We start from the raw sequence: 243,793 nt of genomic DNA on the forward strand, positions 1-243,793 counted from the left end.
GGCTAATGTTCCTTTAAAAGAAAAAATCCATGCCCTACTTTGGTAAGATACTTAAGATTCTTGTGAATGGAGGCTGTAAGGCATATTAAACTGCCCTGTGTTCTGTTTTTCCAATTTACTGATCCTGCTGATTCAGACTTTACTAGCAAACCTGCTACAATTAACCGCTTTGTAAATGCAGTCGTAACATGTCAGGTTGCTGTTAGGACAATGCCTAAGGAGCCTTCATGTTCCATCAAAGCGTTAAGTTTTTCTCTTTAACATTTATTGTGAGGTACATGCCAGGCAGGGACTCCTATACAGAGCTTTACAGGTCAAATGCTCAAGCAGTGCCCCTCGTTTAATAAGAAGCAGCTAGTTACCTGTTGCTTAGTATTAGTAGTAAATATTTATATCGTAGTAGCATCAGAAATCCTGGCCAATGTAACAGTAAGGGCACCCAGTAGCTGCGTTGGCAGCTTGCTAGGGCTCTTGGAACCATGATTCACTTACATGGGCACCTATTTTTATTTGGGCTTACATAGCTTATGAGGATGCTTGTTGGTATTTCTCTGTTTCAGTAGATGAGTGAGGATGGTTTTTATTAGAGTTTGACACGGATTGCAGTCCACACTGAACCAGCAGTACTGGAGGGGCTAGATATAGGCTGGCATTTGGGGTAAGGAGTCTGGGGAAGGCTAATTCCTTCTTCTGCTGGTATAGATTGTAAAGATATCTCCACGCTGTGTTTTGAGCTGGAGAAGAGCAGTGCTGGAGAAGAGTCTAGAAATAGCTGGAGCAGATAACTTCAGCAGTGATCTGTCTGACAGCCTGCCTGATCTAAAGCTGCTTGACCTTTAATGTTAACTAAAAGATCACTTTTTACTGTAGGGAACAAGTAAAAGATGGAAACGATATTGGCTTCCCTACACAGGCAAACTCTTCTTCTTGACTTGTTTGTTACCTGGAAGCTATGAGGTGTGGGCCTGACCCAAGGGAGGCAACTCAAGGAAGGGAAACAGCCATTTTGGTAAGTCATTCACAGACCTGCCCAGTCCCACACTCTACCTGAGACCTGAACTGTCATCTCGTGCTCTCTTGCTTAGACCTACACCTTATACCTTTACAACACAGCGCTGTGGATTCTGTTCCCTCACCCCAGGTGACAGACATTGATAGAGGGCCTGATTTGCAGTGTGTCAATCGGCTTTTGCAGCTGCTGGCTGGCTTGCAGAGGGAGACATGCTGTGGTGGTTGTCTGCAACAGGGGTTTTCCTCCAAGGTCAGAGAATTCCTAGCCACAGTCCTTTGCTTCAGCCCTCTCCTGTGGGATGGGCTGTACGAACTTGTCTTCTGAGCTCTCACTTAGTGGACCAGAACAAATGGAGAGAATTTTGTGTGTTGTCTCTACTAATGCCTTCAAATGTTTTTTCCCCAAATATACTGCAAGTTTTGGATTACGTTGGATATTGTTTAAACTGTTGACTAGCCAAAGCTCTGGGATATATAGCTGGGCTTGTATCGTGCCATTTAGGGAGACTCTCTACATAGCAAGAACAGAACAGATATAGACCATAGATTTACTTTATCTGACAAGACCCAATATGGAGCAGCTGACTTGACAACTGTTGGTAAATTGCTTCCTCTTCTGTGGCTCAAAACAGGCTAAGAAATCTTGTTCTTTGAACAGAAACTTCCATGACCACCATAAAGGGGAGGTTGCTGGGTTTGTTTTATGAGAATGAAGTGCCATAGTGGTAAAAAAGGACCTTGTGAAATTTCCTGATGTGGTTTGAATTTTTTTATTCCATTTTCCTCTGAGAGAACTTAATTTTTAGAATTGCTAGGTGGTGAAGGAGAAGGGAAGAGGTGAACTAATGACACTGAGTTCAGAAAGCCTTAGAGTATGGGGAAGGAGGACAACTACCTATTTGATGGTGAAGGCTTTGTAGTCTGGCAGATGGGAAAGTGCAGGAGATAGATCTGTGGCATTCTCTGTGCTGCCTGCTTCTCAGTCGATACAAAGGACCTTGGGATGTAGCACAGAGTCAGGGATGCTGCAAAGGGGGCCCACCAGAGCTTGGTTTGAACTGGTTGGAAAAGCAGGCAGAGACTGGTGGTGCTGAGAGTAGCAGTAGGAGTCATCAAGTGGGGCCTTAGCACAGATCAGGACAAGACACAGTGGCGGAGGTTGCTCCTGTGATCTTCATCTCATTCAGTTGCATGAACTGTGGCTTTTGCTTTGAAGATCAGTCTGAGATGAGTGAGTTTTCCCTCTCCAGGGAACAGCTGCTTCCCAGAGTTCAACTCTGCTGCTTAGAGTGGACCTGAATGTGTGAACAGCCATTGGCAGATCACAGTCGGGATATAAAAGCCTGTGTGAGTGGCTTGGATCTGGCTGAAGCAGAGCTGGAAAGCAACTTGATGCATCCAAGAAACAGACTGAGCAGGATGCAAGTGACCAATTCTCTGTCACTCAGTGTGGGCCACCAGGTTAGACTCTGTAAAACAAAAAGGGAGCTGTTTTCCCAGTGCTTCTCTCAGCCCTTTTTGAAAACAGGTTCCCATTCTGCCAGCCAGCCACAAATAGCATTGTGCACGATTGCCTTCCACCTACAAATATTGAGAGCCTTTAAAAAGTAGGTGAAAATACTTATCCTGCTCCCAAGTTTATCAGTAGGGAAATGGAAACAATGATCATGTCAGTGGTTTGATCTTTCTGTGTGATCAGAAGGCATAGCCAGGATTAGCACAAAGGAAAATTTTGCTGATTTTTGCAGTTGTCCCCAGTGAAACCCTTCTCAGTCAGAATCAAATGAGTGCCTAAATCTGGCTGAAAGGCATGTTCCAGGACCCATGAGCCTTGTCTTGTTCCAAGCAGAACCTGTAATTTAGCATCGAAAGCTTCTGGAGTTCAGACACAACAGCAAATTTTTAAGAAAATACTGAACAGGACTGACTGCTCATCCCTCTTCCTACAGCTCCCAAGAAATACCAGTGTGAAAAGAGAACACTCTAACGCTTGTGAAAGTCATCCTATGGCAACTGATGTGTCTAATTTCAGAGTGAAAGTACTTCTGAAGGAGAGAGGATTAAAACAGGGGAGGGGAGAAGTTACCCTGCGGGAGATTGTCAACAGATGTTCCATTATAGTTCAAAGAGTGCTAGCAAAAGGCTTCTGCTGCAGGGATATATTAATTCTGGGCAGTTCATCACAGGGAGACCTGTTTTATGACTGGGAGGATACCTCTGGTAACTTAGCTCTTTATTTGAACTGTGGGTGGGGGATTTGGTCTACCTGTAAACAGAGAGGGAGCAGAACAGTAGGAACAAACACATACTTATTTTCTTGCAGCTGTGACCACTGTCCGTCTGATCAAGATCAAGCTGGTTTTGTGGTTCAGGGAGTTATTTGGCTGATCGGTCTTTCAAAAGAAAAAATATTACAGAGGAACTGAGGCTAACCATTGTTAAACTGCTGGGGCACATGAAGGAGACCTGTGTTGAGTATGTCTTTCAAGTGTATTTATTAGACAGGAAGTGGGAACAAGCACAAGGAAGGCTGTGCAGGCTGTCAAGCAGATGAGTGCATCCATCCCTTTGTCTTTAAAATGCACGAATCTATCAAGTGTCTAGCACCCTGTCTGTGCTTCCTTCATGTAATAGTTAATGCTTGCTTATAAAAGCTTACTAATACTGAAGAATCAGCTATGGTGGGGGATCTAGTTTGCAAGCTATGTATCACCAGCCACAATTAGAAGGTCCTCTTCTGGGCAGGTCTAAGTCCTTTACCTTCTAAGACTGTTTTGAAGTTCTGCTTTAGGTAAAGGTTGATTTTCCTCAGATCTGTGAGGAAACATGTCCCCTGCAACATTAGAGTGGGGAAGAATCTTTATTCAAATGTGGTTGGATGGGGAAGTTTGAAGATCTTGGTTATCTTACAAAGTTCTGGGGGATTTTAAAAAAAACCAACCAAACACGAACAGTTTTGGGGGCCTAATACTGATAGAGACTTTTGTATTAGCAATCATGGTCCTCCAGCTTTGCTTATCACTTAGCTACATATCAGTAGGACCACAGATTTGACTCTTTTATGGACAGGAAGTGCACAATTTATTTTTTCTTTGTGAGGGACGGAAGGGAGGATTGGAGAGAAGATCCCTCTCTCCCTTCTGCTATGCGGTGAAGCAGAGGTAGCGATTAAATGGGAACATCCTTGGCAGAGGCTCAGGAGGTACACTTAGAAAAACTCTCCCCCTTCCCCCATGACAAATCCACATTTATACTGAATTGAATGTTGTCATAGAAAATTGAGTATAAATTATGCGGAGGCGTGCAGACTCCTGTTTCCTTCCTGGGTGTCTGGGAAATGACAGTAGGCGTATTCTGTTCTCCCCTGGGTATGAGAAGAAGATTGCTTGGCTACTGGCTAAAAGCTTCCCAGGTTCTGCATCATTTCGTAGCCTTCATTACTGAAAGTTTACTGCTCTGCCTGTCTGGCTTGCTTCTGCACTCCTGCTCCCTGGATCAGTGCAATGCCTCTTTCATTCTGCTTAAGTGGTAGCAAGCAGAGGACTATTATCCATGGAAGAGCCTCATGGGGTTGTTGGTCCCACAAGATGCACATGCTGCCTTGTCCACTCCAGTGCTTCCCATGGCAGTTTGTCTCTGAACACTGTCTGTAGCCTTATTTACAGACTTGCAATGTGACATGATGGTGAAAATACACAGCGTCCAAAGCTAAACTACAGGCCCTGAGCCATGAAAGACAACTGAGTGGGCAGAAAACTTGCACGTAGCACAGATAGCCCTGCCTTTGGCACAGCAGCTCTAGCACTGTCACTTTTCAGGTGCCCAAATCCCCTTCCCTTCAAAACATGAGTCTGGAGAGGGGATGAGGGCAAGGCAGAGAAGGCAGGTGGGTCTGAAACTTTGCTTTTATCTGGGTTTCTTTCCCTCCTATTTAGCTTTAAACATGTGTGATTTGATTCATTCTTGTTCCCTTGCTAATTAATAATATAATTGTGCCTTAGCCTAGGAGGCATTAAAACTAAGCCTCATGAAAAGCGAGAGCTGTGTTCAAAGGGACATGCAGAAATTGGCAACAGTTGTTTCCTAGTTCTGTCAGTTTGCTTTGCTGCATGAGAAAGAGGAAGGCCATACAACGGGCCCATAGTCCATCTCCAAACCTGCCCACCTCAGAGATTGCATCACCTGGCTGAGAGGTCAGAACTTGGCTGGGCAACAGCAGTAAGCTTCATGCTTCCCCAGGGTGGCTGCCTGCACAAGCCTGTCCTGCTGCTGCCTCTCCAGCTAACGTAGATCCGCTCTGTGCTACCTCTCTAACAAGGCAGCTCAGCAGTTCTTTTATGCAACAAATGAATCAGCTCTGAGCGGGGTTGGTGGCAAAAAGGCAGAACAGAGGAAACTCCGACATAAACCACCAGAATAATGCTGACTTCATACCTGAGAAGACTGGCTTAGTTGTAGCATGTTTGCTCTGTTACTTAGTTCTTCTGTTTTGTATGGTTGGGACAGGACTGAAATCTCTGCAGGATTTAGAGTTCACCCCCAAGTCTTCAGATTACTCAGCAAGCACTTTGCTAGGCTAAGAAGTCTTTGTTTGCTCTCCCCTTGCTCTAGATCTTCCAGGAATTTGCTTTTCTAGATTTGTTGTGGGAACTCTTTCAAAAACAGCACAAGCCAAATGACCAAGTAGTTCCGCTCACCATATTTTGCTTCTGCAGTAGAAAATCTTGTAACACAAACAGTCTATGACATGAGCTGGATGATTTTGCCCAAATATTGCAACAGCTAGAAGAGACTATTAGCTCAGGAGAGACTCTTTATCGGGTCTGTAGCAAGAGCTGGGCTTTTGAAACAAACTGTAAGCACTTACCTCCTTGTGGGTTTGAGCTCCAAAGGGAAGAGTTCAAAACAGCTATAAAGCTAAACAAAAAGAAACATGTGCCTTTCAATTTGCTTTGTCTTCTGTACTATAGAAAGAAGCATGACAGATGATGCTACTTAGGTTTGGATTAGGCTGGCTTTCAGGATATTTTTGTAAATAGTTTGGGCTTACAGTTGACAACAGATGAGAATAAGGATATCTTCAATCAGAGACAAAGGAAGAGAGTCTAAAGGTGTATGTTAGATTATTTGGTCTAGTGTGGTTCTCCAACACAGAATTAATCTGATTTGACCATGCAGAAATGAATCTCAGTCAACCCAGACAGGGAATGACCCTGATAAGAAGCAACACAGGCAGGGGGTGGTGTCCTTCTGAATCCTCAGAGCTACGGTTTATAGCTGTCTGGCATTTTCACTAGTATCAGCTCTGTGAGTCTTCCTACCCCAAACTGCTGCTGTTTATCTATCACAGGATTCATTGTGATCTACCAAACCTTTTCAGTTAGATGTTTGCAATGAAACTATGAGGACCAGGACACCTTTGGCATTTGTAACTTTATTGCAGAAAAAAAAAATCCACTATTAACATATTTTACAAAGAAAGTTGCACTTTGGTGTTGGGAGAGTTTTCTTCCTCATCCCTTTCCCCTGGACAGCAATGCGTGGGAAACCAGAACAACCGGCCCCTGCCCTTTCGGTTGTGTGCGGAGATACTTTCCAGCTATGCCAGCCTGCACCAGTTCCAGCCAGGATGGAGTTCTATTTTCCACCACTAACTTGCCTCTCTTTGTGCCAAAAACCAGTAGCACCCTGCCCTCCGGCAGGGGAAACAAGTCTGTAGCTAGGGAGATTGCTCTGTGCAGACAATGCTCAATACAAAAGCTTTGGAGTTGTGACAATTGCCCTTTAGTTTTCATGCAATAATAATAGGAGAGAACCAACCCTTCTTCCCTATTTTACTGGGCATCCTTACAATAAACAGATGCAAGGTCAAAGCCAACAGCTGAACCCAGACTGCACTGCAGCCATTTGTCAGCCACTTCGGAAGTAGTAATGCAGGAAGGAGGAACTGCTGCCTTACCCAGTTCATCTCTTTGACCCAGACTGGTTCTGCTCCATCTTTGCAGATAATTTGAGCCTCGCTGATGGGGAAATTCCCCTTTTCCTACTAAAACAAGCAAGAACAGCACTGGAAAAAAAAGGTACTTTTGCTAACGAGGCCTGGTATCTGTCCTTTGTGGGGTCAGTGAGTGTTGCTACTGAGAGGAGAGACTGAGGCTTGTAAGAGCAATGTGGTAGATAATCTTTAGCCCTTGCTGTATCCTGAGGGAGCAATTGGCTTAGTCAAAAATCAAACACTAGAGAAGGCGTGTGTTTCTTTTTACCTGCAGTCAAACGTGAATTAGAAAACAGCAGCAGGTATTAATTTCATGAAGACTTCCATGTCACGCACACTCCGGTCTTTCTGAGGCAAGGGCACCTGAAGATCCACTCATAGACTCTGGCCTGTGGGTTTCCGTGAGGAACCTCAAGAGCCTTGGATGCAGTCTACAGCAATGACATTTTGAGGCAAAAGTGCAGAATCTAATCAGCCTAATGCCTAGCAGGGGGAAGGGAGGAAGGCACCTACATCTAGGATATGTCCTCATGACAAGACACCAGCTGGCTCAAAGACCAACATTAGAAGGTAAAGGAGGTTTGACCTTGCATTAGCAGAGGAGGGAGAGTGTGGTACTAGTTTGGTACAACAACTTTCAGCAACCAGATGCTAGCAGCAAAATGGGAGGTACCTGAGGAAAGGCATGTGTCCATTCAGGCAGGGAAATGGACCAAAGCATTTACTGAGCCTGGGCAAGGATTTTACGCATATGCTGAAAGCATCAAGTATGGGAGACCCAGTTTCCTAATTCTGGTGACACCAAATTAGTGTGTCTAATTGGCACTAGACTGAGTCCTATCAAGCCCTGTTAAGCTAAAATTATGTTCATTTTCCTCCCAGCAACATCAAGTAGCAAGGGCACTTCTCCAGTGGCCACAAAACTGTTTTCCCTGGTGAAAGAGAAAAGGTATGCGTGTAGGAAGGAAGCAGAGCAGTCTCTCATCCTCCTGGTAAGTGTTTCAGGATGGGCAGCGCCAATCCCAGGACTAAAGCTGAAACAGGAACAAAAAAAGTGCAAGAAAAAAAGCCCAAAATAAACCACCTTAAAAATACAGAACAAGAGGGAGCCCAAGAGAACTGATATCCACATCCTTGGCTCCCTCAGAAAACAGCAGTCTCCTTTGCTAGCACTGTGCTGACACCACCAGTGTTAAGAGCTCTTGTATGGATCACTTGCCCACCTCCTTTGAAAGCAGCCGCCACCAAGAGGGACAGAAGAGATCCATGCAGAACGTGATGGCAAAGGTTTTCTTGGCTAATTGGTCACCACACTAAAAGGAGGCACATCTTCAGGACATTGATTTGAGGAGAGCCTCGAGGAAAGGGCCAGACTTGGGCTCTGATTCCCAGCATAAAAGCTTCAACATTGAACTATTTAAAACGTCTAAAACCAAAAGCCATCTGAAAAGGACCTTTCAGTTGTGTGCAAATCACAGCCCCTCATTCCTCAGCAGATCGTCTGGGACCAAGTCCTCAAGGCCTTCTCTGGGAAGTTCAGCCAGCCAGGCAGAGGACAGCCTCGTTGCCTAGTAGCTGTAGAGTGAGAGAGGGGTGTCCTCCATCATGTCATCCTAGAAGCAGAGAACAGGGTGCTTTAATGAGATGTCTGCACGATGGCATACAGTCCCAGCCTGGAAGAGTGCTGTGCAGGCAGCACAGCTTTCTCATCCACACTGTCACAGTGCGGCCATCTTGCCCAGCAATCCACCCAAATGCTGTCCTTGTGCAATTCCTGGATCTTTGGACTGTTGCTCCCCCCTCCTGCTGCAGCTTTTGGAGACAAGAGGTGCATGCAGGAAGAGCCTGCCTGCTGTAGGGATATGGAAAACCCTGGCTGTGCAAAACTCCACTGGGCTAGAAACAGCATCAGCTTGCTAGCCTGCTGCAGAAGGGAGGTGGTACTCCTCTGCCCCAGAAAGCACAGCAAGTTAGTTGCAGCTTCCCCAGAGCTAATCCAGCCTCTGAAACCCTCATATCTTTTTATATTCCCAAAGGGAAAATGCAGACAGACAGACAACCTCCCTGGAACAGAGCACAGAATCTGCTTTGTCATAGTCACAAAGCAAATATATTAGAATACAGGAGGAGAGGCTAGGAAGATGTCATTTCAGGGGAAATTTGGATGGAGCTCCCCTTTCTCTCTGCTCTTTTAACCTCTGAGCATTCCCCTGCAGAGTGAGGGGAAAGCAGAGAGCTTCTTTAGTGGTCAACCTTGAGACTTGCTGTCTTGATTCAAACCCTGGATGGAAGTAGAGGGACCTAAGAGGGAACAGGAGTTGAGATCAGCATTCTTCCTGCTACAAATACCCAAAGCATTGCTAATGTAGTAGAAGGGGAACTGCAAAGCACCAGTACAAGCCAGACCATTTCAGGCTGGGCTGAAGGCATTGCTCACCATGGGCAGGTCTTGCAGGCGGCGGAAGTCCATGCGGCTGTTGTGTTGGCGGTATCTCAAGAAGCCCACCAGGCCTAGGATGCCCACCATGATGATGAAGACGGAGATTACAGTGATTACCAAGGGATCAGCCCTCGTTGTATCAGCCGAAGGAGAACTGGGTAGCTCTGCAAGGATACCAAGGGAATGAGGCCAAAGGAGAATCTTCAAGGGCTGGAGTAGCAAAGCCCTGTCTTCTCTGCTCAGTACAACCGAGAGGGACTTTGAGGTACCCCCAACCCTTTGCAATGTTTTGCGAGAGCAGGGACAAAAGCAGACCGTTTACCTGGATTTTCATCGTCACCAACATCCAACACAGAAGCTTTCTCGTGACTGCGCTCTAATGGCTGCTTCAATGCAGATCTGCTGGTGGGGATGGCAGTTGTGCTGGTAGCGGTGGAGCTGGTCACAAGGGGTCTCACCATCGTGGTACCAGAGGCGGTAGCAGAGGACGTGCTCCCTACGGTGGCAATGGGAGCAGAGGTTCTGGGCTCCATGGTGCTCTCCTCTGTGGCACCCACAGGGCTCGTTCCTGGCCTGGTTTCAGACCTTGCTGCTGTGGACCCCACCGTCTGCCCATCAGAAGGCCCCAGCTGAGAGCTGTTAGTTGCTGCAAGATAGGAACAAGCAGTTACTTCAAAGGATAAAGTGTAAGTGCGCTGTTCTATGGGACTGGATGAGATGGAAGCAAGCTTGTAAAGGAGACTGCTGGGACTATAGGAAAAACAGCCCTTTGGAAAACAAGCAGGTCCTATAGCGTAGCCACAGCTGAGCCACGCTATAAGCCACAGTGCTTTAGAAAGCCGTCTTCGTTTTCACATGCACCAATCTGTGATGTCAGCCAGCCTCAGCTGGGCCCACAAGGCCTGTTGTCTGGGGACAAAGGACAAGCAGAGAAGCCCCAAACAGCTCTGCAAAGAGCTGGGGATCACCCCAGAGCAAGAGACTGGGAAAGGTCTCTCGTGCCTCCTTATGAGGAACACAGAGGGGGGCTGCCCAGGGACTGGGTAGCTGCATCCCCTGAGGCTGTGTCTGTGCATCACAGAGCAGCAGGACCCCGTGACACAAGCCAGGACGAAGGATGCGGTTGAGCAACACCATGCAAATCAATGGTCAGTCAATATCTGCCTTGCATCAGGGGTGTGTGACAGCCTGGCAGCCCCCAAGGTGGGTGAGACTGGGATCGCAGACCCTATAGTGAGTCCCCATGCTGCCCAGAGGGATCTGAGGGTAGGGTAGGGGTTCATGGTCATCCAGGAATGGATGGGCTGATGCGTGTGCCTGCCCATCTCCATGCTTTGTGTTAAGGGAGGGCGCACTGCCCCTTTCTGCAGGCAGCAGGGAAGCCCCCAGCAGTGGTGCAGGAATAGCCCAGCTGGGCAGCACTGCTGAAGCACGTTGTTTCAGGTGAGATATGTAAAGGACTTCCCTGCACACAATCAATGTCCTCATCAGAAAGAAGCCAGCAAAATTAATACCATAATTAATGGGGTTTGCAAAGAGGATGCTGAACTAACAGCATCTCTGCAGGTCGGTCCCACTGAACTGGTCATGCTTAATGGCTCACTCTCTTTTCCCCCTCCCTCCAGTTCCCATGAGAGTTCACAGAAATTCCCAGGTTATGCATCCTTGGGGAAGGGCTTTCTGCACAGGCAGGGAAGGCAAAAACCTCACCGGGTACACTGTTCAGAGGAGGCGTTGGGGTTGCACTGCTGGCATCATCCATTTCTTCAGTTGTGCTGAAAGGCTCTGTGACTTCACGGTTGGGCTGGTTTTCTTCCAGAGTACTGGCAGTTGGGATAGGGGAGGGCATTTCAGTGTTGCTGTTGACCAACAAGCTCATGTTGTGGTGCTCATACTGTGTAACTGTGACATCCCTGGGGCTGGCAGTGGTGGAAGCCTGCAGTCTCTCTGCCTTGGTGCTCACCATGGGGGTGGTAGGGATGGAGGCATTCTCCATCTCTGTAGCGTGGGCTTCAGTGGCATTGAGTGTTGCAGCAGTCAAGTTTTTCTCCAGGCTTGTCTCAGGAATGGCAGCAGTCAATGGACTGAAGTCAGAGGCTTCCCTTGGCTGATGCGAGGTTAGCACCGTACTAAGAAAAGGCGATGGTGTCACCAAGGTCTCTGTTGTCTTCTGTCCCTCTCCTACAGAACAGAGTTAAGAAATGCTGAGGAGTTTGTCAGAGATCCCACACTGAGAGGAGAAACAGAGGGGGAGGCCAGGAACTGAACCTCTCCCTCCCTTTAACTCCAAATCCAGCACACGTTCACACTTGGAGAAGGGGTTCAAATAGCTCCTCTGTCCTCCTGGCCTCTCTGAGGCAGAGACCTGCTTCTCTAGGGGACCTGTCTTTACCCTCCTCCCCTTCAAGCCCTGTGCCTTTGTTCTATGGAGTCAACATCACTAACCCCTTTACCCTGGAGCACTTTTTAAACCTTTTTAGAGGATTTGTTTGTTTGTTTTTTTTTTTTTATAAGTACTACCTGAGACCTGATTCTGTGAGAAACTTAGGTAAGTCTTCCTTGGTTCACTGAGAAAGAGTCAGAAGTGGTGCAGAAAAAATGCAAGTGGGGAAAAAGTGGAAGTAGATCCTTTAGCTCCCCTGGCCCAGTGAAGTATAGAAAAGTAATGTTTAAAAAGTCTGTGGCTGGCAAGGGTAAAGTATATATTGCTAGTCATCTTAGTAGCAGCATGGGCTTGCTGCTAAAGGGAAAGGTAAAATGGGTAGCAAGAGAGTACTACAGCTAACAGAGCTGGTGGTGTACTTTGGGAGCCGCCTTCATGAGCTATTTATGAACACATCACCACCATAAAGTGTGACTGTTGTCATAGAAATGGGGAGCTACTCAGCCTCCCACTACTGCAAACAGGGCCAGCTTCCCTCGCGGGGACCTGCAGTGAGCAAGGATCCCCCCAGATCCACAGCCGCCAGACGGTGTGACAGCGTGCAGGAGGAGGAAAACCACAAGGCTCTTACACTGCCTGTTCATAAACACGGATCCTGTGAGGGTTTTTTAGGGTGTAAACAGGAAGAAAACAGAGAAATGTAGTCACATCAGGATGACTCTCCAGACAATTTAAAAACATCGTATGGTCAATATTTTGATGATTTCTATTCAAGTTTCTACCCAAGCCACAGAGGTGTGATGAGCCAACTACAGAAAAAAATAATGGTAATGAAGAAAACCCATCTTGGTGCCCACTCTTTCCACAGTGGAGAAGTGTCTGAGGCAGATGCCGTAACCAAGAAACATTAATCCACCAACAAAGCAGCCCACTCTCATACTAAGGCTTTGGGAAAAATCTCAGCAGTTTTTAAAAGCTCTTCAGAACAGACACAGTTATCAGAGCTCTTCTCCAGCTACAGCACTTAACAGGACCTAAAAAAAGACACAATACATCTCCCTCAGGAGACCTTCGCAGTACTCCGACCAGCTGGAGAATTCAAAACCTCAAAGCAGCCTGACAGAGCTGTGCTTCCCCGGCCCGGGGCCCCTGTCCCAGGAGGGCTCCTGTGGGGGATGCACAAGCAGGCAGCACAACCTCACTCTGCACATTCGGAGAACAAGCTCTCCAGGAGAGCCCCAGCTGGGGCAACTTAAACATGAAGACTGAAGGCGTAAGCGATGCTGCCTTTGGCCTCGCCTGGATCCAGCTGTCCGTGGCCAGAATGTGCCTCTAAACAAAGTAAGCTGCTCTCTGAAATGGAGTGAAGGCATAGGATACGCTTACACCAGAAACACCTGGAAGGAAAAGAGCTGAGCACTTCTCTTCCCAGGATCAGGCACCAAAGCTCACAGCTCTTCATGCAACGATTCCCAGCCCTAAACCCAGCATTGCTATTCAGCGTGCTGCCCACTGGGCGAGATCCCAGCAGCTCCCGAGCTTGTGCTGGGCAACGCTGAAGGATCCCAGCTGGGCATTGGCAGATGCTCTCTCTGTAAACACCCGACTACCTGCTCCTATGTAGCACGACGCACACAGAGCTGCACTATCACCGTGGGGTAAACAGGAAAGGTGGTGGCCAGGTGCCCGGCCAGTGGCGAGCCTGGCTACGTGCAGCTTTGAATAGCTGGCCTGTGCCCGGGGGCAGCAAGCCGTGATCAGGGTCACGCAGAGGAAAGATTTGGGGAGAGCTGTCTTGCACAAAGGCCTGAGCACCTCCAAAACGGTTGTGCCGGTTTCTGGCTAGGAAAGGAAAGCCAAGGGGGGAGGCCGATGAGTCTGGGCCCCACATGCCAGGGCACCTCCCCACAGCGTCAGGAGCCAGCATCCCTGCCAGGAGGTGCTGCGGGGCAGGAGGGTTTGTGGGGACAAGCAGCTGCCGCCATCCTGGGAATAAGGAGGGACTGCACGCAGCTCCCCGCTCTCTGTGAGGAGCAGAACTAGTGGGAGTAGTATTTCCCTAAGCTCTTTGCTCCGTAAGTAGCCACACAGTTCCTTCCCGCAGAATTGCCCGGTCTCCGTGACCGCCAAGGAAGCAGGACCATTGCAGAAAGACTTGTGCTGTAGCAGCAGCCGGCCTGGGTCTGGCGTAACACAGTACTGTGGTGTGTAAAACCTGGTTTGTAGAGAATCGCAGAAGAGATGTTAAAATTGGCAAGTATGGCACAAGATGGGAAAAGGCTGGAGCAGCAGGGGACCCGCTCAGAGGCCTTTGGGCATGGCAGGTATTGATGGCACCTGGTTTAGCAAGTCATCCAGCCCAGCACATCTCAGCACACCCAGCTCAAGAAACAAAGGAGAGCCTGAAAAAAGGGAGAGCCTAAACCAGGCTAACACAAAGACTCAAGCCATTAAGAGATGATGGTGGAAAGATAGAGAATAAGGAAAGAGCCTTAAGATGGACAAGGAAACAAAGAACAGTGAGTAAATTCCTGATCACTCAGGGACAGACTGACAAAAGATCACCATCACTGTCTGTCAGCTCCTAAGGGATAAGGGCACATCCAAAGCCAGCACAGTCACCAAGCAAAGCATCTGGGGAAATACTCAATAGGTGCAACTCAGTACTTGTGGGTATGTGGGTGTTAAGAGCGCTAGCACTAATGAGTTTTAGTTCAGGTTTGTTTGAAAATAAAAATACTCCCCCAGGGTCTTACATTAAGAGTTCCTACATCCTTGCTGCATAGCCACAGCTTTGTTTCCCACAGTTTTATCAGCAAAACAGGCACCTATTGCAACCCATTCCCACCCAGCTCCAGTGCAAACCCTGCAGTACAGTGGGAGAGAGCAGGACTCTACTGGGAAGCTACTGCGGCTGTCTGTGCTGGATGAGACCCAGCAAACCCCATGCCAGCTGTGATGCTCCAGGATCCAGCCACTGTGGTTTGCTATGGATCCTTGGTGCACGACACGTCGGAAAATCCCCAGCTCCAGTGCTGTCGCTGCTGCTCCAGTCGCTGAGTGATGATGTTTTTAGCTGTTTGTCAGTTACTTATAGAGCCACAGGTCAGAGCTCGTTACTCTGGCGTCTTCCTGGAGGAGCTCTGCTTCCTGCACCACATGCCAGGGAGGCTGTGGCTGCATTGCCTAAGGCATCGCCCTCATCAGCTCCTGCAGACAAGAGGAAACCATGCCTCTCTTGTCTCAGACGGAAAGGGAAGGGAAAGAGTTCGTATGGATGCTTACCCATCCCTGGGATGCTCCAAGGCCTGACAGTTACAGCACCCCAAGACAGCTGGTGAAGGTTCAGTCACCCTTGGATCTCTAATAAAGCAACTATGACCGTACTGCACGTGAAGAAGCAGGATCAGCTGCAAGCAAGAGCTCCAATAATAATAGCATCTCTTTTTCCCTGACAGGGAACCAAGGGTGGGTTTGCTTTGGTTAAGCTGCAGTGCCTGCTAAAGCGGAGCTGGCTGGCGGTCCCCTGGCTACAGCCCCGCTCCTGCCCCACGTCTGTGCTAACCACCAGGCTCCGTCTGTGTGTGGTGAGAACCAGTGATCTCAGACCACATTAGGGCAGGGCTGGTGGATTTGGAGCAGCAGCTCCCATCAGACAGTGCTGACTGCAGTGACCTCTGTCTGGGAAACAACAGGGGTGAAGGAAGAGAGCGGCCCCAAGGGAGGAGGGATGCAGCCAGCCAAGAACCCCCTGCCTTGGACAAGGGTGGGAAACGCTCCCTGGTCCAAGAGGGAAGGGAGGGCTCCGAGCATCAGCCCACAGCTCCAGCCTCTCTCCTGCACTGCATGATGACACTGAGGGACCTTCACGCATCAACCCGAGCTCCCACCAGCTCCAGAGCAGACATGATATAAATATGCCATAACGGAGAGGAGTGAAGGAAGCCAGCTCTGCAGGAGACCGGGCTGTTCCTGCTTTGCGCTCCCTGCCCAAGTTTCAGGGCTGGGGCCAAGCGAGGGGCTGAGGAAGGTTTGCACAACCAGCACTGAGCATCGCTGCTGTCAGGGCAGCCACGCAGAGTGGGGACGTCTCCTCCATCCTCTGCTACAGCAGCCACCCCACTGTCGATTTGTTTCTGAGCATAAAACAAGGCAGAGAGACAGAGCAGGGCCTCAGCTGGACCAGCCTGCGGATGAGCTCTTGCCACAACCCTCCTGCCCCCGTCCCAGCAGCATCCTCTGCACCCTCTGTCCTATCTCGGCCAGAAACAGCAGCCTGAGCTCCCCAAGGGTCAACACAAACCCAACTCCAATCCACAGGCTTTACCACCATTTCTAAAATCCCTCTTGGGGTGAGATGTAGGAGAGCCATGTAAGGTAAGAAAGCCAGCAGCAGGCTGGCTGCTGGGGCTCGAGGGAGAGCAGGGCAGCGGGGTACAGGCTGCGGTCACCGCTGGAAGAGGCACACAGAGACCTAGGTGAGAACTGAGCACAGAGACGAGAAGAGGTCCACCCAGGATTTCAGAAAAAGTGCCTGTGGGAGCAGGACTCCCTGGTGTGGATGTATCCTCCTGCACAGGCTGTCACTGTCTGCAGATAGCACCTCACTTAAATCATCTTCCTACAGAATACATGTCAAACCACTACTCTGATTCATTGAAAAGGCACCCAAACCCTTCTAAAATCTAAAACACTTCTATTTTTGTGCACTAACTGAATTAAACTTCCATTTAAGTGTAATAGCTTAAGTTGCAAACAACCTAGTAAAATGCAAAATTAATATCATGTTTAAAAAGAGCATAAGCTGTAACCTGTATGTATTTAAGCAATTACATTATATCCTATTGCTTAGCAAAGTACTCCATTAAGTGTAGAAATTATCTTTTGTTGCCAGTTATTACATTTTTATGGTTACCAACCAGTGGTAATTAAACAACCTCTTCAAGGAAAAAGAGCTGGAGTATAAATGCAAATAACACCATATAGTGGGATTTAAAACTGCTTTGTAAATTCAGCTCCAGTTTGATACCTCAATGGAGGCAGGATGCCACTGGGCTGCATTTGCTGCAGGCTCCAGTGCTCTCCTTGCCAGGGATGATGCCAGGACCATTCCCGTCCCCATTCCGGCAGAGACAGATCGGACCTTGCAGCCCACTTGGGGACCACAGCAGAGCTCTTGCGCGGCAGCAAGTTAATTCACCGCACCCCACACGGCCTCCGCGAGCTCAGCCATGCCCTGTTGCACAGGCAGCAAAACTGGGGGGGGGGAGCCTGAACTGGGAGCGCCAAGCGCGGCCCTGGAAATTGGCCAGGCCAGGCACCCTGCACAGCAAGGGTTGCGGTAAGGGACAGGAATAGAAACCAGGTCTTCTGATTGAGAAACTCTTTCCAGCCTGATAGGCAGGTGGCCACGAGCCGAGCACGAGACGAGGCTCAGATTAGATACGGGGTGCCGAGCGAGCGCAGTGCTGGGGAGGAACAGCCCAGCGCCCAGCCTGCCTGGGCAGGCAGGAGGGTGCTTCCCCAGGGCGTCTGCGGATGCCGGGCCTCGGGCTTGAACCCCTGGGGAGCAAAAAGGGGAGACAGTGCTACCACCTCGTTTGATGGCACTGCATTTGGGACAGGAACAACCAGCTGACGGTGCCAGGGCAGAGCAAGAGTTGTGAGAGCAGAGATGAGCAGCCCTGGAAACAGCACCATAAATGCCAAGTACAGGTTCTTCAGTACTAGGAAAACCCATAGAACAGCACAGACATGCCCAGAGCACGCAGTGGTGCTGGAGCTGGAACCAGGGAGAGGGGCAACGCCAGCCCAAGTGCCTGCCTGCAGGATGCAGCACCCCAGGGTGGCACACTCTGCCTAGCCCTGCCACATGAGCCCTTCGCCACCCAGCCCAGGCAGGGAGAGATGCAAGAAACTGCTTTCCCACAGGTTTGCAGGAAGCCCCATCACTGATCCCCCATTTAAAGGCAAGGTGGCTTATCCCAAATTCCCACGGCAGAGCAAAATGGGAGAGCAGACTGCCTTGTTCAGCCACCGTCACACCAGCCAGTTATTTTCCACTGGCTGTGTGCAGCTACGAAACACCCTGCTTGGCAAGAAGGTGCCCAGAAGGCTCCCGTGCTGTTTGCCTTGTTTCTCGATTGAGGGACTGAGCCGTGATGAAGAAAGACCCCTTTGCCCAGAGGCTGCTGGGGACACGCACAGCACCCAAGGCCTGGGAAGCCTGACCTTCTCTGGGGCTGCGTAACCCCAATAATACAGCACCAGCAGGGAGCTCTGGCATCAGCCAGCCCTGGCGTTGCTTACCTTGGGAGTCACAGCTGTGGCAAAGCAAGCTCTCATGTCATTAGGAGAAAATTAATTAGCCATTTGCCTTAATAGGAGCTCCATGTCAGCAGGGAGCCTGGTCTCCAGTGCAGTGTGGCATCAGCTGAGGGGAGTCTGGACATCAGGAAACCTGCCCAGCCATGAGCAGCCCCCAGGACCTTCCAGCTCTGTGGCTGGTGGTGTCATGGGCTGCAGGGCTCTGAGCAGCCCTACAGGGCTCAGGACAAGGCCCCAGACCTGAGCAGTGTTGAGCCTTACGAGAGCTGCCCCACAGAGCATGGTGGGGACGAAGGCAGCCCCGTGGAAACCCCTGCAGCAAGAACTGCATCTGCCCACCCAGAGGGTCTCTGTGGAAAGGAAGGAAGGAGGAAGAGGGACCTCTGTGCTTTGGATAATCCCTGCTCCCCTTTACCTGGAGGGATGGGGCCAAGGGAGCTGAAGGAGGCGAGTGCTTCGCCCCTGCCCAGCGGGTCAGGCCATGGAAGGGCAGCAGGGAGCCAAGATCCACCCGCACCTGGGGCTGGAGGAAGAGCACATGCAGAAATGGCATCAAAGATTGACGCCATGACGTGGTGGGGCTTGGCAGGCGGTGCGGGGTCGGTGGTTACCCCACACAGCTGGAGGTACCACCCTGAGGAGAGGACGGAGCTGTGGCTCAATTCTGGATGCAGGAGAGCTGGGGTGGGGTTGGGTCCAACCACTTTCCCTTGCCCTGGGCAAATAAGGGGAAAAAACCCGTGGCAAATCAGCTGTGGGGCTCTGCAAGCGGACACACTGCCTGCCTGTGTGCGTGGCCCCAGGTGCCGACAGACGGGGCTTTATGTGCTTGTGCCGCTCCCGGCCCCACGCCGTCCCCTTCGTTTGCGAGGCAGTTCGGCACAGGAGGGGAAGGCAGCAAAATGCCCAGACCAAAATTACTCCGGGGTTTTATTTGTAAGGCTAACGGTGCTGGAGGAAGTGGATTTCCGCAGGCAGCGAAGAAAGGCTGCATTGAGAGGCTGGGGTGGGCAGAGCACGGGGGACGCGGCAGCCAGAGCCCCTCTGTGGCCCCGCAGCAAAACCCGGCTGGGGAGCACGAGCAGCCGCTGCTGGATGGGGGGGGCAAAGGGGATCTGTGCCAGGAGCAGGGCAGAGACCAGCTTGCAGGGCTGGGACAAGCCTGGTTTTGGACAGGTTTGTCTGGGGACTGTCAACTTTGGGGCCAATCTCCAGGTGAACCCTTCCTTCCCCCATCACTGCTGTGCTGCGATTCTCTGGTGTCTCGTTAAGGGTTGTGCTTGCTATGGGGCAGTTTTTTATCGCTGGCGTCTCTTTCGTGCCATCTAGTTTCACAAAACATTTGCTCTCTCAGCTGTGGCTGGGATTAGCTAGTGGACCCAAAAGCCATGAGGACAAGGGCTAGGCCAGTTGCATAGGTGCTGTTTCCTGAGGCTGTGAAGGGACTTTGGGATTGGGACGGTAAGCATGAAAGATGCCAGGAAAAATCCATCGCAACTTTAACTCTGGCAGTCCCAGCAATTTGAGTCTTGGCCTTTGTAGCGGATCTTATGAGCCAGCTGGAGCAGGGGGCTCCTGGGGGTACCCCAGCAGGCTGGGGGCAGGAAACACTGCGAGACATGGGGCCAGCACAGCCAGCGGCAGCCCTGAGCTCCTCCTCCTCCTCTCGGCTGATGGAAATCCCTAGTCGAGTCGTTTCTCTGCCAGCGAGTCGCTCCTCTGCCAGCGCCGGTCACCTCCCGCACCTTGTCACAGCGCAGCCACCCTTGCACAGGGAGCGCAGCGTTACCCAAGGCTTTGCCCATATAAAGGGGGCTGCTTTGGGACTGTTTCCCCATGCTCAGCCTCAAACTCAGTCAAACCGCATCCGGTGCCCAAAACCTCAGCCTGAGCGCTGCTCCTGCTGCTGGGGCTCTGCCCCATGGGCACCAGCTTTTTCCAGCCCAATTAGTTATTAGAAACCCAGTTTCTATGTGTCACCCCTCTGTCTCTTCCTGCTGCCGTCACTGTGCTGTGATCTGACCAGCGTCTGGCGAAGGGTTTTTTCTCAGCTGCCAAGTAAAGGAAACACGTTTGCTTCCCGAGCCCCAGGCAAGCCCCTAAATGCCACCTCAGACTTTGTTGCTGCCAGGGTCACGGGGGATGGTGACAGCCCCCCACTCGAGGCGCGCTCCCAGCCACGCGGCAGGGCTCGGCTGCGTGTCGGTGTGCGGGGCTGTCAGCGCCACGCTGCAGACTGCGCCTGCCCACGTGGGGACATGTTGCTCGTGGAGCCGAGCCGAAATACAGCCTGGGAAGAGGCTGCCTGGGGATGGGATCTGGCTCCTGCTCTGTCCCGGACACCGGCATCGCCTCCTCTCCCGCAGCACGAAGGGACGGGCGCCCCGTGCCTGCAGGGAGGCGGCAGAGCTCGGGCTTTGTCCGGGGTCCCCTCGGTGGGAAGCTCAGCGGCGGCTCGTAGGTACCCAAGACCTGCAGGGTGGGAGCCGCAGGGCTGGATGCTGGCGGGTGAGTGTCTCCGGTCTCGCTGCTCCCCTCCCCGCGCATCCCCTCCGCTTCCCCGCTGGGCCGGGGAGCTGAAGCCAGCCCGGCTCCGCTGGCGGGGAAGCAGCGCCCGCGGGGCTAGCGCTGCCTGCAGCTGCCTTGTATGGGCAAGGCCGGGGCGGGCGGCCTCGCTGCTGCCTTGAGCGCGGGGGTGGCCCGGGCTCCCCCCGAGCATCCCTGGGCGACCTTACCTGCGCGCCCGCCGGGGCGACGGCGCCCGCGGCCAGGGGACTTCGTCCGTTTCGGGGCCAGGCCCGGGATGCTGCTCCCCGGAGGTTTCCGTCCCCGGGAAGGGCTCCCCAGACCCTTCTCCGGCAGCCCCACCAGCGGGCGGAGGAGCCCGGGCCCCGGCGCTGCCCCGACGGCTGCCGCTGGCGCTGCGCTCCCCGCCGCGGCGAGACCGGCGGGACCCCGCGGGCCGTCGTTCCTCCCTCTCCCCCCGCCCCGGTACCCCTCGGGCGGCCGCCTCCGGTACCTGGCAGGGCGCAGAGCAGGCAGCAGGCGGCGGCGAGGCGAAGCACGGCGCGCCGCGTCCCCTCCATGCTGGGCCGATCCGTGCTGGCTCCGCCGGCGGCACCGGGGCGGCGCCGAGGCGGGACGGCGGGCGGGGCGGGCGGCACGTGGTCCGGCCCCGGAGGCGCGGGGCGGGGGGTGGCAGCGGCCCCCGCCCTCCCGGCACCCTCCGCATCCCCGTCCGGGCCGGCCCCGCGTCGACCCCGCCGCTCCCGGTCCGGTACCCGGCACCTCCACTTCAGGCAGAGCACTCCCGGTCCGGTCCCAGTTCGGTCCCTGGCACCCTCGGTCCAGTTCGGCATCGCCCCCAGCATCGCCGGTTGGTCCCCGGCACCCCCGGTTCGGGCCGGGCACTCCTGGTCCAGTCCCGCAACAGCCCTGGCATCCTCGGACTGGTGACTCCTGGTTTGGGCAGGGCACCCCCAGTCTAGTCCTTCCCTGTCCCAAGCATCCCCAGTCCAGTCCTGCACCACCCCGTCACCCCATGCTGGTCCAAATGATGCTGGTCCAGGCCCTCATCATCCCCCAGTCTGGTCCTGCATTGCCCCTGGCACCTCCAGTTGAACCTGGGCCCACTACTTCTGCCCCATACAGGGATGGGGACAATGGCCAAGCCCAACATGGGGCATCGCCCTAGGGCCCTTGCACTGTTTTGGGGTACAGTGGGCACAGCTGGATGCAGAGCTGCTCCAAGCATCCCTGGATGCTGCCCTGGCCAGGGCTGAGCTGGGTGCTCAAGAAGCCATGCTGGTTTCTCAGGGCATCCCACAGCCCATGGGGCACCCCCTTGGGCCCACGTCCCTCCCGGCCTCCTGGGCTGGCCAGCCCCATCCAGGCATTGTGAGGGCTGAGCTAGCAGCCATCCTTCAGAAAGTCTGACCACTCTCTTCTGGTTGACTTTTCTGAAGAAGAAACCCAGCCAGGCACCCTGCGCCCACCCTGCTCTCCGGAAGGACCAAAAACCCCCTTGCAAATCCTTTGTCACAGTGCTTCCTCCCTGACCCCAGCCCCAGCCTCACATGGTGCAGCTGAAGTGAGCCCTCCTGTCCTGCCCCATCAGCTCTCACAGAAACAACAGGAAGGTTTTGGACTTTTCTGATCTGGGAAGGTGCCCTTCACCCAAAGGGTGCAAAGAACATAGGGCCTTGGAGGCATCTGAGGGCCCCACGTCATGGTGTGGTCCTTGCTGACCCTCTCTCAGGCTGCTTTGGCAGAGGTGGGGCTGTGGGTCCCCTCTTCTGTCCCAATACCTGTGTCTGCAGCACCATGGGACAGAGGAGGAAGGTGGAAATGGATATTTTTGTTCCCTGAGAGATCTTGCCTTCTTTCTTCAATGTGGGGCTCCTTGGTAGCTCCTGCCCTCAGTTGAGAGGCAGGTAGAAGAGAACAGGGCTGATCTGATGCAAAACCGATCGTGTCTTTTACCTGCTCTTTAAAAAAATAAAATTAAATCTCAGCCTCTCATTGGAAATAAGTATCTAGCTGCTTGCTGCTTATTGCCACCAAAACTAGATAGATGTACAATTTTCTGGCATCCCGTAAGGCAGAAGTAGTTGGGCTTGTACAAATTTCCCAATTCTAAGGGGAATTATTTTAAGCATATTTACAACTTTTTGTTACGTTATAAGTCTTCTGCTCCCCCAGACGCCACAGGGCTGCCCGGCAGAGTAAACCTTCTTTGTGCCAGACAGGCTTGGGCTTTCGGTGCCACAGTGTGCACTCCTGACCTGGCACCTCGGAGCCTGACACGTCTCACCAGTGAGGGACCGGGGCATTTCAGCCCCGCGAAGGACATGAGTTCCAGGGGACGTAGGCGCTGCTGGCTGTGACCACGGTTCATGTGTGCGTCCAGCGCCTGTGAGCTTCTGACTCACGTCTCTCCTCTGGTCTCTGGAGACGCCGAAACAATATCCATCTCAGCTGGCTTGTAGATGGTGGCTCTCAGTCGTCAAGGTTACCGGTCCCTCTGCTTTAATTAAGCGTATAGACATGGCACGGGGTATCTTCAACAGCTGGGGGACAAGGAGACTGTTGGGCTGGCATTCCCTGAAGGGGTCTGTGAGCAGCCGATAAACCTGGGCAGATGAGCCCCCCTGCAGGTCACTGCTATTACTTTAGCTGATCTCCGCACTCATTAGGATTATGATTAACACAGTAATGAGGCACCTTCGGCTCCCCATAGCACAGAAGGGGCGGCTGGGAGCGAGAAAAGTGACTGCATCGGCCTGACGGTGTCTTTGCAGTGACACTGCTGCTCTCCCACCCTGGAGAAAGAAGGAAAAACAAGGGGCGCTTTAACATCCCGGTGGTGCACGGCCACTTTCTCATGGAGCGAGCAAAAATATCCCCCTCAGATACCAGGCAGCAGCCCCCTATGTCTGTGTGGGCTGTACAGGGGCTCTGATTGCTCAGGGGGTTGTCACCCTGGGCTGTTCTCGAGGAGGACTGAAAACACCCTTGCAAACCCATGCAGCATGTAAACCAGACAGGTCTGGGTAGCAGTGAGAGTCGAGGACTTAGAATAACTTCTGAAAGGAAGTTTTGTGCCCAGAAAACACAGCATTGACTTCTGCCAGTGTCACACTCTCTCTTGCAGTGGCTTTATTTAGCTCCTGTCCTTTCATTTCTGGCTGGTGGCCAAAGCACGGAGCAGGCCAGAGATGATAATGTTGATTATGTTAATTTAATAGGAAGAAGCAGATAATAGAAAACAAGTAAGTGGAAAATAGTGGCAGCAAAAGGGCTGAGGGGAAGTAAGGGCCTAGGCAGGAGGGAGGGAGATGTTGGCCCTAGGAGAGATGTGGAAGCTCAGTGCTTGGGCTGTGTCCCCCAGCCTGGGGTGTGACACAGGGTAAGCATCCCCCTGAGTGAGCAGAGCATGATTAGAGTTGGTCTTGGAGTAGACGGGCCAATATATCACCCCCAGACGGCTGCTCTGCTCCTCCTCCAGAAGCACTTCACTGTGGGATGGGGAGAGGGGCTGCTCTCAAAGGGACACAACTCCGCGTTTGAAGGGATTTCTAGTTCTCAAGGGAGATGGTAGCCAACTGACTGGAGCAGAAAAGCTAACCCAAGGTGAGTCATTTCCCCCCCCTTCCCAAGGCTGAAGCATTAAAACAGTTTTTTATGAAAGGCAAATTAAATCCCACAAGTCAGAGCCAAGAAAAAAAGAATTTATCAAAGAGCGGAAGATGCTACTGGGTGACTTGCAGGCAGACAGAGGGAGCATTTGCTCAGCAGCCCGGGATATTACATCTCCTCTGTTGCTCCTCCAATGCAAAGAGCACTGCCATTCATCTATTTTTACTAACAGTGACGCAGGCAGCGAACCTGACTTCAAGGCTGGGAGCTTGTCTTCTCTCCCTTGTGTATCTGTCCTGACTCATCTTCCTTTCCAAGGGCCCTTCACAGCTTTGTAACCCAGCGAAGGAAGAAAGGAAAAACAACCGAAGAAATAAAGCAGATCAGACCACAAAGCTTTGGAAACAGAGAACCACTCTGGGAGAGGAATAATAAACACTGGGACTTCACTGGCTCAGGGAGCCAGGGAAGATTGAGGGACTGGGAGATCTCAATGTATCCGGGGACATGCAGATCCGAGAGTGGGATCTCTCAGCTGAGCAGGGATCTGGTAGCATCTGGATGCTTGTGGGTCTGGAAGCTCTGCAGAAAGCCCAGGCTGGAATAAGCAGGGGCAGAGCTGAGAGTGCCCAAGCCCAGGGTGGCTGCGGGGGGGACAAGCTGAAGTGCTCTGCTGTGGCAGAGGTCTCTGATTTTAGTGCCACAATGGGTCTCTGTGCTGTTGTAGTTGCAGAGATAAGGGCAGCGAGTGTGAGGAGTGTAACCAGCCCGGGGAGGTGAAAAGCTGTGCTTTCATCCCAGAGGTGAGTTAGCTTTGCTGGGCAGTGAGGATGGTGCCACCAGGCAATGCAGGAACCCTTTTGGGCCTTGGCATGCAGCAGGAGAGGTGGGACTGATGGCCATGTGGGCTAGTGGCCTCAATGCTTAATAGGACTGTGTGGTGTGTCTGGGTGTCCGCCACAGTCCAAGCTAGTGCAAGTCCGTGTTGCTGCACTCTGGTGGGTGTTACTGTGAATACACCTTTGCAGATGTTTACGGTTTTTCCCTACAAAATTGGTATTTTGGTATCAGACAACCCAAAACCTCTGGGGCTGCTGAGGGGAGCCGTGCCCCAGGCCTGCCCTGAGCACTGGGCTCTCACCTGTTGTCCGTCAGCTCCTAAGCACTGGAGCATGGTCTGATGGGCTCTCCCCAGGGCTGAAGCCACCCAGGCACAGTGACACAGGGTTAGTCCTGGCTCACTGTCCTGGTGCTTGCACAGCCTCACAACTGGGAGCATTGCAGAGCAAGCTGGAGCAAGATGGCTGGCTCCATGCCGCTCCATGCCCACAGTAGCACCAGGAGCTTGGCTATAGCCATGCCATGGCACTGTCGCAGTGTGGACAGTTGAAGCCAAGACAGCAGATGGCCATGAGGAGCAGGCAGGGAAGCACAAGACCACGACACCGGTCACAGCAGGGCAGCTGCCTAAATGGGAACATCCATCTGCCCCAGCACAAGCCCTCCCTGGTTCCCGAGGCAGGGTGTCTGGCGCTGCTGCCAGCCTCCCGCCTGGGCTCTGCCCAGCCTCCTGGAAGAGGAACGTGAAGACGCTCTGACAATCCCACGGTTGCCAGGTCTCATGCAGAGATGCGTGGTGCCAGGCTTGGGCTGACAGGGCAGCATGGCTTTGTGCACAGGGACATGCTGGTTGCTTTGTCTGCGCTGGTGGTGAGACAGAATCGTTAACCCTGTTCTTCATCAGCAGGCATGTAAATCCTCGTCCAGAGGGCAGCATGCAGGCTGCCCCCATGGAGCCCTCCTTGCTGCCAGGAGGATGGTCATGACATGACCAGGAGCACGCGGTCCAAGCGCAGCCCCCACTGTGTCTTCCCCTGCTCAGAGCGGTGGGAAATGCCCTCTCCTCCATGAGAGTACCTCACCTTGGTCTGCAAAGGCCACCTGCAAGGCTGGCTGAGGGAGGTATGGATGGGAGGATGCTCCTCCAGGGGAGCCTGTTAAGATGCTTTTCAAAATCTAGGGGGTTTAGTGTGTGACTGAAAGCCTAAAGGGATCATTTTTCATGGCTGTCCTGTTAAATGTTCACCAAAGACAGGGCTAGGAAAGGGACAGCATTGACATTAGGCAAGGGCAAATTCCAGGCAGTCCCACTGGGACCCTCTCCTCCGGCTTCTGTGACATGACTCCAGATCTCCACTGGTGTAAAGCGGAGCAGAATCTGACCAATCCCATCTAAAGAACATTATTTCCTTGATGGCTTTCATTATATCAAGTATTTCATGGGTTAAATCACTGAAATGCCCAATCTCATCACAGTACCGTGAAGTCAAACCACAGTCTTGGTCCCCTGGGAGGGGAGAGAGACAGTCCCCTGACACTTGTTTAATTTTGAAGCCCACAAAACCTCTCCGTTGGGGAAGACACCTGCTCTGCTACAGCAGAGGAAACTTGCATGGCTACATCACAGCTTCTTTCTCCTTGTGAAGGAGAAATGTCCCAAACTTCTCCGCCTCTGGGGCATTTCCAAAGCCCCAAGGAAGGGAATTCCCCCTCCTGCCTGTTCTCACCCAACTTCTCTCATGTCTGTTTTTATCACCGCCCTGTGAGTTAACCCTCGGCTGGTTTTTTTGTCAAACCGGTTACATTTAAAAAAGCCAAAGTGATCTATCTGGGGAGGAGAGTCAGTGTGAGAGCAGAGGAACAAACCGCAAGCCACAGAGCTGTTTTTTGGAGCGGCCGATCTTTGCATGGGGCAGCACCCCGGGGGCAGCTGGAGGAGAGGGGAATACCCCTTGAGCAAAGCTTCCTGCGTGACCCCTCTGGGAGGCAAGGGAGAGATCGTTAGAACAAAGTATGCCGTAACATCTGCAAGACTTTGCCTTTGACGAGTCTCTTTGATGAGTCTTCTAATGTGATGTTCATTTTCTCTCTCCGGGAAACAGAGGAAGACTAGAAAAGCCACTTGTATTCTGCAGATTTTAAGGCCACAGATTCACTAGGGTACTTCTGCCAGCTGTGAGGAGGGGCGGTGGACTTTCTCAGACAAAGGTTCTGCTGTTGATGTACGTACACATGTGGTCACTGGCAAACCCCGTGTTCTTCTGCTTTCAAAGCATAGTCCTTGCCTTTGAGATAAAGCCATAGGAGGGGTCATAAGACTATCTTATTTCCTTCTCAAAATAGGGATCATTAATGACATCGATCACAGGACCTCATGCAATGTTATATGACATACTTTATGAGAGTTTCCAATTGAGATTTAATGTTACTGAATCACACTGGCATATTTTAATGGTGTTACTTTGCACCAGCCCGTGGGATAATGCTTATTCCTGGATATTACCAGTAAGACATTTGCAGGCCAAAAGCAGAGACAACATATAGCTTATTTGGGAAGCAGGAAGTAAATGAAATTTATGACGGGGAAAAATAATTCATGTGCTTTAGCGCTGGGATTAGCTCCCAAAAAGAGAAGTAATAAAAACCTACCACCAGATGTCATCTTGACGCTAACTAATAGATTCCAAACCAGCAGGGACCAGGGGTACCGGGGAACAGCGAGACGAAATGAGAAGGCACAAGGGTTTCTTTACTGGGGTACAAGGCCGTAGGGATTGCTGCACCCTGGCACAGCGAATGACCACGGAGATGTTTCAGAGTTGGCTTTGTAAAGTCTTTTCGGCTTGCTTAAATAAATCCCAGCAAAATGTAAAGCATTAATTTTAAAAAATAAGTGGTAAAAAATTAGTCTTGATGAAAAACCCCATTCTGGAGCTCAGTTCTGCTCGAGTGTCAGAGAGCAGAAGGCATTGATGGATTGGAGTAGTTCCATCTGCTTAAAATATGATGGATATGATAATAATTGTTTAATGGCTTAATTACAAAAGCTTTGCTGCACCCTGTGTTTGAGCTGTCATTAGAATACATGTTTGCATATGGTTGATATTTAACATTTGGGAGTGTGGGAAAATGTCCTGTGAAGGAAATCCAGAAGGAAAATGAAGAAAACAGGACAATTTTTTCCTCCACACAAAGCACTTTTAATCTGTTACCTGTGCAGAAGTGATTACATTTTTTCACAGTTAAATTTGCAGAGAAAAACCTCACTGTAGACTTGGGTGCAATTCTGAGACTAAATTCAATCAATAAATTGCAGAGAATCCAACTGTAAGGGTAAATCTCTGTTCAATATTACTTGTACAGTTGGTCCTGATGTTTCCAACATGAAACCCCCTCAAGCACATTCTGGATTAAGCTGAAAAGATTAGATGTAAACTTAATGACAAAGGATAATGAGAAAACATATTACTAACATCATATGGCAAGGTTGAGCGATGTGTTCTTGTCTGAGACCCTTTTTAGTTATAACTCTGCTGTTTTTAATTGTTTGGGATTCAGTCATTTTATCCAAGACTACAGAAAATGAACTTTGTTTTTTGAAGAGTTTCAGTAAAAATAGCTCAGCCATTGCCAAAGATGAGGTCAGGGAAAAAAAAAAATCGGTCCCTTGCCAGTGTAAAACAAAACCAAAACCCCTTTACAACCATTTAATGAGATGTTCTAGTCCCGCTGTGCTCTGGAATGGATACTTGAAGTTTGGCAGCGTGAACTAGCAGGAAGAAAGGTATCTTTTTCTGTACCTGTTACAAGCTGCCTACATGTGGATAAGTTATCGTTTGAAAAATGTTTATATGCAAAAAATCACAGACTTGTTACAGCTTGTCAGCCAAAACCTCAGAAAATTTGAGGTGCATTAAGCAGGCTGCAGGCAGGGACTCCAGGGGCCGAGCAGGATGTGCTGTGCAGCGTGCTCCTCTGCTGTGGCTGGCAGCACGGCTGGGGTGCGGGCAGCTGGAAAAAAAGGGGAGTTTGACTAAAATGCTGAAGTTGCAAGACCCGGAGAGAGGATGAGGCCAGAACAAGGGATGAATCCTGTGGGAAACGTGGTAGGGGGACAGGTAGGTGGGGGTAACGGCAGCAGGGATGCCGCCAAGGAGCCCGGTTATGGTCACGTTAAAGCCGGGTGTTGCCGCAGCAGCCTGTTACGGCCTGCCCGAGTGGAGGGGTGAGGGCTGGTGCCGGAACTGGCTGCGGTGCTGGTCACGTTTTAGGGCGAAGAGCCGGCGGAACCTGCAGCGCGAAGGCCCGAGGTACGCGGTGAGGCCCCGCGGGCCGCCCGGCAGCCGGAAGAGGACGGTGGTTACTGCGCTTCCCGGACGGACAGTCGGTTACCGGCCGGCAGCCGCTGCAGCACACCCCCAGCCCCCGCCTCAGCGACACCGCCCGCGGTGCGGGACCGCAGGGGCTCCGCCGCCGGCTCGCCTCAGCCCGCCGTCGCCATGGCACCCGCGCACGGCCCGCCGGGACCCGCTGGAGCGGCGCGCCCGCACCGGGCCCGCTGCCCTCCGCGCCCGTTGAGGTGCCCGTCCCGTTGACAGCTTCACGCCCACCTCTGCCTATAAACACACAGAGATTGGCTCTGCCCCCCGTCCGTCACTTACGCGCACCACGCTCTTACTGGCTAACGTCGCTTATTTATAACCCGCCCTCAAAGGCTGACCAGTGAAAGCGAGGCGCCCCTAGCAACGCCCCTCTCTCTTTTCTGCCACTGGCTCCCGCTCTTGTCTCGGGAGTTGTTGTCTCTCGTATGGTTGGTCAAAACTCCTGCCTCTCAAGTGACTTCTGACCAATTAGAAAAGGGCACTCACGTGGACTACCTGCGAGTCCCTTCGCCTGACTTCCCTTTCTCCATTGGCCGAATGCCGCTGTCCATCCAGCCTCACCCGGCACCGATTGGCTGCTAGGGAGGGGCGGCTCGGCAGCGGCGCTCGCCGGAGGTGGGGCGGACGCGTGAGAAGGAGGAGGCGGGGGTTGTGGCCGCGGGAGGAGGAGGAGCTGTGGTGGCGATCACGGCCACGGGTCCCGCAGCTGGGTTCCCTCCTCACATGGGGCCCCCTCGCTTGCCGCAGCGGCGGGGCAGACCCTCGCCGGGTTGCTGAGGAGCCGGGGGTTGGCCGCGGGCGGGGTATGCGGCCATGAGAGCTCGCGCCGCCCGCAGGCCCTGCTGGCGCCGCCGCTCAGGTAACGGCCAGCGCGCGCGCGGCGGTTGGGGGCAGCGCGCGAGGGTCGGAGAGGGGGCTGCCCGCGCTTCTGTGGGGAGCCGGCAAGGGGGGGGGTCCTTGCGGGTGGGGGGCACCCCCCGAAGGCGGAGGGGAGCCGCTCCGGGGAAGGGGTCCCTTACAGCGGGGGGGGGAAGGGGCAGCCGGCGGGGTTCCGCCGCTTCCCCCCCCCCCCGGCAGCGCGGTGAGGTGAGTGATGCGTTTCGGCCAGCAGGTGTATGCGTTCGCCCTGGGGGCGAGACGTGAGGGGGAAGCGGGTGCTGCAGGACGCCTAAGCGCTGCGGGGAAAGCCGGCTGCGGGGAAAGCCGGCTGCAGAAACTCGTGCCCTGATCCGGGGGCAAGGGTCTGCCTGAGCACAGCTAGGGTCTTTGCCTAACCACATGGGGATTACTTTGAAAACGCTCGCTTTGCCAAGAGGTGTGATAGCTTGGCTTGGGTTTTGCTATTTTAAGTGCTGCCCTGTAAGAATACATGAATCATGTTTTAATGACAGGCTCGTCTGTTAAGGTGTACGTGCATATAAGTTTGCATTATGGTCTTCAGATGAAAGGTACTGTATAAATGCAGATGATCACTCTTAATGTTGCATTCCTTTGAAGGTGGGAACTGTATTTTCTTTAAGTGTGGGAGACTTTCCACTTGAGTATTCTGATATGTGGTACCTTGACAGTTGAAAGCTAAAAATTCCAAGAGTATTGAATTAAATTTTATTTCAGTTTATAACTTTCTCTTTGTCCTCCTAAAAAAAGACTTATAACTAATATTTAGGCTAATTTATGGAAAGCCTTTATGCTTCAACTAAAATGACTATTATTATTATTAATAACCAGAGTTCTAGCATATTTTATTGTCTGCAAAATCAACAGACTCACAGTTCTATGGACTTAATTAGGCAGTGGAATTTACAACCTAAGATAAGATTTTTTTTTTTTTATGAGAAGCTCTGATATGCCCAGTGGGATAGCCATAAACCTTTCCATTCAGTCATCATCTTTGGAAATTATTGTTGCATGCCATATCCTGATAGGCCAATAAAAACGTCCTTTTCTGACTCTTGCAGAAGCATACCGTACAACTGTAGACATGACTATGTAATTCCATTGTCCGTTTTGGTTTGTCTTCATGTAAAATTTGCATGCAAAATGTGAGTTGCTTGAACTGAAGGCAAACAGGGATGTTTCCTGTCCCTGGTGGCAAGTGTGTGCTCTCCTATGTTTTTTGCTTGGAACTTGTTTTGTGCTGTTTCATTAGGATGAACAGCTGGCGGTGGGAGTGGAGCAGGAGATAGGGACAGAGCAATCCTTGCTTCAGTGCTTAATATTTTTGTGACTGTGGAAGGACAAAGGTGGTCCAAATGAGGTGTTCTGGTGGTACAGGCTTCCTGTAACCTAGTTATACCCTCCAATTCTATACATCTGTGCTTTTGTCATTGTAATTCTTTATGCAAATGATTTCACAAATTCATTGAAGAAATGCAGGGTTAAAGGAGGGGACTGTTGCTTCTGTGTGTGCTGCAGAAAAGAACGAAGCTTGTGGTTCACTTGCATCATATGTTCCCTTTCTGTATTCTTCCTGTAGCCGAGAACTGTGCATTTGCACAATGGCAAAGCTTTTTATTGTATCCTTGCAGCATGGTATCTTGCAGCTTGGCACCAGAATAAGTGCTCTTCTAGGCAAGATCAAAAAATGGTCAATGCTCATAATTTTTTTTAAGACCTTTTCCTGCTTTGTAGTTCCCTAACATATTCATTTGAAGTTATGTATTTATCAGTAAGTACATCTAATAATTGGCAGCTCTGTCATGCTGGCTCTATCTGTTGTCTGTTGCCAAGTCCTCTATCTGATTTGGATAGTAAGCTTTTTTTCATATGGCTCTGCCACTTTTTCTTAAGTTGAACACATTTCTGGTAGTGGCTAAGCCACTTCTTGATATGATTGTCCCATTGGTTGCACCGGAGAACTGTAATAGCTCTTGCAACCCGGAGGGGAGTTGAAATAACTTTGCTTTTGAAGGCTGACTTTGTACACTGCAGGTCAGTGGCTCACAAACTGTGTTACATGTTTCCCCTTGGTACCCAGGGCAGTTCAAATTGAGATGTAAATACCAGCAGTCTCCAATGTCTCCAGTATCTTAACAACAACAGATTTGGGAAGCCCTGTTCGTGCTTCAAAAACTCATAAATAAATTAGCCAAGACTGTGTTAACTGTTCCGTTTGTGCAGCCGGTCCCTTAAGTAAATGTGGTACTGGCTGTTTCATGGTAACGTGAAACCAGTAACACGGAGTGGTGTTTCAGCTGTGTTTTAAGGGTAGATTACAGAATGTGTTTAAATATTTGTCGAGATGATACTTTTAACTGGAAAATACAAATATTGACTGTCTTGTGTGATGTATAAATGTAAGATAGTGTCCAAGAGGTCAGTCAGGTATGAAATTCAGCCTGCTAATTTTATCTTCATCCTTCTTTCAAGCATTCTTGTTCTCTTTTCTTACCTTTGCTGTGCTGGATCATCTCGCTGTCTGCATTGAAACAACAAAAAGTTGCTTCCCATCTCCTGTGAATAATGCCCCCCCATCCCCCCCCCCCATCCCCCAGTGCTAATAAAGCTGTCAGCCCTCAGTCATAAACGTGGTGGAGGGGCTGAGGGGGAAAATCCTTGATTACTGAGATGTTACAATACCTGTTGGTATTGGAAGGCTTTGATTCCCTTTGCTCTTCTCAAGAGCTAAGCAAATGTCAGCCTGCTGACACCTGGAAGGCATGAGCTGCTTCTCAGTGTCTTTACTGAGCTCTGTTTTGTTAGGCAAACATAATATATTAAAATTGTCCATTTGAAGCAGCAGCTGTGTATTGTACATGATCTACTTGAGTGGTTATTTAACTCTTAACGATGCTCTCTAACTAGGCTAGAGCCTGTCTGCACTATGGATTGGAGTGACTAAAACCAGACTAGGAGACAAATGGATTTTTGCAAGGTCCTTCTGTACAGGTTTAGTTTTGTGTTATAATTGTACTCTAGAAACTGTTGGCAATTATACTATGGGCATAAGGATAAAGTGGTTTTCTGTTTGTTTGTGGGTTTTTATTCCCTCCCTCCCTTCCCCTCCCCCCCTCCCCCCCCCCCCCCCGTTATATTTGCCTTCTAAATGTGTGCCAGAATTTATGCCTATGCTTGATGCAAATATTTTTAAACCTACAACCCTTGGCCCTGAATACTGAGTTCTGCAGTAAGTTAATGGCTAGTCTCTCTTACTGGTTTCAAACTTGGCTACAGTCACAAAATAAATGAACTGTTTGTTTCAGCTTAGCCTCTTGTGGAGGTTTGTTTGCATTATAAAACCACGATGCAGTTTAGCAGACTTCCAGTTTCTGGAGTGGTGTAGTAAGGCTAATGCAGGTCTCTTCTGAGGAATGTCGGCCCTAGTTATGGGAATCTGATGCTGTGACAGTGCTGGCTAGAGCTAGGAATTATCCCCTACAGGGGAGATGAAATTAAAACAAAATGTTACCTAAGTGAAAATAGAAAATGTTGGGATTTTCACGTTCAAGTGCAGTGTTGTAACTAAGACTATAAACTGGACCCTAAGACTTAACCTGTAGTTAAGTAAGTAGTCAAAAAGACTTCAGCTTCGGCATGAGCTGGGCCGAATATAGTGCAAGCTCTGATTCTTGTAGCTACCTTGTCTGTAAATATTTGATGTTATCTTCCTCCCCAAGACTGGAAGCTAAGTTATGGACAAACCAGTTCCCTCTGTTAGGAAAGTGGATGACAGCAGTTGAGAACAAAATTGTGAAATGCCTGGTTCTCTTTACCTGTTTAATGTGATTTCTTGTGTTTCATTCCCAAACATTTTTTTCTTCTCTAGGTTAAGATTTTGTTCTTTACATTCCTTTGAAGCTTTTCCAAAATGTGCACGTTACTACAGTGATTTCTTTTTTCCTTTTCTTTCCCCCAAGTTATTATTTTGTTGAGTGACACTTGCCAGCGTAATTCCTTCATGTTTTTGTAGTGCTGGGTTTTGAAGCTATATCAGACTATGAGTTTAAACAGTTAACTCTTGGCAAATGACTTATGTCAAAGCTTTGGCATCTTGTTCTTCAGAAAACCTTTTCAAATTAATAACATGCATCCACCAGATTTATTGCTTTCCAGGCTGAATGCCTAGCGACAGTCTTCTGTGTCTAAAAATGGTTGTTGTTGTTAAGGCCATCTTTTAGGAAATTGTGAGTTTGACATTTGAGTGCAAATATGCACATATTTATAAAGATACTGGGGACAGAAAAAGTCTTAGTAATGAATTGAAATGTTTTTGGAAGGATCTTGTTTTATACCCTGGGGCGTTAAAGAGATGCTGCTAAATTTGAGAAGCCTTTCCCATTTTTATGTCTATGAAGTATAAAGTGTTAAGTACTGGCTAATATATGTTACCTGTTAGTTCTACATTGATGTGTGGGGTATAACTTGACGTGCTATTGTGGAGTTTCCATCTTTAAATATTTGCAGGCTTAGGCATTGGTTTTGAAAGCCAAACCTCTAATTAACCAAATAAATGCTGAAAATATTTGTATTTATAGTAATTTCTACAGTTCAAAAATCAATGCATTCATGCAGTGGAGGAACTGATCTTTAATATATTAACATGGTTAATTTTTTTTTTAATCTTCAAGTTTTGTTTTTTAAGCCAAGAAATTAAAATGTGGTAGGGCATGAAACATTCTGAAATTGTGCTTTTCAGTAATGTAGTAAATGGATGAGTAGGGCAGGTATGCATTTTGAGAGATGTATTTCTAAAAGGTTTTTGTCTTAGCAGAGCAGGGTGTGTCAGAAATAGTGGTCTGAAAGCTGAGAATTTATTAGGAAATATTTTTTTAGAGTGTTAAGTGTCCTTTTATTTTTAACTGGCTGTTGAGCACAGCTTAAGAGTTTTTAAGCTAAACTTTGATATGAAAAAACCCCCAAAAAACAACCCAACAACCTTTTAGTTGGTTGCAGGATTTGCAGGATAGTCTTGGATTCTGTTCAGTGCACTTTAATTAACCGTACAAGGTAGTAAATTAAAGTACCTCAGACTGACTTGACAGTCAATTAAACCTTGGTTGATTTCATTGAGAATGTGATCATTAGGGTAATTGGCCAAAATGACAGGAGGCCCACTTGGAATTATGCCCACATGAAATTTTCCTCTAATTCTGTGTATGCAGTCCTGGGCAGAAAGCTAGACAAATGGAGCTCTATCCTAATAATTTCCAAGGATTTTGTGTAGCTGTCTGGAAATAAGGCAAACTCTAGCAGGCAAAAATGAAGGAATTGGTTACTTGGGAATCCAGATGGCAAAATCTTTTGGGGTTTATGTTGTGTGAAGTACTTTGAATCTTTTCGTTGTGGGATTTGTATAGAGTTTTGCGAAGTTCACCATGTGATTTCAATCAAAAGGATGTGTATGTGTGAGGGTGATTTTTTTATTATTTTTTTTTTTTTAAATAGATTGAGAGAATGTGTTAAGAGCTGGTCTTCTGTTAATGATATCGGGATACTTAAGACAGAATTAAGCTTTTCCTCCTGTTTAAGATTGCTTACCTAACTCTGTTATCTTCCTCCAGTTAAGACAACAGCATTCTTCTCTATTTTGCTTTTGCATATATCTTGCTTTGCTTGAAAACTTAAACTTATAGTCCTGATTTAATAGTTGCTTTATTTTGCTAGGCTGCAGTGTGGATGTGTTGTTTTACTAGATTTAGTGGGGTTATCTGCAATCTCCAGGGTCCGCTTCATATAGCATTACTGTGATACTGGAGTGTCAGACTGTGCATTTCTGGGGCAAGTGCTTGTTCCCTTCCTTGGAAAGTATCTAGTGCATGTGGGCACTTCTCTGATGCAAGTAAGTTCTAAAAAATTGTTTCTTCAATTACAGCAGGTTTTCTGGTCAGTCTCCAAAGATACTTGCATCTCCTCTTCCAGAAAATGAATTGTTAACACTATAGTTTCCTGTCTATCCTCTTTCCATGGACAGTTTGTTCTTTATCTCCTTGAAAAGTAACCAAATGTTACTTTGTCCCTTTCAGATTAAAAGGAATTATTTAAGTGTGCCTTGGAAATTCCTGGGCATCTTCTCTATAGCTGAGGAGGTTCTCTGGGCTGTTTTTCACAACTGGAGAGATACAACAGGCTTTATCTTCCCATGGTGCTTCTGTACCATTTCCAGACCCTCAAGGCTCATGGGGCAAGAATATGAGGTCAGAAATTGGATCCTAATCTTCTGTGTGGCAGTCAGCCACACCATAACATTAGACTATGTAGTACTATCATCTGAAAAGTGCAGTAAGCTCACGCATGTGGGAATCTGCGTATAAAATTCTGTATGAATACCGTGATGTAGGATTTGATAGAGATTAAATTTTCTTAATTAGGCCCTGGTAAGACTCTTATATCCACCTCTCCCCAACTCCCATTTAGAGAGGTAAGTGTTAAGATGTTTAGAATAAACACCCTTGAAAAATACATGGGGGTTTTTATTGTTGTTTTTAATTATTTTTCTTTTTTGGAGGGGACAACCTGAAATTAATTCCATGCAGTTCAACAGAGCTTGCTTCCGAAGGCAGGGAAAGACTACGTGTTTTTCTGAAGTGTTGGCACAGAGCATCTCGGAAAGATACACTGCATACAAAACATGGGTATAGCAGCACTGCTATATATTCGGAGGACAGCTGGTATGCCTCTGTTTTTGAGATGCTCTTCAAATTTAGTGTATTGTTCAGGTTCTGTACATCTGTGTAAATAGAAGTGTAATTGCCTGGCCTGCTCCCTGCTTGTGATTATTTTTTCCACCTTTTTTTTTAATTTTATTGTTTCTTTCCCCTCCCTCCAGTTTTTCGTTCACCCTTAGGGAAAAAAAAAAAAAGAAAGCTATTCTCTTTGTGATTGCTTACTTTTTTCAGGTTTTGTAGGGGCTCACCAAATTACTGTAAATAAATAGCTAAGTGTGGAAAAGATGAATAACCTCCTGAGTCTAAGGTTTAAAGGGGAAAGAAAAAAAAAAAAAGTAGGCCACCTGTCAGGTTTCCCAGTCCAAGCTGAATTTGATGGGCTCCAGAGTCATCCTGATTACTTCATCATCCTCTTAAAAAGAAAAAAAAAAATTCCCTTACTGTTGTTTCTTCCCTCTTCTTTTTTTTTTTCTCTTTTCTCCTACTTGGCAAATGTAGCTTATTTCCTGTGTTTTCAGTTGCACTGAAATTAATATGGCTTTAAAAAGTGTTTTTGTGGGGACAATTGTTCTGGCAGTTTCTTGTAAGAATACTTTGTTTTTTATAGTAGGATTGTTGATGTTTTTATCAATTTGGGGGCTAGATCTTTAGTACATATAAACTTGTGTTCCTACCAGTTAAGGAATTTGTCTTGGAACACTCAAGGGTGAAAGCTTTAAAAACAAAGGTTTTGGTGCTCCAGCTACTATTATTGACAGCTAATAATTTTCCTTATGTCAACTGAAAGTTGATCTGGTTTTTATAGTTAGGGATCCTTTGTTCAGTCCCTAATGCGAAATGGTTTCTTGCAATAGCAGTAGATTGGTCACCAACTGCTACTGAAGTAGACTAGAACGTTACATTTTGTGGGTTTCCTCCTGCTTAGTTGATTGCTTTAGCAACCAGAACTTAAGTAAAAAAGAAAGGGGGTGGGGAGCGAATGCAAGTTGTTAACAGTAACATTTCGAGTTCCAAATCTATTCATTTTGTAATAGCCAGAGCATAGGGTATTTCCATGAATCTAAAAAGAAAAGTTCATTAGATAGTTCATCTTTACTGATGATGCTGTATGGTTGGTTGTGGTGGTGTTTTGGTTTTTTTTCTTTGTTTTTTTAATGCCCCTACTTGGATATCTTCTGCTCTTTTCCTTATTCTGTTAAACTGGTGGAAGCTGTGTAGGAGTCCTATCAAACTTATTAGATATGTTTACAATAATGGTAATCTCAATTTCTTGTATTTTAGGATCCAAGAAGAGTAGAGAAGACAGCAAATTACCTAAGATGTGAAAAGTCCTCCCTTAGCAAAATAAAACCTTGTTTTCAAAATGGACCGAAGTAAGCGGAATTCAATAGCAGGATTTCCACCACGCTTGGAGCGCGCTGAAGACTTTGATGGTGGTGCTGGAGGAGAAGGGACTGCATCACAGATAGGACGAGTTTGTACCTCTTCATACAGAGCCCTGATAAGTGCCTTTTCCAGACTTACTCGTCTTGATGACTTCACATGTGAGAAAATTGGCTCTGGTTTCTTCTCTGAGGTGTTCAAGGTCTGTGTTTAGTTCTTTCCTCTCTTCATGTTGATTGCTTCATGTTTGGTGCTGAGAATGTACGGGAGTATCAGCAGAAGTACTTTTTGCTGAAGTCAGCTTGTATTTGTTCTTGTATTTGCTTTACTCAGGATGAATGAGTGAGTGATGAAGAACTTGCAGGTCTCAAATATTTCCTCTGTCACTCTACCAGCTATTTTTCATCACTTGTAATTTATTTGGGCAGTTGAAGAAGCTATTTTGGAGAAACAGCAAAAAGAATTGGTTTATCTTTTGGTCTCTGCCATGTGTTTTTGCATTCATGTAGTGTATTAAACACCAATGGCTATTGGTTCTCTTGTATGTAAGTGCAAGTGTCTTTAATTTAGTTAGATTATTAGTTTTGTGGGATTATACTCATTCCTTTGGTAGTCTTTGCCTCCCAACACTAGATGCATATGTGTTAGGAGATCTACACGATTACTGAATTTGAAACCACAAAATTTATTGCACTGAAGTTACAATACAATTAGCTGCTCTTCTCTCTTTCCTTTGCTGCTTGTTATGCCATGTGTCTAACTCAATCAGAGATTGGTTTGAAGCAAATAGTATGAATGAGAAAATCTGATATTGTCAGTGACTTGCTGCTATGAATCTGGGAAGTGGATAAGATCTTTGTAAAGTAATTTGTGAAACCATACAGGCAACCCCAGTTTTATAGTGCTGGTGATATTTCTGCTGTTCTGACAAGGTTTATCATAGAGGAATAGGACATTGACTTGACTTCCAGGCTTTCAGGCGTTGTGAAAACAATTTGTTTCCTTGTCCTAGTTCCTGACTTTAAATGAAGTCACTCTCCAAATAATTTCCATTTCAGTGAAATGCCAGAAAACTTTATCTCACAATATATTATGTCCATGCCATCACACTTCATGTAGTTTATTCTTTAAAAAGTTAAACAAAAAACCTCTTATCCAGCTTTATTGCTGAAAATAGATATGTGAATTAGAAAATTAAAATTATTTTTACGTTAATTTAATACCCAAAGGCATTCAGATCTCTCTCTACCTTTCCTCTTGTGTAAAGGCAAATCACTCCACGGAAGTTTTTCTGTTTAGCTAGATATATGAAATTTAATTTCCGCCAACACAAGCTTTTAATTCTTTCAAATGGGCAGACATGAAGAATTTTATTTGGGGTGTGTAGAAGACTTGGTATAGGTTAGTTCTTTATAAAGCCGGCTTGTATACCAATAGAAAACAAGGTTTGGGGTTTTTGTTTGTTTGTTTTTTCTTCATATTCTCCTGTTTGGAAAACTTTCTGTAATGCATTTTGTAGTAACTGTCTTCGTATCCAAACGTTTCTCAACGTGAAATGAACTGATTTTAAAAATTCTGTGTGCCAATGGAACTCATCTTTACAGCTTCTATGGCAAAGCTGCTGTGAAATGTATAATAGACTTGGGTCATCTCTACGTAACTGGGAAATAACAGACCTTGGTTTGTTTGTGTGAATTTCAGAATTCATGTTTTGGAGTAGTTTTGTCTTAGGTTTGTCTTGGTGTTGCTGATTAGACATTGCATCTCTTTGTATTCTGTAAATTCAGGATTTAGCCCTCTTATGCACTGAAAAATCCGAGTATTAAGGTTATGAATTTATCCTATAGTAGTATTGCCAATCATATTTATGTTGGGATTTCAAAAAGTTTTGTAGTCGAATAGCTACATACTTTGTGAACAGACTTACTAGGTGAAATAGCTATAATACTCTGCTGTGCACTGGTGAGGAACATCATGGAGAAGCGCCGTGAGGCAAGGTGCTTGCATATCCAGCAGAAAGGAATGGTATTATTGATCATTAGGAAACAAAAGTAGGTGGGGAAAAAAGGTGGCTAAAAGTAAAGGTAAATTTCCAGCATTCATAGTAATTGATTTATTAAGAATATGTTATTTTAAGAGAGCACTTGGTTTAGTCAGGCATACAGAGGTAAACATCTGTTTGAGAACTTATATCCGGGATTTCTCTCAATCAACATCTAATTTACCTTCTGTGCATAAATAAGCCTGCTAACTCTTTAAAAACCTTCCCCTGCCATTCCCCCTTTCAGTAAGCTAAACTAGACATCAAATGGTGTCAGCCTGCCATCAGTGGCATTACTGTAAGAGAGCCATGGTAGCAGTCTGAATATCTAGTGTCTGTTTTCCCAGAAACAACCACAGACCTCCTGCAGGGAAACAATGAGTGATAAAGCCTTTTCCTTCACATCGAATTCAAACAAGGTCTCGCTTCAGTTTTGGCACAAAGGGATGAGAGTGCATTACGACCTTATCTTAGATGCAGTTCCATACTCATTTAAGAAGGTTTCTGTTCTGCTAGTTTATCAGCCTGACCACCTCTGTCATTAATCCTACTGTGCTGATGATCAGATTTCATGCAAGAACCTTGATGTGCTTCCAGGAAGGAGAACCTCGTGGTTTGACACAGTTAAAGTTCAGTCTGATCTGCAGGCGCCCAGCTAAGTGACTGAACTCGAGAAAAATCCAGGATAGTTCTAGACTTACTGCGTAAATAACTTTACAAGAGCAATGAAGCCTTCCCTTTAAATTAGCAAATGTGTTTTCAAAAACCTCATGTCACCAGAGATTTTTCAATTATGTATGTCTATTGTTTTGTGAGCATCATACTTTGGGTTCACTCAAGTGATTTAGCAAAGAACGCTTGGACTTTTTTGATGATTTTTGTTTTGCTATGTAACTGACAGTTGTTTCCAGTGATTTCTTCCCCTCCATCCTTTTCTGTGGAAACTCCTTTTTATATATAGTCTGTCACGGTTGATAGAAGTTGCCTTCTCTTGACTTGGGAATAGGAGTACATTACAGCTTAGATGTATATATTAATGGTCATGTGTGCTGTGAATGATCTTTTAGTATTTCTAGTGCACCTTTATTCATGCACAAATTAAAATTTGTGGTTTGTTCAGCATAAAGTTTTAAACTAGCATTTTGATTTTGTCAGGCATCACTATAAGAATTCATATTCATGTTCACCTGAATACTAAGTATTATTGAAACTAGTTTAGAAAAACCAAACTTTGTCAAACTATTAGCAATCTAGTTTGAAGCAGCTGACTGACTAGTGCCTGTTCTAATTTTCAAAGGCAAGTGCAGAACACTGAGGTTTGCTTTTAAGATTGAGCTAGGCAAAGACTGTTTATGTAAATGAACAATGCCCAGCCATGATCCCAAACCTTTAAATTCCTAGCTGGGAAGGTTATTCACGTGAGTAGTGGAAGAGGCGCGTAACACCTTAAAAAAAATCAGTTGATTAAATACTTGTTTAATGGTGGATGGGCAAAGATGAATAGCAGATGCATAAGACATAATGCAAAATAAACTACTTCTTGGAGCCAAAATACTAAGCACCTGAGCATCAGTGCCTCCAAAGAAAAATTTTGAGATGAAAATCAGTGTTCCCATTTCAGCATATCTACTGAAAGCACCAAGCGCTGAGCACTTGGTTTATGATCCCCTATAACTTAAGATCATTTCTGCAGAACTTCTGGCTACACAGTTTTCCTGTTTTTGCTCTTGTGAAGCAAATTTTACCTACTAATCCCCACTGGGTTAAATGCCTCTCTCTTTTTTTTTTTTTTTTTTAATTGCCTCCCCTCGAGCACTTGTTATTTATGGTTTTACATTGCTACTTTATAGTAGTAGTTCCTTCTAGATCACATTTATCTGGCTTATTTATGAAGATGTCTTGTAAGATGCATCAGAACCATATGAAAAACAGGATATGATGAATCTTTGCGCTGATATAACATGGATACCCTTGAGAAACAAATGCTGGAAATATCAGTGCTGTTCTATGTGTGTGAACTCCATAGCCTATTAAACCAGCGCTATCCAGCTGCAAGGCCAAGTCTGAATGCAGAGAGGGTAGTGTGCTTTTGGTTGACTTAACAAGATGGATGATGAGTGCAAATGGGCCAGTATGCTCAGGATATTCATGCTGCGTGTGTTTATGCTGTAACGCCTCTTATTTGAATATCCTGGAATGATGGTCCTCAATTCATCAATTGGTTGTTAGTCTTTATTTTGTATGGCCAAATTTGTGCTCTGAGTCTCAAAAGTGCTGACTGATCAGAGAAGGTGTGCCTGTTTAAATACATACCTTGTGCCTGAGGCGAGGATCCTGTTTCTCATATTTATTTAATGTCTTCAAGGTATCTTAAAGATAAGCAGCATCCAGCTATCTAATGGGAAAGGAGAAACAGGGCTGATGTGGAGTTGTGTGTAGGGGTAGTGTGAAGAACACTTACATATAATTGTTTTTTGTCAAATACTTTTAACGTACTTAAGATAAAACTGGTAGTTCTTTTACCTCTGATGTATCTAGTATCATTTATGTTTTGTATCATTTCTGATACTATGTCTCTCAGGCACATTGTTATGCTGATGGCCTTGATCTCTGGAACATCTGACTGTGTTAGATCTGAGCGATACTACAGATCTGGCTTTCCCAAAGTGACTCATTGAGAGCTGTCTTTTTTTGTGCTTTATGACTTGATTACCATTCCGCTTGATTAACATCTCTCTCTGTGTTTGTCTGTAATTTTGCAGGCCTTGAGGAGTCCAGTGCAGAAATGTTTGATGTTAAACAGTAGTCACTTTCTTCTTTTGGCCTCTGACCTAAGAATGACAGGACTTGCTAACTGGAATAAACTGTGGAGTAAGAACTGTAAAGTAGACTAAGTGAGGGACTAACTCATAGGACTTCAGACACTTGACATGCCCCACCCCCCCAAAAAAAAAAAAGAAAAAGAAGTATCTGTCTTGGTTGGTGTGAATATCTATTTTCATGTTATACTTTGCCCATTATGTCTCATGGTTAAACTATATGTTTAAAAATAAGGGCCTTATGGACTTCTCAAGGTTTGGGAGGGTTATTAGATCATCTACATACACACTGCTACATAATCAAAGGTCATTATATTGTACCAGTAACTGGTATTTTGTCTACAGTATACGTTGGCACTGTTTTTTGCCCTCCCCTCCTCTCACTGCTACCCCACCCCCTGTTGTTGTTGTTTTCTTTTTAACTCAGTTCTAAACTGAAGACCTCAAAGACATTATCATGGATTCCAGTGCTTAGTGTTTTATCTCACTGCTGTAAATTTGTACCTAACTTGAAATGCGTGGACCTGCTAGTCCACCCAGTTGTTCTTTCTATTTTGGTTAGGCCAGTGCCTTTTTAGTACCTCTTCTTCCCTCCCTATAAAACTTGATGTACATTATCAAGTTGGGTTTTGACCCCTTTGGTGTGTTAAGTAGTCCCAAGTTCTGTCTCTTTCCTGTCCCACTATGGGAGTGACCTAGTTCTTGCAATACAGGTTTAAGTCTTTCCAACATCTTTCTCTCTTTAAAGTGGACATCCTAACTCAGAATGCCCTAGTTCTATCTTAACAATGACATGTAAAAACTAGCCTTTTGCTTTGTGTCACACTTTTATAACGCACACCACTCGTTGTTTTCATAGCACAGTAGTACCTTATGTTTAATGGGTGTGGGTCTCCTGTAGCCTTCAATCTTCATTTATAGTGAAGTTTTCCATTTGGGTATGTTAATTTTTGCTCAGATGGACCTAAGACACAAAGTGGCCTTCACTACTTAGTGAAATAATGCGAACAGGGTAATGCTACAAACTTAGAAGTTTCACATTTTTCTGAGTGGCAACTTCCATCAGTGAGCTGGGAGGAAATGCAGAATATTGAGTAACAGGAGGCCTAGCTCAGTTCCTCTGGAAGCTCAGTAAAAGACTTCCGTATATTACGCTGCTTTGTCACGTACAACTGCGTCTTGAGCTATCATTAGCCAGTCTTTAATCTAGTTGTAGTGGGTTGTGGCACAAAGTCAGATGTCTTGCAGAAGTTGGTGTGTTCATGTATGTATATTGCTATTGTAAAACACTTACACAATCAGCTTAATAAATCTTATCACCTAATTTTAAAATAAATGTAAAGCTGGGAAGGGATGTTATGAGAACTACTACAGTATCCTTAGCTGAGCCAGGCTTAAGTATATGTGATCTATTCTTGGCAGCTATTTTCAGCCTGCCCTTTAAACTTCCATTATAGAAGATTCTAGAACCTCCTTTGGTATATCCAGGCTATACTTTATTATTTTTTTTAACTATCCTTTTATAGCTAGAAGTTCCCAGTTTGAGTTGTTTCTGCAGCTGGTCCTGTCTATTTGCTTATTGACTCTACTAGCAACTCATTACTGACAGAGGGTTCAGTTGTCCTGTGGCATTTGGTGATATATCATGTCAACAGAGGCCTTCTTCCAAGACTGAAATGTCTGTGAACATGTAGAAGGAGGGAAGGAGATATTTGAGAAGTTTTATAATGAGCATGCAGAGAAGGGAATGCCAATTCAGATTAAAAAGAGAGGATAACCGCAAAAAGGACATGGAGAAGGTGTGGAAAAAATGGCAAGAGAATCTGAATTCAAGGCAAGGGAGCTGCTGCTTGGGTTTTCAGCCTATGCTCAGCAAAATCCCACTGGAGAAGGTGCTGGAAACCAGTGGCTCAGAGTGTGTAGGCAGCACTTTCCAGAACTGGAATCTTTATTAACTTGGTTTTTGACAGATAAGCAGGCACTGCAGTATTTGAACTGTCAGTGTGTTTTAAATCTAAATGTGAGTCTGCATTGTTGCCAGTCTTTGCAGGGTGGCTAAGAATAAAACTGGTACGGAGCTCTGTCCTGCAGGACAATGCCCTAGCGCATTCCCAGGACTCTACAAGGAAGTTCTTACTGTCTCTTCTGTGTTACACCTGTTGCTGCATAAATGGGATGTCAGTCTTCAGGACTGTCAAACCAATACCTTTTCCTTGAATTCTTTTAAGGGGGAAGGGGTTAGATGTCAGCATAAATCAAGGAGATTCTGAGCATTCCAACTGGAGACAAACTTTGCTTAATCCTAACGTACCCTTTTGATTATTATTTCAAAACTCTCCACATAAACACTGACAACAGGAAAAAGTTCATTTCTTTGTTAATACCAAACTAAGGGATGATTTTTGCTCTTAGCACAACTCTGGCTTTTGCTTTTGAATGGATTCATTGCTTTGTCACCACGTTGTAGGCCAAAATGACATTCTTCAAGGTGACATTAATCTCTCAATAAAATCCCTTAACTGGGCACAATGCTTGTGCGTTTTTATGTAGAGAATGATAGAAAGACTAATTGTGTAGGTAGTTTTCTTTATGGTAGCTGTTGTATATGAGATTTACTGTTGCTGGAGCCATAGCTTGGTTGACATAGTGCATGTGTGAACCTGTATTGTGTCCACAAGACACAATAGTAGTAGTAACAAGAGTTTTTGTCGTGTTGTTAGTAGCATACTGGGATAACTGCACTTACTTTTTTTTTTCCTGGAAACTAATTCTTGCCCAGTAGGCATAATTGCTTTCTGCAAGTTTTGCTTATGTCAAGCTTTGGCATTTTTATTACTATTTAGGCCTTCCTACCACATTGTACATCTTTATGTGTTTTTCCTTGCTTTATAGAATTGTGGAGTCAAAAGCATAGGGTTGGAAAAGACTTAATGCCATCTTGTTCTTCATCCTTTTGTCCCAGGGCAAAAGCAGCTTTATCTGTCATTTTTCATGGACATCTCCCTAACCTATTCTTTAAAGCTCACTATTGCACTGGAAGATTTTAAGTCCCAGGTATCTCTGAAGAATCAATTTTATTGAGCAAGAGCAGAGTGGTTGCATCATAAGCCACACTGGACTGAAAAACCTCCAGCAGTAGATTAAGCTACCCTGACTTCCTGTGAAGATGATGGACGTGCACAGCCCCTTCATCTGGTTGAGCTGGGAGGGCAGAAGCTCTTTACAGAGGGATGGTAAAAATCTACCAAGGAAGTGAGAAAGCATCTGGAGGATGTGCTTTCCATCATCTATATATTCTTTCCTCATACCTTCTTTATTTAGAATGATTGTCATTTTGTCTTAAGGAACAAAATAGTAACACTGATTTAGAAATTTGAAGTACAACTAAAATATCTTTCTACATAACTTATAAGGGAAGCATTTCTGGTATTCAGGTTAAAAATATTCTGAAGGCAGCACTGAAGTAGAAGTCAGCTGATAATGTGAAATTTCACAGGAAACCTCAAATCTATCTCATGCTGCTTCTTTGTCCTTAATGGTTCAGTTTCAAAGTTCTCTCACTTTCTAATACACTGTTTTGAACATTTAGTGTAAGGTTTGCACGACAAAAGAATCCTCTTTGATTGCCTCTGGAATTAACAGCCTGATCAGGGGCCTGAACAAACGTAGGTGTTCTTCAAAAACTGTGTAAAACTTTAGAGGTGACATCACACAGTACACTTGATATTTGTGGGACTATTTGATAGGCTTAAAAGGTATTTTATTTTAGTTACCTTATGAAGTATTTGTAGGAAACTGTCTAGTTGTATGTATTAAATAGCTTTTCAACATTGGATATTTGACTTTTCTAAAGCTGGAGTACTGTGACACTTGGTGTCAACACATGGGGAAAATTAATATATATTATATATATAATAACTAGAAAATTGATTCAGTGAATGACTTCAGTCTTAACGTGTTTGGTGTATAAAAAGTGATGTCATTACAGTGCATAAACATTCTTATAATGAGAAAACAGTTGTTTGAAGGTACTCTTTCACTAGTGTAGTGAAAAAAAGGCATAGTAAGGCCCAATGGCTAGAAGCTGTAATAACTGTAGGAACAGCCTCACCAGCCAGAAATCGTCTTCTCTCTCCTATTGGTTCATTGGTGATACTTGTAACTGTCCTGTTTTTTTTTTTTTTTTTTTTTTTTTAGAATGTTCTTCATTAAGCTTGGCAAATTGTTGATAAACTTACTACTAAGAGTTTAAGGCCACCAATTTTGGAAACTAAAGGTCTAGACAATTGATTTTTTTTTTTTTTTCACAGAAGTGTTTGGGTTTTTTCTCCTTGAGATTGGTGTAGCTACATCAGGAAAAATGAGATACTTCAGGCTCTGCTTATGACATAATGTCAGAAGAAGTCCTCGTAGGTTGGAAAATGAGAATGTACATACTGGTTACGCAGATCTAATATTTGGTCTTGTAGGCATGGGAAGTATACCTTGTGACTGAGAAGTGACACCTCTTTGAGCAGTGTGTGTCTTCCCTCGCCCAGGTGTGGTGCGTTGTTCCTCTTCTAAATTTCTGCTTTCTTTCTGTTGCGGTGGGAAAGAGCCATTGCAGTTGTCACTGCCCTCCCTGTGTGATGTGATGCCTGTTAGAAAGACAGCAAATTGTCTTGTCCACATGTGCCTTTTGGTCTCATTTCTTATTTCAATAGGATTTAGGTTTAAATCTGAAAATCTTCCCCTTTAGACTAGTGGAGGAAACTCTTTCACCTTGCTCAAGATGACAGAAGCAAGATATTTGAGGCTTAAGGTCTCTTACGTGAAGTTACAGTGTTAAAACATGTTAATTGTTTGCTTGGGAATACAGTCATTCTGTGTGTTATATAAACTGGCCAAGAAAGCTAGAATAACTTTGAAACTTCATTTCAAGCTCTTGAGTTATATCAGCTAGGTGGTTCTAATCAATCTCTTTCTACTCTGATATTTGTCAGGAGTAGGAAGAAGCCCCATTCTGGAACTGAGATGAAGCATAAATCCTGAGGATGCTGGTGCTTTCTTAGTCTAAGTAGAAGTCTTGTAAGTTTGATTTGTCTCATGCTGATGTGTGAAATACTAGCCTTTTGGAACCCTTCTATCAACGGTTAAGATGATTTGTATGGTAACCACTAAACCAGACAGTTGTCTTTTTCTTGCTAATGATTTTTTGGTTATTGAGGTGCCAAGTCACTGTCATCTTAGTCCTTGTCACTTAATTAGCCAATACTTTTATAGGGCATAGGCTGTGGGGACAAGTAGTAATAAATAGGCCTTATCCAATGGATCCTTAACATAGGAGTTAAAAACCTCATCTGCATTATTTATGGATTGCACAATTGGGGCAAAATACTCACTTTATCCTCACTCATGTTTGAGTATCATTAAAATTCAGAATTACCTGTCTGACTTGCAGGGCACTCTTACATTTAGCAGAATTGACAATGCTTTGAAATACAGAGTAGAAGGGAGGGTTAATTCACGTTCGTTATCTGAAATAAGTCCTGAATTTTATTTATTTATTTTCTGACTTGAAGTCTTAAGATATGCATGTAAGAATCACCTTATAACATCACCTGAGGAAACACTGAGAGTGACTCAAAAGCTGTGACCAGGTAGCAGATCTAATGAAAGCCTTGCCTTTTGTAGTGGTGTTGAAAAATTTTAAGAACATTTTCAAAATTGTATTTCTGTAATACTTTTTCCTAACGTCCTATTTGGCATCACAAGTAAAGTCTAAAACTATACTAAGTGAAGCAAATTAACAAACAGAGTAAAGACAGATTTGCTTACATTGTGTTTTACTTTCTCTGGTTTCGTCAGCCAGCTTCTCTGCTGAAAAAAGAAATCTTTGGCAAATATGGCAGAACTATCATTATATCCTGAAAGTGAAAGATTTGTTTCTTTAGTAAAAATCCAGAACAAAAATCACTGAAACAAACTTGATGCTATAAGAATATCCAGTCAAAAAAATGAATGTAAGTCGCTCATTTTGAAATACTTATCACCTGTTTAGAAACTTGGTCTCTTAACTCTTGTTGAACAGCTGATACATTGAATGTCTGAAGTAAGTCTTTGTTGTCCTCACAACCAGTGAGAATGCTTGCAAATTCTGTCAACAATAAGAAAGGCACTCTGAAACCGTAATAAGTGGGACCTTGCAATAAGACATAACCCCCGGTTGGATTTTGTGTTTAGTACAGTGACTTCTGTAGTTCAGAGTCCTTTGGGCCTTTGATTTTCTTCTGGAAGAAAAGTTGTGCCAATCTGAGTATCATTGTGCACTTTCACAGGGGCAAAGCAGGTGGCAAGATTCCCTTGGCACAGAAATGTTTGTGGGCTTTTTGTCTTGTTTTCCATAATAATTTCTCTAGCACAGTTAAATGATCTGTTTAGTTTTCTGCTTTGGATGGAGATGTGCTGGGTTGGCAGCTCTGGGATTTTCTGTGTTTTGCCAGCTGGCAAATGTGGACATTTGTGTAAGCTCATTCATAGCTGATACTGAGAGACAGGTGCTGATTTACTGTTCTTCAAATAACTGTGCTGGCATATGTCCAATATTAACACGACTGCACCTACAGAACAGAGTGCATCACTTAAGATCATTGTGACACACCTCTCTGAACACTTATTTACTGGTTTTGGGAGGGGGAGAAAGGTTAAATATATATTTCAGTGGTGGATTTCACTGCCTGTGCCTGGAGAATGTGTGGCTGATGGTAATATGCATGCATGTCTTACTGACTAGTATGAAATCTAAAAATGAAAAGTACAAATTATTATTGATGCAAGTAATAGAAAGGAGATGTTGTTTAGTCTCAGATCCATAGGGAATGCTTCCTCATAGCCCCTTAGTAGCCACTGGTAATGATTAGAGAAAGGAACTCCCAAACCTGCATGAGATGGCTTCTGGTAGTCTTTACTTCTCCAGTTGTTGGGGGATGTTCTGTTCTTAGGGGCTGCTGAGGCCATATCCAAATTGTAGGGACTGCCTTCTCCTGTCCTTGTGAGCTTCCTCTGTCTGGGACCCCCCCCCCGGCTGCTGACCCAACCTCACTGTGCTTGTCCCAGCCTGAGAGCGCTTTGGGGCGGCTGCATGGCCCTTTGTGCTGGGCAGCAGCAGGCACTGCTCTGCATGGGGGGGGGGGGGCTACTGTTTCATGGCCTTGTGGGATTAGAGGTTGAGGAGAGGACAGAGCTATGAAACATCCGCTGGAGGAATCCATACTGAGACAACATTGTTTTGTTAACTAATCTGTAGCTGACAATGTGTCTGAGTCACTGACGGTTTGTAACTTTCACATCATCTGCCTGCAATTAAGTCCTGCAAATCCAATTCTTGCACTTCCTAGCCTTTACTGACAATGAGGAGGCAGAAGAAATTACATGGTATACTTAATTAGCTACTTTTTTGCTAGAACTTACTTCTTTAGAGGAGTAGTTCCATGAAGGTTTAAATAACAAGAAACTATTTAGAACTTTTGATTTTGGCCATAACCCGACAGTTATTAAATGTAGCAATTTATAAAAACTTAAGTATCCTCAAGTAAGGAAAATGTACCTCCTTTATACTCCCTGCTCTCTTCTTGTATGTGATTGTGGTCGAGTCCTAGTGCTGCAACTGTGATTATAGTAGCAATAGTTGTGTGCCAGTGGGCTCTGGTCTGAAATGCGAGATTGACTTCTTCACTCATGCATGGTAACATATATTTGAAAGATTTATAAAGGAAAGGTAAGGGAATTATTTCTGCCCCAAACCCCACTTTCTCTCAAGGTTCCCATACAGATTTTGAAAATGAATGTAACAAACATGTTTGATGAATAGCGATGATGATATCATTGGTATAGTAGGGGGACTGCGTGCTCAGTACCAAATGGTTAATGCACCGTAAAAGACTAAAGGTGCAATTATATGTCAGGAAGACTTAGCCTGAAGTGTGTTGGGGTTTTTTGCTTCAAAAGCATCTGCAGATTATGTAAATACCATCATCTTTCATACAGGATAAACCCATAGTAACATGGGAAATATTTAACCATAAGTATTGCAAGTTAAATAAGAAAATAAGGACACAGATACAGTATCTGATTATGTATTATCTTTAGATGTTACATTTGCAGATGTCAAACTTCCAGCTTCCCTGACAGGTAGACAGCAATATCATCTCCATTTTATAGCTACAGTTAAAGAGGGAATGAAAGTAAGTGAAGTAGCATGCCCTGGGCTGTTCAATGAGCTGATGATACTTTTCATTTTCAATGTTAGCCAAGCTCTCAGTTCTGTACTTCAAACTCAATATTTCTTTTCATTTCTAGACTATGACATTAGACTCGGGTATAAAGTACATACTTGAGCTATATGCTGAGGTTGTGGTATAACAATGCTCTTATGCATTTTATTGCCTAGTACTTAAGAGGTGGCTCCATGTTCCTTCTCCTGGATTGCAAAGGGAATTTTATATGGTTACATTCTGGTGAACTGGCTACAAAATCAGTCAACTTTCCCACCTGGGCTGTGCCTGTTTATATCTCCTCTCAAACTATAGAACAATAGTCCTCTGATTAATTTGTGCTTTCAAAATAAGACTGTAGTCTCTTTTTGCCTTTATGATTTGATTGAGATCAGGTTAACAGCAGAGAGGTATACACAGATTCCTGTCAATAAATGGTTTGTTTAAAATAAATGAATGCTGTATTTTGAGCCCCGGTTCTCCATTACAGTGGCAATGAAGAAAAACAAAATACAAAAGAAAAATTGAGGGGGTTTTGGCACACACAAATGGATTTATAAAGTATCAATGTTACTGCTGTCTCACTAATTATAAATTCACTTTAGTTTGGAAAAAAAAAATTGGAGAACTCATTTGACTGTAGATGTGGACATATGCTGTAGTAATTGAACTTGCTACTTTGCTGAATTGGTGATGCTAGAAGTTACTAAAGTTATTGAAGTAGGATCTTTGATCGATACCGAGCCTTTGTACTAAAGGGAAAATGGCAAAGGCTCCAACTTTTTATGTGTATTTCTCACAACCGTTTTTAGTAATAGAAAATAGTGGAGTCACAATTACTGTCAGGCTTTTGAAAGGTACAGAAACTAGGCACAAAACAAAACCCGAAACATCTTCTGAACCTGTGCAAAAGTTTTTGTAACACGTGCTGACTAGTTTTGTTTGGCAAAGTTTTGTTACACTTGGCAGGCTTCTCTCTTGCTACAAGAAGTTAGAATGTAGTGACATTATGTACTACTACTCTGAAAACAACCACAACCCAATCTGGCTCCCTAGCATCAACATAGCAGCTTATTATTGTCTGGACTGATGTATTTCTTTTAAGCTTCTATTTGTCACTGCAAATTTTCCTAGTGACGTGAGATTTTTGACTTAATATAGGCATCACTTCTAAGAATGTGTGTATCTGACTGTGGGTACATTGTAATGTTTAGAAAAACATTTGAGATTCCAGTTTTACAAACAGTGTGATCTGAGCTGAAGAACAGGTTTGTCCTCTCAATTAAAGGGAGCTTTCTTCAATCAAACATAGAGTACTACTATATAGCATAGTTAGTGCAAACAGCCTAGAAAAGTAACTAAGGTAATGTCTTCATCTCTTGTCATCACAAGAGAAATTACTCACAAATCAGATGGAGACATTTAAGACTGTTCCAGACAAGAGGTTAATAGAAGGTGGCATAGATAATAAAAACTCATTTGACCTTTGCTGTATATATCACTAACATGAAGGCTGCAGGCTGAATGTGGAGGAAGCATTTGAATCGGTGAGTGCAAGGTTAGTCAGTATAAGTAAAAATATGTCCAGCATTTTTGTGGATAATACAGTGAGCTCAGGAACAGGAAGCAAACTCAGGGAAGGTCATATATTTGGACTAGAGAGGGCTGCTTTTTAAGTGGTACTTTGGATGCATGGCAGGAGAGGTGAAGGTGACGTGGCCAGATGAAGATGGAGGTGTGTAAAAGAACGAAGAAAGAATTGGTGTGGATGCTAGAAATAGAGGCAACATGATTTTATGTAGTAGGATGTATAATATCTGTAAATGTAATTAAGTATTGAGGCTGGATACCGGAAGAGGGAAAGGTAAGGAAAAACTGGAAAGCAATTAAATGCAGTTTTGGAAGAGAACAGTGACAAAATGCTTCCGAATCATTGTTATACAGTTGGAAAATAATGAAAATGTAGTGAAAAGCTAGGGGCAAAATTGAAAGTTGTATTGGCAGATTTATAACATAAATATTAGGAAATGTTCTTCAGATGCTTATTCCAAGGACCACCTGAAAAGGTACAGTTAATAGTAAAGGTCAAAAAGGCCTTGTGAAAGATGAAATCAGGCTAGATTTCAGGAATTGCTTAAATGTTCTTCCCCCTTTGGTCCAGGCAAAAAGCAGAAGTAATATAAAGGTTTGGATTTTCAGAAAGCCCTGATGTAGCTATATGACTTAATAAATAATTACTTAAATGATACTTAGGGTTTTTTAATAATAAAGAATTTTGTAGCTAAGCAGCAAGCTGAAAATTAAAGCCACCAATTTTTGCAGGATATTTCTCATGTGAACTTGGTACAGCGTTTATATAGCAACTAGTTCTTTTGAAGGTGAGCCCTGTTCAATCACTATTATGAGATTTCCTTCAAATATTTTATTATTTCTGTACCTGGATCCATGAGTTCCTCTACTTCTCACCTTCTTCTAAAGGAAGGGGTAAGGTCCAGGATCAGAACATGGTTTGGAGACACAGTGAGCAGGCAGGCCTTGCAGCTAGCTATAGCCAGGTCAAAGTACTTACAAAGTACTTTGATCCTGGAAGAATCAGAGGGCACGGGGACAGTTTAACTGCCTGCCAGCAATAAAACAGGGAGGCAATATCTGGTTACTGTGACCTCAGAGATGGAGACGCATAGGTAAGCGTCTGAGAAGTCAGAAGTGCGTGCAAAGCAGCATGGGAAAGCAGCTGTGGGATTCTCAGAATATTTCTAAGCAGAGGCATGGTCATCCAGACATCACTGAAAGGTTACTTGCTCTGATATGCAAGGAACCCTAATTAATAATAATGTCAACAACTTTAAAAGCTTTACAGCAATCTGCTAGTAGCATCAGTGAAAGGTTTGAATTGCATGAGTAAATCCCTGTTTATGTTAGGTATACAGGCATATGCCTGAGGCAAACTGCCTTGTAAACAAGCGTAAAATTGGATCAGCAATATTTCTGAAATATTTACTAGCTTTCCTTCTGGAACGGTCAGGTGGTTGAAACATCACTTCCATGCTTTCATGTCACAGAAGTGGCCTGAAAGGAGATGAAGGATTAAAACTAAACAGTTTGGCAGGGTTTTGGCAAGGAATGCCAAAATAGACCCAAATTTTGTCTAGGGTATGACTGACAGGTAAGTAGGCACAGAGGGTAGTGTAAGTGATAGCTCCTTCTGTGTAGATGATTCAGTTTGATCGAGACCTTAAAGATAGGACCCTGTTGGCAGTCCATTCTTGCCACAGAAATACTGTTTGCCGGCAGTGCTTCAGAGGAGAGAACACAATTAGCCTTATGTATATTCCAAGTGATTAGCATTGTGTTCCATAATATATAAACTGGTATTTGATTTTATTTGTAATATTGGGTATTGTCCTGTTGAGAAGATGCCCTCCCACCTTCAGTTCTGGTTCTCCCTCCTTGCTTAAAGGGTAGATAGCAAGAGAGGAAGAGTCCCTGTGTTCCAACCTCTCCTTTGGTTTGATTAGGTGATTTGGTCTTCTATCAGATTTGCAGGAATACATCCTCCAACATCAGAACAGTATATGGAAATTCAAATAAAATTGCTGGTGTTACCTCACAGTGTTCCTTTAAGTGAAACAAAGCACAGCGCATATGGACAGATGCTAGAAAACAGAGCTATTCCCAAGCATGGGGAAAATGATTTTATAAAACAAACAAATGAAAAACCCCCAGACCTCACCACAAAACCTTGTTCAGTCTATCAGGACTGAAAAGACTCCAGGACTATCTTTCTGAAATGGAGGATGAAAAATTTTGTCTTTGCAAAAGCTACTCAGTTATCTCTGTATGTGGAGTTAGTACTGCGGATGGTCAGACCTTTGAGCAGCAGTTGCTAACCACTTCCTCTTGCAGATCAGACCTGGAAATCCAGGAAGCATGCAGGACATGGTGCTCCAAAACCTCACCCACCTTCTTTTCTAAGGTTTCCCTAGCTCAAGAAGAGCAGTTAGACACGGAAAAGGCAAAGAACAAGGAAGAAGTCCTATGATAGGTTCTACTTTTGCCTCAGAGTTGAGGCAAAAGGACTTGGAGTTTGGCATGAAACTGAGTGAATTATAGAAATGGGCAGGAAATTAAGAGGTAGCTAGCAGAATTCATGAGAAGGCAAATACTGTTTAAGACCAAACTCCATCTGAGTTCCCGCTTGCCTTCTACCTCTATTCATTCCCTGTTGGCAGACCTTGATGCTTCTGTGTTAGTGGAAAGCTAATTTCTGAGGAAGTTCCGTTGAGAGCATCTCTTTGCCTGTAGGAGTTAGGTTCCTTCAAATTCTTTCCTATTCCCAGCAAACCCCGTATTATTTCACCACAACACCCTAATTCTCCTTCCAGAGGAAGTGTGCTGATTTAGCTGCCTTGTATAGATTTAAAGCTTTTAAATTGTCCCTTTTTCTTAATTTAAATTTGCATTGTTGGAACAAATCTTCCTTTTTTAAGACTATGAAAGCATTTTTAGAAATTTTTTGTTCCTCAGCCAAAGCGTTACTGCTAATGAAACTAATGTATACATAAAATATTTTAAAAGTCTGTATATAGACATTGACCTGTCCAACTTAGCTTGTTCATTCAAATTGGCTGGTTATGCAAAAGCTGAATAAAATTAAAAATTAATGAAAGCACACAATAGACACAAGAAACAAGTAACAATAAACCTCATCAACTTAACACGCAATCATCCTGCTTAAAACCAATAAGCATGCCAAACAAGCAAGACAGGTTATGTGCAGACAGATTCTAGATTATCTTGTTATAATGCACTAAAGCTGTAGTTTGACCAGTTTTATTTTAAAGCCAGTGTTGCCACTGAAAGGACAAGTCGCATGCTTGTGAACTTGCTGTTGGTTTCTGCTCTCAGTGCTGGTTTCTACACCCTTCTCCACCTCCTTTCTCCGATCCTTCTTGTACTGGGATTACTGGATGACTGTGGGTGAGGCAGCTGAGGAGCTCGTGTGCATGGGCAGAGGGGGAAGCAGGAGAAAAAAGCACCTGTGGGCTATTTTTCTGCTCATTCAACCCCTCGATGGTGTTTACAACACTTAACTGTGATCTTTCCAGTGCTACCCTATACTTCAAGGGGAAGGGAACAGGCAATTTGGAAGCCTTAAGCGGGCCACACATCTGAAACATTCCTGTGCTGAATCATGGTGCTTCGTGTCTGGGTATGTTTAGCTAAAACATTCCCCTTGTTCTTGCAGCGTGCAGATAAAACTTGAAAATGGGTATCACTTGCTTCCTCAGACCTACCAGTGAGCCTCACCTCCAAAAAACATACCTACCTTTCTTTTTGCATCTGCTTATCATGAGTTCAGCAGTTCTTTCTGTAACTCACATACCCCACAGCTAAAGAAGCCTTTTATTGGAAAAGATGAGCAGAGTCTCCTGGAATAAAAGGAGGCATGCTGCCATTGTTAAAATGTAGGTAGTTCGCATGTACCTACATCATAATGTAGATTTCTGTTTTAAATTAGAAAGCTGATAAGAATCCTAAATCCTTGCATCACAGACTTTTCTAAGCGAATCTCCATAAACATGAATGAATTTGCTGTGGTGGTAGTTCAGTGCTTTGAAAAGTACACGTTTTATGGTTTTGAGGTGCAGGTACTGATGTAGGAAGAAAATAATGGGAACACAATTCCCACGCATACTAATAGTATGCATGTGGGAATGCCTAACTGCAAGGAAATTTGAAGGACTGGCAAGCTTTACACTACTGTGACAACTCCTTTCTAATAGTAGCACACATCTACGTAACGTTGGTCTGTGTGCTCATGACAGATAGGCTAGTTTGAGAGTATCACGTTAGAAACAGCCACAATCATGCATTTCTGACTGGGAAAGGTGACTCTGAATGGTGTGCTGTTTCTGCACAGTTGCTAGAGAAATCCTCTTTTTCATGCTGACACTCTGCAGCCACTACTAACATCCTAGACTGGATGATACCATGTCCAGTAACCTCTCCGCTTTGCAGTAGCGGTTGATATGAATGCTTTCTGTCCACTGAATGTATAATCTGGTTCGTGGTCTTGGTTCAGAAGTAAACATTGAATACCTCTGAAATCTGCCCTGTAGCTGTAACCAGCCAGTCCTCTCGTAACACATTGTGTGGAATGATGACACCAACCACTGTAGTGGGGAAAGAAGAGGGATATGGGTGGAATGAAGGTGAGTTTCATAGGTCTTGGAATAGGAAACTTTGTCTCCCAGAACAAGTGACTTCCTTCATTTGTACTACGAAGCTGACTTTTTTTTTTATCAACTTCTCAAGCTTTCTGTCATCACCAGTTGCCAGAGAAGGGCAAAATATCTTTTCACATTTGGATAGTATGCTTATAGAAAGTCATGTGTGTGATAAAGACTACAGAAATCAGAGTATTGATCAAGTCATTTGTCATGAAGGATCTCCAAGTTGTACGACAACATTACAGGTTTTTCAGTCTTGCATTTCATATCCTTACCATTTTTTGCTTGTTATCCTATAGGTAAGGCACAGAACTTCAGACCAGGTAATGGCTTTGAAGATGAACACGCTGAACAGCAACAGAGCAAACATGCTGAAAGAGGTTCAACTTATGAATAGACTCTCACATCCAAACATCTTAAGGTATAGTAGCTTTTTTTCTGAATTGTATAGATAGGTTGTCTTTAGTAGAGCTTTCCTATTTCCAATTTTTAATTTTTTGTTTTATTATAGCTGTATCTGTTCTGAATGTGTTAGGATCAGCTTCTAATTTAATGGAAGAAGGGGACGAGGAAGAAAAGACTTGAGCAAATTGAAAATCCACATGATTTTGGTATCTGGAGTTTACCAGTAATGAGCAACTTATTTCAGAGAAAAACAAGTTTTCACATTATACATTTTTGATGAATCAGTAAAATTATATGAAAAGTGAAATTTGGTTTCTCTTTGTGAATTTAAATTATTGCAAATTTTACACCATTCAAGTAATCGATGGTTATTAATCTTGCAGATTAACAGCGCAAAGTGCCATAGCTTCCTTGTATTTTTAGGTCTATTTTCTAGTTTTTAGCATTTTCTTATTGTAGTACTGCAAGGTGGGATAAGAGTGACTGAAGAAAAGAAGCTAGACTTGAACTAATCTGATTTATCTGCTCTTGAAAGGAAAAAGGTAGTTCTTGTTTTGCAATAGGTTACTGGATGCAAATCCAAAAATGTTTCAATATGTATTTGTTATTCCTTGAACCTTTTCAGTCTTTGTTACTCTTGTATGATGATATGACAAGCAATTACCATAATTAGCTGAAGCCATAATATTAAGAAGTTTATAGGTGTGATGACAGTGTACCAAATAACTGGTTCTCTTAAACTGCTGAGGCACAGCTGGGATCCATTTTGATAGTCTCAGGCAGTGTAGCTCTTTTTGAAAAGTTTTTGAGACACAGTGAACTTTAAGTAACTTAATTTCATCTTTTTCACTGGACTGTTAAGTAGTACAGACATAGTACTGATTCCTAAAATCCTTTACAATCAACTTTTCTGATCCTTGAAATCCAGTCTTCATCAACTGGTGTGTAACAATATTATCTTGTTCGTTTACCTCAGTATTTATGAGGAGACATATCAGAAGCATTTGGACTATCTGTAGGGAGCATTCCATTAATTCATGCCTATTTTCTATTTTTTTTTTCTTAAAACTCCAAAAACCTGTGCTTTTAGAGAATTTTTACTCATAGTAAACTGTATTGGTTTTATTACAGTATATTAATTCAAGTGTTGTAGTAATCTGTCCCTAATTAGAATTCTTAGTCTGTTTTCTGTGCTCCAAGGTGAGGTGAGTTCCCAGCAACTCCTCTGGCTCTTCTGTTTGTTTGGGGTTTTTAATCATGTCAGATATCTGGCTTTTTAGGTTTCAGGATCATTAATTGTTTCTTTTATCAATCCACCACTTCCTTTCCCTCGGAATCCTTAGATAAGTAGCATATGATCCTGAGGACTGATACAGATGCTTTTTTAGTAAGGTTTGTGGAAAGAATAACTTCATATGATTGGCATTGTCAGAATCCTGAAATCAGTACACTTCATCTGTTTCTTTATCAACTTTGCGTCGTTTGTAAATCTTATTTTTACAGACATCTAGCTTTACAACTCTGTTCAAAATAAAGTATTTAATTTGGGCTGGGGTGAGGGAAAGTAAGAAAGGGATAGTTTGACAGCCAAAAAGCATTCAGGTGCAGCTTAGTGTAACCCTGTGTCCCCTTGAATGGAGTTACACAGGTGTTGCTGAGAACAAAAGTTATTGTGCTCAGTTCTGAGTAATTGCTGAAATTGAAATGTCTTACAATGTCTAAGAGATCATGTCAATGATATACCAGTCCCCTCTGGCCTTAGAGCCTATGAATAATTTGAAGTCAGTGGTGTTGCACAGATGGTCCTGAAGAAAGAACAATAATATATTGATTTATGCATGAAGCAGAAAAGGAATTCCATTTGGTCTCCCAGTTATTACACAGGATTGATAGAGAAATATTTTTTCCTGTGTGCTCAGCTAAGCAGTTATGAGTGAATACATAAGAAATAAATTACTTAAACAGAAACAGTTTATCTTTGCATATTTTGTTTTGAAGAATAAACTGTACTTGCTTTATGAATTGTTTGATTTGAGGCTTCTTCAAAGGGAGTTAGTTCTCTGGTAAAAACTACTGCCTTTCTCTTATGTATTGGGTAAGTACCTTTGCTGCAGACAGCAAGGACGTTCCTACAGAAAATGCAAATGAGAAAACTGTGTTTAGTTTTAGTTCATTCTTTTATTGAATAATAATACATAGTAAAAATGATTATTTTTCTTTCCATAGCAGATAACTTGGTGGTTTTGTATGTTAGTTATTTGTAACTTTTATTTTTGGTTTAAAATCACCTTTTTCTAGTCTGTAGTGTTTCTAGTCCCTTTATAACTGGGAGAAGACTTTGCCCTTTTTAAATGTTACCTGCTTGTGTGTGTATATATACCTGTATATAGACATAGTGTTGTCAAGTAAGAGCAGCTGGAGTAGTATTGCTCAGAGGTCACTAAGAAAATGTTCTACGATGTGTTCCTGCTGAAACATTTTCTGGGATTATTTTTGGAAATTTTAAGCTTGTATTAGTATTTAAAGGGAATGATCCTCTTCCAAGAATTGCTACTGTATAATTTCTCTGTTTCAGGGACTGTGATCTACCTCAGTTTGCTGTTAAATGTCACTTTCTTCACTTAATTTCTGTCCTTTGAAGTTCCTCTATATTACCGAGTAAGCTGTTTTGTCACTAGCATCAAGTTTAATTATTTATTGATTAGTCACTGGATCTCCTCCACTTGCCTTGAAGGTGTACTCTGATTTTACATACTATATACATCTGAGTGTCTTCATCTTCTGTAAGCTCTAGGATTACTTAACTTATGCTGTAAACAAGTTACTTTCCTTAGTGCCGATCTGTTGCTTGCCAGTAAGGATACTAGCGGATTCTTAGGCTGAAATGTTGAGGACATGTGCAGTAGTTAACTGTAGCAGGTAGAGGGCTGTGAGGCACTCTGATATCAAATGGCTTGTAAAATTATGAAACTGGATAGATACTGGCTTTACGGCATCCAAAGTCTTCTCTCAACCTACTTCAATATGTGCAGTTCAGTCAGTTAATGTTTAGAAAGTGAATGTCAGATTCAGCAATGATGCATTTATTTTAGTATACTAAAGTCTTCCTTAATCTGGGTGTGGTTATGTTTTTGAACATCCTGATGCTTTAGTATTTATACTTTGTAATTGAATTAATGTTTTTGTCCTAGAACTCTTACCTGGTTTATATGACCTAAGTGATATGGAAGGGAGAAAAGATTCCTCTTCCTAGTGTATTTGATAGCCAAAAATCATTGTTATCCTTTGGATGAATAAAAAACCCATCCCTTTGCCAGTGCTCCAAAATACATAGCAACTTTTTACAAACTATGCATTCCAGTGTGCCCACAGTTAACTTCAAGATGTTATTGCAAAGATTCTTGTATTTTTGCCATTGATTGCACTGATGTGAATAATAAAAATTGCTGACTATTTGAAACTGCTTTTGCTTCTGTGCTGTCCATGTCAACTCATTTTCAGAGTTACAGATGTCTTTTGAGGTTTTTATCCTAGCCTGCAACCACCATTCTGGAGTGTGAGTTTGTTGGTACTTGCTGACTTTCTTCCGTTCCTTAGCACGGTAGAGATTACCTAGAGGTAGGCCTGTGCTCTTACCTTACTGATACTTTTGTACGACTATAGGAGATGGAGTTGTGTCACTGTTTCAGTTTCCCTGCTTCTAATACTTGGTAAAATATCAGTCTGGTTATCTAGGCTTTAAAAATAACTTGTGTTGCTTGGCATGGAGTGAAATGCTAACTTTAAATCCCCACTCATTTCAGTATTTCTGTGCTTAAATTCTGCTCTTGCCCAGCTGTGTTGATCCATCTTGATGAGAAGACTGATGTAAGTGAAGAGCTTAGTTTTCATTTACCAAGTCTCCAGTAAGTATACCATCCCCATGGTACCATCACAAAGATTCTAGTGGTCAAAGATACACATATATAAAAAATATATTTAAAAATCCAAAATTCTAATAAACTTTCCATCAAGAAAATGAGAAACTGCCCTCTATTAAAGGGATTATTTTAGCAAAAATGGAACCTCTTTGTCAGTCTGTTAAGGGTATTTTGGAATAGAAGACTGCAGCTCTTGCACTACATTGACACGATGGTAAGAAGTAAGGAGATTTAGAGGTGTTTTTTTCTCCCTCCCTCTTGCTTCATGTTTCAATTAGCAGATGCAATTCTAGATGCAGTCTAGATTTTTAACTGTAATGTAGAAATTTTTGTTCAGTCACTGTCTGGTGATCATAAGAAACTATGTATGAAAGATCTGGGGGTTTTGTGGCTTTTTGTTCAGTTGGTTTTGTTTTGTTTTATTTTGCCTTTCCCCCCCCCCCCCCCCCCCCAGCTTAGGGGCATTTTAGGAATGGATAGGGCAAAAGCAGACTAATGGTGTTTATGGAGTCCTCTGCTCTGTTTCTGCCACCAACCGCATCTCATATAAACTCCTCTCTCTGCCTCACTCCTGTATGTAAACTAAACATGGAGGACTAAAATGCTTTTCTACCTCTTCTCCTTGCTGTGGGTGTGGGATGTGCTGGCTTTATCCCATCTTCCCTCAAAACAGATGGTAAGAGCAGGAGTGGAAAAGTGAGCTGGGGTTCTGGTTTACACCATGTGACATTTACTATGGCCACTTTTATACAGGTTGGCTGACAGGTGGTAAGACTGTAATTACTGGAGTTAGGGAAACCAGAGATTTGGAGCATTTCTTCACTTCCTTACTAGCTTGTGTCCCATTTAAAGTCAATGCCGTTCAAGGCTTGGGTTAGATCTGGTACCAGGGTTATGAAAGGTCTGGTGTATGCTTGTAAATATTTTTCGCTGCTTTGCTGCTTCTGTAAATGCTGATGTGCTGCCATAGTCATGAGTTTTCACTCAAATCAAAGTAAGGAAACAGGGTTGGAAAGGACTCAAGAAATCTCTCTCATTGTGCCCTAGGCTGGGAGTCTTAGGGCTGCATCCTGAGAGAACTGATACCTTTTCATTCTGGTAATGTCTTACAGATGTGTTTTTCTCATTTTCACAAATGAAGTGGTGTGCTAACATAGATTCTCCATCTCTTGTGCTGTCTCTTAAATTAGTGTATCTTCAATTTCAAGATAGAATTTGAGTGTTTAATATCACTACTGTTTGTATGAAAAAGTACTTTTTAAAAAAATTTGATCTGTACCTTGGGGACTTAATGTAAAACATTCTGTACACAGAAAGCCTTAGCTTGTGTCTTAAATGCTGTCACGGGAGTGCTTGGAGATATTGCTGCGTGTTTGGGAGTGAGCGTGCTGGCAGACTGACTCATTGACTAAACCCTCCTTCTTGCGTGCGCGCGCACATACACCAATAAGCAAACAGCATGCATATTACATGAGCTTCTTTCAAGGAGAATTTTATTTCATCTCCTTTCAGACAAGTCTAGCGCCCTGGGAACACAACACCTTTTTTTTGTGTGTGTGCAATTTTCTCCTGTCAAATCTTGCTTTTTGTGAAATTACTTGTGATTGACTTTGTTACAATAGGCAGAAGGATGGCTTTTGTCTTATAATATCCTCTGTCCTGTATTGAACAGTGCTTTAACAGAGAAGAAAAATACTTCTACTTCTCTCTGTGTTAATGTGGTTATCAAAAAGGAGTATTATAGAAATGCTGTGCACAAGACAGCAGAAGAGAGGCTGTAGGTGTTGTATATGATATGTTTCAGAAAGGATAGATTAAATGCCTTACCTCCTGTGTCTGGAATCAAAATGCAAGTGTAGAAAACTTAAAATACATTTTAAATCTAGCATGGTGCCTAAAACATTAAGAAGGATCTTAATGCAGACTTAATATTCTTACTCACTCTCTTCTGTCTCCGACAGTCAATACAATGAAGTAAGTATGTGTCTTTTGACCTTGTTTCTCTCCTATATGAGCTCAGTAACACAGAGACTTTTGCATTGGTGCATTTGGTTTGTTTCTTATGTTTAATGTTATCATCAAACTGCTGAATTTTATCATACAAGTAGTAGATTTCAGAAGGCATCAAATTATTTTGTTGGACTGTAGCTGCCCCAGATTTATCCACAGAGCAGGAACATGTCCCAGTGAAGTTCTTTTAATGGGAAGCATGTGTTCAATGTCTAGATGTCCACAGTGGCTGTATAATCTGGATATTAGTTTTCCTTGATTTATCAAGGAGGCAAAAGATTGCAGGCTGAGGCTACAGGTCTTGGTCTCCCTCTTCCTGTCTAGAATTTTCTCCCTTGCAGTCAGACTGAACTGAAAGCAGTTTGAGTAAATGATGTAATGGACTCAGAAATATGCAGAGTACCTTCTCTTGGTCTTGTCTAGGAGGGCAGGTATTCCAGATTGATAAACCTGGTTTATGGAAAGAGACTTCCACCATCTGAACATCGCTGACATTTGTTAGAAAGCATTCTGTGGTGGAAACATGCTGCGCTGTATTTAGTAGGGTGGACTCAAATAGCGTCTTTCATATATACAGCTTCTGGGGAAATTTTTTCCAACCACTAGTTGGGATTTTGGAAGTGCTTCAGCTTTCCTGATAAGGCCAGACACACTCTCTTCAAGATTAACTTCCTTAAGTCTGCAAACTGTCTCTTGTTTTTTGGATGACTGGCTCATTGAAGCTTCTTCAACTAGAAACGCTTATAGGAAGTGTAACCTTTGGCTGACAAGATATTCTGCTGAAGTTTTCACCTACAAGCACATTTTGGCTCTGGAGACAGTGCGTCTAGCCAACAGGAATAATCTCAGCTGTCCTGGACCAGCATGTCAGCTTCCTATCCACAGAACTTGGAATCTCATCTGGGGCGATCTCAGAAATTGAAATCTTATGTTAAGTCTTGCTTGGTAATTGTATTTCCTGGTAGCAGCTGCATGTATTATCTTTTAGTGAAAATGCTTCCCAACAGTGTTTTGTAGCAATACTTGGCTTAACCAAGAGGCTTATTATTGCTTGATACAGCAGCTAAGAAGAGGTTTTCCAGGAATTTGGATCACTAGGGGTCTATTCTATCAATCTGTTTTCCAGAGTCTGAAAACTGAGATTCTTGACACAAAGTTTAAATGGTTTCAGTATGTTGCTTGTAAACTCATTAATTCTGTCTCTATCAGTGTATCTGATTTCTCTTTTCCTGGGTAATAACTTCTAAATATGTGGGGTTTATAAATGTATCTTTATGTCCAGCTTTTTACCATGAGATCATGATATTGAGCTCTGTTTTTAATTTCTGATTTAAAGTTAGAAATGTATGTCTGTTTCCCAATAGAAACCCTAAATATTTAAGAATTTTTGAACTCTTGCTCTTGGTAACTTGAGCCAGTGTGTCTTTTCTGCCTTAAATGTAGGTTCACAAAGGTAATGAATATGTTTCCATTGAGACTTCTCTTGACCAAAACAGGTTGGCAGAAAAAGTTAAGTTCTACCAGTCTTTGGGTGACAGCGATGTTTTTCCTGTTCGGTAAAGATGAGACAAGAAATTTAATTTTGCCAAAATTTTTATAAATTCTTAATTGCATTCATATTTTAAAAACAAGTCACATACAATGAATTCCTAATTTGAAAGTAATGTATTACACCTTTACAAAGAAGAGATGATACATAGATGAAAACATTATTATTTTTATTACTTAGTCTCAGTTTTTGTTGAATGAAAATACTGCAGTACTGGGTTAACCTTGTGTCATTAGCATGTTTCATATAAGAAAAAATAATACTTTCAAAAGTTGTCTAATAGCAGAACTGATTTCTTGGGTGTTTTTTCCATTTCTGCTTGTGAATAAGGCTATTAACACCATGCTTGATGGCTCTGGAGACTTTGAGAATGCATTAAGGAAGAAATAGATTTCTGCTCTGGAGGAGTCTGGATTTCTTAGTCTGAGGAAGCTTGATTTGTCAACTGGTTTACAAAATTGTTCATATGCAATTGCTGTATGAAGTGAAATTCAGAAACAGCAATGTTTTGAATAGATGGTGTGTCTAAAAGAACCCTTCTTCCCTTTTCCCCTGAATACCTGGTCATGCCCTATTGCTCTCATTAAACAAGAGGAATTGGATTTTCACTGTCACAATTTGCATATTTAATTCAGGGAATATTATTTGAGGTGAGAGCAGGCTATAGACATTGAAGTACAAGTCCTGCTTCTTCTTTGGTTATAAAAACAGATTTCCACAGCTCAGCTTATGCAAAGGACCTTACCTATATTATTTTTCTTTGGCTGCTTGTAATTTACCAGTCAGCTGTTAGACAAGAGAACAGTGAGGATCATTCATTTCTTCAAAAGCAGCTTAGCTGAACTAGTGCTACATGTGTCTTGCATCATTTTGTTTTTAAATTCGGAAGTGTTTGAGTATGTAAAAGGTCCTTTTCCTTCAAGTTGTTCTCCACAGGATTCCCCTGTCGCATTTAATGAAATCATGCATTTTTACTCCTTGCTTGCAAAGTGGAAATTTCTGAACATTGTGGAAATGATAGACAATGTGGTTTTGCTTGTCGAGACCAAAATCTAAATGCTAAAATGGAAAATTAGTTAATCTAAAACTAACCAATACTTAACTGTGCAAGGAGGGCTCTAAAGTGCGTACAACTTAGGTTTTACTGAACTTTCTCATGGGAGATGTTTACTGTTAATATTAATTTGCATTTTGTCACTTAAGTTCAGCTTGGTGGTAAAAATGAACTTTCATTTGTTCCTTGTATGTTAAATGTATAGCACATTCTTCATGCTTTCCAGAAAAAACAAGGGTGACAGTCATTACTATTAACAGCAGGAGTCTGAACCTTGTGCGTGTAGGTAACTTTTGTGGAATGTGTGTATACTGGATACTATTGAAACTTGCTTCGATCCAAGTGTTGGAAATAGCAGGTTGGGGAGGGGAAGTATGCTGCACGTATGTGCCCTCATATTCCTGAGTGGTTAGGAATAGGATAGGACGAAACATCTTTATGCTTAAGCAGCAAAATGCAAAGGGAAGTAATTTTCTATTTATGCAGACCAACAGTGGATTACTTGGCTTAAACTTCCTTAAAACAGAAGTCTGAGACTGTTCCTTTCTGCATAAATCATTATATGCTGCCCTTTGCTTATAGTGAAATTAGTGACTTTCCATCTTGAGTTTCAGCTGTCTCCTGTGCTCTCTTGGAACTGCTAATTCAAATTATATTGTAGTGTAGACACATGATTTTGTTTTGTACTGAGACTTTTAAATAATCACTGTTGAGGTATGCAGTATCTGTGAGGCTGAATTTTTTCTTTTTCTTTTTCCTTCTTTCTTGGCATAGCAAGTATTTCTTATTATCTTAGTTTCTCTAAAGAAAAATAAAAAGAGGGGGGGGAAAAAAGCCCAAACCACTTTTCTTTTCTTGTTTCTTGTAGGTTTATGGGTGTCTGTGTGCATCAAGGACAGCTGCACGCACTTACTGAGGTAAGACTATTTCCTGATATACATACTCAATATGACACAGTTCTTAGGCGAGATTCTGCAACTGCCGTTCACCATGAGTGGTAGTTTCTCTTATGTTGACTAGTGAGTTAAGCACATGCTATTTGCTGTGTAGTGGAATCAGGCCTCAGAACAGTACTTTGCTCATAGCCCTTGTATGTCTTTCACATCAGAAGTGCTTATTAGGATGAAAAAAAATCACAGTAGGAACATAAAATTTCACTGATAATATTCAACATGAGAGATGTGGATTACTGTTGAGCTGCTCCTAAATATTATTTGTTTCAGTGACATTGCATTGTATTTAAGTCTTATTTATGCTCCAGTTGTGTGTATGTTTCACAGGTGAATCAAGGACATTTCAGCTGGGTGATATTAGTGCGTTCAGTCCCTACTACTTTCTTATTTGGAATAACATCAACATTACAGCTTAATCTGGGTCCCATAAAAAGGAATTATTCCATTGCCCATATACCCTAGCCAAGATCTAGGTATCAAATGAGAAATTGACGTTTCCGTTCATGTGAGTCTTCCCACCAGGTTTTACTGGATTGTATGTTTAATCTGCTTGTAAACTGCTCAGGAAAAACAAGAAGGGAGTATTCCCTTGTTAGGAGTAGTGTTGCCTGTTTTGAGACAAAATCAATAAAATGTTTTTTCTGCTGGTTTAGTTTGAGTACAGATTGAGGGGAAGCTCATGTTTTGTAAAGTTAATGTTTCTTATTTACTTCTATTTTGTAGGAACTGCTCAAATAAAAGATTAACCCTTTCCCACCCCCAAAGACAAGTATGTTAGTAATTAAAACAGGTTCCTGGTATGCTTGCCAAGAACTACTGTAAAATGAGAAGATTGGATAGCTGTATGCCAATTATTAGGATACTTGTGGCTGTCATTTTCTGTAACTTTCATATGCAATTCTGAGACAAAGGTGCACATATGTGGGCAATGCATTTCTTTACCTTCTGGGATGACAATTCTAGTTCTAGCTACTATTAGAGTGATGCACACTAGTTCACAGTGGCCATATGTGTAGCGTAAGAGCAAAAATAAGGACACTTTCAGAAGTTTCAAGATACAGGACATGTGAGGGCTCCTTTGATATGAGAGGGACAGTTTATTTGATTTTTCCTTTTATTTTTTTCTTCTTTTTTCCTGTGCTCAGAAGAGGAAACATTTCTAAGATTTAGCATTAGATGGCTGATCAAATCCTTCAGGCAGGCTTTGCTAACATTATTACCAATTTCTTTTGGACCTCTGATCAGTTAAAACAGGGACATTTCAGGTCCTTCCACTTATTAAACATGTCCTAGGATACACAGAGCTTCATAACACTTCGTTGTACTAAATCTTGGCAGATCTTCCTCAGTGTGGGTTTTTTGTTTGTTTGTTTCCCCCCTTCATCCCAGTTGCTTGCCATTTACATGTCCCTCCCCACCCAGAAAGCCAAGAAAATGAAACCAGCACAGATGCTTCCTCATGGAGAGCTAACTTTGTAGCTGCTTGCTTTGTTCAGCTATTTTTGAGTTCTTGGCAAGCAAATAAATCTGAGAGAGACTTCAAAGAATAACTTTTTATAGTTATAATTCAGAATAATAGAAGAGATTCCTGAAACATCTTGAGACCAAAGAGGAAAAGTTTCAGACTGAAGAAGATTGTTGCAAAATTTTGAGAAACAGATTAGCTTTAGTGACATGTTATAAAAGTACATGTAGTGATCCCTGCTTTTCTTATGTGGACCAAGGTGGACATTTAATGCCTTTAATAGGAAAATCCCAACCGAAGGCCATCATAAGTTCATGTTGTAGGGAATCCCCTCAACTTTGTCCAATACAGTAGTTGTTCTTTGTTTTTACAGAGCTTTTAAAAGTTAAGAGCTGTCTATGTTCCAAGTGGTGGAATTAGTTGTGTTTTCTGGCAACAGTAGTGGCATTTTTCATCTTGTAGTGTGCGTAGAGTAATGGTTGAGTTCTAAAGACTTTTGGAGGTTAGAGAAGGGGGCTGTAATGGTTAGCCAAAGGAATTACTAGTAAGATGGACATGGTGAATCACCAGTTCAAATATAGCCCAAGAGGATAAACAAATCAGCCACTGTCTCATGGCTTTTTTCAGCTTGTGGTTGAAAAAGGTGGTCTCCTAGCTTCCAGTACTCAGCATAATTGATACTAGCCTGATGCTACTAGCACTCAGAACTTCTGCCAGGGTTTCATTATTTTGGAGATGAAACTGTTAATTCAGAGGCCCCTTGCTCAATAGGTGTGTGAGTCACTGCAAGGAGAATCCTCTCTTGCACGAGTCTATGCTGGACCTGTTCTGTAAGGAGCTTAATTATCCCTTCTGGTGTTTTGACAGTACAGTGGATGATATGCCTAAGTAAAAGGGATAGAACATCACTTAGACCTTATGTCTGAGGGCATGATGGGAAATCATGTTTGTTTGTATGTGTATGTTTCCATGACAGAAGTTGAGAACTTGTGGCAAATGTTCTAGAGGACTTGTGTTTAATAGCCTCCTGTGCTATTAACAGGGAGGGCAACAACAACAAATGGTCTTAGAGGAGCCTTGAGGATTTTACAAGCCTGTTAAGGGGCTACATTAGGAATATACAGCACTTTGTTACTGGAAGGCAGAGTCTGAAGCATTAGAGATTTCTTTTCTTGCATGTTTAAACACACAGGAGGCTAAACACGGTAGATCACGCAGAGCAGGTTTTTTGCTTGAGGAAGGTGTTGATTGTATGTAGGCCTTGGGTTTTTTCCTTTTGGCAGCATTTTACATTGTTTTAATTGTCCTCTCTCAAGTGGCTTTTGTTTCTAAAACTGTTGGGCAAGAAGCAGTTTCTGTTTGTTTTGGTTTGGTTTTTTCAAAATAAGAATGGAATTGTTTCATTATAGACTGCACTAGGACTGACTTGTTCTGAGTCCACAGTCTTATCAGTTTTGAAAATCCAATATTGTTTTCAAAGTTCTACTCAAGCCAGAAGCTATGTCTTATGCCTCTTCTGTAGTAGCTCAGTTATCTATCCTTAGAGTCACAGAATGGGTTAGACTGGCAGGGACCTCTGTCCTTGCAAGCACATAATTAAGAAATATTTAAGGAGCGTGAAGTAGGTGCTTTAATAGGTGTACCACTCAGATGAGCTGGCAGGTGTTAGATTGCCTCCCTAACTTTGAGCTGATGGGCACAGATTTGCTGTGCTCATTTTCTGTAAAACCAGGAACTGAGTATTCCTTTCTCAGTGTTCAGCTCTAATCTGTAGTTAGTGGTTTGTTTCTGTAGCTACAAGAATCTGCAGGGCTTCCTGCTGTACTCACATGCCTCTCCAACCTAATCTCAGACTCTCCTTCAAGCCTCCCTCTGTTTTCCAGACACCTTTCTAGTCTGACAACTCTCTATTTGCTTCTGTTTCTTAATTTCCTGGCACACAGCATCCTCAGACTTGGAGAAACTTGCATAGTAGTACAGGCTCTGGTGTCAGTTAGCATGAGATGCTGCTGAGCATTCAGAGACCAGATCTGAGCCACTGCCAAGAGGTTAGCAGACCGCGTAGACTCCAAGGGACATGAAGCTGTGAGCCCGTTAGCATGGAGCAGCCGTGGCTTAACAGCAGTAGCGTACGATCTCATCCCATATACATTTAGCATGAAATAGATGCATGAGCAAGCACCCATTTTAGATGGGAGGCAAATTTATTTGTGCTTTGTAGGTTCTATAGGCCTATGCTATTACACTGAAGCAGATAACATACAATCTAGCATATAAAAACCACGTAATACCTTTTTGCGGATCTTAAATTATTTGTTGAACTCTGTTAAGCCCGTTTATCTGAATTTCTGAGAGAGAGATCAGGCTAAAATCTTGTTATAATCAGATGTGTATATATGCGAACGAGTCATACAGCTTGATAATTTCTTCTTGAAGGACATTAAAACCCCGACAGCTGTGTGTACAGAAGATGAGGAAGGGAGAGTTATTATGCGTTGATTGGGATATCTTGGAATTGCAGTGCTCCGCAAACAATAGCTAATTGTTACAATAGAAGTTTTATGGCTGCTATTCATACTGAATGATAGTAAAAAAAAGTGCACAAATGCTCTGTTGCCACAATCTGAAGCTGTAGCTTTACTTCCTCGGTGCAGGATCTGACACACATTGGAGCTTTCTTGGGCAGGGAGCAAGGCTGTGGCAGTATCATAGGAACACATGATCTGTAGTGGAGGGGTGGACAGTGTTGTTTCAACCAGTAGCTGGATCTGCTGTCTGCCTGACATGCCTCTCCCGCAGCCTTTCAGTCTGTGTTCTTGCTGGTGTACTACCTGGTCAGTTCTGATTCCGTCCCAAGTATTTGGTGTGGTATTAGGTGTTTCATGGCTCTAAGAGTATATTTGGGCAGCCTTGGTTTTAAGGTGCTGTATACGTGGCATTGGAACAATGGTGAGAGAACTGTAAGGGGCGAGCCAGCCTTTCTGTGCACATGGCTCTTCCAGTGCATCCCATTCAGTGAGTTCTCTTCATCAGCTGCCTCATGTACTGCACCTTACAGGTCCTGTGTGCAGGGGTGCACAAAAATGCCTTGAAGTCTAAAATGTTTCCTGGGTGCTCAGAGTGGTGTTGTCTGAAATAATGCATGCTGGCAATGTGTAGTATGGACAACAGAGTTTAATGCAGTTGTATGTGGCAAAAAGTGCTGTATAAAAAAAAAAATCTTGACTGCTGCTTTAACTTTTTGTTTTGTTTTTAAGAGAATACACAGAATTCTTTGAATGCATGCACGTTTTCAGTTCAATTAATTTTTTTTATAGCTGTGTCATAAACTCCAGGAAAAAAATTTAATATGGAAATCCTTCTAGATGTGTTAGTTTTTATCTTGGGCAAGAGAACTGCTATTGGACAATTTTGAAATGTTGGACCCTAGCAGCTTACTGAATTTGACACTGCTGTTTTTACCATCAACCGCAATTAATTGTTTTGAGACAAGAATGCTGCTATGTAGCAGTTTGGAAAAGACTTTTTTTTTTTTTTTCCCCTTTTCCTTCCTTGCACAGTGTATCCCTTTTGTATTCCTAAAGTTCATCTTAATGAAAGAGCCTGTGGCTTTTGAAGACAGAGGGTTATTTTCAGTAAGTTTCTCTGTGATAACTGAAAGCTTTCCTTTTCTGCTTTTCTTCCCAACAGCAATAACTTAAGTAAACTATAAATGCAATTAGTGGAGTTTCAGGTCTTTGGAGAACTTCCTTTTTTTTAGGTTTGTTTTTTGTTTGGTTTTTTTTTTTTTTTTTCTGTTGGAAATAGCACTGATTGGGAAGAAAAATGTTAAAAGCTTAAAATTCTCAGAATTATTACAATTGTGCTGAATTAGCCTTTTACAAGGAAGGGAAAGTAAGTTCTTCAAGCAAGAAGGTTCTTCTGATATACAGCTTTCACAAGCAGAATCCATAATTAAAAATATTTAATTTTCCTCCTTCTTTTTCCCTTCCTTCAGTTCTTAGGCACCTTTCTATGGAGAGCCTTTGACCCTGGAATGGAGAAAACCAGACAGGCATCACTTAGGTCTCCTCTTCTAAATCTTTATGCTGTAGCAAAAGTTGTAGGTGTACATTGCCTTCCAGATGGCAACTGCACACTCTTGAGAGTTTTAAAAAGCCCTGAAACACCATTCCTTCCCTGCTCCTTTCTCCCCCCTGTGTCTTGTAACACTTGCTAATCCCTACTGGTGTTATTCCACCAATGTGATTCATATTGTTTGAATAACTTCAGTTTTACTCATGTGACACTGCAAATATTTAACTCGGCTTTGGTGATCACAGTAGGCTAGCCTGTCAACCCTAGAGAACTTAATGTCTTTAAAACTGTAGTTCCTATTATCAGTCATTCTGCAAATATTCCGTAAGGCAAAGGAATTGTTCACAGTTTAGGTATTACCTATTTACCAGCTCAGGTTTACTTCTGGGTAAGATGGCTGTGGTGGTTGTCCCTCAAAAAAGAGAATAGGTGCAGTGCTAACTTGATTAGCCTGAGCTTGGAGACAACTGAAGAGAAGATGAAAGTTGTGTTAAAGGTGGCACCAAGAAGAAAATTAAAAGAAATGAAGGGACTCTCAATGTCATCCTATTGGAAAATGTTACTCATCTGCTGGATACTGCTGTGCAATTTCTAGGGGGAAAAAAAAAAGTAGACAATTATTAGGGAAGCCCTTTACTTCATGTAGGATTAAAGGCTTACGCATTACCTAATGTATACAGTCAAGCCATACTGATTAGAGGCTTCCACATCAGTTTGTGTTCCTTCACATCTTGTGCTTTTCATAAGCTACTCTTGCTTATTGAAATCTTCCTTAGGCACTTTATATAGTCTTTCTGACTGTAGTATTGAAAAAGAAAAACTCAAGAGGAGGAACAAAAAAAGCAGAGGGGTAGGGAAACTCTAGAGATGTTTTGGTCCTTTGCCTCTCCTCAGATTTGGTCCCTAATGCTGGTCCAATTTGGTCTCATTTGCATACATAGAGCATCTTCCTTGAGTATATTAGAGGTCTCATGCAGTATGTCAAGTTACTTTATGGTCTTGTGGAACTGGCAACTGCTGTGACTTTCTGGAGGAATGAAGTGAGCAACTGGGCAAACTTTCTCTTGGATGGTTTTGTTGACAGCTCTGAGAATGTACCTGTTAATTCTAAATTCTTTACACAGAATAGTGTAAAAAAAGATGGAATTTACTTTGAAGTAACTTTAAGAAAAGATTAATATGCTATGATGACAAAGAATATCTTTCAGACAACTTTCAGCAGCCTCCCGGCTCTAGGATGTTACAGAAGGACCGCTGTTTAAACTTTGTAAGAACTCTAAGTATGTATAAAATTCTGCAGATTAAATTGATCCTTATAATCTCTCAGCCAATGAATAGCATGACCTGTGGATTAATACTGTAATAAATCTCTACTTGCATGCTTTATTCTTTTTGTCCTTAGTTCAGATATTATTTTTTTTGTAGCACTCGTTAGAGCTACAGTTCATTTTATATACTTCCCTGAGAATAAGAAGCAGAGGAGTTCTTTCAGTGTGCTGTACTGGTGCCAGTGGTGGAAAATGTAATGTGTAGAGGCAATCTGGGCTTTTTCAGGTATAAAACCCAAGTACCAAAAGAGTTTAGTCTTACTCAAAGTACATCAGAGAATGTCCTCTGTTAAACTAGGGTTACTTTGTACCCCTACTGGTATGGACTTGGGTATTAGAACTGAATATATTTAATTCCAGGAAAATATGCTTTGATGACAAGGATGTTTATGTGGTATAAAACTAGAGTACCTGTTGCTATTATTTGCTTGCCCCTTTTGCTGCTTTCGTTGTAGGACTGGAGGTCCAGCCAGCACACGTCTGTGTTATTTCCTCTGTTAATTTGGTTGTTTGGGTTCGTTAGCTTTTTTCTTACAGGAGTCATTAAGAATCAGGCCTTGTATATACTTGCTTCGGGGTCAAGAGAAAACCATTCGTCTGGACCCCAGGGATTTGACCTCTAGAGAAGAGTAATGGTAACCTTGTCAGATGCAGCAGTAGTTGCACTCCCCCTTAATGACTGAGGACTGTGTGAGAAGTTCACTGTAGGACCTGAGGAGAGGAGTAAGGGTCATGGCAGCAGAAGTAGGGTTTAAAACAGAGTGGGAAATAACTCGAGTGTTAGGAAGACTAGGCTAGTCTCCAATGGAAAAAGGTGAGAAATCGTTCCATTTCATTGTAACTGTTTTTTTCCAGCACTAAAATAAAATGAATGCATCACATAAGATGTCTGTTAGGACTGTTCACTACCTGCATAGTGCTTTATCTTTCTGTTCTTGAGAAAAAGCACTTATGTCACCACAGAAAAATTGTTGCAAGCTTGTAGATGCTTTGAAATATCTAGTTAATTCTATCCTTTTTAAAAATACATAGAACTGTGAAGTTTTTACCTTGGGGAATAGACTTAAGGTGAACCTGCAAAATGCAAAAATCTCTTTTACTGTGTGTCTGCTTACTGGCACCTGTGAATATCGGCTTAATCTTTTTGGGTTAAAAAAACCCAACCAACTGAACATGTACAGAAAGACAAGTCTATTGCCTGCACTTCATTGTGCATGAATACCAGGCCTAAGTTAGGAAGAACTGAAAGTATCACCTTTGTCGCATATCATGCTGAAAGGGAACAGACGTAGGTCATAGGGACTTTTCTTAGACCCAAAAATTTAGGAAGCTTCTGTTTATTTTCCAAGATGAATGTGTTTTTATAACACAGCAAATGAAGTCTCTAGCAGTATCTTTTTGAAATTTTAAAGATTCTGAATATTTAAAGTGATAAGCCTTGGGATGTGCCTCAGATTTCTTGTATCAAAGTACATTTTTAGCTTTTGCTTAAATTATTGTGATATTAAAAAAAGAGAAATATAAATTTGAATATTAGGTACTTGTATGTGTGTATGTATCTGAAATAAGTTATTTTAATAGCTTTGTCCAGGACCACATGTAGACCTTGTGCTTTTTCTCGTTACTGTGTAGCTTGCAAAATGATTCCTAGTACATCTTTGATCATTTTGAAATACAGTTATTTTTTTTTGATAAACTTGTTTCAGTCCAGACACTTCCCTTCACCTCTTGATTGTTCATAACAATTTTAAAAATACTTGTCAACACTTGAGCCATATTTGGTCTTAGTTTTGCACTCTTCACAGCATATGGAATATGAGTTTCAGTTTTTCCTGTAACAGTTCACTTAGGTTCTCAGTTTAATTTATAAAATGACTGAATGTACTCTCAGCAAATGTAGATTGATGCTTGATGACCAGCTCTACCTCATCCTTTCTGTGTGCTATACAAGGCATCACATTGTTTCATCTTCAACGCAGTGTCCTTCTTTCTCATGGATTCATTGTGTTTAGAGGAGTACAGCTTGTCTGTCTTCAACTTGAGAGATACACATATGAAAGACTTAATATATCTCACGCTTCCCAGCTTGCAGAATTGAAGAGACCCATCCCTCTGCCATGATCCTTGTCAAGAAGCATGGGTAGCTTTAGGAGCAACCACGCTCTGATGCAGTATTAGCTGGAGAGTGCTAAACTAACCAACTGTATTGGTTTGGGGAGAGGTGTGTCAGCCCTAACTATATTTTTTTGAAAGGGTGCATGATAAAAGAAAAAAAAAATCCCATTTCCAGTAATGGTTCAGTCTAGATTATCAACTTTAGGAAGACTGAGTGCGGGTTAGGAGGATGTGAGCACCATCATCCTGTTTTGTCAGCTAAAGTTGTCTCATTTTTGTTGAAACAATGCTGTAGGCACCTGTATGGAGCCTAGATGACTGGTTATTCCAACAGCTGAAAAGTTGCAGACTCTGGTACCCATCACTGTACCTTGTACTTGAGATTTGAGTTAGGCTGATTAAAGGTAGAAGTAAACCTGATTCATCTGTATGCACCAGAGGATGCAAAATTAAATCTAAACGTGGTACATGTAATAAGTAAATTAGACTGTTCAAAGTAGAGTTTAAAAAGCTTGTAGAAAAGGGAGGGTAGTGGTGTTTGCAAAATGTCACGCTGTTTAAACCTTATGCTATAACTTTAAGGCTTCATGAATTATTTTGTAACACAAAAAAAGCAGTGTGTCTAAGACAGTGAAGTTATTTCACAGAAGTTAAGACAAAGTACATATTCTTTACTTTGTTTATATTATTTTCCTTGGGAACCAAATATTTCTGTGAATTAGTTAGAAGGAAAAAAGACTTGAGTCCCAAACACAGCTTGATGTGCTGCACATACCAAAAAGTCCATTTAAAATCACACAAGGGGGCCTGGCTTTCAATGACAGGAGGCAGGAAATTTAGTGTTCTGGTTGAAATTCCATCTCCAGTTCATACTCTTGCAGCCTGACGTTGTGGCATATGTGGTGTGCTTGACCCTTTAGTTCTTGCTCCAGCAAAAATGATACAGGCCTCCACAGGAGTTTCAGCTAAGTCTGTCTGATTTGTAGCTTTGCAATTTTGAATACTTAAATATCAAAAGCCAGGTTCTTGGAAAGCATGTAAAGAACCTTATTTAAGTTAGGTGATCTTTCCTTTTTTTTTTTTTTCCTACATCTGATGGCTATCTACTTTTTCACAAATGAAAGCTAACCATCTTGTCTGATTACAGTGGTCAAGGACCTAGGGTTTCCAGAAAAACACTAAACAGAGGAATTTTTTTAACTTAGTTTTTGGGTTGGTTATACCATGTTACCCCACAGAATGCAAAAGCCCCTGAAGTATAGCTTCAGTTCGATAGGAAGGTAAATGCTGCTGTACCTGGTCGCAACACTTGTTCTGAGGACAGGAAGAAGCTTTAATTACTGAATTTGTGTGTGTTTTCCTATGGCTGTATGCCTGATACGGTTTGACCAATTCCCCCAAAATGCATCTCTCAGAGTGATTTCCTATCATGTACATGTGCAGAATTAGAATAAGAAGTAAGAGAGGCTGAAGTGGGTCCTTGCTTTACAGAAAGGTGGAATTCTCAAAAAAGCTGCAGTAAAAAGCTCAGTTCTGGGAAACAGCTGACAAAAATGTTGGCTTATGGAAGATACAAGATGGCCTTACAGGCACGCTCTCAGGAGGGAAGGGCTGGCAGATCAGTTAAAGGAAAAACCTACTCTGGGTTGGTGGTGACCAGGTAAATTAAACACATAGGGGACAACTCTACAGAGAAAGTCTCTCCTTTTACCAAAAGCAGACAAGCAATGAAAGTTGTGTAAGCACTGCATTGTGCTGAAGGCACAGGGAAACTGCTAGATGCATTTGCAATATGTGGTTAGGCGAGAAGAGAAGGGTAGGTTCTCACAGAGAAGAAAGGTCAGATGTAAAAAGTACTGTAATCAGAGACACTAAAGAAATCCTCATGTAAAGACAGAAGCCAAGACTTTGCAAATATGAGTCTAACTTCAGGCACACAGTCTATATTTATGCATGCAGGTGCTAGATGATGAGCAACCAGTTATTTCAGTGAGAACTTCGGGATGTGCAAGCTTTTGGATTCTAGTCTTTTTCTTAAATGCCTATGTATGAGCTTAAGAGCTCATGGTTAAACCTCCTTTTCTCCCACTTGCTTGCTTCCTTGCTTGCTTTCAATCTTACAATCTTTCTTATAGCTACACAGGCTATATGTTGAATTTAATTCTTTTTTCCCCCCTCTTGTAGGAGGATGATTGACTTGTTTCATCACTTCAGAGCCTGTAATAGTGCACAAGGAACCTTTTTTATTTATTATTTTAACTGATATGCATCTAAATATGTTGTGTTCTGAGGAAGGCTTACTAAATATCTTGCTGGTGGTAACCTCTTCCTCCTTCTTAGAATGTCTCAAGGATAGAAGAAAGATAAGAGGCAGTTAAATGTTGAACTGCAAATAGCAAGCTCCATTGTCTCATTCCTTCTCTCCCTTCTGTGCATGTGTGTGGCACATACATGCAGTTGGGGGGGGTGTGTGTGTGTGTGTTGTGTGGGTTTTTTTGGTGGGGAGGGATTTTGGGTATCAGTGTTTTGACGCTCACTGTAAGCCTACTGGACCATCTGCCATTGTCTCAAGTGAAAAAGACAAACATTCTTGAACTGCAACCCCTGCAATTCTTTTATTGTTGCTTTCTGACATCCTGGAAATACGTCTAGGTTAGTAAGAGTGAGAACATGCAAGCTTCTCAACTATTATAGTGTGAGGGGGAGAGGGGGGAGGAGAACAAAAATACTGCCTTGAGCACTAGATTTTCCTGTAACTTGTGTGTTGAAGAGCTGCAGTCCAAATAGATACTGTGATAATGGCCCTTTAAGTTTTTGTCTGGGATTTTTGTCTTGTATTTTCCATTCAGATTGTTTGTAGTGCTTTCTAGACACACACATGCAGACCCCGTCACCCTGGACCCCAGGAAACATACTCTTGAATTAACAAGTGTTTTGCAGTTTCGCTTCCTCATTTCACTTTACTTATCAGCCATCCAAAACATTCAGAAACTGAGCTGTACAAGAAAATTCCTTTAATGTTTGCTTTTGCACACCACTATTAATAGGGATCTTGGTGCATTCTGTACTTGCCAGTAAAGTGTTTGAGCACCCTCAAATATAAATGGACGTTGTGGCACAGCTGGAGTGTTGAGGCTTGGAAAAGCACTCTGAAATAGCTCAAACCCAGTAATCCTTCTGCAGAATTTAAACAAAAATACTACTGTGGGAGGTATTTGAATGCTATAACTTTGGCGCTCAGTAGATCCTTGTAGCTGTTTTACAGACTTCAAAAAATGAAGCAAACAGGTTAGTTATCTGGAATACTGCAGGTATATAATCTGTAGGCCACTACTGCTGGTGTCTTTGTGGGGAAGGCAGAACTGAGCGTATAGTATGTTCAAAATGCTGTCATTGTGGATGGAGCCTTCTGCTCTTAACAGAAGTGTTATTATAGAGATGCTGTTTCTCTTGCCTGTGTCAGCAACAAGGTACATTCTCTTCTGTGCCTCTGTGCTAATTTATGCCATTGCTAGCCTGCCATATCCCAGATTAACTGCACTGAAACTAGGCTCTACTTAGAATCCCAATGGTTGTGACTTCAGATTATAAGTACAGTTTTTTTGTTAGGCCTTGCTTGGTTTCTTTTTTTTTTCCCCCTACTAATATAATTACAGGAAAAATGGTTATCAAGGTCAGTTTGTATAGATATACTGGGAGTGTTTTCCGGTTCCAACAAAATAAGCTTATTTCCTGAAGTATTTCAAACCCTTCATACATATGGGTTGCAATAGTGCATTGTTGCTATGCGCCTGCAGTTGAAGCCTTACTTACAGTAATCTGTTTTGAGCAGCAGGCAAGCAAGTGAACATTAAATTCTGATTGAATGGAATGACAGGAAAGGGATAAATTCAGTATGCTGACCATAAGAGCTGTTGGATGTAGAGAATTAAAGGAAGACAACTCTTGCCATATTCTTTTCCATACCAGCACTTAAATGTTTGGAATGCAACAAATGGTTTTCATTACAGCTCCTTCCTGAGTTAGTACATGTTAATTCTTGTTTGCCCTTATAAAATAAGCCATGCCTGTACATGCCTTTATAGGAGGAGGAGCCAGTGAATCGATCAGTGCTACAACTGAGTGCGGAAGAAGAAACAGAGGTAGATTTGTTGTGTTTCTTGGCTTTTGGTCCTGAGATCTGATGAGTAACCAGGCCATGGCAATTGCATGAGGAAGCTTGCCCTCTCCTCTATGAATAGCTGACAGTTTTTAAAGCAAGATTATTTCAATCCTGTAATGGTTAATGCTTTTAAAGAAAAGATATAATTTTTTATTAAAGAACTGAATTGTTTGTATTAGTTGAAAAGCAGAAGAGAAATTGACTTTAGGTTATAGACTTTTTTCCCCTTTGGTTTTCAGCAAGGAAGGAGCAGGAAACAAAAGTGGCCTTTAGAGGAAGACTTTTGGCTTTTCTTCTGTCCTTGCAACCAGGCTGTTTTTCCTAGCCAATTGAGCCCTTCTGGTCTTTCATGAAAAAGTTTGAGTTTTGTTCTGAAATGTGCTTGCTTCACCTGCATATTCTGACTCTTTCACTACTTGTGGTTTGCTCCCTGGCAACATGAGTTCATCTGCTGTCCAAAAATATACTCGTACAGCCCAAATTAAACATACAGCTTGTTCTGGTTTAATGTTTAATTTATTTTGTATGGTGCAATCAATGTGTTAGGTGTTTAATGGAAATGGAAGGTTACTGCTCAGTGGTACTTGGGTGAGATAGGTTTGGGGTTTTTTAAACTGTTTTGTTGTTGTTTTGTGTGGTTTTTTTTTTTTTACCAAGTGGAAGTCTGTGAACTAACTTCAATATTATCTCACAGTCAGTCTCAGTGTAACAACTTGTAGTATATCTCATATTGTAGCTCTGAACATACTGATACTGTCTTTCTTTTCCAGTTCTGCATAGTTGAAGCTAGTGAAAACAGTTGGGGGAAAGGAGGAAATTTCCAGTCCTCCCACTGTAGCTAATTATGTCAGTTGTGGCAGAAGGGTACATCGGCTTGTTGTGTTGCAGCCAGAATCCTTCAAAGTAGTCACTTAGAGCTGAGTGTGACAGATGACTGTTAAACATACAAGAACTGAAGACTCGGTTGTGTCCTTGAAATGGGTAGTTTAAAACTTTTTTTTTCTTCTCCAGAAAGCTCAGTGAAAACTGTTTTTTATTAAGCATAAGACTTACCTTCTTACTTCCAGCATTAGAAATGACACAAATAGTCAAGCTCTCTTTTGACACCGCTTCAACGCATTTGTCACCGACATCTGCAATGTTATTGTTTTATTTTCCAGGTCTCCCTTTAGAATCCAGCTATGTAGTCTGGCTTTTGCTCTGACATGTCTCTCAATTCTCCACGCTGAAGGTGCTACAGCCACAGTTCTAGTTTCTCTTTCCTCCTGCTTCTCTGCCTGCTTTCTTCATTGGCTTCTCTAGTATATTAATTCACTGCTACCTCAGTGTTTGTCTTGTAGTGTTCTGGGTCCCCAGAGTTCTTATTTTTTACTTACCTCATTTGGTCTGTCAACGTAAATGCACTTTCCACACCTACTTTTCTTAACCACCTAATGCATTGCCTTTGGCAACATTTGGGCTACTGTACAGGGGTGTCTTGTGGTTATTTGCTGCTTTTTAAATGGCAAGCAGTGACATTTAAAGCTGAGTAAATAGCAGGCCAACTTTTTGCTGTTTTTCCTGTGCAGTATCTGGTGGCTTCTTTATATTAGACCTACATATTGAAACAGCATTGGTTTTCAAATTAGCATTGAAAACTTTGCAATTCCCTTCAGTCTTCCCCGTCAGACTTGGCAATATTTGGAGTCTTTTTGGTTTTGAGCAGTAACTGCTGGAATCATGTGAATCTGATGCACCTTTTCTTTAAAAGTTTCTAGTTCTCATATTAGTACGTTCAAACCTTTATTTTGAATTTTGAAGGCTAAAATCTGACAGCTGAAGTTCAGTATTAGTCTCTTGAAACGAAGCATGTAATGCTATGTGTAAGTAGCATTATACGCTGAATTTAATTCCATTCCTCATTTCATATGCTTGAGTCTGATAATGTGACTGCAAATGTCTTGCAAGGAAGCAGTCCTATTATCCTCTTAAGTTAAAATAGCATGTCTCCCTATGCCCTGACTGTTGTGTGGGAAAGGGTTATACACTGCTGCTTTTGCATTTCATAGCATTAAGCTATAACATCAGAAGGCTCCTCAATGCTCTTTGATCCAGAAAGCACCTACGCTTGGCTGAGCTTCTGGGTAACTTGTCCTTCAAAGAAGCTACTACCCTCTTTCTTCATAAGGTTCATGAGGGGTGTGAAAAACACAGTTTTGCTGACCTTTTGCTCTAGCAGCAAAAGCACGAGCTCTTACCATGGATAAATTTGTAGGAAAAGAATATTTTTGTGAGCTAAAATGATCTTTTAAACCAGTGTTGAATTTGCTCTGTTAAGTTGTAGTAGATGCAAACATAACTGACCTAAAGTAGTTACTTTTAGACTCTGGCAACCAAATAAACTGATTGTTGGTGTCCTGTTACATGACAAAAAGCTAGCAGTAGGAATAGCGGGTAGCTGTTTCACTGCAACCTGATGATACAGAGTTTGAAAAGGTCTGAACACTGCTCCATTTAGCTGTGAGGTCTCTTTATGAAATGTAGTGTCCTTTTGCTTTCCTTGTCATAGCCTGATCAGATCTCTGCTCCAGTTGCTTGTACACTTACGCAATGGCTGTTGTTGTTGTAGTAGAATAATGCTTTAAGACAATGTGTGTGCTGTAGCTTTACTGTACCAGCACTGAAATCTTTTGGGGACAAAATAAAATCCAGTATTCTCTTTGGGATAGTTGCGCTTACTATCCTTTAGAATATTCTTACCACACAGAGTTGGTTTGTGCTAGCAAGAGACCAAGAACAGGTATTTTTCTTTCAGTTGCATTGGCAATTAGGAAATAATGTACATAATTTTCTGTCTGTTCCAAAAAGGCATTGTTGAAGGGCTCTGAAAAAAATAGGCCATCAGGCTGGCTGTTGGCGTTATCAGCCTGAATGACCAGAAGAATTGGATTAGTTATGTGATGCTGAGGGAGCACTGAAGTCTGTGTGGTGCTTGCCTTAGGGACAATTCAGGACTCTGCATGCAAAATATTACCTGCTGGCCAGCTAAAATCTGAGATCCACAGGAGTCTTAAAGGTGTCTATGGGAAAGTCTTAGTTCAGTTGTTCACTTGATGATTATTAGCCTGCTGTGCTTCATAGAAGTACACTAGAAATTCAGGCCAAACCCAGAACTTACATCTCTAATAAATGAGGTCTGAGCACTTGCCAGGTGGCAGTTTCAGATAGGAGGCCTAATGGGTTTTGTATATGTGCTGGAGCCAGGTTTGATTCTTGCTCTTGCAGCTCATGCATGTTGTGTCCTATGCATGTGTCAGGTTCACCCAGCCCATGCTAGAATCCAGTCCTGGCAATTAAGATGGGTGAATAACCCTGCAAACCAATTTGACTGGAAGGGTGCTGGAAGAATAGATACATTAGATACACTTAACTAATATGGCAGCAATAGATCAAATCAGTAGGCTATTTTATTGAAAAAGAAAGCATGAGCATGCTCAAAACAGTAGCTGGCTATTGTCATATTTCAGTAGGTATGTCAATACTGTTATGGGTTGCGTGTTTTATTTTATTAGCATTTCTGGAGCAATTACTGTCATGGTATGGCACAGTTTAACCTTAACCAAAATAAAAAGGCAGGCCAGTGATTCCCTTCCCCTTTGCATTCTCTTGCCAATGAATTCAAGTATGGTAGTGCTATATGGACGGTCTGTTGGTGCCCAGTCAGAAAGGTGAAATGGTCTGAGATAATTGTTAAGTGTCACTTTATAATTGGGTTATTGAGCTAGATGCTTTAGTGTCTTCTGTTCCAGATTGGTCAATACTGTTCTGGTTTGAACATAACTGGATGAGAAGTGCTGCTCGCACTGTTCCAAGGAGGCTGGGAATATATATATGTAGTTAATGTAGAAATCTTATTCAGCATTTTTTACTTAAGCATACTAGCAACTTGTGATTTAAAAAAAAAAAAAAAAAATTGATATTGAGCAATTTTTTTCCCCCTTGAGTGCTCTTATAAGGTCATCTAGCTCCCATAGGGGTTCAAATAAAAGCAACGAGAAAGAAAGATCAAAGTTGGAAAAGCTCAAAGCAGCATTGTTTCCAACATTAAGTCAGGTTGGCTGCAGCTCTGTCTAGTTGAGTCTTGAAAATCTCCAAGGATGGAGATTGCATAGCCTCTGAGTGACCTGTTCCAGAGCTGCTCTGCCCTCCTGACACACGAACTCTTAGCACAAGGGATAGGTTGTTTGGGATCTCTGGCTTGCACCAGCCTGCAATTTCTAGTTTCCAGTGCAGTCATCTGATCAACTCCTTTCTCCTCCAACTGCAGTGCCTGGGCTATAGCAGTCCTAAACATTTGATTTTTATCATTGGTTTAAGTCTTGTTTGCCTTGATTTTTTGGAGAGGGGCCAGCAGGCATTTCATTTTGCAAAATGATATGCACTAAGCACAAATTTCTGAGTAATTAAATTATCTTGACTTCAGCACAAAAGAGAATAGTTTGATAGAAAATTTTACTACTTAAGAACAGAACAGTGCATTTTAAAATGTCTGTCAGATTGCTTTCTAAGAGTTCAAGAGCTTTCCTTGCCTAATTGTAAAATACACTTTTTGCCAGTTTGATCTAGAAATAGTCAATACAAGGAAGCTTTCTGTTTCTTGTTTTGAAATCCTTTCCTGTATATCATTGCACTCTTTCTCCTGCTGTTAGTCTAATGCAAAAGATATAAAACAGCATCTTGAAGCAGTCGTAAGAACATGAAATTGCTAAATATTGGAGCATTTCCTAGACCCAGGCACCTTTTGTGGGATTGCCTGCTTTGATATGAGAAGGTAGTTGATACCAGATCTAAAATCTGGCCCAGATTGGAGCTAATTGTCAATCATTCTTTGAAGAACATTGAGTGCAAAGAAGTAACTCTTGTACTTACCCTTTGCCTTGATTGTTGCTCAAGGACAAAAGGTGGAGGCATAGCACTGTGATCAGGCCAAAGGTTCGTATTTAAAAGGAGAAAAGCAAATGATAAGGGCGAGGATGTTTAGTGTCTGCTGCGTCCATGTGCTGCAAGTGTACTGCCCAGCTTGTCCAGCAGTCCACGGAGCTTCTGTGAGAGAAAGGGGTCACATCCTGGACTGCCAGTGAAATGGGCTGAGATGAACCCAGTTCCCAAGGGATGCGCAGTAGCTGAGGGGAGCAGCGGAGCCCCACGCTGCTTTGTGGTGCCCCCTCCTGGTAAGCTTTGTAGCCATTAAAATTGTTCTGTGCATCTTCTGCCCAAACAATTTAGCCTCGTTAAACTGGTGTATCTGCTGAAAAAAAGTTTTCAAAATTAACTGATGAGCTCAGAAAAAGACAGGGCCTGACTGTAAGGAAGAAGCTGTTTTCTGTAGATCATCCAGGAGGTGAGCCATGACTCCCAGACTTACTAGTAGAATCTGGCTTTTGTGTGCCCTTTCCTTGCTATAGCATAGTCTGAGGAGAGCAGTCACATCCACACTGCGTGGTGCGTGGTTCATGTTTGCCTTGTGCCCTAGGCTTCCAGACACAAAGAAGCCCAACAAAACACAAGCAAGTTCAAAGTTTCTGAAATAACAAGAGCTGAAATTAGAATTTTCATTTTAACATGATAATGGTGGCACATGTTTTGTCTGGGTGAATGACGCAGGGAAGTACAAAGCCTCTTGAGAGAGAGTTGGAGAGCTGTCTGGCACAGAGGAGCAAAGTTGGTGCAGCCTGCCACAGTGTTACATGCTTGGACCAAGCTTGGGAGCAAATTATTCAGTCTGCTTCCCTTGGATTTTCTTGAGAGAAGTCACTGCATTGCTGCCAGGTTTTCCTTCCGGAGTGAGCTAGTCTTTTTACTTTGTCCGCTGGTGAGGAGACTGGGGCTGGGAGTGAAACAAGAAACTGCTCAAACACGGCAAGGTTGCTCTTGTGGTGTAGAGGGTCTATACATAAAGCATAAGCCCAGCGTTGCTGTAATGATTACTTGAGAAGCAGTGGAGCCTCCATGTCTTAACCCTGGGTTATATTACTTAGCATCATTTGGGTGCTGCTTTGTTTCACTGTCTCTTGTAGCATTTATTCTTATCCTTAATGTAGGTTCCTTTTCATGAGGGCTACCATTTGATGAGGTTGATGTAGTACTGAACATAGTGGGAATCAGATTGCTGATTAGGACTTGTAGATACAGCAGTGAAAAAGTGTAACTTACAGCATCATGTTGTAATATTTTTCTTTGCTGCTGCTTCAGTTTAGGGAATTGATATCTGGGAACTTGATCAGGCTCCATGACCTACACTTGGATAGTTAGCCCTCTCTTTGTTGACTTATTCTGCCAGAGAGCCACGTCTTCATCCTTTTTGCCCATATTTTCCTCACACTGAAATGAGAGGGTGATATTATATTGTAGGTGTTTCTGAAGGGTCTGTTTAAATACCAATATTTAAATACCATAGACAATACAAAGGTGGCTATTGTGTGCGTCTTTAACATAAATGCACTGGTACGCATGGTGAAGAAAGACGTTTTCAGCCTCTCTTGATCTGCAAGCTTTGTGCCTGCCTAGCCCTTAAGAAAAAAAAAAAGTTTTTAATGTGTAGCTGAGCTGAGGACACATGTGTAATGATGAATTTTACATTCCTGACAATATATGAAGTTAAATAATTATAAATGTTGCTTTGTTTTTTCAGTACATCAACTGTGGTAACCTGGAACAGCTATTAGACAGTAACCAGCATCTGCCCTGGACAGTGAGGGTGAAACTGGCATATGACATTGCTATGGGAATCAGTTATCTTCATTATAAAGGCATTTTCCACCGAGACCTTACATCCAAGGTACTGTTTATAAAATGAAGGGTACTTTTTAATGAAGGTACTATAACTGGTCATTTGGTTCTTCCTCCTCCTTCCAGCAGAGCACTGCAACTATATAAAGTGTGATCTAAGACATTTTGAGAATCAAATTTAAATACAGTTTATGGGATTAAAACTTTCTTCAAAACATGTTGATAGTTTTTATGGGAACTGGAGAAATAACTATCCTGAAGGAAGGTCATTCCTTAAATGAGTTCAGATTAGGATTTCTCAGAAAATTGCTGCAGAGTTTTTAGTTCTGAATTATGGTTCAGTAAAGTATTTAAATCCCTGGATAATTAAGCATAACAATCTAACATTTGGAACAGGTCAATGATACAAAGAACCCCAACTGAGGAGGTTATTACAAATGCACTTTAAAATTTCCTTGTTTTGTTTCCCCATGTATTTCACAAATCATCTTCAGTAGGAAGAGTGACCATTCATTACTAATTCAACATTAAGTATTGTCCCCAATTCTGGTTTATATTTCTTTCATTTCTACAGTCAGTAAGATCAAACTAGTTTACCTAAAATTTTCAAATTTCACAATTTCCTCCAGAAAGATATTTCAGAGGCAGGCTTTTCAGTGAACATAGATTTGTTTGAACTGCTTTGGTGACAACTTGTACGAACGTAGTTGGCTGAAGTAGCTGGCTAATTCAAGCTCAGCTAGAAATATTGACATAGGAGCACTAAGCTCTGTGAACACATTGCCCCAGTATTCACACTGGGTCTTGCCATCCATTGCAGCCTGTGCTGAGGGCTTTTCTGTCCTGTCTGCCCTGTTGTCTGGAGCTAATGAGCTCGTTTAAGCTCACTGGAGACTTGCAACATGAAAAGTACTCCAAAACTGTTCTTGGGAAGACTTCATAATGTCACTTCAATCAAAAGCATCCAGAAAATGTTATCTTAGCCTAAAAGGAACTATTTTTTAAGATTAGAAATGGCTTTTAAAAATAAAAACGCAGTATAGTGTGTTTGCAAATGTGAGTGACTACTAGGCCTCCATCCAGTTTTAGGGTTTTTTTTAAAGCTGCGTCAGTGCAGCGTTAAACAGATGAAGGATGTGCATTTAGCCAAGGGGGAAACAAAAATAGTTCAACTGGTAGGTGAAAGAAGTATTTCAGTAAAATCATAAAATACTTCCTTGGGTGTCTTTTCAAGTGAAAGGTGCTGAATTCTACAAGGAAGAATATAAAATTTATGAAAAATGCCCAGACATGGAGTCATGTCACTTTGACATGATACACTTGGAAAGCTCCATTTCAGTCACCTTGGAGCGTGCAGATAAGAGGTGCATAAAAATAACTGAAAAGATAACTTGGTGTTCCCCCTATATTTTATTTTTTTTTAAATTCAAGATGTATTTTAGTACATTTAAGAGTGGGGAAGTAGAGTTACTGCAAGGAACCAAAGTAACTAAGGAGAACTCTGTGCCTGCAACATTAATCATAAACATGTACTGTGATGGCTAGTCATATGAAAATCCATTTCCTGGGACCTCTGTGAATGCCTTTGTTCAAAGCTTTACATAATTGTATGTCATTCTCCAGAGCTGCCCTACTAATGCTTCAATGTTATCTATTGTTGAATGTCAATTGTTTAGAAAATGCGCCTGCTGGGAGGAGTGCATGATTTCACTGCAATAGCAAACTCATCAGTAGCCACAGGAAGTAGTAAGGGTTATTTAAAAAAACCCAACCAAACAACAACAAACACCAAACCAAACCCTAAGAATTTACTAGCAGTTATGCTATATTTGGATGGTTCTTAGCACCAAAGGTATATCATCTCTGTGGATCACATTGGAAGCTGTCAGGATAAAAGTTTAAGTCATCAGCTATATTCTATATTTTCCAGTTTCTTGGGTTTGTTGGGTTGGGGTTTTTTGTTTGTTTTTTTTAACTTAATTTTTTAAATTTTTTGAGGTGATGTGTGTATTTGCCTGTTTGGGAAGGGAAGTAGATGAAACACCTGGCCTTAAATGCCTGGGTACTTGTGAATTTTATTAGTGTATTATTGTATTGATGAAATATAGTTTAAAATTAAATCTGTTGGGCAAGTTACTTTCCTTTTGGGCAAATGTTTGCCCTGCTGTCTGGCTAGGTTTTAAACAGGTTGCTTTGTTCCAAAGCAAAAAAATTAAGATAATAACCATAACAAAACTTGAAATTTTCAACTCTGAGTGTGGCTTTTGGCTTCTGTTTGAGGAGATGCCTTGTATTTTATTGGGTTTGTACTGGTGGTGGGATGAGTTGTCTTCATTCTTACTAATAAATAGTCAATGTGTGAGCAAGCTGAAGGAAGATGTGATGGGCTCTTTCCTTGGCAGAGAACTTGTGATCTGGACTGGAGAAGGGTAGATTCAGTGCCATTCTATATTGTCCTTCTTTCTTCAGTAAACTTCAGTTATCGATGTGATGGCTTTATTAATCAAATGAAGGCAAAGACAAGGATTTAGACATCTGCAAAGGTCAGAACAGACATGCAGTTTGCTGGGAAGGGAGGGAAGTATTTTTCTAGAAAACTTTCTGGCCTTGACTGAACTAGGAGTAGAATGAAACTGAGATTTTCTGTGCAGGAATGTCTCCTTGCTTTGCCTATTACACAACAGCCCACTGCAAATTATGCCTCTAATATGAATTTTACTATAAAAATTACTTAGACCCATACTGCTGCCCTTCTTTTTCTGTTTCTGGCAAACCTCTAATTCCTGCAACTTCCTGGAGCAGGTGGTGTGAATACATAAAGTTTATTCTGTCACTTATGGCAGCAGAGCTGTCTTGCTCCGACAGCAACATTAGATGTGTCTATGTACTAGATGCATAAAAACTTAAAGAAGGAAAAGTTCCTGTCCCCTGCCAATCTAAGACTGAAAAATAAGTGGGCTTGATGATTAGTATACAGCAGGGTGATCTCTCTTCCTAATTGTATCGTGTGGAGAGTAGCAGAACAGCATTGATACTGCTGAAAGCCAGAGGGAAGAACAGTGGAGAAGAGTAGATGTAGGTCATCATAGTCGATGTGGCAGCCCAAAGGGGATGTCAGCGCTGACATCCCACTGGTGCCCTTCCCGCTGCCCTTCTGTCAAAGACAGAGGCAGTGCTTGTTAGAAGAGAGTGTGCTGCCCAGACAGCCAGTACCTACCCATGCTGTGAGCACCTCAGTCCTTGGGCTTTGGGCTCGGGCTGCTGTAGCCGATCAGGCTGATCTGCCCTGATCAACAGCAACAGCCGAATGGGAATCTGTCAGAAGGTAAGAGTAGCCAGATTGGCTGTTTCCAGCCTGCAGATAGTAGCTGTGTGGGCAGGGTGACTTGTACGTTTTGTAAGCCAATAAACGTGGTGTCCTCACTTCTGACTTCTTGTAAAGAGATTTACACAGAGATTAAGCCATAGATTGGTTGTGACTACCAGCCTCATTGGCTTGTTCCCTGTCCGCTATCTGTATCACTGCAAGCCCTGTGAATTGTTTTTTTTTATTTGGGGCTTGCTGTAATGTGCACAAGGAGGATTTGCATCCTGGAATCATGAGGATTTTCTTTGGCTTTCAGTGTTTCTCAAGGAGGTCTGGTATATGAATTTTAACTCTGATAGTCATAGAAGATGCAGTCATTAAAACAGAAATCATAATGTGAAGCATTGGAAGTGTTTCAGTAGGAGCTAGTGGATTGTGATAAAGTTTTTCTTAATCTGACTTGGTTTTGCAACTTTCTTTCTGTTGTTACCTACATTAAAATAACAGTGTATGGGAAGGCACAGGGAAAAAGTGTCCACCCTGCAAAAAGAATATAGCAAAATCCTTTTGTACTTCGCTCCTCAAAACAAAGATCTTACTACTACACAGAGAGTTCCTTCAACATGTTGTTTATGCTATATTTGCATTGCATTCAAACCCTGCTCTGGAAGCACTGTTCATTTCCTTGGCAGCTTACATCAGTGACTGCCCTAACATCAGTGAATTTATTCTTACAGTATCTCTGAGATGAGGGAGATGAATAAACTCAGCCTTATCAGAACAGATTAAAAGCAAGAATATTCGTGAATATTTGGTTTGTGTTTTAAGACTTTGTTTGGAGTATTTGGCATTTTACACGTTTAAGTTAAAGGCAATATGCTCACTGACCTCAGGGGCAGTTAGAAGCATTACAGCACTTATAAAATTGTCGGGTTTGACCCCTGGAGGCAGAGAAAACAAAGATTAGCATGAATCTCTGAAAGATTTTGTTAAATTAGCTTCCTTGTCACAGAATCTTCCTGTGATGCTGAGGAAGGCCAGAATCCAGATCCTGGGGCAATGTTACCAAATATTTAATCACAAGACAGAAGATCTTCATTTTCAGCCCAGCCTGCCTTTTTCATCTCCTCCCAGCCTTTCTCTCACTCTACTGTTTCTGTGGCAAGAGTGGCCAGAGTCCTGAAAATAGTGGTCCAAGTGTTTTATGTACAGCCCCAATTCACTGTCAGTGTGAATCCATTGCATGCACTAAAAATGGTGGGTGCCAGGTGGAAAACTGTCTGATCATGTAATTAAAGACTTTACCTTAATGTGTGTAAGGGGAAGAATGAATGTTCTCACAGGAAGTTTTCCATCCCATCGTTTGTGCAATATTAACTTTTGATTAGTGTATGTTGTGTGCAACTTTCTACCAATTTAAAACAAAAAAAAAAAGGAAAAAACCCAATGGCATTATACACATCATTTGTGGGGTTAGAAGCTTGACGTTCATGGCAGAGGTGTCTGCTGCCTTAGTTAATACAGTATAGAATCACAGAATGGTTTGGGTTGGAAGGGACCTTAAAGATCATCTAGTTCCAACCCCCCTGCCATGGGCAGGGACACCCTCCACTAGACCAGGTTGCCCAAAGCCCCATCCAGCCTGGCCTTGAACACTTCCAGGGATGGGACATCCACAGCTTCTCTGGGCAACCTGTGCCAGTGCCTCACCACCCTCACAGTAAAGAATTTCTTTCTAACATCTAATCTAAATTGACCCTCCTTCAGCTGAAACCCATTACCCCTTGTCCTGTCACTACACTCCCTGATAAACAGTCCCTCACCATCTTTCCTGTAGGCCCCCTTTAGGTACTGACAGGTTGCAATTAGATCTCCCTGGAGCCTTCTCTTCTCCAGGCTGAACAATCTCAACTCTCTCAGCGTGTCCTCATAGGAGGACATGTAACTAATACGTGAATACTAATACATTATTTTTAATCAGTATTTATTGCTACTGTTAATTAGTATTACCATTACACATTGCCTAGTTTTGCTATGGAGCAGGAATAGACAGAACAGTAAGAGAGACTCCTTGGCATCTAGGAGTCTGTGCATTTTTCCAAGACCGATCGCATCTACTCTGTGACTATCCAAACCTTTCTGCTAGCGTACAATGCCAGCCTCTCATCAGGCTTTTCCTTCTTGTTTAAAGGCTTTTTCTCTTTGCTCCCAGTTCCTGCCCCCCCCCCCCCCCCCCCCAACCTTATTGTTCAATCTCCTTGTCTGGCTGACTACAGTTACCCTCTTTCTATTGCTCCTGCTTGATGCTATCCAAGCTATCTTTCTGCATTCTGGTCTTTAGTATGTTTAGCCATTTCTAGCTCTCCCTCTGTTCTGCTGTTCCAGGTTAGCTTTGTTCCCCCTGCTCCCCTGTTTTCTATTCCTGCATTTCTTATGTCCTCCTCGTAGTCCTTGATTTCCCCATCCTCTTCCCATCTCAAGAACCTAGCTCAGGACCCTGGTCTTGGTCCCTGCCAGCCCCTAGCTTGGACTCCTGCTCTGTCTTGTCACCTTATTCACTCTTTCAGATTCCCCACACAGCTGATGTCCTGTCTCAGTCTACTTTTTGCAGAGGTGGCAAAAGGTCTTGTCATGTTTCAAGTTGAGAACATGCCAAATCTGGGTATGATATAGTAGGATAATATTTTTGAGGATTTTTTATTTTCATTATTTCAAAATTTGCTTGCAACACATATTCTAAGTTTGGTCTCCCAAGCAGCTGAGCTGTCTTTGCTGAACACCTCCCCAGAAACCCACTAGCAAAGCTCTTGATTAAAAACAAACAGGCAAACCCCCAAACAAATGCCTTTTAGTTTTGCAGAATTATGTACAATTGCAAGCAGTGTCTTATAATCAGTAGTAGGTTGTGAGCAGTTTTAGGGAACATCATGAGCTCTATTGATGATAAAATCTATGAAGAAATTCTAATCTCTAGGCCTATATATACACATATATATGTGTGTACATTCCTGCCAACATATGCTTTCACTTCACAGTAAATGTGTAATGGCTCACCCCTCTTTCATTGAGAGAGGAGTAGTCCGAGTTACTCCAGGACAGAATTATGCATGTAAGCAATTACTGTGGATTATCTGATGTAACATAAATTCTCACTGCCTTTGGGCTTGAAAGTGACATACCCTAACTTCCTACCTTGTATGCTGTTTGCTTGTTTAACACAAAATAAAACAAAATAAAACCGAAGCAATGAACAGAATCTTTGTCTGATGAGTCTCATACTTGCTGCTGCTGTTGTAAGGTTCCCTTTGTACTAGAGTAAGCTCTTGCCTGGATATTTTGCACTGCAGGGGAGGGCTTGCACTGAAAAAATTAGCTGTTACAGATTATTATTTCTAAGGATAGTCACAATGCTAAACTTTTACTGGTACTTTGGGATCCAAAGGGAGCCTGTCCCTTAAACATTTAGTTTCAAAAGTGTATCTAGTATTGTAAACTTCCTGTTGTATGTTTAATTGTCAATTAGGGGATAGCACTTTAAAAACAGCTGATGCATTTCAATTGGCCTTTAAGTATTTTAATTCAGTAACAGTTACCAGAGGGTTGCAAATGACACTGCAGTAGCATTCCTGTATTTTCTGGAGTGCAATAAAATCTCAGAGGAGTTTAGCTTGTATGTCATATTGTAAAATAAAACGATGGGGTTTCTTCATTTAAGCAACTTATTTTTAACTCTGAAACTCTTGAGTCTATTTTCGTTTTTGTTTATGTAAAAGAGAGAGTAGAATATTGCATTTGTCTTAGTAGGATTATGCTGTGCAAAGCAGATGTTAAGCTCCTGTAACACACAAAGGGGTCTTTATGTTCTTTCACATCTGTCTCGGCATAAACAGCTCTGTTAACTCTTTAGGGCTCATGTACAGAGCTCCTTGCTTCTATTAAGAGACTGCCTCAGGAAGGACTGATGGGGTCCCCATTTCAGGGGGAAAAAAAATCTTGAGAACCCAACTGAAGACAAATACTGCCCTCTTTGACCATATGAGCTGCCAAAGGAAAGAACATCCCTGACTGTAGAGGTCTAAAAAGAAAGCTTGGGATGGTCATCATGTTTTACTGCCTTGCAGTTTATACAAATAGCGCAATAGTAAGTTGAGAGCGATTTCTTAAAGCCTGTGTTGTAAAGCTGCTTGGCATTTCATCTCGTAGGCAGTTCTTGAGAGGCTCTTTGCACTAGAGAGGGGTTTGAACTGGGGGGTGTGTGTGTGTGCCAAAATCTATTAATGAATCTTCCTTCGTACCAAATTGATACATATTTTTCTTTTTTGTAGAAACTGAGAAGTATCACTTTGCAGTAGAAACAGTGCAGTATGCTCCACTGTACTTTTCCTGCTAAGATACCACCTCTAGCTTACAATTAAAAGCTTTCTTTAACCTTTTAGTCTATAATGAAGCTTTGTGTCTTTTTGATCCTGATTTATCTTGGGAGTAGAATGTGAATGCTTAGAAATGTCTTTCATTGAATGCATGTGAACTACCAGTTACTGTGGGCTATGTTAAGTCACCTTTTTATGAATTGCATCTTAAATCTGGTAACTAAACTATCTGTGCTGTGGATTTGGTGCAGTGTTGTGTAATGGATTTACTAGGTTGGGAAGGGTGGACAAGGAGTATGGTGGTGCTGAGGGTGGCTTTGAACACCTTGAGAATCTCAGCACAGAATGAAGCATTGCTGTCTGCAAAACTTTGTACTGAATGAGTGATAGAGGCTTGGAAGGTAACATCTGACCATGCTAGTATCCATAGAAGGGTTTTACTACTGATTTTGCTAGGAACAGGCTGCCATCCTTTCTGGGTTCCAGGAAATTGGTGTGTAGCTACACAAAAACTTGCCCCAGTTGAATTAAATCAGTTTAGTTTCACTACAGTGAGCATTTGTAGTGACACTGACATTTTTTTGTCTGGTGCGCATCACTTGCCCATGGCTGATTTTAAGTGTGAATAAAAAAGTCACTCTTGTACTGGAATATGTATCCTAATGAATTTAAATTCACACTTGGCACTTCTTCATATGCAGACAAAAGATAAGCTTCCACTAATGAGAGAGAATAGTTTAGCATCCTTCTTTGTCACTTAACATTGCGTAGCCCACCACAGCAGAACAACTGATCAGTAGAAACATAGCCCTAGGCTTTCCCGCATTGCCTTGTCATGGTGTACTGGCCCCTCCTGCAGGACCTCTGGACCCCACAGCAGTGGGATGTCTGCTCTGTTTGGTTTCTTGTAAGACCTGCACCGAAAGGGAACCAGCTTTGCTGCAGGCAGCTCCTGCTCATCCGGGAAGGAGCTCAGAGCTGTCAGGTAGCATTACTTGGCAGCTGGATTGGATGCACTACTGGTTTAATATATGATTTATCTAGGAATAATCTACTTGTATACTAGTTCAGTGCTGTACCTGAGACTGCCTGGGGCTTGGTGGGGGGTAAGATTGTTCGTCTGCAGTTGATGATGTGTTGCTGTCTAATGGGATGTGATTGTATACTTGTACGAAGCTGAAGGAAAACTTGCTGTCAGGATGATGTTGCATTTAAGCTTCCTTTTGGTATCAAAGCAGCCCGGGAAATTACTGCAGATCTTAAGGTTGGTAGAAATGTTTCTACAGATTTTTAGATATGTTGAAAATAGTTCTAAGTTTGAATTTAAATGTTCCCCTGAAATTTTGGAGACCAGGAGTTGTTGGAGAATAACCCTAATCCTCAAAACCCAGAAGGCAGAATGAACTATTGCAGTCTTGCTACTCAAAATGAACAAAATATAAATAGTCAAAGGTGATGCAAGAAGGAAATCTAGAGTTTAAAACTAATTCTTTTATGAGAGGTTTGGGTTTTTAAAAAATGTCAAATTACAAATCATCTTTAATTGCTGATGGCTTTAATATGGCAGAAAAGAACCCTGATATTTTGCTGCATAAACTCATATCAGCATTCTTGTATACTGCAAATTCTCTAGTGTCCTCATAGACTTGTTTCCATGTGGTACACAATAGAATTCCACTTGTCTGAATCATTTGAGTAAGATTTTTCAGAAAAGTTTTATCCTTCTCAGTTTTAAGTCCACTTACAGTGACCAAATGTTTAAACAGAGGCAAGCTGAATGAATGTGCTCTTTGATAAAAGATAACAAAGCCCGTAACTGAGAAGCTTTGCTGCTCTTTGGGCAAGCATGGTTGATTTAACTTGGTACATGTTTATGAATCCCCAAACTAACTGTACTTATACTTGAGTCATGCTAAACAAATAAAACTTTGCATCTCAGGAGCCCGGCGTGTGTTTCAAGAGACTGGCATGCATTTTCTTTACATCATCGCAGGAGCAACTTGCCTTAACTTCTTAATTGGCAGGAAGAAAACTCACTTCACGGCCTGGGCCACAATCGTCTCTGAATAATGTAAACAGTGATGACCTGAACTTGATCTTTTAGACAAGAGACTCACTTTTCTTGGTAGTTGCATTATACAGACAAGCTAATGCTCTGGGGTCAGTGAGGGGCTTTTTTACATCCAAGCACAATAAAGCTAGAAAGTGTTTCCTGCTGTTTAGCTAATTAATGCAGGGTACCACTCTGTAGGAGTCGGCGGCAGTGTTGTTGCCTGTCACTGCTATTGTACTGCGTACAGAAGGATACAGAGCAAGGCATGTGGTCAGGGAATGAATTCTCTGTCTTGCTCCACCCTATTGCAGGACAGAAAAAACCTTGGGGAAGTCACCTATTGATTCATTCAGTGAGAAGGGAAAAGATGTGGTAGTGGAATGGTCAAAGCATGTTTCTGAGTTGTAAATAAATAACAAAAATAAATCGATAATACCCTGCATATGATGTGATGCTGTGAGACCACAATTATCTCTGTCCTTAAATTGCCTTCCTTGCTGACACTGGAGGGCATATCTGAAAGGAAAGGATTGACAGCTTTTCCCTACTAGACTTTCCCCTTGAATCATATTTTATGATGTACTTGTAGAATAAATAATTTTATTTGAGACTTTAAAAGCACATGGAACTTTGTCAGATCTTGTATTGTCTGATGAAAATTTACTGCAAAGCAGTGAGTTCCTTTTCAGTAATTAATGTAGCAAAATATAGAAAGGCATTTAGAGTTTGCTCTGATCTTGCATTCTGGTCAAGTACGGGCAAATTGTAAAGAGAAAATATAAGGTGTCATAGCAAACAGCAAGTATTGCATACTTGAGCAGTAAGGGAACTAAATCATCTTAATTCTTGCTAGAACCTAGCTGAGTACATTCTGGCTGTGGCCGCCTGCTTTCTCAGCAAGTTTTTAAGTGGATTATTAACTAAGTGTAAGTCTGCAGCATCTGAAGTTTGACAGTCATGTGATTGTGCAGGGGGGAGGGTAGGGGAAAAGGGTGGTTGCTTTCAGACAAAAGCTTTTAATAAATGAATGTCTTCCAAACAATATCTTGTAATCTTGTTCCAGATTAAAAATAAATAAAACAAATGGTATATGAGTTTCATGCCCTGACAATAACTCTTCTGTTGTTTTGTTTGTTTTTGGTTTTTTTTTCCAGAACTGTTTAATAAAACATGATGAGAATGGATACTCAGCGATAGTGGGAGACTTTGGTTTAGCAGAGAAAATTCCTGATCACAGGTACGTGACCTAATCAAAATACAGCAAGAGTTGCAGTGCAATTGCAGATCAGAAGCTCTGAGCCGGATCTGTGAGGCCATTATTGCATTCTGATACAAAATGTACAAAAAATATTCTCAGTCTTCAGTCTAGAACTGCAGGCTGGATGGCCAAAAGGTTCTAGCCTTAATTACTGTCCATTTTAATAGACTTAGTGGTGATATTTATTCTTCAAAAATGCTCCAGTGAGGATTTACTCAAGCTGTGAAGATTTACTCAAGCTTTGCAGTAGATCTTCTAAGCAGGTACTTGGGAATTTTGGTTTAAAAAAAAAAACCAAACCAAAACAAAAAAACGCCTAACAAAACACAATAAAGCAAACACAAAAATACTGCCCAGCATTCTGGATTGGGATGATTTTATAATAAATGTCCTCTGTTGATTCCAAACAACTTTAATCAGCATCTTTCCATTTTCATAAACAATATTCAGTGGCATTCCTGTATTATTCTCTTTAACCTTTGGGTTACTTAGGATCCAGGTTTATAACAAAGAGATATTAAAATTACTGTCTAACAGTAGCTCATCGTTTTGCTCTCCCTAGGGTGAAATTATAATCTTAACTCATTTGAGGAATGCACAGGTGACTGTCACCAAGCTATTGTCACAACTGGAAATAGTCCTTTTGTCATCCCTCCATTAGGGAGATCAATGACAAGGATTTCATTGTTCTTTCTGTATATTGACTCGTGTATTTCAGAGTATTCTGACTGTGAAATGTGCTGTCAGATTTTCTCCAGTGTATGCTTCTGCGTAAAATAAATAAAACCCTTCTAGCTCTTTTGACAACAAAGAAAACAATAAAAGTTGATCTCAGCTATGCACTGTTTTTAAACTGCAGATATACTAAAACTGTATCTTGGGAGGTCTGAAGGCTGGCATTAACGTTGATGAAATGTTGAATTAAAAGGTTAACAAAGTGAATATTTTAATTTCCAAACTACTGATAAGTACAGCCAATGTGTATCTTGTACACTCCTGTGGAATCTCTGCCCTTTAAGGTGCTGAAAGCTTGAGCTGTATTCACAGGAACCCATCACAAAAATCAGGAAGGCACCACAGGTACCTTAAGGTGTTCTGAATACCCAGTTTTGAGATGCCCTGAAAACTGTAGGTGAAAGTAAGGTAGCTTGATACAAAACCAAACAACATAATAAAATTGTTACGTTAGCCACCATTTTGGTTTGATCTAGTCTTACCTCCATTTTCAAATGCAGTTTTGTTGTTTCCACCTTGCTGGCTAGCAAGCCATGCTATTTGAGGCCTTCAGAGGCCCTTTTTTTTTTTAATAGGTATTCCTTCAAGGTCAGCTGCGTGACAAGCTGGAGGCCTTTCTTATGGCCCCAGTATTCAGCCAAAATTGCAAATTTTTCAAATTGGCTCTATTCTGATTACTTCTAATTTTTCCCTGTTAAAGGATTCATCTGATCAATCTTGACTTAAAAAAACCAAACAACAAAACCAACAAAACAGTTTGCAAGCAGGCTATGCTGAATACTTTCAGAGCTGCTTATTGGTATATGCGTAGGGATGGATGCCTGCATGTCTTGCTGTGTGAATGGAGAACTTGACATCTAGCCCAAAACTGATGTCCACAAACCTTTTTATGTATAGATGAAAGAGCACTGTCTGCCCAGAGTTTGGAAACCAAAACTATTGAACACCTGTGATCTTTATTTAGAAACTGGAAATCAAATATACGTATTTGATTGAAGCTTTCTTTTTCTTTCAACTTCTCCGGCTATTGAATGTTCCAGTGAGTCCAGTAGGAAACCAGTCCAGTATGTTATGGAACTCACTTGTATCGACTTCCCTCTGGTAAAAGTTTCTGCAGATACTTGGAGTTATGGAAAGTTAGTAGCAATGCCTGAGCATTTAATTAATGGTGGTTCTTTCTCTCCCCACACCCCCCTCCCCTCTTTCCTCCCATCTATCCCATATCTATGTAGTGAGAAGTTACCAGTGGTGGGTTCACCTTTCTGGATGGCACCAGAAGTTCTCAGAGATGAACCTTACAATGAAAAGGTAGGTACGTGATATAAATGGACTTTAGTTGTCAGATGTTTCTCTTCAATAGCTGTGTACAAAGTGTAGAATTTTCATAATATTAAAATTATGTTATTTTCATTTCTGATGTTTCTGTACTCAGTAGGTCATTCAGACTAAGGGAGAGTGTGAGTGAATAGCTAATATTTTTATTCATGGTGTGGATTCTTATATGGAAATAGAATTACCTTTAGCATAAGTCACTACTATGCTATTTCCATTCTGAAACACCCCACATGCAGAAATATGGTATTGGCTGGTTGACCTAACACAACTTAATTTAACTAAGTCTTATGAGAAGTGTAGTGAGGTTGCTGTCCTGACAATACGTTAGTGAAAGCTGGGTAGGAGTAAAAGGTCTGTATGTAAACTGGTACAATTTAAAAATAAAAATTCAACATTTCTCAAGGTAAAACCTTTATCCTTTACCTGGATAAAAATGTTCTCCAAAGGTATTTTTAAGTTTTCTTATTTGTGGCATTGGGAAATGTTTCTTTCCAAGGAGGATCAGATCACATTGGAATTTTAGAAATAGTATTTTCAATCAAGCTCTTCTTTATACAGGATTTTCTCTCCCATGTGTAACAAAGTCTAATTCAGCCCTGCAAGTGCAGTTTTTCTGTGATAAAGCCCATATCCTGTACCTTTTTATAGCTAGTAGTCAATAATCTATTTAATTTGTGATACTTTTAACTTGCAGAAAGGCAGTAGCTACCTCAGTAATGAATGTAGTAATTATAATTTCAAAGATTTTTTAAGAGTTCCAGTTGACCTAAATTAATACTAAAGTACCCAAATCTATTGTGCCACATTCTTCACTAACCCTAGGGCATGGAGGACTAAAGAGGAAGTAGGTCTCATACTTCATCAGCATGAAAGGAGATGTATAAGCCTGCCTGATATCTAAGGGCTGAGAGATGCTGGCTTCTGCTCTGTAGAGTTGTATTCCATGTTTTCCTAAATTTTATTAAATGATAAATCCAGGTGGGTGGAAAACAGAGGAACTGTGCAGCTCCAGGAGTAGTCAGATAAGTGATTACTAAGTGTCATGGAAATTGATGCTGGTATGCGGTGTTACTAGGTGTCTCAAGCTTTGGGAAAGACACTGTTTTCTCCAGAGGTACTGAACTGTGAGAAGAGAAAAATGTAATTTTTCTTAAAAACAGCATTAATGTTCTGGATAAGCTGTGATCATGTGTATTCTAAAACCATCTTTTTAAGCACAGTGATATATATAGGCATGTCATGTTTTGGCTATGTTTTTAATTACTCCCATCTGAAAGGCATCAAATGCAACTTCACCATTCTTTAAGCAAGGAAGGATTTTTTTTTTATACTGCTGAATTAAGAGTGGTTTGGTGTTTTTTTCTTTTTTTTCTTGAAAGATTTTTAAAGTTATTGCTATTTGTGCAACAAGAATGCTTTACTGTGAGCATGTGTTTTTTCACATGGAAAATATTAGCTGCAATGCAGTCGATTAGCGTTGTAAGGCTGTGGTGTTGGTTTAGTTGTTTCATGATAACCATTTGGGGTAAGGAGAAGCTCAGTGGCAGATAAGAACACTGGGTATTCATAGCTGAACCACGTGGCTATTTATTTTTTTCTCTCTCAGGCGGATGTGTTCTCCTATGGTATAATTCTGTGTGAGATTATAGCGAGAATACAGGCAGATCCAGACTATCTCCCTCGCACAGAGGTAAGTGGTTACGTTTATAACATTGGTGGGAGGTGGTAAGTATGTCATGATAATGGTTGGCCTTTAGAACTTCTAGCATTGCTGCCAAAGATACGATGAATAGGCGTTAACATTAAAAATAGCCTGTAAAAGGCTTTTGTTCTTCTGTGCTGTTATTGTAAGAAGCACCATCGAAGACGCTTTCACGGAGACTTTGTCTAGCTGCAGTCCTCATGGGAAATCCTTTCTGCCCCTAACTGGCAGAACTTTGAGAGCATAGCAGTGACCTTCCTTTTGTAGAATGATAGCTCATGTAGACTTCTTGCCAAATTCAGAACAGAGCACTTTTGGCACACTGCATCCACTAAGCAGCCCCTCCTTGTGAAAGGGGCAGGAGCTATGTTAGCAGCAGCTAAAATAAGCTCGCTGCATACTGTGCTAAGCACTGTGGATCTGAGCTAGAATTGACTAATCAAACAAGATACTTCTTACTTGCTTCAGTTGTCTTTTGGTTGAGTGCCATCTGCAGGGCACCTTTTGGCCCTCTATGGAGGGTCTTCCAAATTGTCTATTGCCCTCCAGTTCTGAAAGCGCAAAATTGCTTAGGTCTTGAACTGCAGTAAATAAGAGATCCTTTTGTTTCTCTGCCCTTCAGATTTTATAGAAGTGTCTTTAAGGAACTGGATAATTTGTATAACCAGTCTACCATCCACTGAAAAATTAACCATTTTAGTTGATAAATTGTCATCATAGTGAAGCCTCTGGTTTTATAGCAGGCTGTTAATTTACACTGTGAAGGTCACTATAGTGAAACATCATAGTATAAGATATTGCTTCCAGATCCACACGGGCAACATTTCAAGTGCAATGGATTGCAGTTGAGTCCAGGAAGAAGGATGGGCTTTGAAGTCAGCTCATTCTCTTACAGGTATCTTGTATCAAGTAATCCCCATTGGGAATGCTGCAGTTTGGAGTGTGCATGAAGTTTTCTCAAAATCCTCTGTATGTGGCTGCTGAGAGATGGTGTTCATGGTTATTCCTGATAACTTGATGTAGGGACCGCCTGAAAAGAAGATGCTTTGGGCCAGATAGCATACGTCATGTATATCTCTGTGCTGTATTTTTGTTTGTACAGAATTTTGGATTAGATTATGATGCCTTCCAGCACATGGTGGGAGACTGTCCCCCTGACTTCCTCCAGCTGGCCTTCAACTGCTGTAATGTGAGTATCTTTCTTGAAGGGGAGAGGCCTACACTGGAGTTCTCTAAATCCCTCTGGCTTTTGAAGATAGAGTTTAAAGCATTTACAGAAGAGACTAGAAGAGCTTACCTATAAAAGCAGTGTACATTCTGATAACCCAGAAAGCCCTTTGCAGTTTTTATAACACTTCTCTTCCTCTTGCAAAAAGGTCTATCTTGTGTTTTTGCAATTCTGTGTTCTGTCATGCCAAACAAACAGGTCTGGCACACTGAACAGCTTCTTGCAGGCTGCTCAGGCTGATCATAACCAGTTGTATATTATTGACACTGGCTGGCCCTCGGGCTGACAAAATCCAGCTGTTACTGTGTACAGACCTACTGAGCTGTGAAGAAAGAATTCTGAGTTGCTCTCACAAACAGAGGGGACAAACAAATCAAGAGCAGGCAGTAAACTACTCTAAAGTTTCTATATGCTGCCTTTTGGAAAGTAGGATAAACCTCCAAATCCCTAGCCTGTGTTCCAAAAAAAGCAAAGTTGGACCCAAATGATTTAATATCGGTAAGGCTATAGGCAATGTGCTGTATGGAGTAAAATTTCTGCTAGTTATTCAAGTAAAATTGTGCTAGATACCTTCGTGGCTCCTCAGTGTGAAAACTCCAAGGAAATAGATCTCTTTTGTGGGTTATCCCCTAACAGAGGTTGCTAGTACCTTTGTATAGTAAACTGGTTTATATGAAGTAAGAGAACATGAGCTTTCACCAAATTCAGCTGAAGTTGAGAATGTCCAGTTTGCACAATTTAAGTTGAGGCAAGTTCTGAAAATTTTACTGCACAAAACTTTGTGTGGGACCCCCCAACCAGGCCATGCTGGGCCAATACCAGCACTGCATCCAAGTGAGTGTTTGTAAGAAAAGTCTCAGAACAGGCTTTTTATTCCTGTCTGTTACTGATTTTTCAGGCTTTGTTTTCATGTCGACACTGCTGCTGAACGAAGCAGTCTCATCTCTCTGTGCTCTTGATGCTTATTTTTGCCCCAAGCTTGCGCTCTCCTTTTGTATTAGTACAAATGCACATGCTTGCTCAAGGGGAGAGCGGTATAAAGGTGGGATGTGAGCAGGTGGGGTTGACTGCTGCTCTTGAAACAAGATAGCGTAAGTTAATTCTAAAAAAGTTTATGGTACTTACTCTGGACAAGCTACTTCACTTCTCTGATTTCACTTTAGTACAGTGGAGCTTGCTTCACCAGAACAGTGGTACATCTGACTCATGTTTATGAAGTGTTTTGACTACATAAGCTGTAAAGGGCTTGGCTTAGAAGTAAGATTTGACTTTGGAAATCTCAGCTCCCACCTGTAGACTCCAGAAATCATACTGCATCCAAACACATGATGCATGATTCAAAGCAATTTTTCAGCAAATTTTCAGGTAAAATTCAGAATAAAACTGTACTCATGAACAAAGGCTAAGTGATTGATCTTATATTCTCATGTAAGAATTTGGTGTGTTCAAAGAAAAAAGATTTTCTCCTAGTGATTATTGTCAAATGCTGCTTCCTGTATAATAAACATCCCTTCCCTGAATTGAAAGTGGAAATTACTGTCTTGTGATCAAGCCATTAAAATGCTGATTTCATTGTGGGGCATGCTGTAATTCACTTACCACTTACCTAGTAGAAGGAAAAAGGTGGTGAACAGATAAGGCTTTCTTATTTCTTCCTAAGCACGCTGTGCTTCAATAATAGGTGATCTGTGTGATAATTTACTCTTAGACATGAACATTTATATAACTTTTTTTATTATTTAATAGGTCAACAAACAATGTAAGCTGTATAGCTAAGCTGTATAGCTCAGCTGATTAGCTGAATTGATGTGCAAAGCCCTGGGGTTTTCTGCAGCCAGGAAATGCTTTTTAGGGCAACCAGAGAAAACCAGTAAAAACTGACATGTATGAGTGATAGATTAAAATTTCTTTAATTTGCTGTTATAATGTGTTGGGTTTTTTAAAATAAGTACCTGCAAGGAAGTCTAAAACTTAAGGCTCCCCAACAACTATAAACCTACTTGTGCAAATACTTATAAATGTAATCACATATGATCATGCAAAAAGCTCAGCAGCACGACCCGAGTGCTGGACAACTGCTGCCTTGAGGAAGAACCTTCTATTCCATTTGAGCAGAATCTGGACTGCACAGGGATGGAAGAGGCAAATGTTGCTCTGAGTCACTTTTCCGTTGTGGCTTTTGTCCTGGACCTCACCTATCACAAATTAAAATAGCCAGGGAGCTCTTCTTTCTTCCCGTAGCTTGCAACAGCTCTCTAAGTTTCCCAAATTCGCAAGTTTGTTGGAGTACAGAGTATGTGCATTGGTTTTGCCCCTGCCCTACTCTTTCATTGAAATAAGGAAAGCAGAAAATTATGTTTTCCTATGCCAGGAAATTCCAGCTGCTGCATTAGAACAACTTTCTTGCTGCTCTTGAGCTCTTCAAGTATGATTTGTTTGTTTGGTTTTTATTACTGTACATAGGAATTTTTAGCCCTTTACCCTGTGTTGCTAGAAGCTGTGCTGGTATTGCTGATCACACTGCTTCTCTTCAGAAACATCTACCTTGTAGGACTTGCAAGGCAGTATCAGGGAGGTCTTTGGGGTTTGTTGTGTACAAAGCACCACTGTTCCCTTTGTATAAGAGGTGAGATCTGTCTGGGCTTGTCTGCTCTGAAAAAGCCTTTAGAAGGCTGGAAACATGAATCAGGTCAAGCAAAACCTTTTTTTAATAGTGTAATAAAGTTAACTTTCAGCTGCTGAATTATATATTGCTACCTACAGTAGATAAACCTGTAACATATATACAGGGTCAATGTTCAAAAGGATGAAATGTCTTCTAAGTTACAGCTTACATTAAGCTGCTTGCCCTCTAGTACAATTTAAGTGTTTAGAAATCAATTTCTACTAGGGTGAATAAATAGATACATACTGATAAATACAAATGCACACTGATGACTGAGGGGAGGATATGTTACTTGAGCAAAGATTATTTTTTTTTCTATTGTATTACTTTGTCAAATAATATAACCAATCTTGATTCCTCACAAGACAGACCAGTACACTGAGTAGTAAGGCTAATTAACAGATGGAAAGATAAAACATTTTAAACTTTTAAATCAGCAATGCCATTTAGGTGGGTTTTAATTAAAGCCACAAGGAGATGATGGAAGAATTACAAACTTTTAAAGAATGACATAGCCAAGTTGTTCTGATTAATCCTTATTGCTTTCAGGCACATTCTGAAATAACATTGATATATCATCTCTGACTGATAACTGGAGTCCAGAAAGAAATCTTTGAACTATGAAAGCTGTTTAAAACAAACAAACTCCCCTTGCCAAATCCTGAATCTAACAGCTTCCCACCTTTTCAATTTAAAATGTGTCCTCTTTATAGAATATTTACAGCATGATAATTAAATGTGAGAGGTATAATAGAAATAAATGAGGACAGAATACTACTTTTTCCCCTGCTTTACTTGGGTTTTTTGCAATGACGACACACTTCTTAAAACAGTCTTGAATTTCCTCAGTTCCTTCATATTGTCCCTCTGTCTGTCCACTGTGTAAGCAGAATAGCATGGACAAACCCATGTGAACTTATTTGATCTGTGTGCATTCACAGATGGATCCAAAGTTGCGTCCTTCATTTGCTGATACTGTCAAAACACTGGAGGAGATTTTAAACCGCCTGAGAAATGACGACTCGGAGAGAGAGAGAAAGATTGTGAACCTTGACAACAGTGAAAGAAAACCCAAAGGTAAGTGTCCGTATTGTAGAAACCTTGCTGCAGGCTAATAGCAAGAGGCTACAATGCTTCATATTTTGAAGACTGGGATTTCAGCTATATATGGTATTATTTACAGCTTATGAATGATTTTACTCAAAGCCCGAAAATTATTCTGGAACAATGCTATATACATGCTTTGCACTGCAGAGTGTCCTTTGGGGAAAAAAACAGCTAACTGTTTCTTAAAGTGCCTCAAAAGATTCTGCCCACAAGCTCTTGAGGGGAAATTTAGAGTTTATTTGGGAATGGTTTTGTAAATTGCTAATAGTATAGGAAAATCCATCAACTTTTGCTTTGTCCCTGCCATACTTAGTGCATATACATAATTTCTTTTGGTGTTACATGTAACACTTGGAAGCTTCTTAAATTCCTTCAGGAGGAAGAGCAGAGAAGATACAAGAGTAGTATAAAGTACCCAGAAATACTCTGAAAGACCAGAGAAAAGATGAATCCCAGATCTGCTTGGGAATGCTGCCCTTGAAGGGCTTTATCTAAAGCTGTCTAGTGCCACCTGGTGTGGGGAGCAAACTGCAAGCAGTTCTTGCAGGCTGGGGTATATTCTGACTTACTTTTATGTTAGTAGACTTCTGGCACTGCAAATCTAAAGTACAGTAAAAATAGTTTCTCGTATTCTGTATATATAAATACACAATATATATATACACACATATAGCTATCTGTCTGTAATATGGTTATTGATTGAAGTAAGTTCTGTATTTCAAACCACGTGGAATGTATGCATGTGGTTGTTCTCCCACACCTGGAAAGCATCTAAAAGAGGTATGAGTTAAAAAGGAAATTTTTTTGTCTATTTGGGGTATTGTGGTTTGGTTTTGTTTTTTTCTTTTAATTTTCCTGGCATTCTCCCTTTGGAGTACATGTCAGATGTGCATCTTCTTGGAGAAGTGTTACATGCTGTTCTTTGACTTGCAGAATTTTTCCTAGGTGGACTGACTACAGTCTGAACTATGGCAGTATTTAAAGGGAAAAGTGGAAATTATTCTGGCTTATTCTGGATGTGGTAATCAAAATGAGATATTTCTTCTTTATATCTGTTTGTTATTGCTCTATCACAGCTCTTCAGAGGCACCTTGAGAGCCAGTGGCTGATGCATGTTCCAAACACTCAAGGAGTTAGCATCTTTTCCTGAACAACTACCATTTTCCCTTCCTATTTGTAGTGATAGAGCTTTTATTTCTATATATATGTGTGTGCGTGTGTGCAAGTAAATAGACATACACACATATGTACAACTCATTAGGGTCCAACTCTCATATATCCCTAGTTGCTGTATTGCATAATGTACTGGATGAAGGCTGGGATGGAATGATTTAAACTCTTCATGTATCAGGAGGGGCATTTATTTTGGTTTTAGACTTTTCCCATCAGGGTGAAAAGGTCCCAATTCCTTTGGCAACTATGCTTTGTACTTGTTCTCTTTTATGGTCAGTATCATCAACAGATCTTGGGCAACCTCTGCTGGAAGCCAGAATGATAAATTTAGAAACGTGCAAATTGTTCTACTTCAAGACCACCCTGTGCCGTCTCTGCTGTGTCACTGTACTGGCAGCAAGGAGGTTTGAAGGGGCCCTAAAATACAGGGCTTGGATAGAAGAGGGAAAAGACTTCCTCGTTCCTACCAAATTTTTGTACAGTTTCCTTTGTTTTGTTTTTTCTGAAGAAAATATTGTCTTGCCAAATTAGCATCCCCCATAATGTGGGTGCCAAATTTTATCATAAACTGATAAAGAAGCAGTTTAGTTTTAGTGCCTAGGGAAGTAAGATGGCATTAACTGAATTTGCATTTCCTCAAGTCTTCAAGATGACTCTTAATTAGCCGGAGGCATGAGTAAAAAGGAGAGAATATTTTAAATCTGTTGTTGATTGCCTTACATTTAAAAGGTCCTATGGACAGGGCTGCCAAATTTCCACATTTTAAACCAGTAATACACTGAGGAGAAGAGAATGGTGTACTCATGTTTGTGCAGGAACTTGTAAGGAACGAGCTGACGTGCCCATGGAAGATACTTTGGAACATCAGAAATGCAGCTTTTTCTTTACAGTTGTCATGAAGACTCTGTGAGTGAGCAGACATGCAGGTATATAGCTCCTTTAAGCTAAGAGTATTTCTCTTCTTCTACTCAGGATCAATTGAGAAAGGACCAGGAGTCAAACGTTTGAGTTCCCTGGATGATAAGATCCCACCCAAGTCACCCCGTCCACGTCGGAATATCTGGTTGTCACGCAGCCAGTCAGATATCTTCTCCCGCAAGCCTTCCAGGAAGATAAACGTGCAGGACCCCTACTATACACCAAACAAGGCGTTAGGCCGGAAAGTTAATCCCTTCAGTGCCCGTGAGGACCTCAAGGGGGGGAAGATCAAATTCTTTGACATGCCAAGCAAGTCTGTGATTTCCCTGGTGTTTGACTTGCATTCTCCAGAGGCGGGTGGAGGCCTGAAAGCCAGCCAGTCCCAATTCCGGCAGGCGTATAGCACAGACTGGCAAGAATTTTCCCTCCTTCCTGGGAGGAGATGCAGATCACTTCCACTCTCTCCTGAGCTGCCACACAAGGAATATGGCCTGTTTGGGGGACTGTCTTCAACTGTCAGCAGGTGTGACCCAACCCAGCTAGGTGCAGAGGTTCGGCAAAAACTCCTGAGTAGCACTAAATATGGTGTGTCAGAGATTCCTCCCTTTCAAGCCAAGCCTCACAGGCCAGAATTTCTTCCTGTACCTGGTCAAGAAGAAGATATGGACTGTTCAGATGGGCCAGTGGCCCAGGAGGAAAATGGGTTTTGCCCTGCTGAGAACACATGTGGAGATCCAGCATGTAATCAACCTTTAGTGCTGGCCCAGCCTGAGCTGCTATCTTACAAAAAGCTCCCAGTTGAGAATTCAGTGAACTCTGAAGGTCATGGCTCCTCACAAGTGTTTGCAGGTTGTCTCCCTTCTGAAGAGATGGAGGTAGAAGATGACCTACTGAAAAATACTCCACTAGAGTCTACAAAGCCTCTGTTCAGTGTTAGTCCTTGCACCGAGCTGAAGAGAGAGGCATGGCCCTTCAGGAAGCAGGATGGGGACAGTCCTGCCCTGTTGTCTCAGACCTCCGCCAACATCTCCGCAAGTGGTAGCACACAGTCACCTTGTGACATATGAAGAGAGGGCTCAAAATGAACCTGTCCTTGAGGGAACAGTTGTTCCCAGTCACTTAAACTCTGTGTTTTCTGTAGTGCTGGGTTTCACATTCGAAAGAGATTCAGCAGATGGTAGAAACTGGCTGTCAAACAGATAGCTGCAGACAGCCTCTGGAGAGACTGATTATTTTAACTTTATTTCAAACTGTGCTTATTCCCTACCCTGATTTATATTAGGAGGGGGAACTACTCCAGCCAGCATGGCCATGTGGGCCCCAGAGCAGGCACCGTGTAAACAGTCTGACCCAGATCCCAGCATGGAGCATTTCAAGGCCTTAAGCTTAATGTTGGGTAGAAAGCGCAACCCTTAGGTTTTCCCTCTTCCTCTGACTGACCAGCTGCTCTAAACCACTGCAGATTTGCATTAGTGTTCTGCAGCAGTGCATGTGAGTCGGAGCCTGTAGAAATGGGCACAGAGATCTTCCAGAGCTATGTTGAGCAGATAGGAATGCTCTCTGGTCCCAGAGCTACTGAGTGCTGGTGCAGCATTATACAAGTTTTTCTTTCAAAAGCAGCAAAACCAAACCCCCTCATGCTGGTAGCAATCTGCAGGCTGAGTCACATGACAAATACTTTGCGATTAACGAGAAGAGTCTGTTCCCTGGTGTTTTATTTTCCCGTGGACTTGGTAATGATGTGTAACACATTAGTGCAGGGAAACACCGCTCTCCTCCTCGCACAGTTCTTCACGTACCTCAACCCAAATGTGGAGGAAGATTTGCCGAGGGTTCAAGAGGGGAGCCATATTCCAGGCATTGTCATTTCTGGGCTTCTGGAGAAACTGCCACTGAAAGTACCAGTTGTACTGAGCATTTTGGGGGTTAGAATGGACATCATGATGTGTTTCTGCAGAATAGTCAGTTAAATACAGTATCTACATTTGACTATTATGACTAAGCTAGGAGGGTCACATTCACCTCCCTCTTTGGTACAACATCCTATCTCATTGATAATAGTGCAGTAATGATGGTTCCTTATTTAAAACCAGACTGCTTGAGAGAGGACAGGAATCCCCTGCCCAGGGGGAGTTGCCAGCAGTGTTGCAGCCACACAAGAGGTCTTGGAGGAGGATAGACAGACTCAGAGAACAGCTTTGTATTGTCAAACTGAAGAAAATTAGCTTGCCTCAAATTAACTTTTTTTTCTTCTACAGAAGGAAGCTGTTGTCTTCACTGGCTTATCACTGAATAGGATTATCTCTTTTTTCCTTTTTTTTTTTTTTTCTTTCTTCCACCAGCAGGTACATGTTAAAGAAGCAATGGCATAAGCTTTAATGCTGCTTGCTTGATGTGATTTATGGGAAAGTTTGTTCTGTGATGACATTTGTGCAACATCCTGCCTTTTTCCACTATCGTTATCCGAAGAACATGGGATTTTTAGGTTGTTTTTTTTTTTTAACCTATAGTATCATTCCTGAGGTATGGATTGCATGCCTGCTGAGCAGATGGTGATGCAGTGGAGGCCAGAATTTCACCCAGGTAGCCTGTTAGGCTTTCTTTGGGCTCTTGTGTAAGGATGGAAAATGTAAGCTAGTCTCTGATGGAAGCAAGACTATTCCTACTCTTTTCCTGTCTCAAAGAAAGGATGAAGGAGAAAGCTTTAGTTCTTTCTTGGTGGAGATGCCAAGGTTTAGGTAACTATTCTGTGAGTTATAATTGTGATTTCCTCTTGTGAAATATGTGTTAACCTGAGCAGCAGTTATCCCTTTGCAGTGGCTGTGAAGAATTAAATGAGAAACCCAGTGTCGCTGAGTTACGTAGCACAGCCCATGCCAGATTAGGCAGCTGTTAGCAGTTTGACGGAGAAAATGCCTATCCTTACCACGATCACCCCTTTTGGCCCACACCTCTCTGCCTCTTGAAGGTGCTGATCAGTAGTCTGTCTTGTGTATCTTGTTTGCAGAGTGCAGAGCAGCTTGTATGGCTGACACTGTGTGTGCGTACTTTCCTTTGAGGACAGGGAAACAGGCAGCGAAACTCAATTGCCGACTAGTTGCCTGCCTGGTGCCTGGTTTTTGCTTGTTTTTTTTCTTTTTCTTTTTTTCCCCATCTTTCTATCTCTTATACAATTGTAATCTTTCGGGAGGGAAACGCATCAACACCAGCTTCTGTTGTCACAAAATGCATTTAGGTGCGTGACTTCAGACAAACAAGCAATAAGGAATAGTTTACTTCTGGATCACCAGGCTGCGAGGAAGCTGTCCAGCATCCTGCAGCCTCATCGGAGAGCACATGCACGCCTCTGGCTGCTCTGTGGCTTGCATTTGCCCTGGTTGTCAGCGCTGACACCTCATGAAGCCTGTTGCCCTCTCTGGCACTGTCTGCAAAGCCTGTGTAGTCAGCTTGGGGTACCTCTGTGGTGCCCATTACAGTGACCTCATCTGTTTTCTTACACCACTGTCTCTTAAACTGTTTCCCTGCTCTGAATAGTTCTCTTACAAAGCAGCATGGCTAAAATTTTATTTTCTTAAATGTCCACTCTAAGCACAGCCAGCTGACATGCATAGGGCACATCTGTCAACTTTTTCCAGCTCTTTGTACTGAGGTGGAGATGTCAGAAAGAGAAATGCCAAGGAATAGTGGCTCAGGCCTTTCCTGGATTCACGGTCTGCATGGGAAAAGAGGCATATGTATGGAACTGGAGTGAAAGGCCATTTTAAAACAGCCAAGTGCTTGCTAAACCCACTGTTTCCAAGGGTCCGGATGCGGTTGGCACTCACTACATCTCATGCCTTTGGCTGTGTAAAGCTGAATCTAGGTTGCACGTAGTAACTACTCTTAGGTTTTTTGCCCTCCTGAGGGTGCTTTTCTACTGGGGGCCATTTTCTGACAGCTATTGATGAACACGAATATGAACATGTGGCCAGAAAACTCCTTGTTTTATAGTGATGTGACAAAGTTTTATTGTGATTGGATTTTATCATGATTTTTGACTTTCTTATGAGAGCAGTTCTTGCTCTTTTAAAACACTTTCTACACATTGCTAGGTTCCCTGAAGAGATCAAAGATGTTTTTAATTCACTTTAAATCTTTCTGTGTTGAATACATTTAAATGTCTGTTATAAGCTATATTTTTGTTGTGGTTGCAGGTTGATAAAATGCAACTAAGAGAATGCATGTGAACTGCTGCCCCTCAAAAGCAGTGCAGACAAGGGGCTATAGTAGACATACTTGTTGGAGAGGCATTGATGTATTGTGTGTAACAGAACATTGGTATTTTTTGCCAGTACAACTAAAGACACTTGAATAATTCCTGTTTGCACTTAATGCTATTGTTTATATTGCATGTCACTACATTTCTATGCAAAACAAATAATCTTTTTTTTTGGGGGAGGAGGGGCAGCCAGATATTTGATTAAGTATAAAGATCTTTGCGAGATGATCTATTTTCGTATTTATGAAGGAGTTTTACGTCTTAATATTTTGCAGTCTGTAAATAGCTCAACTTGTAATTAAAGGCTTAGGAAGAAGTTTGTAGCCTGTGTATAATAGTAAGTTAACACTGCCAGAAAAAAAAAAAAAAATCTTTGCAAAACAACTTTTCTAATATTGTGGATATTTATGAATATGTAAAGAAAGCACGTCTTGTTTTTATGTTGATTGACCTTCTGACTTTTTTGAACTATAGAAATGGTGTATGTTTTATTGGAACTGCAATAAGAAGTAACCAAAGATGAATCCAGTTAAATATTTTCATAATTTTTTCTTGGTCAGGTTTTGTAAACTTTCCCAACTTGCTTTCAAAATAAAAATAAAATCAAGGCTTGAGTCTTGTGATTAAGAGGGCAAATTCTAGGTTAAAAAAGCTGGCTTAAACACTTACTTTAAGCTATGGATGGCATTAATATGTGGCTTGAGATCGTAATCACTATTACTTGGTGCTGAATTATAAACAGGGAGAATTGTCATCTGTATTCGGTGTTACTTCTTTCCTGCATCTTACTGAAGTGTTACACTATTAAATCCAAGAGACTCAAGGACTTTTTTCCTGTTCTGCCTTATAGTGCTCTGAAGAGTAGGCAGTAGCATGTGACCTATAAGACAAGATGGCTTTTGATAGCACTCAGGCTGCAGGGAGCTTGTTGTTGTGGCTGCTCTGTTCCAGCCCTACAGAACAGCTCCAGCAGCACAGGAAGCAGTGCAGTTTAAGGACCACATCTGGCTTTAAGTCCCACTGCACCTCCCCTTACTCAGAAGTTTGAAGACCTTCTGTGCCAACCTGCTGTGGCTTGGTGCTGCCTGCAGTTACCTTGCACTAGAATCAGATGGCCCATTTGGGAGGAGAAGCTTTCTCCTTTTCCTTTGTGGTCAGCGTCTCAAAAAAAACCCAACAAACAAAACAAAAAACCCCCAACTAAAACCCACCACTTTTTTCCTTCTTGACTTCCTTAGAAAGACAGGAAATAATTATGAGGGTTATAGGTAATTACCCTACCAGCAGTGACTGAAAACAGTAACACTTGACTAAACATTTATAAAACTGTATGCTTTGCCTGAAAAGCTAGCCTGCTTTCATCTGGTGTCTTTCAATCAGAAGCATCACATCATTTTCCAGTGACTGTTTACAGCATTTTCTGTCAAGCTGGTTGTATGGGTCAACTGCTTGGAGCTTTCAGATGTGTTTTTGTAGATACTTGGACCTTTAGCGTGTGCTTCTTTTGAAAAGGTCCATCCCACCCTAAACCACTAGGTAAGTGACAGCATGTGGCAAGGCTGTAGGTGCAGTACTTACCTGTACACAAGATCTGGGAGGAGGCTGGGGCTCTTAACTTCCTAAGAAGTTTGAGTGGGAAGCTCTGGCCTCTGTCTTCTCTTGTTATCAAGTGATTACCCTCTTCATCTTCTGTACAAAGTGAAACCCATGCTAAAGTAGCTAGCATATGGTCTTTCCAGAAAGGCAACCCTAGGCTGTTTTTTTCAAAACCCACTTTGAGTGGGGAGCACTACCCTGAAACTTGCAGCCCTGGGTGCAGTTGGAGAGGTGCATTTTCCTCCCTCTTCTCCAGCCTCACCCTGCCTTCACAGCCTGGCATGCTGCTAAGGAACAACAGGGGGAACTCCAAGTGAGACCAATTTAATCCATCAGAAGTTAAAACAAAAACAAGAGTAAGAAAATTGCTCCCCTTCTGGTCAGTTCTTGATGGAATAAACAATTTCAAAACCTGAGGAGGTGGGGGGGGGGAGGGGGAAGCCCAGTTTGCTGAGGAGTTCTGTAGCTCTATCCACTGGCCCAGGCCAACTTCATCTTCTGCCCGTGAGCTTTGGAAGATTTAGAAAACAAGCTCTTCACTATTTGAAGTGGCACCGATTTGCCACTGAGGTACAGTTTATTGTGGCAGTCCGGCAACCACGGCCCTGCACCACCGTCCATGTTTTTTCCTTTCTTGAGCATCCAGACATAAGCCATGATATAACCAGTCATGAATGCATCAAAGCCAGCTCGGTGTGTGCCCCCCTGTGAAGGTGGACCATGGGTTTCCTTTTCCTTTTCTGCAGCACACGCTGCTTCAGTCTCGGGAACATCTGGGTGATGGACAGAGCCCACCTCAGCAGGAACCTCTGACTTCCCCTCCACTTGGTCACTGTCAGAGGCATTCTCCTTGGCAGAAGGGCTCACAGCAGCTGCTACCTGGGCAGCAGTTCCTTCCATGCTCCCCAGATCCTCTTCCCGTTGCGTGCTGGTGTCTGAGCTGACCTCTGGTTCTGCATCCATGGAGTTCTCCTCCAGTGGCCTGCCCTCACTGCTGGGTGTGATCTCTGTCAGCTCTGCAGCAGCTGCAGGCTCATAGCAGCTCTGTTTTCGTGGTGGTCCGTCCTCCCCATTCTGAGCTAGCTCCCTTTCTTTCCCTGAGCTTTCCTGTTCACATGCCTTTGCAGGCTCTTCTGTGTTCTTCCGACGCTTCCATTTGTGCTTCCGTTTCTTTCGCTTCTCCTCCCAAAACTTGTCATCCTCATCAATTATGAGGTCAATGTTATGAGAGTGTGGACATTTTGTCCCTTTTGGACACCAGCCATAGGCCTAGAGAGAAAGAGAGAAGTCTTGTCACCACCAGTCTCCTGGTTAGAGCAGCTTATCACCATAACATGGAGCAGAACTCATTATTCCCCTCTACTGAGGGTTTGTGAGGCTGTACCGGGAACACTGTGTTCAGTTACAGCCCCACAACACACAAGAAGTGTATACATTAGTTTGTCGATGCCTTTTTCACAAGAAGTGGCCAAGCGCTGGAACAGGGGCCTGGAGGGGTTTTGTCATCTCTGTCCTTAGAGATTATTCAATATTTACCAAACAAGGCTCTGAGCAATATTGAGTTGGTGGTTGGATGAGAAACTTCCAGAGGTTTCCCCAACCTCTGCTGTTCTGCAACAGTAACGTGCAACATCTGGAAGAGCTCCTTTTCTCCCTGAAACATCTGAAACCAGTTATGATCTGATCAGATGGGCTCTTTGTTTACTGCTGGAGCAGCACCAGGACCTGAGATGCTGTGAATCACACCGTACTACAGTTCCAGAAGCTGCAGAAAGGTAATTTTTTTTAAATATATATCTAATCAAGATATGGGGGAGGGAAGAGGTGGCATTTCTTGCTCAGAGGACAAGCCAAACTAATTTAGACCTTACAGCCCTCCCAAGACAGCAATGGGTACTGTATCTCATACCATCCCGCTATTTAGGGCCATATAATTTTCTGAATCTTCATGTCTAATGTAAACTGTGGAATTCACCGCCTCCAAACAAAGCATCATGAAGCCACCTGAAGCTTGAAAGTCTTCCTTGTATTGTGAAGCAAGCAAGGGGACATTCCCAGCTGCTTTCCTACCGCTTCCTACTCTGGCCACATGTGTCTCTTTCCACAGAGCCAAGAAGAAAGCAGGCATTCATATTACTTACCGAGAATTTCTCGCAGACAGGCACCTTATTTTCCCCTCTCATATTGTGGTTTTCTTCTTCCAGAGAGCAGTGGCGATAGTCAATGTAACAGGACATGTTGGCAGGGTAGTTGCAGAACTCGATGGTGAGGTGCTGGCCGCTGGAGTCCTTCAGCTTGCAGTTCTCTCGTTTGCTAGAACAAGAGTACACAGTTACTGCGGTTAACTCATTGAAAGTACCACGGCACGGAGCTGGGGCAAACATGCTGCTCTCCGCCAAGTCTCAACTCCACTAGTTTCCTGCTCTTGAGCTCCAGTCACTTCGACAGCCTGCTGCACAGAAACTCAGTCCTGGGAGAACAGCTTTAGTAAGTAGTTGGTTCTGTGCTGATTTAAAGATTGGTTTCTCTAATGCTGACATACAGGCAGGGACAACAGTGTCTCTGGTGAAGCTATGGGAGAAGTGGACACACAGCTTGGCTTTAAATATTAAGGGCACCAAGGTATGTCTTAGTCCTCATAATATTAATGGACAAAGAAGAAATGCCTAAAAATGAGATATCGCGTAGAGTAGCCAGCAGCCACCGCCCAGACAGGTCAAACCTGGGCAATGCAGACAACAAGGAAATGTTTTCCATCTCATGAGAAAAGAACTATGTTGTCCCAAGAGCTGGCTAAAAGGCCAAAAACCTTTGGGAGGCTCCATGTAACTAGAATTGTGGGTTAAAACATTTAAGAGGTCGGTTTAAAAAGTATTTTTATCCTGTCAAAACAAACCATTCTCATGTTTGAGAACAGTTATCTTGAATGTTTTCAGACCTGTCAAAATGGCATTTCCTGATATAAAACAGCCACTAAAAATACCATTTCTCCTCTGCACAGAGCATGACTTCAGTTTAATGGAGATTCAAGGGGCTGTATCACTGCCAGGGGCTTGTTTGGATTGTGTGGGGACTGCAGAACCAGGGGCTAGACTGACACGTGAAGTGGGCAGACATCTCTGCTTCTACCATGCGTCTGCCTGGAAGATATCTGCGTGGAGCTGGGGGCAGGACGCAAGACAGGACACTCTGGAACAAGAGCTCAACCTTTGCTTGGAAGGAAAGTGAGGGGAGTTGTAGCTGACCACATGCGGGATGCGTGACAGAGCTGGTCAGTGTTGGAAGGTGCAGGGAGCACCCACCCCTTTAATTTCACCATCTCTTACAAAACCAAGTTGTAACTAGCAGGCCCTGCAGGCACAGCCCTGTTTTCACCCGCTCTCTAGCGGAGTTTTAAGGGTGTCTCTCCCACATGTGTTCCTGCTGTGGCACTGCTGGACCTGAGCCATGCAGCAAATCAATTAGTTTTCAGTTAGATCAGGTCACCCTGTGGTCAAAACTGCTGCCAGCGGAAGACTCAAATCCTCTTTCAGCAGCTGCCCACCAAACAGGTAAGGCGTATTACAAAATGCACCCTTATGCACTCAGCAGCCATCCTAGGAACAGGAAGAGCACAGGGCAGAGTCACCTGAAAAGCACCTTTTTCCACGCATTGGGATAATAATAGAGCCAACCCCCTTGCCTGGAAAAACAAACCAACCAACCACTGACACTCCCTTTGCCTTTCCTCCCGTAAGCTTTAAATACCAGAGCGCTGCTCACCACTTCTTGTAAGCATACTCCAAGTAGGATGCTACAAAGCGAGTCTCAAACTCGGAAGCATATTTAGTGTCGTATATTCCTGCTGGAAACATTTCAGAGAGGTCAGCGGTGAAGGTGCCGAGGTTGTCTGGGAGGTGAGCATAGAAGCACTGGTACAGGAAGACCAGATCAATCAGGCCATTATGGAGAATGAGAGGCTTCTTCGCTCGTATGAGCTCCAGAAAAAAAGTCCGAACGCTCTGGCTCTGGTTCTCATTGCCCTGCAAGAAGGAGGATTAGTCAACCAGCCTTAGCGCCTTGACTTGCCACCACCTGGGAAGTCCTCAGAGGCAGAGTAGTGCCTATAGCTATGGCTTGCTCTGAGGAGAGGCCTAAATATTTGGACAAGTATCTGCAACAAGTGACAGGCTGGATATAAAACAGCAGGGAGGGGAGAGGGATAACGCTGCACTCAAGGCCCCAGCGTGAGTGAACAACCTCCCCAGAAGCCCGGAGCAGGGCAAGCCGAGGTGGCTGAAGGAGAGACTTTCCCTACCTTGTCGTTGCCCTTATGGTAAGGAATGCCCTGGGAGTACTGCTTGTTGAAGTCAAAGCCATGCTGCACCAGGAACTGCACCGACTGGGGTTCGACAATGTAATCCTCCGTGCAGAGCAGCGTCAGGTTGTAGATCTGGCAGAGATACGTGTTCTCGGACTGCGGAAGAGCGTGCAAAGCAACACAGGGATTACCTGTCACAGGGAGCTCCTGCAAAAGCCAGGGGCAAACCCAGGGACCACTCCCAGCAGAGTCCCGGTGCCCGCTGCTCCCTCGGAAGGCGGGAACAAGGGGGAACGGCCGCTCTGCGACCTCCGCGCGTACCTTTTCTGGGAGCTGCTTGAAACAGGCGACGCCAAGGGACAGGACGGAGCGGGTCCTGGCCGCGCTGCAGACGGCCTTGTACCGCTCCTCGATGCACCTGGGCGGCAGGAGAACGGCAGCTGACGGCTCCTGCCCTGGCTCCCTCGGCCGCTGCCCCGCCCCTTCCCACCGCTCACTCCCGGAGAGGTAAACTCGCAGGGAGAAGGGAACCGGGGAACCGGTACCGGGGGGACGCGCCTCGGAGCAGCGGCAGCTCCTTTCCCCCACCCCCCCACCCCGCAGCCGGGGCACTCACGGGCTCAGCAGCGACTTCCTGGCGCCGAGGCCGCTCAGCTCCTGCGGGGAGACACCCGTTAGCGGCCCCGCGGGCCCGGCCGCGCCGCCGGTCACCGCCGCCGCCCCCCGCCCCGCCTCACCGTGTCCACGGCGACGAAGGTGGCGGTGCGCAGCGCCAGCACCATGGAGGGCCACAGCTCCCTGAAGTTGTCGCTCTGCACGTCCACCACCGGCACCCGCCGCCGCGCCATGGCCGCTCCCGGGGCCTCCGCCGACGCGGCTGCCCGCTCCCGCCGATCGCCCCGCCCGCACTGCCTGCCCCCGCGGGCGGCCCGGCTCCTGTCAGCCGCCAGCGGGTTTTGTGCCCGTTTTCCAATAATCCGTTTTTAAGCGAAATTTGCTTTTTAAGCAAACTGGCGTTTAGCTCGGGCAGTCCGTTGGGGCCCTTCTCTTGCGGCTGCTGGGACCGGCGGGAGAAGGGGCGGGGACAGCCGCATTTCCCCCCCCCCTCGCGGAGCGCTGATTGGCTCCGGCGCGCCGAGAGGTCCCGGCCTGAGGGCCCTCTCCCCCGTGCCTCGCTCCCATTGGCTGACGCACGGGAGGTGGGCGGTACCGCCCGCTCTGATTTGTCCCCGTGCGGGGGCGGGGCGCTGGAAGGGAAACATTTTCCCGGGAAGGTCTCACGTGGCGCCGCATCTCCTCCGCCGTTCCCGGGCCCCTGCCCCCGCTGGGGAGCGGCGCGGCCATGAGCCACCTGCGGGCGGCAGCTGCCAGGGGTCTCCGGCGGAGCGGCAGGACGGCAGCCTCGCCGGCGGGGAAGCGCAGGAAGGGCGCGTCGCCCCGCCGAGGTGCCCGGTAGCGGGAGGTCTGGGGGCGAACGTGGGGTGTCCTCTAGGGCACGGGGCGGCCAGCCCGGGCAGCTACCGGTGCTTGCTGCGTCCTCGGAAGGCCCGGCAGTTGGTGCTTGTCCGCCCGGCAGCGGCTCTGTCGGGCTCCCGCCTCTGTCCCCGTGGTGCTGCGGTCGGGTCCCGCACCCCTCCCGTGCCCTGACCCCGCCCGCTCTCCTGGCAGGGGCCCCGGCTCCAGCGCCCGCTCCGCCGCCCGCCCGGCATCTCTTCAGCGACCCGGCTGAGGTGGAGGCCCTGCGCGGGAACCTGCTGGCTTGGTACGACAAGTGCAAGCGGGACCTTCCCTGGAGGACGCTGGTAAGGGGAGGCAGCGGGAGGCGGGGTGCCGTGGCGGGGAACCCGTCCCTCCGCCTCAAGGGAGCGTTGCGGTGCGTTTCCCTACGCGTTACGTCCCTAGCTGCGTGGGAGTGGGCGCTGGAAATGGGAGCGAGCTCCCTGGCGGTTCTGTGGTGGGTGGTCTGTAGCCAGTTCCTAGGTACGAACAGCAAAGCAGGGCGCAGGGTGAAACCCCACTTCTCAAACACAGCCTCCAACCCGGAGCGCTCTTCTATTCCTGGCTGTTCTGTTTCGGTTTGTTCCTGCCTCCGTGGTACCCTGCAGCGCTCGCTGCTGCACGTTTCCCTGTAAACGTGGAAAACGTTTTCCCTGTATTTGCTTTAAGCCGACCGAGCGTTTTTATTAGAGCTCCTACCGGCTCTGTGCTCGGCCTGGCAGCAGGCGGTTAGATGGTGTTTGGGGTGCTGGGGTGGGCGTCAGCTTTACGGCAACGTCTGTCCAAATGGTGCTGGGAACTGCGTGGCCCTTCTGTGGGATTTACATCTGCCTTCAATTGCTTCCCGTGCAGAGGGGCTCCGGTCTGGGACAGCTCCTCTGGTGGGATCTTTTTAATCTTTGAGGTAAACTCTCGCTGTGGGAAATGCGTGAAGTCCTTCATCAGGGAGAAGGTGCTTTGGCTGTTGCTTGATTTAACCCAAACTCGAAACTTCTGAGCACTAGGGGGAAGTATCTTTATGCAGTGTCCCATGCAGCATTCAAAACACATCACAAGATTTATTTTATATGTAGGTCCCCTCTGTGGTGGGGTCCTGTGTCACCCTGTTTTCCTCACTCCATCTTCCCCTTTCAGGCTGCATCTGAGCCGGATGCCAACAGACGGGCGTATGCAGGTGAGGAGTGGGGACTGCGCCCCGGCGTGCGTGGGGTGCCCTGCTGTGTCTTGCCCCCGATAGGGATGCGCAGTATGGCCTTGTGAGGGAACGTGGCTTCAGTCGCCATCCTTGGAACAAGCTGCCTGCGGTGGCCACGAGGGTCACTGAGCCCCACTTGCAAGGCGCTGGGGGGGTCTGAGAGCCTACTTGGGTCTGAGGGAGCTCCTGTGGGACAGCACGTGGGGAACGCAGAGGGTGGGACGGGGTCCCATGGGTTGGATGCTGGTGCAGTGCTTGTAGCTAGTACTAAGGTGGCCACAGCACAAGGTGTGGGTGGCGTTGGTGCCTCTGCTCTGATCCCTGCCCTGCTCCCTGCAGTGTGGGTGTCTGAGATCATGCTCCAGCAGACGCAGGTGTCTACAGTGATCGACTACTACAACCGCTGGATGCAGGTGACTGCTCCTTACAGAGTCCTGTTCCCACAGGCATCCCCTTTTGGAGACCTTGTCCACTGCCTGTGGCAGATCCCCAGCTGCAGAGCATGGCTCTGCTTGTCCCTGACTTGTCCCCTTCCCTTTGTACCACAGAAGTGGCCAACACTGCAGGCTCTGGCACAGGCGTCGCTGGAGGTGAGCGTTGCTGGGGCCGGGTGCTCTCCCTGCCCTCACAGCTCTTCATCTAACGCTGCGCTGTGTCTCTTGGAGCAGGAGGTGAACGAGCTGTGGGCAGGACTTGGCTACTACTCCCGAGGGAAGCGTCTGCAGGAGGCAGCAAGGAAGGTGCCCTGGTGCTGGGGTGGGGGAGGCATTTCCAAAGCTCTCTGAAGCCTGTGGGTTGGTGCCAGCTCCCGTCTGCCCTGGAAGACTGGGATCCTGTCTTCTCATGGCTACAATGGGTTGCATGCACGCACCCCGGCTGCTCCCCTGACCCCAACCCCTCTCTGCCAGGTGGTGTCTGAGCTGGCTGGCCAGATGCCCAGGACGGCTGAGGACCTGCAGAAGCTGCTGCCAGGAGTGGGCCGATATACGGCAGGAGCCATCGCATCCATCTCATACAGGCAGGTGAGAGCTGGGTGTCATGTCTCCCCTCTCTGCCACCCAGCCCCGATCCTGGCAGGGTCCTGCTGGTGGGTCTCACAAGCCGGGGTCTCCCTGGGACTGCGCTTGGCTCCGTCTCTCCCCTGCTTTGTGGTGCGTCTCACCCACCGCCCAGCTTGGCTGGCGGGTTGGCAGCATGTGTATCCCCCCTCCATCCCAGGAGCACCTCAGCTCCCTGCCTTGCTGGGAGCACGGGCACCTCCCAGCGTGGTAACCCCAGCTCCTGGTCCCAGGCTACTGGTGTCGTGGATGGGAACGTGATCCGGGTCCTGTGCCGCCTGCGGTGCATCGGTGCTGACTCCAGCAGCCCAGCTGTCATCGACCGGCTCTGGTAAGGGAAAGGGTCTGTCCCCGCTCCAAGCTGCAGCGATCATGGCTGTGCTTATTGTGGTCGAGGGCAGGATCCCTTGGGAGCCGTGAGGAGCAGAGCCTGCGAAGGAAGGGAGCCCTGGGGCGTGGGAGCTCTTGGGAAGCTGGTGCTGCTGGGAGTGGTGGAGAAAGGACCTGTGTTGCCTCTGCCTACCTGGGAGCATCCCCTCTTTCAGGCAGGAGGCAGGCAAAAGTCCCGGGGCCCTCTCCCTGCAGAGCCCAGTGTCACTCATTGCTGTTTCTCCCAGGGACATGGCCAATGCCCTGGTAGACAGGAGCCGCCCGGGGGATTTTAACCAAGCCCTGATGGAGCTGGGGGCAACCGTGTGTGTGCCCAGGGCCCCGCTGTGTGGGGAGTGCCCCGTGAAGCAGCACTGCCAAGCACGGCACAGGGTAAGTACAGCCCCAAAAATCTGTCTCCTCCCTGCCTAAGGGGGGGCTGCCAGCTGTGCCAGTGGGGTGGCAGAAGGTCACCCTAGGTCCTCTCTGAAGTACAAGCCATCCCTGGCCCAGACCAGTGCTGCAAGCTGTTCGTGGCTGTGCATCACATCCTGCATCCTCGCGGGGTGCTGGCCTTGAGGGGTCACCGTATGTGGGGACAACGTGGGCTGGTGGATGAGCCTGTCCCTGTTCCTGTCCCCCCTTGCAGGTGGAGAAGGAGCTGGCCTTTGCCTCTCAGAAGCTGTTTGGAAAACCCACCCCAGTGCCTGATGTTGAGGACTGTGGTAAGCACTTGGGGAGATCCCTGTCGTGGCTCTGGGCCTGGGCCCCGTGGCAACTGTTACATCGGTGTTTGCAGGTGTTGGGGACTGTCCCCTGTGCCCCCCAGCTGCGGAGCCGTGGGACAGCAGCCTGGGGGTCACCAACTTCCCCCGGAAAGCAGCAAAGAAACAGCCACGGGTGGCACGAACAGCTACATGTGTGCTGGAGCGGAGGGGCTGCCACAGGGCCCTGGAGTACCTCATCGTGCAGAGACCCAGCTCGGGTAATGGGGCTGGGCGGGAGGGTGGTGAAGGCACTGCGTGTCCCCTTCCCACCTGCGTGAGGGACAGAGCAGCCTGGGAGTGGGATGTGATGGGGAGTGTCCCCAGATGTCCCTCTTGCCGGCTCATGTCCCTGTTGTGCCCCCTCCCCAGGTCTCCTGGCCGGGCTCTGGGAGTTCCCCAGCCTCCCGCTGGCTCAGGGCCTGCAGGAGGAGAAGCAGAGGGAGGTGCTGGCAGATTACCTCCGGGCCTGGACGGGGTGGCCGGTGGTGGCGGAAGACCTGCGGCTCATCGGAGAGGTGAGCCTGGAACTGGAGGGATGCAGCGTGAGCCCCCTGTGCTCGGCCGTGGGGAACATAGCACAGGGTGAAGAGGGTCCCTTCCCTGCTGTCACCCCTCCCAAGCCCTGCCCTGCTCCTCAGAGCCCTGGCAGACTCAGTGCACTTGTGAGGCAGCTGCGTGGCCATGTCTGTGTCTTCTCATCCCCTCGCAGGTCATCCACATCTTCTCTCACATCCACCAGACGTATGTGGTCTACTCCCTGCCCCTGGATGGGGACGTGACCCTGGACCCTGCCTTGTCCCCGTCCCGCTGGGTGACAGAGGAGGAGTTCCATGCCTCAGCTGTGTCCACGGCCATGAAGAAGGTACCAGCGGGACTTGGGCCTTTCTTCCCTGCCATCTCTTTGGGGTCCCAGGTATCCCCCCCCAGTCTCTGCAGGCAGTCCTGGCTCCAGGACCCTGCTGCAGTTCAGCTCTGGCCTCTCTTGTGCTTCCTTCAGGTGCTGAAAGCGTGTGAGAAGCAGCGTGGGGTGGAGAGCAGCCCTGGCAAGGTGGGCATCACTGGAGGGTGTGCAGCCCTGGGAGCTGCTCCATGTTGTGGTGGGCCAGGCCCTGGTGTGCGGTGCTGGAGCCCCTCTGGCTTTGGGGTCAGGCCAAGGAGCATCCCCAGCCTGGGGCAGCGCTGCATCCAGGGGATTTGCCTGGCTGGCTTTGCCCCTGGATATCCCCAATACCAGAGCCCCTTGCCTCAAAGGCAGTCCCTGGAGGCTGTGGGGGGCCGTGGGGGTTTGGCTTAGCCCCAGTGTGTCTCTCCTGCAGGGCTCCAAGCGGAAGCGGGGGGCAAAGCCGCAGGGAGCAAGCAGCACCCGCCCTGGGACACAACTCTCCCTCCGCGCCTTCCTCCAGGCACCCACCTCCTCGTGATGGTACCTTCGACATCTGAGACCAGTGGAGACCTGCAGTGCAGTGAGTCCTGCCGGTGACACTGGGCTGGCGTCCCCTGCGCTGCTGCATGCCCGACCCACGGCCCTGTAGTGATCTCCTGCTCCTCCTTGCAGAGTCCGCTGCTTCCCCAGCTCTCCTGTGGGAGTTGTGCCTTGATGTGACCTGGAGCCAGGCTTGCCCTCCCCGCTCAGCTGGAGCCCTCCTGGGGTCGTTGGGCCCCGTACAGCCACCGCTCCAGCACTGCAGACTCACGGCAGCGGGGGTTTCTCTCCGGCGGCAGGAAGGCTGCGGCCACGCTGCTCCCATTGCCCTGGCCCCAGTTCCCCACCTGCACCTCGTCCACCAGCCAGCGATTGTGGGTACTGCTGTACCCTTCCCGGCCTCCAATAGCCCTTTTTATACACTTGTTTTTACTGAACCTGAGCCATGGGCTTTTTAATAATAAATCTAAAGTGGGTGGGGGTTTTTTAAGTGACTTTCTGCCTCTGTTGCACTGTGCTAAGCTGGGGGTGTCTGGCAGCCTGTGGTTGAATGTGAGGATGACTGGCAGGATCTGTACAGCACCTGTGAGCCCCTCTGCTGAGCATTAACTGCTGGTGACCCCAAATAAAGCACCCAGAGCACCTCTACTGCGAGGGCAGGGATCAGCCCCCCGGGGGCCGTGCTGGTCCTCCCTGGGGGCGAGCAGCTATCCCCTGGGGGCGAGCAGCTATCCCCTGGGCTTGTAAGGTTTTATCCCCCTTTTTTTACCTTTGCCATCAGGTTGTTCCCCAGTGTGGTGAGGCCGTATCTTTCCCTAACTGTGATGCACAGTAGCGCACCCTTGCAAAGGCAGAAGCCCAGGAGACTCTCCAGGAGGCTGCCAAAGGTTTTCATCCCCCCCAGGGTTGTGTCCCTGCCTGGGGCTGGCAGGGACAGGGGCCAGTCCTAGGGATCTGCAAGGGGCAAGTGGCCTCAGTTTAGGGACTGCAAGACTGGGGACAGCCCCCCTGCTTGAGGGGTGGAAAGGGTCCTTTTATCCTCACCTGGCACTTGGCACATCTTAAATGGGAGGAGAAAAAACTCAAAGCAGTACTTGCAGGTTAATTCTTTAATTGGGAGGAGCAAAAGGCTATCACTTGCCCCACACAGGGGCTGGCCATGCTCTGGGTGGTGTCCATGGACCCTGGGTTATCCATTCCCCTCTGGCAGCTCCTCATCTCCTACGCCTGGGGGTGTTGCTCTGACAGCAGTGTATTTGGCCACGCTAGAGGCACAAGTCTGATTAGATTAAGACAAAATTAAGGCAGAAAGTTCTTCACGTGAGGCCAATAACTCACTGGGAACCCAGGGAGGGGGAGAAATTGCCCTCCATCCCAGGGGATGCTCAGAGTCCCGTTGCACCTGGCTCCAAGCAACCTGCTGTCACGCTGATGTTGGCTCTGGGTTGACCTGGAGACCTCCCTTGGTCCCTGCCCACCCGGGCCATGCCGCAGGCACCCGCTGGTATCTCTACAGCAGCATATTGCCCCAGGGTTGGACCGGGGAGGACGGAGAGCTGAAGGAGGAGGATTGCAGTGTTGCCACTACTGCTGCTGGTCCATATAGACCTGCACAGCTTTCCACAGTGCCCGTATATTGCCTTCCCCGAAGCCTGGTGCTCCCCGACGGTCAATGAGCTCCAGAAAGAAGGTGTCCTCGGAGAAGATGGGATGGGTGAAGATCTGCATCAAATACTCCTGGGAAGGGCTCTCTGTGGCATCAGCACCCGGCTGGCCCTTGTCCCTGGCTGCTGTGGTGTCTAGCAGGATGCCCAGCTCTGCCAGCGTCTGGGGGTCCTGCCCAGCCCCCCGGATCTCCTCTGCTTTGCCCCCCTGGCTGTAATAGGCAGCAGGGGGCGTGAAGAACCGTGCACCCCCCTGCTGCAAAGCCCTGGTTGTGGCAACGATATCGGTGGTGCGGAGGCCGACGTGCTGGATCCCGGCACCACCGTGCTGTTCTAGGAAGGTGTCGACTTGGTTGGTGCCGTTCTCCGAGAGGGACTCAGCGAGGACGAGCTTGCAGCCATGTGCCGGAGCACCCTGGGCACTCTGCAGCGCGAGGAGCAGCATGCCCACCCCCTGCCCGCCGAGCACGTACCCCTCAGCTGGCCTCTCCTGTGGGTTCAGCAGGAAGCGTTGGAAGCCGAAGCAGCACTGGTACCAGTCCAGAGCTGCCCGGGCGCTGCCCGGCGGGCAGACATATGTGATGTGGTCAAAGTGGGTGATCGCAATCCCATCCCCGGTGGCCAAGGGGGCTCCTTGGATGGGCTGGAAGCCGGGCAGGAAGGGTCCCCGGTAGCGGGATCTGTCCAGAAGGGTATGGCTGACGTTGCCCACGATGGAGCTCGCCACTCCGTAGGTGACGGAGCCACCATCATCCCTCACCTCGGTGGGGGGCACCGGCAGGGAGCATCCCCGGCTTTGCAGTTGCTTGCAGAGCCCCGGCACGTCATCCACGTCGAAGCAGACATTGGAGGCTGTGCCCAAAGCGGGCCGGGGGTCCACATCGTAGAGGAAATCGTGGGAGGAGATGCTGGTGGGCCCCAGCGCCAGGCGCTCGTTGACAAGGAAGATGGCGGATCCCCGTCGCAAGGCGACCTGCCGGACTCGCGGCGTCTCCCGCACGGCCACCGGCTGGAAGCGAAAGGTGTTGACCAGGTCCTGGGCCCAGCCCTGCCTGTAGGGCACGTGGAGGGAGATGAAGCAGGGGCGGCTCAGCAAGGCTGCCATGGCTGGGCAGGCTGCAGGGAGGACGCACGGGGTCAGGGGGGGCTTGCTGGCCATGGGAAGGAGCCATTCCTCCACCTTGCACAAAGCCTGAGTGCATTTGCATGCACAGATGCACGCGTATGTAAATTAGCACCCATTAAACGTGTATTTTAAATAAGTGGGTCTCACAAGCCAATACGCACTGTGCAAGGGCACCCACTTTTGGCACCGGCAAAAAGCTGCCCAAGGATGCTGAGCCATCCCCCCACCCCTTTGCTGTGCTGCCCTGCTCCGCACGCCTGGGGGTTGCAGAGGAGGAAAGCCCCGAGCCTTGACTGCAGCGGGTCCCCTCTGCAGCCATGTGTCCCTCGAGGGTGCCGCAGGGAGGTTGCCGGGGGAATCCAGGTGAGGGAGGCGTGCTCCGTGTGTAAGCCAGACTATGGGGACAAGGGTTGTGGGGGGATGTCCTGTACCAGCAACCGGGAACGTGGAGGTTGGACTGGTAAACACAGAGCAACATGCTGGTTACAGCTAACAGGCTCTTGTGCTGCCCCGGGATTGTCAGTGGGGCCCCACAAATGGCAGGGGGGGAGCAGTGGGGTCACGGCAGGCTGATGTGCCCTTCCCTTCCCAACAAGGACAGCATGGAGCCACCACGCCCTAGGAGTGACCTTGCCCTAGGGCCACGGGGGGTGACATAGGTGGGATGCTGGGGGGAAAGCGACCTCTCTTCTCCCCAAATACCTGTCACGCTGAACGGGGGACAAAAGCTCTGTCCAAAAACCTACCTGGCATCAACTCTTAAGAGCATCCTGCTGAGGCTTCCTGACCCCATGCCATGCACCAGCCGCCCTGGCCAGGCCCCACGAATGTGCATCGGGCTGGGGGGGTGACCTGCTTAAATATTCCCTTCCTCCTGCCCCCCGAGAACGGTCTGTGCGCTAAGCGTTCCCTCTGCCAGGCTGGGGGGGGGGAGGCTGTGCTGCACCCGGGCACCCCACCAGCCACGGGGGAACAGGGGGCCCAGCAGTGCCCCCTTGGGACCCCCAGCTGCTCCGCACCAGCCCGGGGAGGGGGAGCCCTTGCTGGGACCCCTGCCCCGGTAAGCACATGGGCAGGGGATGGCACTCCCCCCGCTCCCTCCCCGCCCTCCTTCCCCCCCGCTGCGCCCTGCGGGATCAGCATGGGTCCCGCTCTGCTCCCACCATCGCCTCTCCCCGCCGCCCCGCCCGGCACCCCCAGTCCTGCCACCCCCGCGCCCGTGGGGGCCTGCAGGGCCCCGGCTCGCCCTCGGCCTGCGGCTCACCGGGGTCAAGGCTGCGGGCGAAGGGGATGCCGGGGCAGGGGCTGGCCCCGGAGAGGCGGTGCGGTTTGCTCCTCCCCGGCATGCAACAGGCCGTGGCGGGACGGGGAAGGGGGTTGGCGATGCCAGGGAGGCGGCAAAGCGACCTGCCCTGCCGTGGGGAAGCCTCTCCAGCGGGAGGAACCCGTGGGTGCCGTCCTGGGCAGGGACAGGGCCGGTACACGCGGCGTGGGGTTGTGCCGGTGCGGCGTGAGAGCTGCTCCGGCATGTTTAAAGCCAGGGACGTGTGGCTGCCGGACACTGCGGACACCGAAAAGTTTCTATCAACCCTGGAGGTGCCAGGCTGTGTTTGCAGAACAAAAATGCCCAGACTGATAACCGCAGGCACCGCCGCCACCGAATCAGGGATGAGCGAAGGGAGGAGATGAACTGACTGCCGGGCGGTGGCTGGTTGTCCCCAGGGACCCATGATGAAATGGCTCGTGTCTGTGCTGGGTCATTCCCCGCGGCCCAAATCCCATCGGGGCAAGGCATGCAGTGGGGGGTACATGCCCCTGCTCAGTGTTTCGCAGGGTACCCGCAGGGGCGTGGGAGGAGCTGATGGGGGTGACAGCCCTGCGGAGGGTCTAACGTTGGTCACGGGATGGGTTTGCTTCAGGCTGACTCCACACAGCTGTGCCTGCTCCCTCATCCCAAGCCTTGCTGACATCCCTGAGCCCCTCAAGCCCCCCAACAACAATCCCCTCTCTCCCTGCTGCTCATAGCTGTTTTCGGACAAATCCCACAAATCCCGTATGTCTGGGACTGTGTTACTGCCCCTGTTGTGTCCATGTCTGCTGCCCTTCCCTGCCTTATCATGTTTTTGTACAGAGCCCACGCACGATAAACTGCTCAAATATTTGCAGAGATGGCCGTGTGCGGCTGAAGCGGTGAGTTCTTCTTGTTTGGTTGGGGGGGGGCAGGGGGAATCCACTGGAGCTGTGATTTCCCAAGGGAGCACCGGCTCCTCACGCCACCACAGCCCCCCTGGTGCGGGGCTGGACAGGAGGCACGGGACCAGACGCCAGGGCCAAGCACAGCCCAAGAGTGGCCGTGACACCGCACACCCGGACGGCACAGCCTTTGGGGTGGCACCCCGTGGGGCAGGGAGCTCGGGCACCCCAGGGGTACAGGGCAGGCACCTGTCTTTTCGGCTGCAGGGGGACAGAGGCTGCACCGGCAGCTCCCCAGGGACCTGGTGCACGAGGGGCACCGTTCGATGTCACCCCACAGTCCTGCAACCCTTTGGTGCAAGCGGTGCCCTTGGCAGTGCCACCGGCCCTCCTGTGCCTGTGGAGGGGTTTCAAGCAGTCGTGCCCAGCTTTTCCCCAGAGCACCGCCTGGCACCCTCTGCGCCAGCCCAGCACCAGGCACTGCTTTGCCCCAGCACGGCTCAGGCTGGGCTGCGGCAGCAGGACCCCGAAGCCGCGTGGCACGGCGGGGGACAGTGCCTGCCTTGTTGCCGTCCCCCGAGCCGGGCGGTGGGGGCCTGCGGGGCGCAGTCCCTGCTCCGCTCTGGCCAGGCTCTTCTCCTCCCTCCTGGGCGGGGAGAGTGGACAGAAGATAAAAGGGAGACCCGGGCCAGCTGGGTATTGCCGGAGCTGCTGGGGCTGGGAACAAGGTCTGGCCGGAGGACGGCAGTGAAGTGCGGTATTGAGGGCTCGTTCTCGCGGGGGAGAGGGCTGGGGATTGGGGGTACATCCATCCTGACCAGACCCCACAGTCTCCTGCTCCCTCCCCACTTCCTTCAATCGTCCACTCCAGCCCTGCATCCTCTCCCTGCCTGTCAAGCGTGCTGGATCCTGGAGGGATGGGGCATATCTTAGGGTGGACGGGGTTAGGGGCTGTGGGAGGAAGGGGCTTCAGGTAGATATTGGGGGCAGAGGGGTTAAAGGGTCTGTGCACCCCTTAAGTGCTTTGTGGGGCATCGAGAACTCTCAAGGTGACCTCAAGGTGAAACCATCCCTGTCCCACTGACTCCTTGCTGGTGGCCAGGATGATGGGAGCTGCATCCCTGCCCACCTCTGGAGCAAAGACAGACCCCTGGCCATGGCTGGGTCTGGCTTTTGGGGTGCGGAGGTGGAAAAGGCCCACAGGGGGAGCGGGACCTTCCTCCTCCAACACATGGAGTGGGTGCCTCGCTGCCGGGGGAGACTGGGGCACCCAGCTGTCGCAGCAGGTACCCACGAAAGCCAGAGGCGAGGGCACAGTGCTCATCAGGAGCTGGGCACCCCTATCCCCCCGCCTCATGCCCCTTTCCTCACCCCGCTGGCACAAGGGGCCCAGCTCCCAGTGCCATGCTGGGACCAGTATGATACTGCCCACCAGACTTCGTCTACCCCAGAGGGGGGGTGCGGGGAGGCAGTTTGGGGCTGGGAGGACCCTGCCAGCTTGAGCCCCGGGGCAGAGGCGAGACTAACGCCCCGTTTCCCCCTGCCAGGGCCAGGGGTCCAGGATGGGGCTGCTGGTGCTGGCCCTGGCCACCTGGCTGGGGCTGGGGCTAGCCTCGGCCTCCGAGGGGGTGGCCAACAGCAGCCGGCTCTGCCAGGAGGCGCCGGCATGGAGCGTCAATGGCCTGAGCCCCATGGCGGGGGTGGCAGGGCAGGTGACGGTGGTGGCCCTGCTAAAGGCCAGCTGACACTTCTGCCTGCAGCAGGCCCACAGGTAAGCCCCACTCCCCCCACCCCAAACCCAGCCCCGCCACCTTGGGGGACAGTGTGGGGGCCCCCCCATGCTGGGACCCCCCTCCAGCGCCTCCTTCCCCGCAGCCTCGGGGGCCTGCGGGACAGGCTGGTCCGGCAGGGCACGGCCGACGTCCGCTACATGATCGTCAACGAGAAGGCGCCGCTCTCCCGTGCCATGTTCAGGGAGCTGGAGCGCCAGGCACCGCCGGGTGTCCCCGTCTTCCAGCCAGAGCTGGACGAGCCTGACATCTGGCAGGTCCTGGGGGGCGACAAGGACGACTTCCTCATCTATGACCGGTGAGCATCCTCCATCCCAGCTGAGGCTTTCCTGGGGGGGTTACAGAGCATTTGGTGGGCTTCCCAAAGCTCTGCCCATGGCTGGACCCGGGAATGGCTTCTCCCCGCAGGTGTGGCCGCCTGGCTTTCCACATCCAGCTGCCCTACAGCTTCCTCCACTTCCCCTACGTGGAGTCAGCCATCCGCTTCACCCACAGCAAGGACTTCTGTGGCAACTGCTCCCTCTACCCCAACACCACCCAGGAGGTAAGGAGCAGGGCTGCTCGCTTGAGCCGGGCTCCCTTCTCTCCCCTGGCATCACACATCAGGAAGAAAACGACCTTACCTTCACACTGCGGACAGGCTCTGGGCTGGCAGCCGCCCTCGGCCACGGTTGAGAGGGAAGGTGATGAAAGGTCTGGAAGAAGGGCAGTTAAATAGGTCAGAGCTTTCAGGCTGAGAAGGAGGGGACTAAAGGGGTCACAGCCCAGATCTGGAAACGCTAACTAGGGTCGCTAGCTGTGCTCATCTAAGAAAGGCAATGGACCCAGAGGTGGCAAGCTCAGAGCAAAGAAAAGGACGTAGCTCTGGGTTCAGCAGGCGATTAGTCACTTCCTAGGTGAAAAATCCATCTGGAAATATTAAATGCAAAGTCCCTTCCTAGCTCAGGAGTTTCCTGGACCACAGACAGCTTGAGCCAAGGGATGCAGGTGCAGAGGCTTGTGCTCTTCTGTGCGCTTCAGCCTCTCCTGTCCTCCCCATGCCCTGGGTCAGGGCTGGAGAGCCTTTGCTCTGACCCACACAGCTTTCTATATGACAGATGCTATTCTGCTTTCATCCCAGCTCACAGGCGTGCTCGCAGGCTCGCTGCAGGGCTCTGTCTGCATTCACACACTGCAGCCCTTGTGTTACTTTCCCCAGGCTAACAGTACCATGAGCCCGCTTCCTGAACAAGAGGGGAAGGAGTCAGAGACCCCCGTCCACCAGCACAACCCCCTCCATCCTCACCACCACCACGTGGTCAGCAGCGAGAGAGCTACAGACCCGAGCGGGGACCATGAACCTGCCGCCCATGCTCACCACCACCATGGAGACCACGGCCAGCCACATCCCAAGGGGCAGAAACAGAAGGAGGGAAATGAGCACTAAGCCAGGCCGGGCAGCCCTGCAGAAGAACCCTGTAGTGTGCAGACCATGACAACTCGCTTCCCAGAGGCATGAAAGGACTTGCTTTGGGTTGCTGGTCACCAGTAGTGTTGGTATAACAACCCGCTCCAGCATCCCCCATGTGGGTCATACTCCTGCGCTGTGACCAGGGATGAAAATCCCCCTCAGACCCCACGAGGTGCTGCATTTTCAGCCCCAGGGCTCAGTTCTGAGCCGCCTTCTGCTGCCGCCTGCCTTTCTGTGCTCAATGAAGCCCGCCGTGCAAACCGGGAGGTCCCTGGTCACTGCTGGCTGACACTGCACGGAGGAGCAGGGCAGGGATGGAGACGCCAGAACTGGGATGGGAGCAGCACTGCCAGCACGCTCTGCCTGTCCTGGCACCCCTGGGTGTCCTGGCTGAGGAGCGAGGGGAGGAACAGCGTGTACCCCACAGGATGTGATCCCAGGGGACGGGGGCATTAGGAGCGGTAGGAGGTCGCAGCTCCCCATGGTCCAAACCCTGTACCCCCATAGCTGTCACATCCTGGGGACCCTCCAGGCCTTGCACACAGGTATGTGCAGTGGTGATGGGTGGCCGCAAGATGGTGGCCTTGTTCCCTCTTGGAGACCTAGGGGCTGCATCCAGGGCCCACAGCCCTGGGAGGACGGGGACGGGGATCCTGGGGTCTCTCCTGGAGGAGAAGTGAGATGGGAGGGCGATGCGGATGTCCAGAGTACAAATAAAACCTCTGTGAAGCGAACCCTGCTCAGCCTGGCCTCTGGTGCCCCTTCCCCAGAGAGGATGGGGGCCTTGCTCAGCACTGGGCTGGCCCTGGGATTTTCACTGGACACAGGGAGGGACTTGGGGCTGGATGTGGACCTGTAAAGCAGCAGCTGGAGGTGATTTGTGTTCCCCTGTGCAGACACCTGGAGGTAAATGGGTTGGAGACCCAAGAGACCCCATCTCTTCATACCTTCTGGTTACCTCCTGCCAGAGGAGAACCCAGGGCTTAATCGCCCTCCCAGGGCAGGATATTAACCCTGCGCTGCCAGGAGGAAGTTAGGCTTGGCACCTCGATCTCTGGCTTGTAGGTGTGATGTTGGGGTGCCTGCCCTGAGCTGCTGTCGTGGGGCCGAAGTTCCCATATGCAGCCCAAGGTCATCTTGGGCATCTTGTTCCCGGTGCCCAGCCTGGTCCCCATTGCGAGCACATCGTGGGGTTCCCCAGCCCTCAAGCAGCTGGGTGCTGCATCCCTGGCAGGCAGCCGTGCCTGCCCGCACCCCAGGCTGCCCCCATGCCTGTCTCAGCCTTCACTCCGGCTCCATCCACCGTCCCACACAGCCCCACTCAACACCTCCCCTGACCGCTCCATCTCCTTTCCGGGCCCCACGGCCTGAGTGGGGAGCAAACGGATGTTTTTTCTGCTCAGCATTATTCACCGCCATGCCGTGGTGTGTGTCCTGATGATGATGCTCTGAGCTGACTTTCTGCCCTGGGAGGCTGCACCCCTCCACCGTGTCTCTGCGGGAGGATGCTCTGCCCAACGACTAGGGCAAGAGCCAGGGTGAACAAGAGCTGCTCCCTGTGGGGATGAGGGCAGTGAGATCAAGTGGGTCTTTCTCACCAGCCCGGGGAAGCCAGCCAGGCTCTCCCGTGGGTGCTGGCTGAGACCCTGCTCCCCTTCCTCCATTTGTCTTGCTCCCTCCCTCCTCCTCCTCCTCCTCCTCCTCCTCCTCCTCCTCCCCTTCCTCCCCTACCTGCTCCCAGCAGCCCACAAGGGCACCTCTGTCTGCTGCTCCTGCCATCAATATTGAGGTTATCTTTTTCTTCTGGCAGCTGCTGTAATTGAAACAAAGCAGGCCGGGCCTCACGGGCTCCACTCCTCTCACTCATTTTGCTGGTGCTGCTGAGACAACTAATTCATCTTATCGATGCATGGTTGGCCTCTTTTCCACCAGATCCAGGCAGAGCCCTCTCCCCACCACGGCTGGTGGGAGCAGTCTGTGGCCCTGCGGTGTGCTGCTGGGTGCTGCTCTGCCCCAGCCTCTGGTCCTTGGCTGGCAGCAGCTGGGTGCTGGTCACCAGCAGCAGATGCCAGGGGAGCCGGCCAGGGGTGAGAGGTGCAGACTGGAAGGGTGCAGATGACTTTTGTCTCTTTCTTTTGCCTTCTGATGCTTCCTCAGCCCTTTTGTTAAATTTCACATCCTTTTCCTTGCACGGCTCCTAAAGGTGTCCCTGGCAGGGACATGACATTCTGATGAGTGGGGCACACAAAGATTTGCCATTGCTTCCTAATGACCAGATCTGCAATTAGCAGTGGCAAATAGAGTGTTCATGTCTGGTGCTGGGTGGGTAGCCCAGTGGTGCTGTGCTGCACTGTTACCATTTGGCTACCTCCCAGGAGATGTATGTCCATCCCTGAAGACTTGGGTTGGTGTTTTGCTTTGGGTAGACAAACAGAGATGTGGGAAAGAGCTGTGGCACTGTTTGGGTGAAGTCCCGTGTGTCTGAGTAATGGCCAGGGTAAAGCTGATGCTGCTCCATATGTTATTGTCCAAAGGCCTGAAGGGTTTGGGGGTGCTGTGCTTGGGGCCCCCGTGGCATCGCTCTCCCCTGAAAGGTGCTGGAGACCCAGAGCTCTTCAAAACCTGTGTCAATGTCTGTACTCCAGTGGTGCTGAGGGAGGGCTTTGCTCTGAGCAGGGTGGAGTAGAGGTATTTTGGGGGACACTGATGCCTTGGGGAGGGATGCTGTGAGTAGGAGTCAGAGAGCCCCAAGGAGTGCTGAGCTGTCAGGGGGGCTGGCTCAGCAGGGCAGGGTCCAGGTCAAGGAGCTGGGGCTGACATCAGGTCCTGGCAGTGCTGGGCCGTGGTACCCTGGTGTCCGTGGCAGTGCCAACCCCGGAGGAGGACAGACCCCGGTCCCACGTCACATGCAGCCTGCTGCCTTGGCCCTGTGTGCTGCTCCTGCCGAGGGCCAGGCAGAGCCTCTCAGGAGAGGGGGAACAGCCAGTCCCAATGTCAACAGAGGCCTCTTGTGCAGCGATGCTGTGTCAAGAAGAGGAATGGGTCCCTCCTCCTCCGCCCATTCATCTGGCAGCCGGGGCTGGCGAGCCGCCAAGCCAGGCTGCTTTGGAAACATTTCATTGAGGAGGCAGCTGAGCCTAGGAAAACAGAATGAAAATACACAGAGAGATCACTGTTGTTAGGCAAAATAAATGCAGGCGGCTGCATTTCTGAGCCCCAAGTCCAGCCCAGCCGGGCCCCTCTTGCTTCTGTGGGGTGAGGGTGAATGCCGCTGCCTGGGGACGGCGACCGTGTGTCTCCATCGTGGGTTAGGAGCTGGGGAATGAGGGCTGCATAACTTGTCCCCAGCTTTGGCCAACTTGCTGACGTCCCTGGTGAGTAGGTCCAGACTCATCTTGATGTAGCATTGCCCAAGGAGATGGGACAGAGCAGAGAAACAGCTGCAGAAAAGAGCCAACCCCAGTGATTTGTGTCCCCTGCACGGCCACCAGTGCTGGAGACTGGCAAAGAGAGGGCTGAGGAAGTGCGTCAGATTATTGGACTTGTTCCTCCTCGTCTCCCTCCCCAGCATCACATCACAGGTCCTGGCCAGTTGTGAGGCCACCAGCAGGACAGAGCCCAGTTGCTGGGTTTTCAAAGCCCCACTGCTTGGCATGTCCCGTCTTTTGTCTGCTGGCAGAAGGGGAGCAGAGCCACCCCAAAGCAGTCCCCAGGGACAGAGGGTGGAGGCACCTCTCTGGCTTTTGGGCAAAGGTGCATTCAGCAGGTTCGCCTCTCCCATTGCTTCCCCCATAACCCCTCTTCTCCCTCCAAAGGCCTCCAAGTGTCTCTCCCAGCCTTTCAGCTGCCCCGCAACAGACCCATCCCATGTCCTTCCCTTCCCCTTGGTGGGTCCAGAGTGGTTTGGGGGAGGCAGAGCTGGACCCCTGGCCCCATGGGACATCAAGGCTCTCACCCCCACACAGGTGCTCTCAGTGCTACCATGGTGCAGCTTTGTGTGGCTTCACCTCCTCTCTTTGTCCACCCAGCATGGTCCAGCCATCGCTGTGCAAGAACAGAACAGCCATTTCTCTGTGCTGCTTGTTTCTAGTCCCTACCTTTGCTTGCCGGCGATGGGCGATGGCACAGAGGGAACAGTTTGCTTCTGTTATTTATGGATTTGATCTGGGGGTTGAAAGGAGCCCAGTGTGAACAGACAAAGCCCAACCAGCACCCCAGGAGAGACATCTTGCCAGCCCAACACACATGGATTTGCAGCATGGAGCAGATGCCCAAGGCTGAGAGTGGTTCCCACGCTGGTGCTTGTGTTAGTAGGAGCTTTGCTAAAATTCAGGCTCCCCTCCACCTCACCTTCCCACCAGGAAAGCAGCTAGCAAGTTACTCCTTTTTTGCTGCCGTGCAAGGGGAGAGTTGCTGTGTCTCCATCTGTCTCTCCTGAAGACGAGCTGGGTGCAACATTTGGTTTCCAGCTGAACCATGGTGCAGTGCCTGAGCCACCATGTTCTGCTCTTGCATCAGGTGGCTTCAAGTGGCGCAGCCTTGTGCCGGGACTGCCGATGCCTCTGCCAAAACTTTGCCGCTGTCTGCTGCTGGCTCCTATGCACGGAGCGATGTGTGAGGACACGCTGTCGTGGAGGGGAGCCGGGATGGGTGGGCTGTTAAAGAGAAGGTCAGTGTGGTGCAACCTTCCCCTCATCCCATTGTGCCCCAACTGACCCACACTGAGGACAGCACTGGGGTCTGGCTGGGGTCCCCACATGGGCTTTCCACACTGCCGAGAGCTGAGGTACGTCAGCATCCATCATGGGGAGTACACTGACCTCCTTGTAAAGCAGCTGAAGGCAGAGGACAAACCCATGGAGCAGCCTCTGAGAGAGCGCTGTACGCCTCCTGAATAGACCCAAATCCTGAGCTGGGGTGGGCAGCTCCCCAGCTACTGAGAGAGCCCTGATAAAGCCATAAAATAAAAGCTGAGTTAATGATGTTGGTTTTTTACTATGGAAGAGGTTTCAGGCTGGAGCCTTTTTTTTTTTCCCCCCACATAGATGTGCCCATGGAAATGGCCTTGGAATAAATTGTTGAAATGGATGGTAACGAATGACCCAGCTGAGATCCTCCAGGTGTCTGAACTCTGGCTCCTGAAACCTGCTGCTGAGCATGGCCTGGGACGATGGCAGCTGTGACAGTGATGGTCCTAGCGGCCTGAGGAACTGCAGCTCAGTAGGGCTGGCAAAATAGCGCAGATGACTGTAAAGACCAGCAGTACCGGGTATGGGGAGGAATATTATAAATTGGAATGCTCTGACTTTCATCAAAGCTGGTTTTTTATTAGGGTTATTTTTTTGTCCCAGCCAATCAGCATGCAGTAATAAGGCCACACAGCCAACTAGCATCCAACGATTTGGCCAACCAGCCAATCAGCCCCGTGGCACTGTAGCTTCTCAGCCAAGTAGCCACGCGGCATTGTGACCTCCCAGCCAATCGGCCACGGGGCATTGTGACCTCCCAGCCAATCAGCTCTGTGGCATTGTAACCTCCCGGCCAATCAGCCGTGCCCTGTGTGCCCATCGCAAGCAGTGTGGGGTGCGGCAGGCAGGTCTGCCCGCCCCAGGGGGCCTCTCCCGGTGGTGCCTGGGTGTCGTGCCTTCGTCTGAGACGGGCTCCACCGCTCCCTTGTTCCACCGTTAATTACGCTCCATCGCTGAGATTTTGGAGCTTCTCTTTGCGTCTGAATTTGCCCAGCTTTCAGCCTCTTCTGCGTTGTTTTTTAGCTTGCAGAATCTGTGTGTTATCTTCTCTCCATTACAGAACTTTTTCTTTTTTCCTGAAAAAGTGAAGTTCATCCAGTGTTTAATTTCTCCCTCCTGCCGTAGAAGACCATTCCCCACCCAGAGTTATCTACATTTTAGTTACCATTTGCAAAGTGTGTTTAAATGCAGAGGGTAAAAGGCTGGGACGATACAAAGGGGTTATGGTACAAACGACGGTTGGTTCTCTGCCCAGGGAGGAGGAGCGGGACCCTGGGTGACGGAGGGCGGAGGGACGAGCCCCAGCCCTGGCCCGACTCCGGCTTCCCACCCAGCCAGACCCTGGAACCCGCTCGTCTCTCCAAAGCCAGGGCAGACCTGACGCAAAAGGCTGACGGGAGCGTTGTTTACGCCTCACTTTGCCATCATTTATTCATGCTCTTGTAGCCTGCAAAATGATTCCCTGGTTATTTTAGCATCTCTAATTAAGGGGAGGGAGCTTCAGCGGCTGAGAGGGGGGTGATCGGCCAGGGGGCTGCTTTCTGCTGAGCTCAGCACCACGGCAGCCAGGCTGGCCGGGATGGATGCCACTCTCCAGTGTGGGGCTGAGTAACTTTCTGGACCGCTCTCTGCTTTTAGAGTCCACGCTGGGGAGGTGACTGTTTCTCCTGGAAGCCGAGGGTCTTCGCCCAGCAGCTCCTCTGTGCTTAATTGCTGGCCTGCACAGCAAATGCTTTTGCTGGAAGGGTGCAGAAATCCCTGTGGCAAGGCAGAGGCTCAGCACTTTGCTAATCTTATGGGGCCAGAGGAAGGCAGCCCTGGCAAGCCAGAGATGTAACATTGTGTGTGTGGGAGAGGGGGATCAACAGCTCCCGACAGCCCTAATTCTCTGGTTGGGCGTGAGGGGGAGTTTGGATCTCCCCAATCCCAACCACCTCACTCCATTTTTCTCCCTCACTGCTGCCCCAGACTATCTCCTTGTTCCTCCTGCCCCTTTGCTCCTGGGTGTCCCCTCTTCAACTGTACAAAGGAGCCTCCCAACCTCCATCCTGCCCCACAGACCCCATCCCTGAGGCAGGGCTTGCTGGCTCCCCATGCTCACGCCTCCCCAGCCTCCTGCTAAGGTCCTCCAGGACCCCCAGCCCTGCCAGGTCCAAACACCCGGTGCCTGCGGAGCACGGCAGGCAGAGGCAATGTGTCACGGGGTGCCCTGGGGAGGGCACGGCAAAGTGCTGGGTGCAGGCATCCTTGATCATGAATCAAGGCTGGAGCGAGGTCTTTCTCGGGGATTGCCATTCCTTTTGGCAGTAGACGCAGGGCAGAGAAGCTGCAGCACCCTCAGCATCCCCTGCTTTAGCCTTACGCATCCCTGAGCAGATACAGGGACATACAGGCAAGCAGAGCCGTTCCTGTGTCAAAGTGAGGGTGACAGCACCTATCCTGCACCTGATCTTTGAATTCAGCCCATGTTTGGGGAGGGGAGATGGTACTTTCAGTCCTTGCATTTCTCTTTTGAGTACATGGACAATTGCAGTCACACCTGAAGGAGGTTCCTGAGATTGTCCGTTCTGGAAAGTTTCATTAAATAACTGGCTGGCTGGTGAAAAGCAACTTTACTAGAGTCCCTGCTGAAAGAGGAGCACAGCAATAACTCAGCACTACTGAGTCAGTGGAGAATCCACAGGGGATTTGAACAGTTTGATGCGAAAAGCTCCAGCTCAAACTTACGCTTTGTTGGAGACCTTATTAGGCACTGGAGAATCTAAAAATGGGGCTCAACTCTGTGGGCAACCAAACCAAGGTATGAGTCCTCTTGCTTGCAAAGCCAAATATTTCATAAGGCAATGCTCTCTGCCCCTTCGTGGACATTGGATCCACCAGAATAACTATCCTGGGCAATGGATCCCTCTGCTCCTGAGTGCATTAGGCAGGGGAGCTGCAGGCTGCGTTGTTCCCCGTGTCCTCTCTCTCCTGCCTCTGCTCTGAACAGCAGCAGCGTCACGGGAAAGGCAGAAACAGCCATGCTTCCAGCAAGCTGGGGGCTGTAGCAGGGAGCTTGGCTGCTGCTAAGCTTGGCTTTGGCAGCTTCAGAGCAGCAAATCCTCTGGGTGGCCAGAGCAGGAGCTTGGTGGCCACCTGCACTCTGCTCTCTAGCTCCTTTCCCATCGTTAATTGGCCATAAAGCTTCTGCTGCTCTTGTATATCTTCATGTCATCAGAGGACTTCCTTGATGCTCATTGGGTCTTGCAAAGCTCCGCTGTCATCTCTGCAAAGCTCAGGCAGAGTTACCCACGTTAGTGAGGGCACAGCATTGACTGTTCAGAGTCAAAGCAATGATGTCAAAGAGGCACAGGAGCATCCAAGAGAGGGGAAGATGCCCAGGGAAAGGCAGTTTTTCTGCTGAATGTGTGTTTTGGGCATAGTGGGCAGAGGAGAGCACCTACACAAAAGCATGCAAGTGGAAGCAGCCAAGGAGGTGGCGTCCCCTCGGACTGAGACGTGATACCTTCCAGCACTTACCTTCTCTGCCACAAAACAAAGCACAGGTGCCAGGAAACCCGCAGAGAACATCTCAGCAGCATCCTTTTCCTCTCTCTTTGTTGGAGCTCTTGAATTTAGGTTCTAGCAAGAGGAAAGCAGATTTCGTGCCCTACAGCATCTGCAACTTAAAGCTGGACTTCTGACTGAGCTGGCACCCAAAAAATCTCCCAGGATATTGGATTGCAATGCTGCCTAACCATAGTGTAGAGCCGTGGGGGCTCCAGCCCCTTTGGTCAGTAAATTTTCTAGCCAGGGACTCAAAATAAAATGTTTTTTTGGGGCCAGCATGAAAAATCAGCCCCTTGTGAGTAACACCAGTGCTCAGGCCAGAACGGCTGGAGTCAGTGGGTCGCAGCACAAGCAGATTCCGACCAAACAGCCTCGAAACTGGGAGGGGAACCAGGACTGCCAGTGGTAGAGGCTCAGCAAATGGCCGGGCTCAGGAAAGCATGTGGTGAATTATTGATGTACCTGGTTCCAGGCTCTGAATGAGCGGCATCAGGGACTGGGCGGGAGGCTGACATTTTGCAGCCTTCCCTGGGGAGAAGAGGTCTGTCCATGTTCTCCGGAAGGAGGAGAGCCCCCCCCTCGAGAAATTCAAGGCAGTAATGAAAGGGAGAGGGGGAGATGGGGAGGAATGGGGAGCAAAAAACGTTCAGATGATGAAGGAGAGGAAAAAATAGATTGATTTGTCTTTGAAATAACATGCTAATCCCCCAGAGACAGGCTGGCCAGTCACTGCACCGACCTTGCTTTGATTTGAGTCTGGATTATATGTTTTATGCGGTGAAAAGTCAGCTCATTGGGAATGAATAACATCCCTGCTCGGGCCGAAGTCTAAAATCCTCTTTATTGGCACCGTCTGGGGACGACATAAGTAAGAACAGTCAAGGTTGTCACTAGGAGACATCTGCAGAGCATGGTGACAGAGGGACCGGACAAGCCAGGATGCTGCGTCCCAGCTCTCATGCAGGCTCACCCCCTGCCTGAGCAGAACCGGCAGCTGCAGGGACACATGGGTGCCAGCAGAAACTCCTGGGCACTCGGGCCGCTGTAATACCGGAGCCCGCAGCCCGCATCATCCAGAGTGCTTAAGATCTCATCAGACTGGTCTCTGCTGAGAAAGCTTACTCTGCTTGGGGCAGGAGGGTGCTTTGGGATGGCCCCTTGAAGTCCCTCTGTGCAGCCAGGGATGGGCAGAGGTGGACAAAGCCCTTCTCCTCCCCCCAGGTCCTGCTGCCACCACAGCGAGCAGAGGCGATGCGCAACATGCCGGCAAGCTGCGCAACATGCTTGCAAGTGCTCCCTGTCACAACAAATCCCTTACAGAGAGCAAAATGCCCTTCGGGGTTAAAGAAATGGGGATGTGATTCCTGGGGAAAATGTAAACAAATCCATGTGTAGCTAATGCCCTCGGCCAGGCCCTGCTGCCGATTAGCACTGATTATCTAGAACAAGACCAGCGGCAGCAAGGAACACCTCAGCCTTCAAGGAAAACCTCTTCCTGACCTTCATTGATTAGCATGTGGCTTATTCTCTAAAATGGAGATCTCCCGTTGCAGTAGCTCTGCCTGCTCTCATTACCTGCCTGAGATCTGATTCCTTCCCTCCGAGTCCTGCAAAGGAGACCTTGGGCTTGGAGGTACCTCGTGGCATAGCAAAGGTGCATAATTATTTCCTGTTCTCTAATTGCATCGCCCTGTTATTCCAGGAAATGTACTCTTGCTCTGTCAGTAAGAGTAAATAGGCGATCTCTGCAACAAGGGAATAACCAGTAATGGTCTAGATGTGACTGAACTGCAGATAGAAAGGAATTGGGGTTAGATTCTCAAAGCGCTGAGAAAAACAGAATAAGAAACCTGAACTCTGAAATCTGTAAGCTCTGCTCTTCCTCAGAGGTTTGCCACTTGAAATTAGACAGGACAAAAGAATGGGAGTGTATTTATAGGGAAAATCCTGGGACAGTGTCCTGCTGGACATGGCAGCAAAGTGACCAGCCCCAGCAGGGCAGCAGTGCTCTCCCTGTTGGCCCCGAGCTGTGCTGGTCCCAGGGCTGCTGCCATCATCCTCTGCTGAAGTGAAGTCCAGTGAGGAGTCAGCTCCCTGGATTTTGGGGTGCTGACTCAGGCAATGTGTGCTGAAGGACCTCGCTTTAATGCAACCCCACCTAGGTGCAGAGCAGAGCTCCCTAAAAGTGAGCACTGTCTATGTTTCTTCATCTCTTCTGCCAAAGGCTGTGTGCGCTCCGGTATTTTCTCTGCACCCAAGGATGCTGCACTGGCATGTGGGATGAGCTTCTCTACACAGGGCTTTAAAAGAAAAAGCAAACCCACTGACGCCCACTGAAGGGTTGGACACTGCTGTCAGCTCTGCTACCCAGCATAAACCCAAAGGTGATTTGTGGGCTAGGCTTGGCCTTGGGCTAGGCTGGGCGTTGAGGGTGGGTGCCGCAGGGCCCAGACTTGCAGCAGGTCCCCGGATCCTGCCGGACACCTCCGGGGGAGCGGTGCCATGTCCAGCCCCGCCGTGCCCCTCTGCTGCCTCTAACTCAGCCCAAGCTCCTTGCGCTCGGCTGGCCTCGACACCCCCTTTCCCCCCGCCCCAGCGCCGCGGGGACCGGATCCCGCGGGGCCTTCCCGCTCCCCGCCCTCCGGGCAGGGGGAAGGCAGCGTCCCCCGCGCCCCCCCTTCCCCGCTTGGGGACACAGCCGGGAGGGCACCGGGGCGGTCTCCCGGGGCCACCCCCTCCCCGCCCCGCGGAGCCGGTCCCCCGGCACCCCTGCAGCCGCAGCTCGGAACGGGGGTCCGGCTGCCGGCGGGGGCAGCCAGGGGGCTGCGGAGCGGCCCGCCCCGGCGGGGGCCGGCTCCCGGCCGGCGGGACCACCCCCTCCAGTCTCCACCCCCGGTCTCCGTCCCCCCCCCCCCCTCCTCCTCCTCCTCCTCCTCCCCGTCTCTCCTCCCCTCGCCCGGCTCAGTCGGTCGCAGCCATGGCGGAGGGAGGAGAGGGAGAGGAGCTGCTCCGCCCGCCGCTGCCCGCCGGCGCCCCGGGCCCCAAGCGCTTGTGCTCCCGGGCCTGCCCGGCGGGGGGCACCGGGGCCGCTCATCCGCGTCCCGGCGCCGCGGAGGCCGGCGCGGGGCCGGGCGCTGGGGCCAGCGGGGCCCCTCCGGCGCTGGCCGGCTGCTGCCCCGCGGCGGCGGCGGGGCCGGCGGCGGCGGGGGCGGCGGGGCCGGCGGCGGCGGGGCCGGGGGGCGGCGGCGGCGGGGCCGGGGCGGGCAGTCTGCTGCAGCCCGAGTCGCTGCTGGACGCGGCGGCCAAGCGGGTGGCGGGGAGCTGGGCCTTCGAGCGGGTGGAGGGCCGCTTCCAGCGCATCCCCGAGCCCGTCCAGCGCCGCATCGTCTACTGGAGCTTCCCCCGCAGCGAGCGGCAGATCTGCATGTACTCCAGCTTCCAGCCCGGCCGCGCCGCCGCCGCATCCCCCGCCAGCGCCGCCGCGGGGGGACCCGCCGCCGCTGCCCCCGCCCCAGCCGGCGAGGAGAGCCCCGCCGCCGGTCCGCCGCCGCCCGTCGCCCCCGCCGCCGCCCCCGCCGCCGCGCCGCAGGGCGAGGGGCTGCCCTTCCGCCGCGGCATCCGCCTGCTGGAGACCGGCGCGGTGGACAACGTGCTGCAAGTCGGTGAGTGCCGGGACGGGGCCCCTGGGGGCTTCTGTCTCCCCCCCCCAAACACTTCAGCCTTTTGTCTGGCGCGGTTGTGGTTTGACAGGAAAATCCTGCCCCGGGGGCAGGGACTGCCTTGTGCTCCTCTGGGAGGATGCTGGCTTTGGGTTTGGGGGGTGAGAGGGCTGGGGGTGTTGTCATCGTCATCCCCCCCCCGTGAGGTGGGTGTGCTCGGGTGTCACCGGCAGCAGCCCGCAGCGTGGACGCCGTCCCTCCAGCTCGAGTGGGAAAATAAAGACAGCTCCCCCCCCCCCCCCCCCCGCAGCGCCCGTCGGGGATTTGTATGGAGGGCACGCAGCCCTGCCGGCCCCCCGCACCCCCCCCGCGCCCCGCAGCGTGGGTCCCTTTCACCCCTGAGCATCCCCACCCGCGCTCCCACGGGCGTCCTGGCCCCTCCACCGGGAGATGGGCTTCTAAACAGAATGCATCTCCCCAACAGCTCTGAGCGTTTGCCTTTGTCTTCTCCATCAGGGGCTTCCCCCCCCTGGAAAATCTCTAGGGGGGCATCTGCCCCCCGCTTTCCCCTTCCCAGCCCCCTCCACGCGCACCTTCGGCGGGGCCGGCTGGCAGAAAACGAGGGGAACGGTTGGGATGACAAGTTGGGTGGACTGGTGGGTACCACCACTGGTGGCCTGGCGCGATGCGCGTTTCGGGGACGGATGCGCGCGGCCTTCTCGCTTTCGTTCGGTGACGAAGGGGCCGTGGGAATGATGGTGGGAATAATGGCATCGTGTTTTTCTCCATGGGCAGGTGGCTTTTGTGTGCGCTGGCGGAGGGGGATTGTAGGAGAGGAAACGTTGTTCCTCTTCCCCCATCCTTCCAGTGCTTGTCCCCATTTGAAAGCCACCTTATATCTGTATATATTTAAAGAGAATCAAATTGTGGTGTTTTACATACAATAATCGGCTCCCGGTTGTTATTGGAAGTGATTGAAATGTGCATTTCCATTAAAATGACATTAGGCTGGAATTTGTTTTGCAAATGTGAAATGTAAATTCATCTTGTGTGAATGAGTGAAAGGAGGGTGGTTTTTGTTGTAAGGAATGGTTAGTTCGGCTGTGTTTATTTAAAGAGCCCTCCTTCCTTTTGCGGAAAAAACAGCTTTAAAAAAATCCCATTTGGTACAGTTTACATTCAGAAGAGTATTATCAAAACATTTTCCATTTGAGATGTGAAAATAGGAGACGGCAGAAGAATTCTCCTTCCACCTCTGAGGATACGCAGTGAAAATTCCTGTAGCACAAAAGGTTTTTCTCTGAGGATATGATTATACCCTTTTTTTTGGGTGAATTAATATTTTCTAAGGTCTGCGTTAAGATGATTAATTATTCTGAGTCTGTTTAAAATACTTTGAAACTCAAAACCAGATTTTTTTTTTTTTTAGAAAGAGAGGAGTAGCTCTATAGGATCTTTAAAATTAGGAGAAGAGGAAATAATAGCTTGCTGTGGGCAATGCTTTACTGACCTGCCCACCAAGGTGTGGATGCAGTGAGCAGCTGGCGTGGGAGTGGGAGACGGAGTAACCGTTGCCTAAACCCAGGGCTGGTTCTGTAAAAAGGAATTTCCTTTTTTTTTTAATGAGTTTTTAAAATTTATTTGTCTTTGAAACGTGGCTCTGATGAGGTTTTAGCCAGTGCTGTGAAGGATCTGGGTGAGCGCTGGGGTCAGGTGCACGCGGGACACGCAGAGCAGTCCCATCCCAAAGTGACGTCCAGCGCTGGCATGCAGCATCACGCGTGCCCCGGCTCCCTGCGCTTCCCGCTGCTGTTTTGGGCGAGCCAGAGGACGGGGAGGATGGTCCCGGCTCTGGCGTTTCATATTCCCTGACAAGTCTAAACCATCTCCCCAGCTTTGAAATCGGAGCTCGTGCCCATTGTCCTCCGAACCGTCAGCTTTTTAGATGAAGCAGCATGTTCTGGAAGCGCTCGCCACAAAGTCGGGGGGTGATTTATCTCTTGTTCTTACAGCCCGAAAGGGGCACGCGGGATGCTCGCGGTGGGAGTTTGCCTTCGGAGCGGGGGGGGGTTTGGTTCTTGGCTGTAGTGCAGCTCCTCTTCAGATGGGTGATGCGGGGTCGGGCACCTCTGGTTTTGTCCCCGGAGCAGCCCTGTCACAGCAGTCCTTCACAGCCCGGAGCCGGGGGAGGAAGATTTACATCAAACAAAAGGCTGTGAAGGGCTGTGTGTTTACCCGGGGTGGAGGGGAGGCATAGCTGAGATGTCCTCGGCCAACTTTCCACATCCATCCTGCGGATGCTGCTGGAAGGTGAGGGGGAAGAGCTCCAGCCACCGGAGACACAAACACTTTGTGGCTGCGTGTGTGTTTGCAATTAAGATAGGAACTTGGTTGTCGGCTTATATGGGAACCATTATGTCTTGGAAAAAACATAAAACCCCAGCCCTGGTTTACTTGATGCTCTCCAGCGCTAAATCAAAACTACTGTTCCCATCTAAGGATCTCTTTAATGGACACCGCCAGCTCCTGGTGTCGCGACCTGAGGTTTGCACGGCTGAGATTTGCTGTTAATGAAGATCAGATGTTTGTACAGTCGTGTTTCTGACTCAGACCTGTGAGAAAATAAGGATAGTACGGACATGAAATTCCTTCTCTTTGTGGTGGGGAAAAAAATCTCTGAAAAACTGAAAGCCGAAATCCAAGAGGAATGGCCTTCTGGAGATAGAAGGTGATATGGAGGGGTCAGGGTTGTACTTGGGGGACAAAGTGCTTTGGGCTCCAGCTCCCTCGTGCTTACAAAGCCAGCAGGTCTGAAAAAAAGCATATATGCCACATTATCAACCAATAATTCCTTCATGCTTAGTAAAACTTAAACGAGGCTTAAATCCTGATCTCACTGGAGTCATTAAATTGATTTTTTTTTTCCTGCTCAAAGAAAGATCTTGGATGTTGAACACAGGCATCTTTGTCTTCTTAAAAACTGCTTTATTATTATGTGTACAGATCCTGTCTTTGTGTGTGTGTGGTGGTTTTTTTTTTCCCCTTTTAATTTTTAGACAAATGACAAAAGCATGCAGGAAAGGAATGCAGAAATGCCAGGCTTAATATAAAGCATGCAACTGCACTGCATGCCGGGAATCCTAAAGGATACAAAACCTTTAATGACGGCGGTTAATTTTTAACAAGTTCACTTGCATAAATATTTATGAACAAAAGTTTTTACACCATTATCTCTTGGGTTCTCAGAGAGGGAAAAGTCCTTTGGTGGATTTTGACAGTAGGCTGTGATTCGGCAGAACAAATTCAGGTTTCTCGCCTGTGCTCCCCAGTCTGGTATAATACGGTTTGCCCTCGAGTCGTCACGGCCGCCGATGGGCGGGCAAGTGTCCGTGGCAATTTTAGGTGGGAATTCTCCTTTTTCTGAAGCATCCAGCTCTGTGCTGTTCTTTGCATTGTAACCAACCACTTAACCTATACGGTGTGTGCTGCCTATGGCTTCTTACCCACAGATAAGCCTTTGTGCCCTGACAGGGAGGTATGCGGTCCAGCCATAAGTACATAGGCACAATTTACTTTTGCTGTTACGGTAACAATGAAGCAGGGCTTTAAAATGCACTGGCTTTGTAAACACTTGGAGGGAGCCTGTTTTTTTCAAACCTGCAATTAATCCTGAATATTTTATCTGATGCTTTGCAGGTCAATCCTTGGTACCTTCCTGTGGTCCCTAGTCCCGTGATTAAGCTGGACGTCCAAGGCGCGGGGGATTTTCTGACCCTGCTTCATCAGCCTTCTGCCTGGGCAGAGGTTAAGCTAGACCCGATACTTGTAAAGAATACCTGTAAATGCCATTGGCATTTTAATCGGAGGAGTTGCGATTTGGAAGTTTTTTGTTAACGCTATGGTTTTCAGCTCCTCTTGGTGCATATTCGTTATGATGCCTGTTGAAATGCAGCTTCGGAGGTAAAAATACTCATGGGTTCCTGTGCTCTTAACGTGGTTGAAATTACTTTTAGGTTTTTTTCCAAAACTACTTTTAGGTGTTTTAGTTTTTTGTGGTTTTTTTCCTAAAAATGCTCGCTTTTAGGTGAGCATTTGGTTTCCCTCCCCTGTGACGTGGTACAGGGCAGAGTCTAAATTTATATCTAGTTGTTTTTAAAACTCTAGGTGGTTTGCTGCTTTATAGAGCTGTTTATTTTGGGGAAAACACTTTGGGGCTCTCTGGGGCCAGTTGTGGTTGCTTTTGTTTTGTGTAAAGTTCATTCTCCTCCTGGGTCTAGTTCTAAGGCTGTATCCAGCAGGACCAGGTTTGGAAGGAACACCATGGGTCAGGAAACATTTTTTTTTTTTCTTGTTGAAACTCGGTATCCCATGTCAGGCTGCTACTTTAGGAGTTTAATTTTTCTGTATCCTCTTAGTTTTTGGGTGTGGCAGTTGTAGTAAAACATGTTTCCAATTTGCTAATTAATTTTCACTTTATTTTTCTTTATGGGTAGATTACTTTATCCTGCCATGAATATTAAAATAGTTTAAACCACATAAAAGGGGCCAGCAGAGGTTCGTTAGTCCCATCATGATGGAAACTGTTGAACATTTTAAATATACATTAAACCCTAATTATTTTTTTCTTAACATATATAATTAAAAGGAAGGCTAATTAGGCATTAAAACTTATGATCTGTTTATCGTTGCTCCCTCATAGGTGAGATATTTCTTGAGCATGTTCTGGACTGTATTACAGGAACTGGAATTGGAGATGATGAAAGCCACCGGAGTTTATTGCTGGTCGTGTAGGGAGAACTAGGAAGAATTTGACAGCTGGATTTTTAACTTTTTTTTTTCTTCAGCAGATTTATTTGTTGGCTTTTGAGTCTTTTTTTAAGAGTATAAACAGACCCTCTGAAGCTGGGACTTCTTTTTAACTGGGTGGTTAATTACTCCAGGCAAAACGATGCTAGCTTAAGGAGGCTAGAGACCTGAAAAACAAAACACCAGAAATTAAATATTTAGTTTTGGCTTTAAGAATAAATAGGTTTGAAGTGTTTTTCAGAGAGAAACTGTGACAGGTCCTGGTTCCTGGCTTGAGCAGGCAATAAGAATTTGTTCTCAGTTTACCTGTGTTCTTACAAAGCTTAGCCCAGGTGAGACACCGGCTTTCGTCGCTTCCAATGCGCACGTCGTTCACAGCAGTTTTTAATTTTGCTCACATCTAGAGGGAATCTTTTAGGAAATATTTAACTGTGCTAAAACTGCAGTAACATAAACCACATGTGCCTGTGTGCTTTGTTTCTGAAGCTTTGTGTGAGGGTATGTGCTTTGCTGTTATTTGACTCTCGCTTTGATGTTGGATGTTTTATGATTAGTCCCTCTAACCTCAGATAGGACTTTTGGAAAACTTAAATGAGCTCATCTATCCGATATCTCTGTAAAGTCACATTCAGCTGTCAGTCGTCTCTTGTGGTGTGTCAGCTTTTAATTTTCTTTGGAAATATATATATTAAAAAAAAATAGGTTTGGTAGCACTAGGGTGGAAGAGAGAGCCCTCATGAGAGAGAGGGCTTATGTGTTTCCTTGGCATATAGGTGAACCTAGCCCTGGAGGAGGACCGGGTCTGTGGGGCAGGCAGCGAGTCTTCGGTGGTTTTGGGGTTACATCCTGCTCCTTTTTCCCACTGGGAGACCTGCTCCCATCTGGGGTTAGCTCAGCGCAGGGTGGATGAACAGCATGGCCAACGTTGTGCTTGTGTTTAATTTTTAGAGCTGTGCCACCTAAATGGCACAGACAGCTCTGTGTTTAGCAGGAGTGCAAGCTTTGTCCCCTCCTGTCCCTGAGGCTGGAGTAGCTTGTGCAGGTGAGGAGCCAAGTGGGGATTTCGGGAGGAGCAGCATCTCTTTGCCTTCTCAAGGCAGCCTAGTGCTGTGATTTTCAGTGGGAGACCAAGGCTGCTTGGTGCATGGTGATGCTTTGTGCTTAATGTGGGAGGATTTTCTTCTGGAGGTGCGTAGGGGTGGTGGTGGTGTTTCTCTTGGGAGTGTGAGGCTTTGATTTCTGTTCCTCTGGCTGCGCTCCGAGGAGCAGACCTGGCATAAGGTACTGGGGAAGGAGCCTTTGCGTGCTCCCATCTTTTCACACTGCGTGTTTCTTCTGGTGAGGCCGTGGGTGAGATTTGCTGGGGACCTGGGAGGGTGGGTGCCAGAGTCCTCTCCTGGCTTTGCTCAGCAGGAGGTGGGTGATGGTTGAACCCGTGTTTCCCCATCAATCTGTGGCTGGTGTTGGTGACTTTATTTTGCAAAGAGCCAGAGGTGTGGAATATCTATCTTGAGGGTATTAAAATGAACTTGTAGTATGTCTTACCTTACACTTGATGCTGTCTTGAAGAGGTTATGTCATAGGGTGGTCATACACCTGGTCATATTGGGATGAGGAGAGCAGGTCCTCTGAGTGAGTGGTTCCTGCCTCTGCTGAGTCTTGGCTTTCTCTGGCATCATCAATAGAAATTGATCTGTTTTCCAATGAAAACAACTCAAAGACACCAAAGCTTGGCTGTGTTTAATAAGTGCCATGGGACAAGTCCACCTTCTGGATGGAGCTGAGTTTGGAGCCAGGATGCGTGATGGTGGTGAGGAGCTCTCCCTTGGCAGAGCTGCCGAGGCCCTGGAGATGCTCTCCTGAGTTCCGTTTCATTTTTGACCTGGCTTTCACAAGGGATAGGGTTTGACGTACCAGCTTGACCACTGACTTCTTGTGCCTTTGCAATGGGAGTTGGGAAAAGGGCCTGCTAATGCCTCAGAGAGACACAGGTCCTGCCAAACCATTTCTTGGGATGGGGAAAGCATCTTCATGTTTTTATAATGAGATGTCCCAGGAGCAAAAAAAATCAATTCTTCAAAAGCTTTTTTTTTTTTGAAACCCTGATGTTTAAATATGAATGGATTTCACTTGATTGGTGCGGTGGGTGTGTTTTGTTAAATGCTGAGGATTCACCTGTGCCCAACACCACCACATTCCTCTCCAAATGGATTTTCTAGCACCGCATTTTAAGAGCATTTGCTTTTTTGTCCCAAGCTTACGGCTTAGGATTTTGTGCGGGATTGGGGTTAGCCCTTGTAAAATAGTGCATTTAAAGCAACGCACAAATTAATAAAATCCTGGGCTTTTACTTGTTGCGTTCTAGGTGCATGTTGCCAGGGATTTTTCTTTTTTTTTTTTTTTTGCGTTTCTCACATCATTAAAAACAAAGCCACAAATGTGCTTAGGAGGCAGATTTGCTGGGATGCCAGCTCCGAACGGTTGCATGCGGATATGTTAGTCCAGCTTGTCTGCAAATGTCCTGCTGCCGTCACCCCCGGGTTAAAGTTGGAGAGGGAGGTCTGCATCCCCCTCGCGATGCCCCGTTTATCGCTGGACGCCTGTAACGAGCTGCCTGCACCTACGCCACCCAGCTCGTTTGACCGGACACCACTAATCATTATTGAGGTTTGCTCAGCGGGACGCGGCGTGGTATCAGCCTGGCTGCTGTCTTTGCACCTGGAGACGGTGCCCATGCCCTGCAGCTGCCGGTGGGGAGGGATTCCCCGTGGGAACGCCGGAGACTTGGTGTCTGGGACCATGGCAAGGTCAGGACAGGCTGCACCTTCGCTCCGGATGCTGTCTAGTAACCCTGGCCTCCATCCTTCAGCTGATGCCGCCGGCGTGTGGGTGACTGCTCGGGACGCCACTAATAGCCATTACTCGTTATTGGTGTAATGTGGTTTTTAAAGGCAGGGATTGCAGGAGGTGCCACGTGCGGTGCCCTGGCCGTGGATGTGTGGCTGCCTGGATGAAAATGAGTGCTCTGTGAAAGGGGTGGCAGAGCAACAAATGGGATCCTGAGATAAATCAAATTTGCATTAATGAACTGCAGTGGCTTTGGATGCCAAATTAAAAGAAGTGTGTCTGGAGGATAAAAAATAAATATATTTCCTGCCTCGCTTGCTGGTTCTCGTCTCTTTTGATTTTCTTTATCATCAGAAAGAAATTTTTAACTTTTTTTAAAGACAGTTGTGTTTATTTTGGTAACAGTTCATTGGCTGCTCTGTGTACAGAAGCTTTCTCTTGAAAGTACTGAAACTATATTAAAAGTGCTTTTGGCTGTCAGCTTTTATTTTGCTTCTCCTTCGTTCTTTTCCCAAAGCTGGGTCGTTGCTGTATCAAATGCTCTGAAACTGTCTGGTAGCGTTTTCCCTGCGGTGCTCCATATAAACTGGAAATAAAAAGGGAAGAAATTGGAGGATTTGGATTTCTGCAGCTCCCCCCACCCCGTCTGTGTGTGTGTCCCATTGAAGTCTGAGCAGCTGTCTCCATCCGCACAGCCCGCCGATGGCATGCACAGATCTGTTTCTTGCGATTAAAGGGAGAAATAATACCCCAGTGTTCAGAGAGGGGCCGGGGGGGGGGCCGGGGGGAGCAATGCTTGTCCCCTCCTGCCTGCCCCTGCCTGCTTGGCCCAGGGGCCAAGGGAGCTGGCAGCCTGGCTGCTCCTCCCTGCATCCTTATGGCTTTACATTCCTGCGAAAGAAGCATCCCACGCCGTTTGTGGCGAGCTGCCCCGCTGCAGCATCTCCGCCTGGGGTGGGCTTCTCCATCCTGCACCGGCGACCTGCAGAGGCCTCAGGGGTTTTTATTCTATTCTAAGGGTGTTGAAACATTTTGGCGGCGCTGCAGCCGCTCGCTACCAGCGCACTTTGAAAAATACCCAGCAAGTGTCGAGCATCTGTCTGTGAAGGGGGAGGAAATCCCCCCCTGTTATTATTTTCTCCCGATTGTTCTCTCTTGGTGTGGCTCTGGCTATTATGGGTTTGTAAAATAGAACTATATATGACCTTTTATCTTACAAGAAATAGGTTAAGCCATTTTTAAAGAAAGTGGTGGAGTCAGCAGTGCTGCTGAAGGAGCTGCTTTCGCATGGTTGATAGGCTGTGAAGCTGTTCAATGGACTTTGGTTTCAGAGACAATATCTGTTTAAATTAATCTTTGTCAGATACATGCCACTGCAGACAATTCAAATTCCATTTGCTTTCTGATCTCATAACAAAAAAGCACCTTACACTGGTTCTTTTATCGTAAAATTAACTTTTGTCTGTGTGTCCTGGAAACAGGGGTGGCATAAAATCTAGTTAAAAGGCTCTGTTATAGGAGGATTCTGTTTCTTTGTACAAGGCGGACTTTTTTTTTTTCTTCTTTCCCCTGCGTGCATTTAAAAAGAAGATGAGTGTTTGAGATGGATTAGGGAGAATGCCAGCAGATGGACCGATTCTGTTGTTGCTGCTGGCAACCATCGAAGCAGCCATTTTGAACAATGCTGATACCGGGGTACTGATAACACAAAGATGAGGATGGGATAAATATCCAGCTAGTCCCTTTCTCCCCGCCTGCTCCTCCTCCCTCCCTTTCACGCCACCGCTGCAGCCCTGTTATTAGAGAACCCAATTGTTTCCAGAGAAATACTTCATCCTCTTAGCATGGCTGGTGGATGTCTAGTGTTGCTTATCGCCTTGATTTTCTTAATGGTTGGTGGAGACCCTGGCAGATCAGCTTCTCCCAGGAGCGCTCGCTGCATGGGTACTAAGGGGAATGTACCACGGTGGTTGTGATGCTCCTTCTTGTACCCTAGTAAAGCATGGGGTGTTTGGTCCTTCCCATGTAAGTGGAGATGGTTTCCTTCCCTCCTTGTGCACGTTTTAAGTGCTTAATTACAAAGTGTTATGGCATCTGATGGGTGGATTCTAGGGTTTCGGGAGATGCACCATGACCCGTTTTGTTTCCCATCTCTAGGGAAATAACCTTTTCACAGATCAAGAAACCCCAAGCAAGCTTCATCTTTTCCTAGCAAATGACAAAAAGACTGTTTTGTGTTTTGCAGGAGAAGTTGGGCCAGGATGAACGTGGGGTTGTTCTGGAAAACCTACGGGGCTTTGCCCTGAGCTTGCTGTAGCATAATATGGTCCTGAACGTGTAATCTGCAGGACCGGCCGGGGGATGCTGCATAGCCTTGGCTCTTTGGTACAAGAGCACCCATGCGGTGTGGAGGAGCTTGGTAGAGCTGTGAAGCATCTTGGATGGGAGAGGTGCCTGTGGGGTCTGGGGTTTGGGGTTCCTGTAGGAAGAGCAGGGGTGGTGGGCTGGGAGACGGTTAGTGGATAGTCTTCGTTTGCAGTTTGGTGTCTGAACACACTGTCTGTAGGAAGGGCCAGTCCCCTGCCACGTTGTCTGCCGCAACCCCTCTGCAGTGCTTCTCCATCTGGGAGCATGAGGTGGCCCAGGCTGAGGCTGAGCCAGGCAGCCGGAGCAGGCACGGTGACAGGAATGCCATGTGGTGTTTGTCCTGTTGCTTCTGGTTCTTGGTGAGCTGCTTTGGGTCAGGAATTTGCAATGGATTTCCAAATTGCAGGTTTTTAAAACATTCCTGGAGCTGCAGGGCCCAGCGTGGGGAGCTGAAGACGAGCAGCAGTAAGCTGGTATGTTCTTGCTGCCTTCTTGCACGAGTCTGCAAACCACAGGCTGAAACCTTCATTTATTTACATCACAGCATCTCTGAGACCTTTATGCATGAGGTGATGCTGTTCCTGTCTCCCATAGTAGTGCTTTCTGCAGCTTTTTTCCAGTTAAAATTTCTTTGGGATTAAAAACTTACAGATAAATCTCAAATCTGTATGTACATATACATGTATATTTACTTATACACAGTAAATGAAACTTTACTGTAAAATAGCAGATGTAAGAATTTCTTTTTAATTTGTCCCCTGGGTCTATTACTTTTGAGGTAATTCTGATGTTGTATTTCTTTTTTTCCTGTTGGGAAATATCTTCTCCCTTTTGAGTCTTCCCTCCCTGAGCCTTATTTGATCCATAAGCTGTGGACTGGCCGTATTTGACGTGCTTGCTAAAACAAGGGGCATCTGGCCTGGAAGTTGAAAAATCAGGCTGTAAACTCCCCTTTGGAAATGTTGTAATGGTGTGTTGGGAAGTTGTTGAGGTTGTCTGAGCTCTCTGAAGACTTGGGCTGAGCGACTAGAGGTCTCAACAGGTTGACTGTCTTTGAGGTCAGCTGGCATCACTGACAGACACTTTCAGTGTGCTCAAAGGGTTCCAGCGCCTGGCGTGGTCCCAAGCCACCACCTGTCATGGTGGCTTCTCCTGTGTTGATTGACCTGTTGCATTAGGAGGTAACTTTTGGAGACTGGAGGATGGGTGAGGAAAGAGTGCCTGTTCTAAGGAGATACCTTCTTTGAAAGGTGGTGAGTGGGATGATGAAGTATGCTCTGCTGCCCCTTTGGCTCATGATGAGGTTGGACCTTAAAAGCTTCTGCAGGTTTTGATGGAGAGGTGCTGTGACCAATGTGTGACCAAGCATGATGGTGAGCTGCTTCTGTTCATGTGTTTCCCACTGTGGAAAATACTACTCACCAACAGGTGTGAAGCAGGTGCTTGCAAGGATGACCAAGAATGAGCAATGAGGTTTGAAGGGCTTTTAAGCTATGCCCTCTGAAATGGTGCAGAGTGGAGCTTAGCCCCATTGCTCTTTGCCAGAACCTCCTAGATGGCATGGAAATGTGTGTTGCCTCCCATTCCTAGAGCGTTCTCTTACTTTTCTTGAGATTGACTCGGTCTGTTTTGGCCTCACAGACCATGTCCCAGCTGTATAAAAGTCAAGTTCTATGGCTAAACCCCCTTCAGGTGTGCTTGCTGGCAGCCGGTATTTTGAGATTGAGGAGTGTGTTCAGGCACTGGTTTATGAGGTTGCTGCTTTCAGAGCCGGGACACGGCACCTTGCTGTTAAAACCTGCCCGCAGCCCTCTGGGATGCAAGGCAACGGCTTCTGCAACCATCTCCCCAGATGGATGGTGAAGAGGAGCACATATCCTTGCTTTCTGCTGCTTTAGAGTTGGGGTGGATGAGGAGGTGATTGGCAAGTTTAGGCTCTTCCCATGCAGATGAGGTGTACCGGGAGCAAATATTTGGTTCCCAGTTTAGAAGTTACTGATCATTTGGGAAAAGATGGTTTCTGGTCACCTCCTGACCATGTTGCTGGGAGGATGTGGAAAGAGTGGGTATCTTTAGGTGCATCACTCTGTCCACTTTGAGTCACGGCCCTCATACAGCACAAACATCCATTATCTCTAAAATTCAGCACAGTGACGTGGTTCGAAATACTCCCCTGCCTTGTGCCTTGCTTAAGCTGGAGATTGTTTGCCGGTGGCTCATGGGGTTCCTGAGGGCAGAAGGGGAACTGGAAGTGTGTTCTAACTGGTGCTGTGCTTGCTGGGAGAGGGGGCAGAGGGAAATTTTGTTCTATTGCCTTTCTGCCTTGTGTTGTGATAGTAATCTGCTGCTAGGCCCTGGAAAATCATAAAAAACTTACAAAAACTGGACAGGATAAAGATGAGTGATTAGATAGATGTTCCTAGCTATGGCTCAGCTCCTTGACTTTCACTGCAGAAAACAGGATTTGTGACGTGGGGGAATGACTTCATGGGAAATTTCCAAATTTGGGGCTTTTGCTTGAAAGCACTAGTTTTTCAACAGGAGTGAGCTTCTGGGTACTGAGGGCTCTTCCTAAAACCACCAGTGCTTTGTTCTTGTTTTGCACTTGAGTGGTGTGTGTGAAATAAGGCTTAGGCAAAAAGGACCAAATGAAGTCAGCAGAGGGAATCGGAGTTGTGTTACGCTGGAGACCTGCTCCTGGGCAAACGGAGAGTTTGGATGTCATGTGTTCCCTCTGCTGACGGTGGTGGTGTGGCCCTGGGGATTTGCAGAGGGGCTTAGCAGGCACGGCTGCTCCTCACATGGGGATGCCATGTTTTGGAGAGCATCCCAAATGGGAGATTGATGCTTTCCATGAGTGATCGTTTGTTCTCTGTGTTCCCCGTGTCTGAAAGAGGCACAAGGCAGTGGTGAGGTTTTCCCTTGCCTGCCTGCCTGGTTTTTGGCTTGTTGCTGGTGGCTCCTAGCTCAGCCCAGAGCCTGTGGTTCAAGGACTAAGATGCCTGAGAGGGGTTTTTTTATTCCCCACCCATCCCCACATACTGGTCAGCCACACTAAGGTTTCCTGGACTGTGAGGTTTGATGAACCATTAACCTAAAAATGCCCTGAGTAGGAAGAAATGTTTCCAAGGTCTAAAAAAAATCTTCCAAAGCTTCTGAAGTGGGAATGGGAGCTGTGGTTTGCCTGAGCGGCTTTTCTTGCTCCTGGCTCCGCTGTGAACTGGCGTCGCATTGTGGGTACAAGGGTATGTTTGGGATCTTGCAGAGACGGGAAGGCAGCCCTCCAGGGCTGGGTCAGGCGGAGGGGCTGCCTTCCAAGCAGATGTCCTCTTGGCATGAGGCTCGGCAGGTTTAAGACAGGATGTCGCTGCACTCCGGAGAGCCGAAAGCATTGAAATAAGTAACAGGCTGGGAATGTCTGAATCCAGCTACGAATTCCTGGGGAAGAGGATTTGGCAATGGCAGGCCGTATTGGCGGGCAGGCCCTGTGTTGCTGGTGGAGGACAGGACCTCGCTGTCCCGTGGGCTCTGCCGGGTGCTGAGCCCAGTGTTAACGGGGCAGCGTGGCTGCGTGAACACCTTCCCATGCAGGGCAGTGCTTGGTCTGGCTCCAGCGCTGAAGGAGACCACCACCCTCCTTGTCCGTTGGTTTGCCTGTTACTGCACAAGGGGAGAAGCAGCTGACTGTATAGGGTAGGGAACTCTTTGTGGTGTCAGCTGGACACTGCTGTGTAGAGCTGTGGTTGTTAAGTCATGGTTGTGATGTGGTGGTATAGCAAAGTAGGGGTCTGGTGGCCATGGGGGTGGCCCAGAGGAGGACCTGGTGGATGTGGCTGTGTGTGAAACTGGAAGATGGGGTTGCCCAGGGGGTTGGCACAGAGACACCCTGGTAGAGGAGGTTGGTTTTACTCCGGAGTGGGGTTGGTGGCTGTCCATCATTGAGTCCCAGCAGTCCCATTCCTGAGGGCTTTCCTAGAGCTGCCTCTGCCGCATGGGTGATGCTGCAGCTCAGGATGGAGCTGTGACAGCAGAATCCTGACCCTATTTTCATAAATAGTAACAGCATCTCTAAAGGCTTTGAGGGCTTGGTTGGGAACAGAGCGGCTGGGTTCCCCTGTCTCTGGCAGTGGTCAGCAGCAGATGCTTGGGGAGGAGATTAAGAAACGGGGTCAGAGCAGAGGGATGCTCCCCTGGTTGTGAGCAGCCTCTCCAGCCAAAGGGCTGCCCTGGCCCTCGGCTGTGATGTGAATGCAGAAGATGGTTTGAGACAGCAGCCCTGGTGTCCCATATCTCCCGCAGCACCGGGATTACCCACCAGTCTCCTCGGCATAGCATCCCTGCTGTGTGGGCAGCGGCATGGCTGCTCCCCTGGCAGGGGCTGCTGGCACTGTGCTGGGAGGCAGCAGTGATGACACGGAGCTGGTGGGGCTAAAGAGGCTTTTGGAGAGACCAGCACTTCTCCACCCCGCTTCAACACCACCCTGGAGCTGCAGGCTGAGGTCTGGGAGAGGGAGCGAAGCTATGAAGAGCTGTGGATTTAATGAGGTGTGAGAAATGTGCAATCAAAAACCATGCTGTAGCACCAGACTCTTTGCCATCATGATCTTCTCATTGATTTGACTTTGCTAAATATTTTAACACTTTCCTAGTTGCAAGCCGAGTTAAATTCCCCCTGCTAATATTTAAACAGGGTTAGTGGTCTGGAGTGGCATCTCTCTGAAGGGCTGCTTTATCTTGGAGTGTCTGGTGCGTTGTCTGGCCCTCTCCGAGATGCCCGAGGTTATCTGTTGAGCAACAGCCCCTAGCGTAGGGATGTTTGCTGGAACGATGAAGAGCTCTTCATCCTCCTGGATACGATTTTTCAACATGCGGCTTGTTTACTGTGGGCTGCAATGGAGGAGTTCGTAGCCTGCAGTGGAAGGTGCGTGCAGAGGATGTTCCATGGACCATGCTGGATGAAACCCTTGCTGCTTGGTAGCTCATGGTGCCAAGTCTGTGAGATCTCTTTGCAGTGTGGGTTTTAGAGCATGCAGCTGTTATCAGGAGGTTGGGTGAAAGGTTCTCCTCGGAGCTCAGGAGAAGTGTTTATCATTTAAAAGAGTAACTTGGGGTGAGAGAGAAAGAAAGAGAAGCAGCCTAATCTTGAAATTTAAATATATTTAAAGATTCCCTCTGTTTGAGTTTGCTTCCTAGCCTTGATCAGAAGGAAATGCTGTTAGCTACAGAGTGGAATAAATCGAGGGCACCCTTATCTGTGCAAGATAAATTACTATTGTTTAGGAAAGACACTCCAGGGATTGAAGAATTTAATTAAATACACAGGGATTATGAATATGCATGTAAATTAGACAATCTAGATATGACATGGCTACAACTGCAGGGAATTGTTCGAACTTAAAAGTGTAATCATTCTTTTTATCGGGATGTGGGGATGGGTAACAAATGAGAAGATTCCCTTTCCCATTTGCTTCTGCCTCGGCTGGTCTTGGGTCATTAAGCAGTGGGAATTACCCGTCGCGGATCAGACCTCCACAAGCCCGCAGAGATGATGTGCCGGAGACTTTCTCCACCCTAATGAGCTGCTGCAGCAGCTGATGGAGAAATGGGGGTTGTGGTGAGGGGCTGCCTCTGCCCTGACCCAGATAAGGGGTTTGGGAAGCTGGGGGGATGCGGTTTGTCCACTGCTAAGAGAGGGGAGGAGAGTGCTGCTGGCAGGGTGCGTGCTGCCCGCTCTCCTGGTAGCGCCACTGGAAAGGAGGATCCTCTCCAAAGGACTTGGAAAGATATTTGCTGGAGTTTCAAAGTGTCCCCCTAAAAATTGAGGGGCTAGGGGGTGCAAAAATTGATTGATCAGCTTGTCTGCCATTTCTCGTGCTTTTGCAGGGGTGCCTCCTTCCGATTTGATCGCTGACATTTAGAAAGTGAAGTTTGGAAACCACAATATGCTTTTGTAGAGACTAAGCTCTAGATCAGTGTGAAGAGGAGAGGCAAAATTGAAATGTTTCTTAAGAGTCAAGACTCCCAAGAAATTCAGACCAAAATGTGGGAACGTGCTGGTGCTCCTTGTCTGGGCTCCTTGTAGCAGCCTGGTGCCTGTGCTGAGCCAAGGCAGGTTCATCAGAGGCCATTAACTGCAATATACGGTGCTGCCTTGAATGTGTTTAATTTGCAACTCTTAGAGGTGGCATCTAATAACAATGCAGAGAAATATCCCCCCCCCCCCCCCCCCCCCCCCCCGTTTCCTTTGTTTGACTTTACCTCCATCCGCTTGGTTGCATTGTTCTGCTAAAATCAGATTTCTCTGTAGTTTGAGTCCAGGACCTGCAACTGAAGAAATAAATTGCTACAAGCCTTCCTCCCCCCCCCCCCCCGGTGAATTATTTTTAATTCTTAAAATAGGCAGCGCAATGTGGACATGATCTGACTTTGAATTTGATTAGTCATAAAAAAAAAATAAGGAAAGGCTGGATCTTGACTAGATGTTTCCCATTTTTTTGTTGTTGTTTCCCCCCATCTTTCCATTTTTCGCTTTTCAGTTGGCCAGAGCCGTATGAGATAGACTTGTTTTGATGGACCAGGAGCAGAGCTGAGCCTCAGGCTGGCTTCCTTGGAGAGCTGGGGGTGGTCTGCGGGGCCAGGAGGTGATGCTGCCCTGGGTCACCCCTCCACAGGGCATCAGCTTCTCCCACGTCCTCCACCCCCTTGAATTGAGGGCTTATGGTAACCACCTTCGTCCAAGCCTATTCAAGGCACGTGGGAACTATTCCTATTTATCACTTTGAAAAGTGGATGATTTTCCAACCCCTGGCTTGTGGGTTCTGATTAAAAAAAAAAACAAACAAACAACAAAAAACCAAAACCTCCAAAAAACCCCCAAACAACCCCACATCTGAAAACGTAAAATATCTAAAGCTTCCACACTGCACATTTTTTTCAAAAACCTTGGAAGACCTGCTTTTTTTCTTTTTTTTTCTTTGTCAAGGAAAAACATAATAGCAGGAGAATATTTGTATGGGTGTAGAAGTGCATGGAGACAGGTTTGAACATTTGTAATAAAGTATTTCTAATAAAAATTTAATGTCCTCAAGACAGTGTTATGGCAGCTCATTACTATTAAAGGTCATTTGAAGAGTATTGATCCTAAATGTTACAGCCGAATGTAAACTTTGACTGTTACAGTTATTAATGTATATTTATGATCTATGGGATATGTGTAAAAGGAAAATGAGAATATAAACGGTATGGTGAGCTCATTTGTTTCAGGATTGCCAAAGGCTGAGTTCACACAATTCACCTCGGTTTTAAGCATGTCTGTCTTCTTCGTGTTACGTAGATTGACCCTTATTTATTTTTATTTTTTTAACTGGCAAAATCTTTTAGTCCTGCCCTAAAAAAGGAATGTGTACTTGAATTTCTGGTCATGCCTGTGACACGGCCCGAGTTCTGTATCTGTTCTGCAGAAGTACCAAGGACTGAACTGTGTGCGTGACCAAATGGCTAGCGTAAGTAGGAGCTCCGAGAAGTGTGCATCTACTCTGAGTGTAATCAGAAGGTTATGCCAGAGAAAAGCAATTGCAGGTTTTTTAATTGAATTAGTTAAAAATGTTAAGGTTGTATACTGAGAGAGCAGGTGGTACTATATTTATATTTTTTTCTATACTGTAATGTACCTATGTTTGCACATCTGAGGCAGAAGAGCTGTATTTGCAGTGAATTTTAAGACTCTTTGTATTAAAAAAAAAAAGGGGGGGGGAAGACAAGAAACCTGTGGTGGCAAGAGGAAGATAAACGGTGCTTGTGATATTTCAAAGTCACATTAATCTTTTTTCTTCCCTTTTTTTTTTCTTTTTCCTTTTAATGTATGACTTTCTCCAGGGAAATTGTCTTCTCATTGACTGCAGTGGATTAATGTGCACAGATCAGCTCCTGCATTATTTTTCTGTTTTGACAGAGTGGTGATTTTTATACGCGTGTCCCTTTCTGCCAAGATTACAGCCTGTGTTCTTGGAGTTTGGAAGAGTTCCCTGCCAAGAAGTGGCAAAGAACGGGAAGCTGCCTTTCTGATGCACAATGCTAGCAAGAAACTCTCCGTGGGTGTGGGGTCTGTGGTTTTGGTGGTGAGGATGGGAGCCTGCTGGAGGTTAGTGAGGGTGAGTGCCCGGGGCCAAATCCTGGTGCACGTTCTGGGATTTGTGCCGCAGGGTGCTCTGCAGGGTGGCACGGAGGTGGTGATGTGGTGGTTAGCCTCCCGGCGAGGGTCCGGCGCTGGTAGCGAGGTGTGGGCATCCAGTAGCAGGGAGGAGCCAGCTTTGGATGGGTTTGGGATTGCATTGAGAGCCTTTCAAAAGATCCTGCTGTTCTCCAGGCTTGTTGATGTCAGCTTATTTATTTTAAACTGCAGTTAAATATACATTTTTCTGGTGAGCTTTGGTAAAGTTCCACTTAAACAAAAAAGCGACAGCCAGAGCCAGCTCTGGCCAACCTATGTGAACGGGACAGATTTGGCTTTTTCTTCTCTCCCCGTGGCTCCCGCAGTATCTCTGGGCACAAACTTGATGTTGCATTTCTGATGATTGTTGCATCCTGTTTTTAATGGTTTGTCTAGACAGTGCTGACATAACTATGAAAATAGTTTGGTGACCTAGTCTAGAATTAGTGTGCATAAAGAAATCAACCCTCGCTTCTGATGTTTGCAAGCAGTTTGAATGACTATATTGTAGTGCAACTTAAGAGGGAGGCAGATTTGGAGTTGCTCCAAAGAGCAAGTTGTGAGCAAAACGCATCCAAACAAACTCGTGTGGTAAATACGCAATGGGTAGGGAAAATGCCTAAGTGCAGGTTAGCCGAGGCTTGCTTTGGAGCTGCGTGGCAGGTTTATGGAGTCTGGCGTAAGGCTGGAGTTCCCCCCCCTTGGTTGGCCCAAAGTTTTTCTGGGAAGCTTGTAACCCAAACCCTAAACTCGGTGCGTGTGATGTTTTGCCCTGTATTTGGAGAAGCTTCGTCAGCATAAAAATGTGTTCCTTGCAGATGTCAGCTGTGTTATTGAGGGTGCCTTGAATTAGGAGTTTGTAAACTTTGGTGGTGTGTCTTGCCAGTTAGCTCAAAAGTACCTGGTGTGTCAGTACTGGTGACCCTCAGCAGCGTAATCGTGCTGGAGTTCTGCTCTGGTCCTGGCTTTGAAACCAGTTTCTGCAACACTTGACTACCATCATAAGGAGTATGTGACCTGCCTGCTTAGATTACTAATCCCAGGTATTTTAAGATAATATAAGTCTCCTGAGCTGTAGGGATTGTGTGTATGTCTCTATGGACCACCCCCTTCCTGTCATGGGGTTCATTGTTGTGAGGATGACTTGGGCACCCTAGAAGAGGGGTGCAACTTGAAATTAGGTCCTTGGTTGTAATGCAGCAGCAACAAAGCTTTGGGACGGCTTTGGTTTTGACAGGGGTGTGTGGAGTATGGTCTTCATTGGGTTTTGTAGCCTTTGAGAGCTGGCTTGCTGCTCTTGGAGAGCACAGCAGCACATCCCCCTATTCCAGTAGCATAATCAGAGGAAAAAGGGCAAAATATGAAAAGTTGAGCTCATTTGCAGGGAAATAAATGACGTGTGAAAGGGAGTTGTCTGATAGAGCAGTTCAGTGGTTCTGTGCTTCGTGCATAGCTAGGTAGCACATGGAGGCACTTGCCGGATGTGTGAAAACTGGCCTCTGCCCTCAAGACCTCCCAGTCTGTGTGGGGATAGGAAGAGGTTTCCAGGCCATGTGAGCAGGGGAGGAGGAAAAGGACAGGCAGGCTGTGTGCAGGGGTTTCGCTTGCTTGAGGGTGGAAGGAGAGGGATGGCATTGCAGATGGAGCCAGGAGCAGTGCCTCATGCCAAGTCTCTTTGGGGGCTTGTGGATTTGTAGACATTTAGGATGAAAAAGCTCCCATGGGTGGCAATGCAGCTGTCTATCCTGGCAGCTTAAGGCTTTGCTTTGTTTGCCCAGCCGTAACTTTTATTCTTGGATTACAATGTGGAAAACACTGGAGCTGCAAGTGTCTTGGTGGAGAGGGGCGAGAGCTGTAACCCGTGAAGGAGGCTGCCCCAGGCAGTGGTCATATGGTGAGGGCTTGGGACAGGTATCTGCCTGGTGTATGTTGAAAAGTCTCCCCTCTGATGGGCTGTAGGATTTATTGGTGCAAATGCCTTCAAATGCTCCTCTTCCTCTTCTTTCCCATGTAGAAACCCTGGGGCAAGCAAGAGCAAGGGAAGATGGCCAGTAAAACTTGTGGATGTGACCTAAACCTGACATTGGGCAGAGCTGGGAAGATCTCCTAGGTTGATGTCTGCAGGAAAGAGCCAGGCATGGGCTTTATTGAGGAGGGCAATTAGGGATTTGAACAGCTTTCTGAAAGTGGGAGACCTCTCCCGCTCCTGCTGTGCATGGGAATTGTGTGCACAGGGCAGCGCTGATCCCATGTGTGTCGGGGATGTGGTGGGTCCAGGACCCTCAGCCTGATGCCCTCGGTGCCTGCACTGGCTGCTCCCTGTGCTGGGGAGAGGGCAGCGGGATGGAGGTGGTGTGCAGCTGCGTGCAAGACCGAGTGTGCGAGAGCTTGGATGCCTGACGATGGCGCGGTGACTTTCCGTGCCCTTGAGCCTTTGCAGAAACGCCGTCGCGATAAACCAAAGGGAACCGGTCATGACATTTCCAGGCCGGCGGGGAGCCTGGCCCGCCTGCCTGCTGCCGTTGGAGGAGGTGTTTCATGACTACCATTAGTTATGTGCTTGAAGAGGGAGGAAACAAATCTTTACTGAATTGGAAACCTTGTGAAAAGGTCACACTTCTGAAAAGCTGTGCATTTTAAGACTGCTCAGCTCTGCAAAGCTGCCTTTGAACTGGAAGAGTGGGAGTTTAACACCCTTGCGACAGCTCTAGGCGTATTAAACCCACAAAGCTGGAGCTGGAACCAGCCATGAAGTTAACTCTTGCTGGGTGCATAGCCTTGGGAGGGGAGAGAAGCCCGTCCCTGGTAGGTCTCCAGGGGAAGGCAGCATCAGTGTGAACCCACCCTTTTACCAGGCACCAGAGTATCTACCTGGGAGGGAGACGGGGCAGCTGGGGGAAACTCCTGTTGTTGCTCAAACTTTGTGGACATCAAAGGGCTACATGAGGGAGTGGTTCCTGGGGACCTGTGCTTCCCCAGCACCTGCTCCTTCCCCGTCCCTCTAAGTCACCGACTTCCCATAGTGCCAGCATCATCTCTGCCTGTATCTTCTCTCCGCTGCCGTGGCAAGCTGAAGGTTCACGATGAACACTGATAATGAAATTGCTGTTTATCATCTGCCCTGCTATTAGCATAGGTAAGATCCCTTCATTACAGGCTATTAGTTTGAGATTGTAGGTGCTAATGGCCCCATTCAGGAGAGCACCAGGCACTTGCAAAATCCTGCTGATGCGAATTGATTGCTATCGATCAGTCCCTGGGCACCGGCCGGATGTTTTGAAGAGGCTTCAGTATTGCTTACAGGGCACCTGGTCCCTTGTTATCTTTTGGACCTTTTTGAAGCTTATAGATAAGGAGCCCAGACTCTGTCCCTCCACCTGTGAAGTCAGGACCTGGTCAGATGTGCTGGGCACGGGTGCCCTCACCCTCCTAGCTGGAAGCTGCCCTCTGCACCTGTGCTGGGAAGCACAACGGGTAGCTTAGCCTGCCGCTCAAGGTCTCCTCGCCTCGCACAGGGCTGTGGACGTGTCAGCGGACACATCCTGCATCAAAGGGATGAGACCATCCTCAGCCGCCCAGATTCCCTGGGTTGCTATTCTTTGTAGTCCTAATGCAAAAGGGGGAAGTGCAGGGAGAACATTTGCTGCGGTGGATCTGGGCCGTGGTGGTATCTGGAGACGTTGGTCTTTTGTGGTTGTGCTTTAGCTGAAACTGTTCGCTGGCTCCTCATTGTTCCAGGTAGATGCTTTGGAAATGTGACACGGGTTCTCCTGATGGTTGTTTCTGTGCAACCCTCAATCTATAACTGAGCTGGAATCAGGCAATGAGCCCGCAGATGGTTCAGGTTTTAGGAGCAGTATCTGTGGGCAGTGGGAGAACATGCAAATGCTTAATTGACCATTTGAAAACCCAAAGTGTATCTTGTTGACTCTGGTCTACTCAGGCACAAAAGCTGAGTGCTCTTATGCAAATGCAGAGTCCCATCTCTGTGATATGGCTTTTACTTCCATGGCTAGTCCAAGAGGGATTTTGCTGGGATTCCCAGTGTGTAAAACATCCCCTGCAGCACGGAGAGCAATGCGCTATGGTTGCTTGCAGCTGCTGTGCCTTCGCTATTACTGCTCAGCTGGGATGTGCCTCAAGGGCCTGAAGGAGTGGTGCAGGATTGAGAGGGACAGGAGACGCTGCAAATAAGCCATCGGGACAGCATGTGTCCTATGGTGTTGGTGAGAGCTCAGGTCGTTGGGAAGAGCACACGGGAGGGTGTCTGAAGCAAAGACCTGCTTAAAACCAGGAGGAGAAGAAAAGCAGGAGCACGGATGGAGTCCAAGCAAGTTTGACCTTTGCTAGTCTCTGCTCAACATCTGAGCCACTGGGCACCATGTCCAGAGGGACCTATGACTCCAGTTTTGTGAGCTGACATCATTTTAATTAAATTGTGTCTACCTGGCTGGGTTCCTGCTGTCATAAGGGATTATTCTGAAGAGTCAGCTGGGCTGCATAGGCACTCATCTCACTGGTTCATGTATCCATCACAGGTTTTCCCATGACACGTTTTCATTCTGCCATCATTGGCAGTAGCCCTATCGTTCACCCACATCTCAGTGAGTGAGGTGGGAAGCAGATCTGGGGAAAGGCAGAGTGAAATGCTGGGCTCTGGACACCCCAATAAACACCCAGACTATGGCTGCAATGCCCTTGTGTCTCTGTGTGAGGCTGGGATTGCTCCATGAGGGCCAACTCATGGTGGGTGAAAACTTCTAGCAAGTTAATAAATCAATCGGATGCCTTTCCAGGCTGCATGGTGTGAGCCAGGGAGGAATTCTTCACGGCGATGAGTCACCTGTTTGTGGCCCGTTGGCAGACGGACTGTCGTACTGCCTCCAATCTGCAGTCCTCCCCTGTTCAGACACCATCGGCTGGAGAAACTGCTGATGCAGCCTGCAGCGTCTGAAACCCGCCGTTGCCATCTGCCTCCCTGACGGAGTTGGAACAGCTTCTTTTTTTAACCTGAGTTTGCTGAGTCTTGGCTAATTAGCACCCTTTGGAATTTGTAACGTAGGAAAATGACTGCTAAGTTTGGGATGGAGTGGGGGTGCTAGGGCACTGTACAGTCACAGGTTTATTTTGTGTTTTTTTAAGTCTAATTTGAGCGAAAACAGATAAGCAGTAGTCTGATTTGCTTCATTTCTAAATTTGAACTCTGATGACTTTGCTGTTTCCAAATGCAGGGACAGTAGACATTTCTCTTGGTTGCAACCTTACCCAGTGCAACAGCTCATCATGTTTTCTTAGGGGAAGGAGCTGTAGGTCACGCCTGCTTGCTGGTCTGTGGGGTGGCAGTGAGCTGAGGGAGCCCCACAATGTGTCAGTTTGGACCAGGTTGGCAGCATGATGGGAGTGGGTGGGAAGTGCATTGGGGTGCTCATGGTGGGTTCATGATGTGTCCTAGGTGAGACCTAGCTGGAGACTGTCTCTGTCTTGGTTCCCTTTGCTGAGGAAGGAGATGGGCACTTTGGGGGTGCTCTGACTGGAGAGGGAGGGTGGGTGAGGAGCTAGGACAGAGGGGTTTGTTGCTTGAGTTCAGAGTAGGACAAGATGAATTCCAGCTGAGGTGGCTCAAGGTGATTGATCTTGGACGACTTTCTATCTGAATGACCCATAAGGCTTCAGGAACCTCTCTCTGCTCCATTTTGTGATCCCTTCCTATGATCTTCAGTAGAAGTTAGTGACTTGGACTGTGGTGGGGATATTTCTAGGTAGGGTAAGAGGTCTACTTTCTGTAGGAAGGGAACACCACTCACTGTGGTGTTGGCCCCAGGGTCAGGTGAACAGTATGCTCAAGTAGCCTTTATTGCTTTGGAAGGAGTTCAGCGTATGAGGTCCATCTGGCACTTTAAACAAGTTCATTTATTTCAAAGTGAGCAGGCTTTTTTGATCTTTGGGGTTGAATCACCCGATTGGACCCGTAACAATCCTTGGCGCTCTATCCCATTTCTCTAGACCTGCTGCTGCCAGTGGGCAGGAGGGCACTTCAGACAGGGAAGGTGATTGAATTAGTTTTCATTAGGTTTGGGCCTCCTGTCTGCTCTGGACACGCTGCCGAAAATTCATCCAGTCTTATCTTCACACAAACTTTCATCTCATAAACTGGAGTGACAATTAGATGATGCCTGGACAGCAAACCTAATAAGAGGCCAAGCAGAGCTGATGTTTCACCCTTGCTAACTGAGTAGCAGACTAGCTAGCTGAGACACGTCCCTTCTCTAAACAATGTTGGCATCCAGACATTTCACAGCAGCTAAAATAAATAAGCCCTTCTCCATTTTGTCCATCAGGAGAGGTTTTTGCTGTGCTGGGGGAGGTATCCTGGAGCTTGCTTCCCTGGGAGAGCTGGCTGTGAGCTGCCTGTTAGTGGCTGATGCAGATCCCTGCTCCTTTTCTTGCTGCTAGAGCATCCAGGCAGAGGGAAGGTGCTCTGCCCCACTGAAGGCTTGAGAAGGGGAGAGGAGAGGAACACTCAGCCTTCAGAGAACTGTCCTTCTCTGCCTTTACTGACCACATTTCCTAAGGCTTCTCTTTCTCTCTTTAAAAAAAAAAATAAAAAAATCTGAATATCTTTGAATATCTCATTCTGTTTAGGAATGGTCTCTGAATGTTTGTCCTTCTGTCTCTGCCTCTTGGCATTGGTTTTTGGGTTCCCCACTGAGCCTCCCTCTTGCAATCATGACCCTGTGTTGCAAGAGGATCTGCTTTGATGTCCGTGCTTGTCTGGCACCTCAGGGGACTCTGGGAGTGGGAGAACCTGGCCATTTGCTTGCCTTAGCACTTGCCTGTTTGGTCCTGTGAATCTCCTGCAAGCAGCATGATGAAGGATGAATTGGTGGGATCGGTGGAGCTCTGTGCCCTGCCGCTCTGGGAGGGTGCCCTGCTGAAATTCATGGGGGTTATCACAGCTTGTGGTGCTGTAGAAACCGGGCTCCTTTCTGATTCAACACTCATTTGATGTTCAGATATGTGTTATTAATTGCAGCCACCAAAGAGTTGGGGACTCTGCCCTCCGGGGTTGGAATGTTTGTGCTGTCGGGACTAATTTCTTCGCACAGACGGAGCATTGCCTCCCTGTCTGTGGCCTAGCTGCCTGCTTCCCCATCGGGTGAGTAAATAGTGTGGGAGAGACAGCCCATTCCCCCACAATCCTTAATTGATGGATTTCACTCTGGAGGCGCATTCTGTGCCATTGGACAAAGAATGGGAGCCTGCACAATTTGCTAAGTGAAAAAGTTGTCTCCTGCTATTTTTGAGAACTTGCTTATAATTGTGCATCCCTGCTGTGGCATATTAACTTAAACAAAACCTGCACCTGGCAGGAATATTGTAAGGCAAGAAGTTGAAAATACCTCCAACATCAACCTTCTGCAGCACCTTTTAGCTTGTCTTGTCAGCTGTTGAGTGGCAGGAGGTATCAGAGGAATGCAAACATGTTTTGCTGATGCTCTTGTGGTGGGGATTTAGTATCCTTCTTTCTTTCATTTGTATTTTTGTAGCTTATCTTCTTTGCCAAATTCATATTTCTTCCCCCCTCCACCTTCCTTTTCCATCTTTGCCATCTTTGTGTCTCTTCTCCTGCCTCAGTGGTTGTGGTCTGAGGGCCTGGAGATGAGAGGATTATCCTAAAGGATCTGCAAAAGTAGTCGGGCTAAGAAAACCCAGCTTGTTTTCAGGAAGCTGGTGTTCATGCTGTGGAGTTGCATCTCCAGTGGGAAAATGCAGAGAGATCTGCCAACAGAAGAGGGTTGAAGATGTGCTCTCGTCTCTTTAGCTTCCCATGGTGTCCAATCAAGCTGGGTAGCGCAGAGAATAGCTCTGGAAGGACGTGAGCGATGTAGCCTGAAGGAGCACAGAGGATGAAGGTAATTCAGCACATGTGAAATGCAGCAAGGCTTTTTTTTTTTTTTCTGAAATCATTGTGCATTCACTAAATAGTCACTCCCTGGGCCAATAAATTCTTCAAGTTGGAGAAGCTCAGAAGATGACAAAGTCTCCAGTTTTAGGGGATTTCTGGATGTAAGATCTCAGGGCTACAGGAGAACCTCAGCCCTGTTCTAGCTGACGGACTATGTGCCTGATGACTAGAAGTGACCTGTGCCAGGGGGATGTTGCCTCCCCAGGTCTGTAGCAGAGACCAAGAGCTACATGTTGGAAGGAGCTGAGTTCTCCAGGGCAGTTTGCGGAGAGTCTCTGAGTCAGGTTGGGGCTCATGGTGGCCACTTACTCGGCAAGGCTGGTGGCAAAGCCCATAATGGGAACGAAGTGGAAGATATCAGCTCCTTGTTTCCAAGCATGCCGGTACCAGGCAGTTCCAGTTCTCAGAATGCCAGGAGCTTGGCTTTCTACTTGTAATGGTTAATTCTGCTGTAAGAATCACATTCTTGTTCACTTGGGAATTGTGCTGCAGAAGTGTCTCCAAAATAATAAATGGGTTTCAAACTCAGAAAGAACAAGTGTTATAGATTACACTTCTCCCCCACTTTCTTCTTTTTGTCTAAACCAAATTCATATTGCAGAACTTTAAAAATATACAGTCTAATCTCCCTGAAACCTAAAACCATTGATCTTTCCTGTGGGGCTTCATGAATGTGTTTCATTTTTGCAGTGTAGCTGTCATCTTGAAGATCTGTGATTAAAGTAAGGCTTTTTCCCCTCAAAACCCATTTTCATCTGCTAGTGAAGCTGTGGTGAAGCATTGAATTGGTGCAAGATTCAAAGTAACTTTTGTATTAGGAAGCAGAAATTACTGGTGCTTGTTTGCCACCAAGTACCTACCTCACCATCAGTGCCCTTGGTAATGTTTAGATTATCTGACTATAATGTTCTGGGGGTGGGGGAAAGAAACACTTTTTGGGATGAAAAAAGGCTTGGTTGCAGATAAATTGGTTGTTTTGAAAGCCCATCGAGACAAAATCAATTTTTGAGCTATTTTGAGCTATAAGAAAGTGTGCTCTTCTCTTGCAAAGATGTAGATTGTGTGTTGTAATACTCAGCTGATATCTTCTTTCCCGGTGATTTGGTCCCTGGGAGGACATGTCCTCAAGCCAATTACATGCTGGAATGAAAAACCACTGAGGGAAGCAGCTTTGCCCGCATGTGATGCTAAACTTCTGTAAAATACATAAAGGTATAGTGGCAAACAGGGAAGGATCCCACTTGAGGGTAGAGGAGTAGGTCTGTGCCATTTCATGCTGTCGGGATGTTGTCACACGTGCACGAGTCTGCTCGCATGTCATAAATTGGCTTGTTTGATCTTTTTTTTTCCTTTCCAGAAAATTAGACGAAAGCCCGTATACTAACCGCGAGTGAGGCGAAACGTGTTTTCACAGAATTCCTGTTCCAAGGTTCTTGTTCCACTTTGAGCGTGGCCCAAAGATGCCTTTTGGCGAGGTGCTGGTCTCTGCCCACTCCACAGCTCCTGACGTAACTGAAACCCTGCATGGCATGAGCTTGTTTCAGGGTGGGAGCATCAGGGTCTGGCTGATGGGTGGCAGCGCCAGCGGGGCTGTGCAGCATGGAGGCATCCAGCACTGTGTCTTCAGAGCATCAGCAGTAGAGGAATCTTCTCCCAAATGAAATTGTTGCTTTGGAGTCCCCTTTATACCTTGGAGGCCTTTTTCTTTTGCAGGAAGGAGGTGACACCAGTCTGCTCTGCATCAAAAGCTGCTTTAGAGGCTTTACTGGGAGGTGTGGCTGAGGCCGAATTTTGATGTGGGATCTCTGAATTCTTCTTATTGAGCATGCCATACGTACAATAGACTTGGTCTTAAGTTTGCGCGTTTGACACTTAGCATCTATCTAGCGTACAGTGTGGTTGTGTAACGTTAATAACCAGTAGGGAAAGTACACCGTGCTACACTCATCCTTCCAGTCTCTGGGGAAGGACGTGGGACATTTTATCCCAATAACTGGGATGCTCCTGTTGGGTGACTGTAGGGACTTTCTTGTTGGAGTCTGTGCTTTTAACTTCAGGGTAGAAGTTTGTGAAACTACAGATTTACTGAAGAAGAATTTTATTTGATGGTACCCTCTGCTTGATCTTTAAGTAGATACCCAAATTATATGGGTATATGAGGATTTACAGTACAGGCCTAGAGAAGTGCTAGGTAGGGCAGGTAGGACATGGGTTAAATTGATCGTAGTGATCTGTAAATGTCATCTTGCCTTCCAGGTATTTACTTAAGTAGAAATCAGAGTAAATATTTGCCTTAGGATTGATGCTACCATTATGCCAGCTGATATATGGACTTGGGAAGAGGTGATGTCACCTCCCAGTGTCATCTTGGTAACCTAAGTGAAGGTGAATATTCCTATTTACCCTCTAGGTCTTGGGGTAGATTTCTTTTTTTAAACATTGTTGAATTAGTTGAATGTGGGGTGATTTTTTTTTTTCTTTTTTCAACTTTGAGATCAGAGTTATTTGCCCTCCAGATTAAAACCCAGCTTTCAAAACCAGAGTGAATTTATGGAGTGTGGTACATTTTAATTAGAACATTTAATTAGGAGAGAATTCATGAGTGGGTCTTGCTTTAAAATGATCAAAGATGTTAAATGAAAACAAAAGGGAAAAAAGTTATGGAAAAGCATAAAAGATTATTTATTTTGGGTATCTTCTCTACCCATCAAAGGAGATCGCTTTCTGTTCTGTGCTTTTTTTTCCAAAAATAGCTGAGGTGCTGCCTTATTTCTGCAGGTCGATGTTGATCTGTCTTTGTAATTAACTATGAAAACAAATTGCACAGTTGGGAGAGGAGAGAAGTGAGTGTCAGCAGGCTGCTGAAGATAGCTCAGGTGTGTAAAATGGCTACTCAGTCTCACCACCAACTGCCCTGGAAATAAAGCTGTGGATTTCTCGCTTGTGTTTAACATCTGTGTCATCTCCTTGGCCTCTTGCTGACGGTCATTTTTCATGTGTGGCAGTTTTATCTTCTGAGACTTCTGCCCATCTCCTCTCTGAGCTAACATCTCCTTGTTTTTGGTATCAAAGCAAGAGCATCCAATGTAGGCATCCTATTTTTCTGAAGGGCAGTGAGAGAAGCAAGGAGGTCATCTTCCTGACAAACTACTTCTTTCTTGCTGTCTCCAGGCAGCAAATCACACTAGGTACTGATGCCAGGGTGAAAGACTAACCTGCAGGTCCATCAAAGGGTTTGATCTCCTGATTTCTACTCAGGTATGTGCCTTCCCAGAGATTTCTGTGGAACCTTAAAACCCAGCATCCCTTTGCAGACCTAAAATACAAATCTATATTTTTAGTACAGAGCAAGATCTGATGTCCTGAGGAAATGAAGTCACTGACTTCACTGCATCACCCGTTTCTGCCATGGAAACAGTTGGTGAATTAATGCAAGTTTTGCACAGGTTTAACAGCCATCCTCCTCTTCAGAGCGAGGGGTGGGAGGAACACTTTCTGTTAAACTCAGAATTGTTGTCTTAAGTTATTAATTCCTTGCATCCTAATGTATTTATCTCTGGCTGCAGTGAGGAGTGGAGAGCTTTGAAATCTAGCTAGCTCAAAGGATGCTTTCTGTACTGGGGAACAAAGAAGCAGCATTGCTTTAGTAGGAGACTACGTGGATTTAAAGGCTACTTTACACACAGTGTGCAAGCAGCATAGCGGAGCCTTGCTGCTGGTTTTGAGGGTCTGCAGGTCCTTGCATCCTTCGTGAGGTGCTCTGTGTGATACATGTTCTGTGTCAATGGCGTGTGCAGTTCCTTGTGCTTCATCCAGGCAAGGTCAGGACCACCACCGGCAGTCACCAAGCTGTCCCAGACACTTGGGACTGAGACAAAATGAAGAGGTACTAGGATGGTGGCAGTGGAGGCTGTAGACCCTCTGCACCAACATGCTCTTGTCATCTGTCTTTCCTAGGCATTATAGCAAGAAGGAGAATGTTTTGTCCTAAAAATCCAGACTCCAGGACATGGTTTTACCAGGAGCAGGATTAAATTTGGGATATTTGTGACTCTTAAATGGTTTTTGCACTTGGTTTGGCGCTCTACCAGCCTTGCGGTACATCTCCCTCGATAACCCTTGGCATGTAGGAGAATGTTGGAGGGTGCAGCATGTGGCCTGGTGCGAAGCGCTTGCCTGCCTGCTGTCCGTGGGATGGGTGGGTGCGAGCTGCAGTGAAGGGGTGCTAGTTTGGCCACGTGGCTGTGAGCGCCGTCCCCTTTGGGTCCTCTTCAGACAGTGTTGTGCAGTTGGCCAGGCTTTCTAACGCTGTTTCCATCTCCATTTCCTTGGGCTTGCTCTTGGCCAAGAAAACATCAAGTTGCTGAAATTATAAGTCAGGATTGTCCTATTTATGTTGGAGGAATGGTGTGGTTTACATAGATGGGCTCTTTGCGAAATCAGCTTACGCCGGCTTTTAGCAGTTGAAGTGAACAGCTGTAGCAAGTTAGAGATGTTGAAAAGAGTCCAGCTTGAGAGCAGTGTGCTCTACCACTATGGCAGTGGGCTCTCTGCGAGCAGCAGACAGCTCTGGTCTTCACTGGGGTTCAAAGTGGTTGGGATGAGGGCTGAGTGCCATGCTCCCCATGAGGAGCCGGGATCCTGGGAGCCTGCTGGTCCTGGCAGTGACTAACAGGCAGGGCCCCACTGCCTCCATCCGGCCCATGTTGAGCAATGCCATGGCGCTGGCTTGATGTTTCTGGCCTTGCTGGAGACCGAATCTCCTTGGTGTGGCTTTCTGAGCTCTGCTCTTCCCCTCTCCTCCGTTGTGTGTGAACCTTGGGGTGGTCCCGCTGTCACCCCAGCCTTGCCCCCCACCGCGAACCCCCTGAACTGGGAGCAAAGATAAGTTTCAGCTTGAAAATCCCTGGGGACAAGTGGAGACTTGGAGGCCAGTTTGAGTGTGGTGGGGGAGCTGGGGAGGATCAGGCTCCTTTCTGGTCTCTGGTCTGAACAGGTTTTGGTGCACTGGTCTGGTCTGCCAGCACGGTCTGGAGGGTGTTTGGGGCATCCTTGTCTAGGCATGGCCTCTGACAATGCATAGGGAGGTGACAGATTTCTTGGACCATGGGACAGCTAGAAGAAAAGACAACTGTTGGGCAGATGTGTTCTCTCTGAAGTGGCTTGAAGGGTCTGTTGGCCCTCAAAGAGGGAAGCACTCTCTAAATGCAGCTGCCTTCTCTCTCTGGGTGTGAGCGGTCCCAAAACCTCAGTGAGTTTTTGCAGAGTAAGCTCAGGCTCCAGCACCTGAACCCTAAATGGGCACCGTCACTGCTGGAGGAACCAGCTTCCTCCCACTGCTGGAGCTTCCCATGGCCCAAGGGCTGGAGGAGGCTCTTGCTCTCCTTTTCCTTCCAGCTGAGGAGCTACTCTGGACAGGACTGAACCTCCACATTGTCCTGCTTTTTTGCTGACACCTTTACCTGGCATCAGTGGATGTGTTGAGTAGGGAACTAGTTTCTTGTACCTGTTGGCCCATTTTCTCCATAGAAGCAGCTTCTCTGATGGACACCATACGTGTGTTTGTAGGGAGCAGGCTGGCCAGGGTCTGGAAATAAGCATTTTTAAGGCAGGGAGGGAAGGAAGATGTTGCAAATATGATTAATGGCAGTGGGTCTGCAACTTAAAACTTCTCTTTGTTGTTATTTGATCTTTCTCCTGCAAACTCGGCAGCTGACTTCTGCAGAAGATAAACACATGGGAGGAGAATGGAGAGGGGCTCTTTGGTCTTCGAAAGCAATTAAATGTTGAATGTCTGACTTGAGACATCTTGAAGAGGCCCAGATTTAACTGGGAGTGTGTTCATCCTTTTCTAGAAAGCAGGCCCCATTTAAGGGCTGTCAGATGGGCAGCAGCAGTTGCAAGACACTTGGGCAAAGTATGATTTCTTTTTATTATTTTTTTTTAATGGCAGGAGCTGCATGGACCTGTGCTGGTCAAAGGCAGCTCACATCAGGCCTATGTTCTGTCATATAATCTGTATTTGGGTTGTGTTTTGCATTCACCGCTATTGCTTTAAAATAGTTTGAAATATAGTGGATGTTGATAGAAGTTAATGGGTGTGATCAGAGGTTTGGGTCCAGGTTACTGTGAGGAGAGGTTCTTGGTGCCATGAGGTTTCTGAGAAATGCTGAGTCAATGGGTTGTGCAGGAAGGCAGATGAGTCTGGGCACCGGTGTTTCTGTAGCACTGAACTCGCAATGGTCAGCTCCCAGAGGGCAGGGGCTGGTGCTTGAGGTGTTCCTGGAGATGGCCCTGGATGAAATTTGGCATTCCTTTGAAATGTGAGGTGGCTGCCTCCTGCTGAGGTAGGTGTCAGGAGGTGAGGGCAGAGCGCAGGCCAGATCTCTCTGCTTGGCTGTACCCAGTTTCTGATAGCAGGATCTGGCCAGAGATGCTGTCTGTCCATGCAGGCTCGTCCGGGCTGTTTGTCCTTTCTGAAAGGGGTCCTCACATGTCCCGCGCTGCCCTGCTTTGTGGTGGTCCCCCATTGTTTAGCCTGATTTGAAAAGGAGTTGAAAAAGACTTGAAGATGTGTCCAAGTCCATCAGCTGTATCCCTGTATGAAGGACAGGTTGAAAAATCATCTCAAGGGACATGGAAATAGTTCTTAACTGCTTCCATGTGCGAGGAAGGCGAACGGGGGCCAGGTTGCTGCATCTGCTGAGATTCTCTGCCCTCCAGTGTCCATGCAACAAAAAAGTCTTGAATTCAGTCAAAGCTGAGAAACTGGGCAAAGTTTAGAAAGAGACTCGGTGCAGACTCTTGTTCCTTGTCCAAGGAACATGGTATCTGCTTCTGAAAACAGCCAGGGGCGAATTGTCTAGGATCTAAGTCGGAGGCAGAACAGTGGGGCCTCTCGCTGGTGCCAGTGAACTTTTGGTATGCTTCCTGACTGAATCCCACATTTGGAAGGTAAATCCTGGGGGGAAATTGCATCTATTGCCCAAGCAAATGCTGTTTGAGAGGGATTCTTCTTGCCTGCTGTCTGCCATCTAAAAGTTATGTGTCTTTTTCGGTATAGTCCTCCAAGATCTCTGTTAGTTGCTGGAGAGACCGGTGCTGCCTGGAGGTGATTGTTAACCCAGTCTTTTGGGGTACGTAGGTGATTTTATCGCAGTTGATGGTAGAGGAGCCATGTCCACTGGCATAGACCCTCAGTGGGTAGGAGATGAATCCCACCATCAGCCATGCAAATGGGAAACAAACTGCTCTGTTTTGCAGTGGATTTAGCTAAATTGGCACAACATTCTCATAGACAGGAGTCCTTCCTGCTGGCTTTGCACCCTGAGACCAGAGGAGATGGCCCTGCTATGTAAGGACTGTGCAGGCCAGTTGAATCGATGGCTCCTGTCTGTTGGTCGTATGCTCTGTAGCACATGTGAACATTAGCATGAGCGAACTTTGACAGCATACAATCTTACAGAGGCAGGGGGATGTGCTGAGGAATCTGGAAGAAGAAATGGGTGACTTAGTCTTCAGGGACATTTTTTGTCTCCTCACATCTGTTATTCTGCCTTTTCCTGCCTTTTCTCCCCCAAATTTGCACTTTGTCATTAAAACCAGGAAAGAAAAATCCCAATATGCATATGACATTTTACAAAAGTGCTCTCTGTGCTCTTAAAATCCAACAGTTTCGCTGCACGGTGTTCATCTGTAATCAATTAGAAGGTTTTCTGATCAACAGAAGCTGAGGTTCTGCTCCCTGGAGCTTAGCACTCCGCATGAGGAGGTGGGATTGCCTGGCACTTAGTCTACTTTCACCTGAAGAAGGAAATTGGAGCGACAATGAATGAAACTCAGTGAGGCAGAATGAGATCAAAAAGCTCTAAACTTGCTTTGTTAGCCCTATTCCAGCCCCATTTCAGTGTTAGACGGTGGTATTAAACCAGATGGTCCAGATGTGGCTTCCAGCTCAGGAAGTGCTGAAGCTGCTTTTGCCAGAAGCAGGGGAGAAGCTCTCACTGTGTCTTCCTGGGGGTTGTCAGCCTCTGCTAGAGGCAAGATAGAGGTGAAAGCTGTGGTCCAGTGCAGGCTGGTTTGTTGTTTTGGGGTCCTCTGAGACGTGCTGCCAGTGGTAGGATTGAAACTTCGGGTACCTAGCCTAATTTCTCATTTTTGGGGGTGACAAAACTGCTTTCACACTGCCTGAAGCCTGCTCTGGCTCCTCTGCAGCGTGGGGACTTCCACAAAGACCTTCATTTCCAGTTGCCCCGTGAGCTTTGGAGAAGGCAGTGACTTGGTGAAGGTGAGGAAGGAAAAGAAAACTTAAGCTAAACACTGGGAGGAAAAGAAGTCTCTCTAAGTGGGGATAAATGATCTCAGTAATTGGCTTCTTGAAAAGAGAGACTGAAACCTGCTAAGATGTCAGAAACTAGGCTGGACCAAAACTGGGACGTGATCCCACAAGGAGGGATTGGTTCTGGATGTTTTAGCCACCGAAACAGGTCTCTTCCCTCCACACTCCTAGGAGAGCTGGCTCCGTAGCAAACCTGTCCAGGGCTGGCTTCAGCTTCACCGTAATCGAGAGCAGCAGCAGAAGCATCATCCTGTCCAGTGGCCCGAGCATCAGGATGTTTCCCTCCTCCTCGGGGGCAGGGGCACAAAAATTACAAATAAAAGGCAGAAGAGCTTTTGAGAGGGTAATAGAGTATAAGATGGAGTATTAAGCCCATCTCCTACCATAATTAAACCTGCAGTTGGAGGGTCTGTCACATTGCTTCAGACCCTTGGAAAAAAAAGTACTCAGTTGCTAGCTTCATTAGTAATTAAATGTCCAATTACTGTATGTAATGTTTCTGCTTTGCTGAACTCCACAACTGCATTCATAAACAGCCCTAAGGAAGGCCTCTAATCTGTGCCATTGTTCTTCAAGTGGTTTGCACATGCAGAAAAAGAAAAGAAAAATCAGGCAGACATCTATAATGTGGAAAGGAAAGGGGGAAGGGGTGGGAAGAGGAGGAAATCAAATCAGCATCTTCCACCATTCTCCCCCCTCCCCGAGGTAGGATCTCTGCCAAGCCCACAGAGAAGCCCTCAGGCCCCTCGAGCATGCAAATGTAATTTTCTATCCAGACAACACACTATTTTTTTTTTTTATAAAATGAAGTCCACCCCCACCCCCCAGAAAACCTCCTCAAATCCCTGAATGCACAACAGAAGCAAGAAGAAAATTACAATGAAAGGAGGAGAGATAGGAGGGGGGAAAAAAAAAGCGGCAGCAGCAGCCCACAAACAGAAGGAGAGATGGAGGGAGAATTGAGATGAATATGCAGTGTCCAGAGTTTAAATAGACATAAAAGATAATGAAGGGGGGGTAGGGGGAAGGAGGGAGGGGAGATTGTAATCAAACAAAATGATTTTGGTCCTCTTCAATCATCCCTGGTTTGCAGGCTGTCATTTTATACAAATTAGAGCCGGGGTAATTTTATGAATATTCACTGGGATTGAAATCATGTTCATTAAAGGGAAGGCACCCTTCTCGGGGCCCACTGTGCCGCTCGGCTTTTGTTTGCCTAGAACAACAGGAAAGCCACTTGCGTGGTGGATGAGTGCCGGATCCGCGCCTCCCTCCCCTCCTCATCCCTGCGGGGGCTGGGGTCCCGGGTGGATGCTGGAGGCGGCCGGGCGCTCCGAGGGATGGGTCCCCCCCAGGGCAGGGTGGCCCTCGCCTTTGGGGCAAGAAGCAGAGGACCGGGTGGAAATGCCTTTCTGGGGGTAAGAGCTGTAGCCTGGGAATTGGCTCTTCACCTCGTCTGCAGGGGGGGGACCACAAGTGCTCTAGCCTTTAATTTCCAGGCAAGCCTTTATTGAACCAGTAATAGCTTGAAACCATTTGGGATGAAATAATTGCCACATTTTTACATTATTTCCCCCCCCCCCCTTCGAGCGTGGCTGCTGAATTGAATTCTTCTTCCTGCTTGAGAGTCCAACCCAAGTCTGCATTGCACATGTCTGGCACCACGCTGGGGACGGTTCCTCTCATACATAACCAATCAAAGATGTATTCAGGGCCGTTGTGAGGAAACCAGGGATGATTATAAGTCGAGAGATCCAAGCCTTTTGCTGACTGCTCACCCTCGCATATTATGAAATTTCTCTTAGAAAGGCAGACAAAGCCTTTTGAGCCCGTGTGTGGTGATGGCCTCGCTTGGATGTCTGGCTTTAACTGCTTCACAATGTCAGCCTCTCGTTTCCGAGAAAAGGCAAACGTATCTATTGTAGCATGTCAAGTACCCAAACTCCGCCATTCAGCAGCCTGATGATGGCTGTAACCCATCCTCGGGTTGTCACGGTAATGCAAGGAGATCGCTCTGCCACTTGGTAGCCACCGGCAGGAGGAAGGCGAAGCTGACCTAGAGACAAAACGTTCGTTTAAATATTTGATTGTGTCTTAGCCTGGCAGTGGGGTTGCTTGTCCCTTCCCTAGGACAGCTGGACTGCACGTGAAATCGGGGTAACTGGGTGTATTGTGTTTGGTTATTGTTGATGAAGCCATCTGTAATAAATTGTGGTGCTGCGCTGGGGTCGCCCAGGGAAGGAGATGCAATGGCTGTGGGGCTTGGGACCGGTTTTCTGCTACTGGTGTGAGCAGGTTCTCCATCAGCCCAGGTGCTGGCGGTACTGTGCATCTGCGTGCCAAACACAGGTGAGAGCAAGAAATCACCTGGTGGGGACCAAAAGCATTTTTTTCCTTTTTAGAGCTTATCTATTTTTTTTTTCTCTTTCCATCTAAAAAAGGTGAATTCAAATCTGAGGCAGCCAGCCCTGCTAATGCAGTGGTTGCACAGGTAGTCGGAGTCTAGCTTGAGCCTTACAGTAAAACCAGCTAACTTAATCTAATTAAAGGGAATGTTTGGGTGGTGTTTTTTTCCTGAATGTGGGAACATCACTGGGGCAGAGTGCAGAAAAGTGGTTGCACATGTAGTGGCAGAAGTTTCCTTCTGAAATCGGAGTGACTGTAGCATCTGCCTGCGCTGTGGAGGGTCTTGCCTTCTCCAGATGATAAACCAGGCTCAACGGGCTGACAGATATTCCCAGCATTTTCCCAGGGCTCAGCTGAGGCTGCAAGGGGTTTGGTCTAGTAGCGTCAACTCTGTAAGACCAGCCCTGGTAGAGCAAGGCATTGGGTTCTGCTCCCAGCAGCGGTTGTGTGTTGGGCCAGGACATCATCTCAGGTCCCTCTGCCTGCTGCTGGGCCAAGTAAAACTTTGCTTTCCCCTCTTCTGTCTGTCCTGCCCAAGCCTTCCCGTTGAAGATACTGCCCCACCAGTGCAGTGGCTGTTCCTCAGCCTGGTGCTTCAAATGGCAGGCCTGGTTGGGTCATCTCCACCATGAGGGGAGGCCACGTGTATGCCCTTCATTGGAGCCACAACACTATCTCTTCTGTCTGCCCTGATTCAACACAGCCTCATATACAAATAATCCTTCAAGGCTCTGATGTGGGAGGTGGCATGTGCTCTTTGGGGTTGTTGGGCAATGTGGTTCCTGGCTTAGCACCCTTGCTGGGGGGGGCCCTGTCTGTTGGGTGTTTGGAGGTGGCGTCCACTTCCTGCGAGCCTGATGCAGAGCAGTAGAGCTGCTCATTTGTTTTTTATCCAGGGTTTTACTTTTCTGGCAACGTTTTGTCTTTGAAATGCAACCCAAACTCCCATGGAGAGCCCCCTGCCTTGAGCTGCGAGGCGCTGGGGGTTGTGCTCAGGGAGCTGGTTAGGAGAATCAGAGGCTCCCTGCGGTGTCAGGGGTAAAGAGGAGGAGTGGGCTGAAGGCTTTATGACACAGGGCAAAATGGTTCCCTGTCTGTTGTTGTTGTCCTCGTTGCTTCGATTGGTGCATGTGTGCTGCCAGACCCTTGCAGACCCCAAAGCCCAAGCGAACTGGAGCCAATGCTCTCTCCTGTGTGATGGGAGTCCCCAGGGACCCACGGGTGGGTGTGAAGCTGAGGTTCTTGTAAGGGGGAAGGACATCAAGGTCAACCCCATAGGCAGCCAGGCAGCGTCATCATTTCCGCCCTTTGATCTTGTTGTCTTTGGTGCGTGTGTTGCCTGGCCTCTCTTGGGCTTTTCCACCAAAAATAACTTTGCCAGCCAGGCTGGGCTGGTTTTCTTCTCATTTGGATCTAGGGACCTTAAAATGTCTGAAGTATGTTTGAGCTTCTAGAGACTATGATAAACACTTTCTGACCACCAGGATGTATTGGTGAGGAAACTTCAGCCTGGGCCTGGATGATCTCAGTTGCTCTAAGGTTGTCTAAATTTGAGACATACAAGGACTTTTTGAGTTGGAATAGAGGAGAAGGGGGTGTTCACTAGGTCTGTGCTGGGAAGCCTTTTTCTACTCTTCACGTAGAGAAACAGAAATGTGCTTTTTTTTTTTTTACTCTGAGCTCAGCACTTGTTTGTCATTGCCCTAGTTTTTGAGCAAAGCTGAGAAGAAGAGTTCTCCAATGATTCAATATTTTGTTATGATACCAGGAACGAGGAGTCTTTCCAACAGAAAAGATAATCCCTTGTCTCATTAAGTTTATGACTTTTAAAAAAAACTCCTGCTGGCTATTTTCTGTGGGGACCATTTTCCGAGGCAGCTTCTAGGGTTTTGAATGGTTTCATCCCTCAGTGCTTCTTTTGAGCAGAAAGTTTAAAGATGCCTCATCTTGCTCGAGCAGGACGATAAACTGTAAAGCAAATCTGAAGAGCCTTGGAAAGGGCTGTACAAAATGCAGATGTAGGGGATTAGAAGACAGAACTGCACTACATCCAGCGATAAGTAAGGTCGAACTCAGCAATTTCTGAGCAGTTGCACTAGGGAGGAGCAGGGAGTGATTGCTTTTTTTGGCTTCCAGTGGCAGGAGCAGAGCCGGAGAAGTATCTAGCGTTGGCTTGCACCTTGGGTGCTGCATGTTGTCGTGGCAGTAAGCAGCGTTACTCTGTAAGGGTTGGGAGCAGCAGGGAGGTGAATTACATAGTGGCATGCGGTTGAGGGCTGTAATCTCGTCAGCTGTTAACCAATCAGGGCAAAGTGATGAAAACATCCCACTGGTTTTAGCAAGTGGTGTATGCTCTAAAATGGTTGGCACTTCCATGGATGAAATGTGGCTGCTGGCAGCTATCTGTTGCTGCTGTTTGGGAGATACAAAGGGAGAGGAGGGACTTCCAAGCAATAATGAGGCTTTCAGGTAAGGAAAGCCCAACATGCAGCTAGCAGGGAGCATACCCAAGCTGCTGTTCTTAGAGGTCAGAGAGCCCCAAACTAAAACTCATGAGTATGACTTTGGCAGCTAAGAGAAAACCAGCTCCTGCCTGGACACAGGACCTCCTGGAGCAGGGGAGGTAGGGAGGGGTGTCCTGGCCCATGGCTCTGATCTATTAGTACTCCGACTTACTTTCTCCTATCTCTCTTGGCCTGATCAAGGCTCAAAGTGTTTCCCCAGGGCTCAAGTTGCTCTCTCCTGGCTGAGGGCACCACACGCCTTGAGTTTGTTCCTGGAGAGGCTGCCTTGCTTTTGCAATGCTGATCATCACCTGTCTGAGCAGCTTTGCAAGGGTTTGGTTTTGCTCAGAAAGTAAGCTCCTGTTGTGAATATTCAGCTTCTGCCTCTAGCTCAGGGTTTCCTGCACAGCCCTTTCCCAGTGAGATGATTTTCGTGCCTTCTTCTTTGGCTTGCTCGTCTTACTGGAGAGGCAAAGCTGCCGTCAGTCCCTTGTGCACTGGGGTAAGATCTGTTGCCGTATCCTGAGGCTAGAGTTACTTTCTGTTTCCAAGTAGTTCCCAGGGCACAGATTACAAGTGCTATGATAAAAATGTTGAGTCAGATATCTTTATTTTTTTTCTTCTGTGGTTGGGTCTCTCACTGCTTGCCTCTTGATAACTAGGGAGTTCTGAGAGTTGGGCGGATTTTGGAATTTCTGTCTACCCCAAAAGCTGTGCAAATTTGGTCCAATGCACTGTTTGCCGTTGGTCCAGCCTCACGAAGCTTAAAGCTCTCTGTCTCCCTTTGACTTAGGGAGTAGCTGTGCAGGCTCACCATCTTGCTGGAGCTTGTTGGTGGACCGGAGCAGCTTCCAGATCTGCTTTTTTGCTTGAGATGAGCCTATATTTGCATTGACTTCAAGCAAGATCAAAGTTGCAGCACTCAAGTCTACTTGATGCTTTTCCCCTCCTAGCACCTCTCACCGCTCATTGCTGCTGTAACACATGATGAGAACATGTCTTGAGTGTAGAAAAGAGACAGCGTGAACAAGCTCCAGGGGGAACACAGCTCTGTGAAATAGATTCATTGTAGGTGCGAAGCTGATGAAAGGGAACGTTACGCTCTCTCTTAAGAAGCTGCTGTATGTTCTTTATCAAGGAAAATGTCGTCCAGGAGATCTGGGGGAGTGGAGACTAGTCTACTGAGTGATATATGGGATATCCTCTTGCTTGGGATGCCTAGGGTGCAAAGACCCCTGCATGCCCCATCCTCTTTCTGCCAGATGTGCCCCACCAAGATGGGAAGCCATGGATGTGGGTCTCCTTTCCGTTCTCCTTGTGGGAAGGCATGGGGAATCCTATAAGACTGTTCTGCTGGATTTCTTGTGCCATTTCTTTCTCCTAGTTTCTTTTCTGAAGACTATCCAAAGAGGTGAATATTTTGTGATGGACTGTGAAGGACTTGAGATTGAAAGCTGTAAAATCCACATCAGCCATTCCATAAACGTCAGAGGTGTTGCGCAGAAGCACGGCTACTTGAGTTTAGCTGGTTCTGTATATCAAGTGATCCCTGCAGATTTATTAGATGTTTCAAAATGGATTTAAAATAACTGGATTTAGTGTTTCTGGCGATTCCTTGAACCATCTTGTTTTTCAGCCAACTTGCATAAATGTGCCAGTCATGGGCTGCGGTGTATCAGCCAACTTAGCAAATGGTTTTATTTATAGCTGAAAGAGTGAAGCCAAGGAGTATAAATCCTGAAAAAAAGTATAAACTGTATCATGGAAATAATAAACTTCAAATTCATAGAATTTCTAATGTTCCACTGATGGCTAAAAAATCTGTTTAATGGCCGCTGAGTGATATTTGGCTGCAAAGCAGAAACCCCAAAGTTGTCTTAACTCAACAGTGATATTTTTTAGTGTTTCTTTATGTGCTGGCACTGACTCTCTTTGCTGAATGATGGAAAGTTGACCTTTTCTGCTGCATTTCTGCAGCGACCAGATAAGATTTCAGATCACACTTTGCTTTTTCTGTTGATGATCTATGGCTGTAGCCTGTGTCTCGCTGTTAGATGTCGGGCTGTTTATCTGGAGGATCGGTTGCATGCCTGGCTGACTTTGGGGGTGTGAAAGATGTTCAGTGCTGAAAGCAAGTGCAGGGGAAGGAGCTGATGATTTGAGTGGATCCTGTGTTTTCATGGCGTGACTTGCTAGCCGAAGGAGGTCCAACCACGTCTTCAGAGATGCCAGTACATGTTGGACTCTGAGAGGTAAGATGATCAGGACTGTTGAAGAGTCATCCTCCTCCTTCATCTCTTCTTTCCATTGAAATAGCTAATGCTAGTGCATTTTTAAGCTGGTGACCTTTGTATTCTGTTTTGAGGTGATTCATTGAAGTTTAAGGACCTGATTACACATCCTTTCCTCCTAGGTCAGTGTCAGGGCAAATGTATTGCAGGGACCTCCTTACTACATGGATTATTTATGTGGGAATGTGTAGGACCTGCGTGCGCATTTAACAGCTACTGGTTGGCAAATTTGCAGGTAGTTGCGTTGTCTTGGGGGGTGGTGGTGGTCAGGGATGTTTCACAACAGCCTGAGCTTGGGGTCCCCTTCACAAGTTGCATTTATGGAGGGAATAGTGACAGCAGAAACCAGCAAGGCTTCATGGTCCCCATTTGCTGCATGTGGCTACTACTTCCCATTTGAGAGATGGTCTCTAAAAACCTAGTTCTGTTTTATTTATTTAATTTTATTTATTTTAGGGCTGAGTTCAGCTAAGCAAGTTTGCAGTTTCTCTGGGTTCTGCTGATTGACGTTGTGTTTGAACACCACATTCAAAGCTAATACTTCTTGCAGATGCTGAGATAAGTATCTGTAAATCTTTGCATTTACCATTATCCCCAATTTTCTTGTGCAGTGCCTGCTGTCACTGTATAAGGGTATTTATCCTGCACATAATCTGATTGGAAAATAAGGCTTTGAAACAGAAAGGAAAATACACATTTCAGGTGGTGTTAGAAATGTCAGTTGTGGATGCTTAAACAGTGCTGATTGCCTCCAGGCTTTGGGGCATTTGGGTTTTCAGCCCCCTATTGTTACATCTAAAGCTGCTTATTGGAGTTGAACAGGTTAGAAAGACATCTTGTTCTTCGGATCCTCAGAAGTCTGCCTCTCCCCCCACCGAGGGGGATGGCCTTCTTACATCCCAGGCAGTCAAGTTTTAACCCTTGGCTTAGATGGCGTGGGGCCAAACAAAGAACCGCTGCTTTCAGATGGAGCAGAAAAAAAGCGCTATTATTTCATAATAATACTCTGCTCTTCCTCTCCAAGGATTTCCTAAGGACTTTACAAATATTAAGGCCTGGGCAGTCATCCCTGTGACTGAGGGCCAGAGAAATGGCTGTGTGTGGGCATCTGAAGGATTGAACATGGCGTGTAACCTCTGTGCTGAGGTAGTTGCAAGTCTTGAGGTCCCCTGTGCACTTCATACCTATAAGAGGCCAAGGTGTGGCACGAGGACAGTCAGGGCCAGGAGAGCCTGCTGATTTGCATTGCTTTGTCGCTGTTTCTTAGCCTTGTTCTGCCTCCTTGGATCTTGCCAGTCCTTGTTGGGTCTTACCTTGGGCTGTGGGATCAAGGATACTCTCTGTATGGTACAGACGAACCATCCTTCGTGCCATCCCTCATGCAGGGAAGAGGGAAAGATTTCACTGTTCACTTAGACACCATTATGGAGGTGATGGAAATCCAGCTGATGTTTCCAGGGCTGGTTATGCCCAGCCCTCTGCCTCTGCTACCATCATAGCATCAGGTAGGTGATGGGGTGGAATTGAGATGTCTTTGTATGGAGGCAGGTGCTTGCAGCCCCATGTCCCAGTGACGGGTGGAGAGATGGGGGAGCAGGAGGTTTTCCCTCTAATATCTGGACCTGTCACTGAGTGGGTTAGACCCATTTCAGGTTGATAATGGGAACTCCTCTTACAAGTGAGATCAAGAGTCCTTGCTCTTTCACCCATTCTTTCCTGCTTCTCTACTCCTGTAGAGCATAGGCAGGAGCTGGTTTAGGTTGTAGGTTTTTCTTCCCCCACCTCCTCTTCAATTTCTCCTTAAAATTGGCACCTCCAGGGATGTTTTAGACTCTCAGTTCGGCATCTGGCACTTTCTGCCCAGCCTGGGGCCGGCTGTTGCTGGCGGTGAGCAGCAGCGGGTGAGCGATGCTGAGGACCTGCTGTTGCTGTGGATGTGGGTACCACCACAGAGGGAGCACGTGGCACTGCCCTCTTTGTCCCTCTGAAAAAGCTGCTTCTGGCCAGCATCACAAATGGGTGGGTGGATCAGATGCCATTTTCGCCCTCAAACGGTGACAATAAGTCTCTTTCCTTTGCAGGGACAATTAGTTTCTTTCCTTTGCAAGAAGTTTGGTTGGAAGGGCTGACCTCTCTTCGTGGAAGGAGAGCCTTGTCCCTTGTGTCCCTGGGAGAAGCCACAGCATGGACCGTTTATGGTTTTTCCTTTTAACACAGTGACGGCGGCTTTGTTTTCTACATTTAGTTTGCATCTAAGACCAGGACATGGCTCATGCTGTGTCCCTGATCCAGTGTTTAAAGCTTTGCTGTGATTTAAGTTTGGCCTGGGCCCTGCAGGGTTTAGCTTAATTTTTAAAGCTCTCAATGTGAATAATTCCTCGCTGAATGCAGATCGCAAGAGGGGATATTGATTTAAAGCTTTAAAGCTGGTGGTTATGGATTTAAAAAAAAAAAAAAAGAGGAAAGAAGGAGATTTACTGTAGTCAGAGCTGGTTGCCTAAATGTTAGTCCCTTACAGACAGGCTTTTGCTGAGCTAGGTGTGGGAGCGGCAAGGCAGCCTGGTGAATTTTAGCTTTAAATTATTGGCTGCTGAGAATCAGCCCTGGGATATACTCGACTGCAGTTCCCTGTGCCAGGGGAGCATTTGCTGTAACTCCTTGGCCCGGACTTTGCTGTGAGGTTGCAGCAGCTGACCCGAACCCTTCCCCAGGCGTGGGGGACCAGGGGGAGGATGCGCTGGGTCGGGGTGCTGCTGCTGTACATCCGCACACAGGGGTCTACCTGGGGCAGCAGGCGGGGAGCAGTCGGCAGGACAGGGGTGTAGGGGCTCAGAAAGAAAATGATGGGAAAAGAAGCTTTGGTAGAGAAGATGCTATGGAAGAGGGAGAGAATTAAAGGCAGGGAGTATGTCTAGTTAGCAGGCAGGGCTCTGAGGTCACTAATGCTGGTTATTTGGATTTCAAAGAGGATCCTATTAGCTACTGTGGCAGAGAACCATTAATCAGTGGGACGGGAGGCAGGAGCTCAGGCTGGCCGGAGAAATCAGTTTCCAATGTCCTTGATGTCCTGCCGGGCTGGCGCTGCAAAGCTTCCTGCACAATGATGGGTTTGTCTCGGACGAGACGCTTCCAGCCAGAGGCACTGGGCAGGATGGGGAACACTGAGCCCCTCTGCCTGTGACCGGTGGAGGGATACAAGGACATCGTCTCCATGCAGCCCCCTTTGCAAAATCCCGTCTTGCTGCTTCTGTCCCAGAAGGCGTTGCTGAGCCTCTCTTCCTAACGGGTAGAAAAAGTATATTACTTACCTTTGGCAGGCGCCACGTTAAAAATTTCTTGCTGTCACTGTGCCACAAGCGCTAAATGGAATTTGGGAGAGGATTTGGGGAAAAAACCCAGCGTTTCCAGGTGTAACTGTTTGTGATCCCTTGGAAATATAATCTCTGGCCTGCCTTTTTGTTCCGATCAGGAGTTTTCACGTGTGCCCAGGAGCAATTTCTAAAGGAGCTTTAAGCACAGGACCTGAAGTCACACTGAAAGTTTGTGAATTGGACTTGTATAGCAGCCTTGTTCTCCAAGCCTGGTGCTAAAGCCGCTTTAAAAACCTCTGAAAGAAGCTTCTGGCTGGTTGGAAGAGCCATTTGTTATAGAAAGATGTCATAAATAATGCAGAAGGAGACTTGTGAGTTCTCAGAGATGGGGTCAGAGAAGGGTTGCTTAGTTAAAATTGAGATGTGGACACGGTAGTTGAATCTGGAACAAAATGGGTTTAGCAGTTTTTCCCCAAGAAAAGTGCCCAAAGCCTCCTTGCTTACAATGTTTAAATTTTTGCCAAAAATTGTTTATCTGGGATTTGATCTAACACTTCCTTTTTATTTAAACCCTTCAAATGCCATTAGGAGGAAGATATTTACCAACAATTGCTATATCCAAACTCCAGAAACCCCAGTAATGTCATCTTCTACATTTAGATTTAACCCCCTGGTCTGACCTATTCAGACTTTGTAGGGACTGACAAGCAGAGCTTTAAAAAAAGGGCAATAAAAATGATCTTGTGTACAAATAATGGCCATCGCTCCAAGAAACTTGATTAAGATCAGCAAGATCAAGTCTCGGGCTGGACTGAGCATGCTTGAAATCCCTAATTGTCTGGCTTTTTGTCTGCAGGATGGATTTATAAGAAAAAGGAGAACTCAAGCCTACTATTTCAACACCCCTGGAATTCATGAGTAGAGCTGGGTTTCGGAGACTCCCCTGCCTTGTTTTGGCTAAGTCCTTAAAATGGAAAGCTGGAGATTAACACGGCAGGCCTGGGGTCATCTCGTTGCAGAATATATAGTCTCAGACACACAAGATCTTTTTCTTCAGACATCCCTTCTGGTTGCAATGTTTGAGCCTTTGCTTTGCTCCCTGGCTAAGAGCAGCGTTAATCATATGACTGGAATTTGTGACTTAACCAAAGAGGCGTTTTAATACTTTTCCTGTCATCGATCAGTGGGCTGGAAGCCACTGTCTCAGTAGCCTTGTCACGTTGACCTCTGTGATGGTGCTTCATGGGTTCCCGTCCTTCTGGGTGCCTCCCAGCCCAGGAATGCCTTCCAGCATGCCCCCCTTTCTCCTTTCGGAAAGGATGCTCTGAACTCGGACCCCCAAAGACAGAAAAGGGGCTTTTTGTGCAGCCAGCAAAGGGCTCTTCTGTCTGCAACAGGGCATGGCGACAGACATTCCTTCTGAATCTGTACTGCTAGAACAAAAAAAAAGCCCTTGCATCAGAACTTGCTATTTATATTTCAAGCTCTGAGACTCCTCAGCTGCATTATTAATGAAGCGTTTACCAATTAAGATAGATGAGTCTGCTCTTGAGGGTGTTTGTTAAGGTAAGGTACCTTATTAGCATATCTGATAGATACAGTGCCAGGTGCTGATTAAAACCTCGTCAACTCCTCAGGGACAGAAGTCTTGAGGAAATAAGGTGGAGAAAGTTGTCCCGTTTCCTGGCTTTGGCCGTGCGGGGAGCAGGAAGAGGAGCTCAGCATCCCTCCCCAAAGGCACATCCTGGACCTCGTGAGCAGCTTGAAACAGGCATGGGGAGGAAATTAATCAGCCCGGATCAGAGATTCCAATAGCTGGAGCGATGCAAGTGTGATTAATGCCTCCTTGAACGCAAGAGGTGGAAAGATGCTGGTTTTGCCGCTCTTGCAAGGCTAGCAGTCTGTCAGGCGAGGAATTCGTTTCTGACGTGGACCCTACGGATTGCGGAGGTCTGGAATTGATGCTTGCCTATGTTACAGCATTTTGGCAGCTCGGTAAATTAGGTTTGCAGGCAAAATGATGCTGTGAGGTGCAGTCAGCCCACATATGAAATCAATTTCCCTTTGAAACAGCACTAAGGAGGGTGACCAGAAGAGAAACGAGATCATTGTTAGGTCTCTTGTGACCTACAAGAGTTGAGAAATGTGTATTCGCTTTCCATATTTATTATAATATGGCAAAGGAACTGTATTGTAGGCTTTAATGATCCGCATGTGAAGAGCATCTTAAAATAGACTTAAGATCTCCTTGGAACATACATATGTGTTTATAATTTTATGGCTATAAAAATATATATTTACTGAATACATGTACTTTGTTTCTCCATCTGCTAAATATAGTCACGTATGAAAGTTATATAGAAAATGTAATTTTCCCCTAAATTATCCCGCTGTCAGTCTGCTTCAATTTCAGCGTCGGCAGAGGCGAGGAATGAGTTGAGATGGGCGTTGTCGTGCTGTCGAGCGGGTGTCTGGAAGCAGTTTGCCTCAGGATGGGGATTACTGGAGGCAGGGTTGGTGGCACCAGCTATTATTAAGGTTTGCCCAACAGTTCACGAGATAAGACCCGATTTTCAGTTTTGCTTGTAGTTTGTTAGGGTTTTAACTACGCGTGCTTTCAATTTCTATCAAGCTGTTTGATTTTTTTTTTGGGGGGGTGGGAAAAAAGAGAATAAAATGGTCCTGCCATTTCAGAGAGCAAGCTTGGAGAAAAATGTTGGGTTTACCCTGCTGAAGAAGTCCAAGGAGCTTTTCTTGGAGCTTGCTGTGAAGCTCAGTGCAAGAGGAAAGGGGAGGAGGTGCCCGTTTTGTGAGACGTCTTTGCCATCCCTCTGCAAACGTGGCCAAACCGATGAAAAGTTGGAATTTGCATGCGCTCAGAGGAGACTTCTTTGATTCCAGCAGCTGGTAATTACCCGAGTCCCTTCACAATGGACAAGGCTCCTTCCCCCCCCCCCCCCCCCCCCCCGGCTCCCTGGGGAGGCAGGGCTGGATGCTGGCCATCCCCAGCCGGTGACTCCCTGGGGCTAGCTGCACCAGAGCAGGCTTCTCCTCTGATAGCTGCTTTGGGGAGCAGACATGGAGCGGGGAGCTTGTCCCTAATCACAGCCGGGCAGGCAGGTGGGGCTGGGACTGGCAGGGAAAATAGAGATGCTCTAGGCAAGGGTAGAAAATGGGAAGGGGTTGGGATAGCGACTGGAGGAGGGAGACCTTCCAAGGCCAGGGAGAAGCATGGGATGGCATTGTGCAACAGGGACACACCAGGTCAGTTTGTCTCACTCCGATATTTCCTAATTGTGCAGCTTAAGTAACGGCCCTTTGCCGGGTGCCGCGTCTCCAGCACGCAGTCCTTGCAGAGGTCTGCAGAGATGCTTGTGCCACATTTGGGACCTCAGCAGATGGTTTTTCTAAAGAGAGCCTGAAATGTTGCTAAAATCAGTTTTTAGAATAACCGCAAGCACTTTAATAAAGGATCGTTCCTCTTGCAAACTCCAGCTCAAATAGTCACTTTAAAATAAATACACTTCTTCAGCGTCTGCAGTTGGGCCTGGCTGGAGAGCCTGGAGTCTGCCTCATAAAAAGTGTCATGACACTAGAGTTTATTTTTGTTAATTTTTGGAGTGTTTTGCTGAGAAGGAAGGAGTCAGGCAGCTAGCAGAGCACTCTCTGGGTAGGATCTGGGATGGGGGACTCCACTGTTCCTGTTTCCGCTCTGCCGGGCTTGCAGCAGGAATTTGGAGAGCCTTGAGAAACCAGTCACAAGCAACGTGTCTCCAGAGAAGAAGCTGTTGAAGAAGACGCTGTCTCTTCATTGTTTATTCCTGTCTGCTCATCTGGAACCCCATCACTGATGGATGCATGTGCTCCTTGTTCACCTCTGCACCAGAGTGAACGGCTCAGTCGAGCTTTCTTGGACCTCCTGTTTTCTGACTCACTGGTGTCCTACGACAGCAGCACGGCAGGACGTGCCGCTGTCTGCAGTAGTAAGGGAGGACTCCATTGCAGATGTGCTGAAGCTCCAGAAATGACCATGGTGACTCCAGCACACAAAGGGAGGTTTCACGTTTGCACCCCTAAATGCCAAGGAGAAACCTGCTTTTTGGGTTTCAACTGATGCTGCATCCGGCTGCCAGGGCAGAAATTTATAGCCACGGGGAGTGCAAAGGTAGCCATGTGTCAACTTTAAATAGTGTTAGTGGGTTTTCCTTTCAGAACCATGGTTTGCTATCAAAGGAGCATCATGGTAAGGGGCTGCCTCCACGCTGCTTTGGCCTGTCTTCCCCTGCCACGTGTGCACCGTGGTGGGCTTGGACGCTTGTGGGAGCGGGTGGGTCCTGTGTATGAGGCAAGTTTCATTCCTCAAGGATGTGATTTGCTGAGAGGCAGCAGGAAGGAGAGTTTTTGGGGTAGAGCCTGTATGAAACGGGACTGCCTTGTGGTCTTCCAGCTCTCCCCCTGGGGAGCTGGGTGGCTGGCGTGCTTGCCGTTGTTTTCAGGAAGATTTCCTTGTAAGCGTTTGAGGAACGTTTGCTCTAAATTCACAATCAAATTCTTTTTTCTGTTGTACAAAAATGCTACCAATGAAAATAGACAAGCTCTCTGGGTCATTTCCAGATGCCCTTAGTGAGGCAGAAGTGTTTATCTTTTATGGGCCAATTCTTGTAGTCTACCAGAACGTCTTGTACTGTCTAATGCTGCATGGAGCAATAGCTCTGCAGAGTGTGTTTAATAAGAGCAATGTGCTCTCAGGGATATTCAAATCAGAGTTAGTTTCCTCACATGTACGTGCTCGATAGTGTGTGTTATAAAACATCTGGGTCCAAAATTGCACTAAAGAAATCAAATGGCCAAGTCAACCTGAAAGTCGTACCAAGGCTCTGCCTGGGGAATCACCATGTGCAGCCCTCTCCTCTGCTGCAGGGACCTTGAGCAGATGGCCTGGTTGGTTTTTTTTTTCTTTTCTTCTTTTCCTCCTCCTCAGGGTCTGCAAGTCAGGAGTAAAAATCAGCTTGGAATTTTTTGTCAGCACGAGGAACCGCAAGTCAAAAAGGGGCTCTCTGGCCATGGTTCCACGGCTGTGTGGGAGGTGAAGAGCCCTTGGCTCTCCTGTCACTGCATCAGCCCTTCTTTTGCTGCAGTTCTTGGCTTTACCTCCCAGGTCTGGACACCCTGTTGCCAGTGGTACTGGAGCAGCGGTGGGTGGTGTAGGAGGATGTTGGCGGCAGCAGCAGCTCCACCACAGCATCCCGGCTGTCTTGCCTGCCTCCAGCCCACGTCCCTGCAGTGTGATGCTGCTGACTGTCTCCAGCTTCGGGGCTTCTTGTGCCTTCCACCTGGGCTCTGACCTGCTGGGCAGGTAGCTGAGTGTCATGCCTTCAAGGTGAGAGCAATGGGAGGTGTCTAGGGGAGAGCATACACACGAGGAAAGCTTGCGTAGGTGCTTCCTCAGAGCCCTTGGTGTGAGCTGTCTTGCCGTTGGACATACTCCTGGCAGGGCTTTTCTATCAGCCCCAAGAAGCATGGGGTTGTTCCTCTTCAGAAGGACCCCTGTGTGTCCTCTCTCCTTTTTCCTGGGTTCTGTGTGCATTTACCATGGGAAAGGTGAGCGATGTGACAGGCAGTGGCTGGAGGGCTGTGCTGCTGCGTTGGGTTTGGCAGTCATGACACCAAAGGCTGGGACACGGTCATTTAGGTGAACCTTCCTTCTTTTGTTTGACCTTAAAACCAATTTTTCCCTTCGTGGATGAGTGTGTAGGGGAATGATCCTCAAGATTTAACCTTTCCAATAGGAAATCTGTTCGTACAGTGACTTTCATCAGTGGCCACTGTCCGTAGGTAATGTCCTTGGCAGTTCCATGTCCCTGTCTGCTGTGACTTGGTTAGAACACTTTGCTGCAGAGATGGAAGAGGGCTGTAAGCAGCTCCATCTTACTGAAGGAGCTGGTTGAAAAAGCAGCTGTCAGGGAGCTTTGGTGCTTTCTCTCTTTGCTACATCAAGGAAAGCAAGACCAAGAGCTTGGCTTTAAGGGTATCTGAAATTACTCTTTGCAGACTGGGAGAACGTCTCCTCCTTGGCTTGAAAAGGCAGCGGGTTGTGTTTTAGACAAAGCCTGTTTAGTGCAGTTGATGTTGCACCATGTTCAACAGGGAAACCGACTACCTCCTGTTTTAAATGATGGGAGATGCAGTGGGAATTGGCCCTAGAGCTGGCTGCTTGTTCACGGCGTGGGCAGTTTGCCTGTGAAGTGTGTCAGCGTGGGTGAGGGAGCCAGGAGGGACTGAAGCTCATGTCCAACGCTCATATAGGGTTGTTCCCTTAGTGCTGCACCAGTAATTTGAATGACATCTGAATTACTTGCTGTGTAACCTGCTTGCGGATGCTGTAAAGAGTGCTAAGCCCTTTCCAGTGTGGCTTTCTGAAGGGACCAAGTCCCAAGGATCTGGGACCCTTCTCCCATTCACATTTGTTCTGTGTGTTCTCAAGCTGTGTCTGTGCACGTGGGATGGGCTGTGTCTGCAAAAAGCTGGGCTTAAGCCCGAGCTACTCCAGTTAGTGCTGGTAGGCTCAGGACCCCTGAAGGGATGTCCCGTGCTCCTGTACATGCTGCGTGTGCTTCATGGGGGTGCTGAGAGGAGCAAACTGAAAACGATGGACTGACCAGAAAAAGCACTTCCCCAGCATGCAACGCCTGGGTTCCCCCACCCAACACCAGCTGATGTACTAGAAACCATGAGCCTGTGTCTCTGCTTGTACATCCCAACTGCACTTCCATCATTCAGCTGGAGATAAATCAGGGTCCTGCTGGGGGAAGCAGGGGAACTTGCTGCTTAAACCTGTCCCGGTACCAGCACAGTACATCTCCAGACTGCACTGCTTTGGCCTAATTAATAATGAACAGGCAGCGTGATGGACCGTATGCAGTACCGCTCAACCATGCGGCTAGGTCTGCAGTGTGCAGTGGTGGAGATGGGTCTTTTCTTGCCTGTGCAGCTGACTGGGAGGAGCCCTGCTGACTCCTTCGAAGATGCAAGGCTTGGTGTGACTGTCCTGCTTGGGAGGTGAGCCCAGCCTTTGGTCTGATCCATTTGTGCTCACATCCGTGTGGACTGTCTGCAGAGCATAAGGTGGGGCTGGTGTGCCGGCAACTGTCCCAGAAGACTTCGTGTCACTTCTGGAGGGGCTTCGTGCTCACTACAGCAAGAGACTGGGCGATACATCCCCTGCTTGACCTCGGGTCATTTTTTTGTACAGCTCAGGTGCTGTGTGCTGAAGCTAAACTCAAATATGGACAGAAATCATATGGGACATGGTAAGACCATGCTTTACCATGCAGCGTAGGTACAGTCAAGGGCTTTCTTCAGGAGCTGGATGGTTGAATAACACTTGAAGGAGAAAATGTTTGTGCTGAGCCCTGCTGAGCCCTGCTAGATCCCCTGTTCTGAACAAGCCTTGCAATTGTCTTTATTTTTTGTATGTCTGTCTGCAGAGCAAGAGCGATAATTAATGCAAAATTGTTCTCCTGGGTTCTGGCAAAGCCAATACTAATTTTCCAAAGTCAGCTCAGAAGTACTGAAAGCGCAGTGTTCGGCAGGGCTGTGGGTCGAACATTTCTCCATTTGGCTCCTGTTACTTTGATTGTCAAACATCACTTGAAGCTTTTCAGTCAGCATTGAAGTGAGAGCATCAATCCAAACCAGGGAAGTGCTGGACATCAGATAATTACATATTCCAAAAAATTACCTTAGCTTGACCTTGGAAGAGGGGGACAGCCAGCATCATATTTATATACTTTTTAGTACAGCTTTTCATTTTTAATTTCTTTCAAACAGGCTTTTTTCCTTTATAGATCTTTCTGCAGTATTTTGCAAATGCACTGGTCGTTTCCTAACAAGCCAGACAACTTCAGCCTGCTCCTTAAAATACCCCAGTGAGGCCCAGAAGGGACATCCCAGCTTTGCAGTTGGGGAAACCAAAGCCCAAAGAGGGTGAGAGCTTCATTTCAGAGGTGCCAAGCAGTCGCACTCCTCATCACAAGCACTGGAAACTGGGGTTTTTTTCAGCAGCATTGAGTCTCTGGCCCCTGTGAGCCGGGTGGAAGACCACAGGCGTTTGGAGAGCTGGAGCTCCCGTCTCACCCAAGCGCTGTTCGCCAGGAAAATGCTCTTCTTGGAGAAGCACCGGGGAGTCTGGTGGAAGGATCCGTGCCTGGGACTGGCGTGGGCTGGGCGGTTGCTGCCACGTCACCTCCCCGGTGGCTCGGAGCGAAGGCGGGAGGGATGCTCAGAGGCAGGATGCTCACAGGCTGCCAGCCGGCAGGGCCGGGGAGCGGTGCATGTTTTAGGAGGGGACCCGGGTTGTTTGACGGAGAGACCACACAATGGCTGGTGGTTTTGCGTGTGTCTCTGGAGCTGGGGGGGGGGGGGCGTGATGAGATACATACCGTTCGCATGCCTGTGCTCTGGCTTGATGTGGTCTCGCCGAGCAAATCAAAGCTTTTGCTTTGAGGGCGGCGGAGGGGGAAGGGACTGCCTTTGTTCTGCTCTTTGGAGAGCGCTGGAAATCCTTCAGCCCAGAAGACTACACCCTTCATTACCCTCTGGGTTATTGGCCCCATATTGGAAGTATGGCTCTGTCATGTGAAGTATTTGATTATTTATACAGTTAATGTTTAACAGAGTCAGAGTATTAGAATTAAACAGGGGACGAGCTTCCAACTTTGCATGGTTAAGGGCTAATAAAACTTCTCTGATCCAGTGTTGTCCTTTCACCAGAGGGGATTTTTTTCATTAGCTTTGGAGTGTTAAAAAGAGATCTCCTGTATTTGAGGCTGATTGATCTGTTGGCTTCATAGAAAGTGAACGTGCAAAAGTGTCAGCTTAAATATCCAGTTGATGCAGATGCAGGCAGCTGAAAATTTCAAGGTAAGTTCAGTTGGTGTCGTCAATGGAAGTAGGTGGGTTCAGCAGCATCTGCCCTGGAGGTTGCATGATGTCCACAGCCTGCTCCGGGTGCGAAGGAGCAGAATGCAGGCTGGGTGAATGATGGACTGGAAGGTGGAGGGTGACCAGAGGCTGGACTGCCTGGCATAGGCTGGTGCAAGCAGCAAAGCCACCGCTGTGCTGTTTTGGCTGTCAACTCACTGCAGGACAGCCTGGAAATGTCAACTGGTGACCCTTTGGTCATTGCATCTTCCGGAGGCACTGAGCGTTTCCCCAAGCATGGGGATTGCAAATGTGTGCCTGGGGCAGCCCCTGGGGCTGGCGTGATCCAGAAGGAGACAACAGTTAAGGCTGGCTGATCTTAACAGAGCGTGAGATAGGATTGATGTAGCAATGGGTTTGGGTTTCATTTCTTTTTAGTTTAGTTTACTCAGTTATGGGTCTGGTGGTTTCTCTCCCTCAACACCCTTCGTACCCATTGCCCAAATCCAGCAACGTCTCTTGGTGGCCCAGAGCTCTCAAAGCTGTGCTTCCTACCAGTTACGTGACTGGGGATGGTGAGGACACGAACGTGGGTTTTTATACCTTCGTTAAGGGGGAGGCTGATGGATAAGGGCTTTGTGGCATCCTAGAGGTCCCACAGGGTAGAGGGTTACGATTGCCCCAGAGGTTTCCTCAGTGCTGTTGCTCACTTAAAAAGCAGTAGTAGTAAACCACTAGGACTGAAGGCAGCCATGACTGTGAACTCGTCGCTTATGTTGTAGGTGTCCTGATTATCTGCTGCATGTTTTCTTTCCCTCTTATCTCTGAAGAACTCCTGTCTGTGCAAATGCTGAGTGTACTGAGAATGTAATTTGCTTCTACTTCGGCCCGGTGTGCCGATGCGATTGATAACTCACATTGTGCTGGTGACAGCCATTTTTAATCCTTTCCTTATGGTTGGAGAAACAAGGAGGGGATGTATGACAGCAAGGCTGGAGCGGCTGTTGCATGGGTGAAAGATCCACAGATGACGTTTTGCCGTTACAAATGTACATCGTGAGCGTGATGGGAACTCTGCTTCTCATTGTCCTTCCATCCATTTCTCCTCACTGTACAGGATGCAGAAAACTCTGCTGAAGACTTTCATGCCTCCAGTTCTATCTGTGAGCATCCCCTGCTTGTTGGCTGGATGGAACGAGACTGCTTTCAGCTCCCCTGAGAAATGTTGTCCTCTGTCATTTGTCCATGATGAGTTTGTCTCTAGGTTTAACAGAGCGGCTTCTCTAAACAAGGAACTGAATTGATTTAAAAACAATACACCTCCTCTGCAAGATGTCAAGGTCATGATCTGAGAGCAGCCTGTAGACCACGTTTTCAGATGTGTTTGTCACTAAGATAGACTTTTATTTCTAAATTTCTATTTTTATTTACATTTCGCCTGCTGGGTCCCAAATTTGGTGCTTCCTTCCCTCAAAGACGGCTGAGCCCTTGAGCTGCCGTAGAAGCCTGTGGGGTTTCCATCTCCTGCGGAGGAAACACACAGTGTGGAAAATGGCTCCTAGGGGAAACAGCAAGCGGAAAGTGTAATCTGGTGTAGAAGTATTTATTTTTTAAAGACAAGTGGCAACCTCCTATCCCTCTGCTGCCCCGTGCGCTCCCTGTCTTATTTCAGATTTTAATAAATTTCTTGTTTATCTTGAGGAAGCAAATTAATAAGTAATGGCAATTGCTCTTTAGAGAGGCTGCTGAAGGCTGCAGTCGTTTTTAATTTGGGGTGTGTGTTGTCACAGGGACTGTTCGCTGTTGAGGTGGGTGCATTGGTGTCAGAGACGGTAAAATGTGACGGTTCCCTGCACACACAAGCGTTGGGTGTAAAGTCTTGCAAGTAGGTCTCCGAGCAAGGGTTTGGGGGGTGGGGAATTAAGCTGGTCTAGCTGGGAGCTTTGGGGCTCCTGACTCCTTTAGCTCTGGGTAAGTTTGAAACCCAGCACGACCCGACAGACAGATCTTCCCTATGTATTGCCGGGCAATCCCAGCGTTGCTCTTCCAGACGAGCATCATCGTTCGATGTGTGGTGTTGGTCAGGTCTCAGCCCTCTTCATATAATGGAAACCCACGGCTGCATCCCTCAGACGCCCACCCGAGCTGACGCTGTCTTTGGTTTGGAGGTGGCCTGGCCCTGGGCATGGTATGTACCCCTTCTGTGGGTGTGTGGTGATGATGGTGGAGCCTGGCTGTGTGTGCATCAGGGTGATGTAAGCATCACCAAACAACTAAACCCAAGTGCTCAGAAACCCTGAGCCGTGACAACAATCGGATCTACTTAAAAGGTTAGGAGCTTTGGGAAGAAAACTGAGTTTCGTTTCTGCACCTTTCTGTGTGGTTTTGAGCTTGCGCTTGCATGTCTTTGAGGTGCCTGTGACCCCACAGGTTGGGGCTTTTCAACCCCAAATGGTCTGATCGCCGTTACTTGGCGTGCACTGCGGGCCAGCGTGCTGGTGGGGGCTGAGATGGCGCCTCTTTGTTTTATTTCCTGACTGTTCCTCATCTCCAAAACCCGAGTGTGAGGGTATGTTAATGCCTGACGCACAGTCGGTGCAGCAAGCTGTTGGAGTTGCTAAGCAGCCATGGGAAGTGGGGTTAGAACATCCAGCATCGGGGCAGGACAGAATCCACCAGCATGGATCTATTTTCAGGTGTCATCTTGGCGCGGATGACTTGCCCAGCGTCAGCCCTGATGCCTCCCATTACAGCAATTTAGATTGCAATTACGTGCCGTGTTCAGCTTGGCGGCTGCAGTTCCTGGAAAGCCCAACCACCAGAGTTTACCCAAAACCTTGCAGATATTCCAGGTTGAGCCTGAGAAGGTTGTTTAGGGGGAAGGGAGGGCTGGAGGTTTCCTTCCCGGAGAGGCAGGGGCAGATGTGGGCTCCTTGCATCCCTTGCCCAGTGTGTCCCAGCTGGCTGTCCCACAGTGCTCGCCTTTGCTGCCAGATCCTGCTGCCTCAGTTTCCCGGCTGCATGAAGAGGAACCCGGCTCCTGGCTCAGCACAGGGTGGGGATAGTGGTGGGTGCCACTCTCAGGGGACATCCCCAGCAGCGTGCAGCTCCCCGGGTGCGCTTTGTCAGCTGGCCAAGTGAGACACCCCCGAGCTAGGACATGTCACTCACCGTGTGTGGCTGCTCCCCCTTTTCTGGGGGTGTCCGTGGACCTTCTTTCAAGGGTCAAGGGAAGATTTCCCCCCACTACTTCCCAATACTTGGGTTATGTGCTAATTAGGGCGATTCCTAAAACCCTTTGCTGAGATTGTGGGTAAAACCGCCTTCTCTCAAATTAGCGGCTTCCCTTTTCACAGGGAAGAGAGGAGTCAACTCCCCAGTCACTCATCTGGTTTTGCTTTTTACTTCGTTTCTGTCCTGTTATGCTCAGCTCACTGCGTTTTTGGTTGCTTCCAATTCCAAATTGAGATAAATCTGCTGATAACCCTCTGACACGCATGGTGTCCACTGCCAGGGAGCCCTGCCTGGCTACCCCGCTGAATGGGGGCAAACCAGGAGCTGCGGGAGGCTGCAGGCGTGGGATTTCACCCAGTGGGGCTTTCAGGTTGTGTTTCAGCCAGCCAGCAGATATTGCACTGGGATGTTGCAGCCCCCTTTCCCAGGGACTTAACCACAGACCTATTTCAGTAAGTAGAGGAGCTGGAGACTCTCCATCCACCACCGGAAGGACCTTGTGCCATGTAATGGGACAAAACCTCCACAGAATGTCTCACGTCACACTTTCCCCCTTTCCCTGCGGTCCTGTGTATTTAGTGTTAACTGCACAATATAGGTTTCTTTTTGTTTTAATTGTGATGATTTCCAGGGAGAAATTGCTCCCTCGTTTTTCTTTCTACTGTAGCCCCAGCCGTCCTGATGACAGATCTTGTCATTACGCAGTGTCGTTTTAGATGTTTGCACTGCACCAAAAGCAAACGGAGAAGCCTGCAGTCTAGGCTGTGGATTGAATAACAATGTTTTTCCAGGGGAAAAAAAAAAAAATCTGTGAAGTTTTTAATCAGAAACATGAGTTTTGCAGAGGCAGCCTGTACACCACTCCCAACTCAATGAAGCGATGGCTCGCGTCTCTCTGGGTATCGGCTTTTATGGTGCTTTGTGTTTCTGAAGCCTGTGAGGCCATGGAATCATCTTGAACTTGAAAAACAGGAGGGCTTGTGTTTTCCCATGCACGGTGAATCCTCCGGGACAGCATTCCAGTTGCAGGCTCTTTGGTAAAGCAGAGGTTGGTGGCGTGCTGCTAGGAGATGCTGAGGACAACATGTGTCCGGAAGGGGAAGGGGTAGCGCCAAGGGGCTTAAAATCACTGTATGGGAATCTGCTTGTTGTGAAATGCCTGCGTGCATGGTGAAAACTGCTGATGCAGGAGAGTGAAGCATCTTTGTCAGGCATCTGTCTCCCAAACACCTTCTTTTCAAACAAGGAGGGCTGCTGGGGAAGTCTGTGCTCTGCAGACCTCCTGCTGCCTTCCTGACTTCTCAGAAGGGTCATGTGAAGACTAATGTGATCAAAAGGGATTTTTAAGTGTTATTTAAAGCGTGATGACTGTTCTGCAGAGGGTTTTCATCATGCAGAATTGGGCGATTTGACTGCTTGTCAGCCATGACCCCAAACTTCGCTGCGGGGTCTCACCAGAGAGGAAATACTGGCAACTGAGAACTTGTATGTGGTTGCCTCACTTGGGTTGGTCTTATCCTTCTTCAATTTTTCTTACAGTGCCTGAACACTCTGCCTTGCTGTTGCCCTCTGAAGTGTGTTGAGCTTTGTGGGTGGCAGAGGACAGTGTGTTAGGGATCCTTTTTGTTGATACCATTTGTGGGGCCTGTGGAAATAGTCATGCCCAGGAGATGGCAAGGAGTCCAGCTGCTCTGGCACAGCGTCTGGACTTCGTGGATCTGACTCTGTAGTTGTCCGAGTAATTTTGGGTGTGATGTGTAGTTTGGTAGGGCTGGAGGATACCCAACAAAAACCTGGTCCCTGTGGAAGAGGTGGAAAACTCATCCACCTGCAGGTTGAGTTGGGCTTGGGAGCTGCCAGAGCACAGCACACTTGAATGCTCTGCAGGTCTCTCCACTGTCAGAGCTGGTGCTTCTCAAATACCCGCAACACATTTCACATGCGTGATGGATGAAAGCCTTGCCACCTTTTAGGGATGTACATAAGTGCTGGCATCCTTCCTGTGAGGGACCAACTGGGGATGGGGGACCCCACTGTGCGGGCAGGACTCCTGCAGGAAGAACGCAGTGCCAAGATGGAGATGTGGGAAGCACAACATGACAGCAAGCATTCCCCCCTCTGAAAGTGTTACGTCTCATGATGCAAAGTCCTTCAACCTTCTCTCTAGATTGTTTCTCTCACTTCATAGCCTTTGGGTTGAAAGAAAGCTGGAAAAGTGGTTTTCCCATATAAAATCAATGTGTGTGCTTTTCCCTTGCCTTGATTTTTGCTGGACATACTGAAATTCAGCATCATCCTTCCCAAGCTCTACCACCCCCTCGCACCTTCTGGGCTTGCTCAGGTCAGAGTTGTCGCCAAGGGCTGGTGACCAGCCCAGCCGCTGATGTGCAGGAGTTATTTCAATGATTCCCTGTCCTGGAATTAAAGTCCCTTCCTTCAGGGCTAATTAATACGCTCACAAAGTTTCCCAAAATGATTCTGGAATAAAATGTCCACAGAGGAAGCTGATCTGGAATAGCAATTGCTGAATAATTTATTCTGCAATGAGTAGTTAATTTCCCTATATGGAGCAGCCCTAATAGGCTCCAAAATTTAAACTTTATTGGTTTGGGGAGGTGGAATAAAGGAAACCACTAAGTTTTTGTAAAGCTACTGAAGTGAGCTAAGCCATTTAAGTATAATAATATTTCTACGATATAAAAAATGTTTGGCTGTGGTCTCCTTAGTGAAATTCAGTAGGGAAAAAAAAAAAAAGGAGAGGTGGGTTTATTCTAAATGGGGGCTGTAAAAGTTGGCAGGAGAGGGGGGTTGTCCCCTGTGCCCAACTCCTGAATGGGGGACGGAGAGCAGAAACGGCAAAACAGTGTCATCTCAAGGATTTTTCTACTTTGGGGGAGCAGTTTTAAAGTAGACCCCTCTTCTGTGCTTAAAAGCGAGGTTTTCGGAAGGAAGTTAATTGACCTTTTCAGCAAATCTGTTGCTGAGGCCATTACCACAAATGCTATTGAAACGCTTCGTAAATATAATGTTCATTTAACAACGTTGCCAATAACTTAGAAAATCAGACTTAATCCTCCCTTTTTAAAAAAATAGAACTATTCTTAGTGGAAAAAAATGGTTTTTTGGGGAAGAATTTGGAGCAGATTTTCATACTGAATCTAGGCTGCCTCATTCCCTCAGAAAGCTTCTGAGGGCCAGGAAAATTATCACTAATAACTTCCCTACAAATTGTAGAGCTGCTATTTTAAGGTCTGGTGTCTCAGAGAGGAGCGGGGTGGTGTCCTGCTTCCCTCCATTGCTGCGCGATGCCCTGGTTTGATTCTGGTCCGTGTTAAGCTGGCTGCCCGTCCTGCCCTGTGGGAGGAAAACAAGTCGGGAGGCTGTCGGGCTTGGTTTTGCTTTTAATTTTCCACAGTGGTGGGTTGAGTTTGGATTTTGGTGTGGAGATCTGGAGCTGGCTTTAAACTGCAAAATATGCATTGAATGCAGTTTATCTTTTGTGTATTTGGAGACAAAAATCCAGAAGCTGCTCCCTAGCCCAAGGCTAAGACAGACCTGGAGAAGCTGTTGATGGTGGGAGGGAGGCCGTGTCTCAGGAAAGCAGATCAGTAAGGGGAGCAGATGTGTAGAGAGAAAAGGATGTCCCTGGCTCTGGAGCAACTTCTTTGCCAACCAGAGGGTACCCAGGGATGAGCCCTTAAGCCAGGAGCAACATGTTAAGGGCTCTGGCATGGGAGGCCTTTTGCTTTTGGGGGTTGCGATTATGTGTTTGTGGGGCTAAATTATGTTAATTGCCACATAAAAAAAGATGACGAAGGGAAGGGTGCTGCTCCGCTTGCTTTCAGCTGCGGTGAAGATCAGTGATCCCATCGTAGTGACACTTGGATGGAGGCATAAGAGGCATTTTCTAATTAAAACCCTTTTATCTACTAGAAGCCAGCTTCTCAGCTGTTGGAAATCTGGGTGGCTCCATTGAAGTCAGGAGATGACCCCAGCTCAGCCTCGCATGTGAGTTTTGGCATCTTCCATCGATTTCCTTGAGGCAGCCGAGGTGGTGACAGCACGGGGCTGGTTCTGCTCTGCGGCAGCCTCGACTGATGGGATGCACGAGCCCGGAAACTCCAGCGACAGTGAATTTCCTCTCATGGATATTTTCTTTCGTGCTTGAAAACAACCCTGCATCTGTTAAGAAAACACCTGAGTTATAACAAGGAACCGCATTGCTCCTTATTCAGATACAGCCGCTCACGAATGCAGAGAGGAGAGGGATGCTTTTTGGGTAGTCACAGAGATGTGCTGCTTTTTCTCCCTTGATGCAGACATGGTGCGTTCACCACTTCTGCCAAAATATGTGCTGCATATCCTCATCTTTCTAATTTCTCATGGTTTTAAGAAAGCTCTCTATATTCAAGCTTACCGTAAGATATACTGTAGCAGTAAAGAGCAGAGACTTGACAGCATTTTGCCACCAGTTATTACGTGGGCAGCACATGTTAGCAAAGATGCGGTGAGCCCTTCCTCTCCTCAAGCCCTTTCTATTGCTCATGCTGCTGCAAAAATGGCATTTGGGTTGGTTTGTGTTAAATCTGAACTGCTAGAGGAGGAATTCAGCTTGCAGGGCTGCACATTAGCAGAGGAAATCAGTCCGAGCTTTAAAACTGGTTATATTTTTTTCCTTCTTCCCCCCCAAACCATGTGTGTTTGGAGCAAGGGTTGCACATCTGAGTAGATGAAAAATCTGTTTGTTGGCAGACAGCAGAAGGATGTGGAAGGTGATGAGGGGAGGGGTGGTCTTGGCTTTGGGGCTGGCAACAAAAACAAAAAAACCCTGGGTCTTCAGTTTGGATGGGCAACAAAGAAGCGCTCTGGGCTGGGGAGAAAATGGGGGAACAGTTTTGAATATTTCTGGGGAATGTCACAGATCAGGACCAGTCGTCTGGAGCACAGGCTTGGTCCAGCCACCCTCTGAGCTGGGTAGGGGGAGGAAAAACAACCCCTTCATTTCAGGCTCCTGGATAAACAAACACCAGAAATCTCGTAAGGGTAATAATGGAAATCACTGGGAAATTGAGTTAATACAAGGGCATCTGTGTAAGTGAATGCTCGGGACAGGGAAACGGCTTTGTCCTTTAACTCTACTAATGCTGGAGCAGATGGGAAGCGTGGTGTGCTTCACGCATTAGCTGGCTCGGATAAAGAGCAAGGCAGAGGCTGGTCCTTGCGGCTGATTAGAGGTTAACAGGGATAGAAACCAGCGGATTGACTCTTCATTTGCAGGAGGTGTTGTGGGATCAGAGCAGATGGCAGAGAGAGCGTCCCTCCAGCTTACTCAGCTGCTCAGAGGAGCTTACGGCTCCCTCCAGCACAAACAGCCCCACTTGCATCTCCTCTGTTTACAGCTGCAGCTTGTGCTTCTTCCATGGCCTACCCAGAGAGACAATATTTCTCCTAAACCTGTGGTAGGTGGTGTCCAAGGCCGTAGGTACATGTGGGGACGCTTGCAGGCATGGAGCATCCTCTCCAACTCGGCCGTATCCCTTTGTCACGGTTCCTCCAGCTCAGCTCAGCCAACGGGCACGGCTCCTTACCAAGCACTTCTAATGGTCTTCATTAGCTCTGTGAAGGCCAGAGGTGCATTTCCAGGGCGGTAATGACTGGGAATGGACAGGAGCATGGTGGGGACTGAGGAGGAGGGCTGAGAGGGGAAAACGTACAGCCGAGGAAGCGCGGCTGCATTCTGCTGGGGCAGCGTCCTCCCGGCAAGCCGTCGCCTGCCTCCTCCGTCCCTGCCAAGGTCTCGCTCAACGGCAACACCTTTGCGGTCACAAAAAGAAATTGCTTTGGGGAGGGAGGATGTAAACTCATACCAGCTCTGCTCATTGACTCGCTGGAAGCCTCGATTCCCTATTTTGCAAGGGAGAAATGGCAATTGATTCAGCCTTACCCTCTTTCTTTTTGTCTGCCAGCGCTCTGAAAAGGCACATTTTATCTGTGTGTGACAACACCTGCCTAGGGTGCCTCTCATTGAGCCGCGCTGAATCAAAAGAGCAACAAGAAAAGTGGGTTTAATTGCACACATCTTCAGCAGAGTCTTTCTTGCACTGGCAGCACAAAAGGCCAGCCCTGCGCTGGTTGAATGGAGCCCGGGAGGGCTGGGGCGCGCCGTACTCTCCGTTACTATCGGAGGCAGATGATTCACTTTGCTGGAGCATTGTCATGTGCAAATGAGTTCATGAGCCCATCTCCTTTCCAACTGCAAGGTCAGGGACTGAGCAATTGTCAGCATCAGCCGGCTGGAGGAATTGATCTAGAAGCTAGAAAGCTTTGGGAGGTTTTACTAACCTCTGTTTCCCACTGCGCAAGCACACCGACACCTTCCTCCCACGGGTGTTGTCTACGTTACAAATATTGACCGATTTTAAGTTCACGTTTGGAAAGCTGCTGTTTCGAGGCATGGAAATGTGACTGAGAATGGCTTATAAATAACACTCGGTGCAGCAATTATTATTCATTGCTAGTTATGGCTTTCACACAGTGGAAAAACAAATGGTTTTTCCACTAGGAGCTGGAGCTGCAGTCCGTTTAATCACTAAAGAGCTTGGAATCGCTTTAGTTTAAAATACCTTTCCGCTGTGGTTTGGAAATTTAAAAAAAAAAAATAAATTTGGGTCATGTTAACCTAGCGTATATGACTTGCGCTGAGAATTTCAGTTTACCTTGTCTGCATCTGCTGAGCTCCATAAATATCTATGTATTTGTTCCCTTTCGGTTTTGCAGAGCTCCTGGCTGCCTGAAGGCAGAGCTGCCCAAACACAGATTTGAAATGGGGTTAGTCTGACTAGAGGTGGGTCCTGGGAGCTGAGCACCGGGCACGAGAACAGTGAGGAGCAAGGCCACAGCCACCCCTCTCCGGCCGGGATGCGGGGGGATGCAGCTGGTGCCTTCAGGAAGCTGAGTGGATGGACTTTCCATCACGTTGCTCCTAACAGAGCCTGCCCAAAATATCAGCATTGGTTACTAGGAGGTTGCTCGAGGTTTTGGCAGCCAGCTGTGGGTGTGAGTTCTTTATGTACAGCATCAGCTGCGTCCTGCCAGCCAGCGGTGCTTGCTCGGGGGAGTGGATGGTTGCACATTTCCTTCTGCAGAGCCATTCCTTGCCCCGCTTTGACGTTCCGCAAAGATCAAGAAAAGCCTGCAGAGGAGGTAGAGGAGCCACAGTGAGGTGAAGAAATGCTCCATGTGTTACCCACGCGTTACTGGTCCCAGTCCTCTTGTGCAACAATGCCAGTGCAGCAACCTCAGATGGTCTTGGCTGGGCCAGGGTTAGGTCCTAGAAATGGTTGTTCTGGCGTGAAGGCTGGCTCCCTGGCAGGATTGCGCTAACCCTCCGCTGGGGAGAACGAGCTAATTTTTTCCAAATGGCACAACTTTGCAAATGACAACTGTGACTTCTGCCTGGGCTGCGGTGTGAAATCTGGGGGATGGCTGTGAGCAGCAACTGCCAGAGGGAGCAGAGCTGAGCTCTCGAGTTCCCGGCTAGTGTTGTCGCTGCAGGGTCCTTCTCTCCCTCCTCCTTCTCACAGGTGTTGGAGGGATCTAGATGACCCAGTTACGAGAAGAGAAGGCATTACTCCTGGGTTTTTCTTGTTTCTGGGGTTTAAATTTCCATCTGTGATCTGCCCATCTCTGAACTTCAGGTATTTTGATGTAACCAGCTTGAACGTTGGCTTTACCTTCAGTGGTTTGCTGGAGGATCCAAGACTAGAGGTCTCCACAGCTGGCCTGGTGGTGGGTTGGAGCTGCAGGACAGGCTAGTAGTCTTTCCTGACGGATGGCTTGTGGACATCTGGGTTAAAAATGCCCAGCTGAAAGACTCTGGCTGCCTGTACAGAACTGGAAGGGTTGCAAAGCTCCTTTTAGTTGAGTAGATTTAGATATGAATGAATTCTCCGTCGTTGAGGCCTTAACAGTCTTGTCTTAATAGCAAAGTCTCCTGCACCAGAGCACCTGCTAAAGGCTTGATCCTTCATGGCCATTTCTGAGCCTGGGGGATCCGTGCTCCTCCCAGCTTGTGGATTTATCAGCTCCAAAGAGGAAAGTGTTGCCCAGCTGATGAGTTTGGAAGTGCTATCGATATGGAGCTCACAAGCTCCCAGAAGACATTTCTAGGGTCTATTTTAATTGAAATCAGAGGCACAATACCCTGCTGCACTAATGCAAGGTGCTTGCTCCAATGTTTTGTCCTCATTTGATGGGTAGGTGGGATTAGGAAGGAGATGCGCTCGTCATGCCCTGTGTGCCTGTGAACACAGAGGGACCTTTCTGTGCTCTTCCTGGAGCAGGTGTGAACGCTCGGCTCCTTTTGCAGCCTGGATCAGAGAGACATCCACTAGGAAGCATCCCTGGTAAAAGTAGGGGAGGCGACGTCATTCTTGGGACAAAGCTAGGCTCCGATGTGGTGTAATGAGTCTGTAGTTACAAAGATGGTATTTGATTATTTCTTTTCCATGGTTTTCAAGCCCTGGCACTGTCACTTTGCTGGCAGCAAATCAAACACCAAGTTAGTTTATGTTAAGGAACAGAAGATGAAGTCCTAGATAAGCACTTGGCTGTAGAAACGTCTTAAATTGAAATGTGCAGGGAGGGACACGGAGGAAAGTATTTGGTTTTGCTTTCAACGCTATCTAGAGCCCGTGTCTGCAGCCAGGGTTGCATTTCTCTCTGCTAGAGTGCCGGTATTGCCTGCCCCATGTGCTTCTTGGGATGTGAGATGAATGCCGAGGAGGGTATGGTGACAGCTGTCCTATTCCAGGGTGACCTATAGCCTCTTGGTGACTGTAGCATCAGGTTTTTGTGTGATGTGCTTCAGGAGTGAGTGCTTCAATGAATGATGGAGTAACCACACCATAACCTACTTTTTAACTGCCGCTCTTGTCTGGGACAGCAATACCCATCGCTGCTGGGCTGGTGAAGCCATCTCCCACCCGTGGGTGTTGGGGTGCAAACCTGGCCACAGAGCAGGACGCGGCATGGTAGCTGCAGGCTGATCTCCCGTTAATGTAAATATTCCCAAATTATGCTGCTGTTCCTGCCAGCTCCTCCTTTCCCCTCTCACCACATTTAATTTCTGATGAAGCTTTTGATAAATGTTTTGTATAGAGCTCCCAGTTTATCTTAAATAGACCCGCTGCCACCACAGGTAAAATCTAAACTGACACTTGACTTGGGGCTCGTGTGCCAGATGAACTTGGCAGTTGCCGACATGCTGAATGGGCAGACCCCGGCTACGAGTTGCGAGGACCAGCTCTCGCAGCGGATGGGGGAGCGCAGCTTTCAGGATGCCTGAGAGCAGCCTGAGAAGTATCTGGGCAAAGGTCTTCTCTGGATGGGCTGGGTTTGGTCCACGGTTGATGTATTTTTCAGACTTACACCTGTCTGAAACAGGCCGTTTAGTTAAATGGGTTCTTCCAGCCTTACACTGGTTAGCCCCCAGTGGGGTCTGGCCCCTGATCCTGCTAAAGTAAGCATTTGAAGGCAGTGTTTATGGCTAGTGATTTGTCTTAGAGGGTTTTATATATATGTGTGTATGTGCCTATGGGTGTACATATATGTATATACATATATTCTTGCTCAGGAACGTTGTTTCCAGTCCTTTTAACTTGTTCAAAAAGTAAACTAGGGAGAAACTGGCAGCAAGTTGGAGCCGCCTGCCAAGCATTGCAGACCAGAGAAGTGGTAAAACATAAACACTTCGGAGTTTATCCTTGGGATTTGTATAGTTTGGCTGCCGGGGGACGGACTCGGGGCGGGGGGGTGGGGGCTTGTCAGCCCCTGGCCACGCTGCTCCAGCAGCGCCGAGCCTGGCACCTCCGCTGCCACGGTTCCGCTCCTGGCAGCGTGCGAGCAAGAGGGCAGCGCAGGGTTGTCCGTCCGTCCCTCCCCTCCCGCTCCACCGGCCATGCGGGGTGGGTTTCGGGGGATGGCAGCAGAACAGGTCTGCTTTCCCCTTCCCCTGCACTAAAGTGAAAGCAGACCTCCTTGACGCTTAATCAGATTTGAATGTGGTTTTTGGCGTGGCTTTAAAGAGACTGGCAGTGAATAGCTGGTTTTGATGCTATTTATTAAAAACCTCTGGTAGAATTTGTCTCGGAAAGCCTTTGTGAGAGCTGGCAAACGCACAAGGGTTTGATGCAGTTAATGTATTTTAATCTTCACCCCCCCACCCCTTCTCCTTTTCTGTCACTAATTGTAGGGCACTCAGCTGTCTGCCGCCTTCTCTGGGGGGATGGCAGGCTCCACAGAGACCTCTCTACAAACACGGGCTTAATAAGGTTGCAGTGGCACGGAGAAAAGTGAGCATCCTCTTCAGGGAGGGCGGGCTGGGGTGGGCAGTGTGGGGTGCCGGGTCCCAGGTACGATGCCGGGCTCTGATACAGGGGGACTGGGTGGCCCTGGCCACGTTAATTAACCTCCTGGTGCAGCCTCTTTCTACTTGAAGCAACGAGGCAGATGGATGGGGGAAACAAAGGTGTCCCTTTTCCAGGCGACTGGGCAAGTGCAGTATTGGTGTTGGACCTCCTTAGCAGCCAGCTCCTGGGAAGGGCTGCCTGGGCTCTCAGATCGAGGTTGATGGACACCAGTCTTTTCTCAGTGACTTTATCCCTTATTTGCTTGGTGCATCCACCTTCTTTGGTCCCAGAGGACCTTCAGAGCCCATTTCATGCTCCCTACCTGTATTTGGGACTTGTTGGGATTTTTTTTCGCGGTTTGTGTCCGAAGGTACTGCAGCCCCTCAGGGCATGGTGGGGGGCTGTCAGGAGCACCGTAACATTTGTGTGAGCAATTTGGACTGTCCCTGCAGCCCAACACATGGATCGTGCTGATGAGCGGCTGGGTCCCTGGCAGCAGCATTTCGGGGAAAGCTCGAGAGCTTGCAGGGGAGCAGCAAATATTGTGGAGCTCAAGGAACAAACAGTTTTCCCCCAGCCCGTGTTTCAGACTGCTCATTGCTCCTGTCCCTGTTCCTTGTTACCTCTCTGTGGAAGAGCTCAGAGCTGTGGCCATGCCCTGGAGCGTGCTCCCTGGTTCAGGGACTGAGGTTGGAGTTCCATTGCATTTAATTTGTGGGGGGTTTTTTTTGTCTGCCTCATCAAAGAAAAAAAACCTGGCCTTTTCCTGCTATCCCTCACTCACGTGAGTCACAAATTCAGCGAGAGGGAGGTGTGGATGAAGATGACTCCCAGGAGAGAAGCAGTCTGAGAGACTCTTAAACAAATGGGAACTGAGCAGCTTTGCTCTTCCCCTGAGGGTTTAAATAAACTTGCCGATGAGTCTGGCTGCACGTGTGTGTTGGTGCAGAAGTGTGTTCATACCCAAGTGTAAGCCGCCGGGGCGGTGTGTTTTGGGTGCTATATTGCTTGATATAGTGATGCATAAGTGGTCTTGGCTGGCCCTTTCCATCTTCCAGAGTTTGCACCAGTGGTCATGGTCAGAGGGAAGCTAACATGGCCTTTTCCCCCTTCTCCTTTCCTTCTTCAGGGTTCCACCTCAGTGGGACGGTAACAGAGCCGGCAACTGCAACAGAACCAGAGATGACCTACAAGGTGGCCATCAGCTTCGACCGCTGCAAAATCACCTCAGTGACATGTGGCTGCGGAAACAAGGACATTTTTTACTGCGCCCATGTAGTGGCGCTTTCACTGTACAGGATCCGCAAGCCAGACCAGGTCAAACTCCGTCTTCCCATCTCAGAGACCCTTTTCCAGATGAACAGGGACCAGCTCCAGAAGTTTGTTCAGTATTTGATCACGGCACACCACACTGAGGTGCTGCCCACGGCCCAGAAGTTGGCTGATGAGATCCTGTCGTCCAACTCTGAGATCAACCAAGTGCACGGTAATTCCTCCCTCCTCCCCGGGTGGCTCGGCACTGATTCGCTCTCTGTTTTGGGGATGGGCTGGTGGTTTCACACTGATGGTGGTCACCTTTGTTTTGCCGTGTTTGTTGCTGCGCAGAGGAGGTGGCAGCGTCAAACTGACATTAGTGCGTGGGTGTTGAGACCACATCGATATTGCCCATGCGTCCCCGTTCTGCCCTCTGTTCTTCTTTATGTGTTTATCTGTCAAATGCTGGCTTCAACAGGTGAGAAAAGGCAGAGCAGACAGGCTGGCGGTGCACAAAGCACAGCTCAGAGTAGAATGGAGAAGCCCAAGGTGGAAGAAGGGAACACAGTTAGTCCCCAACACAGAAGGACGTGGTGCTGGGACCCTGAGGAGAGAGAGATGCAGTGGGGACGCGGCTCCTCCAGCGTGCAGGGACACAGTGTCAGCCCAGCCCTGCACGTTGCTAAGTCAGATGTGGCTGAGCCGGTGGAAGATAAAGCTTTAATCTCCATGGGCGTTAATTTGCCCATAATAAATGAGCGCCGCTGTCCTGACCTACTGCACAAAGGCAGCGGAGATGTGTCCTGGGGCTTTCTGTTTGGAAGATGCTTTTGACTTCCTCCCCTGGAAAGCACCGGCTGGGGGACGGTGCCCATCTCAGCGCCACTGTAGTTGCCCAGTGGCCCAGGAGGTGGCCCAGGCTCCCTGGGGAGTTGCCCTGAGACTCCCTTCATCAGCCCAAGCCAGGCGTTCCTGCTGTCTTTCCAAGGAGTCCAGGAGCTGAGGTTGCCCAGGGTCTGCAACAATGAGCTGCTCCGCACCGCGCCTGTCCCACCAGCTGTAGAGCGGAGATAATAAACACTTATCTGCCACGGAAGGGCGTTGCAGGGATTAACACATGCCTGTTAAGTGGTCCAAAGATGAAAAGCCCCATATGCAGTCTAAAATAGGATCTGAACTGGTTGAATCCACATGTAGAAGTGAGGCTAGGGGTCCACCTCCACCACAGAGGTGATGGCAGCTCTGATCTTCTATTTTCCCCTCCCTCTATCTGGTTGTTCCTGCTCCTATCTTGGGAAAGGCTTTTGTCTCCTCTGCTGGGCCACATCTGCTGCGAGTGTGGTTGTGCTCTAAACTACTGGCTTTTGGGGGGAGTTCCTTGGTTTTTTGGCATTAAAAAAGAATGAGGAGCTGTGGTGCTACAGGAATCTGGTGAGGTCTGTTCCCTCCCTGAGTTGATCCACTGAAGCTGAGATTGGGCAAGATCCCTTCTTGGCCATTGTTTGAGGCTGCTTTCTCCTAAGCAGATTGAAGAAAAGCTTTTAAGGCTCTGAATATTTATTGCTGTAGAGTCAGCAAAAGGCTGGTGATCGAGAGTCTTACAAAGATACAGATGTTGGCTCTGGTTCAATATCTGCCTCTTGTTTTTAGAAGTGGTTTTAGAAAACAAAGCAAAAATTCTCTGTCCCTTCAGACTTGTGCAAATTCACACACTGCAGCAAACGATTTTGAGCTGAGAGATGCGTTGACTTACCCAGCAGAAGGTGGCACCTATCCGACACCCGTGTGGCTGCCTAGCCAGGGTCACAAGCGAGTAAACACCTCTGCAAGCAGGAGAAAAGCCTCGTCTCATCCTGGGGGAGGATGCAGATCAGCCTTAGGAGGATGAGGTGATCTAAAGATGATCAAAGATGAACTTAAGATGATCTAAAACTCATACAGGTTGCACCCTGTGAAAAGGAAGGCTCAAAACCCTTCACATTCAAGTTCAGAGTGATGTTGTCCAGGGCTTCAGCTCTCAATCCTGGACAGTGTTGCGAGCTTTGCCCTCTTTGTCCTGCCAGCAAAACACAGCTGAAGTGCAACTACATCACAGAGCTACTTGAGGGTGAGGAAGGGCTGCAGGTGTGTGGGGCTGCGGATGAGAGAGCAATTTTGGGGGCTCCAGTTGAAGGGGATCCAAATTTTTCCCCCATCTTGCCCTTCCCAGCTGTGGTTCGTGCGTTCATAGAGGGTTGCTGATCATGGGATTTGAAATTCTTCGAGTTATGCTTTACATGGAGCTTTGTGGGCTTATGTGTGCACTTCTTGGCCGTTTCTGGTTCAGACCCTTGGGGTCACACCTTTGTTCATCTTGGGGTTGAGACCAAGGTGGCTTTTGGCAGGCCAACCTCTGCAGCCCAAACAGTAACCCAGTGTGTGCATTGGACACCTGTGGTTGTTATACCTTGGAGCAAGAACAGCCTCTCCAGAAATCCTTTCTTCCCCCCCCCCGCCCCCTCCTTTCTTCTGAGGAGACGTCTGTTGAGCTTTAGATCAGCATCGGGTCTTCCCCACCTGCCTCTGGTCATCCAAAGGGCTGCTCCTTCCATGTCGATGGTGAGCACATGGGATGGAGGAGCTGATTCTGCGCTTCAGGAGCATTCCAGGCTGGCTGAAGAATGCCCCTTGTGCAAGGGGATCGGCTGGTTTAGTAAAATAAGGCTTTTGGGGCTGCTCCTTCTCCCCCTGCAGAGCCTGAATGGCAAAGAAAATTAAAGGCCATTGTCTGGTGCGCTCATCTAGGGGTGTCAGAGCTTTGTTCCTTGCAGGAGTCTGTAGCTGCGGCTGTGCACCGCATGCCGATCTTCCCGGCTGCCTTCCTAGAAGGAAATGTAAACTATCCAGTAACGATGGAGTCTCGGATCGCAGCCAAGGCGCTTGCGTGTTCTCGAAGGATTCAGTCTGAGCAGAGAGCCTAGGTGTGCCTGCTGCTCTGCTCCCCACTTGACCTCTGCCTGCTTAAGTGGGTCACGTTTCTGCTCTTGTAGCTGGCTGCAAAGGGCAGCGTGCTCACAGCGAGAGCGTCTCATGTGTCTGACACTTCCACGCTCAGCGTCTGAAGTGGCAGCTGGAGTGAGGAGATGGGTGGGTTTCAGTGCTGATGTGTCCCTTCCCTGAGCGTGTCCTGCTTGAGGATAAAGTCAGCAGCGTGACTGTCCGGCACGGAGCAAGGCTGCAAGGTTGTCATTGTGCCAGCAAATGTGACTTGTGGCTGCTTGGCCTTTCCTGGTGGGGTGGCTGCTGGGGGCAGCCAGGACCTGCAGCTGGAGAACTTGGATCCAGCAGCCAGGCCTCCGACAGAGTGAGGAGCATCTGTCTGGTGGTGGCCACCTTGGCACCCTGCTCCCTCCGTTCTTCCGAGAGCATCAGCCCAGGGCTCATGTTGGTTTGTCATGGGGCCAGCCTGGCTCGGGGGAAATGCACGCTGAGAAAGTGGCTCAGGGCTGCCAGCCATGGTGGAATGTGCTGGGATACATGCAGCTCTGCCATTGCAGAGGTCCATGCTCTACCACCATGGGAAGAATATGTCCTCCTGCGGTGCAAATGAGGAACAGAGAGTGATTGCTTTGGTGCAGTAAAGTATTGCAAAGAGGGCCAGGAGGTGTCAGAGAGGGCAAGGCTGTGAAAAAGAGTTGAAAAGGGAATTGTAGGCAGAGAAGGGAGCATTTGAGGAGCAAAAGCCAGCAATGTGGAGGAGGGGGAAACCAGAAGCACCAATGAGTCCTGACAGCAGTGCTGGGTTTTGTGCTCTCAGAGCGTGGATCCAACACCCAACAGCAGCAAGTGCGCAGGGTCCAAGCCAGCCAGCAGACTTGGGAGGTGGCATTCATCTCCTCTTGTGTTTTGGTTCATGCTTGTAGGGAATGATATGAATTTATTTTGAGGGGAAGTTGGGACCAGTGTACAGAAGGAAAGGTGCTTTCTCAGATACATCCTTTGAGCCTGATCGGGATGTCTGGGCTTTGGAGGCAAACGTTGGATTCTTCCTGAGGGCAAAAGCAGTCTGTGGTCAAGGAAAGGGAGGAGGCTGACGGAGACCGCTGCGGGGCCAGAGATGATGGTCATTAATATCTTTAATTAGAGGCTTAAAGACAGGAGAGGCAGCTCTGAGGATTGACAGTGCCTGCAGACCCAGAAGATTTGGGTCTTAAACGTATTCTTTGTGCACCATCAGTGAGGTCTCCACCTTCCTTGGGTAAGGAGCAGGAGGTTTTGGCCAGCCTGGTCTTTGCAGCTCAGTAATTCGTCCTGCTTGAGCAGTGCTTGGGCATGGCAGGGAGAGCTGCTGCCCTCAGCCCAGGGGACGTGGTCAGGGCAGTCTGTCTGCCCTGCGGAAATGCCAGCGGGTGACACAGTGTCTGTGGCTCTCAGCTGATGCCATTGAAATGCTCAGGATGCTCCTTCTCAGCCAGAAGTGGGAAAAGCCACAAAACCTCCACTGTCTCGCAGGGCAGGGACAGCTCCTTCCAAAAACAAGCCAGCAGAGAGTCAGTGTGAATCACCAAGGGGCCTCTGTGGTCCTGCAGCGTCTCAGGAGCTTCCTCAGAGGAGAGGACCTTCAGAAAACTCTTAGTGGGAATGGTCCCTCAGGCTTTGGCATAGGAAAAACAGATCTGCTTATGCGAAAGCCATAAGGAACTCTCTGCCTCATCTTTTCACTTTTGTCCCACATGTATTCTTGACCACATTGAGCCATTCTTGACCACCTTGAGCCCTTCCTTCAACTGCTGGGCTAATACTGTCCTTCACTTGTTGGCCCATCTTGCTCCTTGTGCACAGAAAGTCGGCTGCCAGGTCAGCCAAGCGGGAAGTACCTGCCTGCTTGTCCTGTCACACTGAGCCAGGGCTAATGTTTGAGGAGTCCTCAGGCAGTCTTTAACTTTGAGGTCACCCCATGACAGCATCTGGACAGCAGCACTGGCAAATCTATTTTAAATTCTCCCTTCCCACTGGGGAGGAGGAGAAGGTCAGGTCTCCAGGGGATTCGTCTTCCTGGTTGCTGAGCTGATGTGAATTTAAGGGAAAATAACACACCTGAGTGCTGGAGAGAAAGTCTCTGCCAGTGGCTCTTCCCCCTTGTCTTGCAGAGTCGCTGGGGTTGCTGAACAACCAAAAAGCACACGTGTGGTGCTTCCAAAGACAGCTGACCCCAATGCTGGTACCAGCTGGACCAGGGAGCTCCTGGCCACCATGCTGGCAGACAGTCTGGCTTCACTTGCCCCATCGCTGTCAGATGGGTGTGAATCTTCAGGCCGCCCTGGAGGCTCCATCCAACCTATGTCCCCTTGAAAATGAACCAGGAGCTTTGGTGGAGCTTGACTCCTCACTTCGCTGCTATTTTTAATCCCCTCTTAGGGTTCGTTTCCTTTCTGGTGCCTGGTTATTTTCTCTCCGAGGTTTTCTGCTGTTTGTTTATTTGTCCGTGTCCTCCCCACCCCCTGCCCCGAGCTGCTCCTTCACGTCTGTTTTCTCTCTGGACGCCAGAGAAGCAGCCCAGAGGCATTCAGCAACGCCACCACATGCAGTCATGAGATGGCCCTTGTGAACCTCTGCCACAATGGCCAGCCCTGCTCTGGGCGGCTGCGGCTTGGCCGGCTGACAGAGCCCTCCCCAGCACCGCTGACCCCAGGACCAGCATGGCCAGATCCCAAGCTGCCAGCGAGTACCGGGCATGGTTGGCCGAGACAACTGCGAGGGAGATGCTGGGGTGGCCACCTGCATGCCTGGGTGGCACTGGTTAAAAATAATAATTTATCCCTTTTTCTTTGTGTTGCCACTGCTGCTCTGGATGAGATGCTCTGGAGTGCTTCCCACGCTGCCTGGCTGATGTATTTCCCCTTCTTGGGTTCAGGAGCTTGGTTCTGGGATGTGGTGATGCCTTGGCATGAGCCATGAAGTTCTACCACTTCCTCAGCCCTGGAAACCTGCTGCTTTCCAGTTCAGGAGCACCTTGCATTTTCTTCGTGTTGGGTAGCTAATTTCTGAGCGAGGCGTTGACTTTTCCATGTCTGCCGTTGCTCTGGTTTCTAGCTTGTAGATTTTTCCAGTCCTTACTTCTCAGTCTTTGTATCCCGCTGGAGAAGTCTCACTTGGGTGTCAAACAGTTAAACCCCGAGCCCACAGCGAGGGCGGGGGTCCTGCTTCTTGTTTGATGGATGGCATTTTTATCTCTGTTTCTACAGCCAGTGTAAACGGGCTGGTGAAACACTCTTTCCACTCAAGATGTGTGGTGGTGTTTCCTTAAATCTGAATCCCGCAGGACCAGGATCCAGCACATCTGAAACGGGGCTCTTTGGAGCAGAATGCTGCTATATGAGAAACGTGTTATGCAGGCTCTGGGCTGTTTTACATGCCGTTCCCTGCTCCTTTGGAGCAGAGACATGGAATCACTCATTGGCTGCGTCACGGCATGCCACTGCTGAAGCCCCCACGGTGTGAACATTGGCAAGAGGAGGTGGACAAATCCTGCCATTAATATTTAAACCCAGCACAAATCCTGTTGTTTGCTCTTAAATGTTTATCCAGCTCCCCGGCGTAATTGGGCAGCCCATTATCTGCTGGGCTGCGTTGCACGTGTGGGATTCTGCTATTACAACCCTCTCTCTGAATCTTTTATAGGAGAGCAAAATACATTTACAAGCAAATTTGGGTTTTATTTGGAGGCGCGGGGGCGCGTTACTAATTTGGCTGCGGCCTGAACCCCAACGTGCGAAGCGCTCAATGTGTTGCGTGGGAAGAGGAGGTTTTATTTAGCTGCACGCTTCTTCCCTCGCTGCTTGGGCTTTCCGTCACTAGCGCTATGCGTGAGCAGCGAGCGCGAAGGGTAGCCCTGGGAACCCCAGAAAAATGCAGCCACCTTTTGCATCTTGCTAACTCCTCCTCCACCTCTATCTGTCACAGCGGCCTGGGTGAGGGACCAAGGATGAGCTGAGCTTAGGTGGGATGGGTCACCCCAGGCATCCACACCCTTCTGGTCCCTACAGATGCAGCCAGGTGACCCTATAGATGCTGGGCAGAGCCGGCAGGTCTGGATGGCCGCAGCTGGGAGCTGCAGGCGGGATGGTGGGGACGAGGATATTCAGAGTGCGAGTGTCTGGGATACCTCGGCGATGGGGCCGGATAAGCGCTGGTGGTAGACAGATTAGTCATCGGTTCCTGATAGGGGATAATCGCTGGCTTGTCTGCTCTTTATCTGCGAGATAAGGACAGGGTTGGGGGAGGGAAGGAAAAGGCACCGTAAAGCTGAGACGGCCAGGATGGACTGTCTCTGGCATGGTGGTGCCTCGTGGCTTACGGCAGGGCTTGGCCACCGGTGGCAGGGGAGCAGGATCAGGGCATGCATGGGGCTTTAGGCGAAAGCCCTCGTGCTCATCCAGGGGCCATGATCTCCTTTCTGCTGCTTCAGCTCCCATCCCAATTACGTGGTTCTGTTGACTATAAATTATTCTACAGAGGGAGCAGCATCCTCCTCTCCCTTCAGCACCGTGCAGGCTGTGCCTAGAGCTTGTTGGAACAGCTCTTGGGCAGCAACTGTTAGCAGAAATTAAAGGACTTTTATAAAGGACATTAAATACAAATAGCTATATCTTATCGGGTCAGGACCGTCCTCAGCCTTTGCTGGAGGAGCAGAACCCCTCGGGTTGGTGTCCTCTCACTTACAAGCCAAGAAGAGACAGTTGCCTTGCTGAGCAGGCATCCTGGAGCTTGATTTTCCTGAATTGCATCTGAGCTCCTGGTTCAACAACATGCAGGCCTGGGGCGTGCGCAGCATCCCGAGCTGTCTCCGCATGAAAGTGATGTCTGCTCCTCAACCAGATCCCAGTCAAGCGGGGAAGACACCATTAAGATTTAATTGGGAATGTGTTGGTTTACAGCATCCCTCAGCTGTCTGTGCAGCACCTCGCCCTTCCCACACCAAGAGGGAGACGAGGTGGGAGAAGCAGACCATGGGAGAAGCAGACCGAAGTGGAGCAGAGCATTGTCCAGCTGCACCGGTCCCTCCTTGGCACTGGTTTTCCCTGAGGAGTTTCTGCAGAGCAGGACTCAAAAGTGGGGAGCTGAAAAGCTGAGTTTCTGTTCCCTTTTGTACCCCTGGCTGCTCGCTGGAGCCGGGCTGCTGCCTGCCCCGTGAGCCTGGGCAGCTGGGGCATTGCTGGGAAGTAGAGCAGCGCTCAGGGGGGGGAAATGGGACTTGAAAGGGGCAAGGCAAGGGGAGGTGGATCCAAGCTGTTGTTTAAAGCACGTGTGGATTTTTTTTTTTTTTTTGTTCCCTGGAAGATGAATTACAGCCTGTGAACAGATGCGTGTGCCTGCCAAAGGCCCTGCTCTAGTCGCGGTTTGCTCTTTGAAGGATTATTGATCCTTTGCTCTGTGCAGCAGAGGGTCTCTCCCAGGCAGGTACACTGACGTGCAGGGACTTGTCCCCTGTCCTAAAGCAAATGAGGGGCAGCACCCCGTGTTTAACCCGCGGCTCTGGAGCCCCCATGCAGTGGTACCTTTGTTAAACTGTTCCTAATGCGGGGAAGGGCTTGCAGGAATTGGAGCTTTACTGATGCTTAAACAAACTGGTGATGTGAAGCAGGAGGAGGAGCACCCCAGGCGATCCCCGGAGTTGGGGAGCGCTCCGGGCTCTGCAGCTGCGCTGCCTGCACCCCCGGGGCTTTGAAGGAAGGCAGGTCCCTGTTCTTCCTCAGCCTCGCTTCACGTGGGACGCAGAGGAAGAGGGGCTAGCTAGGCATTAGCCCTGTGGCTGGCATCCCTCCTTTTGGCTGCTGCCACCACCATGGAAGGAGAGCGTGATGCTGCCAGCTGGGGCTCACTGCCTGGGAACCTGGTTGGTTTTCCCTCACCTGAGCTGATAAAATAGAGGTGGGTCTATATAAAATAGAGGTAGGTTTGCTTCTTGCTGGTGGGACTGCTGACCCTGCTGCTATAAACAAGGTTGTCTTTTTTTCTTCTCCCTCACCATCCACACAGGCGCTCCTGACCCCACTGCTGGGGCCAGCATAGATGACGAGAACTGCTGGCACTTGGACGAAGAACAGGTCCGAGAGCAGGTGAAGCTGTTCCTATCTCAGGGAGGGTACTACGGCTCGGGGAAGCAGCTCAACTCCATGTTTGCCAAGGTGAGGAGCCGGCTACTCTCTCCCCTCTCCGCTCAGTGTGTCACGTAGCCGGCAGCTCGCCGGCTGCCCTGGCAGGCTGCCCGTCACAGCTGGGAATCTCTGCTCCAGTGCCTTCTCGCCCGGTCACGGAGCAGGCAGTTGTAATCCAGGCTCTGGGTCAGGCCTGGGTTGTCTCACCCACTCTTCTAGCAGGTCCCTTCCTCCCATGCGATGGGTTTGACCTGATCCCTGTGTGAGGGAGGACTTTCCTCCATCTCCCCATCAGCACGGTGGGGGGAATGCCAACCCTGCAGAGCGTACCAAGACCATGGAGAAGTGGCACCAGCCTACGAGCTGTTCTCTTTCTTTGCAGATGGGCCTTGTTTTCGTGTTCTTGATCGCTTGGTCCTCTTTACAGCCTAGGCTGTGGCTGCTGCTCAGTTGGATTCCAACCAGCCACATCACAGCCATGGCATGAGTGTTATAATGTATGGCTATACATTTTTTATATATATATATATGTATATATATTCACAGCCTGGACCCCCAGACTGAGGGAGCTGTGGGTTGCCAGCCAGGTGACCATGTCTTTAACACCTCCGAGGGACCATGCTTTGTCTCACTAAGACCTTCTCTCTGTCCTTTCCAGGTCCGGGAGATGCTGCGCATGAGGGACTCCAACGGGGCCAGGATGCTGACCTTGATAACGGAGCAGTTCATGGCCGATCCTCGGCTCTCCCTCTGGAGGCAGCAGGGGACAGGCATAACAGAGAAGTGCCGGCAGCTCTGGGATGAGCTGGGTAAGGGTCACCGCCTTGCAGAGAGCAGCATCAGGGTTGCCTGGGCTGCTGGACCGGCAGACCTCATCCCAGAGGTCTTTTGGGCTCTTCTGGGGGCAGAGGCCCTTAGAGATGCCAGGAGCTTACTCTTTTTCCCTGCTGGGGAAATCCTGGTGGGACAGCTGGATCAGGTGCAAACTACGCAGTTCAACACCTGAAACCAGCTGCTGTCCTGCGAAGGGGATGACGATGGGTGTGCAGAGTGTGGCTGGTCCAATACTTGCAGCAGCCTGGTGTTTGATGTGCTGCCCTAAAACCTTTGCGAGGAAGGACACAGGGGCTGGTGAGCCCCAGGGGCTGGACCTAGCCTGGATGTAGAAGTGCTTTTCCTGGAGGAGCTGTGATCCAGAGGGGAAAAGCAGGTTCTCAAGTCTCATCCCGTCTAACAGATTTCAGCCTGCTCTGATGCACATTTCCAGGGTGAGGGGGGCAGGATGGCCAGCACAGAGCCTGGCTTTAAGGGAAATGCAGTTCTGGGTAATTCTAGCTAAGCACCTTAGACACCGGCTCAGCTGGCTGACACCGTAATATCATTAGAATAAAACATTTAGATGACGTGGGCCCAGGGAGGTTGGTTGTGTGGTGGAGTTAATCCAGCAGTTCTGGGCTCTCCTGGACATCTGGGATCTTGGGTGAACGGTTTGACTTGTGCCATAGTTTTATGAGTGAGTTTGAGCTTCTCTGCAGCCTGCTGGTAGGAGATGCTGTGTAAGGGCAAGGGCTTGTGGGCTGAGACCAAAGGGATGTTGTAGAGCTGGAAGAAGGATGAGGGTGGTCCAGGGTCTGGAGCACCTGAAACTGCAGCTGGGACCCTCCTTCCAAGTGCCCAAGAAATGCAAACATAGCCACGAGCCTGGCCAAACTGTGCAGAGGAGAGCTGGGCAGGGCCAGAGTGTCTTGCTTCTGTGTGAAGTTCCCTGGATGGAAGTAATCACACCGGCTCTGGAGAGCTCATCTGTGCTTGCTTGCCAAGAAGATGTGTTCAGGATTTCAGGATGCTGCAGCGAGATGGTTGGATATGCAAGGATCCTGGAGAGGTGGCCAAAGCCACCATGCCAGAATTTCTGCATGGAAGAAAGCAAACACATTAGTGAAACGTGGATGGCTGGGTGTCTGAGCAGGCCTGGATGCAGGAAGCAATATGCCCAGAATTACAGATTATTTGGCCAGATTTCAAACCCTCTATCCAAGCCGAGAACCCTCCTTCCCTTCCTGCACACACGAGGGGGGAGTGGTTGGGTTTCAGTCATGGCTTAACTGTGCAAGGACCGGGTTGGTGCCCGTAGTTTTGGTCAGAAGAGTGGGAGGAGGCAACGGCACATCCCCATCAGCAGATGGCAAGGTGGCTAAGGAACGTCAGAGCCCTACCAAGGCTGGATCAGTGTGACAGCAGGTGAAGCGTGGTGCCAGCCAGCGCACGTCAGAGCAAGCGGCTCACCTGGTGTAGGCACGTCACGCGGGAGGGATTTGGGCATCTCCATGCTGAGGAGAAGCCCCTGCGGAGGACACGGCGATGGTGCAAGAAGCGGCTCCAGGGCAGGATGGGTATGGGCTATACTTAGAGCAGGGATTATTCCCCTCATTTTAGAGAAGCTTTTTGGATTTGGCTGTGGGCAGGGTTTTTTGTAGGAACAGAGCATCCCTCTGAAGGGAGTGGAGGCACGGAGGGACCGGAGCTGCAGTAGGTTGGTGGTGTTCACCAGTAACGAACATCAGAGAGGCAGAGAGATGTCCCAAACCATCACTGGGCAGGTAATGGTAACTGGGGCGTGTGGGGCAGTGAAGGCACGTTGTCCAACTGCCTGCAGGCTGCCGATGCCAGAGCTGCCCGGCGTTACCGCTGCTGCCAAAGGGAGGGATGAGGGGCCCGTTGCCAGCTGCCACGGGAAGCACTGCCACCGACTGCATTCCCCTGCCACATGGAAGAGAAAAATGGGCCTCGCAGAAATTATTTTGGGCACGTGTTTAATAATTAATCATCGATTTTAGCAAAGACTGCATCACAGACTTGCGTGGGATTGGAAGAAGATCAGCCTTAAAGAAGATTGTGGATTTATACTGGGGAAAATGTAAAGGATTTTGCAGGATTTCAGAGGTTTTTTTTTTTTTAAAAAAAAAAGGCATCGTTTGCTTGTGCATGTGCTGCCAACTGAACGTCTATTGCCCCGTCTGCTGGGGAGCCAAAGGAAAGACCTGCTGGATGGAGAGCTCTGTGGCGTGGGAGTATTTGCCCTGGCGCATTAGTACTTACGATTAAAGCCTAATTACAAAAAATAGACGAAAAACCAGCTGAAGTGCAGCCTGACCTTAATCTGCCTGGAGACGGGTTTATTTATCTCGGCCACTTGTTTACAGTGGCGAATTTCAGCAGATTAAGCCGGGGAGCGACCCTGTGGGAAATGGGAGAATTTCTTTGATGGTTTAGAAACTTGGGCGCGGGATCGGAGCGCCTGTCCTCTCCGGGGCCAGCAGCCGGGACCGCTGGGCTGGGAAGGCTCTGACCCCCCCGTCCCTGCACCCAGCCCCATCATCAAAAAGCATTTTTGTTTAGAGGCTTAGCTTAATCGTGATCTGCCGCTTTGTTCCCCGCTTAACCTCCTGCTATCGGAAAGTTCAGATGAAGATTTCTGCACCATGTGAACAGACGTGGAGTCTGACCCAGCGTGGCGTTTCGGCTCAGGACAGGAGTCACTTGTGCTGTCAGCTGATGTCACTTGACCATAGGGCTCTGAAAACCCCTCTTTTCCATCTCCCAGATAACTATCGCAGCCGAGAGAGATGCGAATCCCTCTTCCCTCCTTGTCCCCACCTCCCCGCCACATCTTCCCTTCTGCAAGAGAGCCCGGGGCACAGTGTTTTGGCAGGCGAAGGATGCCTCGGATGGCTCCCAAAAGTAGGCTGCAAAGTCATGAGGCTTCAGAGGATCGCATCTTAGCTGAGCTGTGGGAGCCAAAAAAATCCAGCGGGCGCATCCCATTTCTGGGGGCGGCAGAGCCGGAGCACCAAGCCTCGGTACCGGCTGAATTGCTGAAGGCTGCTTTTTGCATAAGCAGCTCCAGAGCAGGCGAAGAGGGGCAGTGACCACAGGCGGGAGCGCTGGTGGGAAGGGGATGCTCGAAACCAGTCGGAGTCCTGGGATGCCCAATACCAGGAGCAGAGGGCAGGATTTAGCTCATGCCCACCTGAGGCGGTGGGGAGTTTTATGCCCTTGGGGTGGCAGCAGGCAGGCACCCACCCCTCAGCTGTGGCAGTGACCAGAGCTTAAGGAAGATCCATTTTCTGGAGTTGAGACCTGCTTTTTTACAAAAACGCCGTGTCTGTGCAGCCCTCATGGAGCCTGCAGGAGCCTGGGAGTGAGTGACATAGACCTGCTCTGGGAGAGATGGGACCCTAAAACCCTTAAGGAGATGGCTCTTCTCCTGCACGTGCATTAGTCACGACTGTTGCAGCTCAAAAGTCTTATTTCGCTCCTGTTCATCAGGAAGGAGTGAGGTTTCGGTGCAGTTTCCTGGGAGCCGCAGAGCTGACACACGGATGGAGTTGGACCGGGCAAGTGCTGCTTTGAGTATTTGCTGATCTTCAGTGTCTGTGGTTGCTTTTCCCATGCCCGTGTTCCTGGATACGATGCTGCTGCCACCATCTGCGTTGTGACGCCATGACGTCTCTCCTGCCAAGCCAAGCTGCTGCAAGGAGCCAGACGTGCACAGCCTCCACACCTTATTAATGATTTGAACCAATCATGTCCACAAGTCCCAACTGGCAGAGGACAAGTCCCAGGAGATGCAACCCAAAAGCACCACCAAAGCTCAGCTCTAACCCAGAGGAGCAGGGAGACACCAGAGCGGAGCCACAGTCAGGACGTTGCTGCTCAGCCTGGTTTTGCCTCATGTTGCCAGGAAATGGACCGGCTGCTCCGGCTGCCTGTGTCGGAGTCGCAGCCTCGCTCAGGGCTGTTTGGCTCAACAGTGTGGCCGTGCAGCTGGGGAGCTGCCGCACAAAACGCAGCGAGCAGGGGAGATGGTTTGGGCATGTGGAGGAATTCCCCTCACCGTGCAGCGGAACCGTGTCCAGGTGGTGATGTCCTGCTGCTGGCTGTCGCTTTGGGATGGGAACTTTGGCTCTGGATGGAGAGGTGGGGGAGAGCAGCTGGCTGGTGGGGAGAAGGAAGGTGCTCCGGGTCTCTGCTGGGCCCATGGAGGAGGGACGGGGGGGGGGTGTGTTTCTGTGGGGGGCTGAGCTGTCCCACGTGTGTGGCAGGATCGGCCACGGGCAGAGAGAGGAGCAGCGTGGGCTGCTCAGCCCGGGGGGATCCCCGGGGACACCGTGCACCGCAGCTGTGCCAGCACGCAGCCATCCCACCCCGCGGGGCAGGCACGAGGGAGGGGACACGCCATATCCTGGCAGTCTTGCAGGGAAATTTGAGCAGAAATGTGATTTACTAAAGGTGAATTCACAGATTTGCACTTATTTGGGTTGCTGCAGCCCTTTTCAGAGCAGTGAGTGACCCAGGAGAGTTGGCAAGGCTCGGCTAGCAGCACCAACGTCAGCCCTGTCTTATGAAAGGGTGAATTGGATCTTAATGACAACAGATGTCCTTGGGCCTGGTTTTGCCTCTCATGCAGCAGACAGCCCCCGTTGAGGTCCCGTGGTTGACCTGGAGGGTGTCAGCATGGGTGTCCTACTGATGGACACCTCTGCTTGCGAGATCTGGAGAGCTCACACCTTGGAGGGCTCTTGCCTGTGAGACATCAAGCCAAGCTCCAGGTTCCTCTGCTGGTTCCTCTGCAGGCTGGGGGCTACTGGGGATTAAAAAAGAAAAAGGAAAAAAAAAAAAAAGAGGGCGGGGGGGAGAAAATACACCAAATCTCCTTTTTAAATAGTTGAATGCAAATGGCCTGAAGAACAATGGCAGATGAAATAGTATTCAGAGCAGGCTTTAAAGCGCTTGGAACGTGGGTAGGATCAAAATCAGGTTAGTCTTTGGAGATACAGACTCTGCAGCTTGCCAGGGTGTTTTTAAGCGTGCTTTGATGTGTAGTTCAAACACTAGATTTGTCCTGGCAGACAGAAGCACTCACAAATTCATACACAGCCACTCTCTCCTTCCCTCCTCCCCACTGTCCCCCATCTCATGAGATTATAATTTAGCTTCATTACAGAGGAGTTTTACTTTTATTTAAAAGCTGTCTAAATCCCCCTCCTGGGTCCGTGCATTATGTTGAAATGAGTTTACGAATGCCGATGAAACCTCGCAGGCTCTCACGACGAGCACGGCAGCAGAAGAGCTTTGCCCCACGGGTATGGTGGTGGCACCTCCTTGATTTCTTGGCTTTGTTTAGGGGCGCTGTGGGTGTGCGTGGTGTTAAACCCACACTGCAAGCTGGAAGAGAAATCCTGCTGGCTCCGGCAGCTGCGCAAGTGGGGTGAGATGGACGTCTGTCCCCTGGAAGATGGCAATTACGGTAACGAGCTTCCCAACATCACCAATGCGCTTACGCAGAGCTCCGGTCACAGCCAAGGTGAGTCTGGCAGGGAGTGGAAGTCTGGCCGGTGGCCACAGGGGTTGGGTCTGGGTCAAAACTCACCCCAAAGTTGAGACACCTCAATTCACCTGCTGGCGATGTCTCCGGGAGTCATGGGAATACGAAACATTTCTCTTTACAGCCTCTGGTTTTACATACACTTGGACATGTTTGGCTCTTTGCTGCATCTTGGGTGAAGTCACCTGTATTTTGAGCATGAAATTAGAGGCCATTTTAAAGCAATTTGACCTTGGGGGAGTTTAGACTCCTATGGTCTGCACAGGGTTTGGGTATGGAGTTTTACAGAAAACCGGTGCTGCATGAATCCGGGCAGAGCAGATCTTGGAAGCTCTGTCTGTACTGTCAGAGTCAGGAGTTAAGAGATGATGCAGAGCCCCTTTCCCAGCCCTTGAGCCTGCTTATGGGCTTTGATTCAGGTGGTAGATAAGTCATTAGCCAGGAGTTAAATGTAGTTCAAGTGCAGAGCACAAACGGAGCAATGTAGTTATGGGGTTGTTCCTTCGTGCTAAAATACTTTCTCAACCCCTGACAAAGCATTTGATCCTTTTAAATTTAAACACCCCCTTCCTTTTGCCTGAAGTAGACATTAATTGAAAGTTACTGCTCTTACCGTGCCTCCATCTGCTGCAGTGGAATTGCTCTTTGGTGTATTATGTGTGGCCAAAGTGGAAGAGGAGAGGGGACGGCAGCCGTGCCGTGAAGGAAACTTCACTCTTCTGGGTGGGATTAGTCCCTGGGCAGCGGTTCGGGAGCGTGACTGTCCTGCCAGCCCACCCCAGCCACGGCCAGGACCACACACCCCATGCTGTGCCTCCCTGTGCGCATCCTCGGGGAGCAGCTTAATTTAAACCTGGCCTTGCTCCATGTCCTGCGCCAGCCCCGGGACTCCCCCTTGGTGTTCCCAGCTCGGCCGAGGATTCACTCTGGCATTTGGAGCAGGTTGCCGGGGGCTGAGCAGGTCACTTTTTTTAGACATGCGGGGAGTTTCCGAAGCACATGCCGGGGGCGTCCCCTTGTCCCCAGCGCCTCTCCGAGCAGGCGACTGAAAGCAGCACAGATCCTGGAGCTGTCCCGGGGTTAATGGTTGTGCATATGCAAATGCTGCTGCAGATTGTTGCCAGCCTCTTTTGTTACTGAAGGAGAACAGATGATTCCTGAAATCCTTCCTGGTAAAGTGAGCAGGCTTGGTTCTCTACATATGAACACCTGTTTAATTTCTCTCCACCTCGGGGTGCCCGCAGCATTCAGGCTAATTGCTTGTTGCCATCGTTTCCGGAGCGTGTTTATCCAGCCTCCCTGGATCAGCTTTGAGCAGTGTCTTTTGTTTTCCCCCCGAATGCATTTAACTCGGCCTGTCTTGTGGGTTGCAGGACCTAACGGTCAGCGTTGCATCCCCTTTGGGGCTTCCCGTTTTGCAACCCGCCGGCTGTGTTTGGCCCTTGTGATCCAGCGTGGCTGGAGCAATAGTGGGATTGCTCCGGACAGGCCTTTTCCTCCCAAAAAATCACTTGTCTGATCTGTCTGGACAGAGCGAAATGCTCATCCAGCATCCGATAGCTTCAGAAATGTCAGTGAAGTTACAGAGCGGCTCTGAAGAGGAGCACAGACATCTGCTGCAGAGCAGCGGTGGGGTTTCAGATGATGCCGTCTCCTCTCTCCCACCCCTCTCACACAGCCAGAGGAGGTTGCTGGAAGGCAATGGTTCCCCCCATCGCCCGGAGGCAGATGAGACACACTTCTGCGGTTTCCTTGGTGGCTTCACATGCTGCTGATCTAAGCAGCTGTGGTTCAGCAAAGCCAGGACTTTGTGTTGGAGTGGAAGCGGAGAGCTCGTGGTGCTTGCGGGGCAGTAGCACTGAGGAAGCCCAGTCCTGACCCCTGGCAGCTGCCTGCACACTGAGCATCACAGGGGTGGGGATGCACTGCCACGTTTGAAGGCATCAGCTTCATGTGTGACAGTGGATTATTGTCAGAAAGCAGGCGGACAGTCCCTGCCTCTTTTCTCACCTCTCTGGCCAAGGCAGCTATTCTAGCAAGTTACTTAGCAATGCTGTCTAAGGAGACAGCAGCCTCCATCAGAGTTGGCGTGGGCGGCAGAGGTGACTAAAGGCATCTGCCGCAGTGCAGGAGCCAGAGCCCCTGTGCTCAGCTCGGAAAGGGCTGGGATGGGACCAGCTGGGGCTTTGATCTCATCGTAAAGATGTTGCTCTGCCCAGGGAGGTCATGTCTGGGGGCAGGAACAGGCTGCGCTGATGGTTCTTCTCTTTGCAGACTCGCTGGCCAGGCCCAGACGAACTGTGTTCACCCGGGCGATCGAGGGCTGTGACCTCCACTGGCAGGACAGCCACCTGCAGCGCATCATTAGCAGTGACTTCTACGTATCTCCTTCCTACCAGCGGGAGGGTGAGAGCCTCCTCTTCAACTCCCAGGGGCAGCCGCTGTGGCTAGGTGAGCATCCAAACCAGCAGCCCTTGCATGGCCCGGGTGGGTAGCGTTGCTAGTGAAGAGCCACCCAAGGCATCAAAGAAGCTTTGCTACCCTGGTCCTTGAAAGCTTCTGCATCCTAGATTGAAAGTGCTTCCCTGGCCCTTAGCCTGAGGAGTAGGGCGAGCAGAAGAACTTGATGCCCTCCCCCACCCCAGCCACAATCCTTAGAGCAAGCCCCACATCGTTACGGTCTGGGTTCCCCTTGGGCAGCTTGGACCAGGCTCGTTGCGTCCTCTTTCATCCTGGCAGTGTTTGGCTGTCCCCAGTGCAAGCTCTCACTGTTCCCAGTCCAGGGGGACTGGATGCTTAAAGTCCCTTGAGAGTTGGCTGGGAAGCACAGCTGTATCCTCTGGATGTTTTTCTTCCTCGCTCTCACCCTCTCTTCAGTCTTCCCTTGAAGGCGATTAGCAGACAGTACAATAAGCCTTGTATGAGGCTTACTGGCATGCTGGACCAGTCAAGCCCAGTATCCTGCTGTGTGGTAGACATTTAGTCCATGTACACAACCACACAACTCTACTGCAAAGTCATGACCCCGGGCAGACCTGCAGACCCTTGACAACTGCGTGTCTGGGATGAGAATGAGTGAGACAAAGGGCTTGGGGTGTGCCTGGTGTGGCTGTCAGCCCTAGACTGTGACCCCCAGCTGGGAGACGCTCCCCAAATGGGAGCAGGAGAGCACATTTCTACGCTGGGAAGGGTTTTGTGTAGCTGCAGGCAGCAGGTTGCCTCCCTGCACAGCCATAGGCAGTGGTGGTGGGTTAGTTCTTCCATGGACTCCATCTAGCAGGGACGTGGTGGCCATAGCTCCCCTGTCCCTAGCATAATCTGGGTTCTGTTGAGCCCTTTGGCCCAGCTGGTTGGTGCATGTGATTTTTTTTTTCCTGATGTATTTGCCGTGATTTTTGGATTTTGCGCTTTCGCTTTCTTGGCACCCCTTCAGGGACTCAGTGCTGGGAGAGGAGTGTGATTTGTCAGCAACTTCCAGTGATAAATTCAGCGAGAAGCTGAATATTTCATCCATTTAGCAAATGAATAGAGGGAACAGCAAGAAGCTCTTTTACAGATGTGTTTGTTCTGAAACCTCTTCCTCATGTGTTCTTTGTGAGTGACCTTTGGGACGTGGAAACCCCATTTGTGGAGGTGGTTGTCTGCATTTCCAAAGCTTTCTGAGCTCTTCCAGGAATAGAAATTATCCCTCTACCACAATTTTAGATCTTCTGTGTTTGACTTCCCCCCGCCCACCGCCACCGCCCTTGATAGGACATTTTGCAAGAAAATGGGATTTTTTGCTGCTTGTTATGCAGCATGTCATGTCATCTGCTCCTGCTAATTTCTCACTCAGTCATAATCCTCTCCACAGTTGCTTGTGATTTCAGGTGAGCAATGAGCAGCAGGAGCAGATGAATTCCTAAGCAACTGTGAGTCTGGGGAGGGGGGGAGGTTCATGCAACTGTTCCTAATAATAAAACACCAGGCAGGAGAGCCGCAGAAGAGACAGGGTGTCTGCAGAGCTCGCTCCACAGGGGCGTTAAGGAAGCAGTTCAAAACATCACCCCAAATCTGCCAGTGCCCCCAGCACAGTGCTGGATGCACAGCCTCACCCCATGTATCGTCACCTGTGCCAGGAGAGCAGGGAGAGGTGTTGGACAAGACGTCAAGAAGTGTTTGGGTGCACAGCAATGAGAGAAATCACCGTAAGCCGTGCAGATTTTAGGAGAAATGAGCGGCAGGGTTGTAACAGCCTGTGTTTGGAGCTGTCGTATTGCAGCAATGGTGTGTTGGAAATGCTTCCTCTAGATCAGGTTCGTGGAGGTGGGGATTTAGGTACTGACATGCCTGCTGTGGGTTGAACATGGTAGGAGTCCCGTTAGTATTCCTGGTAGGCCTCCCTGCCGGGAGCAGGCAGAAGAGGATGACTTTGAGGCAGGGAGCAGGAGTTCAGCTGGGGCGTGGGGAAGACCAGTAGAAGAAAATGCCCTGAATCCTGATACTGTCAGGTTCTTTCCCCCCATCAGCACCATCCTGTGAATTTTTGTGCTACTCTAGCTCAGCCACGCCCCTGCGTTTGTCCTTGCCTTGCAGAACACGTCCCGACAGCCTGCGCTCGGGTGGATGCCCTGCGCTCCCACGGCTATCCCAGAGAAGCTCTCCGACTAACTGTTGCCATAATCAACACCCTGCGACTGCAGCAGCAAAGGCAGCTGGAAATCTATAAGCATCAGAAGAAAGGTATGAGTAGAGCTATGGGAGAAGTGTCCCTCAAGGTCTAGCTGGAGTGTCCCAGCTGGTTGAGAACGCTGCTCTCCGAGATGGAGAAGACTCTGTCCCATCCAAAGTGGCAGAGGTTGACAGTGGGCAGCGCTGTATCAAACTGATGCATCTGATCGCTTGAGCCAAACTGCGTTGGTACCCACCTGCTAAGGACGGAGAGGTGCCCACATGCTGTCTTGGGGCTGCTGGAGTAGGGGTGTTCTTGTTCCCACTGTTGCCATGGCTGGTTGCCTGTAGGGATTGCACAGGCGATGGTGGGTGATGCCTGCCTTAAAGAGGAGCAGGCTGTGTGTGCTACCTCCGCCTTGCATTCGCTGAGACAAGACCAGTGTTCCGCCTTTTGCAATTGCAGTTGGCAGAGCACTGGGGTCAGTTATTGCAGTCCTGCTGGTGGTTGGTGACTCCTGGGCCTTGCTAGCTCAGCCAACTTGAGATCATCCAAAGATGGAGCTTTTAAGACTCACTGGGAGTCTTTGTCATCTCCAGAGAGATTTCTGCTTGTGTTTCCAAAACATTCAGGCTACCATTGCAAGTGAGTCCATAAGCTGCAGGTCTGACTTTATAGACCCCATCTTGGGACTGTGCAGCCCCTTGTGTCCTCCTGGAACAGAGAACAAACTGCTGCATCTTATGTGGCTTTAGGGGCACCTTTTTTGTTGGGTGCCTGCTCCCTCTGATGTCTGTGGCAGCCTGCGAAGTGGCTGCTCTGAGCTGCTCCTTGCCCTCGCAAGCTACCATACCCAAGTTGGCCCTGGAGGTCCCCATGTCCCAGGCCTGTGGGGTAAGAAAAGGCCTTTGGTCTCAGAGACCTCTCTGAGTGCAGAACCTGTCTTTAACTACCTCACTTTTAATGTCTTTCTGTCCCATTTTCTTGCAGAGCTGCTGCAGCGAGGAGCAACAACCATCACCAACTTGGAGGGCTGGGTGGGCCACCCTCTGAACCCCATTGGCTGCCTCTTTCTCACCCTGACCGAAGCTTGTAGATTAGAAGAGGAAAATTGCCTTGAAATTTCAGGTACCAAGCGCTCTTCCTGGCTCCCTTCCTGTGGCTGCGGCTGAACTGAGCCCGACAGGCACGCCCTGGGTGCAGGTCTGGGGTTTGGGTCTCCTGGGCTCCAAACCTCCCCACCCAGGGCAGAGCTGCAGTGCAGAGAGGGGGACTTAGTGCCCTGAGTTTTCCCAGCCTTCAGGGTTTGCAGCCAGAGCTGGGCCAGGGTGTGCTGGCCCACACGAAGGCTCTGCCGCTTGGGAAGGCTCTTCTAACGTTGCTGCATCTCTCCCCCTTCTTCCAGACGCTGGGGACTCCAAACCCCCAGTGTATCAACACGTGCCCGTTGCGACCGGCAGCCAAGACAGCGGCGAGTCCTACCTGTCCCTGGCCTTAGAGGTGGCTCTGATGGGGATGGGTCAGCAGAGAGTGATGCCTGAAGGTCTCTATGCCCAGGACAAGGTGTGCCGCAATGAGGAGCAGATCATCGCCCGGCTGCAGGACCTGGAGCTGGACCCGGTGCTGGTGCAGACCCTGCGGAAGCAGTGCATCTTGCTGCTGGAAGGTGGGGGCTTGGTCCACCTAGCTGGTTCCTGTGTCTTAGCTCAGTGCTGGTAACATCTCCAGGGTGCCCTTTCCAAGGTTTACGCCTGGCTGACCCCATCCTGACTTCTTCCTCTGTGAGTGTGGTGCTGAGTCTGTAGGATGGCTGCTCTGCCTTGTCATCTGGCAAAGCGAGGGTTTGCTGACATCCCTGGAGGGAGACCACCTTGGAGGCGTTACAGAGAAGGGTGCTAAGAACGTGGCCTCAGTTTCTGAGGGATTTTGACCTGACAGGGTTTTTGGAAAAGGAAAAAGCAGCCCTTTGCCCTGGATCCAACTTGCGTAATGCACCAGGGAGCTGCTGAGCAGATCATCAAAGCTTTGAGGTGGTGCAAACCCCAGCCACAGATTCTGCTGTGCTAATTATGGCTGATGGGCTCTGCTTCCGCCTAGGTGGTCCCTTCAGCGGCTTGGGAGAAGTCATCCACCGCGAGAGCGTCCCCATGCACACCTTTGCCAAATACCTGTTCTCTGCCCTGCTGCCCCACGATGCAGATCTGGCGTACAAGCTGGCTTTGCGGGCCATGAGGTTGGTGCATGTTTTATTCCGTCTCTGCCCCCCTGTTTTGCCTCCCTCCTCTGCTCCGCCGGGAAGCCGGGATGCTTTGCAACCCTAAAGCAGGGATGGGAGTGGAGGCAGGCTCGGAGCTTGCCATCCCTGGGATCATCCTGTGCAGCGTGTGGAGCTGCCTGGGCACCAAGCAGCAGTGCAAAGGGACTCCTGCTCTCTGTTTGGGCAATTCCTGGTTTTCAAATCCCATCATAGGGATTTCCATGGGCCTGATAATATCTGCTGGTCCAGCCCCCTGCCCAGCCCCTTGCCCTAGGCTGGACCACCACCTGCCCGTCCTGGTCACAGGTGTCCTCTGCCAGAGCAGGTCCCAAGCAGGTACGGAGCTGTCATCTGCCTTCTGTCTGTCAGGCCTCAGGCACCCTGCAGTCCTTCCTGCCCACAGGAAGGGTGGTTATCCCAGCGCAGATGGGCAGATGATTTGTCCTGGGCTCCAGGATGTCGCAGAGCCGGGCAGAGAACACAGTTGCACTCTGTTCTCCATTAAAGCCCAGCTCCGTCTCTGGGATTGGGGACAGAGCTGATGCTGAGAGCTGCCCCATCTCCCTCACCGGTGTGTGATGCACCTCAGACATCAGCCTGTGCACTGCAGTTTTTTGGCAGGGGCTGGATGGGCCTTGAAAAGGCTAGAACTTACCAAATGTATCAATGTATGAAGGACCATAAACCTCAGAGCATCCCAGTGCCCTCTCCCTCTGCCACCATCTTTCTTGCGGCATTTCCTCAGTGAAATGGGCCATGTCTCCTCAACGCTGAGGGAAATTCTGAAATCCCCTTGTCCTGGGAAGAGCTGCTCAGGAGGACAGCCAGACCTAAAAGAGCAGCCAAGGGCCTTTGCAGTGCGTGGGGACCCCATGTCGCACCAGACCATTCCAGCTGCCAAACAGAAATGGGACTGAGTGCCCTGGGACCCCCTGTGTCGGGGTGCCTCTGACCTGGGCTGGGAAGGTTGAGCTTGTGCTCCCCTGTGGGTACACCAAGCCTGCGAGCAAGGAAAGCAGAGATGGTTGGACGCTCTCCATGCCCGAGGGCATGATTTCCCTCCTGCACTCCTCGGCTGGCTGTCAAGTTAGTGACACCAGCACCAGCTCAGGGGTTTAAAAGCCAACATAGTTTTGTCACCATGGCCTGCGACGTGAGATTCCTGCTCCCCTTCCTTATGCTTCCTTCTCTCCCGGGTTTTCCAGGCTTTTAGATATCCCCACAAAAGCAGGTAACCCAAACCGGCTGCAGAGGCCCTGGGGAAATGTGCTGCTGCTTCTGATCACAACTGGGCATTTTAAGAAGAACCAGATGATAAAGCCAGGAGTTCTGCTGGGTGCTCTGACATGAAAGGAGTGAGAAGGGAGGAGGGATTTTGGTTTGTTGTTTTTTTTTTTCCCCTTTTCTTTTCTGAGACTTGTGCTTTTCCTTACAAGTTTATAAATCATTTCACGGATCATTCTCATCCTTTCAAGTTGGTTTCAGATTGATCCCTGTGCCCATGTGTTGAGCACGCAGCCTCGGGAGCTCCCACACGTGCACAGCAGCAGGATGCTTTCAAAGGCGGTGCTGCAGGCAGCTGCCTGCAGGCAGCCCCTGCCTCGCCTTGCCAGTGTCTCGGGGAGAGGGGGCAAAGCTGGGGCTGGGCTGGGGTCTGACATTGCCCGCTCCTGTTTGCCCTTCAGGTTGCCTGTCCTGGAGACCACGGCGCCGTCCGGTGACGTGACTCACCCCCACCATCTGGTCTCGGTGGTCCCCAGCAGATACCCACGCTGGTTCACCCTGGGGCACCTGGAGTCGCAGCAGTGTGAGCTGGCCTCCACCATGCTCACGGCAGCCAAAGGTTGGTGTGGGGGCAGCTCTGGGACAGGGGTGATGGGACGATGCTGCACAAGAGCATTAAAGGGATTTTCTTGGAGAAAAGGGGGAAGCTCCTGCTCCCTCGAGCACTGGCAGAGACCAGCTGGGTGCCCTACTGGGGGCATGGGGACCTGACCTCGGAGCAGCCCACTGGAGCCCAGGATCTCTGGGGCTCTTGTCCCAAAGGGCCCCAAGGCTTGTGGTCCGGCAGGGTGGGACAGGAGGTTCCCAGGAGGTGCAGGCAACCCTGCAGGGGTGCCAACCACAGCGCTGCAGATCCTGGGTAGTGCCCCTGGGTGATGCTGGACACCCTGCAGCATGGTCAGCTGCCAGGTCAGCTAGCCCCACCAGATGTGTGATGGGTTCATGCCATGGTTTAGTTTGAAGCTGCTTATCCTTTTACCTCTGCTTTGTCTCTTCCTGCCCTGGGGTAATGATCTTGCACAGGCTATAGGAGGGAGAAGACCTCCCCGTGCACCAAACCACGTGTGGCTTTCAGCAGGGCTGGAGATGGGGACAGCTGTGTTGGGTGGGACACGTTGGCCCCAGCCATGGAGCGCTCGTAAAGCACCTCCTTGCTGGTGCATTGGTCCTCTTTGGTTCCTGCGCAGGCACAGTGATGGAGAGCACAGGCTTTTCATTAAACATCCCTCTGTCCAGAAACCAACCCCACCAGGATGGCGAGTGCCTTGTGCCCCATGAGGGTTGGCATGCCGAGCGGTTACCACTGCCCGCTGCTGTCCCGCACAGCCTGCGGCAGCCTCCAGCCCCCAGTACTGCCGGCCTGACGGGGAAGGTGCCCTTCCCTGGCGAGGTGGGAGGTAAATGAGCTGTCAGAAACCTCCAGCCTCGCTGCCTCAGCAGCCTCTTCTCCCCTTCCAGCCCTCCTCCTCTTGGATGCTTTTCCAGGGCTGATGGTGTCCTGCCCCTGCCTTACAGTGCCCTGATGGAGAGGTCGTACCTGGCCTGTCCTTTAAGTTATTCTCCCTTCCAGTGCCTAATGGGGACGAGGTTTTGAAGCCGGTGGTGTAGGCTGTTGGATTGCATCTGTTTTTCCCACCGTCCCCTTCCCCAGGTGTTCCCCCACCACAGCACGTCCTGATGCGATCCTGTGTCCTCGCAGCCTCTCTCGCCCACGCCTCCACGAGCTGTTCTAGGGACGCTTGGATTTTGGTGGCAGTATGAGCGGCTGCTGTGGGCGGCAGGCGATATCTTTAGCTGTTAGTCACCCGAGATGTCTCTGTGTGCCCAGGTGTGGTGCCAGGTTTTTCACACTGCTGTGCATTATTTGGTTTTCTTTGCTTGAGGTTCATCTGCTCATTTTACAACTATGGGAGTATAAACATGAACTTGGAACAAAGCGAAGGGACCTGATCTGGCACGCTGGCATCTCTGGTCTGCACCCACGCCAAAGGTCCCTCTCCCCACCCTGTGTCCCACAGGGGCTGACAGGAGGATTTCCCAAGCCAGATGCAGGATCGTGATATTAATATGCCTTGATGGGTCCCTGCTCCAAGATGCCCCATCTCCCAATGCCATCACACATCCTTCTTGCACCCGTGGCCTCCTTGTAGCAGGAGACCTACAGCATCACTGGGTGTTGTGCCAGGAACCTCCTTCTTTGGGGGTATCTCAGCCTGTCTCAGTTGTGAGAGCCGCATGTCTGACCTGCGACATCCAGGACCACCCGGTGCGGGCAAGAGATGGGGCTGGAGGGCAAGGTGGGGGGAGGCCGAGCCATCTGACCATTCTTGCCTGCGTCCAGGGGACATGCTGCGCCTACGCACGGTGCTGGAGGCCATCCAGAAGAACATCCACTCCTCCTCCTTGATCTTCAAGCTGGCCCAGGACGCGTTCAAGATTGCCACGCCAGCTGACAGCAACTCGGACACGACGCTGCTCAATGTAGCGCTGGAGCTGGGGCTCCAGGTACGGGATGGCGCTGGGGATGCCGTGGCCCTTCTGCCTGATGCGCTGCAGCAGTGGCATTGGTGATGGTTTTCCACCAAGCCGGCTGTCTGCTGTGGAAGGAGTAAATTCATCCCTGCGTGGCCCTGAGCAGGGGAGCTCAGCCCTGGGAGGCTCCTGTGCCCGCTGCGGTTTGGGTGGAGGCAAGGCAGTGCCGGGGAGCCAGTAGCAACCTGGGCCAGAGGGATTTTTGGGGAGCTCCACTGTGTTGAGTGGCCTTGTTGGAGCCCTGTGGGGCACCCGGTCACCCCAACTTTGCCTCGCAGGTGATGCGCATGACCCTGTCCACCCTCAACTGGCGGCGGCGGGAGATGGTGAGGTGGCTGGTGACGTGTGCTACCGAAGTGGGTGAGTGCCTTGCTGCGCCGGGGGGATCCCGCCCGCGTGTGGTGGGAGCAGGGTGGGCACAGAGATCCTAAGGTCATTCATAGCTCTGGGCATCTGAGCTCTCCTGGGTCTCCTGTTTCTTCTGGGTAACTGGATGCACCTCAGGGCACCAGCTGGCCCGGCTGAGGCCACAGCAGTGGCCAGGTTTGGGACTGGGATAGGTGTTTGCTGTGCCCCGTCAGCACAGGGTGGCCTCTGCCGGTCCCCCCTCTGCCCGGTCCCTGCTGGGGCAGCGGCAGCAGCTCAGCACTGCCGCGGGTTGGCTTTGCCCTCGCTCTAGGGATTCCAAGGAGCCCTGTGATCCAAGCCGGGCTTCAGGGCTGTGCCATAACCCTGGTGTCTTCTTGCAGGGGTGAGGGCCCTGGTGAGCATCCTGCAGAGCTGGTACTCGCTGTTCACTCCCACGGAAGCCACCAGCATTGTGGCGGCCACGGTGATGTCCCACAATACCATCCTGCGTCTGAGCCTGGACTACCCTCAGCGGGAAGAGCTGGCTAGCTGCGCCCGCACCCTGGCCCTGCAGTGTGCCATGAAGGACCCACAGAACTGCGCCCTGTCTGCCCTGACCCTCTGCGAGAAGGACCACATCGCCTTCGAGACCGCCTACCAGATCGTCATCGATGCCGCCTCCACTGGCATGACCTACACCCAGCTCTTCACCATCGCTCGCTACATGGAGCACCGGGGCTACCCGCTCCGGGCATTCAAACTGGCCTCGTTGGCCATGACACATCTCAACCTGGCCTACAACCAGGACACGCACCCAGCGATCAATGACGTGCTCTGGGCCTGCGCCTTGAGCCACTCTCTGGGCAAAAATGAGCTGGCGGCCATCATCCCACTGGTGGTGAAGAGCGTGCACTGTGCCACGGTGCTCTCGGACATCCTTCGCCGCTGCACCATGACGGCCCCAGGGCTGGCTGGCATCCCCGGCCGCAGGAACTCGGGGAAGCTGATGTCCACCGACAAAGCCCCCCTGCGGCAGCTGCTGGACGCGACGATAAGCGCCTACATCAACACCACCCACTCCCGGCTCACCCACATCAGCCCGCGGCACTACGGGGAGTTCATCGAGTTCCTCAGCAAGGCCAGGGAGACCTTCCTCCTGGCACAGGACGGGCACATACAGTTTGCCCAGTTCATTGACAATCTCAAACAAATCTATAAAGGCAAGAAAAAACTGATGCTGCTGGTGCGGGAACGGTTTGGGTGAGCCCCGGCCCTGGCCATGCTCACTGGCAGGGTCCGGCTGCAGCACGGGGACTCGGGAGAGAAGAAGGAAGGAAAGTAGAGATCACCTTCCCCCCATTGGCAGAGGCTGCTCTGTTCTGGTCTTCTGTTTCTTTTTTTTTGTTTTCTTTTTTTGTTTTTTTTTTTTCTTTCTTGATCTTGAATTTAACCATTTCACACGCTGAGAGGATCCAGAGATTCCTTGGGCACAAACCAAAAGGCAACCACGGGGAAAAAGGATGGTTCGCTCAGCCCCCTGCCCTCCCTTGCCAATACCAAAAGCTAACCTGGAAATCTAATACCTCTTTCCTGAAGGAAGCGGTCGCTGGAGGGATCTGAAGGTTGCAAAGTGCAAAAATCTTTAAAATTATGTGGGGAATTAAAAAAAAGAAAAAAAAAGAAAAAAAAAGGAAAAAAAAAGATCTAGCAAAGAAACCCGCAACACTAGAACCTCATGCGTCACCAAAAGCGATGGCTTTGCAGAGCGCTTCTCCCGCCCGCCCGAGACATGCAAACTCCTCTATTTGTGAAGATACTTCAATAAAAACAAGTTAAAGTAACTGTTCTCAGGGATTGCTTACTAAAAGTAACACAAAAAAAAAAGCATTTATGATACTGTAAATACTATAGTATATGTGTCAATTATTAAATTGTAAAGTTATAATTATTTATAATTCTGTCTTTTATTTGGGGGATACTTGAAATTGTCGTGGGCTGGGGCGATTATTTTTATTATTGCTATTATTATTATTATTATAACTATTATTTAAAAACAAAAACCACACAAAACAAAACCACGGACAAAAAGAGGAGGAGGCACGCAAACATTTCTCAGGTTCCCACAGCATCGTCGGCAGCGAGAAGGGTATGGGGGGAGGCGAACGTCCGCTCGACTTGCAGCCCT

General features: G+C 47.8%; 7 protein-coding genes across 15 annotated transcripts; 4 read left to right on the plus strand and 3 right to left on the minus strand.

Moving 5' to 3' along the window:
• Positions 1-6,429: 6,429 nt before the first annotated feature.
• On the minus strand, positions 6,430-21,515 carry LOC142602741 (uncharacterized). The gene is made up of 5 exons (XM_075759543.1): positions 21,176-21,515; positions 11,157-11,627; positions 9,769-10,092; positions 9,444-9,610; positions 6,430-8,619 (listed from the first exon to the last, which is right to left on the minus strand). The coding sequence occupies exons 1-5, from the start codon at positions 21,513-21,515 to the stop codon at positions 8,575-8,577; spliced, it is 1,347 nt and encodes a 448-aa protein (XP_075615658.1). The 3' UTR covers positions 6,430-8,574.
• An 8,587-nt stretch (positions 21,516-30,102) lies between these two features.
• TESK2 (testis associated actin remodelling kinase 2) lies at positions 30,103-114,370 on the plus strand. Its single transcript, XM_075759536.1, has 11 exons — positions 30,103-30,375; positions 38,402-38,705; positions 58,148-58,269; positions 67,655-67,703; positions 87,557-87,703; positions 98,539-98,621; positions 100,610-100,685; positions 102,319-102,402; positions 103,517-103,603; positions 107,249-107,384; positions 109,560-114,370. Exons 2-11 carry the CDS (start codon positions 38,484-38,486, stop codon positions 110,570-110,572), a joined length of 2,019 nt encoding a protein of 672 aa, XP_075615651.1. The 5' UTR covers positions 30,103-30,375; positions 38,402-38,483; the 3' UTR covers positions 110,573-114,370.
• Positions 114,371-115,667: 1,297 nt separating this feature from the next.
• On the minus strand, positions 115,668-120,732 carry TOE1 (target of EGR1, exonuclease). The gene is made up of 7 exons (XM_075759539.1): positions 120,397-120,732; positions 120,276-120,316; positions 119,981-120,077; positions 119,657-119,815; positions 119,122-119,381; positions 117,501-117,672; positions 115,668-116,628 (listed from the first exon to the last, which is right to left on the minus strand). Exons 1-7 carry the CDS (start codon positions 120,505-120,507, stop codon positions 115,828-115,830), a joined length of 1,641 nt encoding a protein of 546 aa, XP_075615654.1. The 5' UTR covers positions 120,508-120,732; the 3' UTR covers positions 115,668-115,827.
• Positions 120,733-120,905: 173 nt separating this feature from the next.
• On the plus strand, positions 120,906-126,455 carry MUTYH (mutY DNA glycosylase). 5 transcript variants are annotated; one of them, XM_075759552.1, is made up of 16 exons: positions 120,906-121,104; positions 121,328-121,461; positions 122,291-122,330; positions 122,691-122,764; positions 122,900-122,941; positions 123,020-123,091; positions 123,260-123,373; positions 123,643-123,740; positions 124,027-124,171; positions 124,428-124,503; positions 124,578-124,763; positions 124,915-125,060; positions 125,255-125,458; positions 125,543-125,593; positions 125,862-126,194; positions 126,234-126,455. In XM_075759552.1, the coding sequence occupies exons 1-15, from the start codon at positions 121,002-121,004 to the stop codon at positions 125,964-125,966; spliced, it is 1,590 nt and encodes a 529-aa protein (XP_075615667.1). In that variant the 5' UTR covers positions 120,906-121,001; the 3' UTR covers positions 125,967-126,194; positions 126,234-126,455. The 5 variants fall into 5 exon arrangements, with proteins under 5 accessions (XP_075615667.1, XP_075615665.1, XP_075615666.1 ...); XM_075759550.1 differs by having other exon boundaries at positions 122,691-122,725; positions 122,798-122,941; XM_075759551.1 differs by having other exon boundaries at positions 122,691-122,725; positions 122,798-122,941; positions 125,255-125,407.
• A 607-nt stretch (positions 126,456-127,062) lies between these two features.
• On the minus strand, positions 127,063-130,119 carry HPDL (4-hydroxyphenylpyruvate dioxygenase like). 4 transcript variants are annotated; one of them, XM_075759555.1, is made up of 2 exons: positions 130,023-130,119; positions 127,063-128,748 (listed from the first exon to the last, which is right to left on the minus strand). In XM_075759555.1, exons 1-2 carry the CDS (start codon positions 130,102-130,104, stop codon positions 127,553-127,555), a joined length of 1,278 nt encoding a protein of 425 aa, XP_075615670.1. In that variant the 5' UTR covers positions 130,105-130,119; the 3' UTR covers positions 127,063-127,552. The 4 variants fall into 4 exon arrangements, with proteins under 4 accessions (XP_075615670.1, XP_075615674.1, XP_075615672.1 ...); XM_075759559.1 differs by having other exon boundaries at positions 129,505-130,050; XM_075759557.1 differs by lacking the exon at positions 130,023-130,119 and adding an exon at positions 129,505-129,988 and having other exon boundaries at positions 127,063-128,684.
• Positions 130,120-131,587: 1,468 nt separating this feature from the next.
• On the plus strand, positions 131,588-134,925 carry LOC142602743 (selenoprotein Pb-like). 2 transcript variants are annotated; one of them, XM_075759560.1, is made up of 5 exons: positions 131,588-131,708; positions 132,499-132,722; positions 132,827-133,039; positions 133,150-133,285; positions 133,940-134,925. In XM_075759560.1, exons 2-5 carry the CDS (start codon positions 132,514-132,516, stop codon positions 134,165-134,167), a joined length of 786 nt encoding a protein of 261 aa, XP_075615675.1. In that variant the 5' UTR covers positions 131,588-131,708; positions 132,499-132,513; the 3' UTR covers positions 134,168-134,925. The 2 variants fall into 2 exon arrangements, with proteins under 2 accessions (XP_075615675.1, XP_075615676.1); XM_075759561.1 differs by having other exon boundaries at positions 131,634-131,703.
• A 10,533-nt stretch (positions 134,926-145,458) lies between these two features.
• ZSWIM5 (zinc finger SWIM-type containing 5) lies at positions 145,459-243,492 on the plus strand. Its single transcript, XM_075759562.1, has 14 exons — positions 145,459-146,150; positions 214,887-215,243; positions 224,030-224,178; positions 224,807-224,957; positions 230,336-230,515; positions 232,811-232,987; positions 235,112-235,258; positions 236,178-236,315; positions 236,593-236,853; positions 237,285-237,420; positions 239,130-239,287; positions 241,070-241,233; positions 241,539-241,620; positions 242,010-243,492. Exons 1-14 carry the CDS (start codon positions 145,466-145,468, stop codon positions 242,870-242,872), a joined length of 3,648 nt encoding a protein of 1,215 aa, XP_075615677.1. The 5' UTR covers positions 145,459-145,465; the 3' UTR covers positions 242,873-243,492.
• The last annotated feature ends 301 nt before the right edge of the window (positions 243,493-243,793 follow it).

The sequence above is a fragment of the Balearica regulorum genome, chromosome 8, assembly GCF_011004875.1.
Source record: "Balearica regulorum gibbericeps isolate bBalReg1 chromosome 8, bBalReg1.pri, whole genome shotgun sequence".
NCBI lineage: Eukaryota > Metazoa > Chordata > Aves > Gruiformes > Gruidae > Balearica > Balearica regulorum.

Bases quoted from the DNA above. Each gene is read 5' to 3' on its own strand.
- LOC142602741 (XM_075759543.1), bottom strand. From the start codon at position 21,515: ATGCCGAACTGGACCGAGGGTGCCAGGGACCGAACTGGGACCGGACCG. The intron at 9,611-9,768 runs GTAAACGGTCTG...GTATCCTTGCAG, and splicing joins TGGTGACGATGAAAATCCAG to AGCTACCCAGTTCTCCTTCG. The intron at 8,620-9,443 runs GTGAGCAATGCC...CTCTGCTTCTAG, and splicing joins GCCTGCAAGACCTGCCCATG to GATGACATGATGGAGGACAC.
- TESK2 (XM_075759536.1), top strand. From the start codon at position 38,484: ATGGACCGAAGTAAGCGGAATTCAATAGCAGGATTTCCACCACGCTTG. The intron at 67,704-87,556 runs GTAAGACTATTT...TTGTTTTTTCAG, and splicing joins AGCTGCACGCACTTACTGAG to TACATCAACTGTGGTAACCT. The intron at 107,385-109,559 runs GTAAGTGTCCGT...TCTTCTACTCAG, and splicing joins CAGTGAAAGAAAACCCAAAG to GATCAATTGAGAAAGGACCA.
- TOE1 (XM_075759539.1), bottom strand. From the start codon at position 120,507: ATGGCGCGGCGGCGGGTGCCGGTGGTGGACGTGCAGAGCGACAACTTC. The intron at 120,078-120,275 runs GTGAGTGCCCCG...CCTGCCGCCCAG, and splicing joins AGGAAGTCGCTGCTGAGCCC to GTGCATCGAGGAGCGGTACA. The intron at 117,673-119,121 runs GTGAGCAGCGCT...CTCTTGTTCTAG, and splicing joins GAGTATGCTTACAAGAAGTG to CAAACGAGAGAACTGCAAGC.
- MUTYH (XM_075759550.1), top strand. From the start codon at position 121,002: ATGAGCCACCTGCGGGCGGCAGCTGCCAGGGGTCTCCGGCGGAGCGGC. The intron at 121,462-122,290 runs GTAAGGGGAGGC...TTCCCCTTTCAG, and splicing joins ACCTTCCCTGGAGGACGCTG to GCTGCATCTGAGCCGGATGC. The intron at 124,172-124,427 runs GTAAGTACAGCC...CCCCCCTTGCAG, and splicing joins ACTGCCAAGCACGGCACAGG to GTGGAGAAGGAGCTGGCCTT.
- HPDL (XM_075759555.1), bottom strand. From the start codon at position 130,104: ATGCCGGGGAGGAGCAAACCGCACCGCCTCTCCGGGGCCAGCCCCTGC. The intron at 128,749-130,022 runs GTGAGCCGCAGG...TCCTCCCTGCAG, and splicing joins CGCCCGCAGCCTTGACCCCG to CCTGCCCAGCCATGGCAGCC.
- ZSWIM5 (XM_075759562.1), top strand. From the start codon at position 145,466: ATGGCGGAGGGAGGAGAGGGAGAGGAGCTGCTCCGCCCGCCGCTGCCC. The intron at 230,516-232,810 runs GTGAGTCTGGCA...TTCTCTTTGCAG, and splicing joins GAGCTCCGGTCACAGCCAAG to ACTCGCTGGCCAGGCCCAGA. The intron at 236,854-237,284 runs GTGGGGGCTTGG...GCTTCCGCCTAG, and splicing joins GTGCATCTTGCTGCTGGAAG to GTGGTCCCTTCAGCGGCTTG.